Source organism: Bicyclus anynana, chromosome 13, assembly GCF_947172395.1.
Source record: "Bicyclus anynana chromosome 13, ilBicAnyn1.1, whole genome shotgun sequence".
Taxonomy (NCBI): Eukaryota; Metazoa; Arthropoda; class Insecta; order Lepidoptera; family Nymphalidae; genus Bicyclus; species Bicyclus anynana.
Genome location: NC_069095.1, coordinates 8,175,140 through 8,442,456, shown reverse-complemented (window position 1 = coordinate 8,442,456; position 267,317 = coordinate 8,175,140). Strand labels below are relative to the sequence as shown.

The 267,317-nt window shown below is 36.1% G+C and overlaps 11 protein-coding genes, 1 long non-coding RNA gene and 1 other non-coding gene across 21 annotated transcripts; 5 read left to right on the top strand and 8 right to left on the bottom strand.

The window, feature by feature from the left end:
• Positions 1 to 48,701: 48,701 nt before the first annotated feature.
• On the bottom strand, positions 48,702 to 56,283 carry LOC128198689 (uncharacterized). The gene is made up of 3 exons (XM_052885147.1): positions 56,177 to 56,283; positions 50,269 to 50,849; positions 48,702 to 48,724 (listed from the first exon to the last, which is right to left on the bottom strand). The coding sequence occupies exons 1-3, from the start codon at positions 56,281 to 56,283 to the stop codon at positions 48,702 to 48,704; spliced, it is 711 nt and encodes a 236-aa protein (XP_052741107.1).
• Positions 56,284 to 57,702: 1,419 nt separating this feature from the next.
• Positions 57,703 to 137,386, bottom strand: LOC112053089 (transcription factor collier). 6 transcript variants are annotated; one of them, XM_052885008.1, is made up of 16 exons: positions 136,657 to 137,386; positions 134,188 to 134,323; positions 126,562 to 126,718; positions 121,624 to 121,687; positions 117,912 to 117,967; positions 107,229 to 107,302; positions 106,024 to 106,092; positions 75,151 to 75,232; positions 71,496 to 71,613; positions 68,657 to 68,814; positions 66,064 to 66,190; positions 65,018 to 65,109; positions 64,130 to 64,304; positions 63,556 to 63,687; positions 61,536 to 61,802; positions 60,696 to 60,834 (listed from the first exon to the last, which is right to left on the bottom strand). In XM_052885008.1, coding segments are annotated over exons 2-16 (1,701 nt in total). In that variant the 5' UTR covers positions 134,316 to 134,323; positions 136,657 to 137,386; the 3' UTR covers positions 60,696 to 60,832. The 6 variants fall into 6 exon arrangements, with proteins under 6 accessions (XP_052740971.1, XP_052740968.1, XP_052740969.1 ...); XM_052885009.1 differs by having other exon boundaries at positions 65,018 to 65,106; positions 136,657 to 137,385; XM_052885006.1 differs by having other exon boundaries at positions 71,469 to 71,613; positions 136,657 to 137,384.
• LOC128198653 (uncharacterized) lies at positions 123,056 to 123,619 on the bottom strand. Its single transcript, XR_008251377.1, has 2 exons — positions 123,354 to 123,619; positions 123,056 to 123,266 (listed from the first exon to the last, which is right to left on the bottom strand). It is a non-coding gene; the product is annotated as an uncharacterized LOC128198653 (long non-coding RNA).
• Positions 137,387 to 163,651: 26,265 nt separating the features above from the next.
• Positions 163,652 to 170,822, top strand: LOC112052895 (venom peptide isomerase heavy chain-like). The gene is made up of 7 exons (XM_052885142.1): positions 163,652 to 163,822; positions 164,048 to 164,193; positions 166,174 to 166,336; positions 167,186 to 167,302; positions 168,884 to 169,009; positions 170,369 to 170,643; positions 170,798 to 170,822. The coding sequence occupies exons 1-7, from the start codon at positions 163,667 to 163,669 to the stop codon at positions 170,820 to 170,822; spliced, it is 1,008 nt and encodes a 335-aa protein (XP_052741102.1). The 5' UTR covers positions 163,652 to 163,666.
• Positions 165,325 to 165,443, top strand: LOC128198701 (5S ribosomal RNA). Its single transcript, XR_008251403.1, has one exon. It is a non-coding gene; the product is annotated as a 5S ribosomal RNA (ribosomal RNA).
• Positions 170,823 to 171,623: 801 nt separating the features above from the next.
• Positions 171,624 to 177,498, bottom strand: LOC112048322 (uncharacterized). Its single transcript, XM_024085811.2, has 6 exons — positions 177,200 to 177,498; positions 176,204 to 176,331; positions 175,197 to 175,368; positions 174,382 to 174,492; positions 172,494 to 172,628; positions 171,624 to 171,848 (listed from the first exon to the last, which is right to left on the bottom strand). Exons 3-6 carry the CDS (start codon positions 175,299 to 175,301, stop codon positions 171,624 to 171,626), a joined length of 576 nt encoding a protein of 191 aa, XP_023941579.2. The 5' UTR covers positions 175,302 to 175,368; positions 176,204 to 176,331; positions 177,200 to 177,498.
• Positions 177,499 to 179,001: 1,503 nt separating this feature from the next.
• LOC112048327 (uncharacterized) lies at positions 179,002 to 190,106 on the top strand. Of its 2 annotated transcripts, none has more exons than XM_024085816.2 (3): positions 179,002 to 179,160; positions 186,563 to 187,513; positions 188,233 to 190,106. In XM_024085816.2, exons 1-3 carry the CDS (start codon positions 179,127 to 179,129, stop codon positions 188,391 to 188,393), a joined length of 1,146 nt encoding a protein of 381 aa, XP_023941584.2. In that variant the 5' UTR covers positions 179,002 to 179,126; the 3' UTR covers positions 188,394 to 190,106. The 2 variants fall into 2 exon arrangements, with proteins under 2 accessions (XP_023941584.2, XP_023941582.2); XM_024085814.2 differs by having other exon boundaries at positions 179,003 to 179,160; positions 188,230 to 190,106.
• LOC112048328 (cyclin-dependent kinase 8) lies at positions 190,092 to 200,551 on the bottom strand. The gene is made up of 8 exons (XM_024085817.2): positions 200,107 to 200,551; positions 198,966 to 199,217; positions 198,484 to 198,673; positions 194,952 to 195,165; positions 194,281 to 194,449; positions 193,973 to 194,089; positions 192,507 to 192,579; positions 190,092 to 191,502 (listed from the first exon to the last, which is right to left on the bottom strand). Exons 1-8 carry the CDS (start codon positions 200,350 to 200,352, stop codon positions 191,372 to 191,374), a joined length of 1,392 nt encoding a protein of 463 aa, XP_023941585.1. The 5' UTR covers positions 200,353 to 200,551; the 3' UTR covers positions 190,092 to 191,371.
• A 933-nt stretch (positions 200,552 to 201,484) lies between these two features.
• LOC112048318 (uncharacterized) lies at positions 201,485 to 216,812 on the top strand. 3 transcript variants are annotated; one of them, XM_024085802.2, is made up of 8 exons: positions 201,485 to 201,779; positions 205,227 to 207,663; positions 208,587 to 208,845; positions 209,836 to 209,952; positions 211,781 to 211,887; positions 212,618 to 212,750; positions 213,886 to 214,130; positions 216,066 to 216,812. In XM_024085802.2, exons 1-8 carry the CDS (start codon positions 201,659 to 201,661, stop codon positions 216,139 to 216,141), a joined length of 3,495 nt encoding a protein of 1,164 aa, XP_023941570.2. In that variant the 5' UTR covers positions 201,485 to 201,658; the 3' UTR covers positions 216,142 to 216,812. The 3 variants fall into 3 exon arrangements, with proteins under 3 accessions (XP_023941570.2, XP_023941569.2, XP_023941571.2); XM_024085801.2 differs by having other exon boundaries at positions 211,778 to 211,887; XM_024085803.2 differs by lacking the exon at positions 201,485 to 201,779 and adding an exon at positions 201,960 to 202,180 and having other exon boundaries at positions 211,778 to 211,887.
• Positions 216,813 to 235,567: 18,755 nt separating this feature from the next.
• Positions 235,568 to 247,534, top strand: LOC112057310 (calphotin). The gene is made up of 6 exons (XM_052885141.1): positions 235,568 to 235,725; positions 235,813 to 236,511; positions 240,603 to 240,662; positions 240,751 to 241,445; positions 245,915 to 245,987; positions 246,676 to 247,534. The coding sequence occupies exons 1-6, from the start codon at positions 235,714 to 235,716 to the stop codon at positions 247,405 to 247,407; spliced, it is 2,271 nt and encodes a 756-aa protein (XP_052741101.1). The 5' UTR covers positions 235,568 to 235,713; the 3' UTR covers positions 247,408 to 247,534.
• A 5,235-nt stretch (positions 247,535 to 252,769) lies between these two features.
• Positions 252,770 to 253,968, bottom strand: LOC128198660 (pupal cuticle protein C1B-like). Its single transcript, XM_052885028.1, has 2 exons — positions 253,841 to 253,968; positions 252,770 to 253,410 (listed from the first exon to the last, which is right to left on the bottom strand). Exons 1-2 carry the CDS (start codon positions 253,850 to 253,852, stop codon positions 252,862 to 252,864), a joined length of 561 nt encoding a protein of 186 aa, XP_052740988.1. The 5' UTR covers positions 253,853 to 253,968; the 3' UTR covers positions 252,770 to 252,861.
• A 2,940-nt stretch (positions 253,969 to 256,908) lies between these two features.
• On the bottom strand, positions 256,909 to 258,039 carry LOC112048323 (pupal cuticle protein C1B). Its single transcript, XM_024085812.2, has 2 exons — positions 257,883 to 258,039; positions 256,909 to 257,528 (listed from the first exon to the last, which is right to left on the bottom strand). Exons 1-2 carry the CDS (start codon positions 258,009 to 258,011, stop codon positions 256,992 to 256,994), a joined length of 666 nt encoding a protein of 221 aa, XP_023941580.2. The 5' UTR covers positions 258,012 to 258,039; the 3' UTR covers positions 256,909 to 256,991.
• Positions 258,040 to 261,279: 3,240 nt separating this feature from the next.
• LOC128198631 (cuticle protein 16.5-like) lies at positions 261,280 to 262,730 on the bottom strand. Its single transcript, XM_052884932.1, has 2 exons — positions 262,610 to 262,730; positions 261,280 to 261,990 (listed from the first exon to the last, which is right to left on the bottom strand). Exons 1-2 carry the CDS (start codon positions 262,619 to 262,621, stop codon positions 261,373 to 261,375), a joined length of 630 nt encoding a protein of 209 aa, XP_052740892.1. The 5' UTR covers positions 262,622 to 262,730; the 3' UTR covers positions 261,280 to 261,372.
• Positions 262,731 to 267,317: the final 4,587 nt, after the last annotated feature.

Here is a 267,317-nt window from a genome sequence, read left to right as displayed (position 1 = left end):
GCTTCGAAAATTCAATAATGTATGGGAATGACATTTGCGGACGACAGGTCATGTGATCAAGATCTGTTATTCCCATACATTTTTCTATTTCTCGAAGCGTTTGCGATCGTAGAGAATCGACTTGCCGCTTGGCTACAGGGGCTTAGTCTTTTAGTGAAAATGTTGTTGAATATATACAGTTGAAAATTTGTAGGTACTTGTACTCGTATATATACCTACGTAATGTTATATCTATCTCGAAAACAGTCTTGTACCTACCAAAATGATTTAACTTCGATACTCGTTAAAAGCGTTTGCATTTGAGGAACTAAATGGAGCTATTTTGTTTAGTTAAGGTGTCTCTAAGGCAATCTTCCAATTTCATCATCAGATTAACTCTATTTTACACATATTATTCCCATTGATAGGTACCTACATAAATAGATTTTGCTATAAATTCAATCGCTGATAGCATCGATTAAATAAATCAAGTTTGAAAGCCTATAGGTAGAAGAAAAGAAAACGAATGGTATGTAGGTATTTTAAATGACATTTTAATTCGTTCTAACATTTATTCCACACATTAAAGGAAGGAAAAGAAATTGCAATTTACTTTTTACATAATTTTAATTCGACTGTAGGTTTCAGAGAGTTCAGACTTCAAGCTATAATGATCCGTCCGAAATTCAAAGTACAATTGCGTCGGTATTGGACGAGTAGGACGGGTGCCGGCAATCGCCGCGCCCTCCAATATAAATGTAAATAGAGCCACTGAAATATGACAGTTATAATTGCTTTATTGTACTTGCTACGCCTAGATAGGGTGACCATGAATAACCTGGATCTAAGGTAGAAATTTAAAATTTTACAATAATGTACGTTATTAATAATAAAAAAGATAAAAGGTTTCAGCTGAAGTGAATTTAATATTTTTTTATGCTGTGGCATAATTTGACTTCACTTGATTCAATAAAAGCAGTGATAGCCCAGTAGATACGACCTCTGCCTCCGATTCCGGGGTGTGTTCGAATCCGGTCCGGGTCATGCACCTCTAACTATTCAGTTGTGAGCATTTAAAGAAATTAAATATCACTTGTCTCAAACGGTGAAAGAAAAGCATCGTGAGGAAACTAGAGAATTTTCTTAAATCTCTGCGTGTGTGAAGTCTGCCAATCTGCATTGGGCCAGCGTGGTGAACTATTGGCATGGATGTCATTCTGAAATGAGAATCTAGCTCAGCAATGAGCCGAATATGGGTTGATAACATACGTTCAATGAATCCATGCCTATCCATGCCTATGATTCACTATCGCCAGAAGTTTGTCATTTGCAAGTCAGCTGGTATTTTACTGAATGTGCGAGCACTTCAGAGCTCGAACTCACTATAACATTTTAGTAACTTTTAATCCCTACGTCAATTATTTATCTTTTCTGTCATGTTCATGTCCTGTCCTGCTCTATAGTATTATATTATATTCCACCCTCTTTTACTTAGGTGGAGCGTATGGATACTTTCTCGCCAAGAGAAGGCAAGAAGGTTATGTTGGACCCCTACCGAAGAAAACCTTACGGTGTTCCGACTCGTCGCTTGTTGACTAGCCACTAAACCACCGCGACCCAGCCATAAATAGACAATGTACCTACTTCAATAGATAGAGATAAATATACTTTTGCAATTATTAAGTTTATCCTATTTTTCCGAAAATGATGGTCACCACAAAGTTACCGATTGTCGCTTTCCCGCCATATGCTAATTTTGACGAACACGTCGTAGAAATAAACTGAGTTCTGCCGACTGTAGTCGGCAAAGTTGTTTCTGCCCAAAGTTTTGTATGCAAATTTAATGTTTTTGTTTTTTTAAATTTGTTTAACAATATAATACAGTCGTTGAGCTCTACTGATGTTAAAAGACATATTTGTCATCATCATCATCATATCAGCCGGTGGACGTCCATTGTAGGACATAGGCCTTTTGTAGGGACATCCAAACATCCACAATCCTGACTTGCCCTGAATACTTCCTGGGTCGTCGATCCAGCACCTTGAGACCCCAATGTCCATCGGTTCTTCGAACTATGTGCCTCGCTATGACGGCGACATTCGTTCTTCTGGAGATCTCCTCAATTCTGACTCGATCACGCAAAGATACTAGCATAGCTCGTTCCATCGCCCGCTGCGTGACTTTGAGCCTTCTTATTAGGTCCATAGTTAGCGACCAAGGCTCAGAACCAACCAATGTGATCTGTTCATAATTAGCTAGTAGTTTATGAAATCCACGCCACTAGTTTGCTATGCGGCGTTATGTGTGTAAATCTCTTATATCACTTTTAAAATATTCGTCACCATTATCATTATAAGCTTTTTCAATGGCCCGCAACAGAGCCTTTAAAGCCTGTATTCTTTTTTAAAGTAGAGCGGATACGGAGCTCAAATCTACCACGCAGTTCCAGTGGGACGATTGAGGTTTTCTTAATTGGTCCAGGTCTAGCTGGTAGAAGCTTCGGCCGTGACTAGTTACCCTACCGGCAAAGACGTACCGCCAAGCGATTTAGCGTTCAGGTACGATGTCGTATCATCACTCACTTAGGTGAGATTGTAGCCAAGGGCAAACTTGTAAAGAATAAAAAAAATAGTATGCATAAATGATTACTTAAGGGAAGTCAAGCTCCATAAAACAAAGTATCTACAATTACGATTAAAAAATATTCCCTCAGCCACTTAAACATCTCGCAAACACTCTTTATCCACCACATCTGCGTAATTAATAAAAACTGCTCCATTAGCGATATCGATCCACTTCTTGTAACAACTTGATCCAAACAATCCTCTAGTGGATTAAGCCAATAACGCAAAAAAGAGGGGCAGTTCTAAATGAGCCGTCTCTTGTAACTCCTGAATATTTATGAGGTACTCCTTGATGGAACTTATTTAATGTTCTGTGTCCAGGGCAATAAATAGAAGGCCGACTTAGTAGATTCTGAAAAATTTCAAAAGAAACCCATTAAACCGATTTTATTATAGGGGTTTCTTATTTCATATTCATGGTAAACACGCACTTGACAATATCACCTCTCCAAGGCGATATTGAATTATGATATAATAAAACCATTAATAAATCAAATTAACAAACTGTTTAACATATTTTTACGAAATTATGATGGTTAGAGGTTGTTATTTTTATTTGTATGTTAAGTTAGTACCCGTGGTTTTTTATACCTGTAGGAACATAGGATATATAAAATATTTAAAACAAAAAAAAAATAACCGACTTAAAAATCACAAAATAAACTAAAAAGCAAAACATTTAATTACATCGTATGTGCTACCTTCAGATCACTTTGAAGGCGGTGCCAAGCCAGTGACGTATAATTTAAAGTCGTTTCTGAAAGAACCACGGGAAAAAAACTGTCTTTAAATCCTAAAATTTTATGATTTAATCGGCTTTAGTTAATGTTAATGACGAAGTTATGCGGTAACAAACATTAAAAAAAAACTCCTTTTTTGAAGTCGGTTAAAAAATATATAGCTTTAACCTTAAACACTGATAACGAAGAAGAAGAAATACTTAAAAAAAATAATAGTATGCAACATGATAAGTAGATTATCATTGGAAAAAGAGTTTTAAATCAGTTGAGGAGTTTCGAATTCTGTTCGTTACAAAGAAATAAAAAATCATTCTTCTTTATAATATAGAATAGAATATAGTGTAGATGTTGATAATTTCTAACTATGACATAGTCATTCTTCTGTTTCTATCTGTATCCAGGTAACGTAACCTACCATACCCATACGCTGTAGTGTGGCAATCAGTACGTCGATCCGGGATAATGAATCCCGTAGGAATGATCCCGGGCTCAACAATCGTGACTTAACTCTCGATCAATTCCCAAATCGTACAAAACTGTACGGTTTCAAGTATTTATATATTTTGGTCTAGTCTAGACGTGTAAACGCTACCTACTTCGTTTAACTCTGAAGCTTAGATAATCTAGATATTGCAAGGGTTATGCACTTTTGGACCATTGTTGTTTTTCTGTTTGAAGGATATGGTAGCCGGAATAATTACAGGCTAAACACTAGTTGATATTAGGCACTTCCTTGCATGTCTTACGAAGTCAATCTTTTTATAGGCGATAGTTTTTCACTTACTATCAAGTAGGCCACGCTTGGCTCCGTCAATTATTACTGTAATTTTTATTAAATCTGGTTCTGCCATACCTAAGAAAAAAAAAAAGTTGAATTGTCGATTGCTCTTTGCATCACAATTCATCGTAAACTGAATTACAAAAATTCGACACTTGTGCCCAATTATCATAAACAAGTCAGTATAATATCAGTTATAATAAGTAACAAGTTATACAATCAGTTCTCTTTGTTACAGCAAATGATGATTTTGCCGAGAGGGGCGTGTGTATACTTTGCTACGAATAATAATTCATACGCACAGCGGGTGATTCTTTACAAATTGCGTAACATGTGGCGCGTCTGTAATTGATAGTTTTGTATATTTTGTATAATTTTTGCACTACTGTCACATGATGCTAAAATATGTTTTTTTTTTTTAATTTTTTACAAGTTAGCCCTTGACTACAATCTCACCTGATGGTAAGTGATGATGCAGTCTAAGATGGAAGCGGGCTAACTTGTTAGGAGGAGGATGAAAATCCACACCCCTTTCGGTTTCTACACGGCATCGTACCGGAACGCTAAATCGCTTGGCGGTACGTCATTGCCGGTAGGGTGGTAACTAGCCACGGCCGAAGCCTCCCACCAGCCAGACCTGGACCGATTAAGAAAATCTCAATCTGCCCAGCCGGGGATCGAACCCTGGACATCCGTTTTGTAAATCCACCGCGCATACCACTGCGCCACGGTCAGTATGTGGACTTACTCGATCGGGGAGAGGTAGGTTTGGTGGTTGAGATGATGGAGGAATCATCATCATTATCATACTAGCCACCTGCATCCAGTAAATCCTTGTGACTCGCTTGATGTCGTCAGTCCACCTGGTGGGGGGTTGACCAACACCTTGGGACCCCAACGTCCATCGGCTCTTCGAACTATGTGCCCTGCAAATTATTACTTCAGCTTCGCGACTCGTTGAGCTATGACGGTGACTTTGGCTCTTCTGCGGATTTCCTCATTCTGATTCGATCTATAGATGGAGGAATCATCATCATCATCATCATATATGGACATTTACCTTTATCTGACGTGCAGGTTGAGTAACATTTTATTTGCTAGAGAATTTTGCTATTATTTTTTAAGTCCCTATAGTACAGGAGATCTACGAGTATATCCAGCAGTGGACGTCCATCGGTTTAGATAATTTCGAGAAATTAATAGAAGTATTAAGATTTTCGAATGACGAATGCAAACCTCAGATGTCAGAGCAATGCCGACTTGATAGCATTATCCTATTATATGAGCCGGTGAATTTTAAAACATCAAGCCATAAGTAGCTAATGCAAGTGTATAATGGAATTTGTCAAGAATCGAAGGGGTGTGTCGTTGCATCATCCCCTAATTTGGTTTTTATTTTATTTCAACCCCATATAGGGGGCAGTGGAATTAGTCTTACCATATGCGCGCCTACTTGTGTTACACTTGGCCGGAGAATGTTCATTTTTGGTGCGCGCGTTTCAACCCTACGACCAGTTTCAAGTTAAAATATTTTTAGCTCATATAATAAAAGCTAAAATATGTGATTTAAGAAAATAATTATTATAGCATATATTTCGTTCATGTGTTATTATACTGTGGTGTAAAAAAATATAGTACACATAAGTATATAAATGTTTTATAAAATAACCTTTATACCATTATACATACAAACTTTTTGTGCTTTGGAGTCATAAATTGCTTATTTATACTCACGTTTTAATTTAACCCATACTGTGCAACCATATACCATAATTCTTTCATAAAATACTAAATTATGTTATAAGGAAAAATACTGTCTTCTATATGAATTAATGTTTATATTACATAAACTTTAAAAGAAAAAATTTTATTCATCAATATTATCGAGAAGTTAAATATAAAAAAATTTAACCTTAAAATATTGATCTTTTAAAACATGTTTAAAGTGTTGATACACTTGTATGTTGTGTGTATCAAATATTCGCAAACATAACCTTGATTCTTCGTATTAAGATAATAAATGATTGTAGTAGTGCAATAAGCCTCAAGTCTTTGTTATTAAGTATACTTAATTTATTGAAGCCATATTTTTGTGAGGAAAAATCGATTGGTACCCCATCTACTATTATTTAATATTTAAAAGCAGCCTGGCAAGCTAAACGCACACGATATTAGGGTGTACCTACATGACGTAATCTGAGTAGTTGACATGTGCGTGTGGCTTTAAATTCTGATCTAATAGCGATTAGCAGCACGCACCGCTGTTGGGAAGTAGATCACTCATTTTTTTGCAAAGTAGTATTTTACCCTATAAAAGGTTATGCGTTGAAGATGCCTACTATACCTTAATATGCTAACCGTACTTTTAATCATCATTGTTATCAGTCTATTTTTTACAAGGCACTACAGGGCCAACACTTAACCATAGGGTAGTTGATTCTTAAGAAATTGAAAAAAATAAGAATATTAATTTCGTCTAATACACGTGTTTAAAATTAAGGATTTCTTAAAAAACTTAGTTTAAATATCATGTATTTTTTTCAAATTTTTCAAACGTCAAAAACGTTGTCATCCGTTTTGTGACAATAACAATAGGGTAGTTGATTCACATCAAATTTAATTAAAATAATATTAATTTCGTGTAGTACACGTAGTAGTATTAGTAAAAAATAAGGATTTCTTAAAAAAAACTTAGTTTAAAAATCATGTGGGTATTTTTTTCAAATTTTCCAAACGTCAAAAACATGTCATCCATTTTGTAACGTCACTAAACTACTCTCCTAAACGTCAAACTAATTGGTATCTAATATTTTTGTCAAACGCTCCGTTTGTAAGGGACTTGTTAACGTGACGTCATGAAACAAATAAAATCGTCATCATGGCCGACAGCGTTTTTGCTCGTATTGTCTGAAAATAATTAAAAATTAAAATTTGTATGTAATTCAATCTAGTAGAACGATAATAAACAATTTAAGACCAATTAAAAAAAGTGTCAACTAGCCTATGCGTAGGAGAGGAATGGAGCTAAAACTACTACACTGAAGTGTAGTTTGAGTACTGTTTGACTAAGTGTTCATTTATACGAGCAGCAACTGCTACCGACGGACTGCAGTCGAATGCAGTCGGCGGCAGTCGACTTGAAGAAGGCTTGGTGGTTTCCAAAGCGCGAGGCTACGAGTATAATTTTATAACTTCGCAACTCTGGGCTGAATATCTTGTTTTTAAGCAAGTTAAACTCTAAAGTACAAATCACTGTGTCGTTTTGTGCTTAAAGCTAATGTTTATTCAATATACAGTATAACACAAACGAAAGTTTTATCTCTTTAGCTCGTTCTACAAAAACATCATTATGCAAACGCATCCTTATCTCGACCATTATTTACTCGCAAAACATCATTACAACTTTTTAAAGGCACACACGACACGCTTGATCACCATTAAAGTCGCGAGACGTGTTTAATCTATAATGCGCCTTATCGCAATATTTTCCATTTCCGGGGTAAAACCGGGAACGTCGGCGGGACATCGCCAGGGGAAATAAGGAAGGCTGAGTTTCACTTTGTTTTTTTTTTCGCCGGGGAAAATTTTTCCGTACTCTCTCTTCGTTTACACTTACACCGGTTACCGGTGTTAGGCGCTCGATTGTTACCTGCATTCCGTTCTCGTGAATTAAATATCGCGCCGGGCAAAGGGTGAAACGTCTGGATTTGCATTTCGTTTGCAACAATGAAGCTGTGCGATCTTTATGTTTAAGTTGGATTAAAAAAAGAGGCCACTGCTGCTTCTATTGTTCTAACAGCCGTACGAATATGTGGATACTAGGTTTTGTAATATTCAAAGGAAGAACATGTGAACAGAAATTCAATGGATACGTTAGATGCAACAATATTGCACTCACGTTTCGCAGAATTTGTGCTTGTTATGCCACCGTTTTTTGATTTTTGTAACAATATAAAATTTGTCAAAGGTTACTTTATTAGTTTAATTTTTTTGTTGTGGTGTTATCCTAATAATGTTAAAATGTGAAATGACAAAAAACATTAAACGTATAAAAGTTTGAAATATACAAGTCTCTTTGTAAGAACTTAAAACCATGACATATTGTACGAGTGGAGCATTAACAGAATCCAAGATGGATATTAGAATATCTATCCAAGAAAATCGATAAACGTAAGTAAACGTAATACCTAGGTACGTAATAACGTGGATATCGCAAGTTAATTTTTCATTAAAATTCGGCTTAGAATATTATAGCAGTTTGATCCATTATAAAAAATATGAGAAAGGAAAATTTCTAATAAAAATATTATTTTATAACATTTTCCTAATAGCCAGGTATCGGTGTCGGTAATTAGTTAATGTTCTCGCTCATCTCCGATAATTTATTGAGATGGAGCACCTTCCCCCTCCTCCCCTGTATCCCGTCTCTACTCCGGGACCAACTCTCGGGAATTGGCGAAAAACTCAAACAAAATATTAATGCCGCGCTATGGTAAAATGGTAAGTATTGAACAAAGTATTGTAGCGATGAATAGTTTTGATCCTGGTTTATCCTTTATTTTTTTACAGGTACAATTAATTCATGATACGACTAGGTTTAGTAATATAAACATTAGTAAGAGAATAAGGGATTTTAACCCTTATTCTATTCTATTCTTTCAAAAATGTAAACGTAGGTATTTAAAATGTGAAAATATGATACTAAGGTAAACTGAAATTTTAATATTTTGAAGGAAATATTATAAATAATTAATGTGTTATTTTACTAAACTATTATAGTTATGGGTCTTCTTATCAAGCAAGTGATACCACAATAATATTCAAAGATTTTTGCCTGGTGAGATGGCTTTGGCCGTGGCTAGTTATCACCCTACCGACAAAGACGTACCGCCAAGCGATTTAGCGTTCCGGTATGACGTCGTGTAGAAGCCGAAAGGGATGTGGATTTCATCCTCCTCCTAACAAATTAGCCCGATTCCATCTTAGATTGTCATCATCACTTACCATCAGGTGGACGAACAACCAAGATTCCAAAATCTAAATTTCTCTTGTTGTCAGAATGTCGTACATTTAATCAAAACTTCCTTTTACTTTATTTTATAAGTTTAGGTTAGGTTAGTTACGTTATTTAGTTAAAAAATATTGTATTTAAATAGTGTAAATATTAAATAATTGTAAAAGCAAAATTTATTGTATTAAATTAAGAGAATTTGTATGTAACGTAACTTGAAAAAAAAAATCAAAACTTAGTAATAAGTTAAACACTATCTGATACACTTAGTGGAATTGGAAAAGGAAAATATTGTTCATAAACTTTGTTTTTTTTTTTATAAAATTAAAAATATAAAATATCTCAAGACTATTCAGTCGTGCTAATACTTCGCACTCAATAGTCTCTGTGGCGGATTAATCAGAAATTGTTCGGCTGCGAGTCGGCGGTGAAAAATTGTCGCCATCAGCGGACTCGGCGAGAGTAACTCGATGATGCATCGCCTTACATTGCTCTGCGTTTTGTTCGTAATAAGGAACAAAGTTTCATCTATACTGACATTATAAAGCGAGTTTATTACTAAAGTTTGGTTAATGATAAAGACTGAAATCGCCCGCAAAATTTAAAAAATCATTATCAAAAAAATCATCATAAAAAATTCATCATATTAAGAAATAATTAGACACAGACATCATAATCCCACTACACATTAGTATCAATTTAAAAATCTTAATAGGTATAAGATATATAAGAATACGTGATTTTACCCATTTATAGGTATCCTAGTTATTTCAATATATAAGTAATAAAAAAAATAATGAGCTTTTGAGTGACGGTGGAAATAAGGTTCACCTCTAACAGAAAGTAGCTGTAGGTAGGTACTAGAACGCATTCATTTTCCGACTTCTGTGCTACAAAAATGATCTCACATCGTATAAAAGCGCGTTGATAATAAATAATACGGGTTGTCTTATAAATTATTATCGTGTTAGCTCACTCCTCATTTGCTGACGAAGTTGGGCCCCCCATGGGGTTTGAGCCAATCACGCCGCGAACTGAGAGGTGAACTTATTATGGGAAAAAGTATGGACGTACTTCTCGCTATGAGATTGGAAGTATGGGAATTTCATGCTAGATTAGAATTATGATTGTTCGTGTTTCTAGTTGAATTAGGTGTTTGGGGTAGTTGGTGCTTCCCCCGTGTCTCGTAGAGCATGTTAATCTGTCAATCCTTGTGATTATCATTAATATCATAATTATCATCATTATCAACCCATATTCGGCTCACTACTGAGCTCAAGACTCCTCTCAGAATGAGAGGACTAAGGCCAAAAATCCACAAGCCGGTTTAAAAGTAACATTATATGTCTGCCTAAACTCTTTTTGGAGCAGCGTATTGCGTCTAAGAATATTTATACTTACTACGAGTATCTAGTAATATTATAAAGAGGTAAAGTTTGCAAGGCTGTGAGTTTGTAGGACTCTTGATCTACTAAGCCGATTTCTATAATTCTTTTACCAATAGGAAGCCCTGTTATTTTTTTGGTTCATAATGTGGCTTGGCGTGTGGAATATGTAGGCTGAAAAAAAAAATTTCTTACTTCAGAAAAAAAAACATAGACTCTAGTAGAGAACCTTTTTTTTAAGTCAGCGTATTGCGTCTAAGAATATTTATACTTACTACGAGTATCTAGTAATATTATAAAGAGGTAAAGTTTGCAAGGCTGTGAGGTTGTAGGACTCTTGATCTACTAAGCAGATTTCTATAATTCTTTTACCAATAGAAAGTCCTTTCTTTGTTTCATAAAGTGGCTTGACTTGTGGAATATGTAGGCTGAAAATATGAAACATGTGATTTCAGATAATTCTAATGTTCATAGTAGGTATTTCGGTAAAGTTTAGCAGCATTTTTAGTTGGGAGCCGCGGAAACCCCTCCGACACATTCGCGTACTCGTATAAATAAGCGCACCGCATGAAGAAGATACATGGCGTGGCGAGGGAATACAATTCCGGATAGCAAAGGTCGTTCCCGTTAGTACAAATGTAAGTAAATTTGAATAAAACATGCCGGAACCGCGCCGGGTTGCTGCCGTGTTTCTTTTTGTTTTTTTTTTTAAATCATGTTCGATATATTTTTTTTAGATTAGAGCCGTGAACCTTTGCGATTTGCGACGGCAAAGCGATTTAGCGTTCTGGTACGATGTCGTGTAGAAACCCAAAAAGGTGTGGATTATCATCCTACTCCTAACAAGTTAACCCGCTTTCATCCAAGATTGCATCATCACTTACCACTGGTAAGATTACCACAATCTACAAGGTAGCCCTTGTTGTAAAAAATAAATAAATATGCAAGGATCGTAGCAAGTGGAAGGACGTGAACCCTACGATAATGAGGAGTGATATAATTATAATTATGTTATACAAATATACCTGCTGTTCCAAAAGAAATATCATCATCATCATCATTATCAACCCATATTCGACTCACTGCTGAACTCGAGTCACCTCTCAGAATGAGAGGGGTTAGGCCAATGGTCTCCACGCTGGCCTAATGCGGATTGGCAGACGCCACACCCGCAGAGAATTAAGAAAATTCTCGGATATGCAGGTTTCCTCACGATGTTTTCCTTCACCGTTTGAGACACGTGATATTTAATTTCTTAAAATGCACATAACTAAAAAGTTGGAGGTGCACGCCCCGTACCAGATGCGATCCCACACCATCTGTAATCGGTAGCAGATGTCTTATCCACTGGGCTATCACGGCTCTGCGATGAGGATAGATCAGTACAATTCAAAATATAACTTTTGAATAGCTTAATAACTAAGTATTTGGATCGTAAAGTCTTGTTTGTAGTGACTTTACTACCGATGAAGTAAAGCCAGCAAGAAAAAAAAAACTTTTGTATGAAAAAAAAACAATATTTTTTAATTAAAGTCCAACGCTGTAATTTCGTGTGTTGTCCATTAAATGTACTCATTATGCTCGCCCTTGAAGGGAAACTTTGTCAATCCGTCGGGACGCCCAAAAGGGTGAAAATGTCATATGTTTATGGGATTTTCGTGTTATGTTAATGCGAGCGTACCGACGGACTGTGTGCTAATAGGGTTTATAATTTAGTGGTCTAAAACTTTCATATTAATAGGCGAAAGTTTAATAATAGGCCCTTAGATTACCTACTGGTGCGTTGTTGTATAATTCTACGCGTGTGTGAATCTTGAAGAAGTTGTCTATTAGCCTGTAGAAGAAAAATCTGTGTTCTTTTTCCATATTTAGTTAATCGTAAAAGTAGTTAAGTTAATAGTACCTACTGTGTTTGCTGTGGTCACAATAAAAAAGTTTTGTTATTATACGATTTTTTTTTTATTCTTTATAAGTTAGCACTTGACTACAAGCTCACCTGATGGTAAGTAATGATGCAGTCGAAGATGGAAGCGGGCTAACTTGTTAGGAGGAGGATGAAAATCCACATCCCTTTTCGGTTTCTACACGGCATCGTACCGGAACGCTAAATCGCTTCGCGGTACGTCTTTGTCGGTAGGGTGGTCGGTAACTACCCACGGCCGAAGCCTCCCACCAGCCAGACCTGGACCAATTAAGAAAATCTCAATCGGCCCAGCCGAGGATCGAACCCAGGACCTCCGTTTTGTAAATCCACCGCGCATACCACTGCGCCACGGAGGCCGTCAAAGATTTTATTAAAGTAACTTAATGTCTGCCTTAAGTTTCCGTCTGAAATTATTTTTGTAACTCTTCATTAAAATAAAATAAAAAAATGCATTTTGACATGAGTTTTATTAAAAACCTTTGTCATAAAAAAGCTTTTATTAGTTGACGTTAGGACTGAAATTTGAGTTTCATTGCGGAGTTGTACATTTTTCATTTTTCATTGTTTCAGCAAACTAAGAGATTAACTAACAGCAACTCTGTTAGTTAATCTCTTGTTCTCAAGATTATGTTTTGGAAGAAGGACAAATATGTCAAAAGTCAATTATTTCCAACATTTGACTTCTATCGGCCGATAATGATGATGTCTGAGACACTCCTCTGAGAATAAACCGCAGTCGACGTACGTAAAATGATTAAAACAACGAACAAAATCAACTCCTTCATTGAGCAACACAACGAAGTAACTCAATTTCAATCTCCAATCACAATCCGCCATAATAGACAGCAAACCGAATTAGAGTGGCGCGCGGTCACCCTAGAGCTAAACTAAGCTAAACGCTCGACCGATGAGGCATAATTTGCGACCAATTAGAATAATGGTCCGCCCGTGATGTATGCACGACGTGGGCGGGAAACAGACGACTGTGGAGTTACCACATACCACATACATTTAAATGATTTAGAATTATTTGAGTTTAGGTACTCTGTGAGACACGATTTTGTAGACAACCAGAACGAGAAAGAATACAACAAGGAACTTAAGCTAACGTTGCAACGACTTGCGGGACGGACGGCTTCAGTGTGCTCGTGGCGTTCGAGCCGTCCACATCTCTTGTTGTGTAATTATTTACTGGGAAAGGAGAGTGACTTGAGTGGAAAAGGGGAGTGTTTGTTAACAGTCAAAGTTCTTTAGTTACATCCTACACGAACCTACACACAACGTTCACGAGTGCGTGACTTCACTCAAGGTCATTCTCTGCCATTCTAGGGTCTTATTTTAGTTACAGTTTGATTTGTTAATTAAGTTGTCCTGACAAATGTTGTGAATATATAAACCTTTGTTCGACATTAGTTTTCTTATTTTTGTAATCTCCTCTGAGTCTGCTAAAATAACTTATCCTAATAATCTATACAAATAATGCCCACGTAGAATGGTGACATGAAAACTAGCTGCATTTCCGTGCTGGACATGCAGGCTGATCTTTTGCGCATAAATGAGCCAGTCCTTCTATCATCAGACGAGGAAACTAGCCACCACGGTGAAATAATTCGGGGAAAATTTTTGCACTGTAACTCCATGGCTCAAGGGTTTCCATGGCAAAAACTGTTACCACAATAACATACACATAAATAGATTTGTGATTCGTACAGCAAAAGTTTCGAATACCCTTGTATGTTGTACGGCGTTTGTGTTTCCTGGTATTTACAAATTAAACACCTTCAAAACAATAAGTGAATGCCCATCGTCTAGGTAATCGCGCTTAGATCACATTTTTCCATCAGGCAAAATTGTAGTCAAGCGCAAGCAACAACACAACGCAACAAGCGCAGTTTTCATTAAAAAAACATATTTTCTGTTGAAGTTTTTTCCTTTAGAAAACAATTTTCCAGACAACTGTGGAGCTGTAACCACAATACCAAATGACTAAGAACTTAGTATGAAAATCTAAAGGTTTCTAGACAGGTGAAGTCGAGGACGTCTTTGATCGTCATTGTCATTTTCATAATAACATAAACATTATTTATTTTGAAATCATAATGCGACTTTAATTCAGTTTGAGATGAGACAAGAAATTTGTTAGGATTGCTCTAGTAGTCAATATCTTATCATTAGAAGCAGAGTTATCATTTGAAGCAGCGTCACATCCTCTCCACCGTTTGCCCAATTCGTTAATAAATGTTTGGGGATGCGTTTGTCCGGTGGCAGAACGTCAATGTCGCGATTGTTGCCGTGTCTATTTATGCAGAGTGCGGTGAATTTTGTAGCGGCCTGTCTGGCGGACGCTGCAATTATTGAAAATCGTTCTTAACCAAAAGCATTGCTTTTGTGTTATAAATAAACCTGGCTATTACTTCTGCTGCTGCAAATTCGTTTACAATCGATTCAAGCCATGTTTAGAAGAAACTGCAACAAACAGGATTTGAAGACACACACACACACACACAGCATATTTGTATCATATAACTAATAGTAAGTATTTTCTGAATTTCAAACTACAACGAAACTACAAGTTAGCGTCAATTTTTAAAAAAACTTATCACTGGTTTCTACGCGTAATCCTGCAGATATCCGCTAAGATTTTGCCACCAGGGCCTGTAGCAATGCGGCACGTCGATTCACTTTCTACAATCGCAAACGCTTCAAAAATTATAAAATTTATGGGAATGGCATTATAGAAAGGTCACGTGATCAATATATCGATGGAATGTAATTCGTTAGCGTTTGTAGAAAGAGAGTCAACGTGCCACATGACTCTCTTTCTACATCTGACAGACTCAGATGTTTTCTGTAATTCGTAATTTGACTCGAGTTGGAACTCCTTATAAGCCTGGACCTCCCAAATGCATAATACAACAACGCATTCAGTACTATGCTAAAAGGGCTTCAATTATTTTAAAATAGTACCCAATAATGTGGATTTATACATTCTAGAAAATAAGTAAAAGTAAGATTGATACTGACGTAACTAATTACCATTTTTAAGTTCACTTAAATTTTTCATCTCTCAATCTATGTTTTTATAAAAACCTATAGTTATAGAAATGTAGATAAAACATTATTTAGAATTATATTAATTTATTCTCGTAGTTATACATAAATTAATAATATTGCTGCATGAAACAGCATCAATAATATCTGAATAGGACAATAATAGATATGAATTGCGTGTTAATCTGCTGAGACGTGTCCAACTGTCCCTCTGGGAAATTTGGTAAGGTATTGTCGCTACATCAATCGCCTATTGTATTATAAACTGTTTACTTGTATGGCAACAATATTATATGAGTGCCTACATGTGTATATTTACAATAGATTATTTTATTATTTAAATCGTATGTAATGTATTAAATTGTAAATGTAATGTAATGTAATGTAAGTCGAAACATCAACAAATAATAATTTTTACTAAAACTTTTCCTAAAAAATATATCTATTTAAATAGTATTAGTAGTAGTAGTAGGAGTAAAATAATATAAACTAACCGGTTCGATAGTTCTCATAAGAAAATTAGGATATCTTTTAAAATCAGGCGCAAGAAAAGTTATCCAGAAAATCCAAATTCTATAGGTAATTTAAGAAATTGTCCTAAAGTATGTAGTGTAAAGAATTGTGTTAATTATGTAATTATTTACATAATTAACCATAAGTAAGAAAAAAAATTAAAAAAGATGTTATAATTTTACACTAAACAATAATATAAACTCTAAATAAACATTAAAATTAGCAACAGTATCTTAATGTTTCGGATGTTTTGTAAAAAGAGGTATCTCACCCTTGTCAATCTAGTTAATTTATGCGTACATTTGCTTAACCAAAAACGTTTAAACTGCCCGATTTACGGCCGCTGTCGGAACTTTTACAACGGATTACCTTTCTTGCATACCTATTGCAAAGGTCTCGCAATTTTCCCTTGGCTACAAAAAGTTAAATGACACTTTTACCTTATATTTACTTTTATCGAGAAAAAGAAAGTAGTGCACAAAATGATAAGCATTGACACACAGTTTTTTAAATATGGCTTGTTTATTTGATTTTGATTGTAGCACAGAATACAAAATATTATAAGTAACAAAATAAATATATAGTATAAATAATACGTACTTAAACGGAAATTAAAGGAATACTTTTTGGGACAGCCTGTGTAGCGTCGTAGTAGCGGTTCACTCACACTATAATTATGATATTTATTCAACTACCCACTAATGATTGTTCTCTGTTTTCTTCTCATTTCGTTTGTTATATAATTTTTTTCTTAAATATTGTATTATGTAATAATAACCAGTGCACAGTAAAACGAACTGTGGTTTGTGTTGCACTATTTGTAGAAAATAAATAATATAGATAAAATGGCTAAGACATCAAAGTACCTATACATCAAGATACTCATAGTAGGTACCTCATTCTCGTAGGTGTTATTAGAGAGTGTTGTCTCTCTAATGACAATATTTCTTGTTTTTTGTGTTTGTATACTTGTTTAGTCTAAGAATTTATTTATTTATTAAAGAACAATTACTCATTAAATATAGACATAAGACGTATTCAAATTACATTATATTATTCAGTTCCAGTAAAAAATTGTTTAATCATACTGGCTACAGTTTATAAAAAAAATCTCGCAAAAACGGTATAATTTAAAAATATTATTTGCAAGTATTTGCATTTACTTATTACACTTATTACGTAAACATACAGTTTTGGTATTGGCTGCAATTAACATGATACGTTTAATTAGCCATGCATAAATTTGTATGCCGTATTGAGTGTTTCTGTGCGTAGCACGGAGCTACGAAATATTTTTTCTTTCATTAAAAAAGATCTAAATGAAATTTAGTCTTAAGAATTAAACTTTACCATCATCATCATCATCATCATCATCATCATCATCATCATCATTACCATCATCATCATCATGTGTATATTATGTAAAATTAAGTTATGATTTGTATATAATTACAGTCTACAAGATGTATCTATGTATGTGTATATGTAAAATCAAAAAGTAATAAATCTAAAGACAGAAAACTAGCAGTATTTCCACGTTGGCAATACTGATTCTCTGATCTCCTAAATATTGGCCAGCCTTCTGGTCACGAGAGGCGTCCATTAGGAGTGTGCAATATGTAATTTGGTGGTTACAAATGGTTCCGGATCTCAGATTCTGGAAAAGTTAGGAGCCTGATATTTGGATAAATGATATTTCAAAGTATTAGCTTTGTTATGACTATACAAAATACACAATTTGTAAAACTTTTCTCGATAGTTTATTTTTTTAAAAATAGATGTTTTGCTCACATTTTGCTTTTAATCTCAGGAAAAGCAAACTTATTTTCTTAAATTTTTGTTTTGTATAGAAAATTAGGTATATATCTTGAACATGGTCATTTTGTTTTTCGTTATGTTGTTTAATTTACTTGTAATTAGGTAAAAATGGTTTTGGCGCTCACGTCATGAAATTTGCGTCGCACGTCAATCGCTCCGTGCTTTTCACTCACGTGAAAGTCATAATTCGGCGTCTCGTTTGCGCTTCGAATTTTATCCATATCGTACCGACGCGCTGCGCGCTCTTAATTGGTTTGCGATTTTAAGTGGTAATTGCCTTACAAGACAATTTTCAGTATGGAATGGAATGGAATATTTGTTATAAAAGGAATATGGTTTGGAAGGATATATCTACCATCAAGGTTCGGTTCGTTAATAGCTCAACTTGCCATGAATATGTACACTAAGTTTAAGCATATTATAGTCATGAATATGATTTGTTCCTCGAATGATAGAAAATAGCAAAGAAATATTCATTAATTGTTCGTAGCTCCATGTCATCACTGGCCATAAATATCTCCGACAAATATCCACCAATCGCAACAATGTACCCATTTGTCGAGGCGCGGCAAATAATAACAGATGAGCGTAACTTATCGAGCTTTTTTATTGCCTCATTAAATCGTAATTATGCTTATTTTAGGTATTTCACAATTCACAGTATCGCTGTGCCCAACGATATGAAATCTGTACCTACTTGGGAAACTGCCTTGTTCTGTAAGACTGTGTGGCTATGAAAATCTCAATCGCCCAGCCGGGAATCGAACCCAGGACCTCCGTTATGTAAATCCACTGCGCATACCACTGCGCCAAAAAGCAAAATAACTATATCACCAAAATACGACAACGCAAGTAGGATATCATATAATGATCGCCAAAAGGGCCTCATTTGCCCCGAAATGACCTTAACGAGGCGAGTTCAGATGCTTTGTATCATTATAACCGAACATTAAACGTAATATTCCCCGTAGGAATGATAAAACTATGCATGCTATGGTAAATGTGAAATTTTGCCAATAATGACGATCCCTGGACCCCGCTTGATTTGCCAATGAATGTGGAAAATTGAAATGTTTCACGGTTCATTAAAAAGGTCCCATAACTAATTTTAGTTGTTCGCAAAATTTTGGGAAATTCCAAACGAATTGGTAGATAATTGTTTTACGTTGGTAATAGCCAAAATAGTTGTCGACTATCTGTTTCTACTAACAAACACAAACTCTTTAATCATACTTATATAATTTTTCATCATTATCCTTTCAAGGCCTGACGACATCAAGCGAGTCGCAGGGATTCGCTGGATGCAGGCGACTCAGTATCGTTATGATTTTAAACTTGTTTCGTGGTTGTTCATTATGAATATTATTTAAACGGGTACATTCCACGATAAAATGACGAGATTTTTAAGAGATCTTAAGAAAGATAATCTTAAGAAAGAGATTTTAAGAAAGAGGGTAGATAGATTCTGCCCCTAACAGATGATGTCAACTTCGCATCTCGCAAACCATGGAGAGCTGTTTTGACTTGAATTTTTTAGAAGAAAGAAAAGGTCAGTATTTCATAGCCCGGACCAAAACTCGTGATCCCAAGTCGCATGGGCTAACCACTGGATCAACGAGGCAAAACTTTAGATACCAGGGTTATTTGCTAAGACCCTTTCAATCTATGCATACGTATGTCAATAAATATGGCAGAAGTAATCTAACGAGAGACAATTTGAAAATTTTGAACGGAATGCCCTAAGGGAGTCGCCGGACGGTCTGAGGCTTTCGCAATATTGGACATCTAGACTGGACTAATCCGTTTTGCTATGCGCTATCCAAATGTCTCAGTCTACAATTAGGAAGGTACAAAACTACAACAAATCTCTGAATAAGATCTTATTCTAATCAATTAAGAAGACTATTTTTAAAACAACTAACTAGCATTGTAAATAGACTTAAGAACCCTGTAATATCGACTTAAGTAGAATGAAAATTCAACACTCAATACTAAATTAAATCAATAGGTTAAAATAGGCAGGTTCTAATAAGATATTAGGATATTGCCAAACATTTCGTACAAAATATTTATGGTTAGCATATTTTTAGAACAAAATCTTATTACCAGTTAAAAGCAAGCGACAAAATATCCCAACCGAAAATTATGCATGAGGCAATGTTATTCAATGAGGTGTACAAAATTTCTGAACACCCTGCGACTTTTTCGTGAATTTTTAACGCATCTGATGTCTCGACGAGCTGAACTAAGGTTGAGACTACAGAGAGGAGGAGCGAACTGCGTATGAGTATATTATTATATGTTGATAATATTTTTAGGGTATGTTTCATTATACTCCTTTTATTTTTGGAGTAGTATATCTCACAGGACAACGTTTTCAATGACAAATTGACAATCATATATACTTTAAACTTCCTGTTGAATCACTCTATCTATTAGTGAAAACCGCATGAAGATCCGTTCAGTATGTTTCTATTTTATCGCGAACAGACAGCCAGAGAGACGATGTTTTATATTTTTTTCCTAATTGTGTAAGTACCGTCTACCGGCTTAATGAGACTTCAGTGGCGTCACCGGGTGTTTAGGGCAAACGCAGAAGCATCGCTTTATGGGGACCGAAGGCAGAAGCAGAAGAGATGGGCAGAACAACTCTCTAATGGCGTCTTCACTGAGACTCGGACCTCGGCTAAAAGGGCCGTTCGGGAAGGGTAATTTAGCCTGAATGTATCAGTTATGACGCCCCCGTGACCGTGTATAAAGTCCACACGTCCAGATGACGTTAAAAATTGGGCGCCTAGTCTTCCCTGGCGAAGACGCTGTGTAGTGTGTAGCTTGTGTTTGTATTACTTTAGAAGCGTACTTTGTAAGTATGGATTAAAATGTTTCATTATGTAATTTACTAGTGTTGAAATCCGCTATTCCTTGGTCGTGGTCTCAATACTACATCCATAACTTGAGGCTGAAATTCATTACAGTGCGCCGTAAAAATACCGCCCTCATTGTTTAAACACAAAATCAAAATAAAGTTGCTCTTGTAATGGGCTATGCATTTTGAGGAGACGCACGAACGTCCGAACGTGCGGGAACTTTTTATTTTCTTTTCTACTCTGGTAGGGTACCTATATTAGGTATTGCTTGAATGTGCGAATCAATTCAGAAAAGCTTGACTGATACTTAATATTGATTGAATTTTTGGTGTGTTTGAGTAGATTTCTGTATAGTTTAAATAAGAACTAAGGTATAATCGGTTGCGATCAAGATTTTTTTAGACTGAAAAAAAAAAAATAAACAACCAAACGTCGGTATCCTTTTGATGCTAGTGTTAGGTTAGGTTATTGACGGTCTCGGAGCAGTGGTATACGCGGTGGATTTACAAGACGGAGGTCCTGGGTTCGATCCCGGCCTGGGCCGATTGAGGTTTTCTTAATTGGTCCAGGTCTGGCTTGTGGGAGGCTTCGGCCGTGGCTAGTTACCACCCTACCGACAAAGACGTACCGCCAATTTACCCTCCTCCTAACAAGTTAGCCGGCTTCCATCTTAGACTGCATCATCATTTACCATCAGGTGAGATTGTAGTCAAGGGTTAACTTGTAAACATTTAAAAAAAAAAGTTGCACCGATTTTTTTATCTCGAAGAAAAATATCGGTTAGGTACTTAAGTTTTTAATATCGCGCTTTAAGCTATTCTTTAAATATCATGTCTTAATATATCTAAAAGACGGAGAGCGTGGACTGTTTAACTTAAATTAAATTGGTATATTTCAAGAAAATTTCGCCAACATCACTCATATCTAACTCATAACATCATAGCGGGGCAGGAAACTTTTCGCCCTTTATTAGCGAAGCCAACAACTATAACTAATCTAATTCCTCGTCGGATGATATCCTGGGGGAAGCCGGGGAAGGAAGGAGCATCAAAGTTGTCGCTAACACAGTTAGAGACGAATTAGTTCCGGCCAGCCCCACTTTACCTGACCGTTTGTGAATTACGATTTATTTGTAAGATTTCATACTATGGAATACGGTCCTTTCATTATCTAGTCAACATAATCATAAAATTAAATTTAAAAATAAAATTGAAGTGCCTGTCTGTGGTTTTAAAATAACTGTATTTTTTGTCAAATTCATATAGCTGTTCAAACAAAATCAATCTTTTTTTTTATTTCAAGCTTTGTGTGTGTCAGTTTTTCTGTTTGTCTTATTTTATTACACACTAGCGGACCCGGTCAAGCTTCGCTTTGACTTATGTGCACGTATTCTCTACCCCTAACATATCCTACCTCTACCCTACTCCTACCCTACCCTACCACTACTATTATTCAACCTTACCCCTACTCTACTCCTACCCTACCCCACCTTACTCCTACCCAACCCCTGTCCTACCTCTACCCTACCCCTACCGTAGTTATTTCCTAAAAAATCTCGAAGATACATAGATGCTTATAGCAGCAGCTTACATTCATATAATCCGATATAATTGTGATAAAATTTAAATAAACCAAAATGAGAAAAGAAGGAATACATGAAATTTTGTATAGAAATCTGTTACTTTTCAAGTTATATTCACGTGCATTTATATTATTAATTGTGTGTTTCCGGAATTTCGAAAATTCAGTTCTATGCAAGAACGCCGCCCCTGAGACTTAGGTTTGTACCTTCACTGTTTATCTACAGTAGCGCTATTTTCTAACGATTATTTTAAATAACGTTTCGTATTCGTCTCTTTGTTTCTCATGACTTATAGACTTATTCAAAACTCTCACTGACGAATTATAAAAAACATCTTTAGAGAATATCGCTAGAGTATTGTAAAATTTACAACAACAAATTTTCATTTAGCACTTTTCTCAATGCGCCTAATAACAATTATAGATTGTACCACATAATTTATTTGTATATAAAGATAAAGATAAAGATAAATATTCTTTATTTGCACACCACAAAGACAAAAACAAGTGAAATAAAAAACAAATTAGGAAGAGATCAGCATACAAAAGGCGGCCTTATCGCTAAGTAGCGATTTCTTCCAGGCAACCTTCGGTTTAGGAAAACTTAAGGACATCAGCAGGTGGCGTAAAACAAAAATAACCATAGTATTAGTAATACACATACATACAAATAATTTACATCCTAATACATAAACAATATTACACAAATACCTACAATAATGAATAAAATACATATCAAAATATACTAATAAATACCTTATATTGAAAAGAAATAATATATACAGATCGTCTTTACTGCACCAGATTTGAGAGATTTGTATATAAATAAGATCAGAGACAATATTTTAACAGTACGTAGATCATTATAAGCCGAACAAATTTAAAGACATTATATTTGCACACACACACAGTGGCACAGTATCTCAGGAGACGCAGAGTGAACGGTAGCCAGTAACTACATGCTTGTTAACTCGTCTCATATATAATGCAGCTATGTCAAATGTATCTCACATTGGAGTTATACAGGGTGCCCGTTTTATTACACGTCATATTTTTTTTAGTTTAGTTAGTCCAAAATGCTAAAGAATCAATTACATTAGTATAGGAACAAATTATAGGAATTAGAACTGCAAAATTATATTAACTCTTAAACAGACAATCTCGTTTGCTGCATTAATAGTTTCGCCACCTTTCAGTCTAAATTGTAACATCAAGCTATTAGAAAGACAAAAGAATAAATTAAATAAAAAACCGGTCGAACCGATTTTGCGTTACCCGAACCGAGTAAAGAATATATGGGTAAAATAAACTTGTAGGTACCGTACCTCTTTCATATTAGCTCGTCACCTTACCAAATTCATAGACATTGCCTTTTGCGACCGCATGTAATATCAGTCATCGTGGTTAAGAACTAACTTGCCACTTAATAAAAAACAATTCAGCTAAAACAATGATGTGTCTCATGTAGTGGCGAGTACAAAGTTTTTAACTTTTTTTTTAACCCGTGACGCGTGCACTTCGCACTCTCAACATCGTCGCTTACAACATAGATTTATTTAATTGTACTTTCAGTGAACTCACAAAGGCTGTCCAGTGGGCTATTTGTTATAGTACTTATGTAAAATATGGTTTTGATATTTTATTATTTTTTTTTTGTTACTTGTAATGTTAGTATTAGTTTGTAAATAAATAAATAAAAATAAAATCTAGGCTTTTAAACATAGTGCCTGCAAAACGTACAAAATTGGAAAATTACTTCTTTAGTACAGGTTTGTAATGAGTTCTCGAAGTAGGCAGCGCATTTTACATCTATAGTGTACTCCACTGGTGTCGTGATTGCACCCATTTAGGTCACGTGCTAAAAATGGTTAAGATCCGTTCAGCAGTTGAGACTGAATTGCGAACTATTTTCCATGCATCCAACCTTTCATAGTTGAAATATTGGTATATATTTAGAACACGCTGTATCGTAGGGTGGCTAGATAGAAGGTAAAATAAAGGCTCGCCAAATGTCGTACGCCGTGACCTCTGGGACCCTCTCGCGGCTGACTTATTTAACTTCATGCGAACTATCCGCTGGCAATATTTGCATGTCCGTAGTCTGTACAGCTAACTACATCACTGTACGTATCTCGTTCGTAATGCAGAGATTTCTGAAATGGATTTTGTTCAGATGTCGCTGTTGGGAGTTCTAGTTCGTTGTAGAATAGTCTGTCTTTTAGGTACTCGTTTCAACTTTAAATACAGAATATCAAAGTAAAACTTTTGACATTAAAGTTTTTTAAGTATTTAAAGTTGATTAAAGTATGAGATTACATGTCTGCGTTTTTTTAGTGAAAACTTCTCATGGAAGGGTATACCGCTTCGTATCGTAACGCGTTACGGCGTCACTCTGTCTGGCTTCCCTTTCTTACACGCATACGGTTTAAGTTATCACTTCCGGCTCCACGCCGCGACGCACACGTTTTTTTCAAAAACTACCCAATACCATTCCATTGAATGGTATTAGGTAGTTCTTGCTATAAAATCGCCAAACTACATGTTTTTAAATACATGCCAATCACTAATACGTCCTCCGTGGCGCAGTGGTATGCGCGGTGGATTTACAAGATTCCAAGAATTGGTCCTGGGTTCGATCCCCGGCTGGGCAGATTGAGATTTTTTTAATTGGTCCAGGTCTGGCTGGTGGGAGGCTTCGGCCGTGGCTAGTTACCACCCTACCGGCAAAGACGTACCGCCAAGCGATATAGCGTTCCGGTACGATGTCGTGTAGAAACCGAAAGGAGTGTGGATTTTCATTCTCCTCCTAACAAGTTAGCCCGCTTCCATCGTAGATTGCATCATCACTTACCATCAGGTGAGATTGTAGTCAAGGGCTAACTTGTAAAGAATAAAAAAATAATAATAATATCTAGTATGCCATTGAATATAATGTAAATGTAAGCGAATTAATTAACTAATTAATTATTTGTTAGCGAATATCGAATTAAGTCAAATTCAAATTAAGTAACTTTAAATTAAAGAGATAACTATCTATGGTTGGCAGTTGATAATCGTCTCACATATATCTTATTACAAATATTCAACATAAAACCCACTGGAACTTAAACCGAAGACAACAAAAAAAGATGATTTGTCAAAGTAAATTACCCGCAAGACAGTTGGCAGCGAATCTTTACAGCTTCGTCAAATATTTGCTCAACATTAACGGAAAATAACAAGTGTGTCAACTACAGTACGACACGGATGTTGTTAAATTTTTGACATTAATCGTTATTTAGTTGTTTTTTTTTTTTATATGCTTTCACCACAAATAAACAAACCATTTTTTTCACTAATGTAAAGCTCAAGTGAGTAATATAGATGATATATTTCTGTATTTGCACGGTAACAGAAATAACGCGGTAAAAAAATAATTAAACATAGCTCTTATAAAATCTTTATCTACTTTTAAAATAAACTGCTGTCTGTTTATCTCGTTTAAACATAAGATATTTTTTTAATCTATACGTTTAACAGATTTTTTTGTTATGTTTGCTTATCTTAGGAAAACCCCAAACATGAAAATCGAAATAAACAAAAATATGGAAATTAAAAAAAAATCTTACTAACCAACAAAAAAATAAAGTGCTAAATAAATGTATTAACTTAATGCATACTTATTTATATTAATTGTCATAAAAATACATGTTATTGCCGCGTTGCAACGACTTGCGGTACGGACGGCTTCAGTGTGCTCGTGGCGTTCGAGCCGTCCACATCTCTTATTAAGTAATTCTTTATGGGTTAATTGGGTTAGGCGGGGGAAGTGACTTGAGTGGAAAAGGGGAGTGTTTGTTAACAGTCAAAGGATCCTTTAACCCTAAGCACAACGTTCACAAGTGCGTGACTTCACTCAAGTTCATTCTCTGCCATTTCTAGGGTCATATTTTGGTTACAGTTTAATTTGTTAATTTAGTTGTCCTAACAAATGTTGTTTGTTCGACATTAGTTTTTCTTATTTTTGTAATAAGTTTTGAGTCTGCTAAAATACAATATAGCATTACGTTTTTTATATATCTCTAATTTTAAGGAAATGCATATTTCTTTGACAGTAGATTTTATTTTTTTGTGTACCATCTCATGAGGAGGCGCGCAAATCTCATGTGATTTGAAGCTAACAATCCATCATCGTCGAGCGCGACCACCGTAATAATGCCCTTTCAGAATAACAAATATAGGAAAAGGACCGCTCTGTGATGGCGAATCGCATTAAAATTTACCGACATTTTGTTTTGTTGTCTATTTGTGCTCTTGTGAAAATATATCGTAAAAAAAATGTCAAAACACTTTTTAACCGATGCGTTACACCTCAGAAATAGATTTGAATACGCTCTTGTTGTAATATTACAACTAAGACGGCCTCCATGGGGCTAGTGGTGAGCGCTGTGAATTTACAAGACGGAGGTCCTGGGTTCGATCCCCAGCTGCGCCGATTGAGGTTTTCTTAATTGGTGTAGGTCTGGCTGGGAGGCTTTGGCCGTTCTGGTACGGTTTCGTGTAGAAACCGAAAGGGGTGTGGATTTTCATCCTCCTCCTAACAAGTTAGCCCGCTTCCATCTTAGATTGCATCATCACTTACCATCAGGAGAGATTGTAATCAAGGGCTAACTTGTAAAGAATAAAAAAAATAAGAGTTTATTGTAGTCGTAGAAAATATGAGTTACTTTTTAACTTAGGTAATTACTTACCTAAGTTATAAAGTAACTCATTTAATACATGAACAAAAATTTCTCTGCTAAGAAATTTCTGTTCATGAATTTGCTTCATTCTACTATGCCAATCTAAGAATGTGTATCCTACGTATTTTGGTAAAAACTGTTTGGCATGACCAGTGGCGTGCACACCATAGATACATACAAAAATGCCCTGCCTTCCCTGAGAAATCTTTACGAACCTGTATTGCGATAGGAATTTTCCATTTTGTACTTATACTGGGATGTGCACCTAGTTAATTAGATGAAATTTCATAAATTTTTAGCTTCCTAACATTAAACGTGACTTTGTAAATATATAACTAAGTAAACACACAAATAACAAAGATATTTGTAAATTTTTTTGAACGCCCATATAAAACTAACGATCAGCGTATCAACGACGTCACATTTTTCAGAAAGTAATGATCGCAAATATCCTGTTACTTTTAGAAAATCGCTTTACTATTAGCATACTCCTAATTTATATACAATTTAAAAATCCCTATTGTCTTGGTAGGAAACCAAAACAGAACCTTGCAAGTTGCATTTTAAAACATAGGTATCAGTTAAAAATCCTTTCCATGTAGATTGTCATTTTGAAATAACGCACCGCTTATAATGTAAATCCAACTCCCCGAGGTTCAAAGAAAATTAAGTGTCTCTCACAAGATGGCGCTTTGTTATATTTACGACACGATGGGTGCGCGTGCACTTAATATTCATTAATTCCCTCCGAAATGAGCGCTCACTCTTCCGCTTCGGTGACGTGTGATTTGAGTGCGGTTTTGTTTAGAGCACGTCACTTGTGAAGGCATCTTATTACAGGCATGTAGTTAGTCTAAGACCCTGTAAAGGTTAGATCTACGCCATTTTAAAAAAAGCTTCTACTTATTTTATGCTCTGTTTTTGATTATTTATATGTTTTCGTGTTACAGTACAGAATACATATGTTTAGTTACAGTCAGTTTCCTTTTTAATTTAACGGATATAATTAAGCATGCCACATCTAATTTACTTACTTAATAAAACTGTGAATGTGCATAGTCGTGCAAGTGTATTTCGTAAATGAAATTACGTAAAAACTGTAATAATCAGTCAATCTAGTGGACCTAATAAAATCTGAGTGTGTGAGTTAATTGTTTATTATTTTGTTTGTATTTATTAGTTTATTGAAATAGTAATTAGTGTTCCAAAGCATAGAGCCAAATAGATAATAAAGGTTCCGGACCTGCGTTCCTGTGGCACACGGATTCGTTTTCTACAAACGCTAACGCTTCGAAAATTAGAAAAAATGTATGGGAATGACAAAATACGATTGATAACTTGATCACGTGACGACAACGAATGTCACGCCCATTTTTTTTAATTTTCAAAGCGTTTGCTATTGTAGAACGGGAAAAGACGTGCGTACATGGCTACATGCCCAGGAACTTTAAATTCTGTGTTATCCAATGTGGGCTGCTCCCAACATATAATAATAATATAATAAACTAGCGGACGCCCGCGATTTCGTCCGCGTGTAATTCAGTTTTTTACAAATTCCGCGGGAACCATAGATTTTTTCATACTTACACACTTACACACTTATACACTTTCACACTTACACACAAACTTTCGCCTTTTTAATATTGGTGTGGTATGATATCAGCCTAAGTAAAAAATAATATCGGGACCTAAGGTCGCAAGTTGATTTTATCGAAAATACCTCTTTTCTAGTACGCAGACAAGAAACTGAAACAAGAAATTAAGAGTTGTGTCGCGGCCGGCCTCGGGGGAAATTCGGCCAATCACAGCACCGGAATTGCTCATCGCATCCGCTGCGTTTACACTGGGAGGCCTATATTGTTACTAGTAATTCGCCCCGGTTTCCCTCATTGCAAACCCAAAATTATCTATCTATCCGACGTTAATGATTTTAGTAGGCTGATCCTTGGTGCATAAATAAGCCAGCACTTCTGTCACGGGGAGAGCCGTAGTGAAATATCCGTCTTCATAATATCGAATTCATTGAAATGTACATTTCAAGTAGGAACTATACTGGATAGTTCTGTAGTAGGCTGTAGGTACCTACTCTACTATCTCTTATTTCAATCAAACAAAAACTCTGTTGATGATCATAATTGTTTTCATATTATTCATGAAATTTTCTGTCCATCTGTGTAAGATATGAAAATCTGCTTTTTAGTTTTTCAGTTTGATTTTGAGACAGATTAACAAGGAGTTAGTAAGTTGAATTTGTAATTTGTGACCTGAGATTTGTACGATTTGAACAATAGATTTGAGATTCTTTTCATGTTGATTTTCTAATCATTTGCAATAAATTGTGCGATTAGGGCAATTTTAATATGTAGTTAAAAGGTCTATCTAGTTTTAAGTTTTACCAGTTTATGCCTTAGCTTTAGATACATTTATGTTACTAAACCCGACGTCCGTATCTAAAAGAGCACATCTGAAACACGATTTATCTCACACAGTTTCTTCAATTTCGCTGAGAGGTTATGACGTGGACTTACTCTTACAGCTTTGCTGCACTATTTACTTAAATTTCAACTTTATTGCAATTTACATAAAGTTTATTCTAATCAAACTGTTGGCGTAGTAGTTTACAACTGAATGAACTGAACTCATTGTGGAAATGTGAAATGAGCTTGCGTTGGTTAGGTACATCCCATTTATTTTTTGTAATAGTAGCGCGATTGACTTATAAAGAAAACTAAGTCACCTTAAACTTAAATAAAGACTCATTTTGCCTACTTCATGAAAAAGGAACTTTTTTAAATTTCTTTTTTCATATCTTGTGCTTTTTGTTGTAATACGTATTTACTAAAAGTTTGTAGAGCCAGCATTTTATTCATTTTGATCTTATATATATTTGCATCGTATACTACCTTTTGCCTTAACCCAAGAATAGCAACACTCTGCTTTACTATTTCGTGTTACAACACTGCTACAATCAATGATTTTTTACTATTAGATATGGCACTAGCGTGTCTGACATCAAGCTGAACAAAAACGCCAAAATTGTCTTAATTTCATTTAGTTGCATAGTAAACAACGACAGTTATTTTAAACGTAATAAGTTCTCAACGGAGTACCTGAGTTAGGAACACTTTTTGCGGTGATTTTGTATGCACGTAACATATCTAATAGAATAAAGTCATTTTTTTAAAGAATATTTGCCATATATTTTTTTTAAAGTATGACCAATATTCCCATTCTCCTCCAACTAGTCGGGAAAGACTATATTAGGAGTGGGTACGACAATAGACCAACGGGGCGGGGATCGAACCACCACCCCTCGGTGATGAGTCCGACCACTCTTACCTTTGAGCTATTGAGGCTCTCTCATTGGCTTCAATGCAGTTTGACGGACTATCTATTAAAAATCTATTAATTATCTTAAACCATTTAAATAATTTTACTGGTCTAAGCAGCTTATACGTTTTCTATGTTCTGTGATCTACTTGAACCACATTCATGTATACAATTATACTTATACCTACCTACTATTTTTGTTTAATATACTTAAATTTTACCAGTCCTAAATCTTTTATCCTATTTGAACAACAGTACCTAACTTAATTTAAATCTGAATTTCATAGTAGATATTTGTGTAAAACTTAAAACAGCGTTATTTTGTAAGAAGTCACACGATACAAAAGTACAAGGCGTGTCACAATGACTTCGCAATTTATGCATCACAATAATTAAAAATCCGTCTTTCGCTGTCAAAACATCAATATGGCGGCTCCCAGCGGAGCCCAGGAACGGATAAACAGGCGTAAAAGCTTTTAGAAATTATCGTTCATTCATTCGTTCAATATTTCTTTGTCGCCTCCCTTCGACCGCAAAGGCGTTTAGTCTAAACCAGCGAAATACTTGAAAGAAAAATAATATTTGTATACCGAGTGACAGTCCGATTATAGCACTGAGGGGTTCCGCATATTTTACCTGTCTATGCTCTATACGCAAAATAAATAAATATATTTCTACCAACAGAAGTACAAATATTTTTAAAAATTAATTATTATATTTCAAGGTTAACGCTAATAATAGTAATTTTTATATGATTGATCTATCTTAAATTAATTAAGAATAAGAATTAAAAAGTAATAAATTAATTGAGAGCCTCAATAGCTCAACGGTAAGAGCGGTCGGACTCATCACGGACGGGTGGTGGTTCAATCGCCGTCTTGTTGGTCTATTGCCGTACCCACTCCTAATACAGTGTTTCCCGACTAGTTGGAGGGGAATGGGAATGTTGGTCATATTTAAAATTATGGCAAATATTCTTTTTGAAACGAATGTGTGACCTCCTATATTTTTCAATTGTACAAAACAATCAGTTTTATTAGGTAACTGTTAATTTTCGTAAATTCAAAGTTACATCCAAAAGAACGTGCGCAAAATCCCTGACCAAACCAATGAGAAAAAAAATGTATTTAACACCTACAGAACCCAAATAAAGATTGGAATCTTTGTGAAATTCAAATCCCCTGTGTACGGAGGTGGATGGTGCGGTTCGGATGGATGATTTGGAAGTGGGATGCTTCCATGCGACGCGTCTGAATTACTGATTGATTATGCATTCGCGTCACGGCTGACGCGAGGGCGGGAAACAATATAATACCGGCATTTTTGTGTTTGGACTCCGTCGTTAGCGGAATAACTTTTGGTTTTGCTTTGGTTGATTTTATGTGTAATCGGTTTGTGGTTGACCGCTTTCCCAGCTTATAAATTGATAAACAATATTCTTTATTTATACATTACATCTAAAGCAGGATAATTTCCTGACTGTAAGTTTTGACTTTTTGATTGAGTATAGATTCAGGCTATATAGACATTTTATATCTTCAGTATAGGCAAATATATACACATTGTATTACTTCTAAGAAGCTCTAAATCTCTTGTTCTGTAAGTTCTGTAAGTTATACCTGCTACCATTTATACCAGCGTACCGTTTTTAAGGTGTGGTTGTAATCCCACTAATTGTTTGACAACTTTTATAATGTCCGAGTGTCTATTTAGGTGTGCCGATTTTTCTTAATAAATATTTGGTAAGTCAGAGATACTCAAAAAATTATAAGGCTTTTTTATATATTTTCTTTTAAAGATAATGCTTTCTAATTTTGAAAAGTATAAGATGCATGGAATAACAACATGGAAACACGTGTCACTAGAAAATCATTTAAGTAAATTATTTATTAGGTTACCTTAGCTAGCAAGTTGTTTAAACACAAACAATTTAAATGACTTGTAAATCACTCCAATCTAAACACAAAATAAGATACCCAATTCAAAATCAAGTCAAACTAATTAACAAGTGACCCTTCTCATAACCGGACTTTCCTTGACACCGCAAGACCCCACAAGATGGCGGCTAGAGATAACCCCAAATGTCCTGCAACTGGTCTGATAAACAGCCAAATGTTGACCCGAACCCCTTTAAAATTCAATGGGGAATCGCGGGATCGCATTATATTTAATTTGTGTATCTAAAACAGGGCTTAATGTGTTCGTAATTCGTATTGAAATTGTTCTAAAGTTATAAGTAAATTTTAGCTTGCTTAGACTCGAAACTATCTATACTAATATTATAAAGCTGAAGAGTTTGTTTGTTTGTTTGATTGAACGCGCTAATCTCAGGAACTACTGAACTGATTTGAAAAATTCTTTCAGTGTTAGATAGCCCATTTATCGAGGAAGGCTATAGGCTATATATTATTCCCGTATTCTTACGGGAACGGGAACCACGCGGGTGAAACCGCGCGGCGCCAGCTAGTCATGAATAAAATTTAACGGTACCTGAAGGTCTGTGCAGAGTTTAAGTAAAAGGACTCAGAAGGGTTTTACTCAAGTTAAAGTTAAGTAATTGGTAGTACTATTAAGTTAGTTGCTGTCATCCTAAGCAGTGAAAAACTTTAGAAAGGTCTATGTGGACTCTCATTAACTAACGCAGAAGTGCATGCGGCTCGCACAGAACATTCCTTTGACTAATGTTAAGTTAAGGACCATTTATTTCTCTAATTTATTTCTCTTTTTGCTCTAATAGGATCTTACTAAATTTGGATAGGCAGAAAGAACAACACGAGCAGAGAAGGAGAGTGTTGATCGATCGTCAAGGAATTCCTTAATTGTTCCTACATCCTGTATTCACAAGTCCTGGACTTTGCTTGGTGTTTTTCTCTCTACCACGCGATGGACCCGGCACCTGCACGGCGAATCCATGGAATGCTATTTGTCTCTCTAGTAACGTTTCGTAAAGAAAATACAAGTAGTTTTTGAACAAGAGTTATGTTGTTTTAAGTTGTGAATGGCTGGAAGGAAGGTCGCCACTTTCCACCATCTTCCCAAGGTGCTGGAATGGCGACCCCACACTACAAAGCGCAGTGTTAGTGTTAGTTAGACCCCCCACTAGGTGGACTGACGACATCAAGCGAGTTGCAGGAATTCGCTGGATGCAAGTGGCTCAGTATCGTGATGTTTAGAAGTCCCTACAAGAGGACTATGTCCTGCAGTGGACGTCCATCGGCTGATATGATGATGATGATGATGATGATGATGATGAAGTTGTGAATAAGTGCACCTACGAGTATAACTTATTGCTACAAATTTTTCAAAGTTTTAAAAGTGATCTTTTATAAAATGTACCTACCTAATTCCAACTTATCTATTTATAATTTATTAATTCATAATAATTCAACTATTCAACAATACCGCCATACTATTTGCCAATAAAGATCATTATCTCCATCAAACCAAGCCAATTAAAAACCGAAAATCGTAGCGACAAATGTTTGTCTTGTTAGCAATATTTTTAATTGAGACAGCCCTGTGTGCAGTCAAACAATGGTTTAAACAACTATTTTACAAAGACCCTTAACGGTTCTTCGGACTTTGAAAATTTTGAATTAAAACTCGAAGTCAATTGTACATACGGGTCAAGTTGTATTGGTTTGGAACGTAGGGTGACTGTTTACTTAAACCGGGCAAATAATTAAGAATGTTCATTGGTTTTGTCAACAGAATGTGTGGGGGTCGTTGCGGGATTGATTGTTTGCACTATTTCTAATATTGTGTTGAGCTTATTGGTTTTTGTTGTTTCATGATATTATATTAGGTTTTCATCATTACTTCACAACATATTGTGATCAAAAACAAACGGTCAAATAGAAATTCAGTACCTACATATCCTCTTTCATTAATTGTAAAGGAAGTGCTTGAAGACGAAAGTCTTCGATCAGTGCGTGTTGCCAGTGATGACATACGGATCCGAGACTTGGTCGCTGAGTATGGGTCGCTGAGTATGAGTCGCCTTATTAGAAATAAAGTCTCAAAGTCACTCAGCGGGCGATGGAGCGAGCTAAGCTTGGAGTTTCTCTGCGTGATCAAATCAGGAATGAGGAGATCCGTAGACGAACCAAATTCACTGACATAGCTCAACGAGTCGCGAAGCTGAAGTGGCAATGGGCAGGCCACATAGTTCGAAGAGCCGATGGACGTTGGGGTCCCAACGTGCTGGAATGGCGACCCCGCACCGAAAAGGACAGTGTTCGTCGACCCCCCACTAGGTGGACCGAGGATATCAAGCGGGTTGCAGGGAGCCGCTGGATGCTGGCGGCTCGAGATCGTTGTGCTTGGAAGTCCATGCAAGAGGCCTATGTCCAGCAGTATCAGCTGATAAGGTAAGATAAGGTACATTAATTGTAAAGGCCAGCGCTTGGCTGCAATCGTGTATAATGGAAAGCGATGTTGCCTTTGGCAACACGCGCTTGTCTAGAAAGTTTCTAAATTTTTGTCTGTAGGTCTCTATTATATCTTATAACTATGTTATTTAATAGCTATTTTGTTTAACTTAATTTGTTTACTGCTTCGTTGGTCCAATGGTAACCCTATGTGGTTTGGGATCAAGAGGTTCTGGGTCGGGTCAAGAAAATACTTTTTGAGCTTTTCTTTCTTCTGAGACATTTTACAGCAAAAATTCTCTGCCCGGGTTTGGAAGTTGGTGATGTTACACTTCGTCGTAAACCCGGGTCCGAGGCACTTTTTTATTTTTTTATTCTTTACAAGTTAACCCTTGACTACAATCTCACCTGATGGTAAGTGATGATGCAATCGAAGATGGAAGCGAACTAACTTGTTAGGAGGAGGATGAAAATCCACACCCCTTTCAGTTTCTACACGACATCGGTATTGTGGTAACTAGCCACGGCGAAAGCCTTCCACCAGCAAAACCTGGAACAATTAAGAAAACCTTAATCGGTCCCGCCGGGGATTGAACCCAGGACCTCCGTCTTATAAATCCACCGCGCATACCACAGCGCCATGGCGGTCGTCAAATCTTTTAATAACATGTGACCGTTAATTTAACATTATCACCCTAATTCTAAGCCGTGATAGCCCAATGGATATGACCTCCGCCTGCGATTCCGGAGGGATTGGGCTCGAATCCGGTCCGGGGCATGCACCCCCAACTTTTCAGTTGTGTGCATTTTAAGAAATTACATATTACGTATCTCAATCGGTGAAGGAAAACATCGTGAGGAAACCTGCATACCAGAGAATTTTCTTAATTCTCTGCGTGTGTGAAGTCTGCAAATTGGGCCAGCGTGGTGGACTTAGGTGGTTTAGGTTTAGGACTTAGGACTTTCTGAGAGGAGACTCGAGCTCAGCAGTGAGCCAAATATGGATTGATAACGACGACCCTAATTCTGCCAACCCGAATTGGGGTAGCGTGGTGGGTCTAAGCTCCAAATCCCCTCTCCAATAAGGAAGGAGGCCTGGGCCTGTAGTGGGAGGTAAAATAGATGAATCTACTTAAGTCCTTTGTTCCACTGTACTAAATAGTTGTTTTTGGAAAAACAATTATTCATACGAAGAAAAAATCGATTAATCTGAGACTAAAACTCGATTATAGGTACCTAACCGAGTCAGCGCGGTGTTGCGCCTACAATGCATCACAATGTCAAACGTTGTAGCAGATGTACCCCATTACACGTTCGTGTTATAGGAACAGAGTAATCGGTGTATACCGTTCGAACTTCTGTAGTTATAATGTGGATAAGACAAGTTGACACAATTAACTTTTTTTAATTTGGATCACATTAATGGTTACAATCACGTTACAATATTTAATAACATACATAAAACGTAAGAAATACGATTGCACCTTCTTGATATTATCATGAACAGCACTTAAACGACAACACTTCTTCTTCGTCGTCACACTCTTGACAGAGTGGTCGTGGTCGTCATTTGGGCGCGGTGGCAAGCCTCACTATCCGTCGCCATTCCTCCCGCAGTGTGGCTCTCCTAGAACATTCGTGGAGCGATCCATGGAGAGCGGTTTTTACTTGATCAGTCCAGCGCATTGGTGACCTGCCACGTGCTCTTGTTCAACACTTCACGTGCTCTTGGACAACACTTCACGAGACAACAATATAAATGCAAAAATCACTTAACTAATCCTTAATCACTAAGTAAACTTGATGAGTTTTTTAAGAGGTCAGAGAACTACAATTTAAATCAGCATTGCTACTGTAAGCATTTAGGAGTGTATATTCGATAAACAAGCGTATGCTGACCAGCTCTGGTTCGACGGAAGGGTAAATGGAACTATTGACTATATTGATGATTATAACTGATACGTTGCTCAAGTGGTTAACTAATGTGGCGTTCGTAGGTTGGGTTCCAGTCTTGGTTCGATGTATAAAAATTGTGCTTTTCTTTTATGCAAGAAAACTTTGAATTTCGTGGAGTCACACCCCGTGCATTCCCGGTTATTACTTCTTAAATACCTATTCTGATATATATACAGAATCAAAATACTATCACCCTAAACCCGCCAATATGAAGATAAAAAGGAGGTGTAAATGTAATATAATCATCAGGCAAAATATTACGAAATCGCGAGATAAAGCGAGAGGAATCATTACAAAAGAAGAATTAGAGACTGTCAAAAATACCGAAGAAAATAAAGTAGAAGACTCGTATTTGTAATAATATTGAGTTTATAGGTGCATATCTACTTAACAAACCGTCTCTGATCTAAGCACAAAAAGATTTATAGATTTTATTACATATTTATTTGCATTTCGACTGCAAAAGATTGAAACCATATTTTTTTATTGGCTTACTAAACTTGCACACACTTAACGTAATTATTGGATTCGTATATTTATCTACGTAAGACATGTCCTATTGAATCTATTATAAAAAAATCTCATTCGAAAAGAATATCCCTAACAATATCATCGCTACCCGTCACAGGGGCGCATACGCATTGCCCCGGATTGTGTAAAGTACGAAATAATTTCACGCATCACGTGTCACCCGGATAATGACCCGGGAGCGGGCCCGGACAAAACAAACACGCTCCTAATAAAGGAATGAGGACGAAGAATGGCCGGGGAAAAGAAAAAGGAATTGGTTAAAAGTTAAAAGAAGTACCTACTTAATAAGAAGGGGTTTTTGTTTCTACAAAGTAATTGAAAATAACTCTACAGGGACTGGGAGTTATTTATTTTTATGGTCATTTTGATTTATTGTTTAAAAATTTGCAAATATGTAGGTCATCATCATCATCATTTCATCATCAGCCATCATGTATCCACTGCTGGACATAGGCCTCTTTTAAGTAGCGCCAGCCGGCTCTATCTTTGGCTTTTTGCATCCAATCGATGCCTGCCACCTTCCGGAGGTCGTCACTCCACCTAGTGGGGGGACGCCCCACGCTTCGCTTACCGAGACGCGGTCTCCACTCAAGGACCTTACGACTCCAACGACCATCGGTCGTCCGAGAGACATGACCAGCCCACTGCCACTTCAATGTACTAGCCCTTAGAGCTATGTCGGTAACTTTCGTTCTTTGTCGAATCACTTCGTTCCGGATTTTATCCCTCAAAGAGACTCCAAGCATAGCTCTCTCCATAGCACGTTGAGCGACTTGGAGTTTGTGGACTAGTCTCGCTGTCAATGTCCATGTTTCGGCACCGTAAGTCATGACAGGCAGAACGCACTGCTCAAAGACTTTCGTCTTTAAACATTGTGGTATAGGCGACGAGAAGACTCGGCGAAGTTTGCCAAACGCTGCCCACCCCAACTGTATTCTCCGATCGATCTACTTCTCAAAGCTGTTTCTACCCAAATGCAAAATTTGCCCGAGGTAAGCATATTCAGAAACAACTTCGAGGGAAGATCCATCAACAGTAATAGGTCCCGGAGTGACTAGATCATTTAACATGACCTTGGTCTTGTCCAGGTTCATCCGGAGACCTACACGTTGGGAAGCAATATGTAGGTTATCCAGCATGTTTTAAAGTTCCTGCAGCGAACTTGCGATGATGACAATATCATCGGCAAAGCGAAGGTGTGAAATTTGCTCACCATTTACGTTGATGCCATTTTCTTCCCAATCTAGCGTTTTAAAGACATCTTCCAATGCATTCGAAAACAGTTTTGGAGATAATACATCCCCCTGTCTCACTCCACGATGTAATTGGATCGGTCTTGTAGACGCACCTTGTACTTGAACTGACATAAACGCAGCGCTGTAAAGGCATTTTAGCACTTCGATGTATCGCCAATCAACTTGGGATCTCTGCAGGGACTCCATAACAGCCCAGGTTTCAATGGTGTCAAAAGCTTTCTCATAGTCTACGAATGCTAAACACAGAGGCTGATTATACTCGAGAGACTTTTGTACAACCTGCCTCAATGTGTGCATATGGTCTATGGTGCTGTAGCCACTCCGAAACCCGGCCTGCTCTGGTGGCTGGAAATCGTCGAGTCTTCGAGATAGGCGGTTCGTGATGACCCTAGAAAACAACTTATAGATGTGGCTTAAGAGCGAAATGGGGCGGTAGTTTTTTAGAAGTGTTTTATCACCCTTTTTATAAAATAGAACTACTATGCTCTTGTTCCATGCATTTGGAGTTCTCCCACTCTGAATAACAGAATCAAAAATCCTCTTTAGCTCATTAAGCAAAGGCAGTCCTCCTGCTTTTAAAAGCTCAGTGGTGACTCCGTCTTCTCCTGGGGCTTTTCCATTTTTAAGCTGTTTGAGGGCCAACACGATCTCATCTACGCTGATCTCAGGAAGATCATCAGTGTAATGACGGGATAGTTTGGCTCTTGGATCTTTGTGGCAGGTTACTGGCCTTGAAACTTGAGACTCATATAATCGGCCGTAGAAATCTTCTATCTCAGCGAGAATCTCAGGCTTTGCGATAACTGTCTTACCACCCGAGGTCTTAAGCTTAGTCATTTGACACCTTCCAATACTTTGTGCGAATACTTTGGTCCCCCTGTTTGCTTCTATAGTCCTCTGTATGTTCTGAGTACTCAAACGCCGAAGGTCCCGCCGTATTGATCGTTTGACTTTTTTGTTTAGAGCATGTTGTTCTAAATAAATATGTATAAGTATGTATAAATATGTAGGTACTAGAGTCAAAACCAATGGGGATGATGACTTGATTCTCGTGGAAAAATTTCTGAATAATCGGGTTTCCTTGTTAAAACTGCTTGATTAATTTAATAAGCTTTTGAATATATTGTGTCAAGTGATAATTTTTGTTTTAAGTAGAATTAGTATCACTGTTACAAGTAATGTCACGTATTACGATTACGAGCTTTGAAAATAATGCATAAAATTAGTCTATGGAAACTTGTGATAAGGTTCCTTAAAATATTTAATAAGTTATTTGGTAAAATTACTTATTAAATATTACGTGGAAACTCTATTTTAAATAGTAGGTAATTCATGAAATTCTTTAAACTTACACAATGCAAATAAAAACTACCTATGGGAGTAGGTATATAACTTTGAAAGAAGCTTTCACAAAAAAACTTCATCGTTTAATTCAAGTCAAGTCAATATTAATTATTTCAATTAGGCTTCGAAATGTCAGGTATTAATATTATAATATAATGGTGATAATAATTTGTCGAAAACTTAAAAGTAAATTTACGTGGGTTCCAAATGCGCCTTGGTCCAAGAAAAGCCCACAACAAACTCGCTTACTGCCTGGAATATTTTAGTGCCTCATTTCCATTGGAAAAAGGGTTTTACTTTTAAAAATAGGTACCTACATCTAAAACTATTTATTAAATTTAATTTTACCTAACCTCTTTATCACTAGTTGTTTAATATTTTCCAAGAGCGACAAAATAAGTTAAACAAGATCTCCGGAATAAGTAGATTTGGTTCATTTGATACCCTCAACAAGGCTTGTCTCGTCGTGTTTACGAGTAATAAATTAAATTTACATCGTGTTGAAGTGAAAGAATGAAGCTGTGAAGGGAGATGAGCTGATGCCTCTAGGAAACATTGTTATGCTTACGTTAGGACACTCTAAGATTTTTACCTATGTACCTACTATTTAGATATTATAGATAGTAACTTTAAATGCCTAATACTGATTTAATGTATCTATCACCAAAAACAAAGTATCTAACACTGTAAAATAGTACTTACATGAGATTTGAATTACAACTAACTTTAATAAACTGGTTTCATGCTTGCTTGAGGAGGATTTTAGTTGTGTCCCCGGGACCGTACTGTTTTGTTAAGTGATACAATAATAAGAATTGCGCCGCAGTTTATACTTAAATTAGTAGACCCCGCGTGGTTCACGTTTTCGAAGGAACACGGGGATAAAATATAGCCTATAGTCTTCCTCGATAAATGGGCTAAGTATCTAACACTGAAAGAATTTTTTCAAGCAAACAAACAAACAAACTCTTCAGCTTTATAATATTAGGGTAATTAAATAAGAATTTAATTTTGTACATGCCTGAAAGCCTAACATTCTGTTAACATATGAAGGGGGATACAAATCTAATAAGTGCCTCCACTGCGTTTTGGAGTAAAAGAATTTCAAAGGCGTCACATCGCCTGTCGCGGTTCGTTACAGGTGGTGGATATTAATGGCTTTGCGCAAATTTCCCCGCTTTGTATGTTTAAAACGAGATTTGAGAAACGCTATTTATCTTTATCAGATTCTTATTATCCGTTTATTGTGCATCTAAGTACCGGGAGAGTTGAATAAGTGTACTAGAGCATTTGAAAATACAAGCTACCGTAAAACACTGCTGTCTTGGAGGGTGTTGGTGGGTGTGAGCAAAACTCGAACCTAGGAATTCGTGATGTAAAACCACAACGGCTGACCATTGGAATTATGAGTTAGGTATCACACTAATATTAAAAAGGCGAAAGTTTGTGTGTGTGTAAGTATTTGTTCCTCCTTCAAGCTGCGGTTACTGAAGCGATTTGGCTAAAATTTGGAATAGAAATATATTTTACTCAGTTACTCTGTGTAAAAATCTCAGGTTACCGCGGGATTTGTGAAAAATGGAATTTCACGCGGATGACGTTGCGGGTATCCGCTAATATAAAGGGAAAAAGCCACCAAACAATACACACACAGTATACAATACCTTTACACTGAGAAAAACATACATACGAACGTAGAACCTCCTCCTTTTTGGAAGTCAGTTTAAAAAAAGCTACATAAATGAGCTACTTACGGAGCTTGCAAATTACTACTTACTACGGCAACATACGTAAAATAGATGCCGTATACTTAGTAATAGTGCAGCTTACTGTGCCATTTAGAAGTAACGACACAGTAAGCACACCAAGAATCTTGCTAGCTTGTGCAACATGGTGTCTAGAAGAATATTAATGTCTGGTGTGCTAACCATTTTAGTTTCTCCAAATTAGTTGGCTTTATTGTAGATTGAATAATTCTTAACATCACCTGAGATTAACTAGTAATAAAAATGAAAAAAAGTATCAGTACAATCAAAAGCACAGTTAGATTAATAGTAATACAATTGTACTAACACAAAAGAAGAACAGCGACACAAAAGAGTTACATACGTCCCAACAATAACACTAAACATCTTTATTTCACCGTCCATTGATTGTCAATGAAAACACAAAGCGTTCAAATTGAATTTATAGCTTGTCAAATTGTCACTTGCTACATTGTAGTGGTGGCCGTTGCTGGTAATTGCTTCAACACATGTCGCGAAGGGGTTGAAGAAATAATGTGCGATACGATTATACACTCTTTTGTTGATAATTCGAATCGTATTAATCAGCTATTTTAACTTGCTTACTATTTTTTCGATTCTGCTAATAGAAAAGTGTCATGAAAATAACGACGTAAATATGGTAACTATTGTGATATAGATAGACTACCTAAATAGTATACACTAGTAAATGAGTAACATATAATTTTTTTTTTTCTGTACAAGTTAGCCCTTGACTACAATCTCACCTGATGGTAAGTGATGATGTAGTCTAAGATGGAAGCGGGCTAACTTGTTAGGAGGAGGATGAAAATCCACACCCCTTTCGGTTTCTACACGGCATCGTACCGGAACGCTAAATCGCTTGGCGGTAGGTACGTCTTTACCGGTAGGTTGGTAACTAGCCACGGTCGAAGCCTCCCACCAGCCAAAAATTAAAAATAATTCTTGGTGTCGTCAGTATTATTTTGCCGTAGGAGTCAACTGTAAGTTTTAAAAAAAGAAAACGAAAGAGGATAGATCAATTCTGCTTTTTACACTGTTTATGTCAACGCATCTCGCTTTTCATTTACGGATAAAAGATAATGACGTCATCGATTTATCTTATTAAGTACTCGTACGTAGTTGTATTTGTTGAAATTCAAATTATGTAGAAGAACCGAAAATAAGTATAAATCACTAGTTTAAAATTATTAAGATTGGCTACTCTACGTTACAGATTTTACGTATGTACCTAAAAATTATTGAGGTATTGTCTAGTTAATTACTTAATAAGGTATAGTAAATAACTAATTACGAACCACAAAAAAACAAAGTTATTATATACATCATCTACAGAAATGCTAACAAATTCTATCCTTCGTATTTTATTTGTATTGATAAGTATTGTATTAAATTCCCTACTTATTTATATCAGCTCTATGCCTCTGTAATTATTAAATTGATCTGTCACTCAGACTTACTCGCTTAAGAAATAAGTACCTACAGCTGTCTTTATGCACTTCAAAATATAAGGTAAACGTTCTTTCGTTCTTTCAACATACTGAAAAGATAAAACAAATGCGATTTTCTTGTCAATACTATAAAACTATTGTTCGGAGGGTATAAAAGCACCGCATCATTTACTTTAAAGTTTGGAAGTTGGGTTAAAAGTGCTAAGCCGTGTCGGGACCGAGTATTCCCTGGGACGGCACTTATCCATCAATATCTTTGCATACGCCACTTCGTGTTATGGATAACCGAGACTGAAATATATAACTATACCTAGTTATCTGAATCTCGTATAAATTGTAACTATTCTGAGTTTAGTATCAAAGGTTAGAAATTACATTTTTATGAAAGCGTAGGTCATAAGTTTAAAGTAGCCTAAGCTAATTTTTTTTTATTCTTCTTCAATATAATTTCAGATTAATATTATAATGTCACTAGCGGACGCCCGCGAATTCAGTTTTTCACAAATCCCGCGGGAACCATGGATTTTTCCGGGAACAAAAGTAGCTTATGTGTTAATCCAGAGTAAAATCTATTTCCATTCCAAATTTCACCCAAATCGCTTCAGTAGCCGCTACACAAAGGAGGAACAAACATATAACTAAGTTATACACAAATTTTCACACGAACTTTCGCTTTTATATATAAGTGTGAGTATGTGAAGTGATGTGATATGTATTTAAATAGTTATGTACCCAATAATATTAATGAAAATAACAAAATGTCCGGGTGCTTCTATAGGAACTTAGATAAATGTGGGTATCTACGTCACAGTTAACGTAACCTAAGCGCGCTACATTTTTTTTATGTGAAGATCTTTGATAGGTATTTACAGAAAGAAGACTCATAATTACTTACGCAGATAGGTACCTACATATTTCACTACCGACACCTCTAAGAAACACTAATCTAAGTATATAAAGTGCGTTGTTTAAATTTTTTCTTTACAAATTATTGAACGCAACGCAACACCGCTTTGTCCTCGTTACCTGGCTGATCGCTAACTGTAACAACTTTCCCATCCAATTCCGTATTCAATCAGCGTCAAAATCCTATGGGGAGATTTTATTAACAAACGAACGGTCTACATAAAGCGGCAATTACGTCACCTACAAACGACATTCAAAATTACCTATTGCCAACATTTTTTCCATCCAACTCCCTGTAGGCACAGAAAACTGGATGGGTGTGGTCCACATTGTAACAAACACTCCCATTGGCTGGCAGAGATACGCCCACTGTTGTAACAAAAAGGAATATTTCAGTGGAGCCAGCAAGTCCCCGAACGCCGCTCGCGGGCGAGCCTTGAGAATTTCTCTCTCCCTTTCTTAAGGCATTTGTTGTATTTCAGGACGGTGCGCACGGAATACGGGTTCGAGTCGAAATCCCGGGAGAGTAAACAGCGCCACCTAGTTTGTTGTCGCCGAACCACGTCGTGCAGCGTTCTGTAAGATGGCGTCGGCAGTCCTACTGAAAAAGTACTTTGTAAACATAATTTTCCTATTTCAATCAAGTTTTTTGTTTGATAAGAGTGTAAAACGTGGACGGTAACAGACCAGTGCTTTAAGAAAGTTATTCAACCATCAATAATGACTATATTTACTCATAAGTTATTTTCCAAGTTAGGTACTTGTGTCAGTACTTAGTCGCTATTTTAATTTCTGAACCTAGATTTCATACTGTTTTATTTACTAGGTTGAATTTAATCAAGAAATGTTTAGGTAAATCGTTTGTCAACTTGTTCGTAAATATTTAGAAACTTAATCTAAATCTTTAATTTTTAAACTTAAGCCACTTTAAAACAGTATTGTATTTGTATTGCAGTTTTGTTTATTAATTGTAGCTAAGAGTAGCCATTTGTGAAACATAAATAGTATGTAGGTAGTTCATAAAACATTGCTTAAAAATCCATGAGTGCAGTAGCGTGTAAGCCAATAAAACTGAACCGGGAAACGAAGACCAACTATTTGAATATGCATAGACGTTAATAAAACTGGATTCAAATTTGCAAGCGTTGGAAAATTTCTAAACCGACGCCTCCGCGGAATGGCAACTAGGAGAACTTTGTTACAAAAATCAAGCGGGTAGCGGCACTAAAGTGGCATTCAGGAAAAATTTCATATCCTGCCCGTCCGAAATTTTAACTGATGCCGACATATTGTTGAACTTTTTGGCGCTAACTTCCAGTAGGAATTAGCTATGTTACCGAATAATAAGCTATATTATAATACATGAGTTTTTTACTTTGGTTTCAGTTATCAAATAATATTTAATTTAAGGAGAAATGAAAGGTGTTCGAAATCATTTTCTAGTGTTGTAAAGATTGTTATTTATCGAAATATTAGTAGCTACGTTTTGTTTGTTTATTATTATTAATCAATCAATTAAATTAAAAACACACTTTTTTGGAAAATGAAACTAAAAGGTAAAAAATATTTTTTAGTAAGTTTAAATAAGAATAGAGTGTCTATAATCTACTGAAGTTACTTACTAATAAATTATCATATATTTTTTTATTATATTTTATAAATTTATTGTATAAAATCATGAGCTGTATTTTATAAAATTATTGCTTTATTGTATAAAATGATTGGGTGAATTGTTATTTTAATTTTATTTATATTATTAAAAATTAAAAAAATATTTTTTTTATTTTGTATATGAGACTTATATAAAATTTCAGCTTTCTTTCAAGGTCTTTCAAGGTAGGGTAGGGGTAGGGTAAGGGTAGGGTAGAGGTAGGGTAGGGGTAGAGATGAAGAAAATATGTCAAAGTCTTTTCTTTTATTTGAAATCCCGTTCAACGATCAGATGATAAAATTATAGAACTGACTCTAATTTATTTTTCGTACATAACGTAATCCTCCGGTTTCAGGGTGAAACCTGCGTATTGGGTGACCATGGATTCGTCGGTTTTTCGCTGATAGCGAATTAGATACCTACTAATAGTTATGAACTAAATATAAAAAATAAATTTTGACCTTTTTTATATTGAAATTCAAAAGCTTTCCCTTTGTATTCGCTATAGTCGAGAAAAACCAAATTAATTTTAAGTGAAACTTTTTACAGTCAAAGCTCTCAACTCTATATCTGAGGAATACAATCGTCAAATAGGTACCTTGTTAGGTAATACAGGAGATACGTTTGTTAGCGGTTTCCGCGCGTCCCTTATCAAGATCACATCGAGTTTTATGGGTCTAATCGCGGCCACAAATAGGCCCCACGTGGGTCATTTCCTATCCTGACCGATTATGGGATTCCGGCTAATTAGCTATTACCGATACGGCGTTACTTGCGTACTACGATTTTATTAAAGGTATTATAACGTTTTTTTAATAACCCAAAGGTACTTAACGTTTTTTTAATAACCGAAAGGTATTTAATCTTTTTTCTAACAACTGAAAGATGAATGTTTTTCGAAAATGCATGTCATAGGTATGTCTGCGAGTTTGTAAGAAAGTGATTTTGATTTTTTAATTCCTATTTTTCAGGAAATGTAAATATATAGTACCAAAGGGCAGGACTTATCATCGAGAGGTCATCGGTCATTAGGTTCGATCCCCGCCCGCATTATTGTGGTCACAATCTTTCCTAAATTTATTTAAAAATTTCTTAAAAGAAAGAAAAGCTCAGTAGGTATATCATCGCCCGCCCCGGGACTCGAACCCAGCACCTCGTTCTTCGAAGCCACTAAGCTAACTGGACCATACTTATTTGGATTCACGTTATAACGCTATATATGTGTGTGTATACCAATATATCTCTTGCATTAATTTTATATCAGTTCTTGTTACCGCTAAGTTCTTATATCAAAAGATAAACCCTAAGAACGCCGCTAAAGCTCCCTATAAAATTGGTAAGCTACTTACAAAAGATCAATTTCGAGCGGCAATATTTTAAAGAAGACTTTTATTATAAGAGACCAACAGGGTTTTTCTTATAGATAGAGAATCCAACATTTTAGTAGTACCTATCTACTCTTCCGAGCCGTGATAGCCAAGTGGATATGACCTCTGCCTCCGATTCCGGAGGGTGTGGGTTCGAATCCGGTCCGGGGCATGCACCTCCAACTTTTCAGTTGTGTGCATTTTAATTACATATCACGTGTCTTAAACGGTGAAGGAAAACATTGTGAGGAAACCTGCATACCAGACAATTTTTTTTAATTTTCTGCGTTCCACTTCGCCATAGGGTTGGTTTAAAAAATAAAGCAAATAAATACAAAAACGACTGCCTCTGTGGCGCCGTGATATGTGCGGTGGATTTACAGTATGGAGGTCCTGGGTTTGATTCCCGGCTGGGCTGATTGAGGTTGGGCTGGTTACCACCCTACGGTAGACGTACCGCCAAGCGATTTAGCGTTCCGGTACGATGTCGTGTAGAAACCGAAAGGGGTGTGGATTTTCATCCGCCTCCTAACAAGTTACCGCTTCCATATTAGATTGCGTCATCACTTACCATCAGGTGAGATTGCAGTCAAGAGATAAGATAGTCTGCGTAAATATTTCGCCTATTTCGTACACGAAATATGTACATCGGCTCTTGGTTTATGTATTGTCGAAGATTGGATAGAATATCATTTTAGGTCTTATTGTTTAGACATACCTATTTGTAAAAATTATTGTCCAAAATTGTATAAGTATGTTACGCTCAAAGATCGAAAACGCTCACAAGGCGTTGTGGTCACAGTAAAACATCCACGTGGCGACATCCACATGCTATTTGATCATAAAATAAAAAGCCAAGACGCGTTCTGAGATTGTATTAACCATTTTACAATTGCGTGCAAAGACGCATTACAACATCAGTTTTATTCATTTAGTTTTATTTTTTTCAGTTTCTTTAGCGCTGACATTAAAATTAACTTTCTTAAACAGAAAATAAATGAATAAAACTGATGTTTTAATGCTTCTTTGCACATCATAATGCGATACGACATGCTAATTTTCATAATTTTCTACTCGTCCGTGTGTGAAGTCTGCCAGTCCGCATTAGGCCAGCGTGGACTATTAACCCAACCCTCTCATTCTGATAGGAGACTCGTTCTCAACAGTTAGCCGAACATGGGTTGATGATGATGAATCATCAATATATCATGTCCAAATATATTTATTTAATTATATTTATATATTTACTATCATATTCACGCAGTAATAAAAAAAGATGATTACAATACACGGTTCACTCGTGTCGTATGGGCACGTCTAACAAAGTGCTGCAATTAAGCTCCGTCCCGCTACGACAGAGTTCAACAGTTTTTCCTCGTAATTCTATTACATTATTAACTTACACCGTGTTAAGAAAGTAGGGTTGCTCCAACGTTGTATTATCGATACAATTCTAAACAAACATTTTAAATTAAGTTAAAGTTACCTGAATTAATGTGTGCTCTTTGAAATATTGTTATCCGAATCAATAAAACATTTTGCGTTACATTTGTATCCATAAGGGTTGTAAATTTCTTTAATATAATGATCGTTTGAGATATTGATATATGCTTTGAAGTGTTTAACTCCATTATTTTTAATAAAACTTACTTAGAATGAAATGATGAATTTTATAGGAACTTGTACTACAAAATTCTTTAAACCGATTGGAACGATAATAATAGTTTTGGAAGCCATATTATATTCAAATACCTACAATTTATAAAATTTTATTTATTAACTAGCAGGCGCCCACAACTTCATCTGCGTGATATTCAGTTTTTAACAAATATTTCGGCAACCTTGGAGTTTCCGAGATTAAAAATTAGCCTATAATATGTTATTTTATGACCTCCTTTATATTCCAGTTCCATTAAATCGATTCTGCCATTTCAGAGATTAACCGTCAAAAAGACTGACAGACAAAAAATTAAAAAAAGGTTGTTAATGATTTAGTATCGCGTAAATAAATATTCTGCTCCGAGATCTCATTTATCTCATTTATTTTATTATTATATTTATTTTTGACGGCCGCGTGGCGCAGTGGGTAGTGACTCTGCTTTCTGCATCCAAGGCCGTGGGTTCGATTCCCACAACTGGAAAATATTTGTGTGATGAGCATGGGTGTTTTCCAGTGTCTGTGTGTATTTATACATTATATAAGTATTTATATGTAGTATATAATTGTATATTAATATTATGATATCAACTATCTTAGAACCCATAACACAAGCTACTCTGTATGCTTACTTTGGGGCTAGATAGTGATGTGTATTGTTTAAGTATATTTATTTATTTATTATTATTATCTCTGTTCTAAATTTCATTCAAATCGATTCAGTGGTTCAGCCATGAAAAGATAAAACAGGTAGACAGGCAGACTTACTTCTGCATCTATAATATAAGTATGGATTATACTCTGCTCATTATCTTTTTAGTGGAGTAAATCTTCTCGATAAAAGTCTATCGATATTCGATATACCGCGTGGCCCATCTCTCGAAGAGACTTGCGGCGTCGCCGGTTCTGCAAAGATCGCGCGCTGAAAACTTTTAATACTTTAACTCCACTTTCACTCAATTTCGCTTAACGCTCGTTGACACGGCTCGATGCGATATAGCTTTATAACTGTTTTACAACTTCTACTTTACGCTTCTCAGTTTGTGCGTAAAGTTATAGGCGGGCTACATAAGTAATGTTTTTTAGAATTTAAACTATCGTGAGTGTTATTCATATTAATTGATTATGAAACACGGCTAAAACTCACGTGATATTACGTCGGAGTATGCCCGACTAGTTTCGAACCCATACGGGGCCCTTAGTCATGAGCTGGTTCTTGCATCGCGGCACGATCCAAACTGCGAAGCGGCTGCGCGACGCGCTGCTGCACGCATTGCGCGCGCGGAGAGGGGTTGAGTGGTGGGGAGTGAAGGTTCCGTTACACTCTCCGACGGTTCATTAATGTCATCTTCATTAGACTCGTCTTCTTGTAAGCAAACCGAACTAATGCTATCTTGTTCCAAGTTTGTTGTATGTGACAATGAAAGAAATAGCGGTTTCCACGCTGTGGGCAGCAACCATCCATGATCCCGATTAAAATTCGGGTGACGACTAATTTCTATCGCTTCACGTATCTTACGAGGTACTAGAAACTTTTCCCTTGACAATACAGAAGCCTTATCAAAACGGATATAATGAGTCGTCCCCGAAGCTAGAACATGCTCGGCTATTGCTGAACCGTCCGTGTCCACATTCTTCATGCTCCGTATGTGTTCTTTTACCCTTGTGGTGATGTTACGGCGAGTCTCACCGATGTATGATCTACCACAGTCACACGGAATCTTGTACACCCCGGGCACGTTCAGCGGATCCCTATCCTTAGGCGATCGCAGTATACTCTTCACCAGTGCAGGTGGACGAAACCGCGTCACTATGTCAAATCTCCGTTGGAGGTAGTGGCTGATTTTGTCCGTTACGCCCTTCACATATGTTAAGTACACTGGTGACCGGTTCACACAGTACGGTTTCCGCCTAGTTGTTGTTTGTGCCCATCTGGAACTCTGACGCCAACTATAGCCATTGTTCTCCAGCGCCTGTCTCACCACTCTTAGTTCGCACTCAATATAGGGTGGGTCACAAAGACTTAGGGCTCGATCTATGAGGCTTCTTGGTACCGACGATATCTGCGACGGATGGTGGTGCGAACTCGCATGGAGATATCTGTTGGTGTGAGTCGGTTTTCGGTACACCGTTGTATGTAATTCACCACCAGACCCCCGGATCACCATCACGTCTAAAAATGGCAGACCGCCCTCTTTTTCTTCCTCTTTCGTAAAATGAACCTTCTCATGTAGACTGTTGAGACACTGGAATATTATGGCCAAATCATCCCTGTTTACAATGGCAAACACATCATCCACATAACGCAGCCAAAAACGCGGTCTATACGTCATTTTATCGACCAACTCGCGTTCCACCCACTCCATAAATATATTGGCCACTACAGGTGCAATCGGCGAACCCATGGCAACACCGTCTATTTGGCTATAATAGTCACCTCGCCACATAAAATAACCACTTTTAAGACAAAACTCACTCAAATCCAAGTAAGCCGATGGTAGTTTTGAATCCGTTATGAAACCCTTAATTAATGAAATTACTTCTTCCACAGGAACATTCGTAAACAAGGACTCCACATCAAAACTCACCATAATCTCTGAGTCACTAATAATTTCATTTTTAATTATATGAACGAAGTGTTTCGAGTCTTTAACAAAACTACTGGTATTGCCTGTAAACGGTTTGAGTAACGTCGCGAGATGTTTTGATGCCATGTATGTGGGTGAATCAATCTGACTGACAATAGGTCTCAAAGGCCAGTCTGGCTTGTGAATTTTGGGTAAACCATAGATTTTAGGTGAAGTGGGGTTGCAGGGCCGTAACTTTGTAAGCAAATTTTTTTTTCCGACGTAATATCACGTGAGTTTTAGCCGTGTTTCATAATCAATTAATAAGTAATGTTATCAGAAATTAACTGTCACGTGTCTCAAACGGTGAAGTCGGAAACGGTCAAAACATCGCGAGGAAACCTGTAGCTAAGTACTGTGAGTGAAGTCGGCTAGCGTGGTGGACTATTAGCCTAACTCCTCTCATTCTGAGAGGAGACTCGTGCTCAACAGTGAGCCGAATATGGGTTGTTATAGCATGGGTAAGGAATTAATTAAGATTATTATTTAGATCTTTGATATTTCAAACGACAACTTCACTTTTTTTGTTTTGAGCGAATTCATTATTCACTTAAATTTTATTACCTCAATAATTATAATAACGAAACGAAACCTAGGAATAATGAAAAGAAGTAGAGTTTGACAACTTACTTTGGATCATTTCTTTAAAATGAAAAGTGAGTAACAATTAAACATAGCTGATTGTAAAAGGTATTTCTTTTTTTTTTTAAATCTTTACAAGTTAGCCCTTGACTACAATCTCACCTACTGCTAAGTGATGATCCAATGTAAGATGGAATCGGGCTTACTTGTTAGGAGGAGGATGAAATCCACACCCCCTTTCGGTTACACGACGTCGTACCGGAACGCTAAATCACTTGGCGGCACGCCTTTGTCGGTAGGGTGGTAAATAGCCACGGCCAAAGCCAGACCTGGCCCAATTAAGAAAATCTCAATCGGTCCAGCTGGGGATCGAACCCATGACCTCCGTTTTATAAGTACAATGCGCCACGGAGGCCGTCAAAAAAAGGTATAGGTAACTTGAGTTTCAAAGGATATTTTGTAATAAATATGACTACTTGCTCCTTCCTACCCTAACCTAAGTAAAATATTTTCATTGAATTAGTATGCAACAACAAACGTTAAAAGAAAATGGAAATCGAACCTTCGAAGAGTTTTCGCCTTTCATTTATTGAAAGCCTATAATATAATATAGCATTGAGTTATAAATACTCAACTCTGATAAAAATATTTAATTAAACATTCTGGGCTATGCTAGTAAAGTAGGTTAGTTAATAAAACACGAGCGCCTAAGTATAATACCGAAGAACGTTTAATAACATAGATTCAAACTAAGACCGCTAGGAAAAAATAAAACAAAAACGTAAAACGCGTAAGAAAGTCCTTCAAAGGGTGGCGGGCGGTAGGGGGTTGTCTACAATAGGTGTACAGATAACTTTCCTTCCATAGTAGAGTCAATACCGACCCTTGGGAGTTTTACCCTCGAGGCTCTGTCGCTTGGGAAAACTAGACCCTACAATATAGAAAAGGACAAACCTATATGTCACATTGGAGTGTAAACGGTGCATACATGTACTTATGTGTTAATAATATATAAAGAAAAATGCCGCGGACGTGTGCGGGGTGATATGTTGGGACTGTTAGTGTGAGGGGGATGGATGACATCAATTTGTTGTGTCGTGATGGGGTTTTATTTTGTTTGCGCGTTCACATTTTTTTCGAGTGATCTGTGTATTTTTTTTTTGGTTTTATTGATAGTGTTTTAGAAGGATTAATTTGTTTCAGGGCTGGGAACAAAATATAAACGAGTACCTAGATTATTATAGGTAACTTAATTGTGACGTATGTAATAAATTAACGGTGAAGGAAAACATCGTGAGGAAACCTGCATACCAGAGAATTTTCTTAATTCTCTGCGTGTGTGAAGTCTGCCAATCCGCATTGGGCCAGCGTGGTGGACTATTGGCCTAACCCCTTTCATTCTGAGAGGAGACTCCAGCTCAGCAGTGAACCGAATGGGGTTGATAGCGACCCAGATTGATATAGGTGTACTTAATTGTTTCATTCATGTTCAAATGGTCCACTGTAGGTCCAGCAGACTAATTCAATAACTTTGACTATGTTAGTTTGACATACCTAATACGTAATTTTGATTCTATGTAAGAAATGTCATCCGGTGCCTACTGATACATAACCCTTCGTGTTTATCATACAGTAGTTAGATGACATTTCTCAGTAGGTTTGAATATTCCTAGAACCCGTTCTCTAAGGTACCTAATGGGGCTTAGTTTAGATCCATCAAAGGAAAAGTGATTTGGAGCTTAAATTCACCACGCAACTCCAATGAAGCCTCAATAGCTCAACGGTAAGAGCGGTTGGACTCACCATCAAAGGGTGGTGGTTCGAACCCCGCCCCGAGGCAAGTGACAAACTCTCTGTACTCTCCATTTTACATTGTGATATGTTAAGCCAGAAATTACCGGGTCGACATGAAGACGACGTTATGTACTTAGGTAGGTATTCTCTACAAGCCACCGCTATAATATACGAATAACGGCAAGCAAAGGATTTCTTAAAAAAATAATTCCAAGGCAAAAACCACTTGGCTATAGGCCACCTTGAACATAATAAATGTCAAACTTATATTTTCTTAATTTTTCCAGCCATAATTCCAATCAAGTAACCTGATCCGCCCAAGCTTAATACGATAAGGGCAGATGCACACCGGACGCTAATTTGCTAATGCGCTGGTCGCGTGACTCGACACGCGACAGCGGCTTGTGCGATTTGTTCACTTAACTTGCTCGGTATGGAGGGATCGAATAGCTTGTACTCGTAGATAAATAAAACCGACAATCTTGTTATCCGATACGAGTCATAAAGTTGATGGAACTATCGGACTCTAGGTCATTATTTTAATAGATCTTAATCGAAACCTCAATCACTTAACGAAAAATAATGTATTTTCAAATAGTAATAGTGAAAAAATACTAATCGAAACTATTCTAAATAATACCGTACAGTACTATAAACATTTCTTATTTCTTGGGATACGCATGATACCCGACCAGTCTCTTAAAATAAAAGTTTTCAAAATAATTAATTATTAAAAAATAATAACTAGATAATTACGAAAAAATAATTTTCCTTAAAACCGCAAGGCGTGTATATTGTTTAAAGCAGGTGCGTTATAGAGCTTAATTTTTATTTTATCACACTATAGAAATAAACTTGAAACGGGAAGAAAATGTGTATATTTGTGTTATTTATACACAAAAATCTTTAAGAAATACATCATTACACAGTGAAATAACATGATTTGCCGTATAAAACGAACAATATACAATACAAGACAACAATAATATACAAGAGGTCTTATAGATCGTATAAAACGCATTAAAAACGAAATAAAATATCATCACATTTGCTACGAGTAGAATAAATTAAGGATATATCAAGGGAAATACCTACATCCTGTCAAATAGTTCTAAAACCACCATTCCTACGAGTAACCTATACGTACCTAGGTCTACACGATAAGATTGCTGTCAAAATCTATTTGTAAGATTTCTATATTATATGGTCTTGTCACTCTATTTAGAAGCTAGTCTTGTAAAGCCAGGGCTAGTCAGTTTCATAGTTATTTTCTTTCTATGCAGCAATTTGGTCAACTAAACTGTATAAAAAACTATCTTATCGAAGCAGATTAATATGAAATATGATATAATATGTAACCTAATTGTAATTTCTAACAAGGAAGGCTCGTGAAGTGACATCCGGGCACGCGCGGTCACGTGCGGCGCACGCGGCGACAAACTAGCGCGACTAAACTCGCATTAGGATTATTGTGACGTAATCGAGTTACAACTGATTGCAAACTGTTACTAGGAAAAGGCAATTATAGTAATAATAATAAAATCATAATGTAAATCGTAATTTTGTAGTAATGTATAGGAGTAAGGAATTTTTACCTGACACCTTATATCCATTGTCATTTGCAGTCATTTTTATCGCGTCTTTGCGTTTTTAAGACACTAAGCAAGCACATAGTGCGAATGTATAAGCACAAATTTGTTTACTATAAATATAATTTAAGATGCTTCGAGGCCGTTGGATCAGCTTCCACCTTCACTTAGGTAGTGAAACTATAAGAAATTGTAATGTTGTCATCAATTGTAAATTATAGTATTGTATGATTTTTTTTAAAAGAGCAACTGTTGAGTTTCTTGCCGGTTTCTTCTCAGCAGAACCTGCCTTCCGAACCGGTGGTAGAATCTTTACAAATAGTCAACTGACGTGTCAAGTGCTACCTACTTGAAATAAATGAATTTTGAATTTTTTTTAAATTTTCCAAGACGCTGCAATGACGTCCCCTTTCTAGAAATCGCAGTGATCGACACGGCATTAGGTGAAATGAGATGCACAGAAGACATCAAACAAGTTCCAAAAAGCCGCTGGATGCAAATGGTTCAAGAATTTAGTTTTTCTAAGCCCCTACAAGTGATCTATGTAAAACTGAATTTATACTATAAAGCAATATAAACTGAATACTTACCATTAAAATGTGTGGAAAATGTAAATCTGAATTACAGAAAAACTAAACGAACTAATTTAAAAAGTTAAATTATTTGACCTTTGTACAAGACCTTTAGCGGTGCCTCTTGACCTATGTGACTTAATTATTGCTCGAAGACTGTCTAGAAGTTAGAATGGCTTATTGTTTTTAATCGGATTAAAGACTCAATTATAACGATGACTTTTTAAATAGAGAATATTTTTTTTAAATCACTTGCTACTTTAATTTCTTTCTTCGAAGTTCAACTTAAGTTAATGCTAAATCTACTTAAGTAAAATGTAGGTATGTACATACTCATACATAATTGTTGTATATATTTATCTATTTGTATCGATAAATAACATCGCAATCGATAGTTTCCTGTTTTGCTGGCTGTAAGTAAAACCGTCACTTACCTCTCAATGTTGCTGACTGTCCTGATCGCTTGAAGACGGCTTTTCTTCTCGTAGTCAAGAACACACTTTTCTACACATTTCTTCAAAAAAGATTTTTCCTTAACCATGTCGCAATGATAATTATTTTCCTTCCAAGTTAGCCCTTAACATAAGTTCAAATCGCAGTCACGGGATACCTTTTAGTTAAAAAAGTTAATATAATTAAAATCTTTAATACAGATTCATTAAAAGAGGTGATATATAGGAGCCTTCTTTTAAGATCATTTGTATTTTATTTAGGTAAATAAATTAGGCATGTATGGTGGTGGTGGAATCATGAATCCGTTAGCTTCAGCGTTCTATGTTCTGATGGTGATACCATTGAACGAATATACCGCGACATTTATTTTTTAAAAAATGACCAGCAGGACTAAATGACCGTTTTGAAATATGTAGGCATACAGCCAATATTATGATAATTAATTTATGTTTACAAAGACTGCTCCAACGAGACACTCCATTTTATGTTAATTCAGCAGTAATACAATCCCCATTCTTTACTGACACAATTAGGACGGGCGATAAACCCATGCATTATCTAGTCAAGGGCAACAATGAAAAATATTACCCCTGTACTACGAAAATATAATATTACAAGTGGGGTTGGAAACGGTGGCATGTGCGAAATCACAATGGTTTTAAAACTATTTAAGTTGATGTTTTTGTTCGAGTTACGATTATGATAGATGGGTCGCGCTTAGTGTGCGTCGACCCTTATAACAGTCCTTGGTGCGGGTTCGTGATAACCCTAATGGGCAATTTTATCTTTACATCGGATTAAAAGCAAAGATAAATTTTGTTTTGTTACTAAAATGATACAGATTTTTATACAGTACCTACTTCTATAAGTTCACCAATCCGAACATGGCGTGTATATATTTTATAACTCAGTTCGGTAGATCTTCCTGAGAATTTCTTGGAAGAAAGAAAAGCGGAGTCTATAATAATATTGTCACTATACTAATGCATCTCTTCCAAGTTATCCTATAACATCAGTTCAAATCTCAGTCACGGGGATAAGTTTTAGTTAAAAAAGTAAATAAACCTAAAACAGATTCATTACAAGAATCAAGATTCAATACTAATAATGTCGCTGACTGTTGATTGGGTTAGTCGTTCAGGAAACCTCATAGCGCGTATACGCATTTTATTTAATTGTCGTCACCTAAATACTTCAAACCTGCAAATAAGCTTCTAGGGGTAATCTCTGGATCTACTGAACCCATTTTAAAATGCTTTAACCATTAGAAAGCCACGTTATTTGTGAGTGTCATAGGCTATATTTTATCCCCGTATTCCCACTAGAAAGGGAACCACGGGGATAAAACCGCGGGGCGTCAGCTACTTCTAAGGTAATATCAGTATAGATAAGCAAACACCTCGAACATAGAATTATCGCCGGGGAAATCTTTCTTTGAGGCGACTGAAAGCGACTCTTGCCAAGTAGATATATTCTCAACTAGGTTCTAGGACGTAAATAAAACTGCTTTGTACTGTTTAAGTAAGTTTTTAATATCGTGTTTCGTGATATTTTGTTTCTTAAACGATTACAATGTACAAGTCTTAGGTCCGGTATTGTATATTGGATTAAGAATCTGCCATGGCCAGACCTACCTTACTTTATGAAGCCTGGATGTTTGTCAGCCCATTACTCCTACTGTGTAATATGATAGCCAATTGCGTATTTGACGTTTTTAACATTCTGTCTGTGTAGAATCCACAGTTTTCTGCGATGAATAATTTCGGATATATAGGGCCGTCTTTGCGGCGTTGTCGTGGATTGTTTAAAAACACCCTTTACTAAATATTGTAAATTCATTACGTCACACCGATAAAAAATCGTTATTTTGTACGAGCGAAACATAACTACAGTTATCTTTGTTATTTGTGCGTTAATTTTTATACTTCTCGTAATAAAAAACGTCACATTGAATGGAAGAAATCTAAAATTACAGATTTTCATGTAATTTATTTTTTTTAATTTTCAAATACACCGACAATTTTAGTATTTTATGTATTAATTAGTTAATATTAATCTAATGACCCCCTAATGACTCATAATTTTCCCCACATCAATATGTTCAAAAGTCAATTACCCAATTATGGAGTTTGTACCAAGATGACTTTAAAAGGTAGAATATTTCAAGACTCTCTGTTAAATTAAGGTTTGTCTGGCTATCACAGGCTTTCGTTCTTTACACTTTTTTGACAGTTGGTAACCGTATCAGCTTTCGTACAATATTTGAGTAAAAATTACCAACGCCATGTTTCATCTATACAAATAGCTGTGAAAACAGTAAACAGTACGCCCGTATTCGCTTATTCTGTCGCTTTCACAGATGAAAACCACCGAACTCATTTAACTTAAAATGGTTTTCCATTGAAGATATGCTACGAAATGATTGTTTTGTTTCACTCAATGAAACTGCAATGTAAAACGTACAAAACGCTCGGTCGTTTTTATCTGAGTACAGACATTAAGTCGAAAATATCGGCTTAGAAATGCAAATGAACCAAGAAAGCTGAATTTTGGATTTTGCAATAACTCGGTACTCCGTTATAATACGAAAATAATGATTCAATACTTTAATGTTGCGCTTTAAAAACTCTATAAATAAGGTTCTCTATATTTTTCACCTATTATTGTTATTGAGATATCGATCGAAAATGTAAAAAAAAAACTGAATTTAACCCTTTTTCAAGATGGCGAAAAATCATCAACAACCCATTTTTTTGCCTCTCTGATGAGCATGAGTCTCCTCTCAGAATTAAAGGGTCTAGGCCTAGTCCACCACGCTGGCGAAAAATGCACATAGGAAATCTTAGTCGAGAAAAATTAAGCTTTTCTAGGCGTCATACCACGTCATACCCAAAAGTCAGCTTTTTCGGTTCATTTTCATGTCCAATTGTATAATGTAACTGGACTAGAAAGACATCGTGTAAACGAATAACACAGGAGCTGATATACAAACGCTTTAAATAATACGAACTACTTATTTCCATATTTAGAGAGGCAATCCTCAAAATACAGTTTCGGTGTGATTTTCAAGGAAAACGTTCCGGGATTCTGTTTTCGTATACATTTTGGCTCTATAAAAGATTTTCTCTTTTTTCCAATTCGTTGAGATAGAATTATGTTACAGTCACACTTAGTCAAATCCTCGCCTGCTGAATTTCACAGAACTTTTAGCAGATACGTTCAACTAATGCAGTAATTATAGATCGTTTATATAAACACATTAGGTTTTAGCCTGTAAGTTTTATTAAGTATATATATAAAATAAATAAATAAATAAAAGATATGTATTGTTTCAAGATATGATTGCTATTCGAGTTTGATTTTATAATATACATTCGTTGTGATTTATACAAATAACACTACGCACTTTACCTTTACGTCTATCGAGTCAAATCGAGGAATCGAAAAATTTACAAATCCATTATATATTTTTACATTACATTACTTACAATAAATATATCACAGATTTTACAAAAAACGAAACGGACACACACACGAATTTGAATTACTTTTATACAAAACCGTCAGCCCTGAGCATAAGATTTAGGCTTTTATAAAATCTAGAATTACTATTCGAATCTAGCAACCGTCCTATGAAATGTGTGAAGCAATAAATATTCCTAATATTTACAAAGTATATTACAATATTATGTAGGTATATTACAGATTTTTGCCGCCACCAGTATTTTAAACGGATATTCAAATATGTACTAAATAAAAAAAAAAATAAGTTACAATAATATACAGTACAAATTTTTTAGTAATCAAAAAATATTCAAGTAAACGTCAGTTGAAAAAACGTCAGTTGAAAAAACAGTTGAAGAAACTAACTCTTACTATTAAATTAACTTTGACAAATAAATGTTTATTTCACTTCTTTGGTTATTTTTCACCGTCGTATTCACTATAACCATTACGAGTGATAATCATACTTTGGAAAATATGCGACTAAAATAATAATTATAACGAGTACACATTTATTATACTCCGGTCAACTTAGGCTGAAAAATAAGGATACTCTTGCATAAATTCCCAGGAAAGTTAAAAACATGAATGTTAGGCACGCAATTATAAGGAAATCGTGTTAAGTGTCTATCGAAATGTAGAACCGCTTTTTGATTCAGAAATGAAAATCGCGGGCAAAAAACTTATAAGGACTATTTGCTAAAAACTTTTAAATTTTTTTAGTTCGCGTCGCTAAAAAGTCCAAAAGTTCTGTGAACTTGGTATATAATTTTTAGCATTGATCGGTGGCGACTTTTTACAATTTCTCTATAATAGTGTCCCTAACGTTTATGTAAATTATCAGCTTTTTGGTAACTATTGGTAATGAAAATATTTATCATATTGTTTAAAAGGAGTATTACTCGTGTATGTTATTACATTTTGATCCCGTATTTTCCCAAAGTACTTTCAACATAACAACTTTGACCGGACTAATATGAAATGGACTGTTAGAACCAAACACGGGAACTTTGTACAGAAGGTAACATGGGTTACTTGGAAGCAAGCGGTGCTGTATGTGCGTATTGTTGCGCGCTGCAAGTCGGTAGCGAGAAGGGGTTCATACTGAAGGGAGACGATACGAGGCCGCCCATTCCTGTTGACAACGAAATTAATACCTTATTAAGGGTTCATCATCATCAGTCTATTTAATTAAGTATACTACAGTTCCAAACATAACCCTAATCCCTTCTCATATAAGGAATGTCAATCAATATTTCTCCAATCCAGAACTCAGAACAGAACTAGACCTATAAAGCAGTAAACGTATTAATAAGGCTTCATTAGATGATTAATAATATATTGAAAATTATAGCTCACGCTTTATCCTGGTCTATGAATGCTCGAACACGTCTGAATATATTATTTCTTCTTAGAATATATATTTATTTTGAGATATAATTTTAAAAATTAAAGTTAAGTATTAAAAAAAAAACAACTTAAAACCAATCGGAAATTTAGTGTCCATTAATAGGTACGAGTAAGTCACTGCATAATAATTTATTTGGTAACAAAAAATTTTCTATCATCCTGCTTTGTTATTTTAAAATATAGAATCGTATGTAGTCTAGTTGCATAACAATTATTTACGCAAAACATTAGATTGACTTTAAAAATCCGTTTTAAAGTAAAAAGATTAGTGTACTAAACTTGTAAAAAACATGCCACAAATTATTATTAACAAATCTGTTGACATAAAATATAAAAACAAATCATCAAATGAACAAAAACATAGCAATGCGAGCAAAATAAATGCAACACAACAAAGAGAAATAAAAACAACAAAAAGCTACTAACACTGAACGGCGAGATGGTGCCAATTCTGATGTTGTTGGAAACGCGACGGAGTTTGTCTGACTGCGGCAAACGCGCTTCTGGTCTTGGCCTCTTTACTGAGCCCTTTCATATCGTTGCATTTTATATGAGTGTTTGCTGGACAGTCGCTTTTAGCGTCCCCGTTTCTTTCACTGTAATGCTCGCTATCTTTCGCATTATACAAGTTATACTGATGGTCGGACGGTAAGGGTCCGTTCATGTTGGCCGGATGGTACGGTCCTAGAGACACTGGACGGGTAAAGAAAACAGGAGTTAACACAAAGCGACATGGACACATGGCGTGCGGAAGCGTTGGCAATGTGAAATAAAACTTAATTATGTCCGCTAACATATATAAAAGACTGAGGTTAAATTAAACAAGCTGGGATTTTTAATTACAGAATATATTTGTACTAAAGCCGAACTCGATGTGGAATGTTTGGCTTTATAGTCGAATAATGAATTCTGCGATCCCTACTGACGTTTCCTGTGATACCATTTTTTATTGAATCAAAAATAGTGATGTGACAAAGTGAACGAACATGACTCACTCATTATATTCTGAACCAAAATTAGTAAATAATTTTAATATATTACAGTTACATCTGTTATTTATTAAGAAATTTCTCAGTCTATAGAGTCACAATGATAGTAATAAAATTATTGTAAGACCTTATTTAGCAAAGCAAAGCTTGACAGGGTCCACTAGGATATAATATTTAGCATACTAGTGAACCCGCCATCCTCCCTAAAATGCCAATTTTATGAGGATGGAGGATGATTTTGTAACTAAATAACAACTGTTACACTCTTTTTGTACAATGAATAATTTATTCGTTATTAGGGCAATAGGTAAAAAGAATTGGTCAATTACATAATTTACACAATTTTTCTTTCAACCGTCTGCCACAAAGCGTTACGACAGAAATTTCTGGTAAAAATCCCTCTATGAGAGTGAATGAACTGAGCACTATTATTTACCTATACAGAACAGGACATCACTATGACAATTAATTTGGTATCATTATTTTACAAAGTGACATTAGCATCTGTCAGTGGGTTCGCTGAATTAATGATTTTACTATTATTTTTTTATTTTATTTTCATAGTATAGATAGGGTATGTTTATAATGGAATGTGTGGTGTATGGTGATTTTCAAGACATCACACTAATCTGTGAAAGTGTATGTATATTTGTTACACCTTCACGCCGCAACTACTGTCAACTTACTTAGCTGTAATATGGAATTGAGATAAATTACATCAGGGTTAATCTGCAAGTTATTTTTTTAGATATTATGAATGTTGACAGTAGTGTGTAGATGTATTGGAAATGCAAAAAAATGTAAATTTAATTGATGTAAATGTAGAAAATGTAATGAATTGACGTAAATATCATAAATTTTGTTAGTTATTGTAAATCTAAAAAATTTAGTTAATTGATTCTATATCAATATCATGTTAAAAAATAGTTGATCGAAGTGCAGTTGATGTAACTTACGTGACGTGGTGTTGAACAGCGAGGTAGGCGGCGCGGGGTAGTGCTGCGGCGGGTAGGCGGTGGGTGCGTGCGTTGTAGACGCGGCCGAGCAGTACCGCGGGGAGACCGAGATGCCAATACGCACGCACTCTAATGGGAGAAGTGCAATTGATGTAACTTACGTTACGTGGTGTTGAACAGCGAGATAGGCGGCGTGGGGTAGTGCTGCGGGAAGTAGGCAGTGGGCGCGTGCGGTGTAGACGCGGCCGAGCAGTACCGCGGGAAGACCGAGACGCCACTGCGCGCGCAGTCTAACGGTAGTTGATCGAAGTGCTGTTGATGTAACTTACGTGACGTGGTGTTGAACAGCGAGGTAGGCGGCGCGGGGTAGTGCTGCGGCGGGTAGGCGGCGGGCGCGTGCGTGCGGTGTAGACGCGGCCGAGCAGTACCGCGGGGAGACCGAGCCGCCACTGCGCGCGCACTCTAACGGTAGTTGATCGACGTGCAGTTGATGTAACTTACGTGACGTGGTGTTGAATAGCGAGGTAGGCGGCGCGGGGTAGTGCTGCGGCGGGTAGGCGGCGGGCGCGTGCGGTGTGGACGCGGCCGAGCAGTACCGCGGGGAGACCGAGCCGCCACTGCGCGCGTACTCCTCTAAAAGAAAAAGCCTGGGTCAACACGAAATTGCGGTTAGGTTCAAATCAATGAAATAACAAATATTTCAAGATAAACATAAACGTCAAAATTACTAATTTTATATGAAAAGTCTACAAATTCTAATTCGTTTAAGTGTATTTTTAATTTTCCATATGAGTTTTGAATTATTAGAAGAATTTTTAAAAGGTTAAGTTTGGCTGATTTTTGTGAATTATCAACGTCATTAAAAAAACATAAAAAATTATAAAGGGTTGAGTAATTTGCATTTTATATAACAAAAAGTTTCATAAAAAAAAATATGTTTAAACAGATTTAAAGAAAAGACTAAAATAATTAACTGATTATTATCAGTTCTATTGATATGACATCCGTCCCAGACATTCGAAATGTACTATATTTTCAATTATTATTTCGTTTTTAAGTGCAAGTGTGTACGAACCTTCAGGCCACTGCGACGCGGCCGTGTCTTGCACGCTGACTGCCAACTGCCCCGTGTAGGAGTTGAACGGCATGCTGGCGGGCGGAGACCGCGGCGCGCCCAGACCTAGCTGATTGTTTCTGGGCATCGAGTAGAGTGCTTCTGCCAGATCTGCCGCGCGTTTGAGTATTATTTCCTGTTTGGAACATATTTTATATATGTTAATATTTTTTTACCAGAATAGAGAAGAAGAACCAAAATCACCGACATGGTTTAACGAGACGCGAAGCTGAAGTAGCCGATGGATATTGGGGTTCCAAGGTGCTGGAATGGCGACCGCACTATAAAGTGTAGTGTTGATCGACCGGGTGGACTGACCACATCGTGCGAGTCGCAGGTATTCACTGGATGCAGGCGGCTCAGTATCGTGATGTTTGGAAGTCCCTACAAAAGGCCTATGTCCTGCAGTGGACGTCCATCAGCTGATATGTTAATAATGAATAATTTTTTATTAAACCATTTTTTATTGATATATTAAACTGAATTAAAGTCCGGTGAACCATAGCCAAGTTAACGTATACTCTGTTGTTGACGTCTATAAGTGTTGATTGTAGTTAAATTATCTTCTCTTTAAAAGAATCTTTTCTCAAAAGTCTGAACTACTAATTTTGATATTATCTTGCGGAACAGGTAAGTAAGTGATCACCCGAATGACACAGTATGAGTTACTTTCAAAAGACATAAAAATAGACATATAACACAAACCTTTGGTTTCTCCAAATCACTCTCGGCCTTACTTAAAAAGACATGAAAACAGGTTTATATAAACCAAACCTTTCGTTGGTTTTCCGGATGCCGCGGCCTTGCTTACTTTTAAAAGACATAAAAACAGTTTCATATAACACGAACCTTTGGTAGTTTTTCCGGATCGCCCGGATGCCGCGGTATGAGCTTCTGGAGCCGCTGGAAGCCGTAATCTATCGTGGGCTCGTTCAGCGCTGCTATGCGAAACAAGAAAAACAAAATCAATCATTAGCTGCCCCACTAACGAATGAAAGCCTAATTGATGGATCGCTACCGAAAGAAATTGCGTAGCGCGGATTACTTTTTGGCCTGTTTTTGGTTTTGCCGTGTGTTTATTTTGCTAATACATGTTATTCGATCTTATATACAGGAGGTTTTTTATATTGAAGCTTTTTTAAAAAGCCCTTTTTTGTCTACTTATAATTGGAACTGGGTTAATTTTTGGAACTGTTGGAGCAATTATTTTCAACTAGCAGACGCCCGCTACTCAGTACGCATGAAATTCTGTTTTTCACAATTTCCGCGAATACCGTGAATTTTTCCGGAATAAAAAGTCATTAACATCTTTCTATCTTCCAGTGAAAGTCCTGTCAAACTCGGTACAGCCGTTGCAGTAATAAGCCGGGACAAACAGACACAAAAAAATAAAAAAGCCAGTTTATGTTTAAGTATCGTATAAATAGCTATAAACACTGGAGAAAACATAGTTGTTATGAAGTTAGAGAGGCATTTCAATTTTATTCATCAATCACTAAAACTTATTCTTCAACAGTAAAATAAAAAAATATTTTTTTTTATCAAGATGGAAAGTTATATATCTATGTGACCTATCTATATACTTCTAGTTATATGTACAAAATTTATTTAAAACGCAATATCTCACGATAATAAAAAAAAAAAAACAAACACTTTAGCATTTTCAAATGATGATGGTGACAAGAATATGCCTACCATTTTAGTTAAATTTTACCACAACTTTACTTAATTGTAGACATTTTAAATTTGTAAGTAAAAACGACAAACAAACACTTAAAGCATTTTAAAATGAATAGTGCTTTATGTGACAAAAAATTCCACCATTTTAGTTAAATTTTATCACAACTTTACTTAATCGTTGAATTTTTTTATTTGTAAGTAATGAGCATACTCACAAACATATACAAATCTCCCGGGCGCGCCCTTACAGAACTGCTTGCTCTTGTACGACAGCGTCACCTCCACCACGCCGGGGATGTGGCGCGGCGGCGTCTGCACTCTTATCGCGTGAGATGTTATCAGCTGGGGAACATTACGTACATTAACAGCTGTATAAGGTGACACAGATTGAAGAATAATTGGCAGATAGAGCACAGTACACGGCAGTGATGAAGCCATTCCAATAGTTAACATTCATTTATTTCAATTAGGCTTACCTACTTTATAATTAATATTATAAGATAGTGGTGACAAAAATTAGTCGAAAACTTTAAATTAAATTTAAATTTATACAAATACAATTCCAAATACAAATTTCAAAACTAATACATTCTCGAGTCAGTACGAAGCAAAGCGTCGCATCAGTAATTTACAATATTATTCAAGAATAATGGCGTCCTAAGTTTTTAAATATTTTAAAAACTGTTCACAAAAACTAAAAAATAAGATGTATTTGTATATATTATTATGATATTGATTATTTACGTAATAAATTGTTGTTAGTGAAACATAAATTATGAAAAATGTTTGTATAAGATAGATAACAACAATAAGCGGACGTCAAGGACGCGTGAACTTTTTTTTTAAGTTTCACCGGCTTCAGTGCGCGGTTTGAATGACTCATTCTGTATCAGTCTCTATTCTGTGTACGGAGGATACTACTACCTACAGTAGGCATAACATGCGGCCAACGACATATCTAATGAAGACAACTAGACAAATGTCAAATAATAGCGGCGCATTCGGAAATACCGCTACATTTATCATTGCGATGGGACGAAAGAGATGCGACTGGGACAACTCCGCCGCAATTGGTCGACATTTTGTCTATAAATCTTCACTAGATATGTCGTTTGATGTTGGAAAGTCATCTCTGGTTCAAAACTATCTGTGAATAACACACCGAAATGTTGTAGCGGTCGGAGTCATCACCAAGGGGTGGTGGTTCGATCCCCGCTCCGTTGGTCTATTGTCGTACCCACTCCTAGCACAGTCTTTCCCGACTAGTAATGGGAATATTGGTCATATTTTTGTCATTTTTTTTTAATGGCATATCGTGCAAAATACAGACTGCATTATTTCTTAACCCGGCAGCACTCGCTACTGGGTAAATATTACCACAGAGTACCTAAAAATGGATGTCTTTCTTTTTCGGAGCACTTCGGCGCCACGCGCTTCTAGGTACCTTCTAGTTCCTAACTAACGCACACGTACACCGCGTTGCGGCCAAAGCGCGCACGGCGTTCGGCCACAACGGACGTTTAAAGTGAGTATGGGTAAAAAATACCCAGTAGCGACAGTTCTCGTTATTTTTTTCTATGTTTACTTAAGGTTGTTTATCTTGTTTTAGAGCCTATTTAAAATATATTTCGGGCTGAGAGATAGCAATATAGCAGAATTACTTGAGCAAGAAGATTGCGAGGAAGAAAATGTTGCAATGTGAGCAATATAGTGAACATGTAAGTGACTCAGAGCAAAATGTTGGTAAATCAGATGCAGACTCAGACCTTGACATTGACATGCATCAGATGCAGACTCAAATGCAGAATATTTAGAAGATGTGACATTGAAATTAATTTAGGAAAGGAAAGTTTATTGGAAACGACAAACCAACTGTTTGGAAACTTCGTGAGCCACCTCAAGGGATAAGAACCAGATTCCATAATATTATTTGTCACCTGCCTGGACCAATCGGTGAAGGTAGATCTTGCTCATCTATACTAGAGGCTTGGGATTTAATATCTACTGAAAGATGTCTTCAAAAGATTGTCGATAACACAAACATTTACATCCAAGATCTGAAATCTAAGTTCATGAGGGAACGCGACTGTAAGTCTAGCGACATTGTTGAGCTTCGGGCTCTTTTGGGTTTACTTCTGCCTCTCGCTGCGCCGTATGTGATTAGAAAAAAGATCGAAAGACAAAGACAGTTTGTAAGTTATGCTCTAAGAGAATATGCCGGGAACATACAACCGCAATAAGTGAGGACTGCTTTGATAACATGAAATAAAGCCATTTTTACTAACGGGCGAGGAACAACAAGTTCTATGCCAAATATTAAAAGTTCCCGAGGTATAAAAAAATATTTGCTTGTTTTGATTTTCTAGTGTTTAAGTCTTCTTTTCATAAATATCTCAATTTTGTATGGTTCCTAAGAAGAAAAAGCATTTTTGTTAGTTTATATAAGAGTTTAACGATTTTCGTTCGAATTTTATGATTTTTTTTCAAAAGGCTCATATTTTTGATAAATAAATGATTAGACTGTAATTTATCTTTTTATATACTAAAAATAATATTATTAAAATTATATAATGCGCATAAAACAATTAACTACCTATTTGTCTTGAATAATGGACCATAGAATCTGTGGTATTTTTTACCCAGTAGCGAGTATTAATGTTTGTAAAATCCTAGCGAGTGCTGCCGGGTTAATTTTTAATGAGTAGTGTTACAAGTGTACTAATATCATACTCTATAATGTTTACTTATAATATTACTCTAACTAAAAAATGTTATTAGAGTTAAGGGTTCGTTGTATAAAAAGCTCACCTCACTCCATACCAACATAGTTCCGAATACGACTTGGAGTCCATCGAAAAAGTTGTCCCCCACTATTATTACAGTGGAGCCCCCTGACGTCCAGCCTTCGCTCGGAGATATTGCTTTGATGCATGGCGTTGCCACGGGCAACGGTGGGTAGAGCCCCGCTGTTGACCAAACAAACCATTTTAACCTCTATCTCAATACACACACGGTTAAAACTCCTTTGGTGGTCTGACTCAAATCATTATCGCACTGAAAATCGCAAAATAAAAACTTTCAAATCATACAAAATGTTAAAATTGTAAAATGTACGTACTAATAAAACTCAAAATAAAATCCAAATGTCAACAATTTAAAAAGTTGAATAAAAGCCAAACTACTGAAACTAAAGCCGTCCCACTTGGGCATTTATCTTTGAGACTTCGTGAAAAAGGACAATCGCCGTACCGCTGCGGAAACAACGAAGCAATTAGTTTTGATAATTGAAAATGAATTTTAATGTGTTGTGATAAGGCTGCAGATACATTAAAGTTTTACGGTTGTTAGGGCATTATTAAGTTGTTAATACAGATGCAAGGTTGTGAGGGGGACACGCGCCGGAAGACAAGGGGGGCTCAAATCTTACGAACAAAACGACCCGGTAATAAAGACGAGAAGAGAAAGTGAATTTTAGGGAACGAAAGAAGATTACGGGAGGTACATACTTTTTTAATTTGAGTAAGTATTAAAAATATTTCTTCCCTCTGCGAGTGAATAGTAATTAATATTTTATGTACCAACATAGATATTAGCCCTATTTTTACAAATCATAAGGGGAGCGGATTGGTTGATTAATTAATTTTGCTTGTTCTAAGGTTGGGTATGTATGATTCATCTCTGAATATAAACCTTTTATTTAATGTCCCTCCTCTAAGTAAAGGACTTCCCTTTCGTAGAAGGGACAATCATATAAATATTGTATATACGAGTATTAATTTATTATTTAAATTCTAAAATAATAATTTGATAAAAAAATAATACTTGCTTGTACCTACTAGGTATATTATGTATTCTGTGGTATTTCATGGGACTAATAATAAATAATCAAATAAGGCTTTATTCCGATTTATTAGACTATTTTTTAATTTCTAAATTAGGCATTTTATATTTACCTATATCTCATAAAAATGTGAAAAGAGTTCTACTTGTTTTGTATGTTCTACACTTAAGTTCAGCTAATAAAATATTTTTTTAAAATACGTCAATTCTTTTCTCTGTCCACTATAGATTTCTAAAATACTTTTTTTGAATTCACTAGAATACTATTGCTAGAAGTAGGTACTCAACAATCAATTATTATCTATACCATCTATACTAATATTATAAAGCTGAAGAGTTTGTTTGGTTGAACGGGCTAATCTCAGGAACTACTGGTCCGATTTGAAAAATTCTTTCAGTGTTAGATAGCCCACTTATCGCGGAAGGCTATAGGCTATATATTACCTCCGTATTTCTACGGGATCGGGAACTACACGGATAAAACCATGCGGTGTCAGCTAGTATCTAAAAAAAAATAGTTTGGTAATCATAGTTCACTATTTAAACCAATTCGGTAAGCTGAATAAAAATTTTCGCCCGTCTATTATAATGTACTGCATCTCATAACACTATTATGCTTCCAGTTGACTTATACGTTTAGTTTTTATAAGCGCAAGTCCCCCTAAATTGCCCTTCTTCAAACCAACCCCCTACTACCCCCCCGAGCTCCTTGCCTGCCTGTGAAATGTCTGTCGTGATTCCTTGCATACAAACGACAGGCTCTTATACTATGACTTTGCACATTTGTCTTTAACGACACTAAGTTTGGTGTTGTGAAAATTGACCTTAATGTTACAATGTGTTGCAATTTCAAGTTAATGTAACACGCTATTTTGTTACGTCCTAACTAATATAATAAATGATGTGTTTGTTACGCTTTCACGCCTAAACGACTAAACCGATTTTTAAAATTCTTTCACTGATGGAAAGCTACATTTTCACCGAATAGTTTTACCGTATCCCTATTATGAGAGTGAAGCCGCAGGGCTATGTTGGTTTAAAATATTTATTATTATAATAAAACATTTCTTGCTTTACTTTGGCATTATAATGTTTCCTGGACTTTAGATTTTACCTAGAGGTTACTAGTCAACAAGTCAGCACATAATTAACTTCCTTTTCCTTCCCTCTTATTTTATTCAACTTTTTCCAACATCAATATTTCGCGTTTAAATAGAGAAAGAATAAAAATAAATTCAATATTTCAAAATATGCTTTAGCAAATTTTGAAAAATATATCCGTATTGACTGATTGTGGTAATATAAATGTAAAACCCAGAATAGATGTAGGTTTCTTGAGAAATATGAATTATAACACCCACTAATGCCTCTAATTTCATCGGCAACCATAAACCTTCTAACTGGAACAATATAAATGTGTCATTAGACATATTTTCAAAAAGTCTCTATGTGTTAGACGAAATGGAGAACTGTCCGTCACAAGAAGTTCTACAATTTATTTTGTGTAGTTCAAAAAAATTGTGTAGTGCGTAGCATCCCATTATTCCACAGCCACATATAAACTCGATTGCGCTCAGGACATTAGACATTAATATAGGTAACGCAAAATAACTTTTTTTGTTATATTATTGGCAAAATTTCCCAGCGGTAGAAGTTCCATGTATGTGTCCTATGTTATGGTTTTAAATCAAGCATTTACCGTCTTGGCACACTCAAAATAACTTAAAATTAAAAAAAAAACCATTAAATTATAAAAAATAAAAAAAAAAACAAAACGTACAATGTGTGTCGGGCGCGGCGTCAGTACCTTCAGTGGGGTCGAGGCGTTTGGCGCGCCGGCCATGCTTGCTGTTGTTGTGGACGAACATGTTGTCGGATATGGCCAGCAGGGGGCCGTCCACCATCACTTGCGTCGATATCACCACCTGCATCATCATCGTCATCATAATATAAATGCGAAGCAAGTCTTTCTGTCGATTAAGCGGTGCGGTTTGACAGTCCGCGTCGTCGAACGCGTCCTCTAACTTATGTGCATTTTAAGAAATTAAATATCACGTGTCTCAAAACGGTGAAGGATGAACATCGTGAGGAAACCTGCATACCAGAGAATTTTCATAATTCTCTGCGTGTGAAGTCTACGAATCCGCATTGGGCCAGCGTGCTATTGGCCTAACCCCTCTTATTCTGAGAGCAGACTCGAGCTCAGCAGTGAACCGAATATGGGTTGATAATGATAACATGCTAAGAAAGACCTCCACGCGACTTTTAATTTTCTCGTCTTTTAATTTTAATTTGGTTCACTAAAATAAAGAGTAATTTATGAGGCAGATTTAGGTATATAATTTGTCAAAGTTTTATGTAAAATTAATAAAAAAAACATTAATGATAATTTTCAGATGTATGTCAAATAATCGGGACGACAAATTGGGTAAATCTCTCTCTACTAGCCTGCAGGCAAGGCCAATCATTTGAATATTACATCAAACTTAATTTAAACAATGGAATTTTAGAACACAACTCCAATAACACTGAAGTTTGGTAGGTATTACTCAACCAATAAGGAGCACATAAACTATTTTTACCCCCGAAGTTCAAGATCATCAAAGGGAGCCACGAAAATAGATCTTCGATTCAGCAATGCCGCACACATACAAAACATCGCATTTCCCAACACACGCACACATCCAAAATCGTACATGAAAAGTTACACACATCGTAACTTTACACGTACAAAGAAAAATGTGAATGTTTCTACACAGGCTTACATGTGAAGAATCGAAAGGGAGAGTCCCCAGGGAGGAGGGGCCAGCGTCTAGAAATGGACGACACGATACGTATGCAAGGAAGTGCATAGTCCACAGTGCAAGCGACATAGTGCGGGTGGTCTTTGAAGTTGCTGTTCTATATTAATTTCATATCCTACTAATATTATACGTGAAAGTTTGTATGTTACTTTCACGCAAAAATCAATTTGGATTTGAATAGATTTAGTTTAAATTTGAAATAGATATAGATTATATTCTCGATTAATATGTAGGCTACTTTTAATCTCGGAAAAATCTACGGTTTTCGTGAAATTTCTGAAAGACTGACTTTCACACGAAAAAAGTCGCGATCGACCTCTTGTACTTAAATAATATTTACTAGCAAATTTGTTTTTTTTTTGTTACACGTCTTAATTCGGTAGGCTCAATCTGTCGTTAGGTCTATCTGAAAATAGGAAAATATGAATATAGGTCTATTATTATTTTCCCATTTTTATGTACCTACTTTAAAAAATTAGGTATGTAGGTACGTAGTAATCGAACCTATTAACGCGTATTTTTTAAAATGACTTATATAATATTATGTTTGTTTAGATTCAATTTGCATACTAATAAAAAAATAAAAGTGTCCTCATTTGCAAACAATAAAACACCTTATAAGTCGGTATAACTCTCAAGACTATAATTTTCCCCCGAACGTATTAATGCATAGCGTTATATTATACCCATATATCCTTACCCTTGAAACATTGGGGAAAGACCTCTGAATTATTCAGTGACACACAGAAAGACAAATATAGACACGGCACACACGTTCAGTAATCGCTTATGCATATTAAAATGAGCACTATATGTATTTAACATTAGTTCTATATTGGCTTAAAGTTAGAGGACACATAAGACAAATATGTCGAAGCCAAGTGTGGAAGTAAATTTACGCTCGTAAGTAGACTGTGAATGCACCTTTATGGTTGCCTAGGGGTGGCGCTACGTTTGTTACCTTATATTAACTGCGTATAGGTAAATAGAAGACAAATGATTAGCTTACAAAAAATATTTGAAAAAAACAAAAAAAAACTTTTATTATATAAACTAAAACCTTCCCTAAATAAGTAGTCGTAATTAAATAACGAAAGCTCTATGCAAATTTAATAGGTTTTGAGAAAAATTGAGGAAAATACAATTACCGACATACGGGTTCTTTATTAAAACTATTTTTTATCGAACTACTAAGTAATTTATCACAATGTACATTATACATACTCGATCTTTAAAAAAGTCACATGAACAATCTACTTATATATTGCGAAGAATAACGTAAAGAGACAATCAATAAATAACGTATCATTGGGTGTCGAGAATTTTCAAAAAAAAATCGTGTTTTCTTTCATTCAGCCCCAACTCGATCTTTTATTCAAAAGTACAGACACTCAATTCCTATACTCATATCAACAAAACTGTGCTACCAAATATTTTTCTAATCTCAGTCTTCTGATCTCAAAAGAAACAAATCAAAAAACAAAAACTTTAAGAGCAAGTAAATAGATATAAATTCGCGTAAATAAATTTAATTTCATCCCTCCCTAAATTGGAGGTGCTTCAAATATTCAGCAGCCGTGAACGCAACCCTTTCTTCGACTGAGGGCGATACGAATGCTAGACATGTCACGGTACAAGCTATAAGCGGAAGCGGGAAGAGTTTTAATACGCATCTGTTACTTTTTCTGGTTTTAAAAAAAATCGCGAATAGAAATCATTTTTATGTTTGATTACTAGATTCTTGACAAAAAGTATCCAGGAGGAAGTATAGTCTAAAGCCAAATTCACTGCAATGTTTAACAATAAATTGGAGGGTATAAATCGTTAGTCATTTTACACCTACTAATAATTAACCAGTTTCTCAATAAATGTCAATAAATTTGATAAATAAGCATAAAACAATTAGATATACTCATAGTTAATACCTTTTAAATATTTATATCATTTTATAGAAAATACAATATATAATTTGAAATGAATAACGTATGAAATGATTTGCGTTTTCTACCTCTACCTTAATTTATTTGTTGATAAACATTGCTCATCGAATTTGGCTCTATGGTAGATTATTTTACATCTCTGAATAGCGTAGCCAGCCTTGAATGTTGATTTTCGTTAAGTACAGTCCTAAATCTGTTTTTAGTATCGGTATTTGGTAAGTAGAAAAATAAACGCACCTATTCTTTATTCAAAGTATTAAACTATAAATTTAATAATTTCACACACACATAGGTGCTACAGAGACTATTCTAAATACAAGAATTTATAAATTTAATGTATTTCTTTATGAGTTATTATGTGAAAAATTGATCTCGTATAATTTCTTTTCACCTTTAAATTAGGCTCGCAGGGCCTCTGCGCCAGTAAGTTCAGAAAAAGTCAAAAGCTTTTCACTTGATCCCCAACCACTGAAACAGGGATTCCTACGTCGGGTGCCGGTAATTTTTCTCACCAGTAGTAAACAGACTACCATTGACTTACAGACAGCTACTATAATTACGTTACACTGTCTACACATAAATAGCCTAACTAGTGAATGACCGCGACTCTGTCCGTGAATTTAGATTTTTAGATACAGTATAAAAAAACATTGACATTGACTTTGTATGATATTTTTTTTATATAATGTGCACTAAAGAATAATTAAATAAAACTCACTTGAAACCTTCTCATATCTCTCGGGTTGCCGGCGTTCTTCAAACAGTTCTGGTTGCATTTCAAAAAGAATTTGAGAAAAAACCTGGAACAAAAATTATAGTTTACTTATTGTCACATTGATGGCCCGCTTAGTTTAATCCTTATCTGTGATGGCTTATCAGGACTTACAATCCTTTGACGGCTTTCGTGGCGCAGTGGTATGCGCGGTGGATTTACAAGACGGACGTCCTGGGTTCGATCCCCAGCTAGGCCCCGATTGAGGTTTTCTTAATTGGTCCAGGTCTGGCTGGTGGGAGGCTTTGGTCGTGGCTAGTTACCACCCTACCGACAAAGACGTACCTACCGCCAAGCGATTTAGGGTACCGTTACGATGTGTAGAAACCGAAAGAGGTGTGGATTTTCATCCTCCTCCTAACAAGTTAGCCCGCTTCCATCTTAGACTTCATCATCACTTACCATCAGGTGAGATTGCAGTCAAGGGCTAACTTGTAAAGAATATAAAAAAAAAAAAAATCCCTCGCCCTTATTATTTTGGATGGTGGGAGGCTTCGGCTGTGGTTAGTTACCACCCTACCGACAAAGACGTACCACCAAGCGATTTAGCGTTCCGGTACGATGTCGTGTAGAAACCGAAAGGGGTGTGGATTGTCATCGTACTCCTAACAAGTTAGCCCGCTTCCATCTTGGATTGCATCATCACTTACCATCAGGTGAAATTGTAATCAAGTTCTAACTTGTACAGAATAAAAAAAAATCAACTTCAACTTCAACATTCCACCGACAAAGTCAACTTTCAGTTCCAAAATAAAACCAGCTGTTTCCACTTGAACGGTAACCGTAAACTCCCTATTATAGTATTAATTTGTTTCTGCTGTTCACAAATTTGTATCTTCCGCTCCTCTCGCGTTTTTGTGTAAGCAATTAAGTGCTCGAACGGCAGAAGTTCACAACTTTTTGTCTCTATTTAACATGAAAAAAAAGCTTTCACAACTAAAAGCCGGATTGAAATCAATCAATTTTCAGTGATTTGAGCAATCGAGTATTCGAACGGCAAGAATTCACAATTTTTTGTCTGTATTTAATGGGAAAAAATTACTATGCTTTTACAATTACTAAAAGCTGGGTCTAATCAAACAATCTATTACTAATATTAAAAAGAAGTAAAGTTTGTGGTGGTGGTGGTGTTTGTACATACCTACCACTGCTCCACGGAAGCAGTCTCTGGATCTACTAAACCGATTTTGAAAATTCTTGTAGCACTAGAAAACTACGTTTTTCATGAGTGTCATAAGCTATATATTTTTATCCCTATCACGGGGCGTCGGCTAGTTTTCAATGAAGTAAGTAATAAAATGCTCGAACGGCAAAATTTCACAACTTTCTGTCTCTATTAATGTGAAAAAATTTACTAAGCTTTCACAACTAAAAGCCGGGTCTAAATTAATAAATTTACAATGATATAAGCAAAGCACGCGAGTAGCAAACGATCACAACTTTTTGTCTCTATTTAACGTGAAAAAATTTACTAAGCTTTCACAACTAAAAGCCGGGTCTAAATCAAACAATTTTCAATGAAAGTCTATAGGTCCAGCTATCGCCATATCGGATTACATACAATGGCCGGTCTTTACAATTTTACGGGAGGCGCTGTTAATGAAAAATAGGCGCTACGTCGTGGTGATAAGGTTCTCGTAGGACCACGTTAGGTAGTGCGTAACGGAGGATGCGATCGGGCGGACGATCACGATGAATGCTTTAGCAGAAATATTTTACATAGCCTACGGCACCAGGATTGCCGCCATGCCGAATATTGCTGTGCCAACAGATGGGAATATATTGAGAGCTGATGTAACCCACATTATCTTACACACAAAATTGAATGGATGTTAATTTATCTCACTGAAACACGAAAACAGCTCGACCAATTTGAATTTTCTATTGTTTGCAAATTAAAAAAATATTTGATTTGATTGTATGCAAATTACCAATTCTTTAATTTTAGTTAGCAACGTTAAGCAGGGAATTTTTAATAATATTTAGAATCTGAAAACTGATAATAAGAAATTATAAATACAAATGATCAGTATACAGGCGAATTCAGACTTGAAAATAATATAAACAAAAAACCCAGGTAAATGACAAAAACGTTCATTCCAAAACTTTCACATTACAAATACTGCTCATTAAAAATTATATTAGTGGTAGTAGTTAGTAGCTAACACTTTATATTAAACATTCCTGTGAACCATATTATATGGATTATCATTCAAAAGTTGATCCATTCATTAATAATATTTTTCAGCCACAGCTATAAACTCCTCTGTGACAGATAAAGGGTGTAAAAACAACTCCAAAGCGACCAACTCAGGGCTGATACGAAAGTGCCGCGAACGTATTTGTAGAGCCCGCGGCGCCGCGCATCTGTCCGCATTATTTATGTTAAACACCTTATGTCACAATATTGCGAGTTAGTTTACGCGTTACGCGTTACGTCAAAGGCAACCGGCTGAGCTGTGAATGGAGATTTTATTTCGGGAGCGAAAATTAATGATCGATGAGTATTTTTTTTTCGAGGTACAATACTCTAAGTTTGTCGTTGCTTATGTTTGTACAAAGTATGTGACACAATATTATTTATCTATACTAATATTATAAAACTGAAGAGTTTGTTTGTTTATTTGCTTCAACGCGCTAATCTCAGGAACTAGTGGTCCGATTTGAAATATTCTTTCACTGTTGGGAAGCTACACCATCCCTGAATGCATATGCATTTTATGCCCGTATTCCTCCTGGAACGAAATCCTCGCGGGTGAAACCGCGAGGCGTCTGCTCCCGTATCAATTTTTTTTATAATGGTTGACTGACGAATACTCGTAACTACGACTGACAGTCGTATCACTATTCATACAGTATTAAAAGCATGAATGCTTTGAGAGGAGGCAATATGCAATAATTAAATATCACATTCAACTTGTACCTATACAGTCATATTTGCCTTCCTACTCTCCTAACTGTGTGCCAACACAGATACATAGTCTCGACTGAGTGACTCGACACCCAGAAGCCTAAAAAAAGTTAATACCTACTCAAAATGCGTAAAAATTATTTAGGAAGATTCCACAAGTTAACCTACTTGGAGACAGGAAAATATAAAAACAAACAAATTGTAAGCGTATATGTATGCATATATAGGGGGGGCGTGACCTTAGAATGGACCTGTGCCCATCCTAGGATTCTGGGCTACCGATATGGAATTCTATTATGATACTAATAATAGACTTGATGTCTAGAAAATAAACCTACATACGCCAATGGACGTATAAACAATGCTTTAGGTAGGGATAGTAAGTTTATTAACAACAGTCTAATTCAGCAGCAGCGAGCAGTCGTAAATAACGCTCGCCCGCGTAAATTAGCGCCTGTCGAGCCTTCTCGTGCGCTAACACCGTGTGTCTTGGCCAGTATGGGCGACGCTATTTCAGCAAAAGCTACCGTAGAATGCGAGCAGACATCAATACATAGATAGGTATATTAATAAAATTAAAGTGTTTCTATATGATCAATGATCTTGTTGATTTTATTTATCAAAATACAAAGGAGCTTCTTTAAAGTCTTTGTCTGTTTGCCTGGGCTAATCATTCGAATGGCTGAACAAATTTCAGTGGGACTTTCACTGGAAGATATAGGAGGTTATTGAGCAACTGACAGCTTATTTTTTATCCCGACAAAATTTGATGATACAATGATACTCATGATGATAATGAGTTTCATAATTATTGAATATTTTAGCTTGTATTAAAAGAGATCAAAATAAGGTACCAACAGTGATAAACATTCTGCGATTCATTCAGCAACCTTCTCAATCTCAAGCAATCTCCAATTGAAAGTCCTGTTAAAATTAACAGAAAGATATAAACACATTTTTGTTTAAAAAAAGCTCGTTTTGTATTGTGTTGTATAACTACCTCAATTTCATTTATACATATGTATTAATTGTTCTCGTAAATCGATTAAAATAAGGTATAGATATAAAAAAAGGACAGATATAAAAATACCCACTAAAAGAATTATATTGGTACGTGCTAGGCTACTAGAAAGTTATAAGAAAAACTTTCCAAGAGCAAAGAACTCCTCTGCGACAAAATCAAACCGTTCACAATAAAGGCAGCCCGCGCCTATACAGAAAATATTTACCTATCGCATCACGAACAGAAAGGTAACTGTATTTTTCGTCGTAAAAACTACCCCGCGTTTTCATCCCTTCGATACCTGCCCGTGTATTATATAGCCCTATCCGTTAAGCCTTATCTCGATACATCATACAGAACGTTGGAGGTAGTGTATTTTATATGCGCAATCATTATGCGTTTGTGTTATGTTGTACCATTATGTTTTAAGAGCCGTGATAGCCCTGTGGATATAACCTTTGCCTTCGATTCGGAGGACGTTCGAATCCGGTCTGAGGCATGCACCTCCAACTTTTCAGCTAAATGCATTTTAAGAAATTAAATACGTGTCTCAAACGGTCAAGGAAAAACATCACGAGGAAACCTGCATACCTGAGAATTTCCTTAATTCTCTACGAGTGAAGTCAGCCAATGCGCATTGGGTCAATCTACCCATCCGCGTGGTGGACTATTGGCCTAATCCCTCTTATTCTGAGAGGAGACTGGTGATCAACAGTGAGCCGAATATGTGTTCTTATTATGTTTAACTATCTCGGTAGGTATAAAGAAATTAGGTCAAGTACTACTTAAGTTGTACCTACATTAAGTTGTTGTTAGAGTCCACATTTGGTGTTAAGCAAAAAGATATCCGGCTTCTTTGGTTTGATATTTTTTTTTGCTTATAATTTACGTATTTGAACTTTTTCAATTAAAACTAAAGATACAAAGACATTATCTTAACATTCGTGACAGTGTATTAATTTGCCATACCAGTTTTCAAAAGGTTTTACAATGCATTTCCAGGGATACGTAACCTGAGTGATTTCACCAAAAAGTTATCTGAATTACCTACTTCGTCGCTGTAAAAATAAATGTAAAAGGTTCTAATGATACAATAGTATAATAACATTTTGGTGTGGAAAATACATAAAGATATAAAAACAAAATAACTAAGTAGATACTATAATAAAATTGGTTCATTATTTTGTATAAAGCGCCTTTATAGTTTTATTCATCGCATATTCCACTATACGGTGGAAAAAATCTACTACGGCATTAAGTCGCGGTGAGGAGGCGGGGGTAAGTCGGCACACTTGACTGCCACCCGCCCCACACTCCTCCCTCTATACTATGTTTATTTGCATGGATGTTCCTTTCAAATAGTTTAAAAAGAAAACTTTCCTTTGCAACATGATCTTTAGTGTACCGTTAATTTATCACACTAATATTAGAAAGGCGAAAGTTTGTGTGTGTGTATATGTATGTTTGTTCCTCCTTTACGCTGCAGTTACTAAAGCGATTGGCTGAAATTTGGATTGGAAATAGATTTTACTCTGGATTAACACATAGGCTACTTTTCATCTCGGAATAGGAATAGGAACCATGTCCTACGAGATTTGTGAAAAACTGAATTCCAAGCATTTCCGCTAGTTGCTGCATCTTGATGATGATTTTTCAGTTGATTTTCATAAGCGAATAAGTATTAAAAAGCACATAATGTTTTTACTGGGTTTAATTTGATATTTGTCTTCGAAGAGCACATGATATTCATGTCTCAATAATTAAATAATTAATACCAGGGGAAATGGAATTGAAAATCTTTCAGTAGACTTCTTACATAAAAGTTTATTATTATGTATTGTTTATTTATTATAACCAGTAAAATATTTATTACATTTAAAAACAGTTGGTAAAGACTTTTTTTAATGTTATTCATATCAATAATAATTTTTTTTTATTAATACCTGTTCTGACAAATTATCTACCTATTTATCACATTTCCTAATAGTTTGAGAAAGAATAATTTAAAGTCAAATGAAAAACAAATATACAAAGAGAAGATACATAATGTAAGTAATTGTTAGCAAATGGAATTTGTTGGACGGAAAACATCAAACATAATATTAAGAGAAATTCAAGAGAATCGAGAGAAAAGATGAAAACAATACAGCGTAACTTCATCTTAAAAGTTCCTAAACTCGTACTTAAAAGTATTTCCTAGATCGATAGCATAGATGCGAGTCCAAAATGGAATAGTAATAGAAAACATTCAAACGCAAAACCGCATTCGGCAATCGAACGTTCGCGAAGAACGCGCACTGACAACAAGCGGTCTCTTATAACTTTTCCCTTTTAACCTTTCGTCCCCCCCTGGCTCCCTCGGGAGGCGGTCCCCTGGGTCGCTTGACTCCCTCCGCCCCTCACCACTCAATGCCGACACGCCATGCGGACGGCAAAGATTAACTAGCCGGAAGATTGTCCAACATTATGTACAAAGATCGACTTGTGTATTCCGACCTTGAATGAGCTATCAAAATACTTTGTGGAACTTTGTACAAAAAGTTAATTAGGTCGAAGACTACAAGTATCGGCTGAAAAAGCTGAAACTGAAACATCTTGCTGACGAACTATAATAAAGTGACTCAATTTTACAAACTGAACACTAATGACTAAAGGCCGGTTTCATTACCTTCTGATAAGTGTCGATTAACTTATTCACAAGTTTTGTCTTTGTCATTTGACATAAAGTAAGAACATGACAGAACTTTCGTTTAGACTACATACGTACCTCAATAGTCAATATCAAACTTGAAGTTCAAGAAACTAGAAATTGTGATGATTATTTATATGATGAGGAACTCAACACTGCTCTCACGTGCGAGCTTTTGAGTTGAGTAACGTCTATTAATAAGGCCTAAATATCTGAAGATTTTGAAACCGGCCCTAAGTACCTACGAGTCACCATTAGCAGACTATCTTAACAGCCCACTTACAGGGCCAGGCTTCCCTCCATATATGAGAGGAAATATGGAGCCTAGACCCATGCTGAACCAAGCATGATAAGGGTGATAATATTAATACACTTAAACCGCCAATATCGGATGTTAATAAAATGATAATGAACGGAACCGGCTTAACCACAGGCACAGGGGTGTAACATCATCAACTTCCCAACTCCAGGCTTTTACTGATCATTTCTTAAAAGAAAAAAAAACTTAAGCTCGATATTCCATGACCCGATCGAGGATTCAAATGCAGAACCTCGTGATCTCAAACCACATAATCTAACCAACAATCAATAAAGCAATTAATAAATTTGACAGCCCTTAAAGTTGTTTAGTTTTAAAACTCTACGTAGGTATTATATTCAGGTATTTCTCTACACATAATCTTTGATGTCGTGCGACGGGTTCACAACGGGCCCAGTTTTCGACTTTGTTTTTCCGCGTGCGCCTATAGCGAACGTTAATATTTCAGTGCGTACAGAATTCAAGGGTTAACTGTTCCCCGTCCCTGACGTAAATAGACACAAATACATTGATTACTAGACGTTCTAGTTACAGGAACTACGAAATTAGAGTTGAAAATTTCGTTACAATTTCAAATAAAGAAAATATACTAATAGGACCGGATTAAAGAGGCTAAGGGCAGACGAAGTCGCGGGCATCCTATTTAAGTAATCGAAGCTCTATTATGTCACGCATAACATGACGTACAGGCATTACTTTCTATAATATGTGAAAGTAAGCCATAATAGGTCGACGAATAAGAGGCGGGAAGCAACACCGACAGATCACAGATTCGAATCCGGCCCAAAGGACTAATATTACACACTCTTAACAGCCTTGCCGACTGAATAAACGCAGCCTTGAAATACTAAGATTTCATATTCTTTTATCTATACTTTTTATATTATTATTATAAAGCTGAAGAGTTTGTTTGTTTGTTTGATTGAACGCGCTAATCTCAGGAAATACTGGTCCGATTTGAAAAATTCTTTCAGTGTTAGATAGCCCATTTATCGGGCTATATATTATCCCCGTATTCCTACGGGAACAGGAACCACGCGGGTAAAACCGCGCGGTCCCACCTAGTGAATGTATATCGAGCATTTTAGAGGTCAACGAGACGAAGAACCGATAAAACATCAAACTCTGCAAGTTCCAAGGGCAATATTGAGTTTCTTGTTTTCTATATCACAGAAAGAAGACAACTAATCAATCGTACGTTGATCCCTCGGAATCAGTATCTATCGAAGAGTACCTTTATACTATCTGGATGAAATGCACTGATAAAATTAAATTGCCTTGTTGGTTGGTGGTTAGCCTAGCTACAAATTGTCATTTCCTAGGTTCTAGTCCTGCCTGTGTGTATGATTAATTTGTTTAATTTTTTGTTAGGTATATTACTTTTCTTTCTTCCACGAAATTATTTCGTGCCTCGGCGAGCGCTTTAAGCTGTCTACCCTCGTAACTTTAATTTACAGTTTTCGACTACAATTATTACCATTAAATTAAATAATGAAATCAAAAATCTTTTTAAAAAAAAATTTGAACCAACTTGAAATTTACAAAAATAAACTAAAAAGCAAAATATAACATCGTATGTGCTACCTTCTGATCACTTTGAAGGTGGTGCCAAGCCAGTGACGTATTAAGTAATTAGGCTATGTGTTATCCAAGTATTGTCACGGGAACGGGAACTACGCGCGTGAAACGCGTCTCGTCTAGCTCCAATAAGGAAGACTTTAAAGGCAAATAATTTTAGTGAATAATCAAATAAGTAAATGTGTTAAAATTAATGAATATATTGTTTTTGCATGAAATAAATTGATACGAAAGAACAATATTTACCGGGTCAGAAAGTAAAAAGTAAAGTTAAAGTAATCCATAACCAAAGATATTTTTGGATACACAGCAAAAGAGCCTTTTACCTACATGACACAGTATGGGAGTCGAGTAGTTTTTCAATGCGCTGCGAGGAGGGTATCGGGAGACGCAGCGTCCCGTTGCCATGGCATTGCGATAAACCTCTCCTTTCATAGCCCTCCGCAGTAAACGCAACACTTTGAGATAAAAGTCTACGATAAATTTTGTAATTGTTTTTATAATGAATACTTTTTAATTGTTAATCCACAGATTAGATATTGAAAATGCTTTTAATTTATAAATCTAACGTTTGCCGGTATAGCTAACGTACCATTTATATTAATAAAATGAGTAATGGGTATGTTTTGTTTATACATAATTATGAAGGTAAAAAAAAATATCACTATTCTTGCGAAAAATGTTCGCCGGGGTATCAAAACGGAGAAGTAACATTTGAAGCTGTAGTTTTTTTATTTTGTATTTTTCTTCTTTTATCAACAAGCTTATCAAACAAGAAAACGAACAAACAAACCAATCAAAGTTTTAAAAAATATCATACAATACTCAGGCTTTAACAATCTTAGCTAGTCCTCGATCTTAGCTTGTATAGCTTGGGGACAAATTAAAATGTCCCAAACGTAGGAAACTTTTTTTAATAAAGTAATGATTTCATTATTAAAGTAGAATTATCAACATTGTTTTCATATAAGTAAATTGCCAGGTGGTTATGGTAGGCCAAGGCCGGGGATGAGCATTCCCTTTTATAACTTTGTGAGGTCATTAGAGTGATTTCTGGATGTACCGAACGGATTGTGAAAATCATTTTACTAACAAAAAGCTACATTTTCAACGGCTAAGCCTTTGTTATTCGTTTTATATCCGTATTCCCACGTTAACGGAAACTACCTATGTAGGTTAAAAAAAAGTCTTGAAAAGACCTTGATACTTATTCACGATACACAGCAGTACAAGGAAAATATAGAGCCAAGACTTTGACCTACAAAGGAGTACAGTCGGATATAAAATAGTTTTGATAAATTTTCAATTGACAATAGGTACAGACATCATCCAATCGCTCGTGGCTTGTAAGCTCCCGCTGCGGAGTTCCGCTGGAAATACCTAACGTTACACCCTCGGACGTTTTTCGTCGATAGCCTGACTTTTTATCTTTTTAGAAGACGAAAATAATATATTGTGAATGCACAATGAAATTTCACATTTGAAATTTTCGTTTGCACTTTTGTGCATGTTAATACTATCCACGAGTAGGTAGATATCTACTATCCACGAGTAGGTACTAAAATACACGAACAACGTAAAATACAAAACCTAGTATTTTAGGTTTACGCAAGTTCAAACCCTAAAATCCGATTAAACGTAATATTTGTAATGTTTGCATTATTGAACGGCTAATACCGGCTATTCACTAAACATTTTAGAATAGCCGTTAACCTTTGCCACTATGACAATAGGATAGTTATAGAGTAACAAACATCCAAACATACATTCAAACATCCATACAAACTTTCGCGTTTATAATATTAGTAGGATTATATTCTTTAATATATTATTTTACGTAGTAGATATTATTATGCAAATCCGTATATTTTACGTGGCCAAGTGTAACATAACTCGAATATATCTATTTGTGTTAATATATTTTCAATTGCTTCATCCATGAACACGTTAAAAATGTTGCACCTGTAATCCTAAATCTCGAAAAAAACACGAAGTCATAACAACTCGATTCACACTCCAACAAACTTAGCGCATTCCTAGACTGAAACGGCGAATTCCGTCCGACCTCTTTCCAGCACAATCAACATACAAAGACAAGGGGCAACATTACGCGTCACTTCATTGTGGGCACCACTCTAATTGTAACTACACTCTGGGGCACCATCAGCCGCTCAGCGCGCCCGATAGTAGGCGTGGGTAACTAATCTTCGACCCCTACGTACTAATACACCGACGAAATCCACCAAACGAATTTAAACTCTACCTCCCAAATAACAAGGCGCTATTTCACTCGAAAAGTTTAATCGTATTTGCAAACGTAGCGAGGGCTAACGCACACTATCAACTCATTAAATTGCATCGCCTTTTTAATGAGTCTGAAAGTGAACAAAGGATATCGGGAACGATTACATTAAGTAGGTACTTGCAGCGGTGAGATAGTTTGTTTCCTCGGTAATGTTTAGATAAGCAAATTAAAGTATTAATAAACTTCATTTTCGACCTGAAATCGTCTCGGTTGTTTTCAGTTGCCTTGTTAATATAATTTTGGAAGTATTCTTGTTCAACATAATATTATAAGTTTTCGTTTTGCAGCTTAACATTTGTGTGCTTGAAAGTAGTGGTTAAGTTCTATAATTTTTCAAAATAGATTTTCCATGCCGTGCTTTTAATTTAAACCATTACTAATATTTATTTTGTCACTAATAGAAATTGATATGAAAGAATTATGACAAAAGGCCAATGGTCTAAATTTGTTCCAACTGATATGAGTGCTGACTTGCCGCCTACCGGTAGACACTTAGCTTCGTGGCAGGTCGCAAACCAGACAGTGTCCAAGTAAAAGTTTATACCATATCGGCAGTACGTCTTTTCTATATCAATGACCTTAACATTTTCCCAATAAAAAATGACGGGTAAGGCCGTCAAACTTGTACACTTTTATACGAAAGTATTTACTTCAAATTTATTTTTAGGTTTAATGCTTGAAAGTTTTTTTATGTTATGTATGTATGATTGTATGTTTTTGTTTGTGATTTTCGTTTAGTTACTTTAGAAACTTTAATTTAATTGAAATAAATAAGTGGAGTTGACCTCCTTCTTGACCTATTCCTTTAAGTTTTATTTTATTTATTAAGCACCACCTTTGTACCGATTCGTAAACTAACGAAAATTTCGTGATTTTTGAATGAATATTTATAATATTTAATATTTGCATTATACAATATATTTAATAAAATATTTTTCTTTTTACCTAAGACATTGTATAAAGGTAAAATGAGTAATGACACAAAATCTATCTCTCTCTATAAAATATGATTGTGATTAATAATAAACTGAAGTGTCCAGTAACATTGGCACCGACTATAATTACCTACAACAATCCCTTTTGTAGCCCATTGTGATAATATGATCAATAGGGCATATGAAAATGCGTCCGAATTTCCCAATAATAAATTATCCGCCTTGTCCGCTTACCTCGGGTTAACCGGCTTTTATAAACTACCCGGGTAATTTATAACTATTACCCGGGTACCGATCACGTGATATCACTTTATAGCATATTCAGTCGGTAAATATGAGGGCTTGGCGTGCTACGTAAATATTCGTGCGCTTTACGTAAAATGGGGAGGCAACGTGCTCTTATGTTCAAAAGTGGTTTCAGTTTAGTACTTATGGTTGGCAGGTATCTGTTTATGTCTGATGTGGAGGTAGTTTTGGTGAAATTCAAATAAATAGTATCATAGGAGAAGATCTTTGGAGCTTAAATGCTACCGTACTGCGATGCCGGTGAGTGGGCTTCATTTTAGTCTCAGCATCTCTCTGACTTGAATTTTTCGAAAGAAAGAACGCATACCTTGAATTGGAGACTACACGATCTAAAGGCCAGTAGAGCAACACAGTTATCCCTTCTCTACTCTTCTCAAGGAGAGAGGTCTATCCTGATGATGATATTGAGTATCTGACAATTCCAAAGTACAAAACACTACATCTATCGCTGGGTTTTCAATAAAAACATCAAATTCTATTAACCTGATTTTCAGTTGTGTGTATTTTAAGAAAATAAATATCACGTGTCTCTGACAGTGAAGGAAAAACATCGTGAGGAAACCTGCATACCAGAGAATTTTCTTAATTCTCTACTTGTGTGAAGTCTGCATTGGGCCAGCGTGGTGGACTATTGGCCTAACCCCTCTCATTCTGAGAGGAGAGTCGAGTTCAGCAGTGAGCCGATTATGGATTGATAACGAAACCCAAGAAAAAAATTTAAAAAAATAAATTACTTATTTAACCAATGAAACCAATACTTAAAAATTAATCGAATAATTTCAGGTAATACAAACGTAGCGGATAACGGAATGTTTCGTGAAAAATGAAGGTAGAACCAAAAAAACCAAAACATAAACGTTATATCGACGATCTTACAAAACTGCTCTATCAAAATATAACGACCGCGATAAAACGATGGAAAGAAAGCAAATACCATCGAATTTCTAAAGATCTTACAATATCTCTTGTCCCTTTCATACGTACGTGTGATGTCTAATTCTTTCTTGTTCTGGCCGATGTTTCCCGCTTTTATAGGCTAGTCGATAATATTTCGGTTCGGTGAGATATGTGCTAAATATTTTACGATGCAATGTCCAGTTTACAAAATAGTTATCCACTTTGGAATAAATACATAGTGATGCGTTGTACGCATGATACATATGATGAATTACGTTTGATTAGATTTTTGGTATGAGAATAAAATATTTGATGTTTTTGTTTGTAGTTTAAATACTCCTAAAGAATCGATTTTTCATATATAGCCCCCGGTATGAAAAAAATATGGGCAGTTAAATTCGAACGAATGAACGAATGACAGCGTTACGTTTTTTATGCACAACCTATTCTGCGCACCTTTCACTTTTCAGGCGTAGGTATTGAGACGTACATCTTTGACATTATCTATGGTATCTATGACGTATATAGTGTATGCTGCGGGGCAACATACACCTATTTAAACAGTCGATCTGAAAGAGTAAACTCCAGTCGTGCGTCGGAGCTGACACACTTTTTTTATATTAGTTTCTATCACATGAAATGGTGACTCAACAATGTTCAATTTAAATTAATATTAGATACCGTATATTTATAAAAGTTTGTATGGTTGTCACTCAAGCGGATCTTCATGAAATTTGACACAAATATAAATTACTACACTCGCACATATCCTGGAATCAGTGGCATGCATAGAGTTGTTAACTGAGGTAAGCACAATGCGTACTTATTAAGGAATCCTATCCTCCACTTACTGAATCTTCTCGGGACGAAATCGCGGAGCATAGATATTATGGTACATAAAAAATGGTATGTTAATACAACGTTTAACTTGTAATTTATTGTATTTAAAATAATATGTTCACTTAATTAGCGAGTTTTTATCACATTTTGTCTAACAAAGTGCCTTGATGTAACGTCATTAATCTTAGGAGGTTGGCAGCACAGCAAACGACCTCCCGTTAAGGCGCTCCATAGACCGAGTCCCGTAATATGCCTGTATAGCCGGAAAAACGTCAACCAAATATCCAGAACCGCTGTAAGCGAAACAAAACCTTCATGTAATTGTTTTAAGGTACATTAATGTATGCACAAGCAGCCAGTCAAGGGTTGCCAATACCATTGTTTTGATTTAATTTTATTTTAATCGAAATTGCGTTACTTCGCTAAAATAATACCTATTACATATAATACAATTATAACATGAAACACGTATTGATATATTCAAGATCGGTAATACTATAAATGCAAACGTAAGTTATGATCGTGTGTTTGTTCATTCTAAGGCTTCAAAATAGGGTAGCTTAAATTCAGGAAGAAGTGCTGTTTCCGAGAGACAAAAATTACATTTTATATGGATGGTTCAGCATTATTTAACAAAATATATATAATCCGAGCACAGCCGCGGGCAAAATCTAGTTGTATAATATATTTTATCAAATTTTGATAGTCCCGATAACAAGCATGTTAAAAACTCGCGACTGACAGCTTTTGTTTTATCCATTAAACTGAACTTTCTATACAAAATTCTAAGTTAATTAAAAATCAAATCTTATATTATTTACATAAAAATGAGAGGTAATACGAGTATAAAATACACATTATACACAAATAACAATATCATAATATGATAGAAAGTAGACAAGTAGCAACCCTACGTTCAACAAATAGATAATAAGAAATCCCAGCGTAGAAAAAGGCAAATTCGTAAGACGTATTTTTGCCAGGAAGCGTGTCGGTAGCATTGTTAAATATATCGTCCAATCAGTACCGGGGAAGGAATTAGCGTTGGAAAGTGAATGGCATCGTCCCAGTCCACCCTTTTATATGCGGCGTAAAAAAAAAGATCTTATTTGAATTTGGAAGACGAATTAAAAAGAAAATGAATTCTGCACTAATTTAACGGAGAGACTTTCTAGACAATTTTTGGGGATCTGACCGGACGGCTTAATTAGCGCATTAAAACTGAAATTCAGCTTTTTCACGTTCGTCTCATTAAGTGGATATATTACCTCTGTAACGTGTTCACTTAATCAGTCCATCTGTCCATTATAATAACTGTTTCTTTAGACATAGATAACTCTGCGTGAATATATAGAGTCCATTATAGTAACTGCATATTTGGTCCAATTTTAAGTCCATGTGGATCTAAATCACGAGGTCTTGGAATAGAAACCTAGGCTATGAAAAAAAAAATCTATCCTGGAAATTTTCAGTCATAACTTATTACCAGCCCGGAGTTGGGAAATTGGTGATGATATCAGCTAAGAACGGATTTGACAAAAGAGCCGGATTAAGGAGGTCTAAGGGCGTACGAAGTCGCGGACGTCCGCTAGTTATATATATGTAAAAGTTTCCAAATACGTTGTATATGTGAGCACTGAGGTACCTAAAATGTAACTCCTGATTATCTACACCTCACGTCCTCTCCGGAAAGGTCCGGATTGGCTCTTTAACGAATCCTATCAGTTGTAATGAAGCCTAATTCTTTCATTAGCTCCCCGTGACAATGGGAAAAATTGCCAAACTAAAACGAATGTCTACTTTCTCTAAAGACGTATTGTATGGACCAAGTAGATTTTTTGTATCTTGCTCTTTTGCAAAATGGAGCAAGATTTGAAAACCTGTTTGTTTTTGAGTCAGTGTCTTACTCTACAAAATGTGATCTCTATGCTTGGAATATTTACGAGCCTCAATAGCTCAACGGTAAGTGCGGTCGGATTCATCATCGAGGGGTAGTGGTTTCGATCCCCGCCCGTTAGTCTATTGTCGTCCCCACTCCTAAACAGTTTTTCCCGACTAGTTGGAGGGGAATAGGAATATATGGTAATATTTAAAAAGATATGGCAAATGTAATTTTAAAAAAATATATATAAACATACTAGCTTACCCTTCACCCGCTTAGTAACTCGCTGTTAATTTATCATAGGTAAAAGAGTTTTAAAATCAGTCCAGCAATTTTGGAGCCTAATCGCAAAACAGAAGCAAACAAAAAAATCACATCTTACCTCTTTATAATATTATCTACTTTCTTAGGCAAGATTGGGTAGTTGTTAGAATTTTCGCCTTTCTAAATCTGTCATCGCAACGAAATGAGAGAAAACTGTGGATAAACAAACTGATAGAATAATATACGAGAAATCACTTTTCAATATTTTTAAAACATTGGAGTGCATTGAAAACCCCATGGTTTTAATAATAAAGTCCCTATAATGGATTTGTAGAACAACAAGCATCGTAAGTACAACGAGATTAGCCACATCTGATCACACTGCTCTTATCGAGAATGCATTTTATCCCATTTATCAAAAAATAAATCGAAATCCGATCTGACAAGGCGTTAATGGGAGCCCAATGCAATTGTAGCGACCCCAGGCGCGTATAACCGAATTTCTTTTTTGTATAAACCGGGACTTTGTTACGATGCACTTTCTCGATTTCAATTTAATTTCATCGGTTCTGTACAATGATAATAATGCGTAACAGTACGTTTTTCCTGCGACTTTGTCCGCACGTGGATTAAGGATCTACAAAATTTTGAAAGGTATTCTACGAGTACTTACGTACTTAGTACATCGTAATCATTTATACTAATATTATAAAGAGGTAAAGTCAGTGGTACTGTAGGGGGTAATCTCTGGATCTACTAAACCGATTTTGAAAATTCTTTTACCACTAGAAAGCTACGTAATAACGTTTTTGTGAGTGTCGTAGGCTATGTTTTAACTCCGTATTCCGGAGCTACGTGGTTGAAACCATGTCGGCTATGAATGATAACAATGATGGTTGGTGTTGATCGGAGTTGACAGACAGCCATAAAAGTCAATTTGATAAGCTATATACATTAAAAATTACTAATTTAAACTAGGAATTAGTATGCGAAGGCGACTTTATTGCTACCAAAGAAAGATAATTTAGAAGCCAATTTGATAAACTTTGACAAGCTAATTTAATAAGATTTAAAAAAGCTAATTTGATAAGATGTAAAAAAATTAGCCGAGTTCGATGGACCTTTCAAATTAGGTCGTCATATTATGTTTTTTATTTTTTAATCCCGTTAAGATACCTACTAAATTGGGGGGAATCGATCAGTCCTAACATTTAACTAGCCATATGTCTTAGATAATATATTTTATTTCTCTTAAATATATTAGCTTAGATTAAAGATAAGCCAATTTTTCAGGGTTCTTCTTTCATACAGTGGCTTTCTTCAGAATTACGTATAAAGTGGTCTATTACTGCATCTCACTCCGTCGAGAGCGATATAAAGCGAAAATTGGATTTACAGTGACAATCGAAGGAGCTGCCATCAAAGGCGGACCGATATGTTTGCCCAAATACACCCGGACGCTGGCTCCATTCTTGTGATCGTTTTGCAAACTGTCAGAACATTTTCAACTTTAGATATCTAAAATCTATTGGCAAGTTAATAATTTATTTCGTTGTTAACAGGTTTCAATATCTTTGTTTATCTATTTCGTGTCCTTTCTATAAACTAAGCGCAAATCTTTGGATAGGAATAGTCTAACAATTGGGTGTCATTTTTTTTCTTTTTGGATTAGATTACGGCATATTAAGAAGGCCTTTTAACTAATGACGATTATTTTTAAAAATATTAGCCATCTTTAAAATATAACAATTTTTCTAAATGAAAATTTGTACTGTAAGTTTAAAATCCAATCCAACAGGCGATAAACGAACTTTACCTAACCTAACGTAACCTTAAAACCTAACTGTAATAGTAACTGTAAAAAAGCTAAAGCTAAAAAAATATTTCTTTGAAACTTTTTAGAAATAACTACATAAGACTATCGCGGTTTTATTGTTTTTATTGTAAAATTTTGAAGTACACATCGAGTAGGACCTACTACCTATAAATATTGATACCAACAGTGTAAAAAATATAGTCCTTGTCACCTATATTTACACAAAGCAGAAGAAGCATGTGAACGAATGAATACATGCAAGTGAATGCAGATGCTTGTACGAGAGCATCAGGCAATCAAGACTCCCTTCATTGTTGTTAGGTCGCCGTCAAAGAGCAAAGGAAGGAGGCTCCTTAATAATTAATACACGCTAAACGCCGACGTCTTGCTCGTGCCTCAAAGGGAAACTAACAGCTCTTATGTGCACCGTAAGTGCTACTTACGTTAGCTTTACACTATTCACGTCATATTGAATTGATTTTGTCTGATTTGTGACTCACTTCACACTGTTGATACTGTCTAGACTTTGATTAATATCATCACAAACAAATGAAAACTAGAATAACTTTCTAAATGTAATTAATTCGATATTACCTCCAATAACATATTTTAATGTATCTGCAATGTTGAATCTTACTCTTTACTTATCTTACTTACTGTATATTATAGATATGTCACTTTATTTTTCAAGGTAATAAAATTAGCCATATTTTCAATAGCCCACGCCCCGCGTAATTCCCAATATGTTAAGAATACGGAGATAAAATATAGCCTATGACACACAACTAATGTGACTTTCTAGTGGCAAAATTATTTTTTAAATCGGTTCAGTAGATCCAGAGATCACCCCTAACAAAAATCTATTGTACAAACTTTACGTATTTATAATCTTAAAGTATTATCAAATGGCCTGGGATCGAACCTATAACCTCTCGGTATTGAGATCGACCCCTTAACCATGTAGCTATTGAAGCTTACTAAATGACTTTGGACTATTGCCTATTTGACTTGTATATCTGTGATAGTTAATTAACTACAACTACTAACTACTACTAACTACTACTACTACACTACTACTAACTACAAGTCTATGCGTGACCGGATTCGAACTTCCGACCTCGAAAATTTAAAAAAAAAAGGAAAAATAAAATAAAATCTACTGCTGTACTAATAAACCCTGTTCTGGGACATAAATGATGATGATTCTTTTTAAAATGACATGACGTCATTGCCAAAGATTAAAAACCAATAAATCAAAACAAATAATTTACTAAATGGATATTAAAACAGTGGTATTTATATCTGGGACCAGCAATTATGGACGTGAAATTGGAGAGTCATTAATCAAATAAAAAGTCAAATTACACTCAAATCTGATAACTAATTGAATATGGCACTCGTCTTAATTGAACTTGAGTGACTGTTAGGGTTCTGTATAAAAAATTGAAACTTTTACTGTACCTAGTATTGACTAACTCTTTAAAATATTAATATAAGCAAGGTGTTACTTGGAAGCTTAATATGAAAATTTAATAATCGACATGTTTTGCGAAAACTCAACTAATCCAAGATAGAGCCATCATAAAAAAATTCAAGAATTTTTTTTTTATTATTCCTAAAAATGCGAGTCATTAAGTTGAGGTGAAAAGGTAAGTTCATCTAATTGAAAGTATCAACTTTTATAAACATTTTATACAATTTTAGTTTTGAGGGTCCCATGTGTTTGTAATGAAAAAGTAGAAGTAGAAAATTTTAGTCGAACAATTATTATAAACCTCATTTAGTCGGCCTCAGTTTTATCTCAAAATATTTAACAATGCGGTCACTTGATTAATAGTATTCATGATAGAATTAAAATCATTGAGCTACAAATTCCTTTTATAGGAATACTACACTTAATACGAGTACATAGTTAATTTTCTGCGTGAACACAGGACGTAGGGTTAAGGAATTCCTTGACAATAGGTTAAGGAATTCCTATTGTCAAGAAACTCCTTAACCCTACGTCCTATGTTCACAAGTCCAAGACTCAGCTCGGAGTTTTTCTCTCTACCACGCGATGGACCCGGCACCCGCACGGTGAATCCATGGAATTTCTTTAACAAAGCTAATGAAATGCAACGTATCCAAAAACTGTAGTACGCATTAAGTTCAAAAACATACAATTTGCTTGCCACCCTACCCCACATCACGCGATTCCTTCATAAAAGCAACAATTAAACAGTTTGTTTTACCGAGTAGGTAGGCCGTAGGTACATAGATACTAGAGTGGATAGATAGGAATACTGGAGTAGTCCGAACTAGGCGCCATCCTTAGTGCATGCTGTGACAACCAATAAGTGGGTCTGCAATAATTACCTTATTATATATTTCTTTATATTTTTCTGTAAGATTGTTATTGTAACCTGTTGGTATCCTGTTTAAATAAATAAAATAAACAGACCTAATATGCTGGTCCAACACTCGTACATTCAACCCGATGACATTAAATACTTTAATCTAAAGTAATAATTCAGTAAATAATAAAATAACGTAGTATACAAAAACACAACAACTAAAACTCTATAGAATATAATGGAATCAGACAACAATCTAGTATCTTAATTATATGTAAGTAATAATTAATCTAATTAAAATAAAATTACTTTTTTTTAAATCTCGTATATTAATTACATGGAATATTAAAGCCCGCAAATATAGCAGTTGAGTTTCCCCGCGAATGGGGGCAAAGAGAGCGAACGATAAAACCCCGTCACTAATTAAATGGGCCTGAGACTTCTTAATAGATTTGTCGCTAATTTGGAGTAATAATAAAATTGAAATTAAATCAAAAATCTTTCCTGAGAGAAGCTCAATTAAATAAAGGCCAACTGAAGGAGAATTTTAATTTTTTTGGTATTCATTCTACGATATTAATTTATTATTTTGCGCAGACAATCTAATGAAACTAACTTGGCTATTATAACAAACCTTATATTTATATTTATCTATATTATAGAAAATATGGAATCTGATTTTAAATGTCGATTCTAGGATTGATAGTTATAAAAGTTGTTCTTAGATTTATCCAATTATAAAACTTTGGTAAGATCTTGGACAGAAGCAGGGGTTACTTTGCGGAAGTTAATCATGACAAAATTCTCTCTACGTACGTTTGACCCCGAAACCGGAGCATCCTCAGGAGATGTTGACTCTACAACGTGCAATTGCGCGTTGTAGAGTTTTTTGTCGGACCTGGGTGACGTCGCATGGGTTCGTCGTCTTTTTGCGGATAATAGCAAAATAAATAAATTATTATATATTGGTAAGATCTCTTAGTTATTTTTTGATTATGCTTAGAATAGATAAATAGAGGTTTATTTTATCACGTTAATCATGCAATCTAATTTCAAATTGTAAATCTTAGTATTTTTCTATTATTTTATTTGAATCAAGTATAGGAACTGTTTAGTTGCAATTCATCATTATTATTCCAGACGATTTATCAAGCGGTTGACTCGCTGTAGCCGTATTTGCATAACGAATAACTAGATAGTGAAACTACGGGATGTGTTTATTTTTAACTTCAATGGAACTGTTTCGTTTTGCAGCAAAACTAATAACTACGAGTAGATTAAATTGACGGCCTCCGTGGCGCAGTGGTATGCGCGGTGGATTTACAAAACGGAGGTCCTGGGTTCGATCCCCGGCTGGGCAGATTGAGATTTTCTTAATTTGTCCAGGTCTGGCTGGTAGGAAGCTTCCGCCGTGGCTAGTTACCACCCTACCGGCAAAGACGTACCGCCAAGCGATTTAGTGTTCCGGTACGATGCCGTGTAGAAACCAAAAGGGGTGTGGATTTTCATCCTCCTCTTAACAAGTTAGCCCGCTTCCATCTTAGACTGCATCATCACTTACCATTAGGTGAGATTGTAGTCAAGGGCCAACTTGTAAAGAAAAAAAAAATAAAAAAAAAAGATTGAGTGCAACTCAGCAAACGACATCTTAATACAAAATAAGGAAACTTCGTCGTGATTTTACTACACCAGTAATTTTGTTACATAAATGTAACATTTATGTACATCTAAAACCTAATGATTACCGTAATACATACTTATATTATTAAGAAGTTTCTCGTGTTGTAGGGGTAATCTCTCGATCTACAAATCTGATTTTAATAATCCAAAGCCACGTTGTTTGTAAATGTCAAATTCTATTTATTTTATCCTCGTACTCTCACGGGAACGGGAACTACGAGGGTAAAACCGCGTGGCGTCGTGTAAGTCTACAAAGTGCTGGCCTATGTTCTATAACGAGGTGCAGATGTTAAGCCTCATGCAAACCAAGTAAATCTTAATATATATTTCACCAATTAAAAACAATTAGTTATGGATACAGAATTCTTGCTTGGATGCAGAAATCAGGTTAGTGCAACAGTACATCCCCGGACGAGCTCTGTATAAACTCTACCACTAGACATACCAATACACGGAAACTTATGTCACACTAATATTATAAAGTTTGTGTGTACGTATATGTTTGTTTTTACGATGCGGTTATTGAAGAAATTTGGCAGAAATTTCAATTGGAAATAGATTTTATTCTGGATTAACACATAGGCTATTTTTCACCCTGGAAAAATCCATAGTTCCCGCGGGATGTGTGATAAACTTTATTCCACGTGAACGAAGTCGCGGGCATCCCCTAGTAGTGAATAGTAAATAATGTAATATTTCCATGTTGTAATTTCAACACACGATGAAATGAGATATTTAAAATGTGGGTACATAGATTAGAAACAAGGCCAGGATCAGGCTAGTTGCAATTCATCATTATTATTCCAGACGATTTATCAAGCGGTTGGCTCGCCCCGACCGACTCTCTCTAACGAGATGGTGAATTTTCACCGAATAATTTCCGAACCGACGAATCACGTATTGGAATCCGAAATGAGCTCGAAATTGAGATAGAAGACTTGTACATGGTTTAGGATAAAAGTAGATTTAAGAATCGAGTGGGTAATAAATAAAGTTTGAACGATTTTATTAAGTGAAGTGGATAAGTCTAAAATATATTCTGAAGAAAGAACGATACAGATATTAAAAGAACATATAAAATAGAAACTAATGTTATGGTAACCTGTGTTATAATAATCCAATTCGATACGAAAATTTCAAACTCAATTAATTGGCTCATGCATGACATAACTTTGGTTGCGGATATTTATCTAACAAATGCAAAAGAAATTTTGTGTGCATAAACAAGACAGTAAAATGTATTTTACTTTTGATTTAAAAATAATAAGGATATGGGTACAATACACTGCCATAAACCTTTAACATAAACTTTATCTTTTTTACCATGAACTGAGAACCAAGTTCTAGTAAACTTATTTTACAAATAACCACAAGAAGTTAGACGTATAGAAGAGAAAAATTACTAATAAATTAACATGACATTTCGCAGTTACTTGAGCGAACGCGGAGGGTCGATACGATTATCGGGGCTTATTACTTCGACTCTATCATATTTCAATTTACGATCGTCACCCGGAGTTATCGTGTAGAAAAATCAGAGGGTACTTTGAGTACACTGATATAAATCAGAAATAAGACATCTCATTAGTGTATTGCCTGATTTATAGGATAATCTGAAATTCGTAGTAATATAAAAATCATAACCTATACGTATAACCTACAGCAGTCAGAAGATATACTTAGTATTACAATAATTAGTTGTAAAATTTACTGATATACATATATTTTTTATTTAAGTTTGAACGGGAAATGCAAATTGCATTACTTAATAAAATTCAAAACTAAGTCGCTAACATTACATAGAAATTTTAAGCTGGCTCAGATAAAGCCCACGTTAAGAAAATTCTTGGTCGGAGGGAATAAGAAAGCGGTCCTAGTTGTTAAGTCTTGTACAGTTTCTGCCGCTATCTTTTGGATAAGCAGCCTAATCACCAGTCGTCGTGTCTGTATCGGGCCGTAGCGAAACGCGGCCCTCCCTAGGGTGCACTTTTGGGACCAGTTTTCTTTTTGGTTTACATTACGCAGAAAGTGTGTCGATTTTTTTGTTATACCTCACTTTGTATGCTGATTTGGCTTAATGTATTTAAATAATATATATTTATTTAAATGAAATATACATTTTCACTTAAAACTGTTAAAATAGAATGGGTAACGTTGGTTATTTAAAGAGGAGTTTAATAAAAAGTCACAAACCAACGCTTTAAAATATTTCCACCAATTCTCACTTACAGAAGGGAGTGCAAAACCTATTAATAAAGACTTATGAAGTTATCGAAACTTTGCCAACGGAACGGCGAACCTGTTCAGGTCGCGCTCCAGCGAACTTTTGTTTGCAAACTATTTGTAATATAAATTTACAGTTCATGTTAACAACTTAGTTCTTAAGAAACTTACAGATCGTATATCGTATTAAAAATAAGAATATGGTGTTACGAAATATTTTCTAGATTCTATGATGAACTATTCTAACTTAGAGAATGCTACACTATGTCTACATTAACTTAGTGCAATTAACGATCATCAAATCAAATCAAATCTGGTTAAAATCATACCAATTATTGTATTGAGTTCTTGAGTAGAAAATTATAAATATCGTATTTAGAACTTGGGTTTAAAATATTTATTATTTCACAAAGAATTAACTGATTCACTTATGTGAAACTTACAGGCTAGTACATTTCAGTTTGAGCGTACAAGAAATAGTAAAACGTAGTAATAATAGTAGTGCTAACAAATAAACTATAAACAATAATATAATAACAAAAAATACAGTAAGAATTATAACGTGATAAACAAAAATACATAATAATTCAATTTTTAATGACTATTTGTAGGTAGTCATTGAAAGAAAAATACCAACAGTTCGGACCAACAACGGAACTTCCGGTTAATTTCCTAGATAATTTATATTAAACGAAGTACTCGTAGGTATCAAACTTAATAGAGAAATCGGCCGCTCAGAAACAAATTTATTTGGCGAAAAGAAAAGAGGCGCACGGCGCGGCGGCGTATCTAATGAGATAATATAATAGCCGTGATTCGCTCCCACCACTGTTCACAGGACCGAAAATTACCGGAAAACTGCAGGCTGGGAAACCGAGGTTTTAGAACGTTACATTTCCCTAATGTAAAATTAGAATTTTCGCTGCCAAATAGATTTTTCATTGTGGTCTCTTTAAGGACTTAAAAATTTTGTGCTGAGATAAGGAATTTTGTAAAAATTTAGAGAATTTTGGCATAAAGGCTGTTGTAAGACTAGTATTATACATACTCGTACAGTGCGTGTATTTGGAGAAAGATGGCTGAAAGGTACAGGTTTGAAAAGACTACCGACTATAGCACCGAATCCAAACAACTCTGGTATACTTTATACGGTAAGTAAATGACCGAAATTATTCTGATAACATTGCGTATTGTTTAAAAAAAAAACCTTGACTTTTTAACTACAGAAAAAATTACGTAACCTAACCTCATCTTGTGATTATTCTAGTTCACAAATATGTGGGCAAACACAAGTCTCGGTCTCATACTATTCCGCGCTTCACTCTATATATCAGATCAATAGAATACTTAAATTGCCAATATTCATGACAGTATTACTTATATTTAATTATGGATAATACTCATGTTGCCAAATACATATTTACACACTACATTTAACATTAAGTGCAATACCCTTAAAACACAATCTCAATATTTTACAGTGCAATTTTTACTAGCATTTAATAGTATTGGATACGTAATGATGTCAATATAATATTCTTTCCCAGTAACAAGCATGAGAGGGTCATATCGAATTGGGAATCGATTTTGTCGCATCCGAAATAGGGTGTAAAGATCCCATTGTAATATAGATGTCCGCCATATGTCGACTAAGCCCACACTTTGCCCTCGATTCTTTCGAATATTGCGTATTTTACACTACTGTCCCGTATTCTGATCCATATAAAATTTTAACTTATGTTTTCTACTTGAAAAAATTAGGATGTATCATCAATCGTTTTTGGGTATTTGGTTATTACATTGCTTACTTAATCAACACAATTAATAGATTGATAAGATTACGATACTTACTTCCAACTTATACCTATCTGGCGAAAGTTGTTATATGAACAAATTCTCCACCTAGTACTTGCTAACTGACTTTTATAATATCTATTGTCGAGTTTATCCTTATCGCTTCAAAATAAAAACTTTGTTGAACATAAAAATCAATAAGTAATTAACAATCATTCGATGCAGTCCAAAACAAAAATTGTAATAGTATTTTATCATAATTGGTATCTTTTTCATCAATTTTATCGGTTGTTCCTAAGTTTATAGACATGTAATCAATTAATTTGCCCCTTTTACAATAATAAAGCTTTTTAAATCAACCATTTAATCCGTTAATAGCTATTCCAGTCACAATATGTTTTTCATCACCATCGGCCCCCTCGGTCAACTATCGTTTTAAATTCAAGCACGACAAAACATCTTAATCATTACGCTTCATAAAGTCCTTAAGTGATTGCGTAGAAGGGACAGATCGCGTGGGTTGGAATTGATTTCGAAAGTCCATCGTCTAAACTACCTACCTGCACCCTATCGATATTGTGACTGAAATTGTACCTTTATACGTTGGTTCAATTTTAAGGGGCTCCTAAAAGCAATAAGAGATTTCTTTAGAAACGTGACTTTCATCTTGCCACTATTGTAATTTATTTTGATGTCACAGTTACTTAGTATGTTCTGAATTGCATTCATGAGCTTTTGAAAAAATATATAGGACTTTTATATTTAGAGAGATGGAACAGATGATGTAAGCTGAATCTCTAGTTGTTATTCCCCTATATAATCTTTATGATGTAGATAACCGACATTGAGGTTTTGTTTACTTATTGACTTATTATACGAAAACAATAGCAGTTATTGCATCCGTAACTGATATTTGATGCATTTTTTAATTTGGTTAAAAATTAAGTAGCTCCGTTTCTTGAAATTTTAAATTGTGGAACGATTTTTATGCAGTTTCAAATACTTTTTTTGTTTCAAACAGAAAATCTGTTTCAGAAAAAAATTTCCATAGCTGAATAACAGCATCGCATAAGTTAATAGTAGAGCCAGGCGCGGGCAGGCGGGATGGCGGGCAGAGATAATGAAATTGTGTACAGGAGCGCAACGAGCCGCGATCGTGTCTCGGGCAAAAATCCACTTAACAAATTGCTGCTGATTCGAAGGGTTCAGGATTGTTGCCTGCTTTTACCGTTACGTCAGTTATTCGCCCGGTTATCGATACTCAAATCCACTCTCGGTTACGTTTCTACGTTGCGCCTTTTTACTTCAAATACCGTTCTAGCGGGCTACATACCTTCAATTTAACTGGTCAATTTTCACCAAACAGACGAACTGTTCAGTTAAAACATCCCTATGTAGACAAAACTGAAAAGTGCAGTTTAATTGACAATGGTGTCTAGGGAGAAAGTCGACTACAAATTGCTGCTGATTCGAAGGGTTCAGGATTGTTGCCTGCTTTTACCGTTACGTCAGTTATTTGCCCGGTTATCGATACTCAAATCCACTCTCGGTTACGTTTCTACGTTGCGCCTTTTTACTTCAAATACCGTTCTAGCGGGCTACATACCTTCAATTTAACTGGTCAATTTTCACCAAACAGACGAACTGTTCAGTTAAAACATCCCTATGTAGACAAAACTGAAAAGTGCAGTTTAATTGACAATGGTGTCTAGGGAGAAAGTCGACTACAAATTGCTGCTGATTCGAAGGGTTCAGGATTGTTGCCTGCTTTTACCGTTACGTCAGTTATTTGCCCGGTTATCGATACTCAAATCCACTCTCGGTTACGTTTCTACGTTGCGCCTTTTTACTTCAAATACCGTTCTAGCGGGCTACATACCTTCAATTTAACTGGTCAATTTTCACCAAACAGACGAACTGTTCAGTTAAAACATCCCTATGTAGACAAAACTGAAAAGTGCAGTTTAATTGACAATGGTGTCTAGGGAGAAAGTCGACTACAATTTGCTTCTGATTCGAAGGGTTCAGGATTGTTGCCTGCTTTTACAGTTACGTCAGTTATTCGCCCGGTTATCGATACTCAAATCCACTCTCGGTTACGTTTCTACATTGTGCCTTACTTCAAATAGCGTTTTTGCGGGCGACAGACGTTCAGTCTTAACTGCTTAATCTCAATCGTCTGTAAAGTAACGGCCCTATGAGAACGTTCATTTCTATGGCAACTGCGTTGTTAGTGACGTTTATATTTTGGCACCATGTTTTGAATAATATATAGGCGAAAAGCTCGTCGATGAGTGTAAAATAGCGAAATTGCCCCATTTTAACTAAACAGTCAAATTGTTCAGATAAAAAGTTCGTGTATAGACTAAACTGCAAACTGCAGTTTGATTGATGACTAGTGCATTGCTATTTGAGAAGATGCATCGTCACATGATTTTGGGTGAGTTTGTCTTAAAGCAATCAATGAAAACCTTAATCAAGCTTTACTCAATGGCATAGTACCATTAACAAGTAGCTACACTAAATTAATCTACCAGAAATAGAAGCATATCAAAAAATTAAACCTACATTCATTTACTAGATATAACAACTATTTTAATTGAAATTATGAAAGTACACTACATGTACTGTTTATGTATTCTGTGGTGACTAACCTATCAGAGACTAATTTTTTGTTGCCGTTTGGTCAACCAACAGATGTAAAACTTTCACGTTAATTACACGAAAAGAGTTTAATATTTAAATGTAAAAAATTAACAGGGACGCACTCATTTGCTAAATAAACTGTTATGACGCACGTAAAATAATTGAACCATCAACAAAAGCTATCATTTCGGGAACTAGTCACTACAAAAAAAAGGCGGGTACACACGAGTGTAAGCGGTGTAATGAATTCGGCGGCGGAGTTTTGCACGCAATTGCACAATTTCAATTATCACATTAGTTGGCGAGTGTACGCTACATGGGCGAGGCGGGTGGCCTGATGGATTAATGTTCTACGACTTATGCCGATCGTTGTCATATGGTACAATTCAAGTGACAGGGAAGCCAATTTGGATATGAGTTTAACGTGCAAACCAAGCTTAGTAGCGAAACATAAAAAAATACTATTGCCTTAACTCATGACTTCCTTAATTCATGAATCCGCGTGTAGATAAGATGTTACCTTTTAAACCTTTGACAAAACAAATGTTTTATAACATCCCCTATCAGATACGTCAGAAATAATGCTGACGTTTATTTCTGACGTATTTGGCTTTGTGTCTAGTGTGTGTTTTGTAGCTTTTAAATTAATAGACCGATTATTTATTTTGTTTGAAAGCTGACAATGGGATGGTTCATAAGATAATAATCCGATAAACCATTCTGAAGGTACAGGTTATATTAAAGCCATAGATTAACGAGTGTTGGTGATTTAAAAAAATATCTACTACTACTTCATGGTTGTCAATTCATGGACAAAAATGGAACGGGTACCATGCGGATGAAACCGCGTGGCGTCTACTAGTATGATTATAATGGACTGAAAAGTCACAAATGACACGACTGATTTTGTTCTTTTCAATCGATAAACAAAAAAATAACGAGCTATTAATATTCATATCAGCCTATGTAGAGTTTTTGAAGCCGAGCTAATTATGAATACATTCACACGGCGAAGTTTAATTTGAACACATCAAACGATACATCGCAAGTTTATTTGCGGTTGCAAATTTTCAGGATCAACTTCATGCCCGGCCGGAAAAGCAAAGGAAAGTTTGCGCACAAAGGCTGTCATTGAAATATTTTTTTTTTTATTTCCCAAAGTACAAAAAAGTTTGAATCGAACGAATTACTAAACCGACCAACGGAATTGGTAGAGTTTTCAACGGCGTCGTGTTTGGAAAATAGGTTCTTTTTTGTACCACCCCACATTTTTGTGTGTTCTTCCCTATCTTTGTTTCATTAGAAACGCCGTTGGCTTTCAGTTTTTGAACTTCAAAGTAATTCAAAGAGGTAAGCAAAGGTACCTAGTCTTCGACGAAAATATAGTGTTTATAAAATTAGAACGGTAAGTACATTTAATTACGTATATTAGTGCGACCTTTGAATCTCAAATGTTCTTGTTCAGTCCTAGATTAGAAGAGTAGTAAGTAGTACAAGTAACTAATAGTGTGAAATATAATAATAACTATAACTTTATGGCTTGGATTATCTGTTTTTTTACTTCAGTATATTTATAAACTACCTAATGTATCGCATAACTCAATTATATTAAACATTCAAGCATTTAACATATACTAAGTTTGTCCAGAGTCCAGACGACATGGTTCTATGTGACATTTGTCAAATTAAATCATTTTTTATACCAATATCTATTTGGCTCGTCACTTAGTATTTGAGTGTGGCTGGGTTTATACAATTTTATACCTAATGCTGTAGCCCTAAATCGCACAAATCAAGGGATGTTCGGGAGACGCCTATTTCAATTGAATTCCCGAAAAAAAGGACGCAATATAAAAGCATATCTCTACCCCTCACCTTTAGACGGAACTATATTGAAATCTCTATATTTGTGAGGTTGATTAGCTTCCTTGCTTCTATGGAATCTATGAATGACACAGCGTGAGACGATTGCAATATCCAGTATGGCCAATCAGTTTTTGTGGGTTCTATTTTCTGGGTAAACAATAGCCTTGTTCAATTTTGCTGCGGTTATACAACTAAACCTCGTAGTTTATTCTTCATTATTTTTTTTTTGTTTACAGCTAAAAATAAGTAACTCTTAGTTTGTTGACTTACAAATAACGATCTATAAGTTTATAATAAGATTATTATAAACTTTGTAATATTTATTATTTATAGATTCCCGATAAATACTTCGAAGAAAGCGTTACAAATAATAGAAATAGATTAACTTCAATGTTTACATGTAGATACCTATAAGTAAATGGTGCCACTGAAATCTCATAAAACTTAAGCTATAAATAGAGTATAATTATAAATGGATATACGGCTACTTTATTTACGTACATTGTCATGAAGTAAAAATGAAACTTACCGATCTATAATAACAGGGTCGGAAGGTGTTTCATTTCTGTTGCCACAACTCTTCTTGTCACAGCATCGACTGTAAATAAATACAACTATTTAGTAGGTACTTTAAAATACCGTCTCTCAGTTCTAGTTATTACTAAGCTATTTGTCTCATTAAACTTATTAGAGTAAAACCAAAACAGGAAACCGTATCTACAATAAGTGAACGAAGCTAGCACGCGCCCTATCGTAGCTCCTTGACGCAAAGGGCAAAGACATTGAAAGGACAGACTCCCTCGAGACTCCTCCCCTGAAGACGTGCGAACGTGACGCACATATCGCAACGGACGAGACGGAGATATTGCGTCTAAGGTAGAATAAAATTTTAATTGCTCACACAGACGCAGTCCGTTGTCAAAACACACACACGCGCGTGTAGTGGCGAGACGCGTTACAGTTACGAGCGGAAAAACCACCCTAAACAAATGGTTAAATTAATAAGGACGTTCACTTGTTGTCGTTTGTTCGCGACGTTTGTTCTTAGACTTTAGTAATTATGCCGGAATTGAGTCTGAGATATTGTGCCACAAATGGAACGCTTTGTTAGCGGGACGATGTCACATTACAACTTTACGTTTCGCGCTGCTATTCCTGTAGATTTACTGGAAATTATGCTATCTGTGATAGGGATAATTTTATTAAAAACATAATTTGTCAACCTTTACCGAGACTAAGTAACATTTCCTTAAAATAAATCATTTTTTTTCTAAAAACAAAAAAAACTGTAATTAAACGAAAGCCTATAATGACATCCTACACTTCTACCTTATTTAAATATGGTAGGCAACTATGGCGTTTGGCTCAGGGTGATTAGCCCAGCAAAGCTTGCCACCAAGCTAAGAAGATTTATTGAAAGGAAGCTGAAAATAATTAACTTAAACGATTGAGGGTCTAGACCTTAAAATCCCCTGGATCTGCTATCTCCCAAAGCCACCATAATTTAAACTCCGGCCTTATAACTGAACTGACAAACTTATCACTTATATTATAATATTCTGTCCAAACCAATGATAATCAAATCAGTAACTTTGCTAGTATTGTTATCGTGCGTTTTAAGAATAAATTTCATATTCTATTCTTTATGCTACACGTAAGGAGAAAGCTTAGAACATTGAACTTATATTCGAATCTCTGTGATTTTCTTATCAATTCAATATGTTGTAACTTTACCTGCACATAACTTCGTGCGTAAGTAAAACTCTGCACATTTCCGGGTTCTTGTCTTGTCCTTCATAGACGATAGGCTGAAACAAAAAGAAGTACATAAGTTTATTTTCCGTCGAAATATAACTTACAATATTATAAAACTTAATTATTATCAACAAACAACTTATCAATATTGTCAAAAATCAACTACAAAATATATAAGGATAAAATAGTCGCCATTTTTATGTAGCTTACTTTGAATCATCATAATGCATAAAATAATAGTTTAATATTTTTAACCCTTAGCATATTTAATTAATTAAAAATCCGCGTGTAGATAAGATAATTTTTCGTCTTCATTAAGTTATGGCTTTTTGCTAATTTATGCACCCTTTTGTACATAATCGCGTTCATCATCTACGCCAAAAACGCATTTGCATAGTTTCTAGTAAAGTTTTTAGCGAGTTCTATTTTTTATTATAACTAAACACGCAACCCTATCAAGTAACAGATTGTATAACTAAGATGTTTTTGGTGCTATACCTCCAAAGTGTGGTACATAAAGTATTAATCAAAACAATAATCTACAATTCATTTTACTACCTTAATTTACACTATTTTACGTTTTCTTTATCTACGACTTATATACTTATAGTTGACAGCCTTGACGGTCCGAAAACATGTCAAGGCTTTGGTTCTGGATCCATCACTCACGTACTATAGAGATATTTTAAGTATGGCCATATTTGGTACATAAAGTATTAATCAAAATAATATTCTACAATTATTTTACTACCTTAATTTACCCTATTTTACGTTTTCTTTATCTACGACTTATATACTTATAGTTGACAGCCTTGACGGTCCGAAAACATGTCAAGGCTTTGGTTCTGGATCCATCACTCACGTACTATAGAGATATTTTAAGTATGGCCATATTTGGTACATAAAGTATTAATCAAAATAATATTCTACAATTAATTTTACTACCTTAATTTACCCTATTTTACGTTTTCTTTATCTACGACTTATTCTGAAGCACGTGAGCATACATTTAATGAGTCATTTTAGTTCCAAAGAGGAACTAAAAAGGCACATAAAGATAATACTTTAGATTTTGCAACCTACTTAGACTAACAAACTGAATTGGACATACTGATGAAGTTATGGTAGGTACGAGGATTAGTACACGTCCTGGGGGCGACCAGTAATTAGATATTAATAGATAAACGAAATGGACACGTGTAGCAAGCATTAAGCTATTGTAGGGGCGAAAGTTTCAAAGTTGGGGGGTAAAAATTGTTTGCGAGCTCTTGTATTGCGAGAAAATTAATTATTAGATAAAGTTTAGTATCTTACAGAATGTTTTAGAAATGTTTACAAACTTCGACGTTAGTATGAAAGGTTTTTTGTTTATCTATTTCTTCGTCTTTTTAAATCTATACGAGTTTTGAATCTTTTCTTATCTTATAAGAAATATTTTCACCATAAGATCAAAGCGTAGTAAAGGTGTGATTAGGGCACATGAAAAAATCCCTGTATATTTAAGCCATTTTGAACAAAAAAAAGATATTTTGAGTTTGTTTTTGACACATCTTCAAATGATTGTTGAGGCTTATTCGCAGACCATTTTGCTTTTCCTAATAATTATTTGTTAATATTAATTTTTTAACTTCAACATTAAAATTTAAGCTAAATATCCAACCTCAGCTATACATAACAAGTAGCGTCTAGACGAAAGAATATTTATATTGTATTGCAGACCCCCGTATATTTTTTGTATACATTTTTCCCGAACCCCAAATAACTAAAATTAGCTTCCACAATCCCCCAAAATCCTAAAGATAGATTTTCATCCCTTACAAAATATCTAATTGAATATGAAATAGTATATTAGGGTATTATCATCTTTTGTGCAAAGGATTTAGCAGGATCGTGTATGTAGGGTGTTTTGTTAGAAGTGATCAAGGGTTATAGAAAAGTATTTAAGGACAGGCTAAATAGCTTGGGGTCGGGACTGGCTTTAGAAAAGGCATCAGCTGGGAAGTTGCTGAAGAATAACAAAATATAAATAAAGCATAATGAGATGTATATACGTAAATATCTTATCATTGATGCACAAACAAATAAAGCTCATCTAGAAAGTATATAGATTTGAATAATAATTAAACTATTTAGTGTTTGAATATTGATAATTGATTGAAGTGTAATTGAAATAAATGAATTTTGAATTTGATATAATCAACTATAATGCACTGAATCATAACTTTAGACAGTAAGTTAACTTACTATTCTAATATCTAAAATATTATATCAATTAATAATTATGAGCCTAAACTAACAAAACCACTGAAATTAAATAACTCCATTGGTAATGATAAATGGATATAACTTTAAAATACATTTTACAGAGTGTGATAGAAACTACGAAAATGAATAAAAGGCATAAAACCCTGGCAAAAGTTAAAGCAAGTTAAGATTTGTAAGAAAACATAGTTCAGTAGAAAGCAAGCTAAATAACAAAACCACGTTCAAAAACATCAAACTTTACCAAAATAAAAGGAATCCTGATTAGAAATCACTACACACTATAATTTTACTTACTGTATACTATAATATTTCAATTATAACAATTAAGAATGATGACTCTAAACTACTTTTTACTTTAAGGTCATCATTCTTATCTATAAAAAATAAAAAACTATTATCACTGTACGAAAGACAATTGATTGTAAGTTGTTGTAAGTTAGAAGATGATATTAAAGGTATAGAACTTTAGCAAAACCTACAACAAGTTAAGATTTGTAGCAAAAACATAGTTCAGTAGAAAGAAAGCTAGATAATAAAATTCCCAGATGGTTTAGTGATCTCGTGCGATAGCCAACTTTTTTCAAGTTCACTCCGGAGCATTCCCTCAGGAGTCTGCGAGCATCAGCGCCGCATGGGATTCAATCTCAGGGGAATTTGGGGAGGTTTAAAAAAACTGGACCCTGGTGATTATCACCATTACTAATTGTTTCCAAACAAATTCCTACTCCTGAATGTACTTCACAAATTATTATTTTATCAGTCTGATTTTCTAAGACTAAGAAAAATATAAATGAATCTATACTAATATTATAAAGCTGAAGAGTTTGTTTGTTTGTTTGATTGATTGAACGCGCTAATCTCAGGAACTACTGGTCTGATTTGAAAAATTCTTTCAGTGTTAGATAGCCTATTTATCGAGGAAGGCTATAGGCTATATATTATCCACATATTGCTACGGTAACGGGAACCACGCGGGTGAAACCGCGCGGCGTCAGCTAGTAAAATATAAAGAGCAATTAACATAATCTTTAACTTGAAAATGGAACCGACTTCAAAGACGACACAAAATTACTGAACCGATTTTCATGAAAATTAAATGGGACCAATCTGGAAGTAGGTATACTCTTTCAAACAAAAAATATTTTTTATAATTGGTTAATAAATGACGAAGTTATGAGGTAATAAACATTAAAAAAACATACGAATCGAATTGAGGAGGTACCTCCTTTTTTTAAGTCGGTAACAAATGATCACTGAAAAATTATTGTATCGGATCAAATTAAATTTATTTATTTCATAGTAGCAAACTACTGCACTTTTAGAAGTCAAGTCGTATTTAGTCGACTCTACCATTACATAATATAATAATATTATATCTAACATTAAAAGTCTATTTAACTATTGATAATATAAAGTATTATTAAGAAACTATAAATGAGATGAACAAAAGAAAAATGCGCCATAAAAGAAAAAAATTGTAAAAGTAAAACAATAAAAGTTTCACGGAAAATGCAAGAAAATCAAGACGTATCTAATACGCAAACAACGTTGGCGCGTGATTTACTTGAGCGACAAGGAATATACACAAGGAATTTGTATTGTCTCTAATTTACAAGAACACTGACTAGCACATATGATATCACAGTGCACCCTTCACCCCGTCTGTCTGTCTCGGATTTTCATGCGGTTTACACAAATAAATAGAGTGACTCATGAGGAAGGGTAAGAAGGTATACAAGGTTTTGTATAAATTGGTTGAAATATACCGATAATAATTGTCTGAATTATTTAGTCAAAAGGGTCAGAGGTTTCTGAATAATTTTCAATCTATTTGTTATAAAAATTATAACAGTAATATTTGGAATCATCTTACAATAAAGAAATATTATGAAACGGAGTTTCATACACAATATAAACTTTTGTGTATTTTCGTTTCAGACCCAAGCGGTGATAATTTTGTATTGTTACTTACTTACACAAGTTGTGTAAAAAACATTGTAAGGCAACCTGCGTACCAGAGAATTTTCTTAATTCTCTGCGTGTGTAAAGTCTGCCAATCCGCATTGGACCAGCGTGGTGGACTATTGGCTTAACCCCTATTCTGAGAGGAAACTCAAGCTCAGTGAGCAGAATATGGGTTGATAATGATGACGATGATACAATTTTAAAACGCCAATTCAAAACATTACAATAAATTAAAACTTAAAACTTAGCAATCTATCAACGAACTTTAAAGGAAACAATAGAGTTGCAAGGAATAAAAATAAGGCGGAGGACATAAAGGAGGTAAGAAGTGCGGTGATTTATGCGTTCGCGACAATGCGCCGCCGCTCGCGTTGTGCAGATATTTTTATTATTGTAGTTGCACGTGATATATGGAGCGAAATATTTTATTTGCATGCTAAATAATATAAAATGTGATTTTATGAAGATGTTTTGCACTTAAGGAAGATCGTTTCTGTTTATTCTAGACTTTTTAGATTTGCATGAATGAAAAACATGACTATTATTGTGATATTTCGAAGTCTTCTCCTTTTGACGGCCTCCGTAGCACAGTGGCATAATCGGTGGATTTACTAGACGGAGGTTCTGGTCTGATTGAGGTTTACTTAATTGGTCGCGGTCTGGTTGATGGGAGGCTTTGGCTGTGGCTAGTTACTACCCTACCGGCAAAGGCTTACCGCCAAAAGACTTAGCGTTCCGGTGCGATGTCGTGTAGAACCCGAAAGGGGTGTGGATTTTCAACCTCCTCCTAACAAGTTACCCCGTTTGCATCTTAGATTTGCATCATCCCTTACCATCAGGTGAAATTGTAGTCAAGTGCTAACTTGTAAAGAATTAAAAAAAATAATGATTTCCAATTAATTCCTCACTGCATAAAACTGAATTTCTCATCTAATTCTAATTTTAAGACTCCTCCTCCTTATAGTGAAGTCAAAAAAAATCAAAGTTAATTATATCAGTCAAACTGTTTTTTGAGTTTTAGCGAGCAATTAATTTATATACCTATAGGAGATTAAATAATATAGACCAGAACAAATCGCTATAATCGTTTCTTTGTATTGTTCATAAATACGACAATGTAATCGGACCTGTTATTGCATCCAAAATGGCTTCCGAAAGTCATTTTCCCAACAAAAAGTACCAAATTAATATGTTGTTTGAACATTGTTAAGTAAACACAATCATTCGGTCACGTGCGCGCGCACGCTTCGATATACAAAAAGGGTCGGTTTCTATGGGAGTTGTACAGGATTTGCCAGAATCTCATTTCGTATACCATAGGCCAGTATCTTAAGACTATAGTCAAACAGAGGGTAGCCAGATTGATATTTTAGATATTGATATGATAGTGATTTACTGTGCGAACACAAATAATCCGCTCTTTGTGATACAATATTGACATCTATGCGTATTTAAAAACCTGCTAAATTATGTATATTACTGAAAATACTGTTCTACTTGTCTACTAAAAACGTTCTTTGTACACGCATCGTAAGTTTTAGTAGTATTCATTATTTTTTAATTATTATTTTCAAGTTATGATGCAATTTAATGAATTATGAATGATGAATTTAATGAATTGAGGATGAACCTAGGACCTCCGTTTTGGAATACACCGCGCATACACTGCGCCACGAAGGCCGTTAAAAATAGCAAACACTTCTTATGAAAATAATCAGACTAGCCTCCAATTCTGATAGACAATGTAATAATTTAATGCAGACACCCCACTATTTCGCCCGTGTAAACACTGTTCCAGTGAAAATACGGATAAAATCTAACTGTTGTTTCTCTGAAAAGACGTAGCTTTCTGTTGGTAATAGGATTTTCAAAATCGGTTCAGTAATTTCAGAGATTACCCTCAACACAAATCTCACACAATTTTTATCATATTAAATTTTATATACAATATTAGTAGTGTTAATAGAATATTTATGCCGAAAATATATAAATAAACAAGATTAAAGTGAAACTAAAAACAATGAACAACTCAGCATAATATACTCGTAAACGTAATGAAATATCAAGACAGGCTAATTTTTTCGGTGCTCTTGCGTGCGACCGCATGCAGCATTAGCTGATTGCCGTGTGCCCTCAGCCTAACGATTTAATACAATTAAATGAACCGCAACTATCTGGTCGCCATCTTTGGCATTACTGAACGACTATTTCGCGTGCTCTCTTTAATGACGACAATTATATTAATATGATTGCCATAGATTATGAAACAACCAGAGGTATCTAATTAATTTGTACCTATTGGTCCGAGAGTGGTAAATATAATAACTTTCTTCTTGGGTGATTGACTTATTACTTAAAGCTGCTAGACAGCTTTAAGTAACAAGTCCATAGGTGCCTTCCTTAGTTATTTACTCGTACCTACCTGTAAAGAATTATGGACTGACGAATTGTCATGTAATGGAATGGATATATGATCTATAAGGCTTTATAAAATCACGAAGATCTGAGATGTAATTCAACTGTTTTATTTATACTTGTCGATATAATATTCGCCTATAACAGGTTTTATTAGAATTTGAAATTTATTTTTAAGGAATACCAAAAATAAAATGTCACTAACAATATAGTTGCTATGGAAATGAACGATATTACAACGCTGTAACTTTACAGAATGCAGGGGCTGGTTACTACAGAGTTTTGCTTTATAATGATATGTTATGCGTACAACTTCATTGGAGATGATTTGTATTAAAAATAGTCATTTTGTACTTACACATTTTTACATAAATAAAAAAGTTAATAAAGCTAAACAGCTAAAAATCAACAAAACATCGTAAAACAAATACATCCTTAACCATATAACGATCCATTGCACTAAAAATGTACATTCGCACACACAATTCCTTTCTTAGTTAACGTTCGGCCTAAGTTAATTATGTTCAAGGCATAAATCTTTCGTAATTGGCCTCCTGTTACACAACACTAAGAGCACGGGACGTGTTGAAATTATATATGTGCTACGCTGAAGTTTCATGATGGCTTTACGGTAAAATTGTTATTTATGTAATAAACGCGCACGTGATAATTGTGAGCGGCTCCGTAACAATAGCTTTGTTTATCAATTTCATTCCTTCGCTTTATTGTACGTGTCGACCTAAATGTATTTTGTTTTTGACTGTACCAATATTATCACAACAATTTTTAATACGTTAACCGTTTTTCTCTGTGAATATATTTTGATGATAATAACAACTAACACTTATAAAAATGAGCGAACACATCGATATAAAAATCATTATTATTATTAACAGTCCATATTCGACTCACTATTGAGCACGAGTCTTCTCTCAGAATGAGAAGGGTTAAGCCAATATTCCACCAAGCTAACCTAATGCGGATTGGTAGACTTTACACACGCAGAGAATTAAGAAAATTCTCATGTATGCAGGTTTCCTCACGATGTTTTTCCTTCACCGTTTGAGCAACTGATATTTAATTTCTTAAAATACACATAACTGAAAAGTTAGAGGTGCATGCCCCGGACTGGATTCGAACCAACGCCCTGCAAATCGTCCAAAAGCAGAGATCATATCCACTGGGCTATCAAGTCTCTCGATATCAAATATTAAAAGAAATACCTAAACAAAATGAAATAAATTATGTTTACTCATTAACAAGAAAGCTTCCTTAACAACTTACAAACAATAATTATTTTTATAGTTTGCAAGTCAGTTATTTTTCTAATTTCTTTAATTTTTATCTTGACGCCTATACAATGAATGAAGTACTGTCGCACACATAAAGTGTAAAAGCAATTTATAGTATGTATAGCCGTGTATTAATCTCATATTTCACAAATCTGATTACACACTACAACCCTTCTAATTTCTGTCAATCACTTCTAAAGTTTCCTAAGTTTCAACAGGAGCTTTCATCCAATTGTAAATTTGACACTGACAGCTGACGGCGGATGAGATTTATCTAACTACAAAAACTAATTTTACAACTGAATTCCTTCAACTGAAGTATTAATATTAATATAGCGAGTAAGTGTTAGAAGGTGCTACTTTAATTTTTTCTAAGTTCACAATTCGGCAAATAAAGCTTATGACATACTAGCGGACGCCCGCGACTTCGTACGCGAGGAATTTAGTTTTTCACTAATCCCTCGGGAACCATGAATTTTTCCGTGTTGTGTTAATCCAGGCTATAATATATCTTAATACCAAATTGCAGCTAATTTGGTTCAGTAGTTGAGGCGTGAAAGAGTAACAAACATTCATATCATCAAAATCATCAGTTTTCGCAAATCTCGGGAAACCATGGATTTTTTCGGGATAAAAAGCCTATGTGTTAATCCAGAGTAAAGTCTATTTCCATTCCAAATTTCAGCTAAATCGCTCCAGTAGTAGCGGCGTTAAAGAGTAACAAACATCCAAACATCCATACAAACTTTCGCGTTTATAATATTAGTAGGATAGTAGGATAGGTACTTGTCACGTGAGACAAGCCACATAAATTTTAGAATTTGTAGGTAAGTCCATTTTGGTCACCACGACAACTCAACACTATTTTTAAATCTGATGAACCTTGTTTAAATGGGTAGGTTAGGGTAGGGTAGGGGTAGGGTAGGGGTAGTTGAAAGTTTACATCGAGTTTCGCGCGAAGTCGCGGGCGTCCGCTAGTTGGGTATAAAAATAATATAACATTCAAGAACTTCTTGTGAGCGAAAATAATAACGCTGAAGTCTTAACTGACACGAACATTTTCTCTTTGCATAATATATGAACGTTTTCTTAACGGAATGCAAGAATATTTTCCAGTACAGCATTGTGTACAGTGAACAAAATAGTAAATCAAAACTGAATAATAGGTTCAGAAATAAAATTTTTAAAATACGACAAAGCACAGAAAACTTGAATTTTTGTAATCGGGCTTTAAGTATGGTACTGCGAGACTCTTAAGTAGTTATTAGGTTATTGAGTTAGTTATAAGGAGCAAGACTAAAATCAGATAATACATTTACCAGCCAACTCACCATTGGTTATCAGATTAAACAGCAATCATTTAAAATAATACACTATACGTTGCATTTTCGTAATCTAAGTAAATTTTCGTTAAGAAATCTACGACCTCAAATACGATGCAAGAATTAATTACTTATTAAGCTCCCAAAAATTTGAAGTAATTTTGTTTCGACGCATAGTTCTTAGTTTATCCTAGGACCTGTAGGAAGTTTAGTACAAATAATAGTTGTAGTAGACCGTGGTGTTTAAAAGTCCCCTACAAGTAACTTTGACTAGCAGTAGATGTCCATCAGCTGATAATGATTATATTAATAGATTCATAAACAAAAAAGAAACCCATAATTCTAAAGATAATTTTAAACCCTCATAGCTCAGTCGTAAAGGGCCGGACTGATCAACGAGAGGTGGTAGTTCAATCCTAACACAGTCTTTTCCGACTCGTTGGAAAACGGGAATATTGGTCATATTTAAAAGGTCTGACAAATATTCTTTTTTTAAAGATAAAGCAGATAACATCAAATTTAAAAACAAAAATAGCTTCACAATAATAGTCACGAGTAGTTGACCAGAGGCGGGAGTGGGCGTGCGGATTAGGGTCTAATCGGGCGCCGGCGATGACAATCTGCCACGTGGTCGCCACGTGGTCGCCACGCGCCGCCAGATTGAGGTAACCTCCAATAGCGCGCTGTGTGAATATGCCCTAGTGAAATGAGATCATCTGTTGCCCAAATCGCAACTATACAATGGGTTTTAAAATAAACTTAGAGGCTTAGACTAATCACCTATGGACCGCTACACATAAAGTGTTTTTCAGATAGCATGGTTATGGCGACAGTCGCCTGTAAGACGTTCATAATACGTACAATTATCGTGAATTACGGCAAACTTTCAAGAGTGAAACGAACTATTACCGCCCTATCCGATTTTAAAATAAACTTATGTGCTTTGACTAATAACCTATAGACCCGCAACACCTAACAATTTTTCACTCCAAACGTAAGCCACTTCTGTGACTATGTGAGCGTAAGAGCTAACCTAATTACACTTGCCGATACGCACACAAGCGTACTTATCGTAGCGCAGCGGTGTGTCAAGGGCTCCCATTTCGGGGCACGTAAAACGGCTTACGAACCCTGCGACTACACACTATCTATGTGTTTTAAATCTATGCTTACTTGTAAAACAAGCAAAAGCCTTTGAAGTTTGACTAACAGTTTTTAAACCCAGACATTGAATTGTAGAAGTGCATGAACGTCCTTTAACGAAACATGCCTTTAGTTTATCCATACAAACGCATTTTGTCATCTGATTACTACATACAAAACCAAACGGACTACCTGAAATAGATTGACTATACTGGACTATACTTATATTTATAAAGTAAGTAAGTTTATGTTTTACTTACTTGTTTGGTGACTGAATCGATTAGCCTGACGAAAATATCCTGCTCCTGGCGGATACCTGTAACAAGAGCTTAGTTTAAATCATCATTGATCATATTTTTTCGGGATAAAAAGTAGCCTATGTGTTAATCCAGAGTAAAACCTATTTCCATTCCAAATTTTAGCCAAATCACTTCAGTAGGTAGTAGCAGCGTTAAAGAGTAACAAACATCTAAACATCCATATAAACTATCGCGTTTATATTATTAGTAGAATACGAAGGCTCAATAAATAGCAATTTTCTATTCAATCATTTAGCCACTGCATTAATTTCTATACTTATGTTTACAAAATTTAATGTCTGAAATTGCACCTTAATTTACAACTGAGTAAAAACCATCTTAATTTTAAAATGCTTACTAGTGCAAGAACACAAACTTTTGAATAACCAATTCTATATGAATATGTAAGTACTTATAAAGCAATTTCCAAGTATTAACCAGTATTAACCTAACAATTTCAAGACACATCAAAGTTAAATTAATATGGTGGCAACCCAATGACGACTCACAGAGGTATGATTAGCATACCCTTATCAATTACCTCAGTTTAAGGTAAATTAAAAACCGACCCAATACCAAGTAATTAAGCTTGGGGGAGATAAAGGAATAAGAGTAGACGAAATTACGTGAATTTTGGATCTTGATATTAATTTTTGAATTCATTTGAGGTTATCCGTGTAATGAAAAATATCTCCAATTTAGTCTATAAATGTTATACGTAAAGTACTTATTTAATTTTTGTTACTTACTTTTTTTTCAAATCAAGTTGTGACAGGTTTAACTTAAACGCTTAAGTAAGTACCAAAACTACATTTTTATTTTGACTAACACCAGTTGCAAGCGGATGACAAATAGATACAGTTTTAGACATCGATATAAATCGTTAGATGGGCCCCTCCATATTAAAGAACGCACAATTTTATGTCATTACCCAAAGACGTGCACGCACATCTTATTTTAGTAAGTAACAAGCGCATGCTTTGAGTAGACGTGGACTTAAAAAAAAATACTGTTTTTTCTTATTTTAATCCCTATATTATGCCTTCATGTTCATTTTGGAAGTGTAAAAACACAAGCCACAACATGAATAAAGAGAAATGTGCGAAACCAATGACAATTTCGCGATGCTTTGAGGCCATCTAACGATCTAAGATCGATGGTTTTAGATATTTATATATTTTTAGAATTCTCCTATCAAAAAGAAACACTATTATGTTTGGGTAACTACTTTTGTAAATTAATAAGTAATTATTATGTCTGAAGAGACTCTAGAGTCTTTATGTGTACGTGATTGAATGATGTGTGATGTAGTTACCTTTCGTTTCGAACTGATGAATAAAAATTACTAATTAATGGATGTTTTCTGGCGTATGCCACCATATATAAATTATAATTACTAAATTCTGGCTGTTAAGTATAATTCTATATTGTAACTAAGCACTTCAAGCCACTTACAGCTTGAAACAACTGTCATTCATAGTCTAAGAGCCGATGAAGGTACCTAATACCTATTCGGTGCCAATTTTCCATTATCTCTGTTACGGCCAAGACGGCAAATATTTACAATGCGTCGGTCGTATGCATTGTCTCCGTATTGAATACAAGATTCACGTTCGTTAAATAGACTTAATTCTGTAGACAATAAGGTTAAAACTACAATGGACAGCTACGTTTTATAATTTAACAAAATTCTCATTTGAAATACTGTTGTATCGGACTGAGTTTAACAATACATTAACGCGAAGTATGAACTACCACATTATAAAGTAAAATGTACATCTATAAAAACAGGTTTTAGAAAGTAAATAAATATAATATGTATGTAATTTAAAATGAGTAATTAGGGTTGCAAATATAGAAGAGATGCGTATGTAATAATCGATTAGACTTTAGACATTAACTATCAATAAAATTATGAACTATCGTCAAACACTACGTAACGTAACTTCAAAGATAACTAATACGAACAACTACAACAACTACTACTACAAATTAATTTCTGCAAAGTTCAAGTACCTAATTTGCATAAGTAAGTAAGAACAACAGATTTATTTAGTTGAGAATAAGTCCTCAGTCTGCTGTCTACTCCCAAACTATAGAAAATATACCTGTAGGCATCACTATAGAAAATATACCTATAGGTATCTAGAATCTCCAAATATTATAAAGAGGTAAAGTTTGTGGTTTTGTAGGGGGTAATCTCTGGACCTACTAAACCAAATTTGAAAATTTACCACCAATTTACCACTAGAAAGCCGTGTTGTATAAGATTGTTATAGGCTTGATATATACGATTATAATTATATATAATTATTTAACGATGCGATGCGAACGGGCAATGGAACGAGCTATGTCAGGAGTATCTCTGCGTGATCGAATCAAAAATGAGGAGATCCGCAGAAGAAAAGTCACCGACATAGCTCAACGAGTTGCGAAGATGAAATGGCAATGGGCGGGGCACATAGTTCGAAGGATGGACGTTGGGGTCCCAAAGTGCTGGAATGGCAACCCCGCACTAGTAAGCGCAGTGTTGGTCGACCCCCCCCACCAGGTAGACTGACGACATCAAGCGAGTCGCAGGAATTCGCTGGATCCAGGTGGCTCAGTATCGTGATGTTTGGAAGTCCCTACAAAAGGCCTATGTCTTGCAGTGGACGTCCATCGGCTGATATGATGTTGATGATGTATTTAACCCCGTATTCGAACTACGCGAGTAAAGGGCAGTATTTTATACAGTGTTGAGGAAAATTTGCAGGGTATAGCAAAATAAATCAACTTGTTCTTGTTAATAATGTTATCAATGAGCTCCAAATGTCCACAGACATCTTGTACAGTCCTCATTACCTATTTGAGGAGGCTGGAGCGCTTGCCTACTTATTCAGTCCACCTCAAGACGGCATGACAATGCTGTCAGCTAATGTTTGTTTGCTCTACTCCTGAACAATATCGACCCAATGCATCCTAAATTGGAACACTACAAAGCAAGGGATATTATGCTTCTATGTAATTCGTATTCACATGGCAGTATTTTTTTGAAAATCTCTGTATTCTAAAAGCAAAATATGAAAAATAAAAGAGTAAAAATCGTAAAAACTAGTAAAATTTTAAATGGGCGTGATAAAATACTACTTTCATGGATTTTTCACAGACGATTTAGTTTCTTTATGTGAAATTAGATTATGCGAAATTTTTCATGAAGTTGAAGTGTAAGTAAAAAAGTTATTCAGGAAAAATATAATTCAAATAAAATTTTTCAAGTCCCTGGTCTTACATAAAAGAAAAAGCTCAAGACTGACTTGAACCGCAGGCTGCACATGGAAAAATTGTAATTTGTCAAGGTAATCTATACTAATATTATAAAGCTGAAGAGTTTGTTTGTCTGTTTGATTGAATGCGCTAATCTCAGGAACTACTGATCCGATTTGAAAAATTCTTTCAGTATTAGATAGCCCATTTATCGAGGAAGGCTATAGGTTATATTTTATCCCGGTATTCCTACGGGAACGGGAACCACGCGGCTATGAAATAAATGCGTCAACATCCAGACACTGGCCGCGCCACAGTTTAGCGTCACACGTATTGTGCTTGTTTCTAGCCGCGCAACAATAAAGAGGATATTAGCAACTAGAAGACTTCGCCATCGTTTAATTTAGAATTAATCAAAATAACTTACCATTAGCGTAGAGCAGTTGAAGTCTGTACTGAATACCGTTGTTTGTTTTTTGACCTTCTGCTTCCTAAAACAATAGACAATCAATCATATAGGTATTCTATATTTTCTTTAATAGTACGATATACTATGATAGCCCGGTCTTGTTGAAATTTTGTCACACCCATGCTCCTGCAACAGCCCATAGGGATACGTACCTAATTACGATAGCTATGGAGTTTGAACCACCGTGCTTTTGCAGCAAATAATATAAGTTTAAAGCAAACTGCTAACTATAATCTGGCAAGTTCGTTGATGACACTCCCGTGATATGCGAGCGACGGGGGGAAAGACTGTGCAGGTGTGAAATCGTGCGTGCGGGGCTGTGAGGTGCATCAGTCGTGAGTTTTTCATTCATCGCTAAACGCCTCCCGGCCCGCGCGAACTACCGAGAGTGTTACGAACGAAGTTGCCAAGCTATAATACATATTTCAATGCCACGATTATCCAAAACTCCTCCTATTATTTATGGTATGAGCATAGAATGACAAACTTTCATATTTAAAAATAACTCTCATGAGCTCATAAATTCAAATTTAATTTATTTCAATTAGGCTTAGTTTACAAGCACTTTCGAAACGTCAGGTCAGTATATTATTAGATAATGGATATAATAATTGGTCAAAAACTGAAAATTAAAGTTATGAGGGTTCCAAATGCGCCTTGGTTCGAGAAAAGCCTACAACAAACTCAGCCAGGGTTTATTTTTTATCACCATTTTACAAATTTAACAAGAACTAAGTACACAGTCATATAGTGCAATTCAATAGCAAACTTTTTATCGTCTAAATAATCCTAGTCCATAAACTAGTCTTCTCCAACCCAGACAAAGAGCAATGACCTTGCAGCCTGAAAACAGTGTTCTACGTCGTAGAACTATATATCACAAAATTTGAAAAAGGAATAAGGTTCTTTAAACACTAAAGTATCACTTAAAATACACACGTCGGGTATTAGTCCAAGAGCTGGTAAGAATTTTTGGGTAGGTATTTGAGGCAAGCTGAAAACTTGTCCTGTACCTCTCCTATTATATCCCAATACGAAACTGCAGACCTGGCTGGTGAGTAGCAGGGCTAAATCAACCCCCAAATTTTTAAAAATATTTTTTTTTTTTATCCAAAAATATACTTGAGGCAATTTGCAATTTTTATATGTTGTAGTTTAATATTTATAGAATATAAAAAAAAATAAGCCAGACGATTCAGTCGGGGTTTTAACATTGCCAGGCGCGTTCAAAAATATTTTGCAAAAAAATATAAAAAATGTATTTGAGGCAACTTGAAATTTTAATAGAGTATTATTTATAACTAAAAAATAAGACTCTCAAAAAGACAGATCATTTCGGTGGGACTTTTTACCTGCCAGGTGATCTTATAAAGTAATGATTACAAAAATATAAAATTACAAAATCAGATTTATTGAAATAGAAAAATTATATACTAATAATACAGCTGCAGAATTATTATGAGTATACAAATATCAATGTAATTAATTCCCTGTCATATCAGAAAGAAATTGTCATTCTTCTTCTGTAGATGCTCCTTCATCAGAGCCATCAGAATCAACTTCAGATTCATCTGTGTCTAATTCGGATACCCCTGCATTATCTGCGAAAAGTAATATATATGGATTGATTAAATAAATCATAGTAATTAAAATACAGCAGTTTAAAAAAAAAAACTATGTATACGCACCTGTAGTATCATTTCCAATATTATTTTGTTTATTGTTTTCATGAACAATAGCGTCGAATACTGATTGCGGCATACAATCTCCGTCGAACCAGTGGAAATGTAGCGTATCCTCATGAAGTGTCCATCCGTTTCTATTCGGTGTCAAACTGCTGGGGAATCGCAAATATGCATTTCTCCAAATACTCGTTATATATTGCGTTCTTAAAAGATGTTGTTGTAATTCAGCTTTGCACGGAGGTAAAGTAGAGGGATCACAATTTTTTAAAGTTTTTTTGAAAGGTTCATCTTCAGTGTTAGCTTTGTAAGTTACACAAAATTTTTGAAACCGTGCTGCATTTATATTTGATATATTTTTATATCCATAAATTTCACAAATAAATGCTTCCAAAATTGGCAAAATTTCTTCACGTGATCCGGTAATATGTGCAACTCCAAGATCTGTTAAAGCTTTTTGATAATTTTGATTTTTTATCAATATTTTATATGGCCTTATTTTTCCTTTTTGGAAAAATGATGGATTATAATCGCATCCTGTTAATGCAGATGCCGATAAACGCTCTATCTCACTCTACAGTTTGTCTATAGCGCTTCGTACTCGCACCCATACAAAATTTGTTAGATCACCTGGCAGGTAAAAAGTCCCACCGAGATGATCTGTCTTTTTGAGAGTCTTATTTTTTAGTTATAAATAATACTCTATTAAAATTTCAAGTTGCCTCAAATACATTTTTTATATTTTTTTGCAAAATATTTTTGAACGCGCCTGGCAATGTTAAAACCCCGACTGAATCGTCTGGCTTATTTTTTTTTATATTCTATAAATATTAAACTACAACATATAAAAATTGCAAATTGCCTCAAGTATATTTTTGGATAAAAAAAAAAATATTTTTAAAAATTTGGGGGTTGATTTAGCCCCGCTACTCACCAGCCAGGTCTGCAGTTTCGTATTGGGATATAATAGGAGAGGTACAGGACAAGTTTTCAGCTTGCCTCAAATACCTACTCAAAAATTCTTGCCAGCTCTCCTACTATATTTTATATACCCACTTCGCTCTTGTGCCTAGCTTATAAAAACAATGTTCTATTCCGTAGAAATCAATATCACTAAATTTAAAAAAAGAATAAGGTTCTTTAAATGCCACGTTTAACAGATAATACACACGTCAGGTCTTTTATATCCCCGCTCCGTCCAAAAACGCGTCGGCTGTAAATAATGAAGTAGCAAACAAGACGTGTGAACACGTCGCGCTCAGTAACCTACAAACTGTCTGTACTCTGTACACTGCACGCTTTCATATTTCATAAGTTTTCCTTTTCAACTTAGCTGTGTTTTTTAGCCAAAAAATATCACGCGATGCCGGAAGCATTAGGCTGGAATACATATGTAAATAAGGGTTAAATGCTAGAAATAGCTAAATGTTTTTCCAAGATATAGTTAACTGTCTCGTTGATCGGGCAGTTTAGAATGACTTTAGATTTTAGTTCTAGGTCGGGCTATGAAATATTTTTATCTTTTTTTCTTCGAAGAAATTGAAATTAGTTTTTTTTAGCCCACATTTAAATTTGGCTTCGGTCATCATTCACGGACACCCAGTTCAGTGTGACTCACGTTACTTTTTCTTCACGAGTATGTGAGCCCAATTTGGGTTCATAGTACCTACTTGTGAATTTTCTTCTATTAACCTATTGGGGTGGTAAGATAACTTTGCATGGTGTCAGAGAACGTGATTAATTGTGATAGTTACAGAATGAAACCTTAAGCCTGCCAATTTATTTATTTATTATTTTATTTATTTATTGCAGCAATAGGGTCGATCTAAGCTTCATATTTCTTTTCATACCTATATGGAGAACACAGGAGTTGAGCCTAATTTTGTGAGAATACGAAATACTTTTTAAAATGCAGCGAATGCTTTCTGTCTATTTACTCCTCTACGAGTATTTACGTCTAGTATACTATCGACAACTAAAGTGCTTTTCAGATAGTATGGGTACGGTGACAGTCACCTGTATGACGTTAACAATACGTACTACTATCGTGAATCGCGACAAATTTTCAAGAGTGAAACGAACTGTCACCAACCTGCATGAAATGAACTGTAAATTAGACAACGCTTTCCATCGGGCTTATTTATTGTAGTCAAGCGCAAGCCTATATTGCATAAAAAATTTACTAACCTACTTTAAAAACACCCTCAGAGGTTTTATTTTTCTAATCAAACTATACAATACTTTCTATCAATAAAAATAAAATAAATATTGTCACTAAAACTAAAACACGGACACCGTTTACGCATGTGAGACAGACCGACAAAACAACATTAATTCGAACCCGCCACCGACGCAGCTGAATTATGTAAATGTTCAGTGCACGGGCGTGCGATCCTGATTGATGACTGGTGACTGTGATGCTTATCACGATGATGCCGTGATAAACGCATCATTAAAAACTCGAGTCAAAGAGATGTATTATCAGAATAATGCCGCGTCAATTTCTGTGAGACTAATCTCGTGATATAAATGTATTTAAAATTAACGTTATCAAATTTTGTTTTACTCATGTACGAAGTTTATGGTTTTAAATTAGTATATTTTATTTTGAGAGTGTTCCACCATAGCTCCAATTTTATTATCATCCAAATCTAAAAAATAAACATTTGTAAAAAAATGGCCTATGGCATGTGCGCGGTTCTCTCACCTGATCCTTCTCAATGAAGCCAATAAAGGCGGTGCGAGGTTCGCTCACCTGATCCTTCTCAATGGCGGTTGCAAGATTCGCTCTCCTGATCCTTCTCAATGAAGACGGTGCGAAGTTCGCTCACATGATCATTCTCAATGAAGGCGATGCGAGGTTCGCTCACCTGATCCTTCTCGATGAAGGCGGTGCTAGATTCGCTCACCTGATCCTTCTCAATGGAGCCAATGAAGGCGGTGCGCGGTTCACTTACCTGGTGCTTCTCAATGAAGCCAATGAAGGCGATGCACTGCTCGCTTACCTATTCTTCCCAATGAAGACAGTGAAGCCAATGAAGGCGGTGCGCCGTTCGTTTATCTGGTCCTTCTCAATGAAGCCAATGAAGGCGGTGCGCGGTTCACTTACCTGGTCCTTCTCAATGAAGCCAATGTAGGAGGTGCGCGGTTCGCTTACCTGGTCCTTCTCAATGAAGACAGTGAAGCCAATGAAGGCGGTGCGCGGTTCGCTTACCTGGTCCTTCTCAATGAAGCCAATGAAGGCGGTGCGCTCGATCTCCACCGGCTGGCCAGCGCGGTCGTACAGCGCCACCACGAAGTGGAAGAAGTTGCTCTTGCGAAGGTTGCTGGGCGGCTGCTTCTCGAAGTGGGCGCGGCCAACGCCCACCGTACTGTGAACACAATTTGTATTAACATTATCAGCCTATTTTAAGGGCCCATGAGAGGGCCAGGTATAATAAAAGAGGGTATATGGAGCTTGAATCCACGATATAAAGCTGAAGAGTTTGTTTGTTTGCTTGAACGGGCTAATCTCAGGAACTAGTAGCCCGATTTGAAAAATTCTTTCAGTATTAGATAGCCCATTTAACGAGGAAGGAATGACGAAGGAAGTAATTTATAAACTTAATATTTCTGCTTTGCTGACGCTCCTTCGGTCTCTCTTAGACACGCGCCTGTCTGTACACATTACCCAATGCGAAAATGCACTGAAGAATACGAGAATTCACTAGCCTGAAGACTCGTTACGATACGAATTGGATTGCAGGCTTTTCCATTTTTGGTAAATTGTGTAAATCATCACCAAGTCAAAACAAAATACTCGATGGGGTTATTTGTTTTGACTTAGCAATGATTTACAAGTACAAATTATAAAAAAATTAAAAGCCCTTGCCAACATAAATATTAAATTCAGCCCGAGTTATCCTATTTGTCTCATTATTTGTCAAATAATCTACATTCTCTCGCCATAATCAACTAACGACCGCTTAACAGAGGAGTTTCTAAGAGAGACAATAAAACAATGCAACAGATTATAATCCTTTCAAAGTTGATTTATGGTTTGAACACCGTTAGGTGGCACAGACGTGATTTGCAGATTCTTTTATTTTTAACCCTTTTCTGGACACGGTAGTTTGATAACAATAAAGCGTAACTTCTTTAAAATTATGAATCTTTAACAAAGATAATTGATAATTAAACAATTGGCATAACTTTGTAGGGACGTTTACATATTACTCTAACTTACTTAAAACCAAATTTTGTATGTAAAAATATTTTGTAATATTTACATTTCATAAAATGTCACGTAGCAGAAGTATAGGGATCTACTACTAACAACATTTTAAAGAGGTATCATTTCATATTTATCCTTGTTTGTTTCTTACAGGTTGGCTCCGCAACTACTGGACTAATTAAAAAAAAATACCAATGGAAAGCTATATTATCAGTGAGTAACATAGGCTATCCTTATTCCACGTACTTCGTAAAGGGAATGGGAATTACACCTGTAAAACCGCAGGGGTGGTCTGCTAGTCCTAAATAAACCAAGTGATGGTTCAGGGAAGGGAGGTGACGTTGGGAGGATTTCTCAATACTTCTATCTCCAAGCAGATTAATTTAACACAATGCTACCCACAGTATTAAATTACAATAACGGTGTGTAGTCGACATATTTCTACGATATCGCTATAAATCTTAGAGCGCGCTAAACTATCGATGACGCAAAGTGACGACAAACAAATAGTGCCACACAACTCGATATCGACATGTGGCTGTATAATTTCTTCCGAGCATTTGGACGTGGATGGAACCATGAAATTATAAGGTTATTTGACATTAGTGAATGACAGATAGAACAATCGATGTAAATAAGACGAGGTATTAAGAATATTTCAAAGGATGATCATTTTAGGAAATCAGATATTAATTATAATAAAATTTATTATATGGTTATATGATACGCCTGGTACCTCGTTCATAATTCGTAACTTAAATTTTCTCTAACACCTTTAACGTGTTCAAATCAAAAATTAATTAAGAATTTTCTTTGCATACAATCATGTTGACGTTTAGACAACGTTTTTCGGATCTGCTAGCCGATGCCTCTTGCATGGACTTCCAAACACCACAGGCTCGAACCTCTAGCAATTTGCTCACAGCAATCTACTTGATGTCCTTGGTCTACCTAGTGGGCCAACAATGTCCTTGGTTCAACCTAGTGTAGGATCGACCAATACTGTGCTTTTCGGTGCGGGGTCTCCATTCCAGCACCTTGGGAGCCCAACGTCTATCGGCTCTTCGAACTCTGTGCCCTGGCCATTGCAAATGCAACGTGTGACTGGTTCTTCAGCCGATATCCTGTACTTAGTAAAATCACAGTACTTAGTAAAGTCTAAATTATTAATCTGCTAGTGTAGTATAAATTAATGTAGGTATCTATGTATTTGTATCTACGCTAGTTTCCAGTCTATCGACAATTAGTGCGCACGCAACACTAGAGTCGCATTACCCCGCACAGTATTACGCCATGGTCGCCCATTCATTTCCTCGCTGCAGAATTTGCGTAAACAAATTGGTTTCGCGATTGCCATTTTATACTCGCGCGTCGCTCCATTGTTTTATTTATCGCTACAGTTTCGGCAGCGCACCCGCGATTAGGTTGTAGCGCTTTTTTCGCTTACAGATCACTGTAGATTTGTCAATCTTTGAAACGATTTTGTTTTTTCCGATGTTAAATGCGTGTTCGTTATGTTTGTAATTTTTGAAATTGGAAACATTTTTAATCAAATACAGCGCTGAAATAGCTACAGCGGCACTCGCATACATTCATATGGTTTTGTTAATTCGAGTTTGTATTATTTTGTTTACTACATTGGTCCAGTGGTTAGTTTATGTGGCATCGGATCATGAGTTCCTGGATTCGAGTGTTTGGTCGGACTTCGAAATATTGAACTTTATTTTCTACCAAGAATTATTTCTCAGTAGCTGCCCCGAGTTCAGAAATTCATGGTGTTACATCCTTTTACTAAAAGAGAAAAACTTGATATTTAAAAGTCCAAATCAGGCCCAGAACTCGCTTACATTAGGCGTGATTGCAGTCAGGCGCTAGCTTATTTCTATAAGTTGCCTAACAAAGTAAAATAATAATTATACAACACAAAACAAAGCTTTTTTTAATTATAATAATTCGTGAGTAAGCTATAGAGGGCTGCAGTAATGGTGGTAATGATTTACCATCGGCTCAACAAATGAGTCCGTCATCACCCTCGACCGGCCTATCTGTCAGCATTTGTCAAATCTACGCTTGATGACTTCGGCCAATTAACTCGATTATTTTACCGACTTTAAAACAGAAAAAAAGAATTTTTGAAATCGGTTCAGGCGTCTTTGAGTAATCGGTGTACATACATAAAAAAAAAAAAAAAATACCGACCGAATTGAGAACCTCCTCCTTTTTGAAGTCGGTTAAAAATGGTTTTTAATTATGTTTATTAATTATTTTTTCCATAAAATATTTATATTTACACTTTTCTTCAATAACTCTAATTAATTATTTATTTATTTGTGCATAGGTACAAATCATTAATCTTCTAGTTTTAAGTTTTAATTAGAGTGCATTCATTTCATCATTATCAACCCATATTCGGCTCACTGCTGAGCTCGAGTCTTGAGAGGGGTTAGGCCAATAGTCCACCACGCTGACAAAAAGCGGATTGGCAGACTTCGCACACGCAGAAAATTAAGAAAATTCTCTGGTATGCAGGTAAGGCCTCACGATGTTTTTCCTTCACCATTTGAGACACGTGATATTTAATTACTTTTCATTAATTTGTACCTATTTTATCAATTGTAAATTATAATACTGTATGATTTTTTTTAAAAGAGCAACTGTTGAGTAACTAGCCGGTTCTTCTCAGCAGAACCTGCCTTCCGAACCGGAATCTTTACTTTATAATAAAAATTTTAATGAAAAAAATACAACCGACTTCAAAACCTAAAAACGTACCCACTAAACTAAAAAGTGAAAAATAACATCATAATATGTTCTACCTGCTAATCAGTATGAAGGCGGTGCTTAGCCGGCGTAGTCTTAATTTAAGCCATTTCTGACAGGACCACATGAAACAACACTGTCTGCAAAATCTAAATCTATAAGATATTCTCACATGGCTTGAATTAATACATAACCGGCTTAGCACCGCCTTCATACTGATTAGCAGGTAGAACATATTATGATGTTATTTTTCACTTTTTAGTTTAGTGGGTACGTTTTTAGGTTTTGAAGTCGGTTGTATTTTTTTCATTAAAATTTTTATTATTTTTCCATTTTTAGTGTAAAATTTTATCTCAAACGAATACATCAGACCCCTAATGACAGTCACAACCCATCTTGGTACAAAGTTCTCAGCAATACAAATTAATCAAGCCCAAGCACAAGGTAGCTACCGTAAACCGTTAAGGAGTTCCCTTAATTGACCTTGGTCTTCCTCATCAGACCCCTAATAACAGACACAACTCATCTAGGTAGAAAGTTCTCAGCAATACGAATTAATCAAGGCCAAACTCAAGGTAGTTACTGTAAACTGTAAGGGAGTTCCCTTAATTGTCCTTGGTCTTCATCACCAAACCCCTAAATGACAATCACAACCTATCTATGTGGAAAGGTCTCATTAACACAAATTAATCAAGCCCAAACACAAGGTAACTGCTATAAATCGCCGAGGAGTTCCCTCGTCTGTTTTATGGCTCCATCATCAGATCGATTTTAAACCTTCATAAAATTGTAGTGCTTAAAAGTACTAAATGGAAAAGTATACGAACACACTAGACACCCATATAATTTTTGAAAGTTCCCCTCAATTTCTCCAGGATCCCATCATCAGATCTTAACATGATGGCAATGGGACCAAATGGGGACTATACCGTTTCAAACAAAAAATGAATTTTTGAAATCGGTCCAGGCGTCTTTGAGTAATCGGTGTACATACATAAAAAAAAAAAAAAAAAAAAAAAAAAATACCGACCGAATTGAGAACCTCCTCCTTTTTGAAGTCGGTTAAAAAGTGCTTGTAAACTAAGCCATAAATGAATTTTGATTTTGATTTTGTTATGAACCCTGTACGATTAACAGTTAGTCTATTTTATATGTATTCAACCTTAAACATATTATGGGTAACCTACTGTTTATTCATAAAACTGTTTGCCCAAATAAAATAAATATGTCATGAAGGACCGTACATGGAGGTACGTAAAACATGACAGATGTTGGACGACCCTCCGCAAACAATACGCACTAATTCGAACACCGATACAGCATCATAAATATTATACGGAACCAAATGCTGATTCTTGTGCCACTTCATTATAAAACGCTGATAGTTTATTATAATACTAGAGTACGCCCGCGACTGCGTTCGCGAGAAAATCGGGGAAAGTTTTTGAAACAAAAAATTCACCTTACTTTATTCTTCAAACATATTGTAGGTTATAATATATCTGATGTCACGTAACATTACCATGATATGTAAATATATATTCGTCGGCCTCTGTGGCGCAGTGGTATGCGCAGTGGACTTATAAGACGGAGGTCCTGGGTTCGATCCCCGGCTTGACCGATTGAGGTTTTCTTAATTGGTCCAGGTCTGGCTGGTGGGAGGCTTTGGCCGTGGCTAGTTACCACCCTACCGATAAAGACGTACCGCCAAGCGATTTAGAGGTACGATGTCGTGTGGAAACCGAAAGAGGTGTGTGTGGATTTCATCCTCCTCCTAACAAGCTAGCCCGCTTCCATCTTAGATTGCATCATCACTTACCATCAGGTGTGATTGTAGTCAAGGGCTAACTTGTAAAGAATAAAAAAAAATATCATTGCAGTTATTGCATTATAAAAGACACTTGAGTTCATAATTAATTACATTAAGCAATGTGGGAATAGATGAAGCAGAAGCTGTCAACCAATGGTTTTTTTACATGTATTTTAAATCATGCTTATATTTTATACCTAATAGAGTACTAAAATTATCTACTTCACTTTATCGTACTACAATATTTATGTAACGTACCTACCCGTAATTTACCCAAATAACTGTAACACCCAAAAATATTCGCAAAAGGAATACCTGCACGCTTCCATTAAACAAAATACCACATCATGGCAGCGTTATCTGGTTAACGCTACTATTTTCATATCACTCGTTATAATGATATATCGCTATTGAAATTTTAATTTATAGGCCGTACATTATCTACAGTCGCATGCGAAACTGTAAAACGGCCCGCGCGATGATTTATCGCGCCCTTTGCGTTTATGAACACACTTGCTACGCGCTTCATTATCGCCCGTGCGAAATTTGCTCGCCCCTGATTGGACCCCATATGCGATAATAACGTTATTGTGTATTGGCAGGTCGGTATTTTATGGAGTACTTACTGTGCTTGCAACGGAATCTTAATGTGGATATGCTGTATATTGCACTCTTTATTTTTATACAATAAATCTAAAGGTATATACCTATAGGCACTCTTTTTTTCGGAAGATGGTTTTAATTTTTGTGGTAAAGCGTACAGACAGGGCAAAGAATATATACTCCAAGGAGAAAGAGGCGTTTGTATATGAAATTGAAGTAGCGTCAGCAAAACAAAATTACTTTTATAAAATGAAATAATTATAGTCAACTAACTTTGAGTGTTTGCAACCCTACTTTACCGACTAAACGCCAATTAAATATTATTTAACAAGTTTTGTTACCTAATTCCTTATCATGGTCTTAGAAAAGCTATTTTATGCCACTACACGTAATTAGCGACTGTAGCACTCGTTCTTAAATGACATTACATGACATGCATAAAGAACTATTGTTTATTTAGAGCTACATAAGAAGTAGTCTTCTTCTTATAAAATATGTTTATTAAAAGGTATGAACCGGTTTGAAGGGAGATACCAATTCGGTATCTTCCTTCAAACCGCTGCCACAAACCTGCCCAGTATTTAACAGTAAAAAACTAAGCTAGGCTCATAACAATTGTATTTTATTTATGTTTTTTTTTAATATTATGTTTATTAAAAGGTATGAAGTCGGTATCTCCCTTCAAACCGCTGCCATAATCCCACCCAGTATTTAACAGTAGCAGTGAACATTTGTGCCTGTTTGCACACTTAACTCAATTTGCCTCAAATGTGTTTAGTGCGATGCTCTTTTCGCCGCTAACAGGCTTATATGAACCGTAAATATGGGATTAACATCGCATCCTTATACCATATGATTATTAAGAGAAATGGAGACTATTTGAACGTCATATAAACAAAAATGGCTTTATTTATATAAACACATGGTCATTTAACCCGTAGTTAGCTAGATTGTCTAGGGTTATTAAGGAACCGTAAATATGGTATTAACATTATTCTGATTCCATATGATTATCAAGAGAAATAGAGGCTATTTGAACGACATGTAAACAAAATGACTCTATTTATAAAAACACATGGTCATTTGACCCGTGGTTAGCTATTCCGTCTAGGTTTATTAAGGTCCATGGTTCAAATCTCGGATCAGACAAATAATAATAATTTCCTAAATAAAAACAGCCAAAAGTTCAGAAAATCGCAATGATGGTTCACCTGCATAATTTCCGTTCCCGTAGGAATACGGGTATTAAAATATAGTCTATGATATTCACAAATATAGGCTTTATACTGGTACCTAAAAAAATAATAAATATCTAGATAAACTGAAAAAAGTTAATATCTAGATAAACTGAAATGCCTTTTTAAAATCAGTTCAGTTTATCTAGATATTACCCCCTACAACCTCACAAAACAAACATTACCTCTATATTATATTAGTTTAGATAAAATACCTACTTGGTATTGTCAACTAAGGAGGTAGGAGTCATCCATGCTCGAGTCAGCGGCTCTTCCTTCAAGGAGGTGACAGGACCTCGAGGCTGTGCGTGTACTCCGGCGGCCTCTTGGTGGTGCAAGCCGAACATCAGACCCCCTGGGGAAAAATATTATGGGGTTAATAACCATGAATAAAGGAAAACGTATCAAAATACTTGGACCTTCCTCACGAGATTACCGCTATGCTGAGTCAATCATTATTGTTCCGACAGTCGTCTCAGTCAATGGTCTTATAGCGATAAGCTTAGACCAATACCTTAAGATTCTTTCGCTTAAATGCTGGATTCAAGGGTCAAATACAGAAGACGACCGAGTATTGTGTGGAGGTTCCTCATCACTCTGGAACCCTGACCACGGCTCCTTAGGCGTTCATTTGTCCCGCAGCGGGAGGGTTAATTTTTTTTTATAATTTTTCAACAATGATAATACAATATAGAAAGACAATAATAATATAATAAAGAGCCGTGATAGCCCAGTGGATATGACCTCTGCCTCCGATTCCGGAAGGTGTGGGTTCGAATCCGTTCCGGGGCATGCACCTCCAACTTTTCAGTTGTGTGCATTTTAAGAAATTAAATATCACGTGTTTCAAACGGTGAAGGAAAACATCGTAAGGAAACCTGCATACCAGAGATTTTTCTTAATTATCTGCGTGTGTGTAGTCTGCCAATTCGCATTTGACCAGCGTGGTGGACTATTGGCCTAACCCCTCTTAGAGGAGACTCTCAGACTGAGAGGGAGGAGCTCAGCAGTGAGCCGAATATGGGTTGATAACGAACGATAAGTAATACAACATACCTACATTTATCATTAACTACCCATATTCAGCTGACTGTTGAGCACGAGTCTCCTCTCAGAACAAGAGGGGTTAGGCCTTAGTCCACCACGCTGGCCAAATGCGGAATGGCAGACTTCACACACATAGAGAATTAAAAAATTCTCATCTTCATTTTTTTTTTTTCAATTCAATTTTTTTATCTACGCCGGTAAAACTGCAGGCCGTCCACTAGTTACTTAGAAGCTCACTTTATGTCCTTTCCTGACTTTCAAAGTTTTTCGTTGTACTTTGGGTAGGTACAAATTTATGTTAGAAAGAAAAACAATAAATAATAAGTAGGCACTATGAATAAAAATAATGTAAAATTGTGTCCTGTTATAAATTAGTAGATACATTTTATTTGGATCGGTATTTCAAAGGTGTGAGTGTGCTAGGTACTCTAGGAATTATTATTATAATCATAATTAAATATTAAATATTGCCAACAATAATAAAATATTAAAGTGTATAGATGAGAAACTCATATTCTACGTAGGTACCTACCTACGTACGTACGTACGTTTTTAAGACACCTACAGCAACTTATCTACAATTTTCAATTTTGGAAAAATGTCTAAATATGTAGAGACGTAGGTAAATTTTTCCTAACATTAATTTGTACAAATATTAAAAAGTGTTTTAGGATTTATAGCAAATTAATATTCTAGGTAACTACCTTATTTATTTTTAATTTTTCTTTAGAAAATTTTACACACACCACAATTTTAACAAATGTCTACCTAGGTATGAACATTTTTCTAATACCTATTGGGGTAGGTAAGCCAAAATAATGCCTTTCTAGATGCTTAGGTATTACTTTACATTTGCTGAAAATTTAGATGACATTAAAATAGGAAAATAATGGTCCTATAACTTTGTTACATCCGACAAAATCGATCTTAAATCTTAGATTTTTTTATTTTTAAATTAATTTTTAATTAGTTTGAGTGAGTACCTACCTACCTACGTTTCAGGGGATTGCAAAAACTAATTTTCGAAACCATATAATATTTTAGACTAATTCTCTGAACCAAATGCCTACCTACCTATCCTAAAATAAATTACCATAAAAAACTTCAGTTTCTGAAAAACAAAGTTTTTTACTAGTCTTTTAAAACTAGATCTTTTAATTTTTTTTTTAATATATACCTATAATAATCTTTAAAATAATAAAACTCCAAAGGCTGACCTGACATAAGCCTAAATAATATTATGCTAACTATAGGTAGGTATATTATGAACTCTACTACGTAATTATTAGCTGTACATAATTGTTAACGTAATTTAACTCTATTTCTAGAATTAAATAACCAAAGTTATTTAATTCTAGAAAACCCTACATAAACAATTGTAATGTTCAGTAACAGTGCTATTCATAATACAAAATTATTAAAATTCGGCACGTAAGCCTTTCGACGGATCCAGAAACTCTGAGCAACGAATTCTCGATATTTAGATTGAGAAAGCACTAGCAAGTATTTTATAGCTACGAAATTTTTCCACAGCCATTCTAGGGTTAATAACAATTTTTACTTATTTGTTAAACTGGCTATAACGCATCTGAGCTCTAGCCCTTTTGAGTTTAACAAAAAAAAAAGATTGTTAATACATACCTGATGACCTCGGCGCTCCAGACGGGTACAGCTTGCGACCCCATCCCACGGGGTCGAGTTCTAGCGGCGGCCACGGAGACCCCGTGTACCCGCCCGCCGCCGCGTTCAGCTCGTCCGACCGAATCGCGACCCACGTCGGACGCCCGAGAGCGCCCGAGCGCGCGCGAACACCCGCGGAAAATCACGAACGTTCAAATTTTATTTACGATTCTAAATTCGATTTCATAACTTCATAATATCGCACTTTTGTAATATCTATGATATATTAATGTGTGTAACAAATTAATAATCACGTATCGATTCAAATAATATATTCGATTCGATTGGTCATAGTACCGCACGATAAAGTTCAATAATATTTGTGTTAGTATGTAAATGTCCGATGCATACTAAAATATACAGGATAACACTCAATAAAAATACAACTTTATGGAAAATGTTGAAAAAAGCACTATTATTTTTACCCGACTACGGAGGGTATTTAAAAAATTGCTAAGAAAGTTAGAAAAATGTTCGCAAATAGAAACAGAGTAAGAAACAATTGATGTAAAGTAAGTACTGAATTTGTGTAAGTATCCGATAGGCGGCTCTGTGTTATCGTACTGGGATAGAGTCCCGGTAGTGCGGGCGATCCCGCTGTGGATTTGCGGAGCACTAACAAGCGTCGCGGGAGCGCGCCGCGGAGTGCTCGCGCCGCGGCGCCCCCGTCCGTCCCCGCGGACTGTGGGAGGCGCCCTGGGGACACGCCCTCACCTCGCGAGTGAGACGACGCGACTGGCGATGATGGCGCCACTGCATCGCACCTTCACCTTCACCGCATTCCTATTTTAAAAATCTGAATTCCGTTACCCCAATTAAAAAACAATAAATAGAATATTTTTTTGAAATAAGAAAAGAGGTTTTATAAGCGAGTGCAGAGCTCTACGTAGTATGATAATAGGGGTTCGCGCGCAGTTTCCCGTGGAGACCGCTTAACGGTCCGCGAGCAAAGGACGACGGCAGATGAGACGCACAGCATCTCTCTGGACCGGGCGTAGCTCAGGGACGGCCCACGGCGCCTGGATTACTTATTAAACCAAGTTAGACTGACGATGATGAAATTTCAGTGGGAATTGACTTTAACTACTTGCGAGATGAGGTTTTGTCGCCACATTAATTATTACGTATAGTGGATGTGAACTTTAACCGCGATTTATGATGCTCACTCACTATGTGGATTTATCAATTCATATTTCGAGCGTGTTTTTAACTCTGTGGGGAAATTCACAGCTTTTCAATTAATGCATGCAGATAGGTATCTACCTAATGGGTTACAATACCCAGTGCGTTAGCGGTCATTTAGTGCCGATAGTTATAGCATAGAATACATACCTATGTAGGTACAAGGTTGAACTCGTCGCTAAACGGTTTGAGACTGAATTTTGTTTTGAATTTGAGGGTCGATCAACATGGTCTTTGACTTGAAATATGCATTGCTGTAATGGCAAAACCCTTCGTCATATTGAACCGAGTTGAAATTTTGTCAGCCCATGCTCATGTCCCAATCGTAAATACCTACCTAAGTAGGTGGATGTGATAATCGTAACTATACTATGGATATGGACTTTGAATCAAGAGAGCTTTGGAAGGTAAGTACCAGATAAAAAAGTATCAAAGTCTGGATCGTTTGACTAGGGTCTAGACTCCAGACCCTCAATCATTGAAGCAGAAGTTCAACAATATTAGTGATAGCTAGTATTTTCTTTGAGATCATAGTTTAAAGAATCATCCTCTTGAACTCCAGACATTTAGCTTGACTTAACACTTCGGCAGAAAGCCATAAAAAGTCTTCAAAAACTTTTCAAAGTTTACAAGAAGCTGTAGTAGTTAATAGGATCTAGGTACGCAGGTGAAACCGCGGGGCACTCTAGTTTTTTAACTAGTTTTTTTGACGTGGTGTAGTGGTTGCTTTACAAGACGGAGGTCCTGAGTACGATCCCCGGGTGGGCAGATTGAGGTTTTCTTAATTAGTCCACTTTTCAGTTGTGTGCATTTCATGAAAATAAATATCACGTGTCTCAAAAGGTGAAAGAAAAAAAACGTGAGGCAACCTGCATATCAGAGTTTTTTCTTAATTGTCTGCGTGTGTGAAGTCTGCCAATCCACATTGGGCCAGCGTGGTGGACTAATAGCCTAACACCTCTCATTCTGAGAGGAGACTCGAGCTCAGCAGTGTGCTGAATATAGGTAGGTAAAAGTTAGTGAATTAGACTGCATCCCGATATTTCTACAGGAATGGGATCTATGCGAGAAATATCGCACAGTAGGAACACTTTGTTTTTAATTACTTATACTTTTTTACAAGCTTTCTAACACGGTAAATTTTAAAGCCATGTTATAAAATATACCTATTTGAGGAGGATACCTATTATTTATATATTATATATATTGTGAGGAGGTGAGCGACGTGGACTTAATAGATGCAAAAATGTGCTGCATACCCTAAAGACTCGATACAAACCTATTTGGACCACATAATACACAATTTGGCAAGAAATTACCCAATTTTTACTACCCCAGTCAAAATCCTTATGCACGCCACTGTCTAACAAGTTAGCCCACTTCCAACGGTGTACACAGACTGCATCATCACTTACCATCAAGTGAGAGTCAAGGGCTAATTTGTAAAGAATAAAAAAAAAATTAAAAAAAAATAGGAAGTCCGTTTGGTGTGCGACAGACAAGACTAACAAGATGTTTGAAAGACGCAATGTTGAGATCAAAAGGAATTGACGCTCCTCCAGCGTATACCTACCTATACTATAGCCTTTCTTAATGAGTACTGTTTACCAACGAAGAAATTAAAAATGAAGGTAGAAAACGCATGTCATTTCTTATCTTATTCATTTTAAATTATGTTATGGTATGTTTATAAAATGTAATATAAAACATATTAACCATATCTAATTATTTTAAGCTTATTAAGCAGAATTATTTTCATTATTTTAAGACCAAGTACTTTATAATTATTATTAGGTGTGAAATGACTAGTGATTTATATCCTCATTCCTAAGTTGTTTGTTGGTAAACAGTACTCATCAAGAAGAAGAAGAAGAAGAAGATATTTATATATAGTAGTCTATAGACTATAGTCACCATCAGGCTGGTTCTATCAATGTATGTATGTAATGTAGTCAATGTAGGCAATGTAGAAAATATAAAAATCCATGTAAAAACAGACAGACAGATCGATAATTAATTTTGTTTGGGCGACTCGTTGAAGCGGCTGTACCTACCCATTTTAATAGGACTTTCACTGGAATGTAGAGAACTTTTAGATTGGGCTACTTTTTAGGCTACTGGGTATGAATAAATTGTTCCAGAGGGATTTGTGAAAAATTAATTCCACGTGGACGTAGTCGCGGACGTCAACTTAGTCATTTTAATGATAAGTAAGTAGCTGATATAGTATATTTATACTTAGTACACGGCATGTGCTGAGCTGTACACCCTTTCTTTTTAAGGGTTACAGACAGACATGCTGTCATAAGAATAGGGTACTGACATCAATAATATAGACATTATGTATTTTTAAATAATTATAGTGTATTTAAAACAATGTAATTTAGTTATAAGATTAATTTTAAAAATTTGCATGCTATTTTGTAGCAAATTGTATGCCAACATTTATTGTATCAAGATCTGTATTTAACAATTTGCAAATAGAGAATTTTGAATTTGAATTTGAGTAACTTTTAGATTTGAATAATTTTTTTTTTCTTTCTTTCTGATAGGTGAGAGCCATGATAGCCTAGTAGTTATGACCTCAGCCTCAGATTCCGGAAGGCATAGGTTCGAATCCGTTCCGGTGCATGCACCTCCAACTATCAGCTGTGCATTAAAAAAAAATATATCACGTGTCTCAAACGGTGAAGGAAAAAATTTGTAAGGAAACCTGCATTGCTTTCTTAACTCTCAGCGTGTGTGAAGTCTGCCAATCCGTATTCGGCCAGCGTGGTGGACTATTGGCCTAACACCTCTCATTCTAAAAGGAGACTCGTGCTTAGCAGTGAGCCGAATATGTGTTGATGACTAAGTATCTAATAGGTACCGTAACAACTATCGATTCAAAGAGTTTCCACCGTCCCGTTCTGCGTCCACAACAATCGGCTACTTCAACAAGTAGAGGCCTCCGCGGAGTGCTCTGGGAGGTCTCAGAGGGACCGCCCCGCCCCGCCCACCGCTCGGCACGCCCACTCTGTGCCTAGAGACTTGAGTTTGAAATATTGTTTGCAACTATGATCGATAATAACTTCCTGGCACGTCTGGTGAGATGGTACTTTACTGCGAAATATCATCTTGTACTTACATAGGTACCTGTTCACTTACTGGGATCATTATTAATGGTGAGCACTTCATAGATGCACAAACGCAATGCATACCCTAATAATTCATTACATACCTGTATTGGAGGAGGAATTTTCCATTTCGTACAATTTGTACCTATAGTGCTTACCCTAGTTAAAAATACTATGCACGCCACTGATCATCATTATCAGTTAATTGTACTGACCCTAGTTCTGTCTTCCTTATTGGGAAATGGAATTAAAGGTTTGAAATTTTATTTGGACCTTATGTACACAACGCTATCCAGCGCTAAGGTTAATATAGATTGTACCTATATTATGGGATTAAGATAGCTGACCCATTCCTTGCCTAGTTCTGTCTTCCTTATTGGGAAATGGAATTAAAGTTTTGAAATTTTATTTGAACCTATCCAGCGCTAAGGTAATATAGCTTGCATATTATGGGACTAAGATAGCTGATGAAAATACAGTGTAATGTGTGTTATTCTGGGAGGATTGTTTGTATTTATATGACGTATAAATTCTTATACCTAATCCACCTAAACACCGTAAAACAACCGTGCTCACCACACATATATTGTCCAGTTAAGGAACCCTGTGGATGCCGTTCACCCATTGCGCTACGCAGCCTTACTTTTTTTTTATTACTCGTATTGACGGCCTCCGTGACACAGTGGTATGCGTGATGGATTTACAAGAGAGGAGGTCCTGGGTTCGATTCACGGCTGGGCTAATTGAGGTTCTTGATTGGTCCAGTGGGAGGCTTAGGCCGTGGCTAGTTACCACCCCACCGGCAAAGACGCGATTTAGCGTTCCGGTACGATGTCGTATAGAAACCGAAAGGGGTGTGGATTCTCATCCTACTCCAAACAAGTTAGCCCGCTTCCATCTTAGAATGTTTATGCTCCTCACTTACCATCAGGTGAGATTGTAGCTAACTTGTAATGAATAAAAAAATATCGGTTGTCTGTAAAGTCGGCTTACAGACGATAGTTGAACGTGACAACGAGATAAAGATGCTTGGAGGCCGTTGGATCAGCTTCCACCTTCACACAGGAAGTAAAACTATAAGAAATTGTAATGTTATCATCAATTGTAAATTACAATATTGTATGATTTTTTAAAAAGAGCAACTGTTGAGTTTCTTGCCGGTTTCTTCTCACCAGAACCTGCCTTCCGAACCGGTGGTAGAATCTTTACAAATAGTCAACTGACGTATCAAAAGTGCTTGTAAACTGAGCCTACTTGAAATAAATGATTTTTGATTTGATTTGAACGTCATAGGAAAATGCTGAAGGAATGGTTGCCTTTTTCAAAAGAAAATGATCGTTTTTCTAAAATACTGGTTAATAATATTCACAGAACAGAATATAGGTACTTTATTTCTTGTAAAAAAAGGTGGCAACCCTAGAGCGAGGGAACGACGCATGACGTCATCTTTTTTCGAGTGTGCAGCCGGCTCCATCGAAATATGTGACGTTGTCACGTCAAAAAATCGTACGGACTTTTAACGCCATTTCGAAAAGTAATGAGATATCAAGTGATTAGACAAATAGTAAATAGTGGTTAGCATTAGCATCATGAATAGAACTGTTGAGCCTTCAAAACGTTCGTAATCATTAAATTACCTATCTATAGCTTTCTAATCCAACCATATACCTAAATCCCACAAGACGATAATCTAGTTAGGCATTGCGAGCACAATAGTAACTTGATTGTGATGCCTGCACCTAGTCCCATTGTTCTACTTAAGGCCTTCAGGAAATAGAATCTGTATGCAAATTGAATTACGCGTTAGAAATTGATCATCTGCAATGGTGGCCTCGTTTGAGAGCCGTGATAGCCCAGTGGATATGACCTCTGCCTCCGATTCCGGAAGGTGTGGGTTCGAATCCACGGGGCATGCACCTCCAACTTTTCAGTTGTGTGCATTTTAAGAAATTAAATATCACGGGTCTCAAACGGTGAAGGAAAACATCGTGAGGAAACCTGCATACCAGAGAATTTTCGTAATAGTCTGCGTGTGTGAAGTCTGCCAATCCGCATTAGGCTAGCGTGGTGGACTATTGGCCTAACCCCTCTCATTCTGAGAGGAGACTTGAGCTCAACAGTGAGCCGATTATGGGTTGAAGCGACCAATGGTTGCCTCGTTTATTATAATGCGCGATTTTCTTGTTATGTCGAAATATCCTAATATCTGCTACCCAACCCAGGCTCGAAGCTTAAGGTATCCAGGAACTTAGCATAAGATATTCTAAGTAAAACTTAGGCAAACCACTGAACCCATGAGGCAAAAAAAAACAAATAAATAGATGACATGAGTAATAATTTTACCATCCTTTTCAAAAGAAATAGAAAAAAAATAGTGATAGTACCTACTATTACTAATAAGTATGTATTTCTTATCACTCACCTGAGACATGAGACATGAGTATTAAGACTCAAACTCATGAATGTAGTTTATTAAGGCTTCTATGACGTAAGCCCTGTTACTGTAAGTACCTATACTGAACTGTAAGAACTACATTACTAAATCATCCTTTTTTTAAACAACAACACATACAACAATCCCATATAATAAGACTATCATACGCGCATTTAAACACAGGTCAAGAAACACAGGGTGCGAAAAACTCACTAAAAATTTACAAGCAACGAAATGTTTATTGGCACTCGAGTATCCTCTTCATTTTAATTCGAAACCTTAAGTCAGCTTTAAATTACGCTTTTTGCCGTCCTTATAACACCCTCGACGGCTGTCCCGGATTAGGGCTACCAGTACTTTTTCTAGCGCGAAGCTACGTAGTACCTTTAGAAGCCCCCAGGGGGTAGTTTTGGACCCTTAACGTTTACGACTACCCGATTGCTTTTCTATGAAGGGCCTGAAAACGGGACGACAAAAACAGACAGATGGGCGCGGAAGGAATTGATCGGTTCGCGACTTGCGAGTGCGAAGTTTGATGTCCTTTGCCCACTTCAGTGGTCATTTTTTTTTGTTTAAGTGTTTATGTTTCCGATTTGTGGAGTGTTTTGAGGAAAAAACTTGAAGGACGTAATACCGGCAGCTGGATTGGATGAGATCCGATGTTCCACTTAGCTAGTTTATCTATGATTTATGGGATGAAAAGATTTTATATTAACAATTCGTTGGGTAGGTTTCAAGATTTTTTTATCGTATACCATCGCTTATAGCGATAGATTGCAGTTTTTGGAAAGTATTCACATGAGCTTTAAGTTCTTTATTTGGCTAACTATATTACTATTATTATTTCCACTAGTAGACGCCGCGCGATTTCACTCGCGTGGTTCCAGTTTCCGTAGGAATACGGGGATAAAATACAGGCCTATAGCCTTTCTCGATAAATGGGCTATCTAACACTGTAAGAATTTTTCAAATCTGACCAGTAGTTTCTGAGATTAGCGCCTTCAATCAAACAAACTCTTCAGCTTTATAATATTAGTATGAATTTAAGAAAAATGTTTAGAGCAATGATTATGATTATTAATACTTTAAAATTTCATTAAAGTTGCGTAGGTGCATTACCTACTTTATAATGTTTTAATTTTTTTCTCCAAACGGCTTATCCGTGTGATGTCTTTCTCGCTATCGTTCACTTACATTAAAAAAGTTTTTTTAACAAAGTTGAATGTATAACTTTATTACTCAATTCACAGTAAGTAAGTAGGTATAACTGAAATAGATATCCAGTAATTATAAAATAACACCACTTCAGTAGCGCTATCCAGTAACGATGTTCAAACTTGCCTTGTAGTTGTATAGTACAGATAAAGATAGAGACGAATTCTATAGTCGCACTATCGAATTAGAAAAACATCGTCATAGAACAACGCTCCTATTCAATAATTAGGTATAGGTAGCTACGAATAACAGTAGCGATTTTCAGTTAATTAAAATATCCATAATCAGTTCCGATATACACAAATGAATATTTTAACTTACTCATAAATAAAAAAAACAAACGCGTCACCGCATCAGGTCAAAATTTTACTACACCGGTAGGTAATGTAAACAGATTCCACAAAAGTCTCACGCTGGGCGGACAAATACGGCAAACATTTTGACACAAAACTCCAACCGACGCCATAAATACATCTTCAGTAGGCCTTTGGTAAGACACACCGCAAATAATAACATTAGCAATGAATGGCTGTCGGTCAAAAACTACTGTTTCTTGTAAGGGTAATGATTGCACGCTTTGAAACTGTTATGGGAATTACAACGGTACATTATTATGGGACGTTTCTCAAAGGAAGGATGACTTTACGTTTTGCGACGTTCAATTATTTAATTTTTAAGTTTCAATACAGAAATGAATAGCGAAGGAACTTGTGGTATTCTCTACCTATTGATGTCTTCAATAGTCTTCAATTTGAGTTAGGTGCACATTTAAAAAAATAAAATGTTGAGGGATCATATCGCTATATGATTCATAAATATTAAAACACTGAAACTTCAGAAAATTGTATGTAAATTAAATTGCGAAGGATCATTTTCTCAGAATTCAAATATACGATACCTACTTAAGGATTTACTTGACAGTTGAAGCAGATGGTAGAGAGCCTAGTTCAGCGTTTACATACCACGTCTTGAAAACGTCAAATCGTTTGCAGTTTGTAGATGTTATATTTAGACTAATTTTATTTTTTACCATAAAAGGAAATGCAGCAAAAAGCTGTTGTCTCCCCAAGTTTTATGATGCTGAGATATGGCAATGTAGGCTTTAATTCTTCAACATAGGTCTGATTGATAGAGAACCAACATGAAGTAATCGTTTACCTACGTAAACTTTAAAAAAAAAATTTAAAATATACATACCTACTACCAAAAATGTCTACGGGTACAACTGTCTCTTCGCTATTAAAAAACATAAAAATATAATGTATAAAAATGTATAACATTCACATTTATTCGTATGCATACATAGGGTACGTTCTAATTTTAAGGTATATCTCTTTTCTCCTTGCTTTTCAAGATTGGTTACCATTTGATTTTTTCTTAGTTTAATCACGATTAACAATTATTAATGGGTTTCCATTATGTACGCTACTTCTATCTGCTAGTCCCAAATTACATGCAACCTCGCCATTCTCCTTTACGCCAAAACTGAAATGGAAAACAAAAGCGAAAGAAAAGTACAAAAAAATGACGCAGCGTCAAGCGGACAATTTACATTATTTCAATGGCGTTATATTTCACAGGTATACCTACTCTCGCCACACGTTCCGCGTAATTTTGGCGGCGGCATGATAAACTCGAGGCAGATCGTCATAATGCGTTTAGCCCTTACCGCTTTGATGGCGGACAAAGAATAAACAGTGAAAAGAAAGGATCAAACTTTTTGTGAAAGGTATACATTACAGTAAGATTTATAAATTTGCAAAAACGACGGTTAGGCTTGGAGGTAAATAGCTGTATTTAAATAAGTAGAGTAGCAATATTATTAAAATTATAGTATTCATTAACAGCCGGTGGACATCCACTGCTGGACATAGGCCTCTTATATGGACTTCCAAACAAAACGGTCACAAGCCGCGAGTATCCAGCGGCTTCCTGCAACCCGCTTGATGTCCTCGGTCCACCTAGTGGGGGGCTTATAGTATTGGAATCACAATATTTTTGTATAATGGTGATAGTATTAAACACATAGTCATAGCTACTGACCGAGTTTGTTGTTAACTCTTTGCTCTGTTGACGATTTTGTAATTAAAATTTGTAATTCTTACTGTATATAATTTGAAAATTAATATAATATTTAGGGTTGATCACTCTAGTTTCTAGCGTTTGGAGTACTACAGTTAGCATGAAACACAGATAAACAACTTGATTCATTTTTGTGTTAATGAATTCTTAAATTCGTATCCACTATGTCTGTCTGTACCAGGTAATGTTCGAAGTACTATCAACACGAGGAGGTAATCAACAAACAGAATTTGCCGTGAACTTGAACTTAAACTTTTACATATTGCTTAAATATTCCTATAAGCTTTGATTTAAGCAATAGGCAAAACTCGCACTTTAAATGTTTAGATAGGTAGAATCTAATTGGTATGTCGCATCTGTTAGTAAAAATATTCTGTGCCCTGATATCACAGGAAGCATTATATTACTTATTCAATATTTTCAAATTGGGCGCGCACCGCTCGCTGTAATGGAAACGAAAAAATCCCGAAAAAACCAGGAAACCCCTGCAAATGGATTTGCAAGCTTATTATTTATTTACCTCAGAAACTGAATCACGTTTTGGCTTTTCTTTAATTTCAAGCACTCTAAAGTGTGTTATGATGTTTATAAAATATTCTTGGTTGCATTGCATTTGCATTATTTTTATTCAAAATATGAAAATAACTTCTCTCAAAATACGAAATTATGACAGCTTTTCGGAGAGCAGCGCTATTTAGAAACAAGTGGACAAAATGAGTAGACTTTTGTAAATATCTCATTTTATTTTACTCATGACATTTACTACACAGTTGATAGTTAAAGAAATATCTGTACCTACCTACTAATTAATCTGTACGAGTTATGCCTACTACATATAGGTACTTATGTTTTAGCAGAATTAATATACATATGAAAACAATTTTATTTTAAGCAGAAAAAGCTGAAACAGGTAAGTGGCTCAAGTATGCCTCTCTGACAGAGAGTTACATATTTGTACCTTTTGCCGTGGAGACCCTTGGGCCATGGAGTCGCAGTGCCAAAAAATTTTACCGTATGATTTCACCGCGGCTAGTTGCCTCGACTGGTGGCAGAAGGGCTGGCTCATTTTTTGCGCAAAGGATCAGCCTGGCTGTCCAGCGCGGAAATGCGGCCCGTATTCTTGCCACCATTCCACGTGGGTATGATTTGTATAGTTATTAGGATAAGTTAGCTTAAGTTCCTTATTGTATTCTTTCCCCATTTAGGTAGATAGGAAGGTATACTGTGAACAAATAAATATGTTTTTTTTTTAAATGAGCTTTTATATAAAAGTTTTGAATGCGTTCCAGGGTGTTTCTAATTAACAAAGCGAAAGTTTGAAGTAACCTTTCGACGTCTGTGTTTCCTGCTTTTCCAATTTTATCTTTAAGGCAAGAGTGACTAGGCAAGACGATCCTACTTAGACATTACTGAATCTTGACTATAATTAAATTTTTTTCGTTTTTGTCATATTCAAGCCATTACTAAAATAAAAGCGTATTGCTCTTTATACCATCTCATAAGTAGATATACCATCGAACCAGAATGTGACAAACACGCAATCACCTTCCATTGTTTACGTATCGCAACACACTTGTTCACCAAAAACACAACAATAGACATAATTTAGAGTTATATTATATAAAAATCGCGCCAATATTTCATACCGGGCCCCCTAAAAACGGCGAAATAACAAACCTAGCGCGACAAGTGGCTCCAAAGTCGCCATATGACTACGGTGTCACTGCGACCATTTATCATTTGAGATGTGACAACTGAATTTATTCATATAAAAAACAAACAAAAGTGCCCCACTGGCCCGCGGATAACAATTTTACTCTTCTCTTAACATTAGAAAGTACAGAGTATTTATGTCCAGAGATTAAAAATAGTCTTTTCACTACTCTTGCTCAAAAACTCGCCTACGGCTTGTGCCCTAAAAATACCTCGTATATAATGGGTCGTTTTAGCCCCTTGTATAACAATCTGCTATTATAATATGCTAGAGTTAGTTTTTTTCCAATCTGAGCAGTGTTTTTTGCATTTCCATTATAAGTATTTCCAATCATCCTACCTATTTTCCTTTCTGGAAACGAATTATACATATTTATACACTCCTCTTTATCGGACATACAAAAATTCTACGTCCTATAAGTATGGTCTTAATCTCGTAATGTTTGAAATTTGAGTTTTATTTTATTTTTCAAATAATATCTGCCTTGTATCGTTTAATCAACATGTATAAGAAATAGTGCGTGTTATATAGTAATAGGTAGAATAGTATAGACCAAATAATTTACTTATTAAAATATCAAACAATCTTTGTAGACAAACACTTCTTCTAATGACACTTCTTTCATGTACATATGACACATACACAATGACACATAATTGTGATATCTATCAATCTGTTTAATTTGTACTAATAAATTAATAATACATACGAAAAACATATCACTCCTTTAGCAGTTGGTAACGCATGCAAGAGAAAGTTTATAGAAAGAAAATTAATAAAGTGTCCTCTCTGTTCAGTTCTACCCTGTACAAAAACTTGTTCAAAATCTGAGGGGCGCCGGTGCATTGCGAGGCAGGGGCGATACAATGGAAAGATAGCAATTTGATATTCAGGCCACATTTTTAATAAGCACCAGTGGCCGGTAATGGGTGAGAGGCCCACTCTTTACAGCTTTTTGTTAGGCCATTAGCGAGTGACGTTGTATTGAGGAGGTACTTTTGGGGGATATGGAATAAAGTGGTAGGTATTCTGGTAAGTAGGTACCTACCTACAGGAACTGTATACGTTGAAAATGGAAATAAGTTTACATACTATACTTACTCGAGGTAACAGAGATGTATAGTTTGAAATGTAGGTATTATGTATATGGGTTTGTCTATGACATCATAGACTATATTTACATTTTCTACAAGTTTATCCAACTGTGCAAAGTAAAGTACACATTTAAAATAATCCATTGTATACAGTGCAAACAGTGATTGTGTCAAATCCTCAAAAGTACATCGTAAATAGTCAATTTAAACAAAATGTCACAGACCGCGCACTGTACCGACCGCGCGTAAGGCCATTGAACTGTCAGCTGACTGACGCGTATACTATTTAATTTACCTATTGCGAGTAAAAATGAAGTGTGCCGGGTGTTTAAAAATCATTAAAGGAACCTCGTCTATCGGATGCAGTGCACCAGATTGTAAGAGATATTTTTGCAGTGGATGCATTAACCTCAATTCACTTACACCTGACCGTGTAAATAAGTGGCTATGCCCTGAGTGCAGTGCACAAGATAAGAAAGGTGTAGACAACAGCTCGACCCCGGTAAGGCAAAGTGCAGACGCTCCTAACATAACGCTTCGTAAGAGACCGGAGAAATCAGCTGAGACCTCAAATAACGGTGACACGTCCGATGTACAAAGTCTTTTGTCAGCAGTAAGAATCCTCACAGGCGAGATATCATGCCTCAAAGAGAGTTTAGAGGAGGCTACAGCATCATTGAACCGTTGTCATGAGAGACTCGACGTTCTAGCGGGTACCGTGGCCACCAACGAAGTGCGACTTTGCGCACTCGAGCGCCGCAACGAGGAAATTGACCTTTTGAAATGTACTATTGGTGAGTTACAGATGGAAATTAATATACAGGCTCAGAGTCATCTTAAAAACGAGATTGAGCTATGTGGCATCCCCGAATGCCCCAACGAGAATACAACACATTTAGCCTTAGTCATGGCGAGAAAAGTTGGTGTGGAAGTATCCGATCATGATATAGACTGGTCTGCTCGAGCGGGCCCTCGCGTCCTTTCGGCTGTTAACGCCACGGGTAACGCGAGAAAGTACCCCCGCCCGATCGTTGTACGGTTATTACGGCGCACTAAGCGGGACGAACTACTCAAAGCGTCAAAATCACGTCGAAATATAACAAGCATCGACTTGAGCCTTCCCGGTCCTTCACAGAAAGTTTTCATAAACGAGCGACTTACACAGAGAAACAGGCAATTTTTTCGTGAGTGTCGTTCTAAAGCAAAAGAAATGGGATATGCCTTCTGCTGGTGCAATAACGGGACTATTTATGTCCGAGAGCGCGAAGGGAAACCTGCTATTGTTATGCGCAATCAAGGAGATCTGGAGCGACTTATCAATAAAAATAAAACAACACCAAATAATACATCAATGTTATAACCTCCTAAACATATTTAATTTTTGTCCTATAACTAGACAAACCTATTATATTTCCAGATTTAAAGAAAGACAACCATATCTTTATTATTATAAAATTTCATTTTTAATAATGTTTTGTAAAATTGTATTATATCGCTGTAAAATTAAAATAACTATTATTTTATCAGATCACAAGGAAACAAACCTAATTTTTATCATTGTAAAAATATATATTTTAAAAATGTTGTGTAAAATTACATTAAATTGTTGTAAAACGCCAAATAAATACTACTTTTTCAGATCTCAAAGAAATAAAACAAATCTTTACTATATTAAAATAGTTTATTTAAAAATGTATTGTAAAACTATAATGTTAATGTATTGTTGTAAAATGCAAAATAAATACTACTTTTCCAGATCTCAAGGAAAGAAAGCAAATCTTTATTATACTAGAATTATTTCTTTAAAAATGTATTGTAAAAGTATAGTATTAATGTACTGTTGTAAAATGCAAAATAAATATTACTTTTTCAGATTTCAAGGAAATAAAACAAATCTTTATTATACTAAAATTATTCATTTAAAAATGTATTGTAAAACTATAATATTAATGTATTGTTGTAAAATGCAAAATAAATATTACTTTTTCAGATTTCAAGGAAATAAAACAAATCTTTATTATACTAAAACTATTCATTTAAAAATGTATTGTAAAAATTTTAATAAAAAAAATTCAACCGACTTCCAACTCAAAAAATAACTTTAACTAAAAAGCAAAAAATAACATCCTACCTATGTGCTACCTTCTGATCAGTTTGAAGGCGGTGCCAAGCCAGTGATGTTTTAATTAAATACGTTTAAGTTACAATTCTGTGGTTCTGTGGTTTTTCATTTCTGTGGTTATTCCAGAAACAGCTTTAATTAAAACACGACACTGGCTTGGCACCGCCTTCAAACTGATCAGAAGGTAGCACATAGGTAGGATGTTATTTTTTGCTTTTTAGTTAAAGTTATTTTTTGAGTTGGAAGTCGGTTGAATTTTTTTTATTAAAATTTTTATTTTTTTATTTTTAGTGTTAGCATACCCACTGCGTGTGTACAGTCACAACCTATCTAAGTGGAAAGTTCTTATCAATACAAAATTATCAATCCAAACACAAGGTAGCTACTGTGAGCCGTCGAGGAGTTCTCTTCACTGTGCTTCGTCTTCATCACCAGACCCTTAATACAGTCGCAATCCATCTAGGTGGAAAGTTCTCATCAATACAAATTTATCAAGTCCAAACACAAGGTAGCTACTGTGAACCGTCGAGGAGTTCTCTTCACTGTCCCTCGTCTTCATCATCAGACCCTTAATACAGTCACAATCCATCTAGGTGGAAAGTTCTCATCAATACAAATTTATCAAGTCCAAACACAAGGTAGCTACTGTGAACCGTCGAGGAGTTCTCTTCACTGTCCCTCGTCTTCATCACCAGACCCTTAATACAGTCACAACCTATATAGGTGGAAAGTTCTCATCAATACAAATTAATCAAGCCCAAACAAAAGGTGACTGCTGTAAATCATTGACGAGTTCCATCGTCTGTGTTTCGGCTCCATCATCAGACCAACTCCAAACCTTCATAAAATTGTAGTGGTTTAAAATACCTTATGGGAACACTAACAAACGTACTAGCCGTCTCTACAACTTTCGAAAGTTCCCCTCAATTTCTCCAGGATGCCATCATCAGATCCTGACATGAAAAAAATGGGACCACCCTGGAAGTAAACCCTACAAAACAAAAAAAGAATTTTCAAAATCGGTCCATAATTGACGGAATTATCGCTGGACATACATAAAAAAAAAAAAAAAAAAAAAAAAAAAACATACATACAGCCGAACGTAGAACCTCCTCCTTTTGGAAGTCGGTTAAAAACTATAATATTAATGTATTGTTGTAAAATGCAAAATAAATATTACTTTTTCAGATTTCAAGGAAATAAAACAAATCTTTATTATACTAAAATTATTCATTTAAAAATGTATTGTAAAACTATAATATTAATGTATTGTTGTAAAATGCAAAATAAATATTACTTTTTTAGATTTCAGGGAAAGAAAACAAATCTTTATTATACTAGAATTATTTATTTAAATATGTATTGTATAACTATAATATTAATGGATTGTTGTAAAATGCAAATTAACTTGTCACACTATCTTAAAAAAACACAAGAGAAATATTATTATCTGTGTGGGATTGTTACTTTCTTGAGATATTTCCTACTACCTACTAAAACATTGTTAAATTGCTTAGGTGAAGATAATTTTATAGTCTTCTTTAGTCTACTACAATGTGTTGTTAAGTGTCATTGCTTGGGCTTTGTAATTCTGATTTTCCTTGCTATTCTTATTCTGTTATTATTGTATATTCTCTTATGTAAACTTTTTCTGTATGTAAAAAGTGAGCTACATTTAGGATACTTTGACATAGTTATCTTGGCTTACATGTTGCATGCCAACACAATCACCCAATTAATACTTACTCTATATATACTACACTACCACTCCGCTAGGGTAACTACATACTCACATTTTAAATTTCATAAAGTACCTTTAGGAAAAAACAATTATATACTTCACTATGAACCCAGACGACCTGGGTAGTGAGATAGACGAAATGCAAATTGAATGCGTCTCAATAAGCTATCCAGAACAGTGTAACAATACACTTTCTTCAGGATACAATTTCAAAGTGCTAACTTTCAACATACGAAGTATAGAAAAAAATTTTGACAATTTCTATTTGACTTTTAGGCGTTTGAATTCAAAAATTGATGTCATTGTTTTATGTGAATGTTGGCTAAGTGGTAATCCAATTATACCCCATATACCAGGATACTCATCTTATAAAACTGAGAGAATAAGAAATCAAAATGGAGGTGTGGTTGTATATGTGGAAAACTCCCACAGTGTTACCTTAAAAGAACCTCAATTGAGTGAATCAGACTGTATTCTGATACAATTAAAAAACTTAGTAACAATAGTTGGTATCTACCGCTCACCATCTGGAAAAAATGCAGACCTTTTCCTTCAGTCACTGGACAATCTACTCGACGAATTAAAACAGTACGCCAATTTAATTGTCTGTGGAGATATCAATATAAATATATTGAAATCTGTAAATAATGTTAGCTATACTGAATATCTCTGCTTAATCGCCGAGCATGGATTACTGCCTAGCATAACTTTGCCGACAAGAGGAGATGCTTGTTTAGACCACATAATGACCCGAACAACTGGGAAAGCAACTGGTATAGTCTGCACTTCAGACATAACAGATCATGATATAGCCATTACTGGGTTCTCACTAAAATTGAATTCTGACAGGTTACCAAGGAAGAGACTAAAACGAAATATTGAAGCTATAAAACTAGACTTGGGAAGTGAAGACTGGTCATCTATTAACGAAAGCCGTGATGTGAACTTGGCAGTAAACTCCTTCATGTCTCGACTGCTAAACATCATAAATCGCCATACAGAAATAGTCACTATAACTAGGTCAAGGTTCAACCTAAAGCCTTGGATAACGCATGGTCTGTTAAAGTGCATGAAACACCGAGACAAGTTGCATTTGCAGTTTAGAGCAGACTCGGACAATGAGATTTTAAAAATTACATACAAGAGGTACCGAAATTTTTGTAATAGCCTTTTACGGAAACTTAAAACTGAATACGAAAGGAAAGAACTAGAAAAAAGCTCTAAGAGCTCCAAAAAGTTATGGAAATCTATAAAAAATATATGCAATTCCAAAAATTCTCACACTAAAATAGATGAACTTCTCGGAACCACACAAAAAACACAATCTCTCAACTCATGTAATAACTATTTCTCAACATTAGGACAACATTTAGCAAATAATATACTATCAAATATTGGTGAAACCGAAGAGTCTATAGCAACTAACATAAAACAAAATCACTCTACACGTGATTCCTTTTTTATGACCCCTACAGACAATTATGAAGTAGAAGCACTTATTTCACAACTCCAGAATGGGAAAGCTTCAGGCTATGACGAAATAAACAACGAACTTGTTAAACAAACGGCTAAAGAAATAATTGACCCACTAACTACCATTTTTAACTTAAGCTTAAGCACAGGTGTATTTCCCGAAGAGTGGAAAATAGCATTGGTAAGCCCAATATATAAAGCTGGCCCCAAAGACAAGCCTGAAAACTATCGACCCATATCATTGCTTGGAACCTTCTCCAAATTGTTGGAAAAAATAGTTAACAAGAGACTTATGTCTTACTTAGAGTCCCATAACATACTATCAGGGAGGCAATTTGGGTTTAGGCATAATAAATCTGCGGAGGATGCTGTCCGTCTTCTAACATCTACTGTATCTGCCCATCTCGACCAGCAAAAAGGTTGCATAGGTTTATTCCTGGACTTGGCAAAGGCCTTTGATACTGTGTCCATCCCGGTTTTACTAAGAAAACTCGAATGCAACAGTATAAGAGGCATACCACTTGAGTGGTTTAAAAGTTACTTAACCAACAGAAAGCAGTGTACAAAAATATCTAATTTAAAAAGTGACGTGCAAAGTATCAATTTTGGTGTACCTCAAGGTAGCATAATCGGACCGACGCTATTTATATTATATATTAACGATATACACAGTATACCACTCAAGAACGCTGACATCATCTGTTACGCCGATGATACTGCCTTACTATTCCATGGTATAACTTGGGAAGAAACTTATCGAAATGCACAGTCGGGAATATCTGCTTTATCGAATTGGCTTAGCCACAATTTACTGACGCTGAATATAGACAAAACAAAATACCTGTGCTTTCATAAAACTGCAGCTTCCGCTCCCAAAAAACGAAACAATGGCCTTAAGATCCACAGTTGTGGCGTAACAAATGCAAAACGCCACATAACGGCTCAGTGTGCTTGTGATGAAATTGGTCAGGTCGACGTCATTAAATATCTTGGGATCCAGATCGATAATAAGCTCTCCTTCAGACCACACATTGCTTTCCTTTCTAAACGAGTCAGAAAAATCATCGGTATAATGAAAAAAATACGCGATATAGCGAACGCGTCAACCCTAACATTAGTATACACTTCATTATGCCAGTCGCTTCTTAACTATTGCATTCTATCTTGGGGAAGTGCAGCAAAGACAATTTTAATAGATCTAGAGAGAGCTCAACGATCAGTATTAAAAGTAATGCTAAAAAAACCATACAAATATTCAACCGCACTACTACATAAAGATAGTGGGGTGCTTACAGTTCGTCAACTCTTTATATTAAAAGCAGCTTTGTCAAAACATAGACAATTGCTACAATCCCCAAATGTAAAAAAGGTATTTGGAAAAAGAATAGTCAAGGTCAATCTCCCAATTGCGAAAACTGAGTTCGCTCGACGATTCACACCATATGTCGATGCAAAAGTCTACAACTTTGTTGCAAGGTCCTGTGATCTTTGCAACCTCTCAGTAAATCAGGCAAGTCTAACAATAACTAATTGGTTAAAAAGTTTAACTTATACAGACACTGAAGAATTACTCAATGCAAATATGAAATAAGCTAAAATAATTGTGTACACCATCTAATGTTTCTGCTTACTGTTTTACTTTACTTTTCTTTTTTGTAATGTTTTTCTTTTTGTAATGTAGTCCTATTTATTGTAATTTTTGTAATTAGTCCTAGTCCAACGGAAAGCATTAGAAAATCCTACCTGGTCTCCACGATACAGATCAATCTAGTGTGGAGACCACAGGCAATGTTATGGTTTTATGTATATTTTTTTGGTGAATAAAGATTTTATTTATTTTATTTATTATTTATTTATTATTCTTTTTTTAACCGACTTCCAAAAAGGAGGAGGTTCTACGTTCGGCTGTATACGTATGTTTTTTACAAGTATATTTTTTTTCTAAAATAATATTTGTCATATCTTTTAGTTTAAAATATATGTATGTGGGTCTGTGCGTCACTGACTGTGTCTTTTTGTGACATCATAGCTTCTTTTTTTTAAAAGTATTTTTTTTCTTAAATAATATTTGCGGTATATTTTAAATATTATAACCAATATTCCCATTCCCCTCTAACTAGTCGGAAAAGACTGTATTAGGAGTGGGTACGACAATAGACCAACGGGGCGAGGATCGAACCACCACCCCTCGATGATGAGTCCGACCGCTTTTACCGTTGTGCTATTAAGGATGACCAGAATTTTCTTAAACTTCTACAAGGTAAAAACCTCACAGACATGACAGATACAACGTGTTGCCAGATTAAAATAAACTTCATAAAACAATCGTCGTAAATCGCACAGCATTGTACAGTGTCTATAAGAAGAAAATCGATGAACCATTTGCAATACTTGTCCTCTCTATAAGCAAGAGCATAATGGCTGATATTATTAGACCAACGGGGCGGGGATCCAATCACCACACCACGATGATGAGTCCGATCGCTCTTATCGTTGAGCAATTAAGGCTGACCAGAATTTTCTTAACCTTTTACAAGGTAAAAACCTCACAGACATGACAGATACAACGTGTTGCCAGATTAAAATAAACTTCATAAAACAATCGTCGTAAATCGCACAGCATTGTACAGTGTCTATAAGAAGAAAATCGATGAAACATTTGCAATACTTGTCCTCTCTATAAGCAAGAGCATAATGGCTGATATTATTAGACCAACGGGGCGGGGATCGAACCACCACACCACGATGATGAGTCCGACCGCTCTTATCGTTGAGCAATTAAGGCTGACCAGAATTTTCTTAACCTTCCACAAGGTAAAAGCTTCACAGAGATGACAGATACAACGTGTTGCCAGATTAAAATAAACTTCATAAAACAATCGTAACAATACCAATTGTGGTAAATCGAACACCATTGTACAGTGTTTATAAGAAGAAAATCGATGAAACATTTGCAATACTTGTCCTCCCTATAAGAAAGAGCATAATGGCTGATATTATTAGACCAACGGGGCGGGGATCGAACCACCACCCCACGATGATGAGTCCAACCGCTCTAATCGTTGAGCAATTAAGGCTGACCAGAATTTTCTTAACCTCCCACAAGGTAAAAACATCACAGACATGACAGATACAACGTGTTGCCAGATTAAAATAAACTTCGTAAAACAATCGTCGTAAATCGAACACCATTGTAAAGTGCACACTATAAAAAGAAAATCGATGAAACATTTGCAATACTTGTCCTCTCTATAAGCGAGAGCATAATGGTTGATATTATAGTCAACCATCAACGTCAAAAAACACAAAAAGCCACTAGATATGCGAACAGATGCGCCACAATGCTTCGTTAGGCCAACGAGCGCCTTTCAATTTAATATCGCATAATGCAGTAAACATTGCTACACAAGTGGGTACAGTAAAATATGAATAATTATGCTTTCTATTTTATTATTTTTACATAGAAAACACAAGAAAAATAATAGGGATGATGACGATTTTTTTTTTTAATTTTGTGTAAATTAGAAGTGTGCTATAATAGTAAAGCATTTTTCTAAAAGTAACAGGATATCTGCGATCATTGCTTTCGGACCTACAGGGATCTAAAGAGCTAGATTTGCGAATGGCACGAATTAGTGACGTCGTTGATTCGCTGATCGTTAGATTTGCATGGGCGTTGAAACAAAATTACAAATATCTTTATTATTTGTGCGTTTATGTTTATCATAATCTATTAAAAAATGTCACGTTTAATGCAAGGAAGCTAAAAATGTATGAATTTTCTTCTAATTACGATAAAAGAATTTTAGTAGATTTAGAATTTTTATAATCTTATTTACATTGCATACATCCAGACAATCTTTGTTTATTATATATTAATTAGTTAACATTGACCTTGTTTACCCGAATGTCTCATTGAATCAATATATTCAAAGCTATAGTCATCATCCCCATTATACTACTATTAAATAATATTATTAGGTATTAGAGAGAACAAAAGAGTGCACGAATTTTTTAACTAGGCTATGCACTATAAGTAGGTACATATGTACAAATTGTAAAAACTGATTTACACAAACTTTTGCGTATAATAAATTAGTGGGATATTATATTCATAGTCGAAAGGATTCATAATCTTTACTACCCGTATCTACATAAACTAGCCTGACTACACTACCAGGTCCAAGTTCGAAGCCGAGTCAAACAAGCAAACTTACACAATACAACTTAGCTGAACTTAACCAACTAAGCAGACTAACTTGTAGCACTTAATTAGTATCTCGGTCTATCTTGTTTAACTTGCTAGACCTAATTAGTACTTAGTAAGTGGTAGTGGACGAAGCTGTACTAAAGGGCTTGATTTAGAGCAACAGATAGTCTTTCTTGCTTGTCCAGTGTAATTTATATGGTTTGAAAGAAAGAAAGAAAAAACGTGTACCTATATTAAAACTAGCTGCACTAGTAGTTTAATAAAAAGTAGCCTATTTGTTAATCTAGGTTATAATCTATCTATCTACATTACAAATTTCAGCTAATTTGGTTCCGTAAAACACAAACTTGTCAACCCGCATTGGAACAGCGTAGTGGGAGTAAGTTCCATATCCCCTCTCCTATTTGGAATTTGCAAACTCCGCGACAAATTCTCCCGAAAGCCCGCAACGCCAATCATATCCGAAAAAACCTTAACTTGACTTTAGAGTGTCGAGACAACTCTTTGTCTCTTTACTCCGAAATCAATCAACTGGCATTCGAGCACCCTGATATTTTTTATATTTTTTATTCTTCGTATTCTTCGCAAGTTAGCCCTTGACTAATTAAGAAAACCTCAATCGGCCCAGCCGGGGATCGAATCCAGGACCTCCGTCATTAAATCCACCGCGCATACCACTGCGTCACGGAGGCCGTCAAAAATAGGTTAAAGCTTCATTTTCTCTCCCATTGGCAGCACCAACTTTGGGCTGCCAATTTCCAAGATGAAAAAAAAAACTCAATATATATTTAAACAACCCTATTCCAGGTCACCACATAGGATAATCTCCAATGGTTAACTTATGTTAGCCAACGAAGCAGTTTTCAGTAAGGGCATTGTAGGTATAGACCGTTAAAATTATACTTAATATTATAAAGCTGAAGAGTTTGTTTGTTTCATTGAACGCGCTAATCTCAGGAACTACTGGTCCGATTAGAAAAATTCTTTCAGTGTTAGATAGCCCATTTATCTATTATCATTATATAGGCTATATATTATCCCCGTATTCTTGCGGGAACGGGAACCACGCGGGTGAAACCGCGCGGCATCAGCTAGTATGATGATAATGATGATCTCTACTCATGTGTAGATAGTTGTATTGTATGATAGTGTAGTGGAGTGTGGGTAGTTAGCAATGCGTGGCTTAATATCCGGCCAGCCGCTTGAGGTCGCGCTAATTAAATACGAATCTCAAGACAATACCCGAGATTTTGGTGGCTCGTGCCACACTAGGCGGAAATTTACTAAGACTGAAGTTACACAAACTGCTTTATTGGTCCAGTTGTTGGCTAATGAGATTTCGGATCACAAGGTCCTGGGTTTGAAAGCTGTATCGGATTATGTGATGTTGAATTTTTGGCGTTTTTTTTTTTGTTGTAGGTATAGGAAGTTGGTGGTGTTACAATGACATTAAAATATGCTGATAATAATGAAAGTTACACAACACTTTTGTTGTTTAACGGTGACTGTCTATGATGAAGATACACAATGAAAGTTTCTTAAATTGTGCCACAGTTTTTTGTTAAGTAACTTTAACACCAAAAATTTAAGGACAAGTGCGAGTCAGATTAGCCCACTGAGTTCTACGTAACTATTTATATCCATATTCTAATATTATGAATGTGGAAGTGTGTATGCCTGTCTGTCTGTTTGTCCGTCTTTCACGCCAAAATGCGACGAATTGACGTGATTTTTTAAGTGAAGATAGTTGAAAGAATGGAGAGTGACATGGTCTACTTTTTGTCTCTTTCTATCTCCCCACTTCCCTAAAATGGGGTATCGTATGAAAGGGCTTAATTGATACAAGCTTAAAGATTTTTAAGATTTAGATTTTAATTAAATTTTAAAGATTGTATTGTTTTCTTTTTCTTTTATTCTTTTACAAGTTAACCCTTGACTACAATCTCACCTGATGGTAAGTGATGATGCAGTCTAAGATGGAAGCGGGCTAACTTGTTAGGAGGAGGATGAAAATCCACACACCTTTTCGGTTTCTACACGACATCGTACCGGAACGCTAAATCGCTTGGCGGTACCGTCTTAGTCAGTAGGGTGTTAAAGCCACGGCCGAAGCCTCCCACCAGCCAGACCTGGTCCAATTAAGAAAATCTCAATTGTCCCAGCCGGAGATCGAACCAAGGACCTCCATTTTGTAAATCCACCGCGCATACCACTGCGCCACGGAGGCCGTCTGTAAACTATTCCACGTTGTCACAAAAATACACCATAGAATTGTCGCGTAGTGTGTGCCGACATCTATCGCACTCTAAACTAGAGGAAGTTATAATTTATGAAGCGAGTTCCGGCCCCCGCCTTGCTTCCGTCGGCTGCAGACGCAATACACCTGATGTTTAATGCACAACGTCTGAAATCAACCGGCTGAGATATAGTTAAGTAAGGAAATTAGTTAGACGTTCACTTACGAGAAATAATCACCTTAGAAGCCCTTCGGAATATTTGAGCTGCGATACCTTAGTTGAGCTATAAAAACATTTCGTTGCTTTTCATCTTTAGCCTGTATTAAAGTCAAAGACAAAATTCATTTATTTCAAATAGGCTTAGTTTACAAGCTCTTTCGAAACGTCAGGTCATTATTAAACTTAAGATAATGGTGATAATAATTATTCGAAAACTTAAAATTAAAGTTACAAGGGGTTCCAAACGCGCCTTGGTCTGAGAAGAGCCCACAACAAACTCAGCCAGGTTTATCCTTTTTAGTTTATCACCATTTTACAATAGGTATATAAGTAGCCTGTCATGTAATACATTTCATTTCCAAGCAATTTTGTCATTTACGTAATCATTGACACTATAATATGACTTTTCTATAAGCTTACGTTTAATAAAAACTTTGAACTTATTGAAAGACATGCCATTATAAAAACGTATGCAATTGCCCTTAAAAGAATTACTATTTTTTGTAACCTAGTGTGATGTGCAACAATATATATATTATATATGTATGTTGCTTAAAAGTCTACAGCTGGACCTTTTCGAGAGTGCGCCACCACAAACATTCCTCCGCCTTCCTCATATTCATTCTTCTTGTTCTCATCTTAATCTAAAGGGGAATGTCGGGAACCCAGGTATACCCCCGTATAAAAGTTTAAGGAGATGATAATATGGCATATTGATGTAGAATATAATGGGCAAAATCTTCGCCGGTGTAAAAAGGGTCTAAGTATTATAGCTACATTAATTTTATTGCATTTTTTTTGTTACCAATAAGCTTATCAAATAAGAAAACGAACAAACAATCCAAGGTCACTCCCAGGAAAATTGTGGAATTCTCCATTTCCAGTGTTTCACCATCGATCATTATAGACTTATCTATATTTATAACATTTGGCAATGAAAACTCAATACATTTACTTTTCTTGGCATTTAATAGTAGATTATTTGCAGTAAACCAATGCGACACATGCGATATGGCACGGTTAGCCAGACCTCCCTTTCTTTTTACGAAAGGAGTTGTGGAGCTTAGACCCACCACGCTGCCCGAAAACGTGTTGGAGGGTGAGGGATATAATTTTTATCTAATATTCATTATTCATCCCCATCATCAAATTGTCACAAGAAGCAACAATTACAACTTAACAACGCCATCTAATGAGGGCATATAAAACTAACAAAATATTTAAAAAGAGCCATCTATGTCAAACCAATTGTACTTCTGGCAAATAAATGGTTGAACCATTAATCAGATTTTCGCGTTTTAGGTTCAAGATTGTGTTCTTGTTAATTCATTACAATTTCGGTAGATGGCACTTAATATTACTTTATTTATTGTCATAGTATGACAATAATATAATAAAATCTGATTAATGGGACTAAAAAGCGAGTATGACAGTCATACTCGCTTTTTAGTCCCATTACTTTTTATATTGCCGCGCTCTTTAGTTGATAATAATATGTATTATATGAGCCAGCGTTTGCACCGTGAACGCCAACGCCGTGTTTAATAATAATAGGCGTATAATCTTCAAAACCTTTCGAAAATTCCTTAAATCCATTCTTCAAATCATTCATCAACTTTTAAAATTTTTCGAGTGAAGAGGGGCACGCCTTACATAAGACGTCGCGTTCGCGTGTGTATGGAGGGTTTATTTATGTTTTGTAAATAAAAAACTTTATTAAAATTTATTAAAAATCCAGCTATCCTGATATCCTAAACAAACCACCCTTTTTAAGGAGCTGTATACACGTCGAAAATGATTAGAACAATGAAACATCGATTCTATTTAAACGGTTTATAAATGCATTAGATCGTCATCTTTTATTGTGACAGGGGTAGTAGCGAGACAGGTTCCAATATAATTCGTCTGAGTATTTTATCTTTCTTTAAACTCCGTAAACAAATGGGTGACTCGAATCCTCTTCTGTAACTGTAAACAGACGTATAAATACATCGATGACTGGTGTTTTTGATATAATATGTAGATTTTATTCTATTCTATTTACTTTACTTACTTCTGTCACACAATCTAACAAAGACAATACAATTTTTTGTCAATATTACATATATATTAATATTACACAATATTTCTCTATGTTTACTATTAATTTATATTTTATATTTATTTTGATAAATGTTTTGAATGCGTCTTTTCCGGACGCAAACAATAAATCTGTTTCCTATAAAAATGAAAACATCCTTCGCGTGGTTAACGGGGTGCCAGCTAAACTCGGTGATGTACCTTATCAGGTACGTTGCTTTTCAGACTCTGTGAGTGCCAGGGTCAACTTCAACTTATCCCTGTAGGCCTAAAATGCGCATAACGACATAATCTCGAGATAAGAAAAAGACAAAATGTCGAGCAATACGTATACGTATACGTTGTCACGGCACAAAAATCTTCTGGAAATTCGGGATAGATTATGAAACCCCTCAGAATAATATTATGATTATGATTTTTTAAATTATATCCAGCTAGCGTTCAAGAAGTCGATGAGAAGGTCCCGGATATACGTGACGTTCTGCGGAGGCTCGATCATCGGTCCTACCAAGCTGCTTTCGGCAGCTCACTGCTTCGCCACAGATCAGAATGCTTGCATGAAGATGTGCGGAAGCGCAGCGTAAGTAAGGGTTCATTTACACGAGCAGCAACTGCTACCGACGACTGCAGTCAACTGCCGCCGAGACGTCGGCGACGTGCATCGGTAGCAGTTGCCAGCTGCTTAGCCTGAATAGGCTATTTGCCTCTTTTGTAAACAGTGTTTAAACTAAATTATGGAAGTATTCTAAGCTATATTTTATTTTGTCCCGTCAATAATAACCATTAAAAAATTTAATATAAATGAAAAAATATCTGCGTAAAATTTCTCCGCTGAAACACAACACATTAGCAAGTGACGTCATTCATAGAGATCACAGCGTGATTGGCGTTTGCAGTGATGTGATTATACCACGTCACCGCAAGCGCCAATCACAAACCGATGCCTTACAGTTTATGATTGGCGTTTGCGGAGACGTGATAAAAATACAATTTTATTTTATAAAAATATTACAATTGCGAGATTATTTTCACAAATAAAAATGTGATTAGAGTTTCTAGGCATCTAAACTGCCTCTATGCAAAAAAATCTTATTAGTTTTGTACACCAGGCAAGTAGCCTATTCACACGGCTTTGTTAACGTACCTATACGTCTTAGGCACAAAACTTATCGCCTTAGACACAGACCCGCTCTGTAGGTATCGCCTCGCTAGCCGGCAACGCTGCGCTGACAGCTCGCCGCCCGCTAGGGCTATTCTGTAACGATATTTATATAACTCGCAAGTGCGACTTTCAAACTCGCCTCTATCTTTCTCTGTTTAACACGATAATATAGAATAAGAAAGATACTGGTGAATTCAAAACTCGCACTTGCGAGTTATACAAAACACCCTTAGAGAATAGCCGTGCTGGTGAATATTTTTTAGTAGGTATTTGAATCAAATAGAGAATTTGTCCTGTACCTCTTATAATAATTATGGCGCCATAACACAGTACTTGAGACCTAATTGGTGAGTAAGTTATTTTCCCAAAGATTTTCCTTGCATAGAATTTCAAGAGGAAGATATAAACGTATCATTTATGAAAGATTGTAGTGGTTTGGGTTTTCCACGCAGACGAAGTAGCGGCGTCCGCTAACATATTATAATTCTTAGCTCATTCAAGATATAGAAGCGTATGTTCATTCTAGTATTTTATTTCAACATTTCATTCGCCAACGTCCATACCATGTTGAATACACCGGTTCTCGTCCGATCACCGAAGTGAAGCAACAACGGGCGCGGTCAGTACTTGGATGGGTGACCGCCTGGGAACACCGCGTGATGTTGGCTTTTTGTATCTCTTTAGTTCTTTACCTTTTGATATACCTACATACCCACACAAATTCACCAACAGACAACAGTATTGTCTGTCGTTTTTTGACGGGGACGAGGTACAATCACATCAAAAATATCTCACACCAATAAATATAAATATATTATTTAGTGTCCGTCCTTACACTACACGCAACTATACAGTTGGTTTACCATACACACGCGTATAGTTTTTACACAGATGAATTAACGTTCACATCAGCCATCGCTTAGACCCGTATTAAACGATGATTACTTGATCTATGTTTTATTGTTCCGGCTGAATAATAGTTTCTTTTTAATTTTTCGTTAAATGTAGATTCTTTGGTAATTTCCTATAAAGTTCGTTAATTAATGTAGATTCCTTTATGGTAGGTTCCTATAAGCAACGTTTTTGACGGCCTCCGTGGCGCAGTGGTATGCTCGGTGGATTTACAAAACGGAGGTCCTGGGTTCGATCCCCGGCTGGGCAGATTGAGTTTTTCTTAATTGGTCCAGGTCTGGCTGGTGGGAGGCTTCGACCGTGGCTAGTTACCACCCTACCGGCAAAGAGCGATTTAGCGTTCCGTTATCCCGCTTTCATCTTAGATTGCATCACTTACCATCAGGTTAGATTGTAGTCAAGGGCTTACTTGTAAAAAAAAAAAACCTTAAATGCATAAATCAAGTACTCGCAATTATTGAAAAAAAACTGTCATCCCAATTTCAGAAGGAAGGATTCTTTGTCAAGAACGTACGCGGTAGCTGGCAACTTACAAAACCACGGCTACCGAAGTCTGATTGACTCCGAACAACACGGCCAATGGCGGGCCTTGAAGAACGTTGTATTTCCACTGACGTATAGATTCCCGAAAGACGACATAGCTATTCTGGTAAATTATATTATTACCTATATCATTATCATATTTTTTTATGACACCTACGACACAGGCTAACCTAGAGTAGGTGTCAAAGCACCCCTAAGATCTAATAATATAGGTAACACTTAGTTTTGCGTAATAATAATATTGTAACTTTTAATCAAAAATACATAAATAAATGTAAACTAAAATATTTAAGACTACTGTAGGTAACTTTGTGTTCTGTGTAATTTGTTAAATTTTCTGAAGACTGTTTAGTTTAGTTCGTAAATAATTATTATTGGTTTTTGTATTTTTTTTATAATAATAAAATATTTTCAAGATTTTTTAAATATTTTCAAGATCAACGTTCACTGTCTAATTTTGTACGTGTCAGAGTAATCGTGATTCAGAATGGAAGGGCCTAAGTGCTAAATCGAAATGAAAAAATTGTTAAAATTATAATATTCTTCACAACAAATTGTAAAACAAAGTCGCTTTCTCTGTACCTGCTTTAAAAGTACGCAACGGATTTTGATGCGGTTTTTTTTAATAGATAGTGTGATTGAAGAGGAAGGTTTTTAATATGTGTATAACAACATCCATGGTTCCCGCGGGATTTGTGAAAAGCTGAAATCCACGCGGATGAAGTTGCGGGCGTCCGCTAGTTATAAAATATAAATAACATATGACAAATAATTGTAATAATATTTAGAAATAATTATTAAGATTTATGCTTAAAAATGTGGTAAAGTGGAAAAAAAGAGGAAAAAGGCTCATTGAATAAGCCATAGAAGTGGATAATATTGTTAATAAATATTATAAATTACCTAATAATACCTTGTCATGTAATTGAAATACCTACTATTTATTTTATTACAGTGGACCGAGACACCGTTTGTTTACAATAGTTACGTGAACTCTATTCCGATTGCTCGAAAAAAATTGGACTACAAAGGAGAATGTCTGGTGTCTGGTTTTGGGAGAATATCTAGCAAGGTATACCTGCTTATACATCTTAAAAATGTATACCACGGCGCCCGCGACTTCGTCTGCGGAAGTCTGAGTCCCGTGGTATTGTACACCAGCATATTACCAGCAATGGAAGGGCCTCGTTCTGGGGGAATCGCTTTCTTGATCACGGTGTCCCCGACGCCAGGTAAGTATATACGCCAGCGAGCCGTGATAGCCCAGTGGATATGACCTCTGCCTCCGATTCTGGAGGGTGTGGGTTCAAATCCTGTCCGGGGCATGCACCTCCAACTTTTCAATTGTGTGCATTTTAAGAAATTAAATATCACGTGTCTCAAACGGTGAAGGAAAACATCGTGAGGAAACCTGCATACCAGAGAATTTTCTTAATTCTCTGCGTGTGTGAAGTCTGCCAATCCGCATTGGGCCAGCGTGGTGGACTATTGGCCTAACCCCTCTCATTCAGAGAGGAGACTCGAGCTCAGCAGTGAGCCGAATATGGGTTGATAATGATGATGATATTACCCGCACTGTAATGCAGAGTTCGCCCGCGATTGGCGAGCGCACTTCAATACTAATGCGCGTGTTATTTATTTGAGCATTATTTTGTTCCGGAATTATTTTCAAACTGTGATATTTCCAAAGATATTCCTTGCTTGTGCTACTTACGTAAAGAGCTTGCAAATTACTACTTACTACTGGTGCAGCATACGTAAAATAGATGCCGTATACTTATTAATGATTATGGTACAGCTTGTTGTACCGTATAGAAACAGCACCATGTTATGGAGCTTGTATATCATTATAACATGGTGCTGGCTAGCTTTCTGGATCAAAATTTTAAGTATGTTGGTCCAGGAATTTTTTCTCAGTGTGAACCTTCAATTTGGTGTTCTAAGTGTCGCCGCACACAAGCCACACGCGACAGCCACAAACGCCGCTACAAGAAGCAAGAAGGGGCCACAAAAGTAGCTGTGCCGTGCGACAGCCACTTGTGACCGGTGGTCGACACTTGTGGTCGGTGGCTGCTACTTTTTTAACCCATACATGCAGTATTATAATCGCGCGAGTGGCGTGCTGCGGCGTATCGCACTCATAGTTACGAACAAAATTGTCTGTCATTTTCTGAGGAAAACGAGCTTAAATTTGGTATATATCTTATACTAAACTAGAAGTTTGTGCCCGTTTTTTACACCATTCAATTACACAAAAAGGTATTTTTACGGAGCTCATTAACCGACGAACACGATTACAGCTATTCTCTTAATCTATTATATAGAGACAGTTTTTACAACCGGATTAGATCGTTGATCATATACTTTGTGAGAAAAGTAATGTCTACCAAGGCAGGTCTATACAATAATTGGTCTGAGGGGCCACAAGAAGAGAGCAGCGACGATTATAGCGTGTGGTGGCCACCGGCGTCAACCGAGTGCGGCGAGTCCATATAAAATGTATGAAAACTACAGGAAATATGCCGGTTGCGGCGTTTTGTGGTTGTGGCCGGTGGCCCGTGTGCGGAAGCCCTAAAAATTTAATTCAAAAGCCACATAAACAATGATTATTAAATAAAATTAGTGACCTATAAATTGTATTGTTTTGTTTTAGGAAACATCTGACAAACTCAATCTAGCGAATCTACAACTCATACCAGCGAGGAGATGCAATTTCGTGCACATGAAGAATATGCGACGTTTTGTTTGCACCTCCAGTGCTGTGACAGATGTTGAGAGGGTGAGGATTTTTCACTAACTTATCCTAATACTTATACAAATCATGCCCACGTGGCAAGAATACTGAATACTAGCTGCATTTCCGCGCTGGACAGTCAGGCTGATCCTTTGCGCAAAAAAAGCAGCCCTTCTTCGCGCAACTAGCCGCGGTGAAATAATTATTAGTTTTATTTATAAATAAGGCAAGAAAGAAAGACAGAAGAAAGATACAAACTTTAGATAAAGGTGTCTGACGAAGTACTCTTTGTGGAGCATGAACTGACGAACTTTTAGTTTTGGCGATTATAAAATAAAGAACGGCATCATAGAATCCTTGACCAACGTAAGAACCTCTAATAAAAAAAAACTCGTATCTCGGATTATTATTAACAAGATAGAACGAACCTTATACCGCCAAACCGAGCCAGGATTCGAGTATACACTCGAAATCTCCTCTCCTATAAAGGTGGGAACTACCTCGTTTTTCTAGTAGTTTTACACTATGTGGCTTCAGACCGACGTCAGTAGTAGTATTTTGTAACGATGTTTTTTTTATTTCTCCAAAGTTTTGAATTCATTCATTTATTATCTCGTTAGACAAAGAGAGATAAAGGTGAATTCGAATGTAAAATCACAGTTACAGAATAGCCCTACTATCCGGGTATTGAATATTTATTTGTTCCATAAAAATCTTGGGATCGTTGGGACGTTGGTGATGTTATAATCCCTTAATTCGGAGAACTATAAATCATCTCGATCCATCGCAGGGTCTCGGTCAATGACGTGTCGAAAAGTCGTGATCATTACTAATTTCAAATATTAGACATCACCATAATCCCACCAAACTGCGTTATGGCAGAGAGATGAGTTAAGCTTCATTTCCACTCTCCTATAAACCCTGCCCCTGTAGCCAAGTGGCTCGTCGTTTCTCTTTCTACAATCGCTAAAGCTTCGATAACTAGAAAAATGTATGGGAATGACATTTGCTATCGACAGGTCACGTGATCAAAATCTGTCATTATACATATAGCGATCGTAGAAAGAGAATCGACATGCCGCTTAACTTTTTTTTTTATTCTTGACAAGTTAGCCCTTGACTACAATCTCACCTGATGGTAAGTGATGATGCAGTCTAAGATGGAAGCGGGCTAACTTGTTAGGAGGATGAAAATCCACACTCCTTTCGGTTTCTACACGACATCGTGCCGGAATGCTAAATCGCTTAGCGGTACGTCTTTGCCGGTAGGGTGGTAACTAGCCACGGCAGAAGCCTCCCACCAGCCAAAGTACAGGGGCAGGTCCAATTAGAAAATACCATTAGAATAGGCTGAAAAAGATGTCAAGAATTGGTCATTCAGATGCAATACAGAATTAATTTTAGGGCGATTCTGGCGGACCTCTCGTATGCACTGGCACTGGCGACCCCAACGAAGGCAACAAAGGGGTCCAAGTGGGTATCGTCAGCGGACACCGAGAGGGGGCCGGTTCGTTCTTCACCAGAGTCTCATCATTCTATCCATACATCGAGAGGAATAAGTGTACAAAACAGCTTGACATTAGACTATGCCTATTAATCGTGTCAATTAATACAAACATTTTGATATTTTCATTTAGTTTTATTATACGAGTAGGTATACTAGCGGACCCGGTTAAGCTGTGCTTTCTTCACTTCTTTCCTATCCCTACCCTACCCTACCCCTACCCAAGACCAAACCAAAAAAATTAGTCCACCTATCCATACCAAAAAATTTGGTATGTATAGGCTCTTGAGTTATAAAATTACAACGAAAAGTGGCATTGATTTTTATAGGTTTAAGTATATAGATTCGCTATGAACAAAAAAGACAGTCATATCTACCTCATTTGAAGACTGGAAGTTTGTCAATTAAGGAGTTTGGACTACTGGCGGCTTTGTAAGGTTTTTTTAGGGTTCAAGGATACAAACACTTAGCAGTCAAACTGTTTAAGCCTTTATGAAGCCCCAGCCTATATTGAAATGAAACATGACTGGCTTATTTTTATTTGTTTTCGTTCTACTATATATTTTAACCTACCTTACCTTATAAACCGATAGACGTCACTGCTGGACATAGGCCTTTTCTGGGGACTTCCAAACATCACGATACTGAGCTACCTGCATCCAGCGAATCCCTGCGACTCGCTTAATATCGTCAGTCCACCTGGTGGGGGGTCGACCAACACTGCGCTTACTAGTTGGGGTCGCCATTCCAGTACCTTGGGAGTGGGACCCTAACGTCCATCGGCTCTTCAAACTGTGTGGCCTGCCCATTGCCACTTCAGCTTCACGACTCGCTCATTCCTTTCCATTTCCATTCCATTCGATCACGCAGAGAAACTCCAAGCATAGCTCGCTCCATCGCCCGCTGAGTGACTTTGCCTTCAAATATATTTGAACATGAGTAAATATAAATTATTTATTTCACTGTGTCATTATTGGGTAGTAGCTATCTATAATAACACAGATTTTGCTATAATACGTGTACGTATGTATTTTGTGCTACGAGTATAAGGGTGTCTGCTATCTTGAGAAGAAGTAGGCCCTACGTCTGTAGTAAATAACGATAAAAATAAAGCACTTAATACACAAAATGTCAATCAATTATCCACTGTTGTATTTAAAGATATAGTATAAGACCAGCTGCACAAATCATCAGCAAGTGAAGATTAAGTTTTGCTTCGTAGCAATCACCTGTTATCCAATCATGGAACGGACCGACGCGGTTGTGCAAAGAAGGAAGGTTGATGTTTATGAGCGATGACACTCCGACTAGTATTCCTAGCTCTTTGTCTTCTGCAGGATCACCGGTGTCGTGACAGATCAGGCCTCCACCTTCTATCTCCTGCAGTAATAGTAGAAGAATAAGAAGAAGAAGAAATACTTTATTGCATACAAAAATACAATTATATATAGAAACATTAAAAATGATAATATAAACTTAGCATGCAAATGCGGACTTATTACTATAAGTAATCTCTACCACACTCAGTTAGCACTCAGTTACACGAGCAGCAGCTCGTGACTGCAGTCGACTGCGGAATTGCGGATTTGGAATTTGACTCGCAGTACACACACGCGTAATTTTTACACAGATTAACAAACACATTGCTTAGACTATCCACAGATTAAATACACAGAATATTCGATTACTCATCGATGTTTGGCTGTTTCGTCAAAGGAATCGATTCTTTTTATAAATGGTTTTTATTACAAATTTGATAAAATTAAGGTTTAAATACTTTCACATGAAACGTTACTCCATTTTTTACTAAACTACAAGTTTTTTATGCCATTTAACAACACAAACCGGCATTTTTAGGGAGCTCTTTACACGACGAACACGATTACAACAATGAAACTTCGATTATATAGCAACAGTTTTTATAAACGCGCTAGATCATAGATTTTTGATCTTTACCTGAGGGGTAACGGTTAGCGAGGCAGGTCCAGTTGTTTAAATGGTCTAAGCGTGTAAATGAACACTTACTCTAGACGAAGACATCGACACGTCATAGTCCGTGCAATAGTAATTGGTACAACTCCTCAACAACTGGTGCTCACAGTCGAGTCTGCTGGTCAGTTGGAAATTGGCTGCGTACAGATATCTGTCTCGCGACCAACTCTGCGAATATTTAGATAATACATTTGAATACATCTGATTTTGATTGAAAAAAAAAACGAAAAAAAAAATAGAGCCGATGGACGTTGGGGTCTCAAAGTGCTGGAATGGCGACCCCGCACTTGTAAGCGCAGTGTTGGTCGACCCCCCACCAGGTGGACTGACGACATCAAGCGAGTCGCAGGGCTTCGCTGGATGCAGGTGGCTCAGTATCGTGATGTTTGGAAGTCCCTACAAAAGGCCTATGTCCTGCAGTGGATGTCCATTGGCTAATATGATGATGATGATGATCATATCATTACCTTCTTTTATAACGGGGGAAACATGACATCTGGTTACCTTCTTTTATAACGGGGGAAATGTTATCCAGAGTCTCAGAGAAGTATATAACACGGGATAGAGGATAAATGGATCACTGAAACTCAAGATATTAATCCTTAATAGCTTAGTGGTAAAGAGGCCGGACTCATCACCGAGGGGTGGTGGTTCGATCCCCGCCCCGCTGGACTATTACCGTACTCACTCCTAGCACAGTCTTTTCCAACTAATTGTAGGGAAACGGGAATGTTTATTTTTGATTTTTTTTTCAAAAAAGAGTATTTTTTAAATGTGTATTTAAAAAATACTCTTTTTTGAAAAAAAATCTCGTACGTTCAGCACTAGATACTCTAACATCGACATTTTATAAAAAGTATCATTGACCTAGATTGGCGCTTATAGGGAATAAGGAAATATACAAATAAAATATTATAAAAAATATGTCTATAAAAAGCATCTTAGTACCTACCTAAATTATAAGAAATTCAAAAAAGGCCTCACGTTCAAGTTGACTAGATTTGGTTTTGATATTTTATTCATTGCCCACATCCCTATGCGGACTGCAGACATGACGATAAAGTTGATCATGAGTGGCTGGCGTATAAAAAACTTCCCCGAACGAGCTCTGTCACAAAAACCTCCTTATACAAACATTGTTATGTAAGATATTTAACGAATTATACGGACCAAGGCGCTTTGGAACCCTCGTAACGTTAATTTTAAGTTTTCGACTTTAATTACCACCATTAAATTACGACATAACTTGGCGTTTCAAAAGTGTTTGTAAACTAAGCCTATTAAAATAAATAATTTTTGAATTTTATATTTTCTACTAGCGGAAGCCCAAGTTCCAACTTCCAAGGTTGCCTGGAAGAAATCTCTATGTAGCGATAAGGCCGCCTTTTGTATCCTACTTCTGTGCTATACTTTTTTCTTTTTTGTTATTTGTTTTTATTATGTTGTGGTGTACAAATAAAGTATAAATAAGTAAATAAATAAATAAGCCCGCGACTTCGTCCGCCCTTAACTTAGACTTCCTTAATCTGGTTCTCCCTAAATCCTATCGTTCCTAATAACTATACGTCTCTGCCAAAATTCAACTTTATATGTCCACCGGTTTTCGAGATTTCGTGATGCTTTTGAGCATTTTGCTTTTATTTGATTTTAAAATTACTTATTTATAGGATACTAGCGGACGCCAGCGACTTCGTCCGCGTGAAACTTGATGTAAACTTTCAACTAACTCTACCCTACCCCTACCCTACCCTACCCCTACCCTACGTTGAAATTTTCCTGAATTTTCTTTGCTATAAACCTCACGGAGCCCGAGACCTTTCCAACGAATGCAAAACCGTGGAAATCGGTTCGTGCGTTCTGGAGTTATAGCGTCAGGAATGAAAAAACCGACTTATTTTTATATACCTAGTAGATTTTTTACCTTTGTGGTTTTAACTGCAGTACCAACACATACTCCATCAAAATCTTGATCCAATGTAGCGTATGGTATTTTGTTGACAAAGTTGTTGAAAACCCATGGCCTGTTTACTTTCTGGAAAGTCGATAAAAAGTAAAATATAAAATAACCCGACTAACTTTTATTATTTTGTATTCATTAGTTTTATTTTGTTGAAAATAATTTAAAACACAAAACATACCACCTATTGATTAAAGCAATGAGAATATCAAGAAAGATAAGTCATTAACCTCATCACCTTATATGACCTGGCGTTTCAAAATTGCTTGTGAATTAACCCAACTCAAAATAAATGAATTTTGAATTTGAATTTATCATTAACATCTGTTAGTGATCGTTACAGAATCAAAAATTATCATCCAAAGTTTAAGCTTCATAATATGGCCTCTCCAACAAGTAAGCCTAGGAGGACCGGCTAAGCCCTCTCCAACAAGCAGGCCTAGGAGGGCCGGTCTTATACTAGGCCGTTAAAATAGAGTATACTCTCACTATAGAGCCGTGATAGCCCAGTGGATATGACCTCTGCCTCCGATTCCGGCGGATGTGCGTTCGAATCCGGTCCTGGGCATGAAATTAAATATCACGTGTCTCAAACGGTGAAGGAAAACATCGTGAAGAAACCTGCGTACCAGAGAATTTTCTTAATTCTCTGCGTGTGTGAAGTCTGCCAATCCGCATTGGGCCAGCGTGGTGGACTATTGGCCTAATCCCTCTCATTCTGAGAGGAGATTCGAGGTCAGCAGTGAGCCGAATATGGGTTGATAAACGAATACTCTTACTATTATTCCCAAATCATAAGCAGGAAACCGAAACAGTCGTTGCGAGTAGAGATGGGCAATCAGGCGCCACTGTTCGATGTCATCTAGCAGAGGCATTGTCAACATCGGCTGTACAGTGTGGACGTGCAAAATGCCCGCCACTACCCTAAGGTTGTCAAAGTTGTGGCGTCGCCTGAAAATATTCAAAATAATTTTTTTCAAAATAAACTTGAATATAAAAATCAAAATAAATCAGAGTTTAAAGCATATACGCTTTCATCCCTCGATGTCGACGATAGTCCAAATACAAGTAAAACCAGTTAACAATTACAGAATTTGAATATTTAAATATTATGACCTAACAAATGAACTTACTAAAAATGTCTATGTCGTTAAGCCGTAGAAGTAGGTGCGAGAGGAATACCAACAAAATATCTATATAACTTGCTTAAAAATCTTGGCCTCTCTAGAACTGCAGCTAGTTCTATATTAGAAAGGGTATCCAAAGCTGCTCTAGGATCTTACCAAATTTGGCTAGGCAGGGAGAACAACACGAGCGGAGGAGGGGAGTGTTAATCAATTGTCAAGGAATTCTTTAACCCTACATCCACTGGTCACAAGTCCTGGACTTTGCTCGGAGTCTGTCTCTCTGCCACGCGATGGACCCGGCACCCGCACGTTGAATCCATGGATTGCTAAGATATTCGTCTCATAGAAGTGATATTTTCAAAATTCTTACGTTTTTAATCGCTCGGCTTTACAAATTTTTTCAAACATCACATCATGATTATTGCACCAATTTTCATAAATATAACTAGAAAAATCAAGGACTTTTCTACAAACTTTAATGCCTATTTCAACCCGTTCGCGACAAAAGGTAAGTATTCTGTATTATTAAAAGAGAATTTGAATGAATGGTTTTATATTCTCCAAGAGAATATAAAACCATTCATGAATTATAAATTCATCAAAATTCAGCGATTTAAATAGAAAAGACAAATAGAAATATTTGGGGGGAAGATACTAACCTTTTTCTGTTAGTAAGGTAACAGTGTGTCGAAGTAAGTACCCTCTCCTGCGTTATGATGCTCCCGGCGCAAAACGCTCGGTAGACGTTGTTTCCCTTTTTACTCGTAAGTAATTTGAAAACAAATACCTGAAATCCATTTATTTGTTAATTCAATCCACAAAAATGCAACCAACAAATCTACAGATCTAAAGCACAAAAATAGGTATATACATAAGTAGCTAAGTATATCTACTAATTAAATGATCAATTTTATAGAATTTTTTAAAGTACAGACAAATATTGAGGAGGCAAAGTAGTCATAAATATTACATACGCGTAGGTATGTACATTGGAAATAATATCATCATCATCATCATCATCATCATCATCATCATATCAGCCGATGGACGTCCACTGCAGGACATAGGCCTTTTGTAAGGACTTCCAAACATCACGATACTGAGCCACCTGCATCCAGCGAATCCCTGTGACTCGCTTGATGTCGTCAGTCCACCTGGTTGGGGGTCGGCCAACACTGCGCTTACTAGTGCGGGGTCGCCATTCCAGCACTTTGGGACCCCAACGTCCATCGGCTCTTCGAACTATGCTAACTATGGGCCTCATAAGAAGGCTCAGAGTCACACAGCGGGCGATGGAACGAGCTATGTTAGGAGTATCTCTGCGTGATCGAATCAGAAATGAGGAGATACGCAGAAGAACCAAAGTCACCGACATAGCTCAACGAGTTGCGAAGCTGAAGTGGCAATGGGCGGGGCACATAGTTCGAAGGAAATAATATACTCGTGAATATTGACCAACATAAATAGTAAAAACATAAATAGTAAAACTTACACTGAGTTGGCCGCTCAATATAAAAATAGGTCTGTACGAGTAATTGGAGTATGACGTTTGGTTTAGTATATTTATTAAAAGAGTGTAAGTTTTACTATATGAGAGCAACAACTATTTCATTTTAATGTAGAAAATATAGAGTAACAGTAAAGTCAAGACTTACATGATGTTTCAGCTCTCCAAGTATCACTTCACCGTTTCGAAATATCTGTTTCACTAGGACTACAGGACGCTGTAATAATTAGAGTAATTTATATACATTTTTATATGTATTCACTTGAAGTAAACGACTACTGTTACCTAAGATAGACCTAAGAAAGGCGTATCGTGCCTTAGTTAACCCTGATTCAAAAGTATTTGAGGGCCCAAACGAACGTTAAACATTTCTCGCAAAAGAAGCAAAAATGCTTGTTTAAAATAAATATAACAGTGATGTTATACTTTTGTCCTTCTGAAGGATACTCTACGGATAGGCATCTTTTATATGTTATTTTGCGGGAAGCACTTGATTAAGTGAGATTGTGGATATCATTTTTACTTTTACTTTCTCACGTAAGGGGCCCTTGTAGTCCTGTAGATTACATTTTTTTTTACATTCTCGCATAAGGGGCCCCTGTAGTCCCGGTATCATCGATACGGCAGATACGATGGTAGCTACGCCCCTGCTATGGACGTTATCTGCTCGACACAATCTTCGTTTAGGAACTTCCAAATACCACAGTCTTTGGCTGCTTGCTATCCCTTAATTACTATCCTTAAAGTCAATCGGCTCTTCGATCTGTGGGCGGGATACAACTCCACCTCGCCAGTTTTTCGACTCTTTGAATTGAAGTACTCTTCTACGGAGCTCCTCATTTTTGATTCGATCACGCATAGCTCGTTCCATCGCCCGCTGTGTGACAATTCTTATGAGGCCCAAAGTTAGCGATCAAGTCTCGGATCGACGAAAATCGGTTCATGTAATTGAAATGTTAGTTAAAAACATAAGTACCTACCTGTTCTACAGTTATATTTGTAGCAGCTATTACTGAAAATGATATATTTGAAACAATAATGAGATAGAGAATGGCACTGCTTATCACTTTCAATTTGAGTAACTTTCCGATTGTCCCAATTAAAATAAACACTTAGTATAATTTAAATGGATTCTCAACAGTTAATATTGAATCTATTTGACCATTAAATCCTTATTTAAAAAAGTACAGAAGATTTAATTGACGCTATGAGACTTTATTTTTCTTAGATTTGTAGACTGTTCAATGTTGATGAAACATGCCAAATCTTTGATAGATTGATGGTAGACCTATTACTTGTAGTATTCTTTTTTGATATTGCTAAATCAGCACGAAGTTTTCTTACAAATTACAGAGTGCTTACACTTTATTTTTCTGGTAGGTTCTTCGCAGCATCACAACAAACCATCATATTTAAGCACATTGAGCACATTATTAGAACAATTAAACCTAAAGTAAAAGTTTAATTTAATCTGTTAAATAAAATGCAATTGTTGGCATGTAAGGAGGTACGTTACGTTGGTCCGTGTTAAGCGATTTTAATAACGACTCCTTAAAAAATATTACCAAAGCCAAAGTTGCTTAGGTACACCGTAAAAAGAAATTGTATAGCAAATCTGGTGGAAGAAAATCAAGATACACATGATACGTTAATGCGGAGAGATCTATTCTTCAGAACGTTCTATAGAGACAAAAGAGTAGTATATTAAACATTAATAAGCCATGTACCTAATAAATGAAAAATTGTGTACTAAAAGGCCTGTGTGGTTGCGAATAGCTAATGGTAGAGCAACAAACACATTGTAAAAAGTTTACTTTGCCAAATTTTTTAACCTAAACGCATACTTGCATTTCATAGAGCGAATACTTTACTCGCAACACACGTCGAATAAAAATTAGTATATATTTATAAGAAAAAAAAAGTTATACGTGCTAGATTTCATAACAGCCAATACCATGAATCAGTTTGAATCATCGAGCGTATAGTTGTATATGTTTGAGAACTGCTACTGGAATTGTTGTACAGGTTTTACTTCGACTGGTATCTGGTCAGCAGACCAACTGTGACCAGCCAGTATGGAGGACGTGTTCGCTCTCGTCGTTTTAACACGTGAGTCATTGTGTCTTATTTCAATAACCATAAGGGTGATAGTAATGTGTTTTGTATTAAAATACCGTTTCAACATTTTCCATTGAGTATATAGTACATAGTGTCCTGTTGTGATACTTTCACCTATTGTTTGGATGCACTGACACGTGTGATAGCACAGAGTTGTTGCTACATTAACCTTCTTTGGTTTTCGTGAAGTTATAACGTAAATTAAAAACAAGTTTTGCGTTTACTTTAGGTAAAGCATACACAGAGATTCGTTTTATCTCGTCTTCTAATGTTTTCTTACCTTGACTGCATTGGTTCTGTTTTCTTATGGATTGTGTTTTAGAAAATATTCCCTTTATTTTGTACTAACAGACAACCGTGACTTCGTTCTGCGAGAAAAACTGTGCAAAGTAATCCTGTTTCACCCCTTCCTATTTGCATTTTCGCGAAAAAACCAACTTATATTCAGTTAAAAGGTCCACTTCAGGTATCTCTGTACTAAACTTCATGTAAATCGGTTCAGTATCTTAACCGTGTAAAGATAACAGACAGACAATCTCATTTATAGGACGCCGGCAACTTCGTCTTCGTGGCATTTAACTTACTTTTTAGTAGCGGACACCACGTTTGAGTATAAAAAGTAACAAGTCATCTATATCCGAATTCCAGCTAAATCCATTCCGTAGGTTTTGCGTGAAAAAGTAACAAATAACTATAGTGAGTACATATTAAAAATTAAAGTGAGCTAAAATAACTTTTTCCCTGGAAAATTTAATTTTTTGTCATCCACTAACAGCACAATCAATTTATTAATTAACTAAGTATGTAATCAATTCTCATAATATTTTTTAATCTGTTAATTCGTGGTGACTATTGATTCCATAGGTGAATCTAATTACATTTTTTGTCGAGTTTTGGATAGATTATTTAGCGGGGGACCACCGGTACCAGTTAAACTAGAAAGTGGTCTATGAGAAAAAAAAAGTTTGGGAACCTCTGATTTACACGTTCTGGAGTTATAAATTACACACATACAAGATTTATTAATTTTTTTATCTGGATAAATTTTCTTAAGGCTAGTATAAGGATTCGTCCGTGACTTGTTATATACTTACCATCCCGACAGGCCAAGACGTAACGCCAAGCGATTTAGCGTCCAGGCACGATATGCTGCTTAGAAGTCAGTAAAAAATACAATAAATAAGTCCTTCTTCCAAGTCAATAGAGCACATCGTCACCTAACTTGTTATGTGAGCATAGAAAATAAAAGACTTAGCCCCTATTCGCACGAGAGTTTATTTTAACGGACGGTAAAAAGCATGCAAATGCATTGCCAAGTATATGTTCATATGACATGGTTTTTAAATACGACGCTTTAAAAATTATAAACTTAAAACTAAAAAAAACGAGTTTTTTATGAAGTTAGATGAAGGTCTATTTCCAACGCTCAAAATTCAAAATGTAACACTGCTCGAAAAAAACTGTCGTGCGAATGAGGGCTTACAGTGAATAAACCTTATTTATACCTTATACTTCCTATTAAGCGCGATATCATCTCTAGCTGCTTCGTTAGATATCGTTAAATTAGTAAAATCGGTCTTATAAGCGAATTTGCAATACAAAAATAGGTTTAGATATTATCGGCCAATAAACATATTTACAAGTAGACCATGCAGTCATTGTATAATAAACTAGATCTAGATTCTAGATCATCAGGTTCAACAAACAGGATTCATTAATTGATGATAATTAAAAGTTCACCGTTCACTAAACTTGCACTTGGATTGACTGATTTAATTAAATCCTGATTGACTGATTGATTTAATTAAAACCTAAGTAGTATTTTGTCTGAAGCCATGATAGCCCAGTGGATATGACCTCTGCCTCCGATTCCGGAGGGCGTGGGTTCGAATCCGGTCCGGGGCATGAACCTCCAACTTTTCAGTTGTGTGCATTTTAAGAAATTAAATATCACGTGTCTCAAAAAACGGTGAAGCAAAACATTGTGGGGAAACCGGCATAGGTACCAGAGAATTTTCCTAATTCTCTGCGTGTGTGACGTCTGCCAATCCGCATTGGGCCAGCGTGGTGGACTATTGGCCTAACCCCCTCATTCTGAGAGGAGACTCGAGCTCAGCAGTGAGCCGAATATGGGTTGAGAATGATGATGATGAAGATGATTTTGTCTGATAGGCTTCGGCCGTGACTATAGTTACCACCCTACGAGCACGGCAAACGGCATATTACCCTACGGCAAAGACGTGTCGCCAAGCGATTTAGCGTTCCGATACTCGTCTATTGTCGTACCCACTCATAACTGTATTTTCCGACTAAATGGAGGGCGACGGGTATATTGATCAAGTTTAAAAAGATATGGCAAATATTCTTTAAAAAATTATTAATAATTGTATGCACAATAGGCTACTTGCCTCTTTTGTAAACAATGTTTAAACTGAATTATGGAAGTATTATAAGCTATATTTAAATGTCCTGTCAATAACCAGTAAAAAATTCAATATAAATGAAAAAATATCTACTTAAAATTTTTGCCGCCGAAACACAACACATTAGGAAGTGACGACATTCATAAAGATAACGTGATTGGCATTTGCTGTGATGTGATATGTTACGTCACCGCAAGCGCCAATCACAAACCGATGCTTTCTAGCGAATGACGTCAAGGTTTATGATTGGCGTTTGCGGTGACGTGATGAAAATACAATTTTGTTTTATAAAAATATTACAATTACGAGATTATTTTCACAAATAAAAATGTGATTTTTTTTTATTCTTTACAAGTTAGCCCTTGAGTACAATCTCACCTAATGGTAATGCAGTCTACGATGGAAACGGGCTAACTTGTTAGGAGGAGGATGAAAATCCACACCCCATTCGGTTTCTACACGGCATCGTACCAGAACGCTAAATCGCTTGGCGGTACGTCTTTGCCGGTAGGGTGGTACTGGTAACGTCACGGCCAAAGCCTCCCACCAGCCTAATTAGAGTGATTAGTGATTAGTGATTAATGATTAGAGTTTCTTGGCATCTAAACAGCCCATATGTAAAAAATCTTCTTAGTTTTATACAGCAGGCGAGTAGCCTATTGACCGAAATCCACCACCGACACCTATCAATTAAATAAAAAAAAATAATACCTGAAAGAAAATTGCTTACTTCCGGCTTAATGTAACTACAGTTATTAGATTTACGCCTTTTTGTAACAGTTTTTTTTGTTGTGTAATATGAGTGTAATGTTTGAACAACTGATTTATATTTGCTTTGATTAATGAAAATAGGCCGCGTTTTCTTTGTAATTCTGCGGTTGCAGTCAGTTATTAGAATTGCATCGTGTCGGTATATTGATGTGTGATTTATTGGACTTATTGCCTGTGATGGCCAAGCAGGCCAATTCACTAACTTGCCTTTAGACCTCCTTAATCCGGCCCTGTCGCAACATCCGTTTTTAGTGGACGTCTACTAACAATAAAAAGCTGCCTGCCAAATTACATATTTCTTCGTCAAGCGGTTTTTGAGATTTCGTGATGAGTGATTTTCGCTTTCAACTAGCTGTATTTTACCTACCTATTCACTATTTATTTAATGCTAACTGATCTAAATTGATATTATAGGACAACCTTTCGTTATATCGAGTAAGCAGATGACATTACCCAGTAGCCATTATGGTTTTTGTTAGCAATGGGCTGGGATAATAATATGAAGAATACTGTTGTTATGAAATTAGCAAATTTTAACAGGTAGCAAACATATTACGAGAAAGTTAGTGAATTGGCCTAGTGAATTATCTTTCGGCAAGTACCTAAGTTGAACCAAAAATGTCAATTGTCTGCGCAGATACAATTATAAACAAAAGTGTCCGACCGATACATCATTGAAGCCGAAGCCTCTCTGGCCAGCCAGACCTGGACTAATTAAGAAAACCTCAATCGGCCCAGCCGGGGATCGAACCCAGGACCTCCGTCTAGTAAATCCTTCGCGCACACCACTGCGCTGCATCTCGTCTTCGGCCTTCCTCTTCTTTTTTTCATTCCATTTGCAAATTCAACACCTACCTACTCTTCAGGTAATTCTGGATTTTCCGCATTATTTCGTTGTTATCAACTTATATTCGGCTCACTGCTGAGCTCGAATCTCCTCTCAGAGGGGTTAGGCCAATTAGTCCACCACGCTGGCCCAGTGTGGATTGGCAGACTTCACACACGCAGAGAATTAAGATAATTCTCTGGTATGCTGGTCTCCTCACGATGTTTTCCTTCACCGTTTGAGACACATGATATATAATTTCTTAAAATGCACACAACTGAAAAGTTGGAGGTTCATGCTCCGGACCGGATTCAAACCCACACCCTCCGGAATCGGAAGCAGAGGTCATATCCACTGGGTTATCACGGCTCTCTAACTTTTTACTCCTCAACTTTTCTATCACTAGCGCCACTTTCAGACTTCCTCTATTAGACTCATTCCTTATTTTAACCATTCTTGTCACACCACACATATGTCATACGCATTTCGTTCGTAGGTAGGTATACTAATCGGAATATTTTGCTATGAAGAATTGCAACCCTTCAAGTAATACAGCGCTTGTATGCAAATTATTACTACACCAATTACGAATTATTACCGGAAAATTATGCGATTAGATCTAAGGTAATACATGCGATACAAGTAACAAGCGCAAATATATTGTCGATGGTCCGTATACATACCTACTTAGCTGATACAATAGAACTCTCACTTCTTTTGATGTGAAACATCTATAGCCGCACGTAAAACCGATTTCCAGCGTGACGACGCGTCACCACGGCATGCGTCGTACCGGAACGCTAAATTGCTTGGCAGTACGTCTTTGCCGTTAGGGTGGTAACTAGCCACGGTCTAAGTCTCCCACCAGCCAGACCTGGACCAATTAAGAAAACCTCAATCGGACCAGCCGGGGATCGAATCCATGACCTCCATCTTGTAAATCCACCGCGCTTTCCACTGCGCCACGGAGGCCGTCAAAAATGTATGTTGGTGTACTAAGCAAGTGATTTCTATACGAACTACAGTTATTACAGTCAAATATACCTACTTAACATTCTTGTATGGTGATGTGGACGTTGGGTAGCCAAGTTATAATGGTAGATACATTAACTTTCAATTGAATACGTACTTTATTCCAATAGAGTCAAGTGTTTAATTTGAATTTATTGCTTACTCAGGTATTTCTTAACTATACGTACCTGAATATTTAATATACTAACAGTATGAGTTACAACCTACTCGTAACCTACGTAGAGTTAACTTCCATTCATACATTTTGTGATAACTTGTTGTTTACTAAATAAATGATAACACGTTGCCATCTACCAACCAACAACGTATTGGTAGGTAGGTGCATACTCACTTATAGGTGGTAATAATCAATCAAATAATTATGATAATAAATATTACGTATGCATAACTACGGATTATATAAATTGGCGTTAATAATTGTTTTGTTCCGAGAGAATCACGCCGAGGGAACTTTGAAATTCTAATTGTTTCCTGTCTTTTCTTTTCCCGATGGGCAAGTTTGGAACAAACTTCTTGTGCTGCTAAATTTGAATGCCCTTGTAGCAGCATCACCTGATAAGACCCGAAGGCTGAAATAAGGATAGAGGACGGAACGACTCTCTAAGGGCGTCTCCTATGAGACTCGGACCTCGGCTTAGAGGGTCATTCGGGAGGGTCACCGTGACCTGAGTGAATCAGTCCGATCGTGAGTTAGAAAACCGACGTCCGGGTGACGTTAGTTATCTGGGACCTCGTCTTCGCCGGCGAAGTCTATCTATAGTCCAAAGACAGGACACCGTAAATAATTAATTTTAGTAGATCCGAATATATGAGGACTTAGTCCTTACCGACCTGTCGACCGACCGACCGACATTTTTGTGGCGCAGTGGTATGCGCGGTGGATTTACAAGACGGAGGTCCTGGGGACCGATTGAGATTTTCATCCTCCTCCTAACAAGTTATCCCGCTTCCATCTTAGATTGCATCATAAAAAAAAAACTGTCTAGCCGAGATTTGTCATGAGAAAAAAACAGTCAATCTAACGTTTACATATTTTAAGCTTCATACTTTCGCAATTGGTATGGAATTTGGTTATTAACCAAACCAGTAAAAAGTTAAAATAAAAATGTTAAATTATCATGTTCTGGACAGACTTTTTTAGGCAACCCATTGGCAATATATTTATATTTAAAAAAAGTCTGTCCAAGTTTTTTTTACGGGAATATATAGGCACGGAATCTTAGACCATTCCTTGTGGTTTGACATCCCTTAAATCTTAACATTCAATCAATGAGCATTCAATCAATGAAACGACAAAGATATTCCTGTCACCCATCGAGGGAGACGACCTTAGGGAGAGCGCTCGCAAAAAGTGGACCTTGAAAACTTGTTTAAGTTCCGCTGCCAGTTGTGAAGATCGCAAACAAGAGAAAATAACACATTGAAATGTTGCGTGTATAGAGATTACTTTGTAGGGACCCCGACGGCGTAATTTATATACCCACGTAATAGTTACCCTTTTCTGTTTATTTTTGATGAACATACGATTGAAAATATTTTTTTTTATACTTCAACTAAACTAACAAACCTTTAAATTTAGTCGAAGTAAGGCGCTTTAGAAATATCGTCATACAAGATATATGATATAGATAGAGCCGATGGACGTTGGGGAGAACCGATTGGCGGTGGCAGAGCCGATGGACGTTGGGGTCCCAAAGTCTGGAATGGCGACCCCGCACTAGTAAGCGCAGTGTTGGCCGACCCCCCACCAGGTGGACGGACGACATCAAGCGAGTCGCAGGGATTCGCTGGATGCAGGTGGCTCAATATCGTGATGTTTGGAAGTCCCTACAAAAGGCCTGCAGTGGACGTCCATCGGCTGATATGATGATGATGAAGGCGCTTTAGAAGTTTAGAATTTTCAAATTGAGGTCACGCTCATTTCGTTTTTCGTTCGTATTAAACCAGCAGACGCCCCGTGGTTTTACCGGTGTAATTCCCGTTTCCGTGTATCTATTCATAAAAGATTTTTATTTTTTTATTTTTTTATTTATTTATTATAGATACTTAGATAGATCTTAGATCAGAGTAGGATATTCAAGCGTTTGTATTACTGTATTCATAGAGTTATTGTATAACAAAATCTAGGTAGCTACTAATCGTTCAGTACAATGCGACCAAGAGAAGAGAAATAGACAAAATATTGTCCAATGGCGGCGTAGTTGTCCCAGTCCCAATTCGTCGTAACGCAATGAAAAAGATATCTAGCGGTATTTCTGGTTGCACCGCCGTTGATTGTTTGTCTATTTCAATTAACTACTAGTAGTTTTCTAAATTTTAACACACAATTTGTTTTTTTCAGTGTTACAACTATGCCGAGGCCAAATGATACAGCCGGAATGGTTCGCTGCAAACCTAGTCAACCAGGACCCAGGTTACACACCGAAACCAATAACGGAGATATTCACAAGCGATTCGCCGTTTACCCCCAAAAATCCGGCACTGTTCACACAACCGCCGACCGTGGCAAGTTCTCCTTTACCGCCCGCTTCAAAGCTATCTTCTTCAGTAGCCCAGAATATTAATCCCGCTTCACAAAATGGAGAATCACCTCGGGGAACACCAGAAATAATGTCACAAGTTGTAGACAATTCACCGAAGACCGACTTACCAAACTTTCTCATAGTCTTCGATCCTAGAGGACCGGTGAATGAGAATATACAGCCACCGATACCGTCATCGAGACAACCCTTACCAGAAACGACGCCAGTACAAAATAAACCAACCACTGCCATCGTTTCTCCCTCTACAACGCAATCTACTACAGCAATGCCACCATCCCTAGGAACACTACCTCCTTTCCCGCAAGGAGTTCCACCACAAATACTAAGCACTTTGTCTCCACCAATATGGCCACTTAATTCGATGTTCCTCTATCCAATTCTTCCGTTTAACCGTAGTGTAACTCCAGCAGCACCGGTTACGCCAACAATTGTCCCAAACCTGTCTCCGATTCGTCAACCTGCAAGACCACTGGCTCCAAAGCCCACGTTGACTGTAAGGGTCAAAGCTCCAAGGGGTTCGATCACTAAATTACACATAAATCCAACAACAACAGTTAGACCAACTACGACCAGAAGACGAAAGTCTAACAGAAGGACAAATAACTATGAAACATGTGTAAATTCGTGCAGCGGGAAAAAGGAGCCAATCTGCAGCAGTCCCATGGGAGTGAACCCCATTGATCCAGACCGGTTGAAAGGATTCCCTTCTCTATGCCATATGGCCTGCCACAACTCTTTTAAGAGAGACCGTAAGTATCTATCAGTTTGTCAGTTCATGTGGTAGATACGGTAGGTGACTATAGAGTCTGCGGATTGTTGTTTTGAGAGCAGAAGAGTTTAAACTTCGATCTTTAACGGTGCATTTCAAAGGGCTGCCACGAATTTACGTGTTTGGCGATTAAAGACATGACTTCTCATTTCATGCAGAGGAAAACTTAAAATATTACGATTGGTTAAGTGGCTGAATGCAGAAGCCTGCAACGGTCCAAAGCCACCAAGGTCGAAACTATAGTTGCCTACGGTACTTACAATCTTAAAAGCATAGGCTGTCAGACTTTCAGCACAGGCTCTTAACCTACTATGCGTAATGCCATTTAAAGGCGTTCAATTGATTTAAAGATGCACTTTCATCCTTGTACTCAATCTATAAATGGTAATAACTTCCAATTTCAGTCTCAATTCGATCTAACTAATGGATAACCAGTTTTGTAAGTCTCACACTCTCTAATCCATAACATAGAAAACTTTCTACACGTTTATTATTAGATATTGCCAATTTATTACTTTAAACCGCATTTCGAAATGTTAGCCATACGTTCACATAATCAGACAAGTAATATCTGCCTTTGGACATCACCCCCAAATCTCCTGGTGACAACGCTGAGGTCCCATTAAGAAGCCTCCGGCACTTATAATAAGCTCAGAATGAAAAAAAAAACAGTTGTACAAACATTTTTTCTTTCAGAAGTGTACCAAAAAGTGGCGAATGGACGTTGCGGCAAACTACGAACGCGCATACGGCCTGTGGACAAGAACAAACTCAACAGAGAAGAGCTAAACAAAGCCCAATACACCATAGTGCATAATTCACCTGAAACTGTCGTGGAATTCTCGCCGGTAAGGCATTGAGATACAGGATTAAATCGAATGCACAAAAGCATAAAAAAAATATTGACGGAACGGTCATAACATCACGCATAAGCTAGTCGTGTTTATATAGACAGGAATGTTGTGTGTAATAAGTTTTTATTGCTTCTATAATACAAATGTTTTTTCCTAATATGATTGAATAAGCTGATAATATTCATCGTTACGGAAGATACATACTGTTGGTGCGTTTCTTATATTGTGTAGGTATCTATTACGAAATCGCTCAAACTGTTGGAATGGAAAAAATGATTGTATTGAAGTAGTAATAACAGATGGTTGATGTAATTTTTATGCCCACCTGCTTTTTATTTTTGTATAATTTAACACTTTCTATGAAGTAGGTAAGCTATATATACTGAAGACAAAATGTTTTCTTTGCTAAAGTAATTATTATCACCTACAAATTTTACACAACCGTCGTTGAGACTTGACCATCTAAGAACAAACAACAACGCTAAAGAATAATAATAATTATTACAAGCATATTGAATCTTTATCCATTCTTATGAAATAAACTTTATGCTAGAAGTGTAAACGTTTCAAATTAATTAATCGCTTAGAACGATTAAATAATATTTAATTCTAATAATTATTATTCTTGTTCATACACTTTGCTGTTACAATATTTAATACATAGTTGGAGAGAAAAAGAAGGAATTAAGTAATCAGGACAAAGAAATGTGCATAATATTCATTAAAATATTGTTCAATTGATGTTTCAATGGAAAGAAGAAACTGGTCATGGCAAAAATACTTCTATAAAGAACTGACATAAGGAGGTCCACCAATGAGAGGTGGGCATTTTCTGTATTTGTAAGTTTTATATGGCTATAATAATATAATTATGTGTAAAACCCTTCATAACACATTTTATTTCAACAATTTCAATATTGTAATGTATCTCATTGCGCACATGTGCCGTAATGTAAAATAAAATGCACATGTGCTGTAATGTAATATTATCCTTACCTTACCTATATTACATTACATTACCTTTATCAGACAGTTTTTATGTCAGAAAGGTGCTCAACATTTTATGAATAAAATTAACTTTGTGAGATAAAACATATTAAAACATTTATTTCTTTCATTTTAATTATTTAGACAATAAATTACAACTATTTATCTGTAACAGAAACACTAAAATATTTGCCTTAGAAAAACTGGTGCTCGCACTTCGCGATCTGTGTAAAAATGACAAGCGTGTCAAAATGTCATCATAAGGAAAACAGGCAAAGATGCAAATTCATTTTCAGAAAGTGTGTTAAAAATGTGTTTCCTCGCAAATGTGTTATAAAACGTCGTATGACACACGTGCGCCTTGATAATTACAGCCTCTACATTCCTTACTATAGCTTTATTGCAATATCGCCTCGGCTGTAATTTTCAACTTACTGCACTTATAATTATCTCATTATACTATTATTTATAAATGTTGCACACAAGTCAAAATGTTATATTACGACTAGCCACAACTCAAGCCGCTTTTTCTTAAGCGTGTCTTATTAAGTTGATGGAAAAACAAGACTTTTATGTAAGTTAATTATTATTAAAGTATTAATTAATTCCGTCCAGAGATTACAATTTATTTTTACATATTTGTAAGGAATTATATATATTTTTTTACCTATTTAATGTTAAAAAGTATGGAAAAAATAAATTAAAAACGCTGAGATTAAAAAAAAACTTTTTAATTAATTGTGTTTTCATTTAACCTACACCTTAAAAAGTAATATTTACAGTTTACACTTATATCGAGACTGTGACTTTGAAACATTTTTGTTGCTGCTAACTAATGTGGGCTATAGACCGTCAGTTGTAACAGGGCTTTCACACGGGCCACTGGCCACAACCACAAAACGTCGCTACCGGCATATTTCGTATTTTTCATACATTTTATATGGCCGCCACACGCTACAATCGTCGCTGCTCGCTTCTTATAGCCCACTAAACACAAAACGACACAAAACGCCGTCACACGCCACTCGCGCGATTATTATACTGCATGTATGGATTAAATCTGCTGTAGGCGGTCCCTTGCATGAATGTACGCGACTCACTACACAAAGGGAGAAGTGGCGAATGCTCGTGAGGCGTATTACATTTGCCTCCAACACGTCCTAAAGACCACGACCGCTCTGTCAAGAGCGCAGCGACAAAGAAGATGGATTAAAAAAATTGCAGCCTTTTGTGGCTCCTTCTTGCTTCTTGTAGCGTCGTTTGTGGCTGTCGCGTGTAGCCCGTGTGCGGCGACAGTTAGGTACAGTTTTATCCAATATATTTCAATCATCAATTTCAATATTGTTAAAACTGTCTCTGTTTGCCGTACAAACGGACAATACAATTGAACATTTCGACTGCAGATATGTAGCCCGCTTTATATATTTCTCTAAACTATTGTAAAACTCATTTTTCTTTTGGATAATCGATGATGATAATAATATTCTCCCGACCGACGGTCACGGCGGCTAATCTAGTAGATATTATAGTGCCCAAGTGTGTGCGCAAGCCCAGGTGCACTCTCTCTTCCCTCACTCTCGAAATCCGATGGGACGGCAGACCGACACGACCGGTGAGAGATCAGGCGCAGGCTTTACGTGCTTTCCGAGGCACGGTGGTACTAACACCGCCAACTTCCTAACTCCAGGCTGCTATTAAGATTTTCCTTGTAAGAAAAATCCCAATAACCTATTTTTTTTTTTGTTGGCCTGACCCGGGATTTGAACCCTGGACCTCATTGTCCGTAGCTGAACCAGCTAACCACGGGACCAATGAGGCAGTTAATGCAGTTAAAAAGTATGACGGTCGAGATTATACTCCCGTCATTTGAGACTACCAATTATTGTATTTCATGGAAAATATTCTTCTCTCTACTTGTAATATATTGTAAATATTGGTCTTGCTAGTCAGCACACATGGGTTTGATGAGTTTAATTATTTTAATTCTGCTAAATTCTCTAAAACCTTTGTTGAAAGTTGCCTTGTTGTTGATTGCCAGCCCCCTGTTGTTGGCCGCCGAACATCATCTGTTGTTGTTGATGGAACTCCTGTTGTCCGCCGCCGCCAGTGTTGTTTCCTTGATTTGGACCTACAATAAGAAACTTGGGAATGAATTTGATTGTTGATGTAAATACTGTAGGTACTTTAATGTTATATATTTTTTTCTTTTAATTCTTTTTTATATATTTTTAACTAGTTATAAGTTTTAAGTTGGTTTAGCTTTGAATATAGTTTTATGTTGCCTGTTTTCGTGGAGGCACTTGGAACTGGGTCCTAGCTGAAAAAATTTGCTGAGCTGGGACCTTTTTCTAGGTTATGCCACATATCGCAGGGTATTATTCTTAAATAATTGTGAGGTGTGGCATAATGTAGTAATAAATATATTTTCTTTCTTTTCTTTCTTTCTTTCTTTCTTTCAATATAAAAATATCTAAATTATTATTTTACAAATTGTAAAATACCTATTTTCTATTAGTTATTTTAAATAACTAATAAAAAATAGGTATTTGAGTTTACAATTGAGTTCTTGCCCAGTACAGGAGAGCAGGAAAGTGAGCCGAATAATAAAAAAAATCAATTTAAAAATGTTGATAATGATGATGCATGGTTGCATGGATGCATGGACCTATAGGTACGGTATAGAGACATAGAGATACAGGTGTTCCGTAATTAATGGATAAAACGCAAATGGTAGATACACCACCTAATTATCTGAAACTAATTTAAATAGTTTTCCAAAAATCCCTTTTTTTTAATTGGGTCATCTTAACGAAAAAGAAATAATTATTGCATTCAAAGCTTCTTGTACAAAACAAATAAAACATTATTTACAAAAATCGTATTATAGTACATTGGTAATTTAATACATATTGTTCAACAAAAATCAGATCTTCAAAATTTTAATTCCAGCAGCTACAGCATTGAAAAAACTGATTCAAGATAGAAATTTTTTAAAAATCCGAATAAAAAATATAACTTGGTCGATTTTTGGAAAATTATTCAAATGAGTTTTAGACAAATAGGTGGTGTATCTACCATTTGCGTATTATCCATTAATTACGGGACACCCTGTATAATGATCGTTGTACAGACCTGCCATTCTCATTCTTTTGGCATTGTTGGCGCCGTGGTCATGGTTGTTAGCTTGCACTTGATTTTGTTGAGTCTGAAATAACATAATTAATTACATATTAATTGTTAGTAAAATAATTATTATCAATTAGCCTTATAAGGTGATTGTATTAAACTTTTTTAGCTAACACTAGTGTTAATAACAATTAAGGCGGAATTACATTTGTCTGACGTGTCGTGTCGTGACGCATCAGCATAGAATCGTTATCATACATTTTGTATGGCAACGTTTACACATGTGTTGTGACATGTCGTGATGTCTTCTGACGTGTCGCATACAAAATGTATGATACCGATACCGTTCTTTTGCGTCACGACACGACACGCCAGACAAATATAATTCCGCCTTTACGGGGACCGATGGCATAAAGGCGGATTTATATTTGACGTGTCGTGACATGACGTGATGACAAGTGTTTGCATTAACATGGAGTGGTGACGCATCAGGACAATGTTTTGAATCAAATCATTCTGACAGCGTCACAACACAGCACTAGTATTAGATACTAGTGTATTGTCATACATTTTGTATGCGGCATATCAGAAATCATCACGATATGTCACAATAAATAACTGTAAACGTTGCCATATAAAATGTATGATTCTGTTCTGATGCGTCACGACACGACACGTCAGTCAAATATAAATCCGGTTTTATCAATGTAAACACTTGCCATAAAGTCATGAAACGACACGTGGCGTCATGCTAGCCAAATATAAGTCCGCCAATAACGTTTTCTCTGACGCAAGGGGTTGTAACATCACCTACTCCCCATCTTTTCTCTTCTGAGAGAGTAGAGAGGATCTTTAATGAAAATTTCTTGAAAGAAAGGGAAGCTCAGTGTTAAAGAACAAAACGTACCTAATTTAAAAACTTAAACTTCACATACTTATACACCAAAACTCTCTAATGAACCAATATAGTTTCACTGAGTTATATAAATTGAAAATCGTCCCCAAAATTTTAATATACCTAGGACAAGTAAAAATAATTTACATCAGACTTGAGATATGCGCGGGCAAACATACACACAGAATTTTACAAACATATATACTCACACACTTATGAAATTTGGCACAAAAGTTTCGAATCTTGTATAGCCTAACATCACATCACACTTCACACTAATATTATAAAGGCGAAAGTTTGTGTGTAAATGTGTAAGTATGTTAAGTTTCTTTTTTACGCTGCGGCTACTGAAGCGATTTGACTGAAATTTGGAATGGAAATAGATTTTACTCTGGTTTAACACATAGGCTACTTTTCATCCCGGAAAAAATCATAGTTCCCGCGGGATTTGTGAAAATTTTAAATTCCACGCGGACTAAGTCGCGGGTGTCCGCTAGTATTATAGAAAAACTGTTCAATTCTGTTAATATTATCTACATACAAATAAAACTGTAACAATAGAAAATAGTGATCTTACATTGGGTTGCTGCTGTTGTTGGTTCTGTCTAGCTTTGGTATCACTCTTGTCCTCCTGATCGTCGTCTGTCAAGAACTCCCTCTTCGGGTAAGGTATTGGGCAACCAGCAAAAACATCCTAAAAACAATAAACAATACTAATTTTGTACTAAAGTGCAACAGAAAACCTAACGAGACAGAGGGACCAAGTTATCATAACAGTTATAGACTAAGTGTCTAATAGAAGGTTCCCGACAAATCTTCCAGACCAGTGTAGTGTGAACCCGGCCTATGGAGTGACTTTGGGAGATACCAGTATTCAAAATATACCTGTGTCGGTAAAGGGTCCTCAGAGAAGTATGGATCTTGCATGGCCTGTTCTGAAGTTATCCTTCTATTGGGATCCATCAGTAAGAGCCTCTGTAGAAGGCTGAATGCCTTGCTGTCTGGCTTTATTTTGTGTCTATCCATATATTTGCTCAGTGAACAGTTCTGGTAACTGGAAAATGTATATTATTATTGATAAGTGCAAATTAAAAGATACAGGTACTCATAGACAGAGAAATAAATTGACAACTGATTGGTGTGCCATTCTCTGTCAAAAGATATTCAATTTATATGTGATGTATATAATAAATAGAATATCATTGAACCTTTTTTTCCCCAATATATACATTGTTTAAGCTGGTTACATATAATTTGCAATTAATTGACGCTGTAATTTTGTTCTCGCGCTATATTTAATAGGGTTGCAAATCCATCGGGATGGGGGTTACTAACAGAAAAAAAAATAATAAATAAATATTTTAAGGGCTCCCATACAACAAACAAAATATTATTGCTGTTTTTATTGATACTAGTACAGAACACTTTATGCGCGTCTTCGACTCACACTTGGCCGATATTTTTTGAAACACATTAGTTTTTATTTTTTGTCAATACGTCTATTCATTTCTCTGTCTATGTAGCTTAAAATGTTATAAATCACATATTGCACATACTTAGATCTTTTAAAATCCTTGACTAAAGTGGCATGCTCTGGCATTTTTCTTATATCTTCCCAATCCTTTTCCTGTGGGAATCCCATTACATTGAATATCCTGTCCAATTGGTCGTGGTGGTATGGATTACTTGTCTTGATATCTTCTTGACGACAGTGAAATATTGGTTCTGATGTCAACAGCTCCGCAAATATGCAGCCTATCGCCCATATATCTGCAAAACATTGAAATATGAATAGAGGAAAGGTAACAGCTAGGAACGTCCAACTTCAAGATAGATGAATCACTGAACCCTGAGGGAATCCTGAGCAAAATTTCTCAGTGCCTCAAGATGTGTAAGAAAGTGTATTTGTTGACTGTGATGATTTACGAATTCGAGACTTGCTCGCTATGGGCCTAGGAGGCTATAGGGAGGCTCAAAATCATGAAGTTTGGAAGTCATTACAAGAGGCATATCCAGCAATCAACATCCATTGACAGATAACGATGGCAATGATGATAGTGAAAGGTATGATAGATTCACAGGCAATTAAGTTGATCAGTTGATGCATATGTTAACTTGTCTAGTATCTCAGATAAATGAGCTGGACACATGGTTTGAAAAAACTCATCTTTAGCAGTGTGTTGGTAACCAGCCACTGTCAAATACTAAGACAACACTTGCTGAGATAGTCTGCTACTAGTATACAGTGGTATCAGTATACAAAGTGGTGCCAGGAATACGACCTTAAATTAATACACAATCGCTAACAGTCAATCAAAATACGATTAGGTGATTAAATTAATTATTGTATAATAAATAAAAAAACTAAATTTTCAAACAAAATAAATTCGGAAATAATCTAAAAAATTCACAAAATCCTTTATCTATACTAATATTATAAAGAGGTAAAGTTTGTAAGTTTGTAAGTTTGTCACATTTTTTAAATGGGGTAATCTTCGGAACTACTGGTCCGATTTCAAAAATTCTTTCACCAGTAGAATGCTACATTATCGGGGAGTGCTATAGGCTATATTTTATATTGGTATCATATATATTAGCCGAGTTATCACAGTTTTTGTCATACAGGTCGGACTAAAAACCTTTTGAAACAGACTTATTCGCATGCGCTGCCTTAACCATTGTGTAAAATTGAAATTAATGTATGGAGACTTTATATATCTTTAAAAGTTCTACAAAAAAGTCCGCGACGCCATATATCTATCTTCTATATATTAGCAGATATAGTACCTTTTGTGTTTTAAAAATTATTAATTTTATATACTTAGGTTTACGTCATTATTTATACAACTAAACTTTAATCCTTATTAAAATAAATTATTTAATAATGACAAGGATATTATGGAGATAAGATTTGCCCTTTACAGTATGTTAATTACTTAAATAGTTTCGGAGATGATACAAAATTTCTAAAAGACGCAGAAATTCCGCTATATGACGCCCGGCGCTTTCATTTACGTAGTTCCCGTTCCCGTGTGAATATGGGGATCAAACATAGCCTATGACACTCGCAAATAACGTAGCTTTCTATTGGTAAAACAATTTTCCAAATCGGTCCAGTAGATCCAGAGATTACCTCCTACAACCACACGAACTTTACCTCATTATATTATTAGCATAGAAGTCTCTATTTCTCTTGGTCATACCACCACTCTCGAAGGACTGGACCGGTTTTGCTAAAGGTAGGAGTAAGATAGAGAAATTACAGGGTAGGGTAGGGTACGGGTAGGGAAGCGTAGGGGTAGGGTAGGTTTAGGGCCGGGTTTAGGGTATTGGTAGGGTAGGGGTAGAGGTAGGGTAGTGGTAGGGTAGAGGTACGGGTAGGATAGGGAAGTGATAGGGTAGGGGTAGGATAGGCGTGAGATAGGGGTACGGGTGGGATAGGGGTAGGAAAGGGATAGGGTACGGGGAGGGTACGGGTTGGATGGGGGTAGGGGTAGAATGGGGGTAGGGTGTAGGTAAGGTAGGGGTAGGGTAGGGGTAGGCTTGGGGTAGGGTAGGGGTAGGGTTGGGGGTAGGGGTAGGGTAGAGTAGGGTAGGGGTAGGGTAGATGTAGGGGTTGGGTAGGGTTAGGTTGGGGTAGTGGTAGGGTAGGGTAGGGGTAGTAGTAAAGTTGACATCGAAATTTACGCGGACGAAGTCGCGGGCGTCCGCTAGTAATAATATAAAACTAACCTCAAGTGACCTGTAGGTAAAAGCGGCAACATCGCGTCTCCTAGTTTTTGGTTATTTGGCGGTCCGTTTGTAGTGCGTAAAGTCACAGGTAAAGTTATTTCATGCACTCGTAGGTACTTATCTACATAAGAATAATCACGCCGCGCCGGCGGGCGGGAGCGCCAAAATTGAATTAATTTGTATTTTGTACGCCGCACGAGACGAGTAGATATTGTTGTTAAATGTTACTAATCAAAACTCACACATTTTAAACATGATAGGTATAGGTAGGTACTCGTACGTATTTACAGTACTTAGCTTAAATTTTTAAATGCTGGAAATGTCCACCATTGATTAAAATACACATGTTACAACGTCGCGAGATATCGGTATAATACTCAGTAGCAGTATCACCGAAACGTGGCATTATGTTTCAATACCAAAACACACTTCACAATAAAAAAAACTACACAAATCACAAGAAATGTTTGATTTGTATAAAACAATGCGCAAGGGTAGCAACTGGCTATCACTCACTTAGTCACTATTCAAAAGACGCCGCCCGCGCCGGGAACCAAATCTAGCAAATACACTAAATGTATTTCTGTCCTATTTCCACTTAGTAAATCTTCCAAACACCTACAGTTAGCTAAATACAAATGATATTGAATGAAAGCCCTTATAGGCCAGGATCCGGTGAATATTTTAACAGTTGATGACTGTCAAGTTAATTTTCCGTGAGTAGCTTCGTCTTGATGAGGCGCCCAACTTTTAAATTTTCGAAAATTATTTATTTTGGTAGCTAAGAGAGTTACTAGATAACAAAAATGTCTGAGCATAGGAACGAAATAACTGACCACGCTATTTGTAAGACAATATGGCTGATAAGTTGTATAACTATTAATTTATACAACTTTTCAGCCATATTGTCCTACAAATTCAATGTTAATTATGCCTCATCAAGACAAAGTTACTCACATAAAATTAATTTGGTAGTAATCAACTGTAAAAATGTTCCCCGGATCCTGGACTATTAGTGCCCAATTGACAACGTCGGTGAATGACCTAGTGAATTTTCGTGAGGTATTTGTATTACATTTACAGCGTGTTCAAAAATTGTTTAAGTGAAAAAATTATCCTGTGGCTAAACCGCTGCATAGAAATTAATAAATATTGGCGTGCAGACTACTTACACGATACCCCATATGTGGTTGAAATTAAGGTCGTAATCGTTTCACCACTTTGTATAATGACATTGAAGGGAATTGACAAACACATCATAATAAGCAGTTGGTCATTATAGACAAAGTCATAATTAACAGATTCTACTGTACCTATATATGTTACAAGCACAAAATTAATAAATCTTTTATATACCTATAGCCTTAGTGTAATGCCTTGCTCCCAGCAACAGCTCTGGTGCTCTGTACCAAAATGTGACTACCACAGGATCCAAATCAGCAAGAGGCTTCAGCGGTGCATTGAACAACCTCGCAAATCCCATGTCAGCAATCTTCACTCTGCCCCTTTCTGGCCCTTCACCCATCACAAGAATATTTGCTGGTTTCTTGAACAAAAACAAATTAACTTGAGCCATAGGCGGTATGCCTCATAATCATACCTACCTACTTAAATGACCTACTACATTATTTCATATTCATGGGTGAATGACTTTAGTAATTCAGTTGGGTATTAGGTATTAGTTACAATTCATGCGTTGTACCATGGTGCAGGTGAGTAGCCTTATGATGATCATAATACGTACTATTATCGTAAATCACGGCAAACTTCCAAGAGTGAAACGAATTGTCACCTACACCATCCGTCTGCATACAACCTGTAGGTATTTATTTACTTACCAAATCTCTATGTAAAACCCAATTGGAATGTAAGTAATGTATTCCATCCAAAATCTGATAGAGCAGACTTTTGACCATGCCTTTTGGCACCATTACAGATTTCTTGTTAGCCTTTGCCGCTCTGTGGAACTTTATGATGTGCCATAAATCATGTTCTGCATAGTCAAATAACAACCATACTTTTCTGTCTGTGTGTGATAGGAACACCCTTATCAGGTTTATAACATTGGAATGCTTTAGCTCTCTGAGCAACTGTAAAATAAATAAAAATAATATTACATTATAACATAATAAATCAATCACATTTATTTTGAACAAAGGATTCCTAAAATTCTATTACCTTTCCCATGTAATCTAAACTTTAAACCTGTTTTTTAATTCTCTCATCATTAGAGCTACATCTTCACCAAGTAACAGGTTTTATCCTCATATTTCCATGGGAACATAATTTTCATATTAGGATGAATGAATGAATTAGAAATGTATGACTATAACTCAAATTGTGGGGATGAAACCATGAAATTTTGGTGTTAAGTCAGGCTTAGGTTTTGATTTTTGTAGGTCACAATTTGACTCAACAACTACTGGGCCAACTTTAAGAAATTCTTCACCATTAGGACTAACTAAAAATGGCTATGTAGTTAGTCTGTACGCCATAGAAGTAGGTGTGAGAGGATTACAGCAAAATCCCTCTATAACTTGCTTAAAGACCTTAGCCTCTCTAGAACTGTAGCAAGTTCTATATTAGAACAGTATCCAAAGCTTTAATAGGTGGTTACTAAATTTGGCTAGGCAGGGAGAACACAAGCGGAGGAGGAGAATATTGATCGATTTTCAAGGAATTTCTTAACCCTACATCCTACAGTCACAAGTCCAAGACTCTGCTCGGAGATTTTCTCTCTACCATGCGATGGACTCAGCACCTGCATGGTGATTCCATGGAATGCTAAGATATTCGTCTCATATCCCCGTGTTTTCACAGACTTACATAGATGAAACTATTCTGCTATTCATCAAAGAATCATAGCTATAAAAAAAACCATGACGCCAACCACTACATTATAGAGCTTGCAATGAAGTTGTTGGAGTTTGTAGGTGGAGAACATCACAAGTAAGAGGCGTAAAGAATAAATTGATATACCGCTATTTCCCTGCAAGCCGACATGGAAAGCCCAGTCCCCTCAATCTGTTTCAGCGCGTAATCCTTCGTATCCGATCCGTCTTTTCTCCTTGCTTTATAAACATGGCCATAGGTGCCTCTTCCAACTTTGCAACCTTCGAAATCGAACAAATCTTCAACTTTGGATCGTTCGTTTTGTGTTTTCATTTTAAATTCATAATCCATCATGACTGAAGCCATTGTTTTGTTTTGAAAATTATCAGCCATTGTAACAAATATATGGTTCGTTACTAAAATAAGTGGCTTTATATCACAACGCGTAAATAATTGATTACAAAATCTAATTAAATGACTCTTCTTTTCCTTACAGTCTGCAAATTGCAAGTTACGATTTACGAATTACGGCGAGTCGAGTCCAAGGAACATATTAAGTCGAGTCGCGGATACGATCACAGATCACTATAGACTACGATACAAAATACAAATTTTAACTTTGGCAGTTGGCAGTTAGCAACTTAGCACGACCACAGAACACTAATACTCATATCGGAGAGCACGACTCACAATCGACTGTCAAGTGTCAATGTCAAGTTTTCACAAGACACAAACACCACCGTTCACTGTCACTGTCAGTCTGTCAGTGTCAGGTCCAATAACTAAGAAAACCTGTGGACTCGTCATTAAATATAAATTATTATCTCAGACTAGACCTTTGGACTTGTATCGCAATCAAATTCACCTCCACAAATATATCTGTCGTTTTTCGAGGGAAACAAGGTAAACTATTTTTCACACCAATAAATATATTCTGTGTCATTACACTACACAGACCTATTTTTATTATCAATACACATTCGTGTAATTTTTATACAACACTAACACATCGAAACTATCCACAGAATATAAAAACAGAATATTCGATTACTTGGATCGATGTTTTGCGGTTCCGTCAGACGAATCGATTCCAATAAGATATTGTTTTTATTACCGACCGAACCGAATTGAGACCCTCCTCCCTTTTGAAGTCGGTTAAAAATACTTACAAATGTAACGTTACTTCATGTTTTAGTAAACTAGAAGTTGTTGCCGTTTTTTATGCCATGAAATTACACGAACAGACATTTTTATGGAGCTCTTTAAACGACGAAAATGATAAAAACAGCAAAATATCGATTCAATGGAAACAGTTTTTATAAACACGTTAGATCATGATCATTAACTGTTGACAGAGGGAGGGGGTGTAGCGAGGCAGGTCTTAAGGTAATTGGTCTGAGTTGTCAGTGTACTGACTGTTATCCACAAACGGCTAACTGTTATCTGTAACTATTACATTATCTATGCTATGTGCTATGCATAAGGTTATGGTTCTGTTATGGTTCTGTACTGCTTTATCTATATATATCTATAGTTTATGGCATTGTGTAAAATTATGAGTTTCGTAATGAACACGTTAACTTTCTATTCATTTCATAAAAATTGTAAACAGGACATTAAAATTGATTAGCGATTGACCGTAGAAGGTCGCTTACTTATTAAGATCGTATGTAAGCGTGAGATTGATATTTGTATCAATATGGAGTACGAGAACCAGAATATAGAATACAATAATATTATTGAAACACTGATAAACACATTTGGAGAAGTTCTGAGCAGAGATGTACTGTACAACATCGTTGAAGCTTTCAACGGTGATCGTAAGTACTCATAACATTCTAATGGCAAATAATTATTATAGGTATAAGGCTGGCGTTTTTATGCACACATTCGTCTGTACTTCACTGTGTACTGTATGTGTACCTGTACGTGTATGAATGTTTAGTTGGTATCTCTATCTTGTTTGTGTACATGTCATGTATCGCGCGCCCTTTCTACAAGGCTATCGTCCGGACGTGTAGTTGTGATCACAAAAACAGCCGTATTCATACAGCGTTAAGTTTCAGTTTCATTTGTAGGAAAATCGCGAGCCCTTCCAATATTTTCCCAGGGATGCAAACCCTGCATTGATTTATTTGGTTACTGCGTATTGATACGCCGGTCAGATAGAAGCAACAGTCTTTGTTCTGATATCAAACATGAAGCTCAGGCTCTTGTTTTGGTACGTAACCATTTTTGTATTTAATCTTTCTTAGATGTTATTTTGTGTTAATATTTATATGGATCTCACTTATTTTTAATAATTCATTAAAACTAATTTTAGAGAAATATACAAAATTTCAACAAATGGCTGCCTAGTAGACACAGTGCCACCTCTTTTGTCCTAATGCAATGAAAGAGATATTGATTTTTCTGGTTGAATTTTGTCAATTTCTCTTCCTGAGATAAGAATTGTTTGTCGCCTATCATAATACTAAATCAAAGCCTGCAGTGCATATCATAATACTAAAACAAAGCCAATTAAAAATTGCCAAAATATTAATTCTTAATTTAGCCTCAATAGTTTCATGGGCGTGGCCTACCACCAAACCAGAATTAAGTCTTTTCTTTGTATTGTATTCTTTTATTATAATATTATAAGAAAAAGGCGTATATGAATTTATTATTGTTTTAATTTAAGTAATAACTATGCTTGCGAATTCCTCCATATAGAAACACTGAACCTGACATTCTTTATATTTATGTGACAACTTTATTATCTGTTTCATTATCAAAAGATTTTTTGCCATGTGAAATTTTTGTATTGTCAGGTTTCAATTAATAATATTGTTTATGACTTATAAATTATATCAAGTACCTAACATAAATTTTTCATTGTATTTTTGTATTTTTGACTACGTCATGTTACATCAAATAGCAGTGATTTTTTAATTTACGATCATTTAACATAATTATTTCAACGAAAATACTTAAATAACAGTGTTTCATTTAAATAATAATACTAATTGCTACTGCCACTACATGAAATCGAAACAAAATTATATAAGTATCTTTTATGTAATTTTGTTGAAAATATGATGTTAGATTATTGCATAAACGAAAATATGATGTGAAACGATATAGTGACTTATTATTTGAATGGTACACCGAGATACATAATAAGCCTGCTGACCTGAGGCAATTTAGAACTTTTAGTTAGAACAATTTAGTTTTTCCAACATTCAGCAAATGATACAAATTAATATTGTCATGGAGGGCAAGTAATCTAGTGATGTGAGCCCAAATTTTTTCCCTTTTGATTATTTGAGCTAATTAAAAGCATTGAGCTAATGCATTTAGATAGTTTTCCAGTCTCTTTTTGTACCCTGACAAAGAATATATCTATTTCCATCTTTGATTGATTCTCTCATCTGGTTTGTTACAATCTAAGGGGCATTTGTTATATATAATTTTCATCTTGACTTAAATTTTTGTAGTATTTCAATGTTTGAGTTGGAGGCCCAGAATGGTATGCAGACCATAAGTCCAAACAGGTTTTAGTATGCACTTGTATAGGAGTAATTTGTTTTCAAGCGAAAGACCAAGTTTTTTTGTTGAAGAGCTAGTACATTTTTCTGAGTTAGATGACTAAAGCTTTCCGCTAGGTAACAAGTGCTTTTGTAAGCCGTCTATCCTAATAAAGGTCCAGATAATAGATCATAGATGCTTGTGGGATTTCCACAATGTTCAGCTTGACTGCAGGACAGGTGTCATGTCTCATGCAAAGTTGACTTGTGTTGACAAGTTTCATTAGCTATGATACTCCAGAATTCTAGCCATTCGGAGATTTTATCTAAGCTGGTTTAAAGTGTGTGGATAGCTTAAATTGAGCTGCTGTGTCGTCGGGTAAATCTGAGGTGAAGAAGAGGTACAAGGTTGAACCCAGGATGCTTCCTTGGGGAACTCATGCATATACATATATTATGATGATTTATTGAGTCTTCACCTTGTTTTGCGTTTGCTAGATATGACCTAAGGAAGATGAAGAAGTTTGTTGGAAGGTTTTTTTTTTTTATAAAGTAGACCCTCGTGCCAGACTCTGTCAAACGCTTGGGTTAATCTAGAAAAGGTGCACAGCAATACTGCTTACTTTCGTATGCATTGTGTATGAAATTATGTGTTGAAAATTTAGAAATTACTACTAAACTGACCCGAGCTGTGAATCAAACCCAGGAATTCTCTGTTGAGAAAAATAACACTAACAACTGCGCCAGAGAGATGATCAAAACTGTTAAAGAAAAATCGCGTAACATAATTTTCTTCTGTGTTTCCGCCACGGCTTTCAGATTTTATCACGGAAAAGCGGCACGGGTAAACGGTACGTCCGCTGCCGTATTTCCGCGCCTTGGGGCCTTTGTGCATCGGATCAATATCGGACTACCGGGAAATGGGCGGGGCCTCTTGAATTGCGCATTTGATCTATTGTTCCGTAATTAGAATCACAGTACAGCTAGGTTTATTTAGTTTTGGATTCTTTTACTCTGCATATATGTAGTCATTTATCATATAATATTACAAATGCGAAATAAATGCGATGTCTGTCTGATATCGTTTCACGGCTAAACTGCTGCTGAACCTATTTGGTTGAAATTTTATGTAGAGATAACTTGGACCTTGAAGCACAACATAAGCTATTTATATCCCGGAAAATATATGGTTCTCCTGGGATTTGTAAAAAATAGAACTTCGCGTGGACGGAGTTGCGGACGTCCGCTAGTAGAGTAGTTTCGATTTCGAGTATTAAAGCGTATAGAGTATTTCGAATGTTATTTTCTATAATAATATGTTTTGAGTAGGTATTGTTGTACATTTAAATGATTAAGATTGTTTTATATATTTTATAATACACCCATATGCATAATTTTTGCTTTTAATTTATATTATGCCATTGTGATCGTCAGTCTATTATAAAAAGGGCTTACTACAGGGCCAGCTTACAGGAAGCGAGTTTGACCATAGATCCACCATACTAGTCTAATTCAGGTTGGCGGGCTACTGTTTTAATTCAGTATAACTATCAGATATAAAAGATAACGATATGTTACTTAATTAATGATAATTGTACTTGTACCAAAAATAATTGTTTATATATGGCTATGATGGCTGGTACCTAGGACATACTAAATTATTTATTGGTTCTTAACAAATTATCAACATCATAATATTGCAGTTTAACCTAAAAATATTTTCTACTTTTCTACTATAATTAATTTTTTTATTGTCAACAGTTGAGCAATCTGCAAATGCTGTAATGAATATCATCATGGAGGAAAATAATGATAACAACACACAACCTGATTCAACTGTAGACATATTTAGGCGAGCAGTAGAAGAAACAACTCAACCCATACCTAACTCAAGCTCTACTGCTTGTCCAGATACGCCTATTTCTTTCTCCAAAATTGCTGCAAGTACTAATGCTTCAACAAGAGTACAGTCGCCGGTGTATCGAGCTGCGACGAGTTCATCTCCAGATATATCGCAAAATTTTTGGACTGACCAGATTCAACTGATTTTGTCACATCATGAGAATGGTGTACGAATTTTGATCCTCATGAGAGGTTTGCCTGGTAGTGGTAAAACATATCTAGCTAAAAAGATAATTGACGCAATCTATTACACCAAAAATCAACATTACGCTACTCATATTATGAGCACTGATGATTATTTCATGCGCAATGGACGTTATATGCATGATGTATCTAGACTTCACGAGGCGCACCTGTGGAATCAAGAAAGAGCTACAAAAGCAATGACTGAAGGAGTTAGCCCTGTAGTTATAGATAACACCAATATTGAACTTTGGGAAATGCAGTGCTATGTGACGCAAGGGGTTAAAAATGGATACATTGTCGAAGTAATAGAACCGAATACACCATGGGCTAGAAAAGTATTTGAACTATCCAAAAGGAACTCTCATAATGTTCCGGCAGCTACTATTCGTAGAAAGTTGGAGAACTTCCAGAGTGGCATAAGTGGTGAATATTTGATAAAGTCATTAAACTTGCAATATTTGGATTGTTATAAACCACCCGTTTTAAGATCAATACCACCATTATCTTTAAATATTGCTGAACAGTCAACATATTTAGATGATCATGTTGAAAATGCTTTTGCAATTAATACAATTTCCTCAACAGAAGAAAAACAGGAAAATCGTCTTGAGAATGAATGTAATTCGCTAGAAACGCCTATTGCAGCATCTACATTGGAAAATACTAATGATAAAACTGACTCTTGTGACGAATCGTCTGACTTAGCTTATAATATTGATCAGTTTGCTAAAATACATAAATGCTTAGAAGAAATAGAGAAAGTTGAAAAAGAGTGGGATAATGGTGATACGTGGGATGATAATTTTCAAAAAAAAAGTAAAGATCGCGTAAACACTGATGGTTTTAATTCAAAACCACAAAGAAGAAATAAGTCTATGGAAACTGGTACAGAAAATTACTCCGACAAATTTATAACCCCTGATGAAGTGTGTCAAGATTGGAGTAGCTGTTTCAAATTATTGCCATCATGGGAAGAAACTACCTACATTAAAGAGATGGAATGCAAGCCTGCTGTAGAAACGAAAACCAGTAGCACTTGTATCGAATATGGAGATATCAATTTGTCACCTTCAAAACATCTCTTAAAAGTTATAACAGCTGTACCAAGAAATATCAATGAATACCATGTTGCAGTAAGCAATAAGAAAATGCCAGCCAAATGGATGCTTGATAAAAGCACTTCTACAAATAATAATGACATCCTTAGGGATACTTTTGATTGTCCTAACAAAGAGCAGCATTTTACTGTATTTCGAAAACTTTTTAGAAATATAGCCAGATCGGATTTGCGTGACATATTTGATAATTGCTTGGGTGATGTTAACTGGGCCGTAAATATTGTATTACAAGGTAGGGCCAGAAATGAATTAGATATTGTTGTTAATGATGATTGTTCCGATACGGAGGCTGAGGAACATATTGATAATGTTGATTTGTGCCAATGCTTAGCTGCTTATGAAGTAATACCGTATAACAATGACTCGTCGCCGCCCCCTACGCCGAATTTCGAAAAAAATGTCAACGAGGCAATGCCTTCAACTTCAAAGTCAAAAGGTAAAAAAGAAAATGTACTTTCAGAAAGCTCTTTGCAATTAAAACGACAAATAGAACAAAATGTGGTTATATCAGATGATCATTATTCAGAACATTGCTTGAAAATTAGAAAATTTCGCAGGGGTGAATGTACTGATGAAGCGGTTCCACTTAATCAGCAGATACACACTGATGATGTACAAACATTGTTGCATACAACTGATGATGAGGAAACAATTACATCATCAAATGTATTAAACACAGCAAGTCATAGTCAGGAACCTAGCACCTCAACAAGTGAGACCGCAGAAACTTATGCTGGAGATTCGTCTGTTGTTAACGAGGATGTTGAACGAAGTGTAAATATAACTTTAGGAAAAGAATGTATATCACAGCTTGACGAAATTTTTGGACGCTCTAATATAGAATACCCTTCATTTGTGATCCCTAAAATAAACATGCCAATGTCACTTTTAAATGAAATTAATGCATTGTGGATGGAGTCCCTCATGAACCAGATAGAAGAAAATATTACACAATCACAAATAATTATCCAACAAGATAAGGAATTTGCTATGTGAGTATTTTTTCGAAGATTTTATGGGAGATAGGAAAAAAATAGTTATCATTTAAATATTGATAGAGATTATAATTGAACTTACTTTTTATTGTAAACATTCGAGTTACTGTCACGTTAATCCATCGTGACATGACAAAACCGCCATTTATTGCTATGTCTGCACCGATCTCCTATTAAAAAGTGGATACACAATCAGCGACCAAAAAACATTCCCACTCAATGAGTGCTAAAAGCGGTTTGACGGACGACACCACAGTTACACAATGTGGTTTTATATAGATAGTACTCATAGAATAGTAGAGGAGCCGAGGAAGGGATTTTTGCATTTACTAGAGCGCGGCAGATGAAGGAAGTATAGTTCATAAGAGAGTATAGTTCAGTACCTCCACCAAGTATGAGCCCTTAATATATACTAATAATGGTGGGTACGTTTAAGGCAAGAAAAAAAAAATAACTTCAGAAATACTCAACCAGCACTTCAGAGTAAGGTAAATTAGGTGAGTTGATAGCTAGATAGAAAAGGCGTGCATTTCGAAAATCTGATAATTTGATAGTATCGTAAAGGAATGGTAGGGTTCCAAAGTTACAAAATAAAACCCTTATATTGCTGTTATCGAACCACGACGGTTAATTTTTTACTTATTTTGATTGAAATAATCTCCTAATTAATCACTCATGTTTTCTGATGATTTCAGTAAGCCAAGTAATAAAAATTGTCTTTTAAGTCTGTAGTTTTTTTCCCCATTGCTGAAAGAGAAAAAAGTATATAGCCATTTATTCTTTCTATCATCTAATCTACCAAATCTAATTGGTTCCAATGACGCTTTAGTAACTGCAACTTTATCATCCCGGTCTCCTCTATTATAATAAGATATAGTTTATTTATTAAGTTATTTTATATGTACCTTTATAATTTAAAGGCAATTAGCGAAAAAAGAAGCGGAACTATTGAGTAATGGGAAAGAACCTGAAGTGCCCGATTTCAAAGAAATCATGGACATGGATTTCGCTCTATCATTGTACCATAAAGATGTAGCCGAATGGCGTAATAGTGTTCCGGATGACATGGCTGCTAAATTGACCAGAGACAAATTATCTAATCTATTCCCTGATTTCTCTAAAGATCTATTGACTGAAGTACTCATGGCTCATGATAATAATTTCCAAGAAACCGTTGAGGTTTGTAAATTTTTATTTTTTACTATCTAACGCCGCGTAGTTCCAGTTCCCGCAGGAATATGGGGATAATATATAGCCTATAGCCTTTCTTGATAAATGGGCTATCTAACTCTGAAAGAATTTTTCAAATCGAAACGGTGGTTCCTGAGATTAGAGTGTTCAAACGTACAAACTCTCCAGCTTTATAATATTAGTATAAATAATCAACCATCATTAACAACCCATATTCGGCTCACTGTTGAGCACGAGTCTTCTCTCAGTATGAGAGGGGTTAGGGTAGGCTTAGTCCACCACGCTGGCTATAATCTTGAATAATTTGGAAACTATTTAAGTATTTCAAAATTACAAAAAAAAATATATATAAACACAACAGGCTCTTTCATTTGATGTGTCACTTGATGCAGTTAAAAAAAATGCGTTTTCATTTTGCCCCCAAAAGTGACTATTTGTAAAGTAGAAGTGTAAGTAAGTGTATTTGTAGAGTAAAGTAAAAGTGAGTGAAGTATTTTCATATTAAAAAATTTCCAAGTTTTCCGGAAATCTTTAAGTAAAAAGCTAACTTCTGTATTTTTTTCATAATTTTACATACAGTAGGTTTGGAGAAAAAGGGTATGATTAATTGTCGTTTATTTGTCTAAATAAATTGAAGACTATTTTTTTTCAATTCTTTATCAAAAAATATTTTTAATATCTTCTTATAAACCTTTTATTTGATGTATCACACGATGAACTTTGCAAAAGTTTTTTTTCATCTTCCCATCTTAACTCCCAGTTACAGTAGTAACCCTTAAGAACTTTAAACATAAGACGCCATTTTTCTTGAATAATATTGAAAGTTACCGATGCGACGCTTCGTGTCGTACTGACTCGAGAATGTATTAGTTTTTGAATTTTGTATTCGGAACGGCTACGACACCGTTTGTGTTCCGTACGTTCCATCTACCTATTATTCTGTATCTGTGATACTAATAAAAAAAATATATATTTCAGAGTCTATTGATGTCGACCGGCCAAGCTAAAGTTCTTGAACCAATTAATGGCTTGGGTAAATTTATTATGGAGAAAGAAATGGAAAGGTGTCAGAAACTACTGGATGAGAAAAAAAAGGTAAGCCATATTAAGTGAAAACAGAATGCACTAATACGTAATTTATCAGTAATATTAATTGATGGATTTAGAATGATGTCACATAGCTAATAATCTAATAATAATATTTATTACTAGCGGACGCCCGCGACTTCGTCCGCGTGAAAGTCGATGTAAACATTCAACTACCGTAACCCTCTAGCGCGGCGACCGTTACACAAAAATAATAATCCATAAAGCATCATTTCACATTCACGCGCAATGGCTTAGCGTATTTCATGTATAACTTTGGTGTTTCTTTACCGATTTATATGATTCTTTTTTTATCGAATAGGTAATAATGTTAACTATTTTTAATTAGGCATGAGTGATGAGTGTTATAAACGTAAGAGTAGACAAATATAATCAGAAAACTCCGAACTGCTAAGTTATCGGGATTTACACGTGTTATTGTGAGTCAACCATAAAAGATAGACATATATATGCAGTTATGTTTTTTTTATATAATTTCAAGGAGAACATTTCCGTCATACATGATTTATTTGTAGCTTTAACCATTAAGGCTGCACACGCGACGAAAGCTTAAAAAATGGAATAACTTCTCCCGTTTTCCCAACATTTCCCTTCACTGCTCTGCTCCTATTGATCGTAACGTGATGAATAGTATACTATAACCTGCCCAGGAGTATGTAGAATAATTGTACCAAGTTTCGTTAAAATCCGTTTTCTATAACGAACAACAGACAGACTGACAGACAAAAATTTTACTGATTTCATTTTTGGCATCAGTATCGATCACTAATCACCCCCTGATAGTTATTTTGGAAATATATTTCATGTACAGAATTGACCTCTCTACAGATTTATTATAAGTATAGATTAATTTCGTTAAACAAATAAATGAAAAAAATATATACACATAAGCGAATGGTCACTTATCACGAAATCTTGAAAACTGCTTGACGTAGGTACATAGTGAAAGGAGATGGTCCAAAATTGTATGGAGCCCAGGATCAGTCATACCCTGGTGGAAATAAAAGAAAATAATTTTATTAACTATTTTCTACTATACAAATCTACGAATTTACTTTAATTCTTTCGAAATAATATTCATTATCTCCCAAGAAAGCAACTTTAATAAGGGTAATAATGGCGGATAGATGACGTTTTCAATACAGTAATCGATTTGACGTTTGCTGTCAATTGTAATGTCATAGCTGCTCTATAGGCGCCATCTTGTTATAACTCAAAAACTTGGGTTTTTATTTTATTTATTTATTTTTATTTAGTTAGATTTATTCACTTTAATAAATTTTAATAAAATCCTTGTATTTTAAAAATTTATTCATACGGGGTACAAGAGTACGACAAGAGTTTGACGGCCTCCGTGTCGCAGTGGTATGCGCGGTGGATTTACAAAACGGAGGTCCTGGGTTCGATCCCCGGCTGGGCAGATTGAGATTTTCTTAATTGGTCCAGGTCTGGCTGGTGGGAGGCTTCGGCCGTAGCTAGTTACCACCCTACCGGCAAAGGCGTACCGCCAAGCGATTTAGCGTTCCGGTACGATGCCGTGTAGAAACCGAAAGGGGTGTGGATTTTCATCCTCCTCCTTACAAGTTAGCCCGCTTCCATCTAAGACTACATCGTCACTTACCGTCAGGTGAGATGTAGTCAAGGGCTAACTTGTAAACAATAAAAAAAAAAAGAGTGGACCTGAAATGGACTATCTCTTTTGACAGAATTATGTTTTATTCGGACGAGAGAAAACGATGTTTCTACTCAGCCGCTATTGGTCGGTTATGTCTCTTAATCACTATCATGTAATGATGAAATCCTTAAAATAAAGCAGGTGTATGAAGTGGAATGGCCATTGCTTCCGACTGTCGAGAAACTTGAGATGTCCGACGTCGACAAATATCGTGTTGAAGCGGAGAGACATTTGAAGGCGAGAGACTAGTAAGTATAGCCCCTTCCCCTTTCCCTTTCCCTAGCCCAGTGGATACTCTACATTCGATTAGCAGGACATAGGTTCGATTCTGACCCGGGGCACAGGAGTTGGAGGTGGAGGTTTTCATTTATGTGCATTTTAAGGAATACAATTGGACGGCCTCCGTGGGGCAGTGGTATGCGCGGTGGATTTACAAGACGGAGGTCCTGGGTTCGATCCCCAGCTGGGCCGATTAAGGTTTTCTTACCTAGTTACCGACATAGACGTACCGCCAAGCGATTTTGCGTTCCTGTACGATGTCGTGTAGAAACCGAAAGGGGTGTGGAGTTTCATTCTCCTCCTATCAAGTTAGCCCGCTTCCATCTTAGATTGCATCGTCACTTACCTTCAGGTGAGATTGTAATCTAGGGCTAACTTGTAAAGAATAAAAATAAAAAAAAAAAATACAAATACAAAACTTTTTTTTTATTGGTTCACAAAATTACAATTACTTAACCTAAGTTATTAAAAATAGAGACTTCACAGACTTTGTAACTGTCTCAAACGGTGAAGGAAAACATCGTGAAGAAACCAGCACATCTGAGAATTTTCTCAATTCTCTACGTGTGTAAAGTCTGCCAATCCGCATTGGGCCAGTGTGGTGGACTATTAGCCTAACCACTCTCATTCTGAGAGGAGACTCGTGCTCAACAGTGAGCCGAATACGGGTTGTCAATGATGATGGTATTTTGTTCGCAGCAATTACTTCAAAGCTCAGGAGTATATAAGGCGTGGTATAATGCCCGCCGCATCTTACACGAGCGACGTAGCCGCATATCATAGGAAAATGTACGATATATCCAATAGTAAGGCAGCTATGACACTTATTCATGTGAGTAAAATGATTATTTCATACTATAGCTTGGCAAATTCGTTCGTAACACTCCCGATGGTACGCGGGCCTGGAGGGGGGTAGCGATACCCCGCACGCGCGACTTCATACCCGCAGTCTTTCCCTATACCCTACGCGCACGACTTCACACCTGCGCAGTCCTTCCCCTCCCTCCGTCGCCCACATATCATGGAAGTGTCGTCAACGAACTTGCCAAGCTATATAAGATGTGTTAAGTGCATATAAAATCAAAAAAAGCAAAAAGTGATTCGCATTTAGGGACTCCAGCGCACACTTGCACAAATTTTATGTTTACTTACATTATATACTACTAGCGGACGCCCGCGACTTCGTCCGCATGGAATTTAGTTTTTCACAAATCCCTCGGGAACCATGGATTTTTGCGGGATAAAAAGTAGCCTATGTGTTAATCCAGGCTATAATATACCTTAATACCAAATTTCAGCTAATTGGGTTCAGTAGTCGAGGCGTGAAAGAGTAACAAACATTCATATCATCAAAATAATCAGTTTTCGCAAATCTCGGGAAGCCATGGATTTTTTCGGCATAAAAAGTAGCCTATGTGTCAATCCAGAGTGAAATCTATTTCCATTCCAAATTTCAGCCAAATCGCTTCAGTAGTAGCGGCGTTAAAGAGTAACAAACATCCATACATCCATACAAACTTTCGCGTTTATAATATTAGTAGGATAGTAGGATGTTTATGTACTTATATATAGTTTTTACACTTCCTAAACACACAACTCGACATTGTAGACAATGTTTAGTTATTATATTACGTTTAAATTACTATTATTTTATAATACGTATTTATTAAAGTACTTCATTCAATCAGTAGGAAAATATATTATAAAGAGAAAAGATTTGATTGTATGCATGTTTGTTTGAATTGAATAAGTTATGGAATTAAACACAGTTAGTTTAATTGCATTGTATGTATTTATGTATATATATAGTTTTTAAAGTGACATTGTATACGTATATTTAGATATTATTTGTTTAAATAACTTTCGTTGTATACTATGCGACTCAATGAAACGCAGTCAATTAGCCGCTTTTGTTCGCCTCAGTTTTGACGCGCTAGTGACATAATATATAAAATCTTTGATTGTAGATACGTGCAGCAGAATCGGATGATAAAACAATGACTGACCTCCATTATATGCGTGTGGTGGAGGCAATACAAACTTTGGACATATCAATAGATTGGCACATTAGCAACTTGAAAGAAATACGGCAAAAAAATGGCGGCGTTAATACACGCACGCTGTTTTTTATAACCGGTCGTGGTCTCCATAGCAACGGCGGGCCCAGAATTAAGCCAGCTGTTAAGAAAAGGCTTGCGGAACGAGGTTTGACGTGAGTATTTTATACCAGTTTTTTGACTATCTCTCTGGCGCAATGGGGATGATGACTAGGTATGAATATATTGACTTTTATGATACAATCGGGTAAATAAGGTCAATGTTAACTAATTTATACATAATGAGGAAAGGTTGTCTGGATATTTGCAAAATAAAAAGGATTATAAAATTTTAAAATCTATTAAAAAACTTTTATCGTCATTAGATAAAAATTCATGAAGTTTTAGCTTTCTTACATTAAATGTGATAATTTTTCAATATATGAACTATAAACATAAACGCACAAATAAAAATACAATAAAATATACCGAAAAATAACACTTTAAATTGTAATCAGTATGTTCAGTTTACAATATATCGACAGATTACAATATCGCGAGTGAGATTATAAACTAACGTATTTTACAATTTATCGTTTAATAAACTGTCATCATCCCTATTGGCAATTCTGTGGTTTGCAATATAGAGAGGGATTTCATTCCCAGCTCCCTGACTTTCCCAGGTCGGTGTAGGATTTTCCAAATTTACTTACCACCATTTATATATTTTACCACAAAAGTTAAACAATAATAAATAAAATAATAGAAAACATAGTATACTAGTACGCAAAGGTGGTCTTATTGCTTATAGCAATATCTGCCTTTGTATAAAGGAATCAAAGTATTAAAATGCGGGATAGTACCAATGAACAATATCATATACATAATTACATACTATGTAAATATATACATAATAAATATGTATATACAAAATATAGGTAGATATATATAGTAATATACTGAGTAAATATATAGAAACTACATATTATAAATTAGACAAGTTATATTTGAATATACGACAAAGTCCCCAGTGTCTTTGAATTGCCCTGTATTATGTACACGAATAAAGAATATCCTCTATCATTTACAGTCATAAAGGTCATGCGGCAGTATTTTCGAAAAAATATCAAAATGTCGGCCGTCGTCCTTACAAAAATCTTCGAAATTCTTTGCTACGTAATGAATTATTACCTATTTATAAAATGAAAAGTAAACTAACGGTTAACTAACTGAAAGATTTAAAGAGAACCTCATTTCTGAATCTGACAAAAAAGTTACCTCTACAGTTTACTTTGCACTCTATTACTAACGTGCTTCATTGCAATTCAATCAACTTTACCTGCCTAGGCAGAAAAAACTATTTTTTTTTGCTTGCTGATTTCACTGAGCAAAACAAACTTTTCCGAGAAAATGAGCTGATAAGTACATTTGATATTTATTGTAAGTCCAGTAAGTATTGTTTACTAATACAACTGGGTATAGGAATTTGACTAATTTACCTTAGCGTCATGCGATTTATGCTTTGTTCGATCAAATGTTATCTGCCCCCCCTAACCAAGTGGCACGTCGTCGTTTTTCTCTTTCTACGATCGCTAACGCTTCGAAAATTGGGCATTAGCTATCGATAGGTCACGTGATCAAGACCTGTCATTCCCATACATTTTTCTAGTTTTCTAAGCGTTATCGTATAGAAAGAGAATGCCACTTGGCTTGAAGGGCTGGAAGAATCGTAAGATTTTCGAAGCGGCAAAGCGGAATTTTCGCGAATTACTTTTATCTAACGCTAGTAATCTTTAGATTTAGATATAAATATGCAGATTTTCTATTTTCGGAAGAAGGTTTGGCGCTATATGTAGTGGTATCATTATATTATTTAGAGTAATACTGGCGGAGTGTGTCATCGAAACCTGTTTACCAAAAACCATTGCTAAGCAACAACTCATAAACAGATGATTTTTTTTAAAATTTATACATACGTAGTTTAGTTTAGACAGACATAAAAGCGACTGTCTTTGCACCTTACAATAAGGTAGTTGATCATCAAATTTAATATTATATTGTTTATATTTATATTATATATCGCTTTTTATATTGGCTTTGTTTCTTTGCAGCTATAAACAGAAAAACCCAGGCTTGCTTTCTGTTAATGTGAGTGCTGACAGCAAATTAACGTACGAGATCGCTTAGTGTCCAATCAACTCGCTCGATGACGAGCGATTATCAGAATGCAGCGACTCTGATGATGACAACAAATCATCGCCACCAGATGAAAAGCAACCATCATTTACATATTACAATTACTCATCATTAACGCATTATTTCTATTATACATTATCATATTATGACCATTTATCAATACGACATAACAACCCTGCATCATTACTACATTACACTAATTCATTGCAACTACATTATAACCATTGGCCACAACCACATAACAATTTATCCCAAGCACATTACAATCGTTTTTCACCACCACATTACAATCGTTTTTCACCACCACATTACAATCGTTTTTCACCACCACATTACAATCGTTTTTCACCACCACATTACAATCGTTTTACACCACCACATTACAATCGTTTTTCACCACCACAATACAATCGTTTTTCACCACCATATTTCAATCCTTTTTCACAACCACATTTCACCCAAACGTCACAACAACATAACCCTTTGTCATCACCACATTACAATATTTTTTCACCGCCACAAATCAATCGACCGTCACCACCACATAACCATTCATCATTATCACATACCAATAATTCTACATTACCGCAAGACATGAAAGCAACATTACCACAAGAACCACGGGAAAACCGTCCATCATTACCACAATCAGAATCTGATAAGCATTCATCATTACCACAATTACAACCTGATACCCATCCATCATTACCACATAACAACCAGTCGTCTTTACCCCATAACAATCCTTCTTCACAACCACATAACAACCATTCATCATTACCACATAACAACCATTGGTCACAACCACATAACAAAAATTCATCGCAACCACATAACAATCATTCATCACGACCACATAACAACCATTCATCATTACCACATAACAACCATTCATCACAACCACATAACAATTTATCCCAAGCACATTACAATCGTTTTGCACCACCACATTACTACCATGCGTCACAACCTCGCCTCAATCGTTTTTCACCACCACATTACAATCGTTTTTCACCACCACAATACAATAGTTTTTCACCACCACATTACAATCGTTTTTCACCACCACATTTCACCCAAACGTCACAACAACATAACCCTTTGTCACCACCACATTACAATATTTTTTCACCGCCACAAATCAATCGACCGTCACCACCACATAACCATTCATCATTATCACATACCAATAATTCTACATTACCGCAAGACATGAAAGCAACATTACCACAAGAACCACGTGAAAACCGTCCATTATTACCAAAATCAGAATCTGATAAGCATTCATCATTACCACAATTACAACCTGATAACCATCCATCATTACCACATAACAATCATTCATCGCAACCACATAACAACCATTCATCATTACCACATAACAACCAGTCGTCTTTACCCCATAACAATCCTTCATCACAACCACATAACAACCATTCATCATTACCACATAACAACCAGTCGACATTACCCCATAACAATCCCTCATCACAACCACATAACAACCATTCTTCACAACCACATAACAATCATTCATCACAACCACATAACAACTATTCGTCACAACCACATAACAACCATTCATCATTACCCCATAACATTCCTTCATCACAATCACATAACAACCACTCTGCACAACCACATAACAATCATTCATCACAACCACATAACATTTATTTGTCACAACCACATAACAACCATTCATCACGAGCACATAACAACCATTCGTCACAACCACAATACAACCATTTATCACAATCACATTACCATTATTCGTCATTACCACCGCACATGTTTCCATTACCACATTACACTGGGACGTACGAAGTCCTATATCACACGAGCTACATGACACGCCTACACTTTGCTCCTCGGGCGACGGACGAATTTGTTTGTATCGATACGTTTTCCTACTCACACTCGTCTTTCTACTCATATGGACTATGGACATTTATAGAGTAGAAGTATTTTTTATGTTCCATTTATATTACGAGTATATCGGATAATTAAAGCGATGTGGCACTGCGTTAATGATATTGGTATATCATTCTGTTACGCATTTCACGCGTTTGAGGCACCTTCAATGGAAGGACATGCGAAAGGTATCATAATGGAATCTCGAAAACTTGTAGTAAAAAACTTAGTAAACTTCCACTAGGAAGAACGGATTTCGCAAGAGGGTCGGCTTGACCTTAAGCCGACCCTCTTGCGAAATCCGTTAAGGGCGTCGCGGGCGTCATCTAGTCTGATATAAATCTGAAATTAACTCTGTAAATATTTGGCTTGTATATGTTACCGTTAAATTGTAAAATACGTTAGTTTATAATCACACTCGTGATATTATAATCTGCCGTCATATTGTGAACTGAAAATACTGATTACAATTTAACGTGTTATTTTTCGGTATATTATTTCGGTCGTTCCAGTAGCCGAGGCGTAAAGTAGTAACAAACACACACATTACACAGAACACGCACACACACGCAAACGCACGCACACAAATGCATACGTGCACAGCAAACTTTTATCATCATCATTTCAGCCATATAAGCAAACATTAATAATTGTCAACGAAAAATTGTCTTAAAGTTGTCCATTGACATCAGAAATATGTCTTTTTGTCATCTGAACGTAGCCTAAATCAACATCAATATGATAATTCACAGCAACGGGAAGATCAATGGTATGATATTATCTTATAATGCCAAGAATACGAATGTATAATAATAAAACGTACACTAAAGTTCGTTTTATGTAGGATGGTGCGGGTGACAGCTCGTTTCATTCTTGCCGCGGATCACGATAATAGTACACATTATCAACGTCATACAGGCGATCGTACCCATGCTATCTGAAAGACACTTTAATCATAAGATTTACGACACGATAACATTATTTATAATATTCGAGGAAAATTGTATATAATATTAAAAAATTGTCTTGCCAAATGCACAATATCTGAAGTACAATTAAGTAAAGAAGATTTTAGAATTTACAATTGATGATATATAACATAATATTGAAATTAGTAAACGGTTTACTAACGTAAATTTGTCTACATACGCCCGACTAGTTTCAATTCTATCCGGGATTCTTAATCATGATGTTGTTCAAATGCGGCGTAAACCACACTTGTGCAGTTGATGCATTTCAGTATTATAAAGAAGATTTATTAATTAAAATGATTAACTAAAATACTATAAATTTACAGAGAAAAGATAAATTTATTGAGTATAATAAAATTATCTTTTCTCTGGCTGTAAGATATTGAAAATTTGTGAATTTCAACATGTAAATAATTCTAGATGTATACTGGATTATATAGGTGTAGCTCTCAAAGTGTAAATAGTACAATTATTTCTAAAACTATTTAGTATGCTTCAATATGAAAAGTTCTACTTCCCTACTGCTATTTAGTTCCTTTGAACATAATACATATTTTATTAAATCATACTGATAATTCCAAAGTACAATTTTTTCTAAATAAATATTGAATTTCATATCGTCATTATTTTGTAATTTACTTATATCTCTATGATACTTTAATACATAGTTTCATGAATAAAAAGAATACCTACCTCAGGCAACCTTACAGCTTTAATTAATTTATTAGTAATCTTAAAATCGTATAAATTATTGACAACTGACACTTAATTTAAACATAAAGTGAACTAAATAATAATAATTAGTGATTACTCTTATGTAAACAAAAAAAAAAACTTAAAATATAATATAGATATATCACCTTTTAATTCCTAGAAAGAATCTAAGATGGAATCCTACATTTCCTTTGAAAAAATATTTTATACATTTCCTAAATAGCCTGGAAATTGTATAGGTTTCGTATTTCCGGTGACATATACTAATTTTCTTCATAATGTAATATATAATATACTATATATTACATTTATAAATTGTAGATACTATTTCTTGATCAGTAGGTATAAACTATCGTATAACTACATATATTGTACTTAATATACGATTTTGTTTAAGTTTATTTGTGAAAATAGGTTCTGTCCTATGATACGATTATAAATTTATTGTATAATATTTTATTTATACATTTAAAAATTCTCCGAATTAATTCACCGCGGTTAGCCGCCTCGATTGGTGACAGAATGGCTGGCTCATTTTTTGCGTGGTTTTACAAGAAAGAGGTCCTGGGTTCGATCCCCGGCTGGGCCGCTTGAGGTTTTCTTAAGTGGTCCAGGTCTTCGGCTGTGATCCGTACCACCCTACCGGCAAAAGCGTGATTTAGCGTTCCGGTACGGTGTCGTGTAGAAACCGAAAGGAGGTGGATTTTCATTTTACTCCTATCAAGTTAGCTTCCATCTTTGATTGCATCATCACTTACCATCAGGTGAGATTGTAGTTAGTCAAGGGCTAACTTTTAAGGAATAAAAAAAATGTAGCCAGTATTTTTGCCACCATTCCACGTGGGTATGTTTTATTAAGTTATTAGGATAAGTTAGCTTAAGTATCTTACTGTGTTTTATTTTTTTCTACAGGAAATATTGACCTCGTTGTTATTTTTCTTCTTCGAACGATGTACCTTATTAGGTACATGTACCTTATTAGGTACATCGTCTTTATATACATATAAAGACATTCACTAAAATGATGTGAAATTAAAGGGGATGTCTATTAAACATCCAAGAATGTTTAAAAAAAATAGAATATAATCAAATTTAGTCAGATTTATATAATAATAAGAACCCTAAAAAAGGAGGATGTATTTTAGTAGTTTAAAGCACTTTGTTGTAAATAGAACTAATTTGGATAAATGAAAATATTTCGTTTAGCAAATATTGAAATTGTTCACAAAAAATGTGTTCGAGGTTAAATTAAAATTTAAGAGTCAAAGTGGTAGTTAGTAAGTTGTATCAAATGACAAACGATTGTATAATTTCTATTAAATGTTTCAATCAATCAATGTTAGACGTAACTTCTAAATGTTAAACAATTAGGACGATGACTACGTTTGGATATATTATGGGAATACATAAAAAAAAAGATTGTCAGGATGTTTCGAAGATGAAAAATTATGCATTTTTATCCTATATTCCATGAGACATTTGTCATTATGAGTATATGTATAAACGCACAAATGACAAAGATATTTGTAAGTTTGTTTCAACTTCCATACAATTTCTAATGATCAACGAATCGGTGACGTCATTGTTTCGCGGTGCAGCGCCGTAGAGCCCCTATAGATATATCCCCGTAGCTCCCAATGCATAATGTAATCGCAGATACGTTGTTGATGCCACAAAATTGCTTTACCAATAGCGTACTCTTAATATTATAGAATTTAAAAAAAAAACTTCACCATCCCTATTTGTAGTAGATAAGTATTAAATGTCAAACAATAGGATAGTTGACACTATTTTATCAAAATTAAAATTTGGGAGAATGTCTCAAAAAAAACATGATATATTTTTTACGATCTAACCATTGATCTGCTATTAAAAAGTGGATGCACAATCAGCATCCAAAAAACGTCCCCACTCAATGAGTGCCAAACACAACATCTTGGCAATCAATTCAAGTAGTTGCATTTGCAAATTCAACCTTAAACTCAATCCTTAATGTTGAATTTGCTCTGAATTTGTGATTTTATTGAATGTTGGTCTATATTTAAAGGTTTTCTTTACCAATAATTCTAAGACTGTCAAAGCAAAATTGGCCAGTTTTTAAGTGAAATGTGCGTCCTTTTATTATGAGAGGTCAATGGATCTAACAGATCGATAATGAACAATTTAAAAACTATCGTGTCAACTAGCCTATTGTAATACGTAACTTTTATAACCTGAATGTCGATTTGTTCTAAGTAGTGTTAAATGTCAATTAATTGTAGATGATTTTTAATAACTGGTTGCACAATACGATATGAAGGGTAGGTAAAAGTAAGTTGGTATTCGTATTAAAAATGCGTACAGATGAATTCTTGATTTTTTTACGAAAAAGGTAATTTGTTTGTTGGTCGTATCATAATGTGCCCTCAGTAATATTGTCTTGATGTTTATGTGTCAATTGAATGTGATTGATGTTATTAAATGTAAGTGTGGGGTAAACCTGAATCACATTTGTCTGTTTTTGTATGAAGATGTGTACGCAGTTATGGGTTATGCGTGCACTTTCATACGAGAGGAAAGGGAATATTAGTCATATTAAAAAAAAAGATATGGCAAATATTCTTTAAAAAAAAAATGCGAATCGTTGGTGATGAGTGTGATTCAGGTGTACAGTGATAAAAATTATCACAAATGTCTTATGATGTAATAGATTAAGAGATTGGCCTTTGCGGAACGTTAAGATTGAGATATACAAAAATGTTCGAACAGTATCTAGAGAGTGCTGAAAATTACGCACGTAAAATTACTCTTTCAGTATTTTTTTTTCATTAAACTGTGCGGTCCAATAATAAATATTTTTTTTTTAGATTTTTGGTACTATTTCGGCTTATTTGGCCGAAATGTACACCTGAAAATTATCCACTTATATACATACGGGATTTACACAAAGACGTTAGTTAGTAAAAAAATCTACTATTACCTGGGATTCAGGGTAAATGGAAATTTAACAATATTACTCTATTCAGTCATATTTATTATTGCGAAATTAAACAAAAATCACAATTCTAAAGCAAGTGATAAATTAAAATATACTTTGATTAGAATAGTGAATAAATAATTATAGACACGTTAGATACGAATGATATTTCGTGTGTCAAAAAAAATCTCTCGTCAGATTTAACTGTATTGATTAGTGCCACAAACTTCTCTAGGCCTGTAGCCAGTCGCTACTAGAGTGCGCGCAAGATAATTAGTGATCTTATTTACACGCTAAGAGATAGATAGAGACAGACGACAATATGGCGGCACTTTTGATTAGTTACGATTTTTTCCACGCGCAAACTTTTATCGTGTACGCACTCTAGCGTATAGTGTGAGACAAAAAACGCCATATACCTACATACTTGACAGTTATCTATGTTACAGTTCACCATAACTGCACACTTTTACTAAAAATATTGTTTGAAATCGTTATAGAGCAAAACTCTCAATACTTAGTTTTATCAAGCAAAACCCGAAACACGAAAAATTTACCTGCCACCATTTACATTGAAGGCATACAAAAAAAAACACTTACTTAATTCTCGTCCTGCTCACACCTTTGTAATTTTACAATCGCGCCTTCTTACGCTTGCAATTATTCTTTAATAGAAAATCTACTGTATGCTTATCTATGGCTTTTATTATAACGTTTTGCAAAATACGGCGACCTCCGTGACGTTAATTCCAGTTTTGACCACCGGGGCTGAAAAATTTGCGGCACTATAACTAATACCAAGTTAAGTCGCCAGTTTTGTTGATAACTGACTTTCTAATCAAACTATATTTTAAGGACTACACATACACACACATTGTGTGCATTATTTAATAAGCGCAAGATTTTAATGATACCTACTTGTGATCAACATTTTTAACTGTGACGTCACTTCTTGTACTTATTAATGGATACAGTTTGTGTGTATGTATAAAAAAAAATAAACAATTATATGGTGGGACCTGAACCGGGCATCGTTTGAAAGCCAACCAAGAATTCACATGTTATTAGTGCAAATTTTGAGTGACAGTGCTTTGCGTATTCGGAACTCCTTACGATTCGCAAACGCGATACGCCGTCTCTTATGACTTGCACTAGCAGATTATTTTTGGTTAACTTTTTGTCTCTAGCGCTCGTCGTGTGGCCACGTTACTGGTTTGGTCGGATTTCATGCCGCTCGTCCTGCCTACGGTTCCATTGTTGGTTGGTTTTGAGTGCGAGTCAAAGGACAAGAACGAGACGTCGCGATTATTTGCGCGAAAAGTGTGAGAAGCATAGTGTGACCTCGGCATAACGATGCCCGTTTCACAAAATCCCCTATATTTTTCAACGCCATTGCGTCACTATCAGTATATCATATGTATCACTATATTTTTTTTAAATACTATCAAAGTTACATATTTACTTTTAAATAGAAAAGTAACATGGGTTTGCCATTGCGAACGGATGTCGGATTTGGGCGATATTCAAGGTTATAATATGCAAAACCGACTTTGTTTAATAGATACTTGGGCGGAATACGGAAGTATTTCTAAGGTGAAGTATCAAAATTGCCTTAAGGTTGTCCTGCACAGAAGTTAAATATTGTTATGCGGCATTAAATAACTAAAGAAATTAACTCAATAAGATGAGTTTTGTCGTTAATTAAAAAAAATTATTAAAGTTGAAGTTGAATTTGAGTAAAAAAACAGTAACAAATGGAATTTTATATATTATTATATATATGTGTGTACGTACTACGTACGCATGTTTTTTTTATGCTATTTCGTTTATTTAACGCTTCATCGCACATTAAAATGGAATAAAAAGCGCCGGATTCAGCAATCAATAAATAATTTTAAAACGTTTTGTCGGTCTGGAGTGCACAAATAAGTGATAAGGACAGATAATAATCACTTGCAAGCAATGAAACATGATTCAGTTTATTAATGTCGTATCTCGTCTCGTTGACCTTACTATATTAAATTCTTATTGCTTGTTCCCAGCTGAATTTACGTAGTGTGGACACTCCCTAAGGGACAGCACACGTTGTTGGGACGAAGACCAAGTTTTTTGCTTTTGATTTCTGTGTGGGAGGGCCATTATATTAATCGTATTTGACAATTACGCCGCCTATTGTAGAAAAAGTGAGTGACAAGGTCACTTTGTTTTTTAAAGTTTACATCTTGAATATTAGCGAAATTTTAAACGAAATTGTAAGGCTTGAAATCCTATAGGATTGATCAATGAAACAGGGCAAGGGTATACGATGGAGATAATGTTAGGGTTAGTATTTAGTGTAGGTATATATGTGTTTTTATCTCTCGATGTTTTTGACACCCTCCATCGCTTTTATGAATGTTGCATAGTCCTCAATAAGTGTATCTAGTTATAGGATATTATGTGCCACAAAGTTTGGTCGTGAAATGTTTACATTTATTGGCATACATTTTCCTACCAAAAGCCATATTTTTTACAAAATATGGCTGAGAATTTTTGCGATGGATTATCGTCAACTAACAAATTTTAATACCTATTTCATGATAATATGAAAGTGGAGGATGAGAATGTGCCAAAAAGTATGAACAAATATAATTTAAGTCTCAAATGTTGTATGTACTTAGATGGTAAGTCGTAAAAATTGTTACCAAGCTATGTATTTATGTTTGTTTCGCATTCCATAAGTTTTGCTTCCGACTTTCATTATGCGAAGTTCCTGTCAATACCTCTGTAGATATCTGTATTACATCTGTATGGAAAAAAATATTTTAACAATGGATTTAAGTAAATATTTATTTTCAAGACAAGGACTTGATTGATCCTTAGCGTACATAATTTTGTTTAATCAAACCATTTTTGTTTAATCATTATTGTTTTCAATTAAAATTCAATACTTTTTAAATGTAACACAATACGTTAAATAAAAATGGCCAAGGAGTCTGGCTAATTTCGAGAGATATTATGTATTATATTTTATGTTTGAGATCTCTTACCATAGTCACTTTTGTTTTTATAATATAATTAATTGTTTATTACATTGTTATAGGCTATTGAAATGTTACACAGGCTTTGCTTTTGTAGCAAAAACAATTGTTACAAATTATGACTTTACATTTTTTTTGTAAGACGCATAGTTTTCGAAATATCGCGAAATGTTTCCACCCCTTTTTTCAAGATGGCAGCCATGAGACAAGACCCCAAAAATTAAGGTTAAGTTTCTCAATAGAAGCTTTTTTATTTTTGCAATTTTATTTTTGGGTCGTGTGGTCAATACCTCCACACATGTCCCAAGAATAAAATTGCGTCCTCCAAAAAAATCAATACTCGGTCCTTAAATTGTACCATTTCAATGGACTATTAGGTTTATTTTGATTATTATATAATCTTTGTATGATTAGTTTTCTATGGGTTTCTAAGGTTGTTATAAGAATTATACTTAAGTAGAAATAAAAAAAGCTCATAAAGATTTTTGCATAAAGAATTAGCAAAGCTGCTTTTGTGCTTTATAATTTTATAATTAATGAGATATCGCGAGCTTGAAAATTATTTTAAAAGTGACACTAAAAAGTTAAACTTTTTAGAGCTTTTATTTTATTGCTTGTTTACAGGTACCAACTATTTTAAATAATCAAGATTGCTTTAGCTTCGCATAATTAATGAGGGAAGAAAAAATATGAAATATAAATTAAATAGTACGGCCTACTATAATATACAAAACAATCGTTTTTATAAAAAAAATCTTTTGCTCGTAGTTTTTTTTAAATAAACTAATAAGTATTAATATTTGGCAAGTACATCATTAAGTTGTGTTTTGTTAATATTATGAGAAGCTAAAGTAATTTATAATTTTGTAGGCTTTTAAAGTTCCTCTAAGGATACCTCAAGGTTTTCGAAATTCGTTAAACGTTTAGTTGTATAGGCTTGTATGCTCACTACCGATGCTTCTGGCATTTGAATCCATAAATTACGTCACACCTTATAGCGGCAGGAGAAGCGGCCTGTGAGTCGTTTTAGAATTATGAACTCGTAATTTTAAAATTAAAAATTCGGAACTACGATTCGGAACATTTGGGTCCCCGGGGTCCCACAATAGTGACGAGCTGTGTAAGAAGGGCTAGGGGTCAAATAATTGCGAAACTCATGACACTTATAATATCTAGTAGCGTTCTTTCAAATAGTGGTTGTGTGGGTTTAAATATTTTGACTAATGCTTTCAGTACAGTAACAACACGTTCAAGATCTATGGTGTTGATAAAATGTTACGTATTTTTTTTTTCAAATCATCATCATAATCATCATGAACAACCGATGGATGGACGTCCACTGCTGGACATAGGCCTCTTGCATGGACTTCCAAATAAAACGGTCTCGCGCCGCCAGCATCTAGTGGCTCCCTGCAACCCGCTTTCAAATGCCAGGAGCATATAAGTAAACTTGGCCGCACACAAAATATCAATGAAGTAGGGCTGGCAAAATGCCACGATTCGTATCTAACAAGTAAAAAAATTGTATCAGCCCCATCCAATGAATTTTCAGATTCCTCAGGGGCCTCAGATGGTACCTGTAGTTACGCCACTAATGAAATAATTACTGTAACATTACTTACGCCGTGGTATGACTTTGGCAACCTTACCCTCCTTTATTGGCATTATTGTGTGGAGCAACCTAAAATGTTTCTCCGACACAGTCGTTAGAATTCAGCTACTCAGTTTCGTTTACATTTAAGGGCCCACCTTACACCTGACGTAGTCTGCCGCCTTACGCAGGTATATTATAGATATTAGATATTTTTTAAAATAATATGTCATATCTTTTTAAATACATTTCTCCGACTAGTCGAGAGTTAGGAGTGGGGGGTACGACAATAGACCAACGAGATCGAACCACTACCTCCCTGTGATGAGTCCCACCGCTCTTAGCGTTGAGCTAATGAGGCTCTATTACCAGCTTGTTTATGTATAGACAAACATTTTTTGTATGCAGCAGGTACATTACCAACGCTCGATAGTGCGTAACTGCGTACAGCGTAAAAAGTTCAAAACTGACTCGCAGTCGGCGGCTGAATTTACGTTAGGTGTTGACTCGCCCTTATGGTAGGCGTCCATCGATCCGCATCGTACGCGTCGGGCGCATCGCATCAAACTGATTTTAGTATTCCTTGTATAGAAAGTCGTACAAGTGCGTTCACTGATACGAATCGTACGGATCGTATCGAACGTATTTTATCTATCGTAAAATTAAAAATCCGTTTGATGCGATGCGTACGATACGTACGATGCGGATAAGTGGACGCCTATATTACAGTTCCTAACTTTAAACGTTTTTTGGCTATTAGAGAGATCTTTGGTAAACGAAAATGAATAAAGCTTTTTCAATTATGAAATTTTCCTTTGTGGATAATATTAGAAAAATGTTAAGTATTTTTTGACTTGGCCCGACTTTTACCAAACTATCAGATTACTACATCTAAGTAAGAGTCCTAACTATATTGAGTTATAGATATTAATTTTTATTTAAGACTATTTTGTGACATATTAGATACTGTCTTAAGCTACCAAAAACAATAAGAATTTACATTTAAGTTGTTAAAAAAAAGACAAATGTTTAGCTTTGTTAATATATTTTTTTATTAGGAATTATATTTTTTTTTTATCGCTATATAATAGTATGGATTCGATGTGATTTTTGTATATCAATAAGTGAGTGTCTATTTTATAAATGTCAATTAAGAGACAAATAAAATTGATGTTGTGTTAATGGAATTGTTTTTTTATTTAACGACAAGTTCGTCCTTGACTGGGATCTCATCTGCATTGGCGTATCTAGGATTGTTTTCTAGGGTGCGCCTGGCCCCTGACATCAAGTCTGTTAGTATTAGTATATTAGTATCATAATATACTTCTTTATTGATAGCCAGTGGAAAAACAAAAATCTCTTCAGCTATGAAATCTATACTTCTATACTAATATTATAAAGCTGAAGAGTTTGTTTGTTTGTTTGATTATCCCCATATTCCTACGGGAACGGGAACCACGCGGGTGAAACCACGCGGCGTCAGCTAGTTTCCCATAAATAACAATCGTATAGGTTCACTACGCGTATCATTGACTCAAAATCAAAACCTTTAAACTAGATAGGTACCAACTTATTACGAGATGGCATAGGTTAGGTAATTACTAGAAGGTTCATTTTAAAATCTACTGAGCTCCAAAACTGGACTGCAGCTAATTAATGTCAGCAGTTACTACAACCTTAAAAGTAGACTGAACCGGTTTTTTTTAAATATCAGCATTGTGCTTTGTTTGTGACAGCACAACTCATTATTTAGTTGTACGCGTTGATTGTGTAATAATAATAATTATTATGTAAATTAAAAATAATTCTCAAGCAATTGTTTTTTTTTATTTAACGACGAATTACCTACCGAGCGATTGACCGCGATCTTGTAATATATTAAAGCGCTAACTTGAAAAGATGAATACCTATACCTTCTGTACATTTTCTGTTACCTAACCTACTTATTATAAACCCTTACTAACTTTTATGGTTTCTACGCGGAATCATAAGAAACGTTTGCAAGTCCGCTGGCTTTACGATTTACGTAGAATAACTACCTACCTACCAGGGGCGATGGTTCCTAACAACCCGATTCTTACCGGGTTACCTTTTACAAATCCACGAATTATTACGGGCGCACAGAATTTAACGTACTCAGCCATAAACACATTCAGACTAAAAAACTACATGAGCGGGTTACCTACCTGAAAATTTCAGACTTCACTACTGCTATCTACCTTTCCCTTTCTGAAGTCTACCACCAACCAATGTCATTATCATCATCATCATCATCACCTTCATTTATATATTGTTTGGTGGTAAACAGTAGGTACACATCGAGAAAGACTGTAGTATACCTAAGTATAAAAATTTTGCAATAGAATCTAGTCGGCTTTTTATCAGTATAATCTTAGTCGCATGTTCATATCTGAATTTAATCACATCTTGGTCACACTAAAGCCAATTGAAGGCTAATTATTCAAAACCAATATTTTAAATGCTAAAAATAACGCAAGCGCTATTGAAAAGCGAAAGTTTGACATTTAGATCTTTATATCTTTATTCCTTCTTACACGACTGTACCTACCTGTTTACAGAGTAAGTACAGTCGTGTAGGATACCATATCTAAAGAACAAAAAAGCAAGCGTAGATATAATAGCCATGCCATGTCGAGTAATTATTTATTTGTATACTTACTTCCCAGCCTTTGGTCAACGACCTTTACAAGGGAGCCAAACGTCCTGCAAGCATAATAACGTACATTACAAAGTTATTATGTATCTACCAGAGGCGGATTTGTAGGCTTGGCTGCCCTAGGCCCAAAGTACCAGTCGCCCCGTCATAATATTATATGTTAGGTGCCTCTGAGCACCTACCATATAATATTATGATGCAATTGCATTGAATGCAATGACTATTAAATAATTTATTGTATTGCCTTTTATCAAAATCAATAGATTTATGATATTTTCCGAGATTTTGGAGATAGTTTATGATAAATAAAACATTCCAAACGGTTTTACTAAAAAAAAACAGACAGACATTAAAATGTGCGAGAGTGATATAAGGGTTCCGTTTTTGTACTACGTACGTTCGGAACCCTAAAAAGAAGAGAAATTCAAAATTATAGTAATTCGGTGAAATTTGTTTATTAAGATATTGCATAGCTTTTATCGCGGGCTTTGAGCGCGGCGACCGAATCAAGAAATTCCGTAACGAAAATAAACTTAACACCTAATGCCTGCATCAAGTTAATACATTTCGACGTTATCATATCGACTCAACTGGACCAGTGGTGTGAAACTAAGAGCCAAAACTCTATCAATATTTTTTCATTTATTTATTCTTTTATTATTTTCTAAAGAAAAAAAAACTGCATAAATAAATAATTATAATTGCTTAAGTTGATAAAAAATGCTATGCAGTACCCGAGTGACCCACGTATTTTTTTCATTGCCTATTCCCACGTTAATCGTCACGGATGGCCCTAATCTGGCCGCCTAGGCCCGGGCCTACTGGCCATAGGCTAAAGCCGCCACTGGTCGCTACAGTACACGCTTACGTAAATGTGGAACAGCGGTGATTGTGAGCGAGCTTGCCTCTCAGGTCACAATTGAACTTAAAAACACTGGAGAACAAACGAAAATTTTCCTCGCGTTTAAATGTGAAAACTTTTTTTTATTTCCTTTGAACTTTTACTTTTTATGTGCAGTAATTTATTATGTACAGTTCAGTTTTAATGCTGCAAACAAATTATAGTCCAAAAGATCGTGGAAAATTTAGTAGAGGTTTATCTGTGATATAAAATTGAAAAAAAAAAAACACTCATTTATGGAGTAGGTATTGTAAATTCCCATATTGTGCACTTAATTGGTAAAACTAATCGTGTCGTATGACAATTGTTTATTGAGAATTGCTCATCTTGTAAGATGCGAAACATTCGCTAACTTTCGACATATCCAAAGAATGTTACTGAAATATTCATGTATCTATAATACTATTATGAATGTAGTATGTATATGTACTAATTTTATTACTAAACTGATTTTAATAATTCTTTTAACAATATAAAGCCACGTTATTTTTGAGTGTCACAGTGTCTATATTTTCATCCCCGTATTCCTGTTAACTACGCGGGGCGTTAACTAGTCCGTTATAAACTGATTTGTAGGCATGTACTATGAGTCATATTCATACTACGTATAAATCAGTGGGTGCGAAATTAATTTTCCTATGAGACGGTCTCTACTTGCTATTTTTTTTCAAGTTATTAAGTTAAGTTCCTTTCCTGAGCAACGCTAGACTCCATCAAGCTGTTATTATGTATTCTGTGGTGTTACAAAAAATGAGTTTAAAAATGATGAAAATGCCAATGTCAATGTTAGTTATAACAAATAGTGTTTTTTTACGCTTATAAACTTCTCAACAAATTTACACATGTAGTCAGGGTTTCTAAAAAACCTAAATAGGTTACCTTTCATCGAAAACATAAGTACTCATTCCGAGGGTTCGACAGATAAACCTACTTATCTAAAGGTAAATGTAAAAAAAAACAAAATCAACGCGGTCGCAAGCTCTCGTTAATTATTTTGTACAAGGTAACTTATCCGTTATTTATTATGTTTAACAGTATTTAAATGTTTAAGTGTTTCCGCGAAATTTACCACTGCCTCTCATGGTTTAATACCTAAGTAATGGAATGTACACTGGGTTTGTTTATGCTGATTGTGAGCCCACTGACTTCTGTTTTCTCGTAAATTTACTGTCGTGTCCACACAATAGCAGTCAAATTTATCAATGGCAAAAGCGTTTGGGTTTATTTAACTACCTACCAGCAGCGAGGAGTCTAAACAACCCGATCCCTAACGGCTCACCTTTTAAAAATCCATACATACTCGTACATATTCGTAATAACTATATTATTTATTTTATATACGTTGGAAATAGGTATATAATATTACCACAGCATATCTAAAATCTTTACAATAAACGCCTGCGCGTATGATTAAAAACACATGATCACCCTCATCATCATCTGTTTTATAAAATTTCAGCCTTCGCTACTGCTACCTACTAGTATTGCTGCGCTGTATGCAGGTTTCCTTAAGATGTTTTTCCTTCACCGTTTAAGACGCGTTATATTTAATTTGTTAAAATTCACATATTAGAAAATTTGGAGGTACATCTGGAGGAGGCAGAGGTCATATATACTGGCCAGATCAGGGTTCGAATCTGTGACCCATTTGCACTTAAGAAAATTATACCTAAAGTCACAATTATCAGATTTATCCTAAGTACTAGCTGACGCCGCGCAGTTTTACACGCGTGGTTCCCGTTCCCGTAGGAATACGGGAACGGGAACCACGCCAATATAGCCTATAGCCTTCCTCAATAAATGGGCTATCTAACAATGAAAGAATTTTTCAAATCGGATCAGTAGTTCCTGAGATTAGCGCGTTCAATCAATCAAACAAACAAACAAACTCTTCAGCTTTTCTTCAGCAGCATAATATTAGTATAGATTATTATTATTTAAAGAAAGTTTTTCCTCATCAAAACTACAGTTCCATTCAACCTTAGGGTATTTATAATTGACTGCGGGTTTGTTATTTAAGCACCTACCCACAACTTAAAAGTCAAGGTTTTCTTCTACCGCACATTGACAGCGTTGTTTTCGATTTATATAAGAGAAAGCTATTTTTTCACTATTCGTTAAGGTCCTAGAAATATTTGCAAATGCGTCTTTAGAGAAAGTTTGATTCCAGCTTGCAATGGCACAAGTTGCTTCTGCGCTGGGGAATTAATCAGGAAAAATTTTTCATTACCCCTAGAGCCTTGATAGCCCAGTGGATATGACCTCTGCCTCCGATTCCGGAGGGCGTGTGTTCGAATCCGGTCCGGGCATATACCTCCAACTTTTTAGTTGTGTGCATTTTAAGAAATTAAATATCACGTGTCTCAATCGGTGAAGGAAAAACATCATGAGGAAACCTGTATACCAGAGAATTTTCTTAATTCTCAGAGTGTGTGAAGTCTGCCAATCCGCATTGGCCCAGCGTGGTGGACTATTGGCCTAACCCCTCTCATTCTGAGAGGAGACTCGAGCCCAGCAGTGAGCCGAATATGGGTTGATAATGATGATGATGAGACGAGTAAGAGAGGTATAAGGCAATAGTGAGGAGGTATCGGTGAGATCCTTAGAAGTCCTAATCATCACATAAGCACGAGGGTAGCACATCTCCCTTAGGAGTCGAGTAGAGCTATCTTCGAAATTATCTGCCCCTGTTATCGTAAAGTATCTTAGAAGGAAAATCCCCTGTCAACAAAAAAAGACAGCCAATTTATAATTGTTAGAAAGTTGGTTCTGTGTAAACTTCTATGGTTTGCAGAGTATGTTGAGCCCTCGGTTCTATTTGTTTTGTGGGGCCATTGGTTGGGTTAGGTATATGTTGGATCATAAGGTTTTAGTTTAGGATTGGGTCAATTAAGATTACCGCTGTATTTGTATTTCAAGAGTATCTAAGTAGCTGTCCAAAATACATTTAATAACTACCGAGTACGTTTTAAGGTTATTTTGAATAAATTTAGGTCAAAAAAATAATATTAATGCCCTATTTTAATTAAAGCCTATTAATTATTTATTTTAAGTTTATCTACATTAATATTACAAAGAGAAAATATTTGTATTTTTGTATGTAACGAATAAACTCAAAAACTACTGGACCAATTTCAAAAATTCTATCACCAATAGAAAGCTACATCATCTGGGAGTAACACTCACATAGTACTAACATATAACTACATCTTATCCCCATGTTCCCATGGAAATGTGGCCTACGCGCGTGAAACCGCGAGATAATTATAATTTTAAAACTAGCAATTTGTAAATAGGCACGTAATTAATAGAATATACGTAGATACCTATTAACGTAACATATCAAATGTTATGAATAAAAATATTTTTATGTACTTAGGTAAGTTATTTCATTTAAATAATTTAGAAATATATTTTTATGATTGCAATAAAAACGTGTTTGCTTAATTTAGGCTACAGGAAATAGTTTATTGCTAACATGCAAATATTTTTATGTAAAGCACTCTAATTTCCATTAAGTAAATATACTACACATCTATCTAGGTTATTTATATAATTCTCCCTTTAATTTACGGTATAGCCTTGACTGGAAGAGGCCTTAACCGCAAAGAGTACTTGTTTTAAATAAAATAAAAAAAAAAAACATTTAAAATTATAATGCACGAGTAACACAGTACCAAAAATTGTTAACACTATTAAGAAGAAATAAATGGTTTTTTCATCTATTTTATTTTAAATAGGCTTGACTACAAAAATGGCTGACGGAAAGCAACTAATCCGCACTGCGCAGTTATGGAATGCCCTTCCAGTTTCCGTTTTCCCTACCACATGGGTATATTAAAATCCAGAGTGAAAAGGCATCTTCTAGGCAAGCGCGTTCCACCATAGGCTGCATCATCACTTACTGTCAAGCATGATTGCAGTCAAGCGCTCGCCTATATAATATAATAAAAAAAAATGTTGGGCCTTACTTGTCTAGAAAATGCTTACTCATTCTTCATTCAAAATAGGCAGCAGGAAAAACACGTGCACCGGAAGGCCGTTCCACACTATAGCTGTTTGGATTTGAAATAAGAAAACTGGACTAAGGGCCTGCGATATCTAGACATACCTCATTCTATGAATGCTTTGTCAGCTTATGCTTAAATTTTTTTTGGCTCGTGGGAGGCTTCGGCCGTGGCTAGTTACCACTCTACGGGCAAAGTCGTACCGCTAAGCGATCTGGCTTTCCGGTACGATGTCGAGTATAAACCGAAAGGGGTGTGGATTTTCATCCTACCCCTAACAAGTTAGCCCGCTTCTATCTAAGATTGCATCATCACTTACCATCAGGTGATATTGTAGTCAAGGGCTAAGTAGTATTAGTCTAAGTCTAAGGATAAGTTTAACTTAAAGCACGCTATACATAAATAGTAGATACTAGTGAACTTAGGTAAGTACCTGTATTTTTTCTTCCTTGTAAAGTACCTAAATATTTTAACTTAATAGTGTTATAATTATAAATATTAATAAAACAATAATAATTAAATATTGTAAGAGATAAAATACAAATTATTTACTGAAAGGTAACTTACAAAGTTACTAAATAACACTTAAAAAAATATTTTCAGGTATCTAACATGCGAAACTGCTAAACACTAGTTTGTAAAAGCACGAATGAAAACGAAAGGCTATCACTGAGTCAGAGACTTAGCTTACTAAGCCGGCACCAGTTCACCTTGGCAATGAAAGTGAATTGGACAATGCGAACCAAGCATTTGTATAAAAACCGGAGCACCCCTACGGAAGCTATTCAGTTGCCAGCACATACAGAATAAACATGTACGCTAAGGTGTGTTAATTGATTTAAATTTAAAATTATTATTTTTATAGAGTGTTGATATATAATTATTATAACGTATTTTTTTGTCCTTTACAGTTGATCGTCGCTCTTTGCGCCTTGGGCGTTGCTCACGGCAGTGGTCTATTGGCCGCCGCCCCGGTAGCGTACAGCAGCCCCGCTGTCGTCACCAAGACCATCAGCCCAGCGGTCACCTCGGTCTCCTCATACTCTACCCAGACCGCTCACGCCTCTCCCGTTACCACCTACGCCGCTGCTCCCGTCGCTACTTACGCCGCTGCTCCCGTAGCAACTTACGCCGCTGCTCCCGTGGCTACTTACGCCGCTGCCCCCGTCGCTACTTACGCCGCTGCCCCCGTAGCGACCTATGCCGCCGCCCCCGTTGTCAGGAGCTACGCCGCTCCCGCCTACAGGACTTACGCCGCTGCCGCCCCCGCTGTAGTGACCAAGACCATCTCTCCAGCCACCACCTCTTACTCGTCCTACTCGACCTCCACCTCTCACGGCTCCCCCGTCGCCACCTACGCCGCCGTCGCTCCCGCGGTAACCTCATACGCCGCTCCCGCCGTCGCGTCCTACGCCGCCCCCGCCATCACCTCCTACGCCGCTCCCGCCTACGCTAGGACCTACGCCGCCCCAGCTGTAGCCACTTACTCCGGTTACTCCGGAGCGTACGCTTCCCCCGTCGTCTCCACTTACGCCGCGGCCGCGCCCGTGCTCAGGTCGGCTGTGTCGTACTCCGCTGCGCCCGTCGCCTACAACGCCCACGCTGCCTGGTAAACTGAATCACTAAAACTTGTACCTGTAAATATTAACTATAATAAAATGACTTCTCGATAAGTAAAGTTACTTTGTTGTTTTATTGGTATTTACTTGACTTGATTAATAACTGTAGGTTTTCAGATTGTTTTTGTAACGGTTGCCTGTGACTCACAGTCACATAACATATCAGTTATTAGAACCATATTACAACACAATAATAAAATTAAAAAAAATACGCATTAGAAACATTGATAGCAGTATCCTGATATGAATTGTATCGTTAGTTCAGGTAATCTTTAAATCTGTTACAAGATAAATCTATCCAAAATTTGTAGTTTCTTAGTTCTAAAAAAATAAATATTGTTTTATTAAAAGGTTTTTGAGGCGGATACATGTTGGTTAAAAAAAGGAACAACTATTAATTAGTTACTCTATAAAATATCTATCGATTGATCAAGATCTATTAATCATTCACTTTAAGCACCTATGGGTTTAATTATAATGTCTTAGATAAGTTTTTGAATATAAATTATTTAGATATTCTTAAAAACCAGAGCACCTATTGACCTTCCCGAGTGTACTCAGAATGAGGTCAAGTTCCACGTGTCAGAACACGTTTTAGATTTCAATGATATCTTAATTTATATCATTAATAAAGTCTTTTGAGAGAGATTCTGAGAGGAGACTAGTGCTCAGCAGTGCGCCGAATATGAGTTGATAATTATGCATAAAGTCTAAACACATGTTTTGTCATGTAAAACCTCTATCTCAGGATCCTTATCCTGACAGAGGTTTTCCAAACTTAATTCAGGGTCCTCAGTACTATTCTAAAGAGACTTATTTTGACTATTAATTTAATTTAATTTTTAACATGGATTGTTGGACTAAGCATCATCATTATTACAACCCCTATACATGCGACACACTTTTGAGCGCGAGTCTCCTTTTAGAATGAGCGGGGTAAGGCTAACAGTCCATCACACGTGTCCAATGCGTATTAGCAGACTCATACGAAGAGAATGAAGAAAGTTCTCAGGTATGCAGGGTTTGAAACACGTGACATTTCTGACGGCCTCCATGGCGCAATGGTACGCGCGGTGGATTTATAAGACGGAGGTCCTGGGTTTGAACCCCGGCTGGGCCGGTTGAAGTTTTCTTAATTGGTCCAGGTCTGACTGGTGGGAGGCTTCAGTTAGTTACCACCCTACCGAAAAGACGTACGCCGAGCGATTTAGCGTTCCGATACGATGTCGGGTAGAAACCGATAAGGGTGTTGATTTTCATACTCCTCATAAGAAGTTAGCCCACTTCTATCTTAGATTGCATCATCACTTACCATCAAGTGTTATTAATGAAAAGTCATGCAAGCCACTAAGCTACCATGTCATTAATGAAAAGGTAAGCTCAGTAATTCAAAGCCTGACCGGGACTTGAACATAAGCTCGTAGTTCAATTAAAATCAATTTAATCTCATTAAAAAAATCTGAAAGAAAGTCAATATTTTTTGCATTATCCTAAAGTAAAAAGCTAAAGCTGTGATTGACTGCTCGTAATTTAATTATCTTCAATTTGTAACGTTGATTTGAAACCACACACACTCGTCGATTTTATTTATGTGTATTCAGTATTGACGATAAAAATAATTAATTAAAATTGAAGTATGCAATTGCCCTTAAACGAATTAATAATTTTATGTAGCAAAGCTACAAATCACTATTAATTAAAATTTTAGCTATTAAAAATCGAAACCGGGGTAATAATAGACATAAAGGTCATACAAATTAGTACTTTAATATAATATACCTTTGAAATGAAAATCTCATTTTCTGTGTAGATTTCTGGTAATATCTCAGACTAATTATTGTATAGGACCTGCCTCGCTAGATGTTATTTTTCTGTCAAAGTATATGATCAACGATCTAATGCGATTATAAAAACTGTATCTATAGAATCGATGTTAAATAGTTGTAATCGTCTTCGTCGGTTAAAGAGCTACGTAAAAATACTGTTTTGTGTAATTAAATTGTGTAAAAACTTCTAGTTTAGTATAAGATATATACCAAACCTAAGCTCGTTTTCCTCAGAAAATGACAGACAATTTTGTTCGTAACTATGAGTGCGATACAGGTCCTTCTATAATTGGTCTGAGGGTAATATGGATATTTTGTGTTTTTATTTACAAACTGTTTCTGTTCCGTATTTGGAATAACTTTGTTATTTATAAAACAAAAACATAGATAATAAACAAAAAGTCGATTTTTTTCTAAAAATCTTAAAAATGCCGTAACTTAATAAAGCTTAAGTTTGGGGTAGAGTCTTACATACACAAATTAGTCAGAATGATTGAAACTATAACCCTCTAAAGGATCTAGGTTGACTTAACCTGTAACCCTGTATAACCCCATTTCTTCAATTATACCTACACTACATATTGTGACACAAAATTACTCGCTGCGTAGTCTGTATTCCCGCGATAAACTAAAAATTTTAATCCGTTTTTAGGATTACGTACCTTAAAAAGAAAAAAATGAACCCTTCCCGTCTACGGTCCCATGAAGCTGTAAAAAAATTCAAATTTCACAGTTTACGTTTAAAAATATACGGCCGTTTACTCAGCAAAAAACACGTATTTCGACACTCAAGGAAATCAAAACTTATAGGATAGGTACTTCCCTTTGATCTAGAACTATAAAATTTGGCAAATAACATCATTATAGACCAAAAGTAAAGAATTTCGGTTATTTATTTTTTAAGTTTTAATTTGTAATTAAATCTTAAAAAACAAGTGGTCTGAAATTTGGGGAAGCACCAAAACTGCTTTATTAGATTCCTGAACTATTTATGATGAGCCTACGTACGAAAACCTCGGTGGGCGAGCCCGATTCGCACTTGTCCAGTTTTTCTGTTATGAACACAGTGATAGTTACACGTGGATGGCTTAAGTTTGTGTCATTATAATCATCATCATCAAATTATTTAAATAACCAACTATAGGGCCAAAACTTATTGGAGACGGGATTTAGAGTTCAGAGCCAAGACGGTGGTACTGGAAGCTCGCAATTAGCTTCGCTCATTTCTATTTTCACTTACGGATCTAAGACTTGGTCGCTAACTATTTATGGGCTTCATTAGAAGAGTCACATAGCGGGCGATGAAACGAGCTGTACTCTGAGTATCGTGATCGAATCAGAAATTAAGCAAAGTCAACGACATAGCTCAACAAGTTACGAATGGGCTCGTAGTTTGAAGAGCCGAAGTTACACTAATGTGTCAGTATTCTATGCAACTTTGCCATAACAATTATCAGTAATGATGATTGTTGGAGATGACTAAAAAAATTACAGCGAATTGTAGATTTCATGGCGTTTGCCGCGTAAATAGGAATTCCATATTTCTTATTTTGCTAATAAGGGATATTCGTGTCTTAAAGGTCATAAGCCTTTAAGATACAGGCTTACAGTAGTGTAAGGTCCATTATGTCATTGTAAAATCTAGTGTGTATTTTTAATAAATATTTGTTATTCTTATTGACAATATCTCAATCCTCCAAGAATTAGGCATCAAACAGCGTCATTCATCCATCGTCCAGTGTCGTATACTTTCTTTGGACACATCACACGACGAAACATCACGTTAATAGAGTGACTTGTGGTGGACTTAAAGGTACAAGATCGCGTGGCATGTTTGTAATCTTGTACATATGTATTCTGTGCTAATGCGCTGGACTAACCAAATCAAAACCGCTCTTCATAATTCGTTCCAGGAATATGCTAGGAGAGCTATACTGCGGGAGTAATGGCGACGGATCGTAACGCTTGCACCACCTCTAAATAAAGATCATGATCACTCTGTCAAGAGTGTAGCGATATTATTCTTTTAAATTACATTATTCCTATTGAAATTACGCATAGCTTGCGTTCACATCAATTCGGATTAATAATAATTTTTGTTTGTTTAACTTGAAAGTGTACGAAAGGGTACAATCAGTATTCCGCCGATCCATATATGCGTTTACTCAATAACTGCTCCTTGTTCGCCTTGGCAATGAAAGTGGAAATGAAGTGATAAATAAAATGTGGATGTAAATTTTTTCGTATAAAAACCAGAGCAATTGGTACGGATATTACTCAGTTATCTCACTCAGTAACATTAACATGTACGCTAAGGTGTGTATCTTATTTAAATTTTTAATTATATAAATAAATAATTGTCATTGTAAATTTTTCAGGTTAAAATCTTTATTTTTGATCACAGGTAATCATCGCTCTGTGCGCCGTAGGGCTTGCTCGCGGCAGTGGCCTATTGGCGGCCGCTCCTCTTGCATACAGCAGCCACGCTATCGCATCACCCGCCATCGTGGCCAAGACTATCACCCCCGCGGTCTCCTCTGTATCTTCTTACTCAACCCATACAGCGCACGCAGCCCCCGTTGCAACTTACGCCGCTGCCCCGGTCGTCAACACTTACGCCGCTCCCGCCATCAGGAGTTACGCCGCTCCCGCCATCAGCACTTACGCTGCTCCCGCCATCAGCACTTACGCTGCTCCCGCCATCAGGACTTACGCTACTCCCGCCATCAACACTTACGCCGCCGCCGCGCCCGCTGTGTCTTCTTACTCTTCCTACTCCACTCAAACCGCTCACGGTGCTAGAGCAGTTGTCGCCCCCGCTGTCGCCGCGTACGCCGCTCCCGCCATCACCTCTTACGCCAGGACTTACGCCGCCCCCGCTGTCACATCGTACGCCAGGACTTACGCCGCCCCAGCTATCGCCTCCTACGCTAGGACTTACGCCGCTCCCGCTGTCGCCTCTTACTCCAGAGCGTACGCCACTCCCGTCGTCTCCACTTACGCTGCCACCGCGCCCGTGCTCAGATCAGCTGTGTCGTACTCCGCCGCGCCCGCCGTCTCTCACATTTCCTACAACGCTCACGGCGCCAATTACGCTTGGTAATAAGTTCCTCTTAATGCGAAAATTATAGACAATGTATAAATAAATAAAAAAATGTTAATGTTCTAATATACTGTTTTTTTTTCTGAATTTTATACAACGTCTCAGCAACGAGTACCATACCATAAAAGCAAAGTATCGGAAAGGTGCAAAACAACCTTTTTAATATTTCATAAGACAAAGCTCGCTGTAAGGCATCCAATTCGACTTTTATGAGCGCCTTCTTAGCTACTGCGAGCATAGTTTATGATCATAATTCTAGTAAACATTTGTATTCATTGGCTACTATAATATTTTAAAGCATCAAGTCGAATCTACATACGTCTAGAAGAACAATATACGAAATTTTCCATTAAAGCTATCTTACTCTATCTACTTACTCGTAAGCTGTAGGCATATGCATTTCATGTTGTTTATTGCCAATGCGAAACGATAAATTATTTAAAACTCGATCTAGGGACGTTTATATATTAATGGCACAGTACCTTCCATATTCAGGAACACGATACTTATAATATTTACGACCTTACGAAATTGTCGTGTCTATAGAATAAAATCTTTTCGACGCCTGTGCGAAAATTTTCGTAAAGGAGACCAACTATGTTTCATACATTGCAGGCTAATTCACTAACTTTGACTTATGCTAGTTGACATCTACGAAATTGAGATTTCTATGTAACAAATGTCATCCGGTGCTTGCTGGTGGATATCATACAGTATGTAGATGACATTTCTTAACTGATTTGTTGTTTATTTTAATAGGTTTATATTATAGATCAATATAGTGAATAGGCCAGCAGAAATTTTAATGAACCGTTACAAATTAGTGTCATTTATTAACCGATTTCTAAAAAGGAGGAGGTTCTTAATTCGTCGCAATGTTTTGTTAAATATTTAACAATATATGTTTTAGACTGGTTTAATTTCAGTTTGTTTGACATTTGCATAATCAAGTTATTGTAATATGCAAGTATCTACATTATAATGCACAATTTAAACCAAAAACACACATTCCAAAAAATATTAATAACTGTGAATGGGGATGATGACTAAGTTTGAATATATTGATTTTTATGATACGTTCGGGTAAATAAGGTCAATGTTAACTAATTTATACATAAAAAGCAAAGATTGTCTGGATATTTGCATAATAAATAAGATTATAAAATTTCAAAATCAATAAATTTTTTTTATCGTAATTAGATGAAAATTCATACAGTTTTAGGTTTTAGCTTTCTTACATTAAATGTGACATTTTTCAATAAATGAACTATAAACATAAACGCACAAATAACAAAGAGATCAGCGAGCCAACGACGTCACTAAATCGTGCCATTTTGTATGGAGCGTTTTTCAGGGATCCGCGGCAGTGCCGCAAATCTGACCCTTTAAATCCCTGTTGCTCCGAAAGTAATGATCGCAGATACCCTGTTACTTTTACAAAATTGCTTTGCTATTAGTATACTCTTAATTTATATACAATTTAAAAATCTGTCATCATCCCTATTCCAATTATTTTTGGTGCTTTGAATTATTATAAAATAAAGGGCCCAAAATCGTCGGTCTCCTTAATGTTTCCATTAAGGAATGATAGGAAAACGTGTGTGTTATGAATAACTTAATTACTCTACAAAGCTAACAAAGTTATGAAATTATCCTTTATCGTCAGAGTGTGTTTAATCAATGGAATATACAAACAATAACTTTATTAAAATACAATATGGGTATGAATTATTAATAATTGGTAGTGCATTAATAATTTTGTGATGAGAATTATTTTCTCCGTGACATTGTTATTAATTAGCTCGTTAGCGTCGTCAATGTTGTAAAAAAAGAAAATGTAATTGTAAAAATAATAACTAATTAACTACGTTGTTTTAATTAAAAGTACTTAATAATTAATTTATTGAGAAACAAGTTGTCCCAAGAATTAAGTATGCCCGAAGTGTTCCTTTGTACTGGGACCGTTAACCACTTAACATTAGGTAGGTAACATCTGCCCCTATCCGAGATCGGAGAAATATTTATTAGTTTACCACGCAATCCCTGCCTTCTCTTCTCCTGCCACAAGATAAAAGTTTAAACTGTCAAATACCTCAATGGGATGATTTAGTTAGACTGTTCAGTTAAAACTGAAGGTCTACAGCTAAGTAGCAGTTGAAATTTTCACAGATGATGTATTTCTGTTGCCGCTATTATAAGAAATACTAAAAAACAGAATTATATAAATATTTAAGGGGGCTCCCTTAAAATTGATTTTTAACTGATACAGAACTCTTCGTGCGCGAGTCCGACTCGCACTTGACTGGTTGTATTTATAAAATTACAAAGTCGGCATTTCTTGAAAATGTAATCTTCATTTTGGTCAAACAAATACCTAAGAGCCCCCGCTCACTTACAACTTTTAGTTGGCCGATTACAGAACAGGTATAGCGATGTATGACAGCCCGCACATCTGTCCAACTAAATCGTCCAACTAAATCACGCACAATTAAAAAGTCGTCCAACTATCGGCCAACTAAAAATTGTCAATGAGCGGCCACCCTAACCCTTAATTAATACAAATAAAAGAATGTCAAAGTACTCTGACATTCTACCTTTTGCGTGCAATTTCTACCTGTAATACTTGCCTCAGATTTGCTCCACTTCGTTATTAATGCGAGCTGGGAGTAGGTACATATGCATTATGTATCGGCTCATGTAATTGCCCTCAAATGACGCAATTTCGATTTAAAATTTCATATGAACTAGGTCGCAACACATAAGGTTTTCGGCAAAGCCTGTACTATAATTTATTATCGCTTATGCCTATCTGTATTTATGATCTATTCTTTAATAGGTAGGTGTTATTAGTTACTTGCTTGTATACTTCCCATCCAGTTATTGATTTTCGTAAGCAAATACTTGAATGGAGTTTCACTATACGATTGTGTACTTATATAAGTAAAATAAAAAAGCCTTATATTTCTAGTTGATTTTTATATTTCCATTTTTGTGAATTTACCTATAACAAATTAGTATTTAATAAAGTATTTAATTTAACTAATTATAAGGTATTTAATTTAAACTATATTGCTGTAGCCGTACAGGCAAAGGCCTCCTCCAAAGATTTGCATTTTCCCCGGTCTTTAGTAATTTGTAGCCATTGTGGATCTGCATTTTTTTTTTAAATTATCGTCCCATTTATGGTCTACTTCTGTCGCGTAGTCAAACTATCTGTCAGTAGGTTATTGAAAAGCACATAAGAGCAGAAAGATAGATTTTCCTAACGTAAGTAAGCGGGATAGTGGATAGATAGGTTATGAAAACGGCCGTAAGCCTAATTGAAATAAATGAATTTGACTTTCAATTTATGCTAGACCGTGGAAAGCATGAGCACACAGAATATCATGTGTTAACGATGTTCAGATTTAACAAAATTCAGGCACATTTCTATTGAGTTTAACATGTCTTAGCTATCACTAAGTTGGACCCAGCTACCTACACGTTGTTCTAAATTGATTGATAGTTTGCACCTGCTTTTGTCTAGTTCTAGCGTCATTTAGCATGAATCATATTAATGTCAGCCACTGACGATCAATTAATCTCACTTACCTACAGCGTAACAAGTAAATAATATATAACTAGTGAGTTTCCATACGTGGTTAAAAAAAATTCATCATTATCATTATCAACCCATATTTGGCTCACTGCTGAGCTCGAGTCTCCTCTCAGAATGAGAAGGGTTAGGCCAATAGTCCACCACGCTGGTCCAATGCGGATTGGCAGACTTCACACACGCAGAGAATTAAGAAAATTCTCTGGTATGCAGGTTTCCTCACGATTTTTTCCTTCACCGTTTGAGACACGTGACATTTAATTTCTTAAAAAAAAGAATTATAAAAATTGACGAACTTAATTGTAACTTGTAAATAACATAATTAACGAAATTTAAACGACGAAGTTATGCGCGAACACACATAACAAAAATATATATATACACGGTCGAATTGAGAAACCTCCTCCTTTTTTGAAGTCGGTTAAAAATGCATACAACTGAAAAGTTACAGGTGCATGCCCCGGACCGGATTCGAACTCACACCCTCCAGAATCGGAAGTAAAGGTCATATCCACTGGGCTATCACTGGGCTAATATATGGTTATAATTTTCCAGTGATAAACCGGGAGACAAGCTCACTAAATACACAAATCTCTAAAACATGATATTAATTTCGAGCGACCGGTCAATTTGTTAGAATTGGGTAACTGTTGAATTAATATCTAGTACATGCATACATAGGCGAACCGGGCATTATCACCCTGATATTGTTGCTAGGACATAGGGTTTTAGGTCCCTAGTTGCATATCGTGTCTTCCGAAAACTGACCTTATTCTAAAAACCAAAAGGTACATTTTTCTGTATCAAAGAATTGAGCTTTGTATTGCAATAAGCTTCTGTAAGCATAAAGTACCTGTCCATTCAGTTTAGTATAAAAGTCGATTGCGTGTGTTTTCAAAGTTACTCAGTAAATAGAATCCATAACCCAAACATGTATTCCAAGGTACGAGATATATTTTTATTTTCCAAAAAATACTCGTAACAAAGTAAAATCCACATGTTAATTATTGAAATTCTTATAAAACTGATTGTTATTAGTTTTCCACTGCGATTGTGTTGAATTAAAAAAGGGCTTGTTCGTTTTAATGGTATTTAGTTAACTATATTAGCCCACTTTCTTTTAGACCGGCCTCCGTGGCGCAGTGGTATGCGCGATGGATTTACATGACGGATGTCCTGGGTTCGATCCCGGGTTGGGCCGATTGAGGTTTTCTTGGTCCAGGTCTGGCTGGTTTCGGCCGTGACTAGCTACCACCCTACCGACAAAAACGTACGATTTAGCTTTCCGGTACGATGTCGTGTAGAAACCGAAAGGAGTGTGGATTTCATCCTACTCCTAACAAGTTAGCCCGCTTCCATCTTAGATTGCATCATCACTTACCATCAGGTGTGATTGTAGTAAAGTGCTAACTTGTAAAAAAAATAAGTTTAACGATTCTTATGTTCACTAAAGCTTCAATAGCTGAACGGTTAGAGTGGACCGACTCATCACCCGTTGGTCTATTGTCGTACCTAATACAGTCTTTTTTTTTTTAAAAGAGTGCCGTGTGTTTTTCACATTATATCCCCTATATAGAACAAAATTTTCAACAGATACACTTTGCAGGACTCTAACAATGCTTTCTTTTCAGGTTATCATTTTCCTTTGCGCCGCGGGGATTGCTTCCGCTGGCAACTTATTGCATGCGGCCCCAGTGGCGTACAGCGCACCAGCCGCGTCCGTATCTTACTCTACAACTACCACGTCCCACGCTGCCCCAGTAGCATACGCAGCGCCAGCGGTATCCTACGCAGCACCAGCGGTATCCTACGCCGCGCCAGCGGTTTCCTACGCCGCACCTGCGGTGTCCTACGCATCGCCCGCTGTGTCTTACGCAGCGCCAGCGGTGTCTTACGCCGCTCCGGTAGTTGCCAAGGCAGTTGCACCCATTGCTTCATACTCTGCCGCCCCATCAGTGTCTCATCAATCTGTGTCTATTCAAACTAGTCCTGTAGCGTACGCAGCCGCCGCTCCTGTATTAAAGAGTTATGCTGCACCCTTAGTAACTAGGACGTACGCTGCTGCCGCTCCTGTAGTAAGGACGTACGCTGCTCCTGTTAGTACTTATGCTGCTGCTGCCCCAGTCCTTGCTAGGAGTTATTCAGTTCCTGCGATCTCCGCGTATGCTGCACCTGTAGCTCGTACAGTTTCGTACGCTTCTCCAGTGTCGTATGCTGCTCCTGCCATTTCGACGTACGCTGCTCCCGCTGTCTCTTACGCCGCTGCTCCAGCTATCTCCGTCGGATATGGTGGCCACGGATGGGCTGGCAACGGATGGGCCGGCAACGGATGGGCTCGCAATGCATGGGGCCACGGATGGTAAAAAAATAAGAAGTGCATTTTGTAAATACGTACGTTCTAACTAAAAGTAATTAAGACATAAATTGTTGATTAATTATTATTATAATTGTTATGGGCTGAAATTAAATTAAATTATTAATTGAAAAGAATTTTAATTTATCTTTTATTTTTTCACATTCTGTGCTCCAGCTAATTTATATAAGTCGTGTTATTTATGAAACGATTAGTAAACCAATCGTAACCCTTTTCAACCTACGTGATAATTAGGTTGACTTTTGCACACTTTTCATATGAGAAACATTAAGCAAACGTCACATAATTTTATCTATATCTAATATTGTTATCTATATCTATACTAATAATATTAAGAAGTAAAGTTTGTGGTATTGTACAGGGTAATTTCTGGTAATAGGTTCAGAAGATGAACCAATTTTCAAAATTCTCTTAGATAAGTACCACTAGAATGCCATGGTAATTTTGGATGTCATAGACTTACTTTTTTTCCCGTACTCCTACGGGAACACGAATTACGCGAGTGAAACTGCGGGGCTACTGCTTGTTTTTTATATAGTATACACGCATCATTCAATTTCGTTTAAAATTTCCATCCGTTCTGTATTTCAAGGAAGCTAAATTGGATGAAGACAACTCTTCAGATTCAGATTTGGGTGGTTTCGGCCGTGGCTAGTTACCACCCTACCGGCAAAGACGTACTTACCGCCAAGCGATTAAGCGTTAGAGTAGCGAAAGGGGTGTGGATTTTCATCTCCTCCTAACAAGTTAGCCCGCATCCATCTTAGCATTGCATCATCACTAACCATCATTATGTGTGATTGTAGTCCAGGGCTCACTTGTAAAGAATAAAAAAAAGACAGAGAATGCTGATGTACCTATATTTAGACTAACTTTTAAAAATTTCATATTAGGAAATCATAATGATTATTGATTGATAGAATCGATTCTCAGGTGACGAATTTACACATATTATAATTTTGGAATGTCAACAGACTATTAAGCAATGTTTCAAAAGAAGCCAATAACGTAGTACTCAGACAAGCCAGCGCTGGCCTTTTCTGTGTTGTTTAAATGAGACCAACCGAATTTATTTCATTCCTGCAGGGCTAGCACGGGCAAGGGAGAAATTTATCCACGGGGAGAGGATAAAACGTTTATCCCCCACACTCGTTTTATCCACTCACCGCGCATGGGCACGTCGGTGGATATAATATCCCCGGTGGATAAACGGAGGGAAAGACTTGTCAACCCATTTGTATATCTATACTAATATTATAAAGAGGTAAAGTTTGTAAGTTTGTAAGTTTGTCACATTTTTTAAATGGGGTAATCTTCGGAACTACTGGTCCGATTTTAAAAATTCTTTCACCAGTAGAATGCTACATTATCGGGGAGTGCTATAGGCTATATTTTATATTAGTATCATATATATTAGCCGAGTTAACACAGTTTTTTGTCATACAGGTCGGACTGAAAATCCTCTTAAACAGACTTATTCGCATGCGCTGCCTTAACTATTGCGTAAAATTTAAATTAATGTATGGAGACTTTATGTATCTTTAAAAGTTCAACAAAAAAGTCCGCGACACCATATATCTATCTTCTATATATTAGCAGATATAGTAACTTTTGTGTTTTAAAAATTATTAATTTTATATACTTAGGTTCACGTCATTATTTATACAACTAAACTTTAATCCTTATTAAAATAAATTATTTAATAATCACAAGGATATGATGGTGATAAGATTTGCCCTTTACAGTATGTTAATTACTTAAATAGTTTCGGAGATAATACAAAATTTCTAAAAGACGCAGAAATTCCGCTATATGTCGCCCGGCGCTTTCATTTACGTAGTTCCCGTTCCCGTGTTAATATGGGGGTCAAATATAGCCTATGACACTCGCAAATAACGTAGCTTTCTATTGGTAAAACAATTTTCCAAATCGGTCCAGTAGATCCAGAGATTACCTCCTACAACCACACGAACTTTACCTGTTTATATTATTAGCATAGAAGTCTATTTCTCTTGGTCATACCACCACTCTCGAAGGACTGGACCGATTTTGCTAAGGGTAGGAGTAAGATAGAGAAGTTACAGGGTAGGGTAGGGTACGGGTAGGGAAGCGTAGGGGTAGTGTAGGGGTAGGGTAGGTTTAGGGCCGGGTTTACGGTAGTGGTAGGGTAGGGGTAGAGGTAGGGTAGTGGTAGGGTAGAGGTACGGGTAGGATAGGAAAGTGGTAGTGTAGGGGTAGGATAGGCGTGAGATAGGGGTACGGGTGGGATAGGGGTAGGAAAGGGATAGGGTACGGGGAGGGTAGAGGTAGGATGGGGGTAGGGTGTAGGTAAGGTAGGGGTAGGGTAGGGGTAGGGTAGGGGTAGGGTGGGGATAGGGGTAGGGTAGGGGTAGGGTAGGTGTAGGGGTTGGGTAGGGTAGGGTTGGGGTAGTGGTAGGGTAGGGGTAGTAGTAAAGTTGACATCGAAATTTACGCGGACGAAGTCGCGGGCGTCCGCTAGTATCTTATAAATTGGCATTAGGTATATTAATAGTCCGAAATAAACGTAAATTTGATAATATTTGGTTTTTTTGTGCATATTATTTATCTGTTTTCTGTTGGCATTGTTTTGTTTGGTGATTGTTTTTTGCGGTGGTTTGTAGTAGGTATCTATAGTATCTATCATACTAGCGGACCCGGTCAAGCTTCGTTTTGACATAAGTGCACTTGTTCTCTATCCCTACTCTACCCTTCTTTACCTCTACCCCTACCCTACCCCTGCCCTGCCCCTACCCTACCCCTACCCTACCCCCGCCCTACCCCTACCCTACCCCTGCCCTACCCTACCCCTACCCTACCCCACCCCCTACCCCACTCCTCCCCCCCCTCCCCCGCTCCTCCCCCCCCCTCCCCTACACCAACCCTCCCCCCACCCCCTCCCCCCCTCCCCCCACCCCCCTCACCAACCCCTACACCAACCCTACACCCCACCCCCACCCCCTACCCCACCCCTACACCACCCCTACCCCGCCCTAACCCCCCTCCCACCACCCCCCCTCCCCCACCCTCCTACCCCAACCCTACACCACCCCTACCCCACCCCTACCCTACTCCACCCCTACCCCACCCCTACCCCACCCCTACCCCTACCCCACCCCTACCTTACCCCTACCCTACCCCATATTGCGAAGCAATTGTTAAAGACCAAAACATGCGAGACATAATTGTTTTTTTAAGTAAAGTTTTATCCCCACATCAACTTCACAGGGATAAATTTATCGCGTTTAAATGTCAAAAGTCCCAAAGTATATCATTTTATCCACTCCTTATGCCATAGTCGAGGAAAAGATCTCCACGCGTAATGTCAATCGGGGATTAATTTGTCTTTCCCTTGTGGCCATGCTATGACGGGTGGATTTATATCCTTAGTCAGTGGATATAATGGGTGGATAAAAATTTTATCCCTTGCCCATGCTAGCCCGGCTGGATTATTCTTGGGGTGAGCACAAGTTTTGTGTTTTTAAAACATGAATTTGGGACAAATGCGGATGCGGACTAAAAATAAATGTTTATTCGGATACTTAAATACTGCTTTAACTCCAACAATAGTAAGTTATTCATCACACAAAGTTTCTAGTATCGAATCACGTTTTTGCTTATTTTGTTAGCATTGCTAAGCTCATAAGCACTCGTCCTCTCTATAAGGTTGAACAAATTTTAATGTTTCTTCCTCATGCTGCCTCGGGTAAGCAGTTTATCCAGACAAGCCAACACTGGCGGGAATAGAGTGGTAGCCTGTATTTCAAGCCTGTGACTTCTGTGAAGAAAATAACGTTTTAGCTAATTGCTTATTAATTTTTGTTCACACTCAGTAGGTATGCTAACACTAAAAATGAAAAAATAATTTTTTTAATAAAAAGTAACCGATTTCCAACTCAAAAATTAACCTAAACTAAAAAGCGAAAAATAACATCTTACCTATGTGCTATCTTTTGATCAGTTTGAAGGCGATGCCCATCCAGTGTCATATTTTAATTAAAGCCTTACCAATTGCCAATTCTTGTAATTTTAACGGCTTGAATTAAAACATCACTGTCTGAGGATGAGGATGGTGAATGAGGATGAAACATCAAAATTCGTTTAACTGTATAGAGATCACGAGTGCTTTTTAATAAGCGTTGCAATGCTTAGAAATAAGTAAAACTTCGGCACTAGAAGCGTGCCTGCGTGATGGAATGAAGTTAAAGCATAAATTAAAACATTTCGACCATAGATACTCGTGCCTACATTTATTTTTCAACTACCGCTGCATTTGTCGCAAAATCGCAAAACGTGTGCTCCCCAGGAATAATCCAGGAAAGAAATTAATTTAATGGACTCATCTAAACAACATGGGCCAGGTCATTGGCTTGTCTGATGACTGGAATCAGCGTTATTGGCTTTGTCTAAACCTTGGGATAAGGATAAGCGAATAATAAAAAATTCGCCTATAATAAACGTATTAGAAGAATAAATTACCCACAAGAATTGTAACACTTATTTATATATTTATTTATTATTCTACAAAAGAAAAATACATTTCAATTAAGCCTAACTATAGTGCAACACAAACCACAGTTGGTTTTACTGTGCACTGGTTATTATTACATAATACAATTTTTAAGAACTAAAATAATTAACAAACAAAAATCATCACTTACAGAAGGTCTTACTGAAAATATATCTTTTTTAATTAAATAAAAAACCATCGATGCTTTCTGGCATAAGAGTGCCCTTGCAATATTTAATTAAAAGGCTGGACTGAAAAGGTTTGATTACTTTTTATGTAGAACACTAGAAGAGTTCATTGTTTGTTTTTTAATTGTGCACAATCATTAAATTATATCGTAGACATTATTAACCAGTGGACCGCGACTTCGTCTACGTTAAACTCAGTTTTCAAAAATCCCGCGGAACCATAATTTTTTCGGGATAAAAATTATTATATGTTGCCCAATTATCTCCTTTATTTTTCACTAAAAGTCCCATTTAAATCGGTTCAGCCATTGCAAAAATTTGCCCGGACACACAAAAATTTAACACTTGCAATTAAACAATTTAGCACTTGAAAAAACATAGTTATCTTGAAATCACAGACAGACACTTGAATTTAATTTATGAATTGATGTATTGATAATGAGACGTGATAGCCCAGTGGATATCCCCTCTCATCCTGAGACTATAGTCGTGCTCAACAGTGAGCAGAATATGGGTTTTTAATGTTGATGACTGATTGATATTGATGATGATGATGATGACGATGACGATGATGATTAATGATTGATTAGGTATACGCCTGGGAATATCTGGGTTATATAAGGAAAAGTCAGTATTTTTTTAACTGTGTTTATTTACTGTTTAGTTTCATTTCAATAAATTAAAGTGAGACGTATTTACATATTTGGCTATTAATTTTTTTAACATTTTACCATCCGTAGTTGACACCCAAACCAGAGTAGGTGACGTGAGAGACAGCGGGTGCAGAAGAGTAAGTGATGGCAGACTTCAGTACGGGTGCAGCAGCGTAAGTGGAGTAGGCGGGAGCAGCGGCGGCGTAAGTGGCCACGGGAGCAGCGATAGTCTTAGCGTAAACAGGGCTGGAGTACGCAACTGGGGCAGCGTGGGATACTGAAGAGTAAGATACAGCGGGGTGGGCCACGGACGAGTAAGATACTGGGGCGGCGATGGTTTTAGTGTACACAGGGCTAGAGTATGCTACTGGAGCAGCATGGGCTACGGATGAGTAAGACACTGGGGAAGCGATGGCTTTAGTCACCAAGGGCGCGGAGTAAGCAGCGACGGCGGGTGCGGAGTACGTAGTGAGCGCGGGAGCTGAGTGGGTAGAGATGGTTTGGTAGGACACAGCGGGTGAGATTGTTTTGGTGACGACGGGTGCTGCGGCGTACGCGACGGGTGCAGCGTGGAGAAGGTTTCCAGCTGAGGCGATGCCTGCAGCGCACATGAATACGATGACCTGAAAAATACCGTAAGGTTATGTAAGGAATAAATTAATGAAGAACCGACCAAATAATTTAAATAAAAAAGTTATATAAATCCACATGTCCTCAAAAAGAAAGTACATTAGACGTCCTCGTAGATTGTAGTTAACATAGTTTTAATAGAACGATTAGTTCACAGTCTCTATCAGAAGGTATCTTAAAAAGATGTTTAAATATTTCTGTAGAACATTTCCCATTTAAAATAACATTATTGGTTTACAAAGTCATGCACTGAGATTGATCAACATAAATCACAGTCTGGGATGTTTTAAAATTCACGTCGTGGAGAAAGAAAACTACAGCGAATGCCGAGAAAAACTTTAAATGCGTCTAACTTTAAACTTGAATGACACTTGTTGGTAACTTCCTAAGAATTAATTAGCACAAATAAACCTCCGTTAGTACCTTGGTGTACATGGTTGTTTTGGTTTCGTTGTTGTTGTTGGAATGATTTTGGGAACAACTTTAGATGCTTTTATATGCTTGTGCGGAACAGGTATTGACATTCACGATGTACCTACCGTCTTACTTAATGCTCCGGACGTAGCTTCGGGCGTATTCCGTTTCAGTGTCAAGGTCCATCTCCGATCATTCAATTCATTATACGAAGCTTGTACGGTTCCATAAGGAAAATTTCCTTCGCAGCTTCTTGTTCTCATGAACAACTTTTGAACTATTTTTAGATATTTTATCGTCCTTTAAGTAAGAAACACGTTTTGAATATATAACGAGTAGCTATAATTATTTTATGTAACATTAATAGTTTAATAATTAATTAAAGCATTTTATCTAAAAAAGGATATGAAAAAGTTACATTTTTATAATATTTCTTGAATAACAAGCAGATCCGCACTTGTTGTTGTAAAGTAGAAAATAGTCGCGTATAATAAAACATCTACTCCTTTCCTCGTATATACGAGGATCCAGGCGGCTCAGGATCGTGATGTTTGGAAGTCCCTACAAAAGGCCTATGTCCTGCAGTGGACGTCCATTAGCTGACATGATGATGATAGATGCTCGCTAGGAATATATCCTACAACGTGTTTATTTTAAGCAAGGCTTTACACCTTACCAGAACAATAGTTTTATCAACCTTACTCTTCAACACTTACTAAACTACGTCCTCTAACAAAGAGTACTTATGTATAGGTACTACATAATATTTATACTTTTACTACTGTAAAGCGTGCTTGCCTAAAAGATTCACTCCATAACTGTTGTAGATAACCAGATGACGGCTGGTAGGCACAAGAAACTAATAGGGCATTCTATCGAAATGATAGAATGCCCTATTGAATATGAGGAACGAAGCACCAAACCACTTAGTAGACGTCCAAGGAATATGGATTACGTAGCGGTGCAGATCTCGGTAATACCTGACAGTCCTGTTATATATAATGATGAAGAAAAAACAAAATAAAATAGTTCCCGAGCACAATTCTTGATATAAAATTATTATTTTTTAGAACACCGACAGACATATTTGGTAATGCTCCAAACTTTAAAGTATAATTTAGTTTAGTTTTAACTTTTTTCATCGCTTCACTGCCTATACCTAAGATCTTTACTATAATCCTACAGCGAACTTTACAGCAGTTTTTAGCAGAATAATGTACTTTTTGTTATAAACTTAACTTATCGAAATAAAACTATCTAACGGTAACATAACTCTACGAACGAATTTAATATGTTTATATTTTTAAACTAGGATTGCGCTTGGCTACACAATTATGCACTTATAGAAACCTTAGGTAATGGTGCAATGGTGAGCTTTAAGTTAAAGCGCACTTATCTAGAAGACTTGTCTTTGGAATTCAACACTAACACAGCTGTTCGTGTTAGAAACGTACTCGTAGATGCAAATTGTTTCGTGTGTGTCGTCTGGACCAACAAGGTCAGGATACCATCTTTAACGGATCAAGTTGTTAGAGTTCTAGAGCCTATACCACTGAGGAATTAGTTTGTTAAACTTTCACGCTTAAATTACTTAAAAGATCGTCATGAAATTTTGCATTTAAAAACAATTGTAAATTTCAGTTTATTATATAATTGGGGTCGCTTATTGTTCACTCTGTCATTTAATGAAAATAAAAAAGTATAAGCAATAAATAATTGTTGCGAGTATGTGAGTACTTCCATTCTTTAGGTATATGTATAAGTTAATTTATTGTATAGCTAATGTAATGTTATGCTATATTAAATAGGTGTGTAAAATGTTTGAAATTACCACGAACAAAATTAGAAAAAAATTGCATTGACATTTAATATTTAAACACAATATTTAAGTAGGTATCTAGATTATCAATAATAAATATTGAAAAAGTTTAAAGTTAAATTTAAAAGGAAATGTTTACGAAAACAATGTTTTTTATATGGTCAATATACTTAATACTGATTGACTGCTTCGTTTTACCCAAAGAAATGTTCAATTTCAATTGAACTATTCAGTTATGTGTATACAGGATGCTGAGGAGTATTTTCCATAACTCTGGGGTAATATTCCTTACTGAAAATAAATTAAAAATGTTTAAAGAACATGTGTTCTGAATAAAATTTTCGGAGTAAATAGATCTTCAAATGTATCCCTTATACGCATCCTTTTAATTATTATGAAGTAGCCAATCTTTAAAATTTTAAAATCATAGGACAGAATAGGCGTGTGTAACATTGATAGTCGGAATTATTTGAATTACTTTGTATGAAAACATAAAAAAAATATTTTTTAATCAAAAAAATATTCGTTGTACAGTTCGGCTCCTATAGTTGACTCGTCAACTCCTTGAACTTAATAGAATAGATGCAATACGTAAACTCCGAAGCAAATGAACAACAAGCAGTTCTTATACAGATCAATTGATTTTAATATTGTAATCTTTTTATAGAAATCTATTCTTGGGGAAGGTTTAATGTTACGTTGATGATTCAATTATCAGTTCAAAGATATCAGCGTTTTTCTATTACACTGAAAGGAACTAGTCATCTAAATAAGCTGGTATGAGGACTTTTGTATAATGGCACCGAATACAAAAGTTCAACTTATAATGGCCAAGAATTTAATTCTTTAAGTAAAGATCAGCTCTTATTATTTTGTTCGTTAGCCATTGAACCGAAACTTCTTCACATCTTTTTTTAACCGTTTATTTGTTGACTATTAACTAAGGTTACAATACATTTTCGCAACTCTCAATATATAAATCTATTTTAAAAATTATATTTAAAAAACATATTATTCCGCTATTCACACATTTTTCCTTTGACGACGTACGTTATTTTACATTTTTAATTTGTGTGTAATTTTCCAACTGACGGCACTCTGTTATTTTAATGTTTCTAGTTTATCTAAAGTTAAGAGTAATAATAATATGTGTCATTTTAAAGTTTACAAAATTAAAAAACCGCTAATTTATTTTAAAAATCTGCAAACTACATTAAAAACTCATGTTACACAGTATACAGGAAAAATAAAAGAATCATTTCATAATTTTTTTTTATTATAAAATAGTCAATAAATTATAATAAACATAATAACGTATATTTACATATTTTATCTCATTGTTTACCACCCGTAGGTAGCGCCTAAGCCGGTGTAAGATACATGAGAGACAGCGGGTGCGGCAGAGTAAGTGATGGCAGACTTCAGTACGGGTGCAGCAGCGTAAGTGGAGTAGGCGGGAGCAGCGGCGGCGTATGTAGCCACGGGTGCAGCAATGGTCTTAGCGTAAACAGGGCTGGAGTATGCTACTGGGGCAGCGTGGGCTACTGAAGAGTAAGACACGGCGGGGTGGGCCACGGACGAGTAAGACACTGGGGCGGCGATGGTTTTAGTCACTAAAGGTGCATGGTAAGCTGCCACGGCGGGTGCGGAGTACGCAGCCAGTGCGGGGGCTGAGTGGGTAGAGATGGTTTGGTAGGACACAGCGGGCGAGATTGTTTTAGCGACGACGGGTGCAGCGGCGTACGCGACGGGTGCAGCGTGAGCAGTGGTTTGCGAAGAGTAGGATACGGAAGATACTGGGGAGCTGTACGCAACCGGAGCAGCGTGGAGGAGGTTGCCAGCGGAGGCGATGCCCGCGGCGCACAGGACGACTATGACCTAGAACAAAATAAACATTAAGGATAAACTTATCACAACAATATACTCATAACTTATTAATTTAACAAATATTATAGAAATTAACAAAACTCTCACTTCTTATCTTTTAAGACAACAGAAATTAAAAACCTAAAAATGTGAATTGATTTTTATGATCCTTTTTAATTTTAAACCATGGAAATGAAGACAAACACTGTCAAGGCTGCAAGAAAACTCATCAAGGAACCACAAATAAGCGTTTTGCCGAATCATAGTGATTCGCAAAACGCTTTAGTAAAAGCCGGTACACAATCGTAATGAAATGGAATTGTGAAATCCATGATCAATATCTGTAAACAAAAGTATTGTTCCTACCTTTGTGTACATGTTTGCTTGTTCCGTTGTAGAGGATGGAATGATTTTCGTTTGTACAGCAGATGCTTTTATATCACATAGCCGGTAAGTGTTGGTATTGACATTTTGTGTGTACTCGTTTTGGTACATCGCCGCGGGCGCTTTTATTCAGTGTCAAGGTTGTGTCGGGTCGAACTTCACAACATGAAATACGAGTACAAAAAAATACTTCGCTTTACGTTGACTTGTTTACTTCTCTAGTGGTGGAACATGATGGGTCTCAGTGGCGGATTTACAAATATGCCGCCAGTAGGCTATTCAATTTTTTCCCGCCCCTGCTGTCCTTTGAAATTCGACACTATTGCTCGCAAACATTTTTATTATATTTTATCTGTCGGTAACACTGCGACTTTTAATAGTTTTAGTACATACGTTAGTAGTACTATTTTAATGAAATTTTCATTGAAGTTTTTTTTTATTTCTGTAATAAAAACTATTTGGGCCAAATTTGCCGAACTCTGAAATCTGCCGCCCTAGGCTGCAGTCTACTAAGCCTAATGGTAAATCCGCCAATGGTTTACTATGAAAAATATTAGGTGTTTCTTTATTTCAATTAGGCAATTCTTCAGTCGCTATGAAGTGGGGATATGGTGATTAAACTCACCACATTGCTTCTGAACGGATGGCTAGCTAAAAATGATAATGTTAAACTCTTTTAGGCCAAACAATCAATCTGTTAATGATAATTATCAGGACCGACGGCTTAGGGTGTCTGTAGGGTGTAAAGGTCTTACACCCAATTTCCTTTACTCCAGCTTGAAATTCTTTATTAACATTTTTTTCGGAAGAAAGAAGAAGGCTAACCACTGAACAAACGATGTCTTACTTGTACTTAATTGTAATTGTGATTGCATGTTCTATGTATATGCGTATCGTATTTTTAATTAAAATTAATGTCCATCGCAAGGTTCATAGAATTATAGCTCTAGGCAAAGGTTTTAGTTGAGATGTTAAAGTTGTTCATTTTATTATGAAACTAGTAGACGCCCGCGAATTCGTTCGCATGGAAATCGATGTAAGTTTTCAACCCCTATGTCCTTCCCTTCATTATATCACCCTTCTATTTCTATTTTCGCATGTTTTACATCTATTAAATACTTCACTAATCATTTTGATTATAAATACAAAATAAGCACAAGCCAGCTACTGTTTAGACCGTATCATTGTTTTCTACCAGTCGTGACTGTGAAGCTTGCACTTTGAAGCTAATCTAGAAAAATATTTGTATGACCAATTGGCCAAGGACCTTGTTTATAAAGTGATATGAAGTACGCTGTACAATTGCCATACGAGTATGTTAATGTTAACCTCAGTAAATGATTTGTTTCCGGTTCACTTACCAATAAATGTCAATTTACATCCTTTACAAACGCAACATTATTACATCGAAAAATGTTAATAGATATAATTAACACTATCACGTATTATCACGCAATCGTCTTACATTACATTATAAATGCGATAGTTTGTTTGTTTCACAGCTAAGCCTCTTAACTGATTATAAAAATTCTTTCACCTATGTATGGTAAGTTACATTATCAGCCAGTAGCATAGGCTTTTAACATAAACTTTTTGATAGGTATATCAAATCCTAAGTGTTAGAAAAAATTACAAATATTTTTTTTTCAATTTAGCATGAACATAATATGTCAAGGGAAAATATTTATAATAGGCCAAATTATTTTTTTTCTAAAAGGGTAAAGTTATTTTGCATCAATACATAATATATCAACCATACATGATATATCGACGGCCTCCGTGGCGCACTGGTATGCACGGTGGATTTACAAGACGGAAGTCCTGGGTTCGATCCCCAGCTGGACCGATTAAGGTTTACGATGTCGTGTAGAAACCGAAAGGGGAGTGGATATTCATCCTACTTCTACAAAGTTCGCCCGCTTCCATCTTAGATTGCATCATCACTTAGAGATTGTAGTCAAGGGCTAACTTGTAAGGAAAAAAAAACGTGATTACGTACCTAGGTCATTTTCAGAAACTAATGCTAGTTAAGTTACTCGTTAAGCTTTGAATTCGTACACAGTAATAAATTAATGAACTAAAGTTAGGAAAGGGAAGTAAGCAGGAATGATATGAGTACTTGTGGTTGCAATGGAATATAATAGAAATTACAGGATAGGGAAACGGGGTTGAAGTAAGGACAAAGAGTACGCTAGCTACGGTTCCTTCTCATCGACCTTATAAGGCAGATGGTTTGACTTTAACAGAAGCTGCACATAACTGTAATATTTGTATTTCTAATTCAGGAATTTATTATTGAAAATAGACGCATTCGAACCTGAAAATTCTTTCGTAATTCATCAGGGTAATATATGAAGTAGCTTTAAAGATGCAAATAATAATCATTATCGTAATTATAAATCAGTGATTTTAAAGGACTTTAAAATAAAAACTTTTTCGTTTTTCCTTTCCAAAGTCTAAAAAAATGTTGTCGCGCCTAATTTACACTTTGTGGACTTCTTTTATGATTTATTTATTTGCATCTATATAAACCATGGGTATAAACGAATATAAGAAGTCCACAAGGTTTTTAGACCACAGGCTTTTCTGTGGTTTAAAAGATATGCTGATATGAGCAATTTTGAACAACCTATTGTTTATATTCTACTTCTAAACTAATAGTTACGAGTAGTTTGGTTGTTTATATCATGTGAACATTTTTTTTACCTATCCGGCAGTGAGTGTATCAATAGACATATCATTGTCTTCATTTACTAGCGACGAATAGTGGAAAAATTTTATCTTGATAAGCTAACTATTATAATATTGAACCCTAAATTTCTGCAGGGCTAACGGGCTGTGCTGAAATTTAAGAGATCTTAGGATCAACTTTATACGCCTGTTGAACTAATTGATAGATACTCCATATTTTTTATAATTTTTTGGCTTTCCGGTTGGATGGAAAAAAGTTATGTTGTCATGTCAAAATACACTACATGACTAATATTCTTTAAAATATGATATTGTAGGTGGTGGATCAAAATGTTTTTTGTTGAAAGGAAAGATTCATTATTAGGTATTTTTGTTACTATTTTCTCTATCATTTATTTGGATCTTGTTGTTTGTGCTAATTATGTTAGCGAGTAATGAATTTTATATTTCTCTTTTATGTATAATTTTGGCATCATTAGATTTGTTTAATGTTATATAGTTTTTCATTGCAGGGTTAGTTATTACGAATTTATGTACAAAAAACATTAAAATAGGATAATTTGATAGTATAGATAGTTTCAAACAAGGTGTCTATAAATTTAATAATTGCAGACAGAATTGAATATTTTGTGATTCAATATTTAATTTAAATCTGTTATGACCTAGTATTAGTAAAATTAAAGCACCATTTTATTTTTGATTTTTTTTATTCTGATAAAATAAATATATACACGTTACATTATATTAATAACTAGATTTGTACACATTGGTAAACCAGTGATCACCAGCCGTGACCGTAGCCTCCGTACGCGACAGCGGGAGCAGCGTGGGCAGCATAAGACAGGGGAGCGGAGTACGCGTACGCTGGGGCAGCGTAGCTCTTCACTACCGGAGCAGCGTAAGTGGAGTACGCAGGCGCTGCGGCGTAGGTGGAGATAGCGGGAGCAGCGTACGCGGAGTACGCAGGAGCGGCGGCGTAAGTGGAGATAGCGGGAGCAGCGTAGCTCTTGATGATGGGTGCGGCGGCGTAAGTCGCGACGGGTGCGATGGCTTTAGCGACAACGGGTGTGCCGTGAGAAGTGTGAGTGGAGTACGTAGACACAGACGACACTGCGGGCGCGACGGTCTTGACGATTGGTGCGGAGTACGCGACAGGCGCGACGGTTTTCACGATTGGGGCGGAGTACGCAACGGGGGCGGCGGCGGCGTACGATGTTACAGCGGGAACGGCGTAGGATGAAATGGCTGGAGCGGCGTAGGTGGAGTACGCGGGTGCAGCGTAGTTAGCACCGTATGCGTAGGGTGCGGCGGCGTATGAGGCGACTGGGGCTGCGGCGTATGAGGCGCCGATTAAGCCACCAGCGCGAGCGGTCGCCACCGCGCACAGGAATACTATGAACTGCAACAAAGAATTTACACTTTAAATAAATAATGATCAGTTTTCATTGTTTCTAAACAAAAACATATTGTATTAATTTTCATATAATTATTTTTATGATAGGCACATGAATTTCTGCCTAATAGATATTGGCAGAAACCGAAAGGGGTGTGGATTTTCATCCTCCCCCTAACAAGCCGCTTCCATCTTAGATTGCATCATCATTTACCATCAGGTGAGATTGTAGTCAAGGGCTAACTTGTAAAGAATAAAAAAAATACTAATTAAAAATAAAAATATTATGTTTTTGTACAACTATTAAATAACCATGGAATTCGCTTTTGCAAAAATGTAATTAATAAATTTTCATGCACTCTATACTTATATTTATATTAATATTTAAGAGAAAATACTTTATTGCATTGTATTTTAATGACTATCTTGTTAACTTATTAAAACAAAACTATTTCTATCTGTTACTGATATAGTTAGTAGAAAATATTTTATTTTAAATTATTAAATTAAAAAAAATCGTATACTTTTTTATACACTAGGTATAAGTTAACTGAAATTCTATATACTATTCGAAAATTCAACAGAATATTATAAAAAAAAATATTTTTTTAATATTCCATTTTACCTTAGCTGCCATTTTATGATATTAAATCCACTTTGCAAGTGATACGGTTAGAACGTAGGCGCGTTCTTATATACCATTCTCGAATTGTACCCCCGTAGCGTTGCTTGCGTCTAGAGCATTAGGATGTCAACATTTCTTACACATTTAATTTGATACACGCGGTTTAGACTAGCTTTTTACTTTGTAATCCAAAATAGGCATAATTTATGTCTAGTTATACATGAGTACAATATATTCATGACCTACTTATATCTAAAACTATTCATATAAACAAATATAATTAATATTTATTAAGATATCAACTATGTTACATTGTAAGCTTCAAAGGATGGAGAGATGAAATGAAGTCATGGCCGTTTTGAAAGTGTGAAAATACGCGTCTTTTGATGTGTGAAATGTAGATCAATGGCACATCGTCGTTTCGTTTTTTTAGTGTTCTATCTAATTGGGTAGTTATGATTATTTGTATGTAATAATTAGGTACAAAGTGTGTTTTTTTTATTTCTTTACAAGTTAGCCCTTGACTTCAATCTCACCTGATAGTAAGTTATGATGCAATCTAAGCAAGCGGGCTAACTTGTTAAGAGGAATATAAAAATCCACATCTCTTTGGGTTTCTACATGACATCCTGCCGGAACACTAAATCGTTTGGCGGTACATCTTTGTCGGTAGGGTGGTAAATAGCCACGGCCGAAGCCTACCACCAGGACCTACGTCTCGTAAGTCCACCGCGCATACCACTGCGCAGAGGCGGTGCGATGCTGACCAAAGTCAGTAATTTGGATAACCACGTCCTCGTCATCAACCCGTATAAACCACCTCGGGTATAAATACATAGGTGTCTTTAGCAGTTTACATCAGTGCTTTTTTTAAATGAGGTTCTGGAGCTTGGATCCACCACAATGCGGATTCGTAGTTTTAGGAGACCATGTTTCACTAAGTAACGATCCTTATCAGATGTAAAAAGACTGGAACAGACAGCATAACGTATTCTTCAAGGAACGGGGAGCGCTATTAAGAAATTATTGGAAAAGAAAAGCACAACCACTAGTCGAAACATAACAGGTTAACAATTGGACAATACCAGGACAATACCAGCAAGTAAGAAAAGTGTATGACCAGATATATTGTCTGTTAGTATTTGGACAATCGATAGTTGTTAATTCAATAGGTCCCAATACAAGTACACCATCGCTACGACCCAAAGTTGAATGCAGGCGGTTCAGGATAGTGATGTTTGGTCCCTACAAAAGGCCTATGTCATGCAGTGGACGTGTATCAGCTGATATGATGATGATGATGATGATGACCGCCACCACCCAAAGTTCACGATCCTGCACTAAAAAGCGCTGTGTTGGTCAATGCCCACTAGATAGAACGACGACATAAAATCGGGTTGCAGGGAGCCGGAAAACGGCTCTAGAAGATGGTGTTTGGAAGTCTTTACAAGAGACCTGTCCAGGAGTAAACGTTCATTGGCTGATGGTTGTGGTAATGATGATGATGATGATGATGATGATGATGATGATGATGATGATGGATGTCTATTTGACTAAGTATATTAAGTACTGTAAAGTTAGGTTTTTCCAATATTTTTTTACTCTTCTAGATATATATGTTTATGATAGCCTTGAGTTGTTTATTGTTATTTACATCTGTACGAAATTATTATTTAAGTTTTTCCCTAATTATAAAGATTATTTCTTGCATATTTTAATGTAACTTTCAAGCCTTACTTTAATAGGTTCCTATCATACCTTAGTTATTTGTACAACAATACATAGAAGGTTCCTTTGTTTAAATAATGGATTGAGATACCTCGTCTAATTTTCGAATTCAGTGGTTTTGGTAATGGAATTCGTTGAATGTCCTTTGATCTAGAAAATACGTGACAGGCATGTCATGCTCAGCTTTTGTTTTTTGAAAGCAAGCGCATTTTTTTAACCGAGTTCAAAAATGAGTGACTGACAAAAACTAGTTTATAATATTAGTAGGATCAAACTATCTTTTTGGGTCTAAAAAATACGTTTGATCCTACTAATATTATAAACGCGAAAGTTTGTATGGATGTTTGGATGTTTGTTACTCTTTAACGCCGTTACTACTAAAGCGATTTGGCTGAAATTGATTTTAATGGAATGGAAATAGATTTTACTCTGGAATTACACATAGGCTACTTTTTATCCCGAAAAATCCGTGGTTTCCCGAGATTTGCGAAAACTGATGATTTTGATGATATGAATGTTTGTTACTCTTTCACGCCTCGACTACTGAACCGAATTATCTGAAAATTGGAATTGATATATATTATAGCATGGATTAACACATAGGCTATTTTTTATTCCGGAAAAATCCATGGTTCCCGAGGGATTTGTAAAAAACTAAATTCCACGCGGGCGAAGTCGCGGGCGTCCGCTAGTGAGATTATAAATAAAACGACCTTGTGTTGCAGACTACGCTCGTTGGTCCAGTAGCTAGTTGTTTTTATTCTCTATAAGTTAGCCCTTGACTACAATCTCACCTGATGGTAAGTGATGATGCAATCTAAGATGGAAGCGGGCTAACTTGTTAGGAGTAGGATAAAAATCCACATTCACAAGATCCCTTTCGGTTTCCGGTTACACAATACTGGAACGCTAGATCGCTTTAGTTTATTTTACATTCGAGCAGCGTGCTCCAAGCTCATTTCATCATCATCATAATTAGCACACGGACTTCCATTGCTGGACATAAGCCTCTTGCATGAACTTCCAAATACAACAGCTGTCAGAATCCAGCGGCTCCCTACAACCCACTTGATGTCCTTGGTCCACTTAGAGGGGGGTCGACCAACCCTGCATCGGAAAGCGTTCCGATGCAGGGTTGTCATTCCATCGCCTTGGAACCCCAACGTCAATCGTGAAACCATGTGGCCTGCTTATTGCAACTCGCTGAGCTGAGCGGTTAGTTAATTTGGTTCTTCTTCGGAACTCCTCATGTCTGATTCGATCACGCAGTGAAACTCCATGCATAAGTCGCTGCAACGCCCGCTGAGTGTCTTTGAGTATTCTAATGAGGCCCATAGTTAGCGACCAAGTCACTAACTATGGGCCACTGGCAACACGCACTTTTCGTATTCTTTCGTCTTCAGGCATTGAGGAATTTTGTTCATAAAGAAACTCCTTTTGGCCTCTCCTAATTGGGAGGCCTAGCTCTGTAGCCGTACCGTTAAAATAAACTGATAATGACTATGAAGTTAGAAGAAATACGAAACTATTGACCCAAGGATGAGTTAGCCATCTATATCTATACTAATAATATAAAGCTAACGAGCTTGTATGTTTGCTTGAACGCACTAATCTCAGGAACTACTAGTCCGATTTGAAAAATTCTTTCAGTGTTAGATAGCCCATTTATCGAGGAAGGCCCCCGTATACATTTGGGAGCGGGAACTACGCGGGTGAAACCGCGTGGCATCAGCTAGTGTAAAATACTTGCGGATGCCCCAATTTCGTCCGCGTGGAAGCAATGTTAAACTATTATTATATAAACCTTCCTCTTGAATCACTGTATCTAATGATCAGATTTAAAGGCATGATATTTTAAATGAATTAATAAAAATAATTATACAACTGGCCAGTAAGGTGTTTCATACTTCCTCTATTGCAGATGACTCATATCCTACAGCTTGTAATTATCAAATAGTTTACGCCATTTTATTCTGCAAGGACTTTGGCGTATTGAGCACGAATGTTGAAGTACTTTCATAATTGTTGATCGTTCGGTTAGTTCCCACAGGTGGGCGAAGAAACCAATGTACATTTGAATACGAGTAATGATTGCTTGACATTCGTTTCCTGTGAAATCAATTTAATATTCAGCAATCGGTTTTGCAGTAAATAGATACATACATCCAACTAACCCAGAAAAGACATTAATCTTTTCTGGGTTAGTTGGATAACCCCTGGCGTAAAAAAGAGGGGTGTTATAAATTTGTCTATGTATTTATACCTATTTTATAATGTCTTAATTGAGCAACAAGAAGAAAATTTTATTTGTTTTGCTGGCAAGAAAAAAAACGTAAAAGTTAAAATTTTGTGAATCTCCAACAGTCAGGAATTTCGCTACTTTCATCACGAGCTGTTATAGCCCAGTGGATCTAAGTGGTGGAAGGCCGTCTGCCTTCGATTCAGAGGGTGTAGGTTCGAAGTCGGTCCGGGGGAAAAAACCTCTAAATGGGCTGTTAATGTTGAATAAAAGTAAATCACAACTCAAACTTTAAACTTGTTGAGTTGTTTTGTTTTGATATTTTTCTTATCAATTCAAGGTCAAAGCTTTTACCTTGACCGTAAATTGGCTAGTTACTATTCCACTGCTAAAGACGTTCCGCCAAGATATTTAGCTTTCCGGCACGATGACGTGTAAGAACGAGTCAGGGCCTATAGCCATGTGGCACGTCGATTCTCTTTCTACAATTGCAGACGCTTCGAAAATGAAATAACAAGATATTGAAAATTATGAAAAACCTCCGAAGGTCATGAAATTATTATTTACACTCTCAATCAAGTCATCAATATTCTCTTTCAGTGCGCTTTCATTTGAGACCTAAGAGCACTCGCATACAAATCACCTTTCATACAAATCAAACTAAATTGAAATCGCTTCATCCGTTCAGGAGCTATTGTGCCAAAGACAGACAGACTGACAGACAGACAGACACACACTTCA

Bases quoted from the DNA above. Each gene is read 5' to 3' on its own strand.
- LOC128198689 (XM_052885147.1), bottom strand. From the start codon at position 56,283: ATGGTTAAGGAAAAATCTTTTTTGAAGAAATGTGTAGAAAAGTGTGTT. The intron at 50,850-56,176 runs GTAAGTGACGGT...CATTGTAAACAG, and splicing joins ACAGTCAGCAACATTGAGAG to GGATGATTTGGCCATAATAT. The intron at 48,725-50,268 runs GTGAGACTCGCC...AATATCACGCAG, and splicing joins CTGTGGTAGATCATACATCG to ATGAAGTTGTGGGCGCCTGC.
- LOC112052895 (XM_052885142.1), top strand. From the start codon at position 163,667: ATGTTTACTATTAATTTATATTTTATATTTATTTTGATAAATGTTTTG. The intron at 169,010-170,368 runs GTGAGGATTTTT...AATTAATTTTAG, and splicing joins CTGTGACAGATGTTGAGAGG to GGCGATTCTGGCGGACCTCT. The intron at 170,644-170,797 runs GTGCTTTCTTCA...TGATTTTTATAG, and splicing joins CTAGCGGACCCGGTTAAGCT to GTTTAAGTATATAGATTCGC.
- LOC112057310 (XM_052885141.1), top strand. The intron at 241,446-245,914 runs GTAATAAGTTCC...CATTCAGTTTAG, and splicing joins CACGGCGCCAATTACGCTTG to TATAAAAGTCGATTGCGTGT. The intron at 245,988-246,675 runs GTACGAGATATA...CTTTCTTTTCAG, and splicing joins ACCCAAACATGTATTCCAAG to GTTATCATTTTCCTTTGCGC.
- LOC112048323 (XM_024085812.2), bottom strand. From the start codon at position 258,011: ATGTACCAAAACGAGTACACACAAAATGTCAATACCAACACTTACCGG. The intron at 257,529-257,882 runs GTAGGAACAATA...ATTTTGTTCTAG, and splicing joins AAGCAAACATGTACACAAAG to GTCATAGTCGTCCTGTGCGC.
- LOC112048328 (XM_024085817.2), bottom strand. From the start codon at position 200,352: ATGGCTGATAATTTTCAAAACAAAACAATGGCTTCAGTCATGATGGAT. The intron at 194,450-194,951 runs GTATGTGCAATA...TACATTTTCCAG, and splicing joins AAGGATTTTAAAAGATCTAA to TTACCAGAACTGTTCACTGA. The intron at 191,503-192,506 runs GTCTGTACAACG...TTCTTATTGTAG, and splicing joins CAAAAGAATGAGAATGGCAG to GTCCAAATCAAGGAAACAAC.
- LOC112053089 (XM_052885006.1), bottom strand. From the start codon at position 134,315: ATGTTCGGCTTGCACCACCAAGAGGCCGCCGGAGTACACGCACAGCCT. The intron at 121,688-126,561 runs GTAAGCGAACCG...CTATTGTTTTAG, and splicing joins GCTTCATTGAGAAGGACCAG to GAAGCAGAAGGTCAAAAAAC. The intron at 75,233-106,023 runs GTAAGTTTCATT...TTTTTGTTCCAG, and splicing joins GACCCTGTTATTATAGATCG to GTTTTTTCTCAAATTCTTTT.
- LOC112048327 (XM_024085814.2), top strand. From the start codon at position 179,127: ATGGAGGACGTGTTCGCTCTCGTCGTTTTAACAC. The intron at 179,161-186,562 runs GTGAGTCATTGT...TGTTTTTTTCAG, and splicing joins CGCTCTCGTCGTTTTAACAC to TGTTACAACTATGCCGAGGC. The intron at 187,514-188,229 runs GTAAGTATCTAT...TTTTTCTTTCAG, and splicing joins CAACTCTTTTAAGAGAGACC to AAGTGTACCAAAAAGTGGCG.
- LOC112048318 (XM_024085801.2), top strand. From the start codon at position 201,659: ATGGAGTACGAGAACCAGAATATAGAATACAATAATATTATTGAAACA. The intron at 212,751-213,885 runs GTGAGTAAAATG...CTTTGATTGTAG, and splicing joins CAGCTATGACACTTATTCAT to ATACGTGCAGCAGAATCGGA. The intron at 214,131-216,065 runs GTGAGTATTTTA...GTTTCTTTGCAG, and splicing joins CTTGCGGAACGAGGTTTGAC to CTATAAACAGAAAAACCCAG.
- LOC112048322 (XM_024085811.2), bottom strand. From the start codon at position 175,301: ATGTTGACAATGCCTCTGCTAGATGACATCGAACAGTGGCGCCTGATT. The intron at 174,493-175,196 runs GTAAGAGTATTC...TCGACTTTCCAG, and splicing joins CTTATGATTTGGGAATAATA to AAAGTAAACAGGCCATGGGT. The intron at 172,629-174,381 runs GTAAAAAATCTA...AAATATTCGCAG, and splicing joins CTGCAGTTAAAACCACAAAG to AGTTGGTCGCGAGACAGATA.